The sequence below is a fragment of the Heloderma suspectum genome, chromosome 6 (assembly GCF_057233095.1).
Source record: "Heloderma suspectum isolate Gila_16-S chromosome 6, 16-S_ref, whole genome shotgun sequence".
Taxonomy (NCBI): domain Eukaryota; kingdom Metazoa; phylum Chordata; class Lepidosauria; order Squamata; family Helodermatidae; genus Heloderma; species Heloderma suspectum.
In genome coordinates, this window is record NC_139463.1 from 17,276,957 (window position 1) to 17,560,438 (window position 283,482).

At 44.4% G+C, this 283,482-nt stretch overlaps 3 protein-coding genes and 2 long non-coding RNA genes across 13 annotated transcripts; 2 read left to right on the top strand and 3 right to left on the bottom strand.

Annotated features, from left to right (window-relative positions):
- Positions 1–38,354: 38,354 nt before the first annotated feature.
- Positions 38,355–81,646, bottom strand: ST14 (ST14 transmembrane serine protease matriptase). Its single transcript, XM_084803685.1, has 19 exons — positions 80,897–81,646; positions 65,411–65,570; positions 62,843–62,970; positions 61,344–61,414; positions 59,844–60,004; positions 58,431–58,466; positions 55,900–56,137; positions 55,118–55,257; positions 54,579–54,676; positions 53,097–53,206; positions 51,352–51,482; positions 50,745–50,849; positions 49,004–49,111; positions 48,688–48,801; positions 47,861–47,983; positions 46,296–46,482; positions 44,811–45,085; positions 43,212–43,348; positions 38,355–42,375 (listed from the first exon to the last, which is right to left on the bottom strand). Exons 1-19 carry the CDS (start codon positions 81,005–81,007, stop codon positions 42,214–42,216), a joined length of 2,595 nt encoding a protein of 864 aa, XP_084659811.1. The 5' UTR covers positions 81,008–81,646; the 3' UTR covers positions 38,355–42,213.
- Positions 81,392–99,289, top strand: LOC146340499 (uncharacterized). Its single transcript, XR_014783716.1, has 2 exons — positions 81,392–81,652; positions 94,279–99,289. It is a non-coding gene; the product is annotated as an uncharacterized LOC146340499 (long non-coding RNA).
- On the bottom strand, positions 89,308–142,621 carry NFRKB (nuclear factor related to kappaB binding protein). 5 transcript variants are annotated; one of them, XM_084803677.1, is made up of 28 exons: positions 136,738–136,908; positions 132,639–132,691; positions 131,957–132,064; positions 130,520–130,675; positions 129,509–129,710; positions 128,362–128,489; positions 127,340–127,514; positions 119,926–120,027; positions 119,359–119,432; positions 117,909–117,993; positions 115,857–116,058; positions 111,865–111,973; positions 111,173–111,299; positions 110,222–110,287; positions 109,339–109,418; positions 109,209–109,252; positions 106,418–106,478; positions 105,525–105,699; positions 103,733–103,839; positions 101,620–101,743; positions 100,803–100,882; positions 98,593–98,813; positions 97,734–98,013; positions 96,363–96,617; positions 94,843–95,631; positions 94,442–94,548; positions 93,351–93,486; positions 89,308–93,043 (listed from the first exon to the last, which is right to left on the bottom strand). In XM_084803677.1, the coding sequence occupies exons 4-28, from the start codon at positions 130,652–130,654 to the stop codon at positions 92,918–92,920; spliced, it is 3,990 nt and encodes a 1,329-aa protein (XP_084659803.1). In that variant the 5' UTR covers positions 130,655–130,675; positions 131,957–132,064; positions 132,639–132,691; positions 136,738–136,908; the 3' UTR covers positions 89,308–92,917. The 5 variants fall into 5 exon arrangements, with proteins under 5 accessions (XP_084659803.1, XP_084659804.1, XP_084659805.1 ...); XM_084803678.1 differs by lacking the exons at positions 132,639–132,691; positions 136,738–136,908 and adding an exon at positions 142,395–142,621; XM_084803679.1 differs by lacking the exon at positions 132,639–132,691 and having other exon boundaries at positions 106,418–106,475; positions 136,738–137,020.
- A 95-nt stretch (positions 142,622–142,716) lies between these two features.
- On the bottom strand, positions 142,717–235,021 carry PRDM10 (PR/SET domain 10). 5 transcript variants are annotated; one of them, XM_084803682.1, is made up of 23 exons: positions 234,906–235,021; positions 232,358–232,441; positions 207,140–207,322; positions 205,023–205,187; positions 201,064–201,123; positions 190,885–191,128; positions 189,637–189,878; positions 187,489–187,692; positions 183,139–183,211; positions 179,645–179,762; positions 178,312–178,441; positions 175,479–175,703; positions 159,682–160,029; positions 156,940–157,095; positions 155,644–155,823; positions 155,012–155,122; positions 153,644–153,844; positions 152,682–152,828; positions 150,486–150,656; positions 148,186–148,326; positions 146,723–146,882; positions 144,167–144,279; positions 142,717–143,373 (listed from the first exon to the last, which is right to left on the bottom strand). In XM_084803682.1, exons 3-23 carry the CDS (start codon positions 207,230–207,232, stop codon positions 143,161–143,163), a joined length of 3,495 nt encoding a protein of 1,164 aa, XP_084659808.1. In that variant the 5' UTR covers positions 207,233–207,322; positions 232,358–232,441; positions 234,906–235,021; the 3' UTR covers positions 142,717–143,160. The 5 variants fall into 5 exon arrangements, with proteins under 5 accessions (XP_084659808.1, XP_084659807.1, XP_084659809.1 ...); XM_084803681.1 differs by lacking the exon at positions 234,906–235,021 and adding an exon at positions 234,435–234,448 and having other exon boundaries at positions 232,358–233,540; XM_084803683.1 differs by lacking the exon at positions 232,358–232,441 and having other exon boundaries at positions 207,182–207,322.
- Positions 235,022–245,896: 10,875 nt separating this feature from the next.
- Positions 245,897–267,829, top strand: LOC146340502 (uncharacterized). The gene is made up of 3 exons (XR_014783715.1): positions 245,897–248,956; positions 262,963–263,161; positions 263,508–267,829. It is a non-coding gene; the product is annotated as an uncharacterized LOC146340502 (long non-coding RNA).
- Positions 267,830–283,482: the final 15,653 nt, after the last annotated feature.

Here is a 283,482-nt window from a genome sequence, read left to right on the forward strand (position 1 = left end):
CTTCTGCTTGGTGGTCAGCAGAATAAACATTCTTCACAGGATTATTACCAAACACAAAAAAACATTCCCAGCTGCAAATGTATCAAGGACCTTCAGAGGAGCATCTAACTAACATACTCAGCTAAACAGTGGTACTGGATCCCCGGGGGAGTGATACCTAGCCTAGGTCAGGGGTGGGGGGGAAGGAGAGTCTGTTGAGTCAGGGGCTGGGCCATGTTGGGACCTGGTGGGCTGTACGTAGAGTGCCGCAGAATCTGGAGATTTCTGGGTTTTCAGACCCCAATAAACAGATACCTGATAGAAGATGGTATAACTGGTCAAACTCGTGAAATACTAGTTTGGTTGGGATCCCTGCAAAGAACGTCCATCTTGGCTGAAGTCATTAATAAAACAGCAATGGTTATTCCGACTGAACAGCAAGGCCTACAGTGTTGATTTCCATGGAAATCAGCTGCGTGAAACAAACTACATCACCTCACCCATTCCCCTTTCCACTGCAGGATTGTTTCCTATGTTCCCATTCTCCATTGCTTTCCTCAGGTTAATTTTAGATGTGCTGAGTGGTGAACTTCCCTTCACTTCCCTTGGGGAGATTTGGCCACAGTTTAATCAATCTTCCTATTAAGGATTTTCCCCCCCTTTGATTCAGCCATTTTTCTGTTGTGGTTTCATCCTCTACCTCATACTATACTTGATAATTCCACTTTCCTTAGAAATTCCACACTACATGTATTGGCTTCTTCCTACAGCCACATAGGCCTTAAGTAATCTCTACAGCATCCTCATTCTCTCCATTTGATTTTACACACACGCACACAGGCACACACATACTTCATTTCATTATTATCTAGGTTTCTTCATCTGCACCAGCCTTCTCCAACCTGGCATCCTCTAAATGTGTTTTGACTACAACTCCCATCACCCCAACCCAATCTGCTGTCTGGGGATGATGGGGTTTGTAATCTGGCACATCTGGAGGGCATCAGGTTGGAGGAGGCTGATCTACATACTCACTAAAATGAGATGATAGAATGTCCTACACCACTTCAGATGGCAGTGAAGAAAATCACATACTTGAATGTTTTGCCATAAAAAACCCCCCACCCTTTAAAATTTTCTGTGCATAGAAAAATAGCATGTCAGGGAGATGGACACTCTAGAACCTTTTTTCCTAAATGTGCTATATTTCTATGTGAAGAGATGCTATTTTGGTTTTATTTTTGTATAAAGGGTGTGTATCATACACACCTTCAGTCTGAAGTGGTACAAGTCCAGACGTAGATATACGACATCAGTGAGAACTAGGCAAAACAAAACAAAAAGGGATCATGAGGAGATCCAAAAGGATCTCTCCAAACTGGGAGAATGGGCATCCAAATGGCAAATGTGGTTCAATGCAAGCAAGTGTAAAGTGATGCACGTTGGGGCAAAAAATCCCAGCTTTGAGTATAAGCTGATGGGATCTGAGCTAGCTGTGACCGACCAAGAAAGAGATCTTGGGATTGTGGTGGACAGCTCGAAGAAAATGTCAATCCACTCTCTGGCTGCTGTGAAAAAGTCAAGTTCCATGTTAGGCATAACTAGGAAAGGAACTGAGAAAGCAGCTGCCAATATCATACTGCTCTTATACAAATCTATGTTGTGATCAGACTTAGAATACTGTGTACAGTTCTGGTCACTGCACCTCAAAAGGATATCGTAGAGGTAGAACAAGTGGAGAAAATGGCAACTAAAATGCTCAAGGAGCTGGAGCATCCCCCCTATGAGAGAAGGTTACAACAGTTGGGATTGTTTAGCTTGGAAAAAAGGAGGGTAAGGGGTAGAGGTCTACAAAATTATCTATGGTGTGGAGAATGTGGGTAAGGAGACATCTTTCTCATAATGCTAGAGCCTGGGGTCATCATATGGTTGTAGTATTGGTGGGAGATTGAGGACATATAAAAGAAAGGACTTCTTCACCCAGCACATAGTTAAACTACATAGTTAACTACATAGTTAAAATACACTTCCACAAGATGCAGTGATGGCCACCAATTTGGATGGCTTTAAAACAGGATTGGACAAATTCATGGAGAAGGATTAGGCTATCAATTGCTACTATTCCTGATGGCTATATGCTACCTCCAGTATCAGAGAGAGTATGCCTTTATACACTAGCTGCTGGAGAATACAAGAGGCAGGGTGCTGTTGCACTCATGTCTTGCTTGTGGGTTTCCTGTGGGCAGCTGGCTGGCCACTGTGTGAACAGAATGTTGGACTAGATGGACCCTTGGTCTGATCCAGCAGGGCTCTTCTGATGTTCTTAGGCCATTGTTTTCTTCTAGAATAAGAGGAGTTAGATCCAGACTTAGTCAAGCTTAGAGGAGACCCATTGAAATCAATGAGACTTAAGTTAGCCTCATTGATTTTAATGGGCCTCCTCTAAACATAACTGAGTCTGGATCCAGCCCTATGTATGTATTAGCTGCCTTATTAAACATTTTAATAAGGCAGCAAATAACAAATATAAAAACATTAACGTAATCAACCCACCATAGGTTTTTAAACAAACAAAATTAAACAGATAAAATGGTTAATTGACAGCAGCATTACAGTCAAATTCTATTGAATGCTAGTAAAAAGGAAGGAAGGAAGGAAGGAAGGAAGAAAGAAAGAAAGAAAGCTAAGCATAAGGTTTTCACTGGCTTTCCCATAGTCCATAGGCTTCAGGTTTTCTTGGTGTTATCTGTTTTTGTAGATTTTAATTGAAGATTTATTTATTGAAGGCTATTATATTTGTTCTGCACTGTTTTGTATTGTTTTTATCTTGTTTTAGCCTTGAAAGGGTTCTACACTTAAAGGGGGCCTAAAAATCATGTTAAATAAAATAAATAAACATCTTAGAGGTACATTTGTCCAAAGAGTGTGCACAACTGAAAGCTTCAAAGTGTGAAGTGGAACCATACTGAGGAACATACTGCCATTTTTGAATAACTTTTGAAATGACATGGAACTAGTCAGTGGAAGCACAAACATTTCACCCACTGACCGCTTCCATGCTAGGAGACACTTACAAAACTGCTTATTTTTCTCAATGAAAGACAAAGCGGGGCGGGGGGAGGCATGCAAAGAATTTAACAAGCTACATGAAACCAAGGCCAAGAGAGATGTCATTTCATAAGCATTCATCTGCTTTACTGCATTGTGGCCTCCCTTGGGGAGTTGCAAAAGTTTGGCTGAGGCCTTCAAGCCAGCCAAAAGTCTCTCTTATCTGTTTGGTCCCCTGCTGTATTGCTACAGTGAGTTAGATATGTGTGTCTACAGCAGTTAAGAACAATTTTTGTTCCAAAAGCAGACACTTGCACACACCAAGTTAAGATTGCTCAATTAGCATTTTAATATTCATCAGAGGTTCAGCCAGTTGGGTTGGGGAAAGGAATACATGAGGGTGGGGGGAGATGTACAACTTCTTTGTTTGACAGAGCAACAACAAGCTTGAATACAATTTAGTATTTTTTTAGGCTTCAGTTCTCCCACAGCTCCTTCCAGAACTGTGGCTTCAGTGGAATGATTCCCGAGGTTGATTCACACATGCATGCTCCTTGGCTAAGGACTACAAAGTCAAGTGATTATTAGCATGTGTATTAGCATGGAATGTATGTGCTGAATGGTTGAGGGTACATTTGAATGGTGGGTGGGTGCTGAGAGTATGTGGGGTAGTTCTGGTGTGGTAAGGATGTGCTTGGGAAGCAGGGACCCAAGGAGGGGGTACCACTATTCCAGTGACTTGGAGCAGAAGGAGATACAGCAGGAGGAGGGGGTTGGGACATCGAAGTAGAATGGGCCACAGATGTTTATACACTGTTCCCCTTCTATGCCCTTTCTCTAGCTCTCATGTGCCTGGTAGCTCATCCACAGAACCCTCCTGTCTTGTGATGCTGCTATTTAATGCCAGGTAAGTCTGCAATAAGACCACAGTCATTCATGATTGATCATGGGTGAGAAAGCCAACCTGACGTGTATTGCTGAGACTTGGGTGGGTGAGCTGGGTGGAGTTGCCCTGACTCAGCTCTGCCCACCTGGGTACTCGGTGCAGCACCAACATAGGTTGGAGGGCAGGGGGGAGTCACTGTGATCCATAGAACCTCCATCTCTGTCACCAGGAAACCTTGAGGAGCTGCACCTGCTGTTGGGCCATAGAGACAGACTGGGGATGCTGCTGGTGTACCGCCCACCCTGCTGCCCAGCATCCTCCCTGACTGAGCTAGCAGAGGCAGTCTCGAGTGTGGTGTTGGAGGAACCCAGGACGGTGGTTCTGGGTGACTTCAGCTTCCACGCTGGGGCTGTCTCTGGAGTTCCAGCTCGGGACTTCATGGCCTCCATGACAACCATGGGGCTGTCTCTGTTTGTCATCGGCCCAACACATGAAGCCGGGCACAGCCTGGATTTGGGTTTTGCTCCAAGTTGTGAGTTGGGTGGTCTGAAGATTGGGGGGCTCCAAGTAACCCCATTGTCATGGTCAGACCATTTCCTGGTGAGATTTGAACTTAAAGCATTACTCTCCTCCTGTGGGGCCGGGGGACCTATTTGGATGGTCCGCCCCAGGAGACTGATGGAATCCAATGGATTTCTGAATGCTCTTGGGGATTTTCCAGTGGAGAGAGCTGGTGATCCAGCCGAGGCCCTAGGCTCACTGTGGAATAGTGAGATGTGGATGGCCATCGACTTGATTGCACCTGAGTGCCCCCTCCAGCACTGTACAGCCCACTCCACTCCTTGATGTACTGGGGAGCTGCAGTCAATGAAACAGGCTGGATGTCAGCTAGAGTGCAAATGGCATAAGACTCAAAGCAAAGATGACCAAGCATGCTCTAGAGCACATAATCGTGCCTATGGCGTGGCAGTACGGGTAGCAAAGAAGGCTTATTTTGCTGCCTCCATTGTGTCCTCAAGTAGCTGTCCAGCGGAACTCTTCTGGGTGGTCCAGGGGTTGTTACCACCCTCCCCAGCAAATGGGGCCCTTGCCCCATCGAGGTCCGGCTGTGACCTTTTTGCATAGCACTTTAAGGACAAAATTGCTTGTCTCCACAGCGAACTTGATACTGTTGTTATCACAGTTCCAGTTGAGGTGTCTAATGCCACCATCTGCCTGATTTTGTGGGATCAGTTCCAGTTCCTGCAGCCTGAGGACAAGGTGCTTGCAGTAATGTGACCAACCATGTGCCCTTTTGATCCCTGTCCCTCTTGGCTAATAAAAGCTAGCCAAGGGGGTATGACTGGGTGGGTTCAGGGAGTGATAAATGATTCTCTGTGGGAAGGGGTGGTCCCTGTTGTCCTTAAGGAGGCAGTAGTGTGGCTACTCCTGAAGAAGCCCACTCTGGACCCAACAGTATTAGACAAGTACTGCCCAGTCACAAATACCCCTTTCTTGTGGAAGGTACTTGAGAGGGTTGTGGCAGAGCAACTGCAGGCACCCTTGGAGGATACTGATTATCTAGACCCATTCCAGTCTGGGTTTTGATCTGGCTATGGGATCGAATCAGTCTTGGTCACCCTGATGGATGACTTTTATTGAGGGAGGGACAGGGGGAGTGCAGCCCTGTTAATTCTTCTCAACTTCTCATTGGCTTTTGATACCATCGACCATGGTATTCTCCAGGATCAACTCCATGGGATGGGTATTGGAATCATTGTGCTACAGTGGTTCTGGTCCTACCTACGGGGCCGATTTCAGAGAGTAACATTGGGTGACTATTCCTCGGCCCCTTGGCAATTGAGCTATGGGGTACCACAGGGCACCATCTTGTCCCCAGTGTTGTTTAACATCTATATGAAGCCCCTGGGAGCAGTCATTGTGGGATTTGGAGCTAAATGCCATCAGTATGCTGATGACATGCAGCTCTATCTCCCTGTGACATCTGAATCAAGAGAGGCTGTGCAAGTCCTGGATCGGTGCCTAAACTCAGTAATGGGCTGGAAGAGGGCCAATAAATTGAAGCTGAATCCTGGCAAGACAGAAGCCCTGTGGGTGAGTGGTTCCTGAGTCCAAGAGATAGGTGCATTGCCTGTTCTGGATGGGGTTGCACTCCCTCTGAAAAATCAGGTTCGTAGTCTGGGGGTACTCCTAGATTCACCCTTGTCGCTGGAGGCCCACGTGGTCGCTGCGGCTCAGTGTGCCTTTTACCAGCTTTGGTTGGTTTGCCAGCTATGGTCTCTCCTGGACAGGGATAGCTTGACCACAGTGGTACAGGCATTAGTAACCTCAAGGCTGGATTACTGCAATGCGCTCTATGTGGGGCTGCCCTTAAGGCTGGTCCAGAAGCTGGAGCTAGTGCAGAATGCAGCAGCTCGGCTGTTGTCAGGAGCTGCCCCTTTTCAGCATGTAACTCCTTTGCTGAGGGAACTGCACTGGCTGCCTATTCGCTAACGGGCCAGGTTTAAGGTATTAGTACAAGTCCCTAAGCAACTTGGGACCAGGATACCTGACAGAGTGCCTTCTTCTTTACCAACCTGCCTGGTCACTGAGGTCAGTGGAGGCCTTGCACCTAGTGGTTCCATATGGACCTATGGCCCGGTTGGAGTCCACCAGGAACAGAGCCTTCAGCATAGTGGCCCCATTCCTGTGGAATTCCCTGCCATTGAAGGTCAGACAGGTGCCAACGTTGTGTTGCTTTCGGTGCCTCCTGAAGACATTATTTCAAGAGGCTTTCCCTGAGTGACCAGCCGCAGTTTCTTATGTTCAGAATCTGTTCTTTTAAAATGTTTTCATTATTTTAATTATGGGGTTTTATTGTTTTATCTTGCTGTTCACTGCTCAAAATCTTTGATGTGGGGCGGTATATAAATATTGTAAATAAATAAATAAAATGTGTGACAGGGGCATTACAGATATAACACCATGGACAGAATATTCTATCACCTGATTTTTTCTGCCAACCCTGACATGTGGGCAAAATGCTACCTTACAGGGAGCAATCCTATAGGGAGTCCTGTGGGTCAAGGATAAGGACATTCAGGTTAGCAGGGTAGCTGTCCAGCAGGTAGCACAGCAACAGTGATGTTGTCTCAGCAATGGCTGAGGTCCACCTGAGCAGCTTTATAGGTGATGTTGCTGCCCCACCCCTTCCTGGCATGTCATTAGGACCTTGATCCACAGCATGCTTCCTCTTCATGATATGGCTCAGGAATATTTGACATGCTACCAGAAGGACACAGCTTTGAGCCTCAGTCTGGACATGTTGCCGCCTCTGGTCCTGGGGCCCTGGTGGTCTAGAGCAGAGGGATAGAAGCAGTCAGGGAGCTTCTCTTCTTCCGATGCCATGGCCTTCTCAATGGGGGCATCTCCCTGGGTGCTCTCAGGAGGGCTGTCAATATCTTCTGACTGCCCCCAACCTCTGCAAGCATTAGGGTCAACACTACGATCATCCTCTGAGGTCTCATCCAGTTGTGAGGTGGTCTTCCCTGGATGATGGTGGAACATGGCATTCCCATCTCCTGAAACTCAGCTTGGATGTACACTGCCCTCCTCTCTTCATCTCCTGCAAAAGGGGGATGTTTTGAGATTTTTAGGGAGGTGGGAGAAAAATATTGGGGAGTGGGGTGCTTACCTGAAAAAGCAGCAGACAATTATAGTCAGTCTTTCTTTTAATGGGAAAGAAAAAAAGGCCTTGGGGCCATCTTTTATTATTTATTTATTTATTTATTTATTTTCTATACCGCCCAATAGCCAAAGCTCTCTGGGCAGTTCACAAAAACCAAAACCAAACACACAATAAAACAATTTAAAATATATAGAACATTAAAACCACAATATAACAATACAACCACAATAAAATCTAGCAGCAGTGCAGGAGTTTAAAATACAGATTTAAAACAGCAAAGATAAAAATTTAGAAAGCTAAAATGCCTGGGAAAATAAAAAGGTCTTCACCTGGCGCCGAAAGGAATACAATGTAGGCGCCAGGCGAACCTCACTAGGGAGCTCATTCCAGAGCCGGGGTGCCACAGCAGAAAAAGCCCTCCTCCTAGTAGCCACCCGCCTCACTTCCTTTGGCAGGGGCTCACGGAGAAGGGCCGCTGATGATGATCTTAAGGTCCGGGTAGGCACATATGGGAGGAGGCGATCCTTCAGGTAACCTGGCCCCAAGCCGTTAAGGGCTTTAAATGTTAACACCAGCACTTTGAATCGGGCCCGGAAATGGACTGGCAGCCAGTGCAGCTGGAAAAGTACTGGCATAATATGAGCTCTCAGGCCAGTCCCTGTTAACAATCTTGCTGCCCTATTTTGGACCAGCTGAAGTTTCCGGACCATTTTCAAAGGCAGCCCCACGTATAACGCATTGCAGTAATCCAGATGAGAAGTTATCAGAGCACGGATAACTGTAGCTAGGCTATCTCTGTCCAGAAAAGGGCGTAGTTGGTATACCAGCCTAAGCTGATAAAAAGTGCTCCGTGCCATTGAGTTCACCTGTGCCTCAAGTGACAGTTCTGGATCCAAGAGCACCCCCAAACTACAAACCTGATCCTTTAGGGGGAGTGCAACCCCCTCCAGAACAGGTTGAATATCACCTAGCCGGGCAGACGAACCGTACCTCCATCTTGTCTGGATTGAGTTTCAGTTTATTGGCCCTCATCCAGTCCATTACCATGCCCAGACACTGATTCAGAACAGCCACTGCCTCACCTAATTTGATGAAAAAGAGAGGTAGAGCTGGGTGTCATCCGCATATTGATGGCACCTCAGCCCACACCTCCGGATAACCTCCCCCAGCGGTTTCATGTAGATGTTAAACAGCATGGGGGATAAAATAGAGCCCTGTGGAACCCCATGGCACAATTGCCATGGCACAGAGCAATAATCCCCCAGCACCACCTTCTGGAATCGGCCATCCAAGTAGGAGCGGAACCACTGTAATGCAGTGCCTCCAACTCCTAACCCAGACAACCTATCCAGAAGGATACCATGGTCGATGGTATCGAAAGCCGCTGAGAGGTCCAGGAGAATCAACAGGGTCACACTTCCCCTGTCCCTCTCCCAGCAGAGGTCATCCCTCAGGGCGACCAAGGCAGTTTCCGTTCCAAAACCAGGCCTGAAGCCCGATTGAAATGGATCTAGATATTACTTTTTATTATTACTTTTACCTAGAGTGCCCCTAGGAATAATGCTACATCATGACGTGGGGCATTTCTACACCAGCCTAAAATCCTACATTTAAAACAGGCTTTCTGCTTCTGTTTTAAATGCAGGATCACCACGGACTCTCTTTACACACACTCCCCCCCTGCCCCGTTCTCCCTGTATCTGAGCCTTCCATTATCTTTCATTGATCTCGCTCCTCTTCTTGCCTCTTTAACTCTTTTCACGGAGGAAACTGAAGCAGAACACAATGGGGTAATTTGATAGCTCATTATCTACGATCTATTTAAAAATGGAACAAAGGACGTTGAGTGCAGGAGGGTCACGGCAGGGTCACAGCATCATTTAAAGAGCCCACAAAGTTCCATGAAGGAGCCATCTCAATTGCAGGATAAAAGCGCCGTGTGATGAAATCCATGGTAATATTCCCATTTGGCCATTCAGAATGAGGACTGTTGCTGGGCTGTTTCTAGTTTTTGTAGCTTTCTGCAACTCTACTGCTGTTCGAAGGAATGTCAGGGTTCTTTTAACAAGCTTAAGAAAGACCCACTGCTACCCTCTGCTGCCTCATATCCATCAGATAAGGCTCCAACCTGAAAAATGTTAAAAAAAAAAATCACAGTCCCCAAAGATTAAAAAAAAATGGGGTAGGGGGAATACACATTTAGTCCACCCCCAAATGCCCCACCCCCAAGACTGGGCCATATACTTTAGCCCAGCACTACCAAAACACAATGTTGTTCAGGTGAAGTCAGTTCTTATTGGGAGATACCTTTTCCCCACTTTGAGAATTTTGAGGATCGCAGCCAAGCCTCCCTTATAAACATGTCAAAAAAAGCAGATGGAAGGACTACAGACCCGCTTCATTAATATACCATATGGACACATGGGGAAATGGGCCAGTTTTCCCCATCTGTTCCACAGTGCCCAACAACTCCTCAAGAGCCTTAGCTTCTTCCTGCCCCCTCCCCATCTTTATTTCTAGAGACATCACGGCCCTACTGAAGAATCACTACAAGTATATTACAACAAGTTATATTCCTTAGCCTCTGAGGAAGGTGTATCTTGAAACACACCGGGCATAAACCCCACTGAATTCACTGGAATGTATCTGGGTATATATGCTGAGAACTGGTTAATAGAAGCTCTGAGGCCTCAAGGGAGGACACAGCTGCAGAATGTCCCACTTCACCCATCTCTCCCACCTAATTTATAAAGTTTCAATTTATAAAGTTTAAAAAATGCAGCCCTTCCACTCTCACTTCAGCAAAAATTCTGCTCATCTCTCACCGCAACTACAACGGTCTTCTCCTTAGCCCTCCATTGTCTCACCTTGCTCCTTTCACATCTATTGAATGCTCTGTTGCCCAAATCATTCGCCTCCCTTGTCACCCTCCCTCAAAGCATGGGCAGGGGAGCAAGTAAACGGTTTTATCAGAGATAAGGCAGGGAAGCTGGTTGTCCAGATGGGGACCTCCCGCAGGCCATGTTAGGCCCAAGTGCCAGAGGTTCCCTATCTAAGCTTTAAGGGATAGGCAGGCACCATCTCTGAAGGTGGACCCAATGACCATAAACCCAGGATATGGTTTGCTAATACATGCTGCATTATGCCAACCAAAAACCCTTGTGGTCATCCAGAATCAGGAGCTGCTTGTAGCTGCCCTGTGTCGTGAACCACTGAATTGTGGGTGGCAGCTTCTCAAGGAAATACCTTCAGGCCCTGGACTGACTCCACCCACACAGGCTAGCTGATGGATACCACTGGACAGAAAACACTATAAGAGGGATTCCTGTTCTAGTGGGAAATTGCTTATGCAACAAGGCCTTCCTGCAACCTCTGGTATATTCCTGTATCCTTGGTTATTCTTTGGTCCTCTGGCTTGTTGCACAGCTCCTTGCTCACCTAAGCTGATGCAAAAGGTCCATCCCTGACATACAGGCAACCAATGAACCAAGGTCACACAGCAGGAGTAGGCAACCTTTTGGGTCCATGGACACATTTCAGAAACTGTCCTGGGCACAACCATAAAATGGCTGCCATGAGAGGGCTTGACTAGTCACAAAGGATAAGTAGCCTGACCAGAGGCATTCATGGGAAATTAAGATCCTGTTTCAAGGTGCTGGTTTTGACCTATTGTGGCTCAGGACCACAATACCTGATGGAACACCTCTCCTGGTATGAACCTATCCATACACTATGATCTCCAGCTGAAGCCCTCCTCCAAGTGCCTCCTCCAAAGGAGGTTGAGAGGATGACAACAAGGGAGAGGGCCTTCTCTGTGGTGGCCCCCTGGTTTTGGAATGCTCCCCAATGAGCTCCACCTGGTGCCAACATTGTCATCTTTCTATTACCAAGTTAAGACTTCCCTCTAGTCCCAGGCGTCTGACAGCATGTGATAAGATTTGTAATGGGTCCTGGTATTGTTATTGTTGATTGTGCAAAGTTATGTTATATTTTTGTATGCAAATGGTTTTATATTATATTGTATTTTTATGGTTTTAATCTTTGTAAACTGCCTGCAGAACTTTGGTTATTGGGCAGTATAGAAATGTAATGAATGAATTAATGAAGGTGGCAGCAGCTAGAGTTGTCCATTTTGCTTTGAAACAATCCCAGCTGCCAGTAATCAACCTCTCCCTGTCATTCATCCCCGCCCCGCAACACACACACCACAACAACAACTACCTTGCATGGCATGTAGTTCCACACTCATCCTGCTTTACCAACCAGGACTTTTAAATGCACTGGAGTTGTCCCCTGAACCTCGCAGCTGCTCCTGATCAGGCCAAAGCATCTGCTGTTCACCATTCACACTCTCTGAAGACACCTCTTTTCCTGGACTTGGTACAGAGAGTCCTAGTGTCATGGAAATCAGAGTTGGAAAAGACTATCAAGATGGAAAAAGCCAAGGTTGTTTTGTCCAACCACTTCCCTCCCCACCCTACACGCACGCATACACACACACATACACACCACATAGCAGATTGGTTTCTTTCTTCTGGATTTTCCTCAGCTCTATCCAGTTTTCAGTTACTTAAACTGAAAGCTTCTGCCCTTGGCTATGAGGGATAGTTCCATGTGTGGCTGGATATACAATGTGATGGCCAACTCACGGCTTCTAAGAAGTTCTAGAAAGTTAGGATTTTTAAAAGAAAAGAACCCCAGTACATGGGGGGGGGGGGGTATAATTAATGCATATGCCTTCCATAGTATTTTCTGCATGAGGCATTTAACCTGCCATTTTACTGAGGCTTCTGCTTCCAGATTTTTTGTGGGATAAATATTGGCTCCTTTATGCATATTTCTTTCTGGGTTTTTTCTTTCCCTGCTTTTCTATATGTTCCATTACACAACCACTAGATGGCGCTGTGGTATAGCAGAATTGCACAAGTACACCAGAGTTTCATGCCACCATTCACGGAAATACCAGACTTTCCTTGTTAGAAAAACAAAACAAGGTAATGGTGGCAAAGCATAGGAGAGGCTGTGGAGGATGACAATGTCATGTAAAGCACCCACAAGTGAGGAACGATGAGCATACAATAAATGCCTCATGTAGAAAGGCTCCATATCTCTTTCACTTTCCCATCCTCTCTCCAAAAAGCAGTTCACATGCTATTCACATCACCCATAGTTGCTACTGAAAAAACATTCCCCATGTGGCTAATTAAGCTGTAGCATTTAAATTAGGGTGGTCATATGTCCTTCTCTACAGAGGAAAATCCTCTTTTGAAGGGCTGCCTGGTCCAACTCTGGTTTAAAGTGTTTTTGTTGGGGGGGTTTACTATAAGAAGGGAGAGCAGACAGCCTGGACTTTGCCCATCAGTACTTAGCAGGCGGACAGCAGACTGAGCAAGGCACACAGATGTTTGCCTGGTCACAGTCTTCTCCCCTATGAGGCAATGGATCATTTTTCTATTTAAATTATTGCAATCATTTCTCAATACAGATAAATCAGCCTGTGCAAATTGTATGAAAATCTGTGTCCTCTTGTCATCTTTTCTGGTGATGCATTTCCTCTTTCTGAGTGATGCATAAGAGGCCACCCTAAGTCGAGCGGCACATGACGATGGTGGCAGAAGTGGTGGGGAGAGAGACTGAGCAAGAGGTTGGCCCTGCAGAAGGCCACAGGATTTCAGGGATCCCCCATGGATGTATCTGGCTAGGATGTAGGGCAAAGACACCATTCTTGTCCTGGTTAGCTTGCCAGTGGCCACTTAGGATTCATGGTAAGCTTGGGAGAAAGGCAGGACTGCCCCATGACACTGGGCTCCCCTGACTACCAGGCCCAATACACTGGAAACAGCTGGACACTCTGCACCCCAAGCAGGACTCCGACAAGGGTGGAATATAGACGCCACTTGCAAATGGATATTTATGTGGGTATTTGGTCTGCTTTTGTTGAAGTTGGGCCCCCCAATTATGGAACACTCTCCCCAATGAGGCCCGCCTGGCACCAACATTGTTATCTTTTTGGCACCAGGTTAAAACTGTCCTCTTCTCTCAGGCATTTGGCAGCATATAATGAGTTTGTGATCCAGGTCCTGCATTTGTCTTATGGTTGTTTAAAATTGGTTTTAGGTATTATATGTTTTAATGTAAGTTGTTGTTGTTGTTGTTGTTGTTTTCATTTCTATGCCTCCCCATAGTCAAAGCTATCTGGGCAGTTCACAACAATTCACAAGATGAAAATGCAGCATAAAAAATAGATATACAAAATTTAAAAACAATTTAAACAGCTAAAAAACAATTTCAATAAAATACTAGACCTGTCAAACAGTCTGCATAAATGCATTGTCATATGGCATTAAATGCCATTAAATCCCTGGGAGTAGAGGACAGTTTTAATCTGGTGCCAAAAAGATGACAATCTCTCTGTGGGGAGATAATTTTGCACTTTGTATAATGTATTTTTAACATTTTTAATCTTTGTGAACAGTCCTGGGCGCTTCGGCTATGGAGCGGTATAAAAATATAATAAATAAATGAATGAAGTTTATATATAATTCTTAGAAAGCTGTGTTTTCATATATAAAATCACAGAATCATAGGGTTGGAAGGGGCCTGCAAGTCCATTGAGTCCAACTCCCTGCTCAATGCAGGAAGCCTGCGTCCCAGGCGGTCTCCCATCCAAGTGCTAACCAGGGCTGACCCTGCTTAGCTTCCGAGATCAGACCAGATCAGGTGCATAGACATAGACATAGACATAGACATAGATGTAGATGTAGATATAGATACACACACACACACTTCATTTGCATGCATTGAAACTGATATACTCAAATCTATGTAGGTACAATTTTTCCTCTTTTTTTGTTTTGTTGAAATTTTACAATAAAAAAAATTAGTCCTAAAGAAAGCAAAACAAGGACTATCCCGATTTCTTCTTATTGTTGTTGCTATCTGACTGTGGTAAATCAGTCCCCCCCCCCACACACACACACACACACTTTTGCCTTTGGGACCTGCCTTGTTAAGAAGTTATTAGCACAAGTCACTAGCATTGATTTGTTTATTAATTTATTTATACATCCATTTCTACCCCACCTCTCTTTCCCAAATCATGCACTCTGCGCTGTGAGCAGCTTACAGCCACAATGAAACACTAAAAAAAATCATTAAATGATCATAACAAAAAATAAGTGATGGAGCAAAGCACGACAACTTCTGAGCACCAGCCAGGAAAGAGAACATCGCTGAACAGCATTATAAAATGCACATTCGGTCAGCGTTGCAACTGTAATTGCCATCTAAATGTGCTCAAGGAAATGGCCAGCTGGGTCTCCAGTCTTGTCACTCTTCAGGGTTCTGTGCTCTCTCCCCAAACTCTCTAGAAGAGTTTTCCTCAGTCAAAGTCCATACAGGTCCTCGGGACTACAACTCCCATCATTTTATTATTGTTCACCACCTTGGGAGGGCTTCTGTCCTGAAAGATGGCCAAGACATATTTTAAAGAAAGAAAGAAAAGAAAAGAAATGCAGATTGTCCCCGACCATTGGCCATGCTAGCTGGTGCTGATGAGAGTTGTAGTCCAAAACATCAGGGGGTGGGGGGACACAGGTTCTGGAAGGCTGCTCTAGAAGGTAAAACGCAGAGTGGGGAGTGGACACATCTTGCCTCTAGTGCACAAGCATGTAAATGCAGGCTCATGAATAGTTAAGGCACAATGGTGTGTGCAACCTGCCATTTCACATACTACAGAAGTACGATTGCTGACTGGCAGACAATTATGTTTTTCCAATATCTCTTTCATCCAAAGAACTGACACCTTCTTGGCAATTAAAACAGTGCAGGACAGGATACTGCAGAATAAGTGAATGCAACACAGAGCAAAGTCTTCAGCAACGTGTAATGGGATCACTCGGGTGTTGCTCTTTAGTGTAGGAAAGTTACGAGCATCCTCCTATTTTCTTCTGTGCATTCTTAGAAGGTACAGTATCCATCTGATGGCAAGCTTGGAGGTTTGGCAAGTGGCAGAATCTAGTTACTTTCAGGCAAGCTGACATCAGATTGGATCCAGGTTTAAACTGGATCAACTGCACAGGTGGATTTATGTCTCCATAAGCAACTTACTGCAAGTTTGCTGAGCTGTGGAGATCCCCCCTTGGACTTCCCTGCCCCCTCCTTCCTGTGGCAGCCCCTCCAGCCTCCACCCCCAAATACGGCACAGACAGTCAGGAGACCCTGCTGAATGGAGTGAGCTATGGGGAGGATCCCCCCAAATCTTCTGTAAGCAGAGCCCTTCCTCTCGCAGAAGGTCCCTTCCTCTCATGGAAGGCAGTGCCTGCATCCAACCCTAAAGTATTTGGCACAAGCCAGATCAAGAAGGAATGGGATTCATATGGCCTGAATGTATGGGGCCTGTTTCTAAGCATGCACTAGTCTTAGAGCACAGAAATGTCTCTCAGCATATGCTGTGGAACCTCTGCTTTGCCCTTTGGTTTGAGTCAGTAGTGAGCATAATGGGAGGTCACTTGGGATGGAACTGATTTTGTCACATCCCACATTGTTCCCGTATCTGGGATCGACAATGGCAGCACGTTTTATTTGCACAAAAGAACAAATGCTTTCCCCTGGGGTAAGAGAATAAAAAACTTTCCTGCTGGGTACATTGGCCGTTCTCACATGGAGAGACAAACCCAACAAACATGAGTCAACGGCCCCTTAAAATAAAATTTAGAAAGAGTCCCTGTCTGCACAAAGCCAAGTGAGTCAAGCTCTCAGACTTTCCTTCGGGAATGTTTGATAGCATAATTCACCCAGCTGTGATCACAGGTTTGGCAGAAGCTCTATGGGATCCTGTCCTCTGCCAGTTCTTTGCATACTGACGTCGTTGGAGCATGCTTCTGTGCCTGATGGCCTTTCTTCCCCAAAAAATGAGGCTACGTGTTCATAATTAAGAATTTCTCTTGCTTACAAATGGAAAGAAATTTATGGAGGGGTGTGTATGGTTGTATCTCATTCTCCATAGCTGTGAAAACAACACTGCAAACCTTGTGCGCTCCAGTATAACCCCCTTGATTGTTCTTGAAAAGGAGGTGTAAGATGTTACAACTGAAATTAAAGATGGTAGCTAAGTTCATGGAAATGAAATTCAGGGGCTTGGTAATGCTCAAAGGAGAGGCGACCATTTGATGCCTCTGAATTCTTTTCTGACTCAGCCTAAAACCTAAGCTGGAGAAGAGTTTTTGGCTTATGCCCTGCTTTGAAGATCTGCTCCAGGGGAAGCTACTGCTAGGGAGCAAGAGGCCACCCCTGCCAGAGATTCTCTTGCCCCAAGAATCTCGGGGGGGGGCCCTTTGGCCCTTCAGCCCCACATTTTTCAGGAATAATCCTTTACGGCTAGGCCTGATCCTGCACTGTAACTGGTAGTGGCAGCAGTTGATGCAGCATAGTAGCAATGACCTATGCTGCTTTGCTGATGCAGCCTCTCTCGGGCCAGCTCACAACTCCCCAAGTTATGATGCTATGCCATCCCAGCAGGCTGTCTGAAGTCAGTTCCCCATAGCAGGGTCCAAGCAGCCTGAGACCAGTGAGAGTATGTGTGAGCAGGTCTGGGGGCAAAGGCACCTCAAAACCTCCTTGGTCCATGGACTCCATCAGAGACACAGCAGCTAGAAATAGGCTTTAACTCAAAAGTTGCATAAGGAAGATTCTCCTAGTTACAACACTGTCATAGCATCACAGAATCACAGAATAGCAGGGTTGGAAGGGGGCCTATAAGACCATCGAGTCCAACCCCCTGCTCAGTGCAGGAATCCAAGTCAGAGCATCCCTGACAGATGGCTGTCCAGCCTCTTCTTGAATGCCTCCAGTATGGGAGAGCCCCCCACCTGGTTCCATTGTCATTGGTTCCATTGTCGTATTGCTCTAACAGTCAGGAAGTTTCTCCTGATGTTCAGCCAGAATCTGGCTTCCTGTCACTTGAGCCCATTATTCCGTGTCCTGCATTCTGGGATGATCGAGATGAAATCCTGACCTTCCTCTCTGTGACAACTTTTCAAGTCCTTGAAGAGTGCTATCATATCTCCCCTCAGTCTTCTCTTCTCAAGGCTAAACAGGCCCAGTTCTTTCAGCCTCTCCTCATGGGGCTTTGTTTCCAGTCCCTTGATCATCTTCGCTGCCCTCCTCTGGACCCTCTCCAGTTTGTCTGCATCCTTCTTAAAGTGCGGGGCCCAGAACTGGACACAGTACTCCAGATGAGGCCTAACCAGTGCTGAGTAGAGGGGAACTAGTACTTCACATGATTTGGAAGCTATACTTCTATGCAGCCCAAAATTGTATTGCACTATTTGCACTATCATAAGGTATTTGTGCTATTTGGAAGCTATTTGTGCTATCATATTTCCCCTCAGTCTTCCCTTCTCAAGGCTACACATGCCCAGTTTTTTCAGTCTCTCCTCACAGAGCTTTGTTTCCAGTCTTCAAACGGGACATAAACCAATGGGGGAATTGCTCATTCATTAGGAGAATTCTCTCCACCTTCACCTATGGCAAGGATGGATGCCAGGCAGATCAATAATCCCCCCACAGTTTGTCTCTGCCATCTTTCTCTGCTGTGGCATCCCTGTACCTTTCCTGGGGAAAATGCTGACTCCTCCAGTCTTGAGCAGGAAAGTCCAGGGCAGCCTTTTTGGAGCTTGCTCTTAAAGGGGCAATGGAGGAAGGGGGTACACCTTTTCTCTCCCCAATAGAGTAGGCAGCCCCTGAGGAGCGGAGTTTGGCGTTTCCCAGGTAAGACGCTGTTCCTCGCTCCTGGCTTGCATCTCCCTCTCCTGCTGTCAGGTCTCCTGCCAGGTCTTTTCTTCACCTCTTCTCTCTCTATCTCTTTCTCCCACTTTTTATCCAGTGTCTGCCCACTTCCCCCCCCCCCGCATCCTCTTCACCCCCTCCCTCTTCCAGATGAATCTTATCACAGTGATTAGCACAAGCCTTGAGCATGTGCCGGCTGGTGTTGCTACCCCTTTGCGCTGCCGCTGCTCGCTGCTGGCCTGGCATAGCCGCTCTCCTGGAGCCCAGCATTTGGAAGGGTGAGGGGCACCCTGGCAATGCTGTGATGGGACTGCAGGATTCTGGGTAAGAGACGGCCAGCCCCGCCAATCCCTCATAGTATGGCAGTGCAGAAGCTGGAACTGTGGCACGGTCCACCAGGGTGACGGGTACCGTGATTCCAAGATGGAAACTGTAGGCAAAAAAGAGCTGGAAGTAAAGCCACCTAAGAAAGAAACCTATGGGGAGCTGTTGTACCAGCAAAGGTCAAGCAAAGACTGCAGGCTTTAGGCTGGTACACCCAGACCCTCCCCCTCCTGATGATCAGCTGGGTTCCAAGATGCACCTGGTTCTCCTCCTCTTGAGTGGGCCCCTACTTCTGAAAAGACTCTGGTCCTGCAATCTCCTTGCGGCCAAGTCAGTACACAGATCCTTCATTTCCTACTGGGCCCAGCTTTATCTTAGCACCTAGATGCCAGGGAATTAAGGGAGGAAATTCTGGCTCTACAGTGAAGTGTAGGTCTCATCCAGTAGGGCTCATCCAGGGTGCCAGGCATTGTGCCTGTGTTACTGGGAAAGTTGGGGTCTTTGATGGGTTCTTCAGGTTCACTGGCTCTCTCCGCAGTGTCCCAAACCTCTTCCCCAGACAAGCCCCCCCAGGGAGCAGGTCAGACTGGTTCCTGACACAGCCCTTGTGTCAGATCATACACACCCATGGAGAGAAGAAGCTGGAGCATGAATGGCTGAGGTTCCAGGCAGGAGCCAGAAGAGACTCCCCTGAAAGCAACGTATCCCTAATTGTATTATACCTCTGTGTAGATTTTAATTGTCAGCTGCTTTGGGAGCCAATCTTGTCTGAAAAGCAGGACATAAATATAAGAAACAAAACAACAACAACAGAGAAATGTGGGAGTTTTTTTTAGCAGACACTGAAGTGGAAAAGGGTTCCCCTAAGAACCCTGAAAACCTCCATTCCAGAGCATCAGTTCCTCCAATCTTCCTTCTGTTCCTATGTAGCATTATACTCACATGCCAGAAGCAACTCTGAGAATAGGGAGCCTGTTCTGGTAGCACAAGCTATCCAGAAAAAGACCATGGACCTTTTGCACTGCTGTGAGTTTATCAAGAGATGCCAACCTCTCGACAGCATCAGTATAAATAGGCGGCCTTCTAAATCAGATGCCATCAATGGTTCTACTTTGGTACATGCTTAATTCCACTGTGCATACCACCAACAGGCCTCCTCATAATCAACATAGCACTCCTGCTACATGCATGCCAATCACAGTATAGTTCAAGCCGGGGATGCAAACTCAGGTCCATCTATTCCCTCCAGGATTAGAAAACAATCTGAGCACCGGGACAGCCGTCTCGAGTGTCTTTTGTTCCCATCTGCTGGCATGAAGAGAAGAAGAGTATGTATATGTGTGAGTGTTGTTGGGGGAGGGTTATAAAGACAGAAGGAAGGCAGGAAGCCATCCATGCAGGAATGCACAGGAGGAGTGTTCATGACTGATGGAAGTGGCTCGTGACCTCAGTTTGCATGGGAGAGGAATGTTGGGCTAACAGTGTTCATGCATGGGCAAGTGGCCAGAGGAAGGCAGTTGCACAAAACGTATTTATTATTTACTTTTTATTTATTTAAAATATGTCTAATCCACCTTCTAAGGCAAACTGCCCATCAAAAGTGGCTTACAATACTACAAAGAGAAGATATACAACACTGGAAGGAAGGAAGGAAGGAAGGAAGGAAGGAAGGAAGGAAGGAAGGAAGGAAAGGAGGAAATCACCTACAGTGAAGCTGAAGGACAGACAAGCTGTCCTGGTGGCCCATTCAGTCTGTCTTGCCAAGCTAGGATTTGCTGAGACTCTGGATCATGCCCAGGAAGCCAGCTCTCCCCAACCCTAACCCTAATCTGATGCTTAACCCTAACCCTCACGTGCAACTAAACAACCCCCAATCCACCTGGTATACTCAAAGACATTCAGCAAGCTGTCCTGGTGGCCCACTCAGTCTGTCTGGCCAAGCTAGGCTTTACTGAGATGCCGGATCATGCCCTGGAAACTGGGTCTCCCCAACAATAACCCTAACCTGAGGTTTAACCCTAACCCTTTCGTGCCACTGAAATGGCCACAAATCCACCCGCAAGACAGCAAGACATTTGGCAAGCTGTCCTGGTTGCCCACTCAGTCTGTCTGGCCAAACTAGGCTTTACCAAGGCTCCGGTTCCTGTCAAAAGAGCCAGATCACCTCAAACCTAACCCTAACCTGAGGCTTAACCCTAACCTTCAAATGAATTAGAAAATCCCCATCCAGGCATCTTACTGAAAGACAGTAGGCAAGCTGTCCTGGTGGACCACTCAGCCTGTCCGGCCCAGCTAGGCTTATCTGAGTCCCTAGTTCCTGCTCTGGGACCCACATTTTACTGACCCTAAGCCTTTAATATGGATCATCCTCACTGGAGGACATGGACTTTCCTGCCTCGTTCCATGGCGGCCCCTCCAGTCCCTTCAGATGGTACACAGTTTCAGGAGACCATGCTGACTGGGGTGAGCTGTGGTGTGTGCTGCTGGGGAGGTGGGATCACCCAAAATCAGGTGGAGGGACCTTCTGCTAGGAGAGCCCTTCCTCTCAACGAACACAGATTCGGCATCCAGTCCAAGTGGAGGAGTAAGTTCAACCTCTCACCCACTCTCTCTCACACACACACATATACACACTCAAACCTTGCATGCGTTGCTAAACCAGGACACACACACATACACACCCCTTCAGGTGCCATCCTTTCTGTCTATAGTGAATCTTGGTGGCTTGAAATTCTGTCCTATTGTGAGTTTTGTCCACACACATCAACGTTTTGTGTGTATGTGTGGGTGGGTGAGGAGGTGTGTGTGTGTGTGTGGGGGGGATAAAATTAAATGCTAATTGCGAAGTTGGCAACCACTTTGTCTGGTCATTCTGCTCTGAAGGGTTGATTGGCATTTATTTTGGATGCTATTTATTTTGGATATTATCATCATCTATTACTTGTGCCTCTGCCAAATGATCTTTTCGTTGTGTTGAGAATTACATGCCCATGTAGGGGAGAAGGAAGGAGAACCAGGAGACTCCATGTGCATCCCCCCTACACAGGCTTCCCAGACTGTGGGTCAACGTGTGTGGGCCTGTGTGGTTACCTGGATTCATTCTCCCCAGAGTGCAAAGGCAGTGAAAGGGTATTTGGGCCTGGCTTCCATGCTTGGGAGCTATGACAACATGAACTAGCATAGTGATGAGCAGACAAGGGCTGCTTCCGGATGGAGGGATCCCAGCACTTATAATCCAAATACCTTGTGCAGCTATTCCATCTGTTCTTCCTTAACAGGTTTTTCTGCAGTAAGAAAAAAGATGAAGGAAGCACCAGTAGAACACAGGAGGGTTACGAATTGAAGACATCATCATCTGGACCCCCTGGTAAAATTGCACAATCAAAGGCTGTCTGGAAGCACCCGTGGTCTCTCCTGTCCAATCCATAATTAAATCAAGCTTTCCTCTGTGTGTGTGTGTGTGTGTGTGTGTGGTGGGGTGAGGGGTAATAGGCCCGTTCAGGTGATCCACAACCCACACTTTCTTGGGGTGAATTAGGACCTGCCATCACTACTCCATTTATGTATTTAATTAATTTATTAATATTACTACCCCTTTTGCATGTACTTACCAGTGGAGGGAGACAGTGAAGAGGGCCCAGGTCATGCCAGGAAGGATGCTGTGTTCAGGAAGGTCTTGGATGTTCTTGGAGGATGTGCCATAGCTCAGTGGTAGAGTACATGTTTTGCATGCAGGAGGTCCCACTTTCCACCCCAGCATAAACTGTTTGAGTGGCCACTTACAAATTGCCCCCAAAAGGGGAAATGCATCACCAGAAAAGAGGACAAAAAAAGAACACCAGTTTGCATAAAATTTGCAAATAGGTAAAAACGCAAATTTAGAAATAATGCTTAGAATTTTAATAGAAATACAGTACAACTCACCATGGTGAGGAAGACTCCAACCAGGTGATCTGTGTGCCTACCTATTCAGTCTGCTGTTTAGGTGCTAACTCTTGATAGGCAACATTTCTTAGGCTTCCTTATCTTTAAGCCAGAATTGGACAGGACAGTACTTCAAATAGAGGACAGTCCTCTGTCAGCCCTTCGAATAGAGGACTGGGCTCTATAAAAGAGGAAACATGGCCACGCTAATAACAGTGGATTTTGGATTTGGAAATAAGCTCTGCCCATGACCCTGGAGAACTGCAGCCAGTCAAAGTTGACAGGGCTGCATTAGATGGGCCAATAGTCTAACTCAGCAGATGGTGGCTTCATATGCTCCCATGCATGAGTAGCGTGGGATGAACAGCTCTGTCCTTTTTGGGTTCTCATTTTCCCAATCTTAAATTCAGTTCATCTCCAACTTTGGGGCTTACTTTTTTAAAAGTTTGCATGAGAATTCATCTGCATTTTTGTGCACGTTTTTCCTAGTATATGTATTTTCGTGCACAAGTTTGCCTCATATAGTATACATTTTTCCAAGCAATCTTCCTAATATAATACCTTTTTGATTTAACTGGAAATAGATTGATCCATTCATCCCTAGTTAAAGATATGCTTGAAATACAAAATTGTCCTATTATAGGTTATCAACAGTTCAAAATAAGCCTCAGCAGCTGTGGTGTGCGAGATGGCAAGCTGTGCAAAATGGCAAACTGCACACCAGACAGCAGTTTAGCATTCATGCGCGTGCAGTGATAGTAGGAGATGACGCATTTGTTCCTCACTCGAGCTTTAACTTTCGGAGTTGTTGGGGAAGGAGTCAAGTCCTGAAGAATGACAACTCTAAGAATTCACACTGACAACATTTCAGTTGGGGATACTGCAAAAGGCAAAAAACAGGAACAAAGTAGAGATGGTAATGTACCAATGACAGCTAGAAGGAACTAGGAGTTCTCCTTGGAAAAGAGAGACAAGTGCAGCATATAAGAGGGCACAGCAGGGCAGGGAAGGGCTTGTTCCAAAAGGTAAGCCCAATGTCAGACTTGTCCTTGTACAAATTTATGAGCAGGCCTGACCGTCTCTTGTTAGGCTCCATCGGTTGCTGCAAAGATGGTGAGAAAAGTAAAGAGATTGAGGGTCCCAAAGCAATTGATTGCCTGGCCTCTGATTCTCCCTGTCACAGTGCATAAAACACAGAGGTGTCAAGCATGGAGAGCTGAGCATTTAGAAGCAGAGATCTAAATGGAAGTTTAGCTGGGATGCCAGGAAGGAAAGGTAAGAACAGCCCAGACAAGACAAGATCAAGGGGAGACGTGATAGCAGCCTTCAAATATCTGAAAGGCTGCTATGCTGAAGATGGAGCAGACTTTTTCTCTGTTGCTCCAGAGGGCAGCAGTAGAACCAATGGTTGGAAGTTACAGGAAAGCAGATTTTGGCTAAACATTAGAAGAAATGTCCCAACAGTGAGGGCTTATGGGCAGTGGAATAGACTGGCTCAGGAATTGGTGTTTTCTCCTTCCCTGGAGTTATTTTAGCAAAAGCTGGATGGCCACCTATCAGGGATGTTGTAGCTACATCCTGTTTTGCAGAGCCTATGTTGAGCAGGGGGTTGGACTAGACGATTTCCAAGGTCCCTTCCAACTCTGTGATTCCTTTCTGTATTTTTATAGTGCTCCCCACCCCCACAAGGCAAAATAGGGGCAAGATATGGAGCCCTTGGCAGACAACAATGTAGGGTGAATGAATGCATGCGGGGAAATAGCATCCATTGGCCCATAAGAAACACCGTAGGACTGTGCTGCCCAATTAAACCTCCAGTAACCTCTCCCCACTGCTACCAAGTCTCTGTGCCCTTATGCACACCTATTGTCCCTTTGTGCGTCTTCCTAATTTGCGGGAAGTCCCTGAACCAAAGAGTACAAAACATTTCCCAAAAGCCATCCCAATAATGTGTGCAACCAATTAATGCTGTCTACTGCCAGCAATCAAATAAGCAGCAGTTTGTATTTCTTTTTCATTTCTTTTAAATAGCCTATCTCCTTGAAACCATTTATTCCAGAAGCAGCACTTAGGAGTTTTTTTGTTGAAAAATTTCAGATTTTATAGTGTGGAATTCCAGGACCTTTTCTTAAGGAATGTTTTTGATAGCGTGTAGGTGGGACTGCACACAGACCATCTCTTGTGGCAATACATGCACATACAGCCACAGGCCTCTGCGGCACATGATGAATGAAACCATGTAAAGCACCCCACATGTGCCTGAACATTTGGAAGCAATTTCCACAGAAGTGAGAGGCGGAGTAGGAGATCAGCTAAAACAGGCAGGCATATGGAACCTTGGAATCAATTAATTTTCCTTTCCTGGATGAGCTGGGAAATCAGTTCCCCAGAATTTCATTCTCTCTCTCTCTCTCTCTCTCTCTCTCTCTCTCTCTCTGTGTGTGTTCGTTCGTTCGGAAAATGCAAAAATGCACATATGATGAAGAGGGCCTTTTCTGATTAAAGCTCATGTCACAGTAAATGTGCCAGTCTTCACTAACAAATAAACTTTCACAAGAATCGTTGTGATTTTGGAACTCGCCTTAACTTCCTCAGCTTCTCTTGGGGTAGGGATGTCAGAGAATTCCGCAATGAATCTCGGTGAGGCCGAATGCCAGTGCATTCAGCCCCTCGAAATCCATCACAGAATGAAGACCCCGCCCCCCAGACCCACAAAAGGCGCACGGGATGAAGTCCCCGCTGCCCCCACCCCACGAAAGGCGCGCGAAACGGAGCACTCACTTGCTCCCATCCATGCTGCTTTGCAAATGGCAGCCGTCCTGCGGCCACCATTCGCTTCGTCTTCATAGCCGTGATAGGCTACATAAATACTTACGTAGCCTATCACGGCTAACGCAGGGATGCCATTTGCGTCCCTGCAGAGGCCATGATAGGCTACGTAAGTATTAACGTAGCCTATCACGGCAGGCGGGGAAAAAACCTAGCGTATGCAAATAGCGGCGGCTACCGCCATTTGCGTACGCTGGGTTTTTTCCCCCCTGCCGTGATAGGCTACGTAAGTATTTACGTAGCCTATCACGGCAGGGGGGAAAAACCCCAGCGAATGCAAATGGCGGTGGCTACCGCCATTTGCGTACACTGGGGTTTTTCCCCCTGCCGTGATAGGCTATGTAAATATTTACGTAGCCTATCACGGCTCAATACAGGGACACAAATGGCGGCGGCTATGACAGCCGCCATTTGCATCCCTGCAGGGCTGCCCAGCAGCCGGATGTCCGGCTGCGGGCAGCTGGAGCCGCTGGAGCGGAGCTGGCCGGGCAGGATTCCGGGGGGGGGACCGGATCACCTCCCCCCATCGAGGATTCCGGGGGGAGGGATGGAGCGCCTCCCACCACCACGGTGCAGAGCCAGGTAGGCGTTTCGTACATCCCTATCTTGGGGTTCTTTTTGTCTCAAAGTCCAAAAAAATCATACCTCTACTAAGGCCCTTGAGCAAAGAAAGTGACGATGGAGTACAGCCCATAGTTCAATGGTAGCATACTAAATGCAACCTCTGGCATCTCCACGCAAGGAAGGTTAAGAAAGTCTGCCTTGTCTGAAACCTGGAAGAGCCACCGCCAACCCCTGTAGACATCACTGAGCTCAATCGCGCAATAGTCTGACTCAGGAGAAGGCAGTTTCTTATGTTCCTTACGTAGTTTCTGATGCTGACTTGTAGCAGTAAGGGATCGTCTAAGGGCAGACTCAAAAACAACAGATCTGTAAAGACAGGTGGGCTGAACAAGCAAAAAACCATTCTCAGTCCCTGGTCCTGTAAATAGGAAACTGGACTTGTCAGTCCTGGATTACGGGTCTAGATCTGTCTTTTGTTCCTACCTTGGCTGATACCTAGAGGCACAGGTCATCCCAGTGCAGAAGGTGGAATGAAACCCTCTTCCTCAGCTGGCTCCTTATTCCTGTTGGTACTCTAGGGATGGACACATCTGTCAATTTTGGTTTCTCTCAGTTTTTCATTTTTCCAATCTTAACTTCCGTTTGTCCCAAACTTCTGGAATTTTCTGGTTTTTAAGTTCACATGAAAACTTGTATGATTCCCCCCCCCCAAATATGCATGTTATGATTGGAGAAATCCATTGCAAAATTTGGAGAAGTGTGAATAACTTGGTTTCACTTCACATATTGATTTGAAAGTGTTCAATTAGGTAAGTTCGCATCAAAATGCGAATCGAACAAATTTCTCCCTGATCCCTAGTTGGCAGCCATGTGCCATAAGAAGCTGCATTACATTAAGTCCATCTAATTCAGTATTATCTATTTTGACTAGCACTGGCTTTCCAGGAACTTTGGCAAGGGTGTGTGTGCTCCAAACACTGCTAATCGGGATCCTTTTAACTTGGATATGCTGGTGACTGAACTTCTGCATGCAGAGCATGGATTCAGCCCCTGAGCTATGCTCTGTCTTGGCATAAAATAATAGCCTTGCTTGAGCAGCTATTCTAGCCACATCTTTGTGGAGTGGAGGTCTTTGACTCTGGACTGCTGTACCTTACAAAATGTCTTTACTTGTCTTGTCTCCTATTTTTCACAAAGTTCACAGCACCATGTTGCCACCACTTACTGAACTGTGCCAGGCACCCAGCATGCTCAGGGGAGGCCCTTTCTTGGTCTTGTGAGTTTTGACCATGCAGGAGAGCACTGAGTAGCTTGCCTGGCTTTGGGGAAATGGAAGCACGGTGACATGCCCCCCACTGGAGGAATCCTTTTCTGAAGAGGAGCTGGAGCTCTCAGAGATGGCCAACACCAAGGAGCCACCCATGGCAGGAGACCTGGGGGAGCCTGGGCCCTCAGGGCAGATGAACATGGTTCCTTCCCCACAGGAGGAGGCAGAGGCTGGGTGACTGCCTAGCCCCCGAGAACATCGTCACTTCAAGAGGCAGGCCAATAGGGCTCCCTTAAGAAGAAGTGCTTGAATAGAAAGAAGAACTCCTCAAGAGGAAGGGACTCCTTGGGAGCAAAGCCTGTAAGAAACTGCAGCTGAGCCTTGGGTGGGGCTCAGCAAGCTCTGGCAATATAAGCCTGAAGTAGGGGTCCAGCTGTTGCTGGAAACAGTGCCGCTGGTGCAGCTCCTGCACCGTGTACTTGGCTCTTGGCTTGCATTTGGACCCCCATGTTACTGACCGTGGCCTCCTGCTTGACTCTGCTTCTTGGCCTGCATATTGCATCTGACTGTTTAGCTGTGTTTGGACCTTGGCCGCTCTTGAGACCTCTCCTTTGGAACTTTCCCCCTTGCCTGGTAAAACTCCGCCTTTGACCATCGCCTGTGTATTAACTTGCTTTTGTGTTGCCTCTTAGTTGAACCCAACACTGAGCCTGATCTAGCCATAACAGGCCACATGGACGGGGGGCTGTGCCTCAGTAGCTCAGCACCTGCTTTGCATGCAGAAGGCCCCAGGTTCGATCCCTGGCATCTCCAGGGAGGGCTGGAAAAATCCTACCCGAAACCCTGGAGAGCTGCGGCCAGTCAGCGTCGACAGTACTGGGCTAGATGGACCCAGGCTCTGACCCGGTATACGGCAGCGTCCTATGATGACAGGAGGGAGGGTAACACAGCCTTCCCCAATCCGGTGCCCTCCAGGTGTGTGGGAGTGCAACACCTATCACTCTCAGCTAGCATGGCCATTGGGGATGATGGGAGTTGCAGTCCAACCCATCAGGAGGGCACCAGGCTAGAAAAGGCTGGGCTAACCCTTTAGCTCCAGATATTCTGCAGCAGGCAGGCTGAAGAGCCGGAAAACCATGACAGCCTATCAAAGGGTGACATCTAGTGGGGGCTGAGAAGGGTGCTATGACATGCCGTGAAGGGTGAAAGGCAGCAGGCACTGTAAGGTACAAGGATTTGGTGACTGTGGTGGTGGGACCAGTATAACTGAGAACATTTTGCAGGTTCAGCCTTTTAAGGGGATATGCAATATGGGCAATACTTCCATTTCTGAAAAAGGAGGGGCTGGGGCATGTGTGGGAGCCCTACTGCTTCAGTGACATCTTGCACTTTCTAGGCAGTAAGAGGCACTCTGTACATGCCCAGAAGCATTTTATTTAACCTGCTATCTTTATATTTGTGCTGTGCAGTTAAATAGGTAGGCTTACAAGGGAGGAAGGGCAGGGCTGCTTAGTCAGGATGTTGGGTTGAACAGATGCCCCATATGATCCAGCAGAACTGCTCTTATGTTCTCGGTCCTAGGAGCAGCAGAGGCTCATGGCTTCTATATCAGTAGGACAGTGAATCTGCTCTGGGTTTCAATCGGAACCAGCCAGAACTCCAAAGGAGCTGTTCAAGGTGCTCAACCCTATCCCCAACATAGGTTCAGCACCTTGGATAGATCCTTTAGAGTTCTGGCAGGTTCTGACTGAAACCCAGAGTGGAGTCACAGCCCCACTGAAATCAGAGCCACCGGCCTACACTGGGTATAGATGTGCCCATCAAAGAGAAAAGGGAATTGGTTTGACCAAGAAGGAGAATCACAGTAGAAGCCACAAAGGGAACAGAGTGGGGTCCCCCAGATACTTAACACAGTGGTGGTGGTGGGGACTGAGAGGGCAATGTAGAGCAATGAGGGAGGTAATGTAATGGGGGTATAGATACAGGGAACTTAAATGTAAGGGGTATGGTTGGTTATCTCCACCTTTCTGGGGCTTTTCCATAAGAGCAGGAGTTGATACATCTACCATCCTTGGGATGGGGGAATGATTTGTGATATTAGAAGCAGCTTATGATAATACACAGATCCTGCTTATTTGACACACGTACCAGCACAGACCACCACCTGTAATCTCTTGGCTCCCCAGAGGCAGGACTAATCTTTAGATTTAATGTTTGTCTCTTGCTGGAATCCCACTCTTGGCATTGCAAGCCCCACTCCCCTCTCCAACAACTTGCATGCATGCATGCTACCATTCACATAGACTTAAACCCTGAGGAGCAGGGGGGACGGACACACACATTCTTTACTCCTTGATGGGTCTGCAGGATGAAGAATGTGATATGTGGCATAAACAACAATGCCCAGAGCTGAATTTCAGCTCTGTCACCAGAGACCCTTGATCCACCTGGGTTCATTTTTAGCATTCTGTCTTGAGTCCTTTTGGCATAGGCTTGTCTGCTCATGAACCCCTGTGCTTCTACCATGGAATTCTTGTATGTTGCAGAGGATTCTGGGAAGTTCCTCAGGTATAGAATGGAATACCAGTTGGGTCTTCCATTTCTGACCTGTAGTGTACATACATTTCTATGCCCATATGAGCTTGGAACTGGAGTTGTTTAGAATTGCAAGACAGATTGCAAGCTTTGGCCAAGGGTCTAGTACTGCTGGCATGAAACAGACCCTTGTTCTTATACTTTTGGAGTCAATAAATAGCCTCCTTTTGATGTGAGCATCATCCCTCTGAACTGACAATCCTAGACCAGCTTCCTTTGTTTCGCCTATTCATGTTCTTGGGACACCCTTTTAATCATTCTTTCCTTGAAGATGGACAAACCCTGTAGTTGGACTGTAACTCCCATCAGCCCAGACAGTGCCATTAATGATCAGGGATGATGGAGGTTGGAATCCAACAACTTCTGGACAGCAACAGCTTCTCCACCTCTGGCCGAGAACATGCATAAACTCCCAAGAATGAAACCACCTTCTCTCTATGTTGGTTTTGAGTATAACCAAGAGGAGACAGGAAAACTTTCTCCCCATGCTGTGTATCGAATTGAACCTGTGTATCGAATTGAACCATACACCCATGCTGTGTATCGAATTGAACCATGTCATTTTTTTTAAGGGCTTGCTTCTTTTCAGGCAACGGTTCAAATGCAACACTAAAGGAAGACATAAATCTAATGCTTGGTTATCACAAGATGATATCTTCCTCGATGCTACTTCCTGCTGGATTTCTCCTGCTATGCATCAGATGCAATAGGAACAGGATCTGACTTTGGTCACATATATGCAAAAGGAAAAGCATACTCCTTTGTGAAAACGCTTTTTCCTTAAACAAAAATGGTAGCTAAAAGGCATTTAAGAATTTTCCCTCCCCACAGGAATGTGGAATACAAGACTAATGACAGTAGCAAGAAACAAATGAGAAGCAATTTTGTCCTTTCCTTTCTGATAGTGTGCTGGTCTTGAAAAAGCTGTTTGTCCATGGTTTGAAGTAAACCGAATGGATGTTACATCTGCCCTTGGTGACCTCAGTTTCAGTGGTGGGACAGATTTTGTTCCCAAATCATCTTGTCAATTGCAGTCCGCTGACTATTGCCATGGACCAGGTGTGGACAGATTTCAGGCTCTACTGTTGTTGTTATTATTTTACCTTAAAGTCCACCAACTGCAGAGCCAGGTATACAGCTTAGGAGGCAGAGCCAGAGGCAAAATGGCAGCTTATGGGGTGAAGCCAATTATCCACTGAACCCCATAAGCCATACACTGCAATGATTTGCATATACAGCTACGAAGCTACATTTGAGGTACTACAGTTTAGAGATGCTAACAGCCAAATTTGGGTGGGATGGGAGAAGCCATTTTGCTGTAAAAGGTAAAGGTAAAGATGTCCCCAACCAGTCGTGTCCGACTCTAGGGTGCGGTGCTCATCCCCGTTTCTAAGCCGAAGAGCCAGCGCTGTCCGAAGACGCTTCCGTGGTCATGTGGCCGGCATGACTGAACACCGAGGTGCACAGAACGCTGTTACCTTTCCTGCCAAAGCGGTACCTATTTATCTACTTGCAATTTCTTGCTTTTGAACTGCTAGGTTGGCAGGAGCTGGGACTGAAGACGGGAGCTCACTCCGTCATGCAGCACTCGGGTCTCAAACTGCTGACCTGCTGACCTTCCGGTCTGCAGTTCAGTGTCTTAACCACTAAGCCAGCTACTGTTAAACAACAGATTCAGAAACTTTTGTAGATCCACCAGTAAACCCCAGTCTACCTTCTGCCTGCCCCTGGCATAGGGCAGCTGCCAGGAATCCAAGCTGCTCTTATCCACGTAACCCCATCATTGCAACAGAGTTCTTGGCCATGCTAGCATGTGACAGAACACAGGGACTGGATTTCTTCAATGTACACAACTCAAAATGCGGGACTTGCATTTTCTTTCTGGATTGTCAGCTAAATTTAAAGGCTGTTTCTCCCACTCTGTGCAATGCTAGTTCACCTTGACTACCAAGAACCAGTTTCAGTGGATGGGCTGGTGGCAAAAAGCACCGACTTCACAGTGAGCGCAATAAATTTCCACTTGCCTTTAAGTGCTGCTCGGCTTTTACACTTACCTCTTAGGGACCTCCGGGAGTAACTAAAACCATAATGTGTCAAAGACTCATGAGCTTCACACAGCTGCTTGTGGTTAGCGGTGACACTTGGGAGGCCAGTGGCTCATAAGATTATGCAGTTACCCTTGCAAAATGCCAGAGAGTGCTGCAATTTCAGAACTGATGTATAGGAGGAAAGTGTTTGAAATAAATCAGGGTGTACCTTCTTCCTAGCCTGCTAATCTGTAACTCACTGCAACAAAGACATATCAATATGCCAGAATGTTAAATTCATTCCATCTGTGTTCCCTGGATTGTCAGGCATCTTTCATTCCATCATCCACTCATTGACTGAATCAGATTCTTTTTTAGGGATGTACCAGAATTTTGTTCCCATTTGCAAATCATGCAAACGTATCCTGTTCCAACCACAAACATGAAGTGAAGTAGGAATGCATGTCTCAGGAAGTTTTCACAATTTCCCAAACTTGCATTTGAAAGTGTGCACTTGTGCAAATGTGCACTTACACCAATGCGCACTTGTGCAAATCCCCCCAAAGATTTTTTTAAAAAAGCAGTCCACAAGTCCACAGAATCCACCCAATTCAGAAACAACCAATCTGCTGTGGAATTCGCAGGTTGGATTCAAAGAAACCCAAACTAATTTGAATCTGTTGCAAATATCTCCAGTTTCCCTAGCCCCCACCGAGAAGAGTAATTGTGTGTACACTGGCCTTGGGTGTTGCTTAGAGAAGAGACCTGCTGCCAGAGACCTGAAATGACATTTGAAGGAAAACTGGACACACATTTTGGATCTGCATATTCCAATCAAAGCTAGTGTCAAAACTGGGGAAACCAGAGAACTGGTCTAGAGTAGAAAACAAGCTACAAGCCAGTGGAAATTCTCCATTCAGATCTCTCCTCTGTCATGAACTTACTAAGTAACCTTGAGCAAGCTACCTATCTCTCGGCCTCAGCTTTCCCATCTGAAGTATGGGGACAATAATACTGGCCTGCTACATAGGGTTGTTGTAAGGCCTGCTGACAAAATAAATGTGAAGCACTACGAACACTAAAAAACTGCTATAAATGCCAAGTAGTATTAATAGTTTTTCAAAAGTGTTAAGCTTCCAGTTCTTTGTGAAGGGGATGATGGTCCCTAATAAGTCAAGGTGTAATTTACTTATTTAAAGTGAAATCTGCCTCCTCCTGAATGCTGTTAATTTAATAGCTGTCGAAGCCAGAGGGAAGAGATTTCTGGAAACCTATCAGCTCCATGTGTCTCTATGGGTGCAAGCCAACCTACAGACCATGACCCCAGTTTGTCTAACTGTAATTGCTGTTGCATTAGATTGGAGGGTTTAACTTTATCTAGGATTAGCTTGATTCTCCTGTGCCATTCATAAGATCTGCCATTTATCTTAAGTGAGGCTGGGAAAATGCTAAAGGAAGGAAATGTGCAAAGTCAAGGGGGAGGAACAGGAGATGGGGGAAGAGACTCAGTTCTCCCTCTTGGATTTATTCCGATCAGGCATGTATGCGCAAATACATCTTTTGCGAATGTGCATGAAAATGCATGTGTGCAAAGTCTACACACACAAGGTAGCCCACAGTGCCTGCCGTTTCACACTGCAGTTCATTTCACATGATGGATCTGATATTATGGGACAATGCAATTTTTTCTAATATAGCTTAAACTGAAACAACGAGCATCTTCTTTGCTTTTTTTCAATCCATGCAGGACAGACTATTGCACGGTCAATTGCCTGGCCCAGCTGCCGCTGCTCCTTCTGCAGAGAGGTAGCACTTTAGGGAGCAAATAGCTGTCCGGGTGATCATTTTTGGGTGGAACCAACACAGTGGTCCGCTCTGCAACATGTTCTGCTTTTTCTTCCAAAATAAAAGTGTCCAGTTTAAAGCAAACTTTAGAAAGAAAAAAAGCATGTTTATTATAACATGTAGTTTGGGTCCGAGGTTCTTTCTACTATCTCAACTGCCAACTGGTTCTCTGGAGGAAACAGAGGGAGAGAAAGCAACAGGGCTTCCATTTAGGCATTGCCAAAAGAGAGGACATAAAATCTACTAGAATTTAAATAGGAATACAATACAACTCATCATGGTGGGGACAACATGAACCAGGTGTGCTGTGTGCCTTACTCAGACTCCAGTCTAGGTGCTCACTGTTTACTTATTATATATTTTACTTGTACTCTGCCTTTTTACCAGGTTCAATCCCTGGCTTCTCCAGGTAGGGCAAGGAAAGAATCCTGCCTGAAACCCTGGAGAGACCCTGCCAGTCAGTGTCGACAATACTGGGTTAGATGGACCCATGGTCTGACTCAGTATAAGGCAGCTTCCTATGTTCCTATGAGGAGCAAACGCAACTGGTGACAATGGCAGTGAGAAGGCGGACTCACTGAGGAAGGGGGCCCACTGAAGGTATCTTGCCCAAGGGCCCTCAAAACCTTGAGCCAGCACCAGACAGGATATTAACAGTGCTCCCTGTTCCAACTCTATCGTGTTCCTATCAATGCTGCTGTCCCTTTGGGATGTAGGACAAAGCCAGAGGAACCTAGGAAGCTGCCTTATAGCCAGTCTGGCCTTTGGTGCCTCTAGCCACAGCATGATATACATTGACTGGCAGTGTCTTTCCAGGACTTCAGACAAGGGTTTTTCCCAGCCTGACTTGGAGATGTTGGGGACTGAACATGGCATCATAGAATCATAGAATAGTAGGGCTGGAAGGGGCCTATAAGACCATCAAGTCCAACCCCCTGCTCAATACAGGAATCCAAGTCAGAGCATCCCTGACAAGTGGCTGTCCAGCTTCATCTTGAATGCCTCCAGTGTCGGAGAGCCCACTACCTCCCTCGGTAATTGGTTCCATTGTCATATTGCTCTAACAGACAGGAGGTTTTTCCTGATGTTCAGCCAGAATCTGGCTTCCTGGAACTTCAGCCCATTATTCCATGTCCTGCACTCTGGGATGATTGAGAAGAGATCCTGTCCTTCCTCTCTATGACAACCTTTCAAGTACTTGAACAGCACTATTGTATCTCCCTTCAGTCTTCTCAAGATCTTCTGCATGTAAAGCATTTGCTCTGCCACTAGGCTATGCCCGTTAGCTCAGTGTGCTTCCAAACAGCTCCAGATTAAGGACGCAATCCTATGCATGTTCTTTCAGAGCCTCGTGTGGCACAGAGTGGTAGGCGGCAGTATAGCAACCGAAACTCTCCCCACGACCTGAGTTTGATCCCAGCGGAAGCTGGGTCTCAGGTAGCCAGCCGGCTTAGGTCGACTCAGCCCTCCATCCTTCCGAGGTCGGTAAAATGAGTACCCAGCTTGCTGGGGGAAGGTACTCACGACTGGGGAAGGCAATGGCAAACCACCCCGCTACAGTCTACCACAAAAACGCTAGCGCAAGCAGCGTTCCTCTAGGTGTCAGTAATGACCGGTGCTTGCACAGGAGGAACCTTTCCTATGCAAGTTTAGACAGAAAAAAAGGCCTACAACTCCCAGCATGCCCCACATGTTCCCATGTGGCATGCTGGGAGTTGTAAGCCTTTTTTCTGACTAAACTTGCATAGGATTGCGCCTTAAGGGGCTGTATGGGATAAGTGGCAGTCCAATACATCTGGAGGGTGCTAGTTTGGGGAACGCTGATCTATGCATTCATTTAGGAAAATTACTTCCTACACACCCAAGGATGCTAGAGGCAGTTTTCACAGGAAAGTGTGCTAGAATTTGGTATTGGATGGCTAGGAAAGAAGATTTTCTACATACACACACAGTATCCATATATGAGTATTAAATGTGCAGTCCAATATAAACAATATATCAACTGAGCCAAACAGAGATTAACCATTATCTATATTACGTGTGCACTGTTCAATAAATCACAGATCTCTGCAGTTAAGCCTTAGAGGATATATCAGTTGTTTATGTGAAGGAAAACGTTTCAAGAATTTTGTGATAACTCTGAAAGTGAGCATTATGAAGCCAGGAGATGCCAAATTAATTTTTTGAAAAAACCACACAACAAATCAAAACATCTGGATGTAGAAAGTGTTCGCTCCCCCCCTCCCAATTTTACTAAGCTGTGTTATCAAAACTGGGACAAGAATAATATAGATCTGCCAGAGCACTCACATATCCACATAGCAGGAGCAGGAAGCATTACTCCATGGATATGAAAAGAACTATTGGGAGTCAGGAACCATAAGTCAGAGGCAGAGGGGCTCTGTTTGCAGAATGTTCCAGGTTCAATCCCTGACATCTCCAGGATGGCTGGGAAACAGTTGTCTGGAACCCTAGAAAGCTGCAGCCAATCAAAACAAAGCTAGCTGGACCCAGTTCGGTCTAAATTAGCTTCTGAAGTTCTTATGAACTTGAGAGGGTAGGGCTTCAACATGTTGCCTAGCAAGTTGTTTGTTTTTTTACTCTCCCCCTCCCAACTTTTTAAAAAATGTTTTGCTTAACATCCAATCTGCTGAAGAATTCTGATGAACTTGAAAGCTTGCTTACTTCTTGGTGATGGTTTGGTTGGTTCCCATAAATAAATAACTCTACCGTCAGTTAAGGATCATCCCCCGCTCCCCTTAATGGGCCAAGCATAGCTACCTGCCATTGTTCTTTCCATAGAGAGGCAAACTTGGCTAATTGCATTGCAGTAGGTTTTGTCTGGAGCCCTGCTCTATAAATGTAGAAGCCCTGACAATTTCCATGGTGCACAGTAGGAGTGCTTAAATTCATATCCCCATTATAACGTGCTCTGGCTAAGGATGGGAGAACCGGGGAAGCTCAAGCTTGCTGAAATTCTCCTAACTTTACTTCAAAGCTTGGATTTGCTCACTCCCTTTCTTATTTGTGACTGTTTTTCAGTTTGTTCAAATGGGAAATGTCATGCATTTTTAAAGCTGTGCACTTTGCTAATGCAAGTTTGGGAATTAGTGAACACTTTGGGAGAACACGTGCTCACATTCGGGATTGTGAATGGGGCATTTCTGAGTGATTTGCAAACTAAAAGGAAATTTTCACACATCCCTAACTGTGGCACTAATTCTAGCTTTGTGGAATGCTACAGTGCCATCTGCTGGGGGGAAAACCCATGCATGGCTAAATATATTCGTGTTTTTCTCATAAAGTGTAATAATAATTATGAGCATAAGCACATGCGTAATGAATTAGAGTACCAACACCATTTCTCCCCAATCAGTAATTTAGTAAGATCTTTTGTTAACAATAGCAGTAAGAAGAAAAGGTACAAATCAAAATAGAACAAAACCTCCAATGACCTTAAGTTAAAACAAACAAGTAAACAGATATAGGCCTGGTTTGCACATAATGCTAACCCATGGCATTGATTGTTGAATTCTGGGTTGTTGTGGTGTGTGAATGCATTCATGCTAACAAACCATGATTTGCTAACAACAAAAAACCCAGAAAGAGAACCCATAGTTTGTTGTTGGGTTGTAAACTCTGGGTTGTTTCAACCATGGATTGTTGTTACGTATGAACCCAGAACCGTGGTTTGTTTTGCCAGGCTACAGAAGTGGAAGGCAAGAGCAGACAAAACCACCCAGCTGCTCTATATGCCAGTACTACAGCACCACAAAGGCAGTTGCATTATAGGAAGGTAGCAGGCAAAGGAGGAAGGAAACAAACAACCCAGGGATTGAGAAAACAAACTGCGGCTTGTTTGATCATCTGCCAGGCAAACCCTGGGTTTGGCAACAAACCCTGGGTTTGGCAACAAACCCTGGGTTAAATAAACCATGGGTTAGTGTTATATGTGAACCTGGCCATACTGTTCCTTCAGATAAAACTATTGGGACATCTAATAATTAAATGATGTCACTGCTATGGGCCTGGAACTCTCCAAAATTATTTAAAGTCTTCAGTTTTCGAATCAGGTAAGAACGAAGACAAGGAATAGGACAGGGGAAAGGGGGAAACAAGAGCTGGGAAGGAAGGGACAAGGTTTGTGTATGTTAGCTGAGCAAGGAATCCAAGTACTAGGTAACAGCAGTTGCTATTTGGGGGAAATAGTGCTGTAACTGAAGTACTCGGGGACAGATGCGTAAGGACTGGTGCACCCCCAGCAGTCATGTCCCTGCACTTGGAGCACATAGAAAGGGGCTCTACACTCATACTGTGGGCTCACCCTGTTTTGTAGTAGGGCCAACCCTGGAACCTACTCAGATCGATTTTTCACAGTAGAGGCTGGTGGCTCCAATGTCGGTGGGGCAGTGAATCCGCTCTGGGTTTCGGTCAGAACTCTAATGGAGCTATCAAAGGTGCAGAAACACCTTGGATAGCTTCTTTAGAGTTCTGACTGGTTGTGACTGAAACCTGGAGCGGATTCACTGCCCTGCTGACATCGGTGCCATCAGCCTCCACTAGATTTTCATGAAACTGCTTCAGCGCTTTTAGAAATGGAGACAGATCATTCAGTACAAAAATCCAGGTTTAATAGAGATTAAAAATCACCAGACATCTCAATTCATTCAGTCCTTCATCAACAACAACAACAACAACAACAACAAACAGAGGAGAGGATGGGAACTGAGGTTGGTACGGTTTCCATTCATTTAGTTGTATTTACAACACTTTAAAAAAAAAAGATACAATATATAAACAAACAATAAGAAATTAAAATTGAGTCAACCTGTTTCAAACAATTTTGCAACATTTCTTTCAAAAATAAAATAAAATAGATAAATTACACGGTGGGGTGAGAAAGAATCCGTCATCTGACCCTTCCTGTGGCTTCATTTTTGCAAGAAACTATTACACACACTTTTTAAACACCGAGATAAGCACTTTTAGAAACTATTCCTTTTGGGTCCCACTTCATTTTCTCAAATCTACAATCTGGACCACAGGGAAAATACCAGGTATGATGCAATAGTAGCAGAGTTTTGGCTGAAGAACACTGCATAATTCTAAAAAGAAAATAAATCATATGAGACACAACAGAAAGTCTGCCTAAGGAAGCCTGGAGAAGGATTTCTCTCTAAATAGCATTCTCTACTTCCCTGTACCCACAGCCATCTATACTTGGGTCTGCTTATTATCCAAATGTTCTCACCAATATTCTTTGTTCCATACTAATGCTACAAGATCGTAGCATTACTGACAACCCAGATAAAGAACAGCCCCAATATTCACCCACCACTAAAGTCAAAACAGAAACTAAAGTTTGACACTACACACTAAAAGCATCTCTTAGAGCCTTCCCTAACTCAGTATCCACCAGGTGTGTTGGACGACAACTCACATGACAGCACAACCAGCATGGCCATTGGTCATACTGGTGGGGGATTATGGTAGTTGTAGTCCAACATGTCTAGAAGGCACTGGATTAGGGGAAAGTCTGCCTTGCAGTATAAGGCTTACACCAATAAAGCAACTCACTAAAGAGCCCAGGCAGACTGCGTAGAAGGAAATGCTACAGAATTCCATATATTAAACAAGGCTATACATTAAGGCACATTGTGGCAATGCCAATCTGACCCAAAACGGGACAGAAAAAATTATTCATACATACACACATTCCCACCCACCTGCTTCCCCTCTCATACACACACACACACACACAGTGGGCCGGTTCGAATGATCGCCACAGCTCACCATGGCTTATTTAAGCCATGGTGGGTTGCAGTGTGTGCCAGCAGCCATTTTGAATATTCAACCCCTGGTGGGGGGTTGCCAGGGTTTGTTGTGTCATCCAAACCCGGGCGATGGGCTGAGGGTTAAACAATGCTCAAATAATCCTACAACAGACTATGGGTTGTTTGAGAGTTATTTAACCCTCAAATAACCCCTGCCACCTAAGTTCAGACAACATGACAAGCCGTGGCAACCTCCCTCTGGGAGCTGAATATTCAAAATGGCTGTCGGCCCACACCACAATCTGCCATGGCTTAAATGAGCCATGGTGGGCTGTGGTGATGGCGCAAACCTGGTCAATGTATCTCACTCTATGGCTCTACCTACATCTACTCTATTCTAATAAGAAAAAATGGGCAGGTGGATGAATTAAAAGTGCAGCTAGTGTCTTGGATCTCTTTGCTCCATGTAGCTCAGTCCTGCAATGTTCACCTGAGCCAGGGATGGGCAACTTGTCAGCCAAAACATCTGGAGGACCACATCTCCCATGTGCCCACGGGAGACGTATGGCAAAACATCCGGAGGGCCACAAGTTCTGCATCCCTGAGCTAAGCCCTCCACATAACCCTGCAGAGGAACTAAAAATTGCAGCATGCCATTCTCAGGAAATGGTGGTATGGCTAGTTCAGAACTTAAGAGGCAACCTGCAGCATTTCACACAAGCTGAGATGTGATCCGAGGAGCCCCATCAAGTTGTCAAAATGGATGTCTTATTTGAGAACCCTTCTTGCTTAAGGGGATATAGAAGATTTCAAGACCTATTTTGGTGCAAGGCCCTGGTTTCTGAAGGAAGCCGAGCTAGTCAGAAATTTGTAATCTGAAGATCCAGCACTCCCTCTCTGCTCACATCTACCCACCTTCACCCATCACTGGAATAGCCTTGCTCCTCTGCAAGGGTTAAAGGCACTGGCGCCTTCCAGATGTTTTGGACTACACCTCCCATAATCCCTGATAATTGGCCATGCTAGCTGGTGCTGATGGTAGTTGTAGTCCAAGACAGCTGGAAGGCACCAGGTTGCCTACCCACATTTAAAGGCATGTTTTGCACTACAGGGATTTTCAGAGCAATTGCAGCCCAATAGAGCGCAGTCCTGCAACCAGTTAAGGCAGGCAAGTTCAGTGAAATCCCAAATTTTTCAACAGGACTTTTGCAGTAAGGCACATAATTGCAAGAGTCTTGTCTTTGGTTTTAGGTTTCAATGTCAAAGGCATCCTTGTAGGTTTAAAGGTAAGGTAAAAGCCCAGTGGTGCCTCTTAGGTGGCCAGGATTTGCCTGCGAGGACAACAGCAGTCTTGCAGGATGCTTTGGAAAATTGTGCCGACACAGAAGATTAAAAGAAAACTTTTCTACTAGTCCATGGAGCCAGCATTATCTGCAATAAGATCCAAGGAGGATAGAAACAAGATAAAAACATCAAGGAAGGGAGGGAACCAAATCCCAATGATGTTAGTATATTATATAACAGGTAAGCAAATTTTAATGGGCAGGTGCTAAAAGCTCCCTTTAAAAATGTTTTATAGGATCTGTGAAGGAGCTTCAAATGTTGGAGGCAGAGAGCCTAGGTATAGCATTACAGCTGCAGTCTTTTTCCAACTACAGCAGCAAGACAATTAAAATCGGCATACTGGGTTGGGCTGGGCGGAGGGAACAAACATTAACCATTAATGAGTTAAACCTTTTTGGCTACAGAACTTTATAGCTAACTCTGCTCAGATAATATCAAAACATACCTGGGGGGGGGGGAGTAATACAAGAAAACAACAGATCTAATGCCAATAGCCAGACCCCATTAGCAAAACTGGATATCGCCATCCATCCTTGGCGGGCGATGTTAGCAAATGGTTTGTCCAGCTGAGAATGCTGGATGAAACGCTTCCCCTTAAAATTAAGTCCCTGGCCAACCGCAGGCTGGAAAAAGCAGATGGAATAAGGCAGCCACTCCCTTTCAAAGCAGTTTTGAAAAAGAACATTATAGGTGCTGTCATATTCACAGGGTGGAGCATGCTAGGTGTGAAGAGGAAAAGAAAAGAACAGGCCACAGAGGCTGGCTATACAGGATTAGTCATAAAACCACAAAAACCCATTTCATCCCATCCCGTTTCCAGCAACCCACACACGGAGGCACCTTGGTTTTCAAACAGACATCTCGGTTCTCTTTCCTCACACTGCCAACTTGAGCACTTAGGGGCACTGCAGTCCTTTCCCAAAAGCAGAACATCTGTCGAGTCCTTGCCTCATGAGGCCCGCCCAGAGGCAGGTCGTACTGCGAGGTACCAGGGTTCCAGGCCCACAGGCACAGACTCAAACTCACCAGGAAACAGGTTGGTATTAAAATAAAAATTCAGTCAGTGTCTGGAGACAGAGGGGTGGAAAATATTCACAGGACCAGGATAGCTCTCAAAATGGTAACTGTCCATCTGAGGGGCCATGTACGATGAATCCAGACGTGTCATTTGCTCTCAGAAAAATCCAACCACAACCACCACAACACACAACAGAGAAAAGAGACATGGGAGTGACCAAGATATGCCGAGTCTCCTTCACATCATGTGGGAATGTCTTCGACCACCGACTCGACAGACCCAGAGACAAAAACCCCCATGGGAGATGCACGATTGTCCCAGTTGCTATGGCAACCTACACGCCTGTTTTCTCTTTGATCCAGGCCCGTAGCTGGGAGACCCGAGTGTAGACACCTGGCTTGTTCCGTCGGGCACAGCCATCCCCAAAGCTGACTACGCCAGCCAGAAACATCCTGTTGTTGGACTCTATGCTGGTCAGGGGTCCACCAGAATCTCCCTGAAAAGAGATGACAGCACAGGTTACAAGAGGGCTCCTTTCACCAGCTGCCACTTCAGGGAGCCATTTCATTCCAAAGAGACACCGGCATCTGTGCCAGCTCTTACCCAGTCTCCCAGAGGGTTCCTGTGCCCCTCTGTGGGGCTGGACCCTCTGAGAGAGAGAGAGAGAGAGAAGGAGCAAGGAAAGGGGTGCAAAGCGAGGCAGAGAAGCAGGAATTGGCAAGGAGCAGTCTGCAAGCTGGACACAGTGGCTGCTTTGTTACTTGAAAGTCTGCCAATTGGAAAGGAAAGCTTATATGAAGGACAGGGACCAGCCCAATCATAACACGGAGAAGCTGAGCAAGTTGACCCGTGGAGGCCGACTGTTTCCCACAGAACTACAGCAGCTCAGAGAGTAGGGCAATCTCACTCCACCGCTAAGGCCCTCTCCCTGTAAACCAGGAATGGGGAACCTCCAGCCTGCAGGACCGAGAAGGAGAGGGGAGCTGACTCCATGGTCTCGAAGCAGTGGCTCTCAAGTAAAGCCAGCATCACTTGGCCCTTGCCTTCCCTATCAGGAAAGGCCTGAAGAAATCCAGCTCAGTGGGAACATCCTGAAGTGGCGGTTCCACTGAGCTGAGCAGGACAGTATGGTTCAGATCACAATCTCTGTTGTCCTCCGCCCAGTGCTTGCGTGCATCTGGGCAAGCAGGTATGGGTGCTGTATGCCAGCAGAGGCCTTTGGCCTCACCCACTGTTGGCACACAGCCTCCAGCATGCTGGTGCACAGCCAATGCACCCCTCAGTCTGGAAGAGTTTCCCCACCATTCCTGCAGAGATTGCCAAGGCTCTTACCTGGCAGGCATCAATGCCTCCCGCCAGGATCCCAACGCACATCATGCGTGACGTCATCTGATTGGGCAGCAGCATGTTGCACATGGTCTGGTTGATCACCTTGATTTCCGCCTTCTGCAAAATAGTGGCGCCCTGACCTGCCAAGGATCAGAGAGGTGCGCATGGGTCTTGGGGAAGCAGGAACCTCCACCACCCTCAGGCAGAGAACACATTGTTCATTCGGGACTTTCTTACAAACACGACCTCCTGGGTTTGCAACACTTTAACCCCACCCACACCCTAGGGGGCTGCTTTGAAGGACTATCCAAGTAAAACTACTGGCTGTGAGGAATCATCACCATAAATGCAGCCCATAAGCCAAAATGTCTTCTTTGGTTTGGAGAAAATCCAAACCAGCATGGATTAAATCCGAGCCAGCATGGATCTGGAAACTTTCAGTACTCTCTTCTAGGCAATCATTACCAAGGACCTGAAGCTCATTTCTGGGCATAAGACCAGCCAACTTTGCTGACACCAGAGACAAGTGCACCTTTATGCATCCTGAAAGCCACTTAATTTATTCCTGCAAATGTCAGATGTGTTCTGAGCCCTACAGGCTCTTCAGGGTACAAAACATGTTGAGCAATTGTGGAAATGTCTGTGCTAAATATTTTTATAAAATTGTTTTCATGCTCTTTGGGGATGTTCCCTTTACGTTTTCATGCCTGATCTGTAGACGCATATTTCTACCTTGGTCTCTGTTTGCGGTAGATAGCACGTTCCACATTACATGTGTTAATTGCAGGGGTAGTGGTGTCCAATTTGCAAAGTCTTCCAGCTTGCAGCAGTGACATGGATTCAATTATGTTCTGGCATTTTTCGGCAGTAAAAATTTACCGATATTTCAGGAAGAGTCATATATGCAACTGTACAAAGCCTCCCATTTCAAAACACCAGATAGTGGTCTGATTTTATACATAATGGGCTGGATACAAACTCAGTCATGCTTACAGTAGACCCATCAAAATCAATGAGACTTCAGCTAGTCATGATTTCAGAGGGTCTAATCTAAACTATTATTATTATTAAATTGGATTTCTTAGTCACATTTCTCTTTTTAAAAGACCCAAGATGACTTACAACAAGATTATTACAAAATAACTCAAATACAATTACTACAAAATAGCTAAAAATTCCCATTAAAAATACAAAAACATAACAAAAACATAAAGAACAATTAAAACATCAGTACGGACCACAAATAACTGATGCATAAAAGCCCATCATATGCCTTCAAATGCCTGGGAGTAGAGGAAAGTCTTGACCTGGTGCTGGAAAAATGACAATGTTGGCACCAGATGAGTCTCACTGGGGAAAGCGTTCCAGTCAGGGGGGCCACCACTGAAAAGGCCCTCTCTGTTGCTGCTGCCCTTTAAACCTCCCTCAGAGGAGGCACTCGGAGGAGGGCCTCAGATGTTGATTGTGGTGTGCAGGTAGGCTAATAGTCACCTAAATATGACGCAGTTTGGATGCAACCCAGCATTTGCCATTCTACCAAAATGTAGGACAGTTGCTGCTGCTCCAGCCTTTTCCTAGGAGCTCCCCCTTTCCCTGACTTACCGTCTTCTTTAGTTGCTCCCCATCCAGTCACCCAGATGGCTTTGCCAGCAGGGAACTCATGGCTGGCATCAGGCAGGCATATGGGCTGGATCTGCTTGGTGAACGTGATCGGGCTTGTCAGCTCCATCACAGCAATGTCGTAGTCGAAGGTATAATCATTGAAGTTTGGGTGGCGGATAATACTCTTGATGCTCCGCATCTGAACGAAGCTGTTGGTCCTGTCCCGCTGGTCATGAAGCCCCATGAAAGCTGTCCATAACTTGGGATCATAATACCTGCAAGGAGATTGCCATGTGGTGTTTTGCAAGGGCATAACCAGCAACACCATTAGCTGCGTGAGGCTTCTAGGAATTTAGAATCCTGAAAGCCTCAGCTCAGCTGGGAAGCAGGCTGTCCAGCTCAGAGGCCAATTCCGATATAACTGGACCAACACTGCTCTCTATTTCTCAGCACAGGCATCAGAGGGCCTGATCCTGTTAGGCCAGCAGGAAGTGAGGAAGGAAGGAGAGGAGGACTGGGGCAAGGGAGGAGCGTAAGGACTATCTTCTGAGCAAAAAAAACCCATCATCAAAAAGCTTGTTAAAAATGTTTTAATTTAGTTGCAGAAGCATACCACGAGTTCTTCTGCAAATATTTCTTTTTTTCTTTTAGCACTTCTTGAGATTCACCTCTTTGGTATTGCTGTTCTTCTTGTTTGGAAAGCAGAGGAGAAAAGACAAAACTCTATGCACCACAAGAGCAAACCTCACTGTGTGCTACTATGGATACTTTTTACATCGCTCATTCCAACAATCCATAGACTCATAGAAATATAGGGTTGGGAGGGGTCTTGGAGATCATCTAGTCCAACCTGCTGCTCATTGTAGGATCTACCGTCATCCCTGCATCCCTGACAGATGGGCCACCCAGCTTCTGCTTACATCCCCTCCAGTGAAGGCGAGCCCACCAGCTCCCAAGACAGCCTTGTTCCACTGTCTAACAGCTCTTACCATTGGGAAGTATCTCCTAGTGTTTAGCCAAAGTCCTCTTCCCTGCAATTTCCACCCACTGGTTCTACTCCTAACCTCTGGAGCAATAGAAAACAAACCTGCACCACTTTGCATGTGTGACAGCCTTTGAAGATCACCCTCATAACCTTCGCTTCACCACGTTAAGCATACCCAGCTCTTACAACTGTTCCTCATAGGAACCTCACACCATCTTTCAACACTTCTTACAATGGCCCTATAAAAGGTAAGCCAGTACTAAGATCCCAAGGGGGCTGCAGCTTAGAGAACTGTGGCTTTCTTAAGACTACCTACTAAGCCCATAACAGAGATGAAATGGGAGCCAAGGAATTCCTGGTTCACAGATGAGTCTTAGTGATGCCAACTCATTTGAGGTCCAAGTCAAAAGATTAAAAAAAAAAATCAAGTTAGAGAAGCAAACAGGAAATGAGCAAAAGAGAATAAAAGCTGGTAGGATACCAGAGAAATATCTACCCACCTGATAAAGTTCATTTCCCGAAAGCAATGTGCTGCCGTCACCAGCCACTTCTCTGATATCAAGGAGGCCCCGCAGACGTGACCCTCAGCCTTGGCGTGTAAGCTGACCTGCCAGGGCCACTCACCCACATCCGAGTCCTGCCCGCCTACAATCCGAGACTGCTTGCTATACGAGCGCTTGCCACAGTCTAAAAGCAAGATGCAGAAGCCCCGAGAAAACAACGCTTGTACAACTTTGCCTCTTGGGAATCCAGAGCAATACCCTCCATCATGCCAGGGACTAGATCCTTATGGGGAAAACTAAGGATGTCAGTGAAATCCATAACAGAACCAAATGAGTTCAGATTTTTATGAATCCAACCCATGGATTCTGCAGTGGACCGTCTTTTCCCCAGTTGGGCAGATTCCACGGACTTCTGGACTGTTTTTCTAACTTTCCCAAATTTTGCACAAATTTAGTAACAGAAAAATATGCACACAAAAAAAACCCAGCTAAAATTGCGCATTTCCCCCATAGGCGAAATAGCATAAAATTTTGTTACACAGTCTGTACATCCCCAAGGAAGATGCTTCCAAATGCTTTTGCAATCAACCAATAATAAAAAAGGGAAGTTATCACATGAATCTGTGGCCAAGGCCAAAGAGGCTTGTTGTAATAGTAAAATCATCATCATCATCAGAAGGTAGGTCATTGTCATCACTCTCATATTACAATGGGAGGTAAGCACAACAGAATGACTTCCTTAAGACCTTCTAGCGAGCTCATGGCAGAGGTGAGATTTGAACGAGGGAGGAGGGACTTCCCAGTTCATAATTCAGTCTCTTAGCCACCATGCTATAACAGCTCTTGTACACATTATATATTTGGGTAGATCATACCTATTAGAGCTTTGCTTTTTTCCAAATGGAGATGTTTGTAGGGCTGCAAGTTTTAAAACTGATGAATTGATCCACTAAAGATTTAGTGGAGTGAGCCGCAGGGGGCTAATTTTAATGGGTGGCATAAAGTTTAGAGCATATTTTATTTTTCTGAAATTATTTTGATGCTGGTATGTAGGACAGGGATAGTTAAACACAAAGGAATCACAGATGCTCTTTCCATCTAACAAATCAGTTGTGGCAGTTGTTTATTTAGTCATAAATTATCTCAACATCTTTAATACCTAAAAAAACAAACAAACCCTGTTTTATGTAACATGAACTTTTAATTTGCTTTAAAATCAATTCATTGGCTAAAAGGCAGATTATTAACAGTGCAACCCTATCCACGTCCACTCAAAAGTAAGTCCAACTGAATTCAGTGGAGCTTACTCCCAAGTAAGTAAGCATAGGATTGCAGCCAGAATTCCACAGAGCAGTTTGTAGACCTACTCTTTGGGGTGATGAAAGCACAAACAAAATGTTTTTTTTTTAAAGCACAGTAGGTTGATTTTAGATTTCCTGACATTTCACCAAGTGATCTTGGACAGCTGACCTAATTTTCTGAGACTGAGAGAGAGAGAGATTTCCTCAGATCAACAACCTCCTCCACTCTCCTGAAAGAAAACAGGCAAGACCATAACTCACTGCAGTTGTCCTCGTCTGAGTTATCACTACAGTCCTTCTCGCCATCACACTCTGGGTTCTTCTTGCTCACACACAGGTTGTTGCGGCATTGGTAGGTGTATTCTCGGCAGGGGACGATGACTGCTGCAAGTGAACACAGAGAAGGAAGCTCAGTGGCAGAAAAGCATTTCACTGGGTCACACAGTGCCATTAGTCTTCAGAGAGGGTGCTACATTTGAGCTGGGGAGGGTGGGGGTGGCTGGAGGTGTGGAAGTGTTTGAATTTCTCATGCACTGTTGCCTCCTTTTATTCATTCATTCATTCATTCATTCATTCCATTCCTACATGGCCCAATAGCTGAAGCTCTCTGAGCAGTTCACAAAAATTAAAACCGCAAAGTAGCTGAAAGCAGATGCCCTTGACATCGTACTTCCAGTAAGAATTTCCCTGCTGCATCAGACCAAAAGGTCCATCAGCTCCGCAGAAGAGGACAACCACTTCCTTCTTAGAAAACAGAACAGATAATGCTGGGATATCTGCACGTCACTGCACTGAGCACCATCTTCCTTGTTGGGAAAGGCCGTTTGCCATAGTCCATGTAAACACAGGTTCTGTGTCGAAGAATATCAGAGAAATCGAATGAAGAGGGTGGTGTTCCACTGGTCTCTCCTGCTGCTGATTAACCCCCCTCCCACTGCCTCATGCAAGATGGACAGCAGGTCTGTGCTACATTTATGGCTCCAAAGCCAGGCCTAACCTGTGTGGGCAGGCAACCAAAAAGGGCTTTGGCTTGTCCTCTAGCCACTGCTTGCAACTCCATTCCAGGCACCTCAGTACCGGATACTTACCAGAGCCGCACTTTCCCTCATCGCTGCCATCGCCACAGTCATCCTTGCCGTCACATTTCTGGAGCTCCAGGATGCACTTGCCATTGTTGCATTTGAAGTTATTGGCTGGACATTCTGACAAACAGAGGGAGAAGCCGCACGTCACAATCGCTAAATAAGGAGGCACTGAAACTGGTCATGGGTGCCACAGAGGCAGGGAGTTTGATTAAAGTCGTATCATTTCATATGGCTCCAATCACAGGTATCTCCACACACACACACACACACACACACACACACACAGCCTGAGCAGCTCCCTCTGTCATGCAGTACTCACGGCACTGCAGTTCATCACTGTTGTCCCCACAGTCATCCACGCCATCGCAGACCCAGAACTTCGGCTTGCACCAATTGTTTTGGCATCGGAACTGCTTCTCGGTACAGTCTGAGGAAGGAGACAGCAAAGAGGTCAGAGAATCGCCATCAGCCACTCAAAGCAAAATGATGGTGCAGCACAGTGTTGATGGGGCCTGAGATGCAGGAAGAAGGAAGTCAAGCTTCGTCGGTCAAACCCCTCTGAGACTGGATTAGTCCCGACCCGGAACCAGCCAATTCACAAAGGCAACTGTGCCAAAGACCAGGAAGTTGAGCTTGGTCTCTTCCTCAACACACACAGGCCTCTGAAGCATTTAAGTAACAGATGAACACAGAAAGGGAGAGGGATCTGGTAACCGAAATAAAACGTGAACTGGGGCCTGTTACTCAAACCATTCAGTACCGTTATTATACCAACTCCATCGGCTTCCAGTACATTTCTGAGCAGGCCTGGCATCACCACCAGGCACCAGTAGCTCCTCAGGCCCCAGCCTCAGACAGGGCCCACCTGCACTGACACCTACCCTGGTGTCTGCCGGCCCCCATTTTAATTTCCCGTAACCCCTCAGGTATATTGTCACTCCAGGGCACTGTGGGAAACGTTGTGCCCATTACTGCTGCCAAGTAAACCCACTGACACAGGAAGGGACCCAAACAGAGGGCACTTTGCTGAGGTCCCGCTCAAGAAGTCAAGATTGGAGACGGTCCTTTTCCCAAACACAGTACTAAGTGCTCGTTGTTACCTTTAATGCCTTAAATAGTCTATGACAGGGACACCTGAAGGACTGTCTCCTCCCGCATAAGCCTGACCACCAAGGATGTAGGGGTGGGGTCTTGTCCATGTCCCACCATCCCCAAAAGTTCAGCTGGTGAGTACACAGAAGATGGCTTACTTCCTGGCACTGGGAGTTCCACCCAGCTTCCTTCCCCAATGGCTATTCTATAAACAACTCTGTTTCAACAAATCGGTTAAATTACAGGCTGCAATCTCCCAAGCTGCTATTTCTTTGCTGGTTTTGGACAGCGTTTTCACAATTTTGATAATAAGCCACCTTGGATTCTGTCTTCCCATTGTACTCAAGTATTTTAAATAGAAAGCAACAAACATTCAGAAAGCTGTTGCCCTTTGGTCTTTCTATGGCATATTGGGACCTGCCCTTCAGATCAGCTAAGCCACTCATCCTGTATATTTGAACTAGGAAGGAAAGAAGTCCAAAGCCCTGGAAACTGCCCATCAACATGGCCCTCTTTACTGGGCCTGTGCATTTCCTGCAATTTCACCCAAACACAGGAAAGGCCTCAGAATTTGGTTCTGGCTGCAGAATTCAGAATTCTAACAAACGTGGCTTTGTTTTTTAAAAGTCAAGTTTCTAATCCTTATAATGGCGAAGCTTTGCTTCAGATGGTGTGGACAATGCCTGCTGAACCCCCTAAGCCAGTAGAGGGGCAGGTGGGCTTTCCTGGAGTCCTGGGGGCAGGGGGGAAGGTTTTTGTTGCCATGAATGGTCCCTCCAACTAACTAAAGGAGAATAAATGATGCAAACAAAAAGATATGCAATAAAATTTTCATCGTTTATGCAAGTTGCAGAATTTGAATCATTGTAATGCAGAATATTGATTTTTTTAAAAGCATAAATTATATACAGCTCTGTTCATGCAGCTCTGCCAAGCTCTCAAAAGACTTCTTATATAAGGAGACTTACTGCAGTTTTTCTCGTCGCCACCATCTGTGCAGTCAAGCCAGCCATCACAGAGCCTGGCTTTGTCGATACACTTGCCGCTTGGACACGTAAACCTGCCTGGGCATGCTACAAGTCAGTGATGGTGGGGGGGAGGGGAGAAGGGAAAAGAAAAAAGAGAGAGATGTTAGCCTTGTAAGTAGCCAAGAACACCAATTCCCTATCAGAATGGAACGTTTTCAGTTTGGGTCCATGGGAAGTCTTTTTCCCCTGGCACTCAGCCTTGCAACTCCCATGGCTACCCTTGGATGCAAGAGGCTCTAAAAGGAATCTCCGACACTCCTTCTACTTATGCACACAGAGAACATGGCCAAGAGCACTCACATTAGGACATCATGCAGAAGTCATTCAACACAAACTGCCACCAGAAGACTCCTAGGTGCCCAAGTGGAGCCATTTGTCAATGTATGCAATGTGTCACATTTCCTAAATATGAGAACTTAAGTTTGGTTCTTCTTTGGTTCTTTAGTCCCCATTCTAAACTAAAAGGCCCAAATGCTTCAGCCATTCCTCATAGAGAAGGTGCCCAAACCCTCCCACAACAACCTCATACTTTCACATTTCCACTTACGGTCGTTAGAGTCATAGGACAAGAACTCTGCCCAAAAGCCACTGTCAACCAACGAAAGGTCTGAATGGAAACGGACAGTAATCTGGTTGGTTTGACTCGATATCACCAAATTTGTATGATGACCACAGTACCTGGCAGGGGCACATGAAGGCAGAGCGTCACATGAAGGCAGAGCCAACAGCAAGAGGGCCTCTTTCGAGACATCAACATCCAAAACACAGAAACACTGAACAAGACAGGATCTTTTCACTCACGTTTTTCCCCAGCATAAATAGCATCCTCATTCTTCATTATATTAAACTAATCATGTCCAATAATGGCAGTGATTTGGGGAGGAGGTATGTGTGCTCCTCAGTGGTGGCCCAATTATTTGTGAAACTTGCTCCCAACAGAGATATGATTGGCTCCAACAGTTCTGACTTTTAAATGGGCTTCAAAAACCCCTTTGTTCCAAGTTGCTTTCAGTTGAGATGCTGGCCTGAATTTCTGATACATTTAATGATTATAGTATTGCTGGTTTTAAATTGTTTTTCCAGTGGTTTTATACAGGAAGGCCTGGCGTGCTATGGTCCATGTGGTCACAAAGAGTCGGACAAAACTTAACGACTGAACAACAAAATTGGGGAGTTAGACTGTGGGATAATTTTAAATGCTGTTTTAAACGATCATATGTAATTGAAAAGGGATATTGTAGTTTTCTGCTTTATCATATGCAAACTATCTTCACAGGGCCTTGCCCTGAAAGATGGCCTAGAAATATTAAATATTAAATAAATAAAAAGGCCAAGACAGCTGTGTCCTGGCCAACCAAAATTGCTGCACTGGAGAGCTAGTTTCCCTAAATAATAAAAAAAAAAGTATGGGGCCAGGATACCTCAAGAACTGCCTTCTCCTCCATCTGAGCAAAGGGTTGGATGTGCCCGATCTTGTCTAATCTCGGGAGCTAAGCAGGGTCAGCCCTGGTTAGTACTTGGATGGCAGACTGCCCGGGAATCAGGCTTCCTGCACTGAGCAGGCGGTTGGACTGGATGGTCTTTAAGGTCCCTTCCAACGCTATGATACTATGAGTCTATGAGTCTGCCTGATCATTGAGGTTCACTTCAGAGTCTCTTCTTTCTATCCCATGAGGCTCAGCAGGCTTATCTAACAGGCAGGGCCTTTTTAACTGGGCCACTAAAACTGTGGAATGCCCTTCCTGGCAAGATCTGTCAAAAAAAACCCCTCTCCTCCCACATATGTTCAGCAAGTTGTTTTATGGTCTGACACTGCTGTTCCAATTTCTTTAAAAGTATACATTTGGAGTGCATACAATTTATACATTTTCAGTGTTTATTGTTTTATATTTGTGCACCTTTTATTCCCAAAGCACTGTACAGAAGGATTAATGCCTACTCAAGAGCAAATTGCAGTCGTAATAGTAATGGCAGCATTAGTAATATTAATAGCTTGTCTGAATTTTCCATATTTGTTATTAAAAATGTGTCATTGTTTGGAGGTTTTTCAAACTCTGCAATGCATGTTGCAGCTTTTTGTCATAGTGCATATTTTCCAAATTATAATAAAATAAGAACAAAAATGTTGGAATATTCAAAAATCCACTCAAGGGTAGTCTTTGAACATTTCCTAGTTATGGGCTATAAACTCAGCGCCACCCCGCTGCAGCAGCAATATTGGACTCCCATTTTCCTCATGGAAATCACAACCTTGGATGATTGTGGTTTCCGAATCCAATCCTTGGTTCTTACTTTACATTGTTGATTTCTACATAGTCCTTGTTGCAGGAACTGAGCGGAACGCCAGGCTCCGTAAGGAAAAACTCTTTAAAGCGCACCTTCACATTATTCTCCTTGGGGACCTGAGGACGAGATTGGTGGGGGCAGGGGGAAGAGAGGGAAAAGGAAGTGGTATCACTGCAAAGCTAGTTCCCTTTTATATTGCCTTCCCAAGCCACTTTGACAACAAAGCAGCAGCAAAACTAATCATATCGCATAGCTGGAAATAATATGAACATAAGAAGGTCCCCAGAGGTCTGGTCCAGCATCCCGTCTCCCACAGCAACCACCCAGATGCCTCCAGGAAGCCCACTGGCATGGCATGAAAGCAAGAACCCTCCTCCGTCGTTGCCTTCCAGCAAATGGTAGCATGCTGCATCTGAACATGGCGGCGATTCCGTGGAGCAGGGTTGCTGAACCTCAGGCCTGCAAGCCAAATCTGGCTTGCTGTAGTTCCCCAGATGGCCACACCCCTGGCCCCAATCCCTTGCCCCAACCACCAATTGTTTTTGTGGGTTTGCACAGCTTCCCCCACCCCACTCCGAACTCTAGAAGGTTGAAATACCTCTCCAAGGTTCAGTTCCTGGCAGCAAGAACTTTAAGCTAAAATATGCTGATATTCTGACTCCACCCCCTTGCCTTCAGCTCCATCCCCTTTCATTTTATTTTATTAATTAAATGTCTTAATTGCCCGTCTGGCCGGTCACCTGGCCACTCTGGGCAATATACAATAATACAAACAGTTTAAAAACAATAAAATTTCACATTCAAACATCATTTTCTAAAATTTCCCTAACCCACCCCAAATGCCTGCCTGAAAAACCAAGTTTTCAATGCGTGGAGGAAGCTCATTAAAGAGGGGACATGGCGGAGTTCCCTAGGGAGGGAGTTCCACAGAGTGGGGGGCCACCACAGAGAAGGCCCTCTCCCTCGTCCTCACCAGCCTAGCTGTCCTGGCTGATGGGACACAGAAAAGGCCATCTGAGGTCTTTGCCTTCAGCTCCACCCCTTTGCCTTTAGCCCCACCCACCATGACAAATGTCTCCCAAGAGCTTGTCTGAAAATGAATTTGCCCTCGGGCTGAAAGAGGTCCGACACTCATGCCATAGAGCCTTCATGACCAGTAGCCATTTGTAGACTTCTCCATAAATCTGTCTAATGCCCTTTTAAACGCACCTAATCTAGTGGTCACCTATCTTCTCTGCCATCCATCCCATCTTGGCACCAGCATTCTGTTTCATCTCACCACCAAGATCCTTCTGACGACATACAAATGCACCGGTGGCCTACCTGTGGTCCCCCATCCCCCTTGAATAGAAAGTATTTTCTGTTTTAAGGGCTACACATCCTAAAGAAGCCTCCTCCCATCTCTAGCTTCTTGCTAGGACAATACACAGGTTCGAAATTCGCACTTTGAATCCACAAACAACCAAGCTCTTTTTCTAGGCTTCTTACCTGTATATTCCAGATGCATTCCATATCAGCAGGATAGTGGGCTGGGTAATAAGGGGTGCTGAAGTTCCCAGATGTTCCTGTCAAAAGCCCACCGCAGGCTAGAATAGAAGGAAAACAAAGTGAGCCCTATTTTGGAGCTTCCTGGATAAGCAGGTAGGAAAAGAGACACTTGTGCTGAGCAGTCTTTAATGAGGTTAAGCTGGTCTCTGGAGGTACCAGATTTACTCCAAAGGCATGGATTTAACCCAGGAGACCAATTATGTCTCACCTGCTCACATCTGTCCAAGGGCTCAGCTTGATGCCATTCCTGCCCAACTCTCATTAGGAGGCATCATTAGAGCAGCCAGGAGCAGGAGGGAGCTGCTATTTCAAGATCGAGAAAGAAACCTACGCCCCAGTTTACGTCTTAGGAAAGTAAGCATTATGCTCAAGATATTTTTCAACAGTAATCGCTTTTAACCCCTTCTTTTATGCTGAATCAACCCTTTACTCTCCCTCACCTCCCAAAAAACAGAACAACGGCAGAATGTTCTTCTTACCTTTCTTCTTTGGCATCTGGAAGAACTCTGCCTTGAACCCCGGGTACCGCCCTTTAGCATCCGTGATCAGCATGACCAGCAGAACATTTTGAGAGGAAACAAAGGTCAAGTTGTATGATGGATTGTAGCTGCCACACAGTCTGGGAGCAAGGAAGAAGAGAAACATTTTGAGGGAGGTGTGGAGAAGGAAGTTACCCAAACAGTAGTCATTCCAGTGACCCCACTTCCACAATGTTGGTGTGGAAAGAAGCATCAAACAGCCTGTGAGGTAGGAAGATGAGTGATGCGTACAGGGCTGGCCTCAAGGGCAGGCATGGTTGGACACCTGCCAAGGACCCATACAGGGTCCCGCTGACAACAGCCCCCTGGAATTGTTCCTCCTCTTCACCACTGCAACATGCTTGTTCACCTGCCTCTCGCTCTGGCCCAGAATATGGTGGTGGTGAGAAGGAGAAGCAGTAGCTGCCACGGCCTACATGCTCACTGGCTCTCAGTTTGTCAAGCAAGAAAGTGGCAGTAATAATGAGAAAGAGGAGGAGGAGGAGGAGCTGGTGACTACAGCAGTGAGAAAGTAGACTCACTGAGGGAGGGGGACAGCACATCTGGAGGGCACCAAGCTGGGGAGCACGATGCTGAAGAGCCCAGAAGGCGCATAGATTAAGCGCATTGTGCTTTTCCAGGCATGCCACAAACTCTTACTGCCTCTGCCATTCATGGTACCTGTGCCACAGGTAGGTCCTCTGGGCCCCTGTAGGTCATGGCATCCCAGCCATCAGACTTACTTCACCAACAAACGAGGGTCCACAGGGCTCAGCGAGTCGTACACCTTGATGTAGTCGTTGCCCATGTTACACGGCTCCACATCAAACGTCGTGAAGGTCAGGCTAATGACAGAGTGTGCATCGGCCCTCAGCACCCACAGGCAGTGCGCATTGGATGAGTAGGGGCTGTTGGGGAACCCTGGGGTGGTGAAGGTGGTGACCATACCTTCTTTTGCATGCAAGGCATAATGGCAGCTGTCTAGCCAGGTGAAAGGAAAAACAAACAAAAAAAGGAGGGTCTTGGAATGCTAAAACATCTTAGATTCAGTAAACACATTGGTTGGCAAAGGAGCAGCAGATTTAAAAGCAGGAAAAAAATGTACACAAACATCCAACAGGTGTAGGAGACAAAATTATTGATAGCAACGGATTAAATCCAAGGTATTTTCAGTAAAGAGCTCTTCATTTCGCAACTGTATCTATTGTAATTTCTGAGATGACTTGCTCCAAAAAGGAGCCAATAATCTATGGATTCCTACAATGGTAGCAGGTGATTTAAATGTAAAAGCAGGCAAAACATATTGCTTGTATGCTAAAGTTTATGTTGCTGGTTAAAGAAAATGACAGAGAGATTAAACAGCCCCATCAACAGGCTAAGGACAGACACTACAGAGGGACTGAAACGGAAAACAAACATTTCACAGAAGCTTGAGATGTAGCACAGATTTCAAGATGCAAATTAAGACTTCTTGAATTTCAGATGTCATGTTTAAATTCATCTTTGAGAGAGACACATGTTGAAAGTCTCTCTCAAGTCTTATTGACAAACATATATTATTATTATTATTATTATTATTATTATTATTAAAATTTATGTGTTCCTTCCCACTGCAAAAAGCAATTTCAAAATGACTACAGTCACACACATAAATACAGAAATCCATAATTAATATAACGGGTGGGATTCAATATAAACCATAATCAGCACAATAATACAAATACAAACAAACACCATAAAAATAATATAAAAACAATACGAAAAGTGTTAATTCAGAAATCTCCGCCTCACCCCCACCCCCACCGCCTAGAATGAACACCACAAAGGAAGCCCACAATAATTGGGCCATTTGGACAAATGTCCAAATGCCTGGGAGAATACATACGTCTTAGCCTGGTGCTGAAAAGAGGACAGCGTCAGTGCCAGGAGGGCTTCCTTGGGGAGAGCATTCCATAAACATGGGGCTATCGCAGAACCGGCCCATTCCTGAACTGCCATCCCCACCCCCACTCTCAGAGCCATGATCCTAAGCATGTTTCATTAGAAGTGAGACCTGCTTTGCTGAATGGAGTGTACTCCCTACTAAAGCCCTATTCAGGCTTTAAGGAGGGAAAGGGACAGGGCGGGGCGGGGCGGGGCGGGGCGGGAGCACTCCTTCTCCTCACATATTGATTTTAACCCCCAGCCCAATGTCTGAAGTGTGCTCAGGATTCCAGGCCTACAACCCAATCCTACATGCATTTACTTAGGAGTAAGTCCCATTGAGCAACGTGGGGATTACTTCATAGACATTAGCATCTGGCAGAAAGAAAGAAAATACTGACTGTTCTCCCTTGGCCCCCCCAAATGTCCTTACTAATACAACACACATGTGGGCCCAAAGTGATTAATTAGGGTCACCATACGGAGTTGGGGAGGGCAGTTTTGTTTCATACCACAAGCAAGGAGCAAGTATATTTCTGGCATTTAGAGGGGAAATCGCAATGAACGCACCCCCTTTTTTGCAATTCAAACTTGCTTTCATTATGTAAAGTAAGGGACATGTTTATTATGGTTTGGACACTGTTTACATTTTTTGCTTTGTAAATACACTGGAGGATCAGGTCTAGGGGAAACAATAGAAAAGAGTCAAACATGCACGTCTCGAATCTACTCTATCCTGCTGCACCCCTAAAAATCCCTCATGAGCAATGTTGAAAAGAAGGTTTTAACTAGCAGATTATATATGTTCGAAGCAAATTCAAACTAGGAGACTGCTTGAGAAGGCTGTTCTGTTCTCCACTTCTCTCCCGCCCCCACTACCAAATTAGTTTCAGCTCTAGAAATGGCATTTTGGTGGCTGCATTTCAAGAACAAATAGTGCAACCCTATACAAGTCTACTTACAAGTAAACCCAGTTGAGTTTAGAGATGTGAAGGCCCAGGGGGGAAATGGGGAAAACTCAGGACATGGAAAATACAAACACACACACACACACACCTTTTTATGTCCTGGGACAGGGGTGGGGCGGGGGGAGAACCACAGAAAAAAAAGGTTTTTTAATTTTTTTCAGGGTTTCCCTGTCCCCACCACCCGAACCATCACATTTCTAGTTGAGTTCAATGAAACTTACTCCCAAGTAAGTGGATATAATATACAGTCTTCATACATCTTTCCCCCAGAGACAGACGTTCCTACCTGTCCCAAACAGAGAGAAGGAACAGATGCTATTGTTCAAATGACCTGATGACTAATTTATTGCTATTGATGTAAAGTCCAACTGAACATTACTTACTGTCCCATGAAGCCTTAATTATATCTGGATCAGAAGCTGCAAATTAAAACAAACAAGAAACATTTATTACTAACAAGTTAATTTTGCATGCTCAGTGTAAGGGAATCTCTCACCAGTTTGCATCGCCTGGAGACTACTGTAAATACAGAGGGTGGTGTATCTTATTTGAGGCAGTTTTATGTATGTACTTCATGAGAATCTCCTACCAAAGCCCTCAGCAAAAGCGAATGAATCATCATGACCAGGCTGAAAAACATTTCATTTCGTTATCACAGATTTCCCCAGAATCCATCCAATACTGCAAGCAGCATTGTGCCCCGAATTCATAAGTCTTGGAAGTGCAATCAGACAACATTTTTGTAGCTCCCTTTACTACAGGAACATTTTAATTTGGGGAGAGGGGAGAGATGGTAGATCAGACCCCTGACACACACACACAGGCCCATGCCTTGCTTCCCTCTTACCCTCTGAGTCTACCAGTCAATGCCATTTATGTGGAAATATCATCAGAAGATAAATGGGGGGGGGGAGTCATTTTGTGCCACTTCTGAACAGAGAATTCAAATTTCTTCAGATTTTTTTTTGTATGAGAAGTCTGTCCCCCCATCCCCCATTTCAGCCATACAAAAAGAAAGACAGACAGACAGACACCTTGCGGTTAGCTCTGAGCCCAAGACACCTCTTACAATTCCTGGCACTCCTGGTGGTTCCAGATGGACCTGTTTTCTGTTTGGAGTCCACATGGAGTAGAATCTTTAGTGTATTTCTCCCTCTCTACGGAACTCCCTGCCTGTTGATGCCAAGCAGGCACCAACGTTGTTTCATTTTTGGTGCCTGTTGAAGACATTTTTATTCAAACAAGCCTTCCCTGACTAGCCAGTCATGGTTTTACTGGCATAATCTGATTTTAAAGGTTTAATTTGTTGTTAGCGTTGTTATTTTCTCCCCTTTTTATAGTTCACAACTCAAATATTGTATTGGATGTAGAGCAGTATATACATCTTGTAAATAAAATAAATAAATTCCTGCTGCCTCTTTGAATCAATAAAGTGCTGAAATGTACAAGTGCTGCTTACTGATCATTAACAACCTTTCCTTTGAGATGGGTTCTCTGAGCCTTTCCTATCCACTCAGGCCTGGCTACCCCTCTGCAAAAGTTAGGAAGGAAGGCACGGGTGAGTCTGGGTCTCCAATTTGCATTGACAAAGCTTGAAACAGGAGACCAAGCATTAAGTTGCCAATTTCTACTCAAATTGATCACTTTGCCTTCCTAAATACTTCCTCTTATTTGCCACAGCCAAAATATGTAGCCCTGGGATCAAATGCTCACACCATACTCCCCCAAGCCAGGCCAAGGTTAGTGGGGGGCGGGGAGGGGGTATAAGATAAGACAGAGGCAGAAAGCACACTTACGGAAAGCAACGAGTGACTCAACTCGCAACTCTGGATTTCGTGATTTCTGCGGCCTTGTTGGATTTGACGCGTTGATGTTTGCCATGGCCTTGTCAAGGGCATCCGCCTTGTATTTAGGGACACTGAACTTTGACCAGTAGTAAGCAATAATGCTGCCTTCACTGCATGGAAGGAAAACATGTCAAATAGGTTAGAGCATGGACCGAACAATTAGGATTGCAAAGAGATGCCTTTGGTGACCCTGATTATCCTTGCTGACTGTTGGGACTACTGCCTTCTTACACAAAAGCTTCTAGCCCATACTGTGACAAAACTATGCTGGATAAAATTTAAAATGGTTCAGAATAACACGTATGAGCTTAGATCTTTTCTTCTTTGCAGAATTTTTTTCCCTGGTCCCACAGAGCTAGTTAGTACTTCCTTACCCTAGATAATTTTTAAAAACTGTGTGGGGAGGGCTTGTCTTTGCTCTCTGTTGTCAATATTGTCTCAGGAGGACTACAGTCCAATCCTAACATTACCCAAATGGTGCAGGTGCAATTGAAATCCCCAGCCTTGTGAAAGTCAGACTGCAAGGCAAGCCAAAAACAAGTTGTTGCATCAACACCTCAACCCATATGAGATACACTTCACACAAGAGTTTCCCATGCAGTTCAGCTTCCTTGCGCTTCAGGAATCTCAGCACCAAGCACACTACCCAAGCAACACGTGAAACACACTACGCAACACACCACTTGAGTAAACTGTGAATCAGATGCAATACTGCATTCGGTAACTGGGTGTCGCTATTTGTAGTTTGTATCTCATCTTGGAAAGGCCAAAACTACATTCTGTAATGCTGTGCTTTGTCACTAGGTGCCGCTATGCTGTTATGTCTGTTTTTTGCTTACCAGGACTAATCCCAAAATCTAGCTGAAAGCCAAAACCAGGTGCACCATCTATCTGTTCACAACCAGAAATACATAACTGTAAATTGCAAAATTATTTTAATTATTATTTACTTTACAATGTATATCTTGCCATTCCTAACACAGCTATCCATCAACTAATAAAACAAAATTTTAAAATCCATAAAATACAACAGGAAGAACTACCCACTAATAATCCAAAATTAAATCAGAAGAGTAAAGAATAAACAGGAAACAATAAACAGGAAACAAGCAACACGTGGTAACCCACACCAACAGCCATCAATTTGGCCCAAATGCCATACAAAAAAGGGCAGGTTGTAGCTTCTCACCTGAAGCTATGCAAAGAATTGCGAGATAAAACAATCAATAATCCACAGCAACAAATATTAGAACAGCTGCAATTTGCTTAAACAAATGGCATGTTTCAAGATGGAAAGCAAGAACAATATCTGACACATGAAACCACCAGAAGCATTGACACTAGTGTCCATTCTCTCTGCACCCCCAGCCCAATCTTTTCAATGCTTTAAAAATGTACAACACAGCTATTTCTCAGAGCCTGAAATGGCCTCAGAGATGTATTACCCACCTGAAGGCAGTTATCTTAGTCTCCTTGAGGAAAGGACCAACATCTTGATTATTTGTATAGATGTCTGTGAGCTAAACATAAAAAGGAGGTTAAATTCAGTATAAATACATTTCTAGTAAATCCAGCTGTTAGGATGAGCCTACACTTTCCACCTGTACCTATTTTTCTCATTGCCAGCACCAGTTGCCAATGCATTGCCTATTTAGCTGTTGGTGTTTTAACTGCCTTGCTTTATTACCAGATCTGCCCATTTTGAACGTGGCCCTAGGAATCTGTTGTTCATGTATTCATGGGCCTACCTATGTGGGATAATTTCTGAAGCCCTCAACTGAGGGCCAAAACTGGAAAGAAATGGAGGAGTGGTGGTATTACACAGATCATATCGAAGGCAAGAGAACGTCTGCTGGCTGGGTCCCATACAGGAGTGGTAAACCCCAATTTCAAAGAAGGAAAAAATCAGAACAGGATAGCCCTAAGCTGCTTTCCCCAACTTGGTGTCCTCCAGATGTGTTGGACTGCAACTCCCATCATTCCCAGCCAACCTGGATGGAAGTGATGGGAGTTGCAGTCCGACACATCTGGAGGACACCAAGTTGGGGAAGGATGGCCTTAAGAGCTTGAGAGACCATGTTATGGAGAGATTTGGAGTTGAAAGGAAAAGAGGGCACCACCACACCTAAGCCTGGAAGCAGGCAAATCTACTGTCTGGGAGAAGAGAGGCAAAAGAAAAAAAAACACTGCAGTGAACTCAATAGTTGGTGGTAGAAGCAGAGAGAGGACTAGCTAGAGGTTCCTCATCATCAGCTGCACTGCAGATGGCTGAGGATATGGGGAAGGTGGAGCTTGGATGCTGCAGCTGTGGGCAGGGCTGCCCAAGATGGTAAGTTGATTGGGAGGGGGCCACAGCTCAGTAAAAGAGCACCAGCTTTGCATGCAGAAGGTGCCAGATTCAATCTCAAGCATCTCCAGGATAGGGCTGGGAACAGGGCCAGCCCTGCCATTAGGCAGAATGAGGTAACTGTCTCAGGTGGGAAATGTGGGGGGAGGGGCAGCTATGGCAATCCCTTGGCCATTTCTCCTGAGCCCACTGACCTTCCCCTTCAGTTGGGGGGCAGAGCCATGTGTACCACACTCCTGCAGTCCCCAAACTATCCTGCTGCCCTCAGGTGCGGTGGAGGATAATGTCCCATCACCAGTGTTGAAGTAAAAGTTAATTGCTAGTCCAGTTTGCTTCTGTATGTGGAACGGGAGGGGGCTCCATCCTGTCCTTCCCCTCAGGCAGCGAAATGTCTTGGGCCAGCCCTAGCTGGGAAAGACTGCCGTCTTAAACCCCAGACAGTCACTGACACTGACAGTCAGAGTAAACAATATCGGGCCAGAGAGGCCAATGGGCTTACTCAGCATAGGCAGCGTCATATTGAAGCTCTGTTCAGTTCAACCCCAGATATCCAATGCAACACACTTCACCACGGCTGCCTTATGAGCCCAGAGTTCCTTACCATTTTCTTTACATTCCTGGCCAGGGTAGCAAATTCAGCGGAGGTGGAGTTTTCATAAGCATCGACGAACCGAGACCCCGTGAGCCTCAGGTGACCATTAAAGACCTTCTGCTCATGGACATTCCTGTCTGAAAGAAGACGTTGGGGGATGGAGGAAGACATTTTTAAAAACACTGAATGCACTATGATGTACACTACAGCACTAGAAGGGCCTGGAATGATTGGACTCCAATTAATTTGGGCACTTCTGTCCCAAAACAGGTTCAAGGCCAAAATAGACATTACTTTAAATTTATATCTAGCAACTACCTTCTTTTTTCCTTCAGTTTTACTCTAGAGCAGGCACAGCCCCCCCTTTGAACTGGGACCCTACTGTAGGGGTGGATTAATATCTGGATCAGGCCCTCTAGAGTAAAGAAAAAGGACAAAGGACACAGCTGCTAGATGAGACGCAGATTAAAAGCGATGTCTGTTTTGGCCCTCAGTTACTTTGAATGCAGGGAAGCCACGTGTGTTCGAAGCCCACTAACACAAGCCCAGCAATGTTGTGCCATCTTATTCAGAAAAATAAGCGCTCCCTCCCTCCGCTTCCATCCTTGCATCCCTACAGTTTAACTTGTAAGGAGGCGTTATCATCGGAGACGCACCCAGAGGCAGATACTCCTTGTACAATTTCACAATTTTGCAAGTAAGTTCAATAAGGGGGCAGAGTAAAAATCTCCGCTCGTGGATCAACCTTTTCCAAAAGATCGCACAAGCAGCAGAAATAGTGCACAGGAATATCGCATTCCATGCACCTTTTCTGCTGCAGAACAAGACAGCACCAGAAAGATGTTCAGGATCTCACCTGCATGTTCTCACACCCCCCCCAACAGAACTGAAGCTTATGCATGTTTAGCTGTCTTTCTCAGATTGGGTTGTATCCAATGTTAGTCTCACTTAAGTCCCACTCACTTCAATGGGTCTACTCTAAATATGACTTAAGATATAACCCCCTGATCGCTTGTTACCGATGCTTCTCCATTTCTTCCCTTCCCTTTCATTTGTTGGCTCCTTCCACTGTTAAGATGTAGATCAAAGATTGGAAACCTGGTGCCATCCAGATGTTTTGGACTATAACTCCCACCATCCCTAACCACTGGTCATGCTGCTAGGGCTGATGGAAGTTGTAGTCCAAAACAACTGAAGGAACTGACTCTCAGCCTAACCTACCTTGTGAGGATAACATAGGAGAAGAGGAGAACTACGTGAGCCCCCTTGGGTTCTTTGCAAGACAAAAACAAGGTGAGATATAAATGTAGTAATAATAAAAATAATAATCATTTCTTCAGGAAAAGTTACCATTCCCATTTAATGCCTTTGCATATTGGAGCATGTGATGATGCCACCACAGAAAAGGCCCTGCCCCTGGTACTCAGAAGCTGATCACATGGCTTGGGCAGGTTGATGTTAGATGCACAAATTCCTGGTGCATGTCTAGCTCACGCCTCTCACCCTGGAAAAGCTGCACAAGTCATCACTCTGAGCATGACACACCAGAAGTGCAAAGAAATGAGGTGCTGCCCACAGGCACACCCTTGCCAGACCCTTCTGGGCACCCTAAGTAAGAAAGGGGTGAGCTGACAGAATGCGCAGCAGGACTGGGAAGCTGGCTATTTGTTCATTGGGGAAACTGGAAAGCAGGAAGGTGATCCCTAAGAATTCAGAGCCTCTGCTTTTCGTTATTTAAAGGAAGAACAGCTTTCCCCAGGTTACTCAAGGTGATCCCCAGCAATTGAAGATAAAACCACACGACAGAATAATGATTATTATTATTAATAATAATAAATACTACTAAATAATAATGATGAATACTAATAAAATACTAATACTACTAATAAATAAATACTACTAAATAATAATGATGAATACTAATAAAATACTAATACTACTAATAAATAAATACTACTAAATAATAATGACGATGACCAGATTTTGACAAAATCCACTTTGACAGTTCTACTCTACAAACATCTAAAGCCTGATCCTCAGTTGAGAGCATGTTCTCCTAAGTACGCACAGTAGGACTGCAAGCTTAACAATGCAATTGTATACATGTCTACTCAGAAGTAAGTCTCACGGAGTTCAATGGGGCTTACCCCAGGCGGGTATAGGGCTGCAGCCTAAACTGGTTTAGCCAATAGATCAATCAGCTAAAGCTTTAGTTGATTAATCAGCATGGGGAAATTACAATTGGTGGCATTACATGTTCATGGCAGACTATTTTTTCAGGCAGTTGTGGTGTGTTACTGTAACAGAGAATGGGGGTGGGAGGGAAATATTAAAATATGCTGTTTGCTTCAAACTATGAGCAGCTTAGTTTATTAAATTGTAAGCTCTCTTCGATTTCCTTCAACATCCCAAAAAGGCAGTTATATGGGGGGTTCCATAATATGCAGATTTATTTAACCCTAAAGCTGTTGTAATTAATCCTGTGTCTGTTGAGCAATTCAGGTGACCAGCCCTGACACCTACTTTTCTCTCTCTCTCTTTTAGCGCTGAGGGCAAACTCAGCCTACTATCACTTACATTTGAAGTGCCAAACCAGGAACCCAGCCAAGAGGGAGAGGCAGAGGCAGATTGATAGGACGGCCACCACCACCACCCAACGCTTTGGGCCGCGCTTCTCTAGCTTCTTGGCATTCATGGTGGGGAGGAACTCAACCCCTTCCTCGAAGCCGTTCATGTCCTAGAGTAAGACAGACACAGAATCAGGCTGCATTCCCATGAACTGTTCACATTTATTACATTTATCTATATCCCCCTCTTTTCCACTTGCAAAGAACCCAAGGTGGCTTATACCATCCTCTTCTCCCTGTTATCCTCACAACAACCCTGTGAGATAGGTTAGGCTGAGAGTCAGTGACTGGCCCAAAGTCACCCAGTGAGCTTCATGGCTGAGTGGGGACTAGAACCCACAACTCCCAAGTCCCAGTCCAGCACTGTAACCACTACACCACACTGGCTCCTTGTACACTCCTTGTGTGTAGACATAAAGACTTCTCACTCCTTCCCGCACCCCCAAAATGTATACTGTGTTCAGAACATCAGCATTCCCCCACCCCACCCTGTGCTCTACATTAGGGCTGGGGTGAAGGTAGCTCTCCAGATGTGTTGGACTTCAACTCCCAGCCTTCCTGACCATTGGCCATTGGCAGGGGCTTCTGGGAGTTGGGGTCCAAAACATATGGATATCTACCCTCTGCTCAATCATGCTCTATTCTGCTTTGTCGGTTCAGACTAACAGAAGCAAGTCCCATTGAGTTCAGTGGGGAGTAGTCCAGGGTAAGTGAAAATAGGGATTGCAGCCTGAAAAGATCTGGTGGGCTGGGGATGATGGGAAGTTGTAGTCCAACAAATCTGGAGGACAACAGGTTGGTAGAGGCTGCTCTAGAACATAGAAACTCTGAATAAAGAGTCAGCGTCAGAACACACACACTCATCGCCAGAAACTGCGAGGAAATACAAGTATTGCACACTCTCCAAGGGTTTCAGGAACATCGCTTTTTCGCTGTCCCTGCCCAACCCCACTGGAGCACCTGCAGAGCAGAGCATGCCAAACCAGACTGGCTCAACCAAGCCCACGCCTCATGCGCTGTGCTCTTGGCATTAAGAGTTCTGAGGTGACAGAGTTCCACCCGTAAAGTCAGCAATTTTTCACCATCCCAGGAAGGGGAAGGTTAGGAGTGAATTTCCTTTTGCCTGGGGCAGCAGCCCAGACACAGATGCAAGCCTAATCCCTTCTGCTCAGCTGTCTCTATTTCTGCACTAAATAAGTTCTAGCAGCAAAAAAAAAATTAAATTCCAGGAAAAGAAAGTGCTGAACCATTGGTCCAAGTAGACAAACTGCTGGCCTGAGCTCCACCATGGAGGAGCAGGGCTCTAGCGGGCACCAAGAGAGGTGTTCACAGATAGATTGGTGCCCATGGGCTTAGCCCATGTGGGATGTCCCCTTAAAAGGAATCCAGAAGAAGTTCATTTCCAGTATAGCAAAATGCTTCAGTACTTGGGGACTGGGTGAGCAAAGTGTTCTTCAGGTGGCCATTGATGTGCTGAATGCACCAGCATAGAGGGCTGCAGCTAATCTGCACATCACACCAATGGCACATTGGAATGCGGTTGACCCCACACTTCCACTGTGGAAGCTTTGGACAAATCCTGTGAAGTCCTGGAAATCATGAGACGTGAGGAACCACCATAACACATACACCACCACCACCACCACATTCTTCTTTCCAAGTCTTCAGCTCCCAAGATAACTTGTACAATCCTTTAAAAAGCATTCTCATCATATCTATGTTTTATCCTCTGAACAACCCTGTAAGGTTGATTTAGGCTAAGCAAGAACAACTTACTGAAGCCACCCGGGAAGCTTTGTTGCTCGTATCCAAGCCAACTGTCTTTAATCATTTACTTAGGCTCTCTTCCTTCTCCAATACTCAGTCCTGCCACGCTGTTGTTGTGTAATCTGCAGTCTGGTTTCATTTGACTCAGCTTGTTGACTATGGCTTTGATGACTCAATGCTCAAATTATACACTATGGAAACATGCCCAATTTAGGCCATATGTGGATTAGTTGGTCAAGAACAGCCATTCCGGACAACTTTGAGGACTGCCAGAAGAGTGAAACGGTCATTTCCTTCCTCTACTTTCATCTTCAAATCAGATTCAGCCACATCCGGAGCTCCCAAGGCACACAGAGCTACATCAGCCTCCATGTGGCTCAGAAGACCCATGGGTCTAACCATCCACATAAGCCTAGCCAGAATCAAAATTCGGACCCTGTTCTTAGAAGTGACAGAGCAGCCTTCCCCAATCTGGTGTCCTCCAGATGTGTTGAACCACAACTCCCATCATCCCAAATGACCATGCTGTCTAGGGATGATGGGGGTTGTTGTCTGACAGATCAGGAGAGTGCCAGGTTGAGGAAGCTTGGGATAAAGCAACAGCCCTTGACTCAAAGTTGACTCATCCCTTTGCAAGTTGCATAAGTAATGGAAGACTCTCCCCATCCTCTCCTTGTGTTGTCATTCAGCTAGACAGCAAGTATACCTAAAAGCAGATAGGGCAATTGGGGTGTGTGAGTGTGTGTCCATGACAGACCAATCTGCCACTTTACAACATACGCTTAGAAGAGATTCTCACTGGAAGCTCCTCCTTCACTCCTCACTAGCAGTCATGGAGAGCCAGAATACCTCTGGACCTGTTGAAACTTGTATCATGTGATGGACGTGTGCGTGTGGATGAGGAGATCAACCACCACAGATTGGGTGAAAGTTCAAGCACAAAATGCTTTTCAACTGCGATGATTCACCCGTTCACCTGAAAAAGCCACTGAGGGATGGTTCGCAATACCAAACGATGACTTGCATCTGTGAACTACCCAACCACGAGAAAACGTTGCAGATAGCATGTTTCATATTGCTCCAATCTGGTGCAAAATGCTACTCAGTGGACTCTGTTCCCACATTCAACTGCTAGTATAGAGTTTCAAGTAAAGAGAAAACCAAATGGCATACATGTGTATAGCACGAGCGTCCATTAACTAAATAACTGAGAGGTCAAGGAATGAATGTGCATTTATGAACCAGTCTTTGTAAATTTGTGATCCCAGTTGCACAAGTTCCTAGTTGTGGGATACCATGACGCACATCACCCTCAAAATCCCCTCCTACATCCTCCTGTTAAGGGAAAAACAGCTATTTCAGGGGAGTATGACAAGGAAACAAGAAAATTTTGGAGATTATGATTCTAATTAGGGGCGAGAGAGAGGTCAGAAGAACAGCTCATCGGCACACAAGTTCTGGCTTGACTTAGAAAGGAGTTTAACAAGGGTGAAAGGGCAACAGTCCAAGAAGAAAACCAGTTTCAGATCCAGGACACGAATCTGCCAATCACTTTCCACACATCATGCATAGACTGGCACTTTATGTAGTAAGTAAATGATGCACAGAGACGTAAGCAATCCTGGCATCACCGTTTAAACCTGCAAACTACTTGTTCCAGAAGGATTGATTTATTGTAGAAATGTCTACACCACCCTTCAACGAAAATTCCTAGGATGGTTTACATAAAAGGAAAATACAGAAACAGTTCAGAGTGCAGGTAAAACAAACCAACAATCACTAAAGAGAGAGAGACAGACAGACTCTTGGATAGGTTGATGACACCAGGAATAATTTGGGGAGGGGGAAAAGTGAACAGTTGCCAGTGTTAGGTTGTCCAAAAAACCCGTTCAAATCTTGCTATGGCCTCAAGCCCACCTCAACAGACTTCAATAAGCCATTTACTCTCAGCCTCAGCACATCCAACCCATTCTACGGTCCAAGGGCAATAATGATCTACCATAAAGACACTTGTTGTAGGATTATCTTGGTTAATCTTTACAACATTACTGAAGTGACAAAGAAACCGCTCTCTGCACCAATAAGTCCTTCGCTCTGCTATAAGTTCACTAGTTGCTCTGCTGGCTTATCTGGCAGTAAGCCCCACTGAACATAGTGGGGTTTACTTCTGATTACATATGCACAGGATTGCATTGTCAGTAGGGCGGCCACTTATGCATCAAAGAGAAAAGAGGACAAGGGTTTGCATAAATTTTGCATATGCTCATTTATATGCATAGATGCAAACTTAGGGGAGGAAACAGAAAATTTAAATAGATATATCTCACCATGGTGGGGAAAGCTGTGACCACATGTCTTGTGTGCCTGCTCAGTCTATCATTGCTACACAGGGTGTGTGGGTGCACCCCAATGTTGGGAGAAATCCATAACAGAATCAAAGGAGTTCAGATTTCTATGAATCTGACCAGTGGATCAGCTTTTCCTGAGTGGCACAAATTCTGCAGAATTGTAGATTGTTGTTGTTGTTGTTTACTTTCCAGAATTTTACAAACATTTGGTCGTAGAAAAATATGTAAAATAAAAAATCACCAGCCAAAAATGTGCATTTCCCCCATAGGCTAAAGCATGAAAATGCACATGGGGGGATTTGTGCATTTGGGGGAGGATGTGTGCATTTTCATAAGTGAAAATTTGCACAAATGTGAATTTGAGCAAATTTGAGAAACTGGAAAAAAAAATCCCATTCTGCCAATGAGGAGACAATGGAAAGAGACACCTGACAATTCACGAAATGCAGACAGAACGGATTTTACAAAATCCATACATGCTCATCTTTTCCCCATTTTAAAGAAAACTAATTGTTTATGGTTGCTTTCCAAACACTATCCACAATACTTTCAGTAAACTGCTCCTTCATTTTGCCAGTTACTCCCTATTCTTTTGCATCTGTTTCAAGAAACTTCTACAGGTGACAGGTTAAGTTTAGCAGCCTGGAGGGACATCATCAGATTTTGAGTCAGGACCTATCCGAAGATTCACAGCAGCCTGTTTGCTGGATGAGGACCATTTCACACATTACATGGCAACAAAGCCAGGTTTGTCATTGAAAGTACACTCAGTGCTACCTCCAGTATCAGAGGCAGTAAGTCTATGTATACCAGTTGCTGGGGAACATGGGTAGGAGACTGCTGTTGCACTCAGATCCTGCTTGTGGGTTTCCTGTGTGGGCAGCTGGTTGGCCACTGTGTGGACAGAATGCTGGACTAGATGGACCCTTGGTCTGATCCAGCATGGGGAGACTGCCTGGGAATCAGGCTTCCTGCACTGAGCAGGGGGTTGGACTCAATGGTCTTATAGGCACCTTCCAACCCTGTGATTCTATAAGCTCTTCTTATATTCTTAAGAGGGAGCCCAATGGCAATCCCAGGTCTCTGACATGTGTACTCACTGAAACATGCATTTTCAAATATCTGTTTGTCATATTCACAAATTACATTTTATCGTATGCACTTCAAAACAAACTAACGTGTAAGGACACCTTTGGTTACCAATAGGAGGCACTGATCCTAGCCCAATGGGAAGAGCTAGCAGGGTTCAACTTCAACGTCAGCAGTCGGACCCAACGGGCAGATCCTAAACAAGACTCCTATCACATAATCCTTAACCAATTTGTTTGGAAATAAACCCCCATTGAAAAGCAAAGAGATTTATTTCTGAGCACGTATGGCTGTATTTAACTGCTGCACCAAACCTTTTGCATCCAAAGTGCTGCAAAACCAACAACACAAGACATTTTAAGATCAAGCCCCTATTCTTTTGTACTCTAGTCACCAGGGCTGGCATCAAGCATAGGCATGGTTGGGCCACTTGCTGGTGGCTCATGACCCCAGAGGGGCCCACTGATAAACAGCCCTCTGGAGTTGCTCCTCCTCTTCACCATGGCACCCTGCTTCTTCATCCACCAATAAGTGGTAGCAAGGAAGGCAAAGAGGAGGAGGAGCAATAACAGCTGGTGAGAATGGTAGTGAGAAGGCAGACTCAGTGAGGGAGGGGGGCCACTGAGGGTGTCTTCCCCAAGGGCCCTCAAAAACCTGGAGCTGGCACTGCTAATCACTATACCATCCTGTCCACAAAAGAGACCTTCTAGGGTGGCCTTGTGTCCTACTTCACAGAGGACAGTCCTCAAAGAGCTGACACAGGAGAGTCCTTTATTTGAAGGCATCCTGTATTTGAAGGGCTGTCCAGTCAAAGTCTGACTTAAAGATAAAGAACTATCGGAAAGGGAAGCAGGGAGCTGGAAGTTGCCCATCAACTGTTGGCACATAAACTGCAGACAAAGGGCTGGTTCACACGACACAACAGCCTACCATAGGTTATTTAACCTACGCTGATGCTGCGGCATGTGTGGCCGCCATTTTGAATATGCAACTCCCACTTGGGGGTTGTCATGTCAAGTGATGATAGCAAGTGTGGGTTATGCAGGGGTTAAATAAAAGAGACCATGGGTTATGCGAGGCTCGTTTAACCCTCGCATAATCCATGCTTGCCAGGTTCACACGACACGACAGCCCCCGTACAGGGGTTACATATTCAAAATGGCAGGTGCATGTGCTGCAGCCTCACCATAGGTTAAATAACCGCCGAGTTAAATAGCCCATGATGAGCGTGTCCTCTAAACCAGGTCAAAGACACAGTCTTCTTTCCCTATGCTGAGATGAATTGTATTTCAATTTAAATTAGAGTAATTATGTCTAAATTTGCATCTACGCATATAAATTAGCATGTGCACATTTTATGCAAGTCTGTGCCCTCTTTTATCCTCTTGTTTTGTCACGCAGCTCTTTTTTTGACAGTGCTGAAGTGGCCATCCCTTTCCAGACCCCGGGATTCCCCAGCTCCATTATGCTGTAGAGTAGCCTTCCCTAACTTGGTGCCCTCCAGATGCGTTCAACTACATCTCACATTATTGCCGTCCAGCATGGGCAATGGCCCTGCTAGCTGTGGGTTATGGGAGTTGACGTCCAATATATCTGAAGGGTACCAGGTTGGGGAAGACTTCCCTATAGCATTTATATTCGGCGTTTCCAGAGCATGTGTGTACTAGTACATACCCGCACCAGTAATCTTGCTGTTATATTCACGACCAAGATAGGCAGGACCTTGTAATGTATTATTATTCTGTACCCAGTTACGAAGAGCCACAAGACTGATGGCTATTAATTGCCACCTTCTGCAAATAAAAGTTTGGAATCCTCACTCATCTTCGCAGTCTGACTCCTCCAAAGACCTGCAAACTAATCATTCATGCCCAGTGAGAACTGGATTAGGGACTAGTAAAATAAACTCTCTGTTTACATTCTGGGTGTGCATTTTACCGGGAAGAATTAAGCACAGTTGACACTCCTCTTTAGCAGTCTGGACAAGGCCAGTTCAGGAACAAAATGACAGTGTCTAGGTCCTTCATCAGGCACTTGAAAGTTACCTTCTATTCCTGGGAGTTCTGGATTCAGATCTCTGCTCAGCCATTAAAGTGCATGAGGCAGCCGTAAGCCAATAACTTTTGCTCTATTCAGGCATTCTGATGCTGAATAGAGCAAACAAGTGAGGAGCGGGAGTGCTCCAGGCCCGCCCCACTCCGTCGTCGCATCTGTCACCCTCAGTTCGTGGATGGCAACTGTACGAAGAAGAGGCCCTCCTGTATCTGTGGAGGCTCTCTGTGCAAGCCAGAAAGCTGATTTTGTTCAGGCTGGCATGGATGGCCTCCACAGATGCAAGAGGCTCTCTTTCTCAGACAGTCACCCTCCACACGTAGTGAGAGGAATGCAATGGCGGACGGGGAAGGGCTGGAGCACTCACTCACCTCACCCATCTGCTCTACTTGGGTGCAGTTATGCCTGACTAAGGCTAGAGTTTCTCAACCTAGCCTACTTCAGAGGGTTGTTGTGAAAGTAAGAATGCATAGGCCCCATGCACACCACTCCAAGCTCCTTAGAGGAAAGGCAGAATCTAAAAAGTGAACAACACTGGGGTCTTCACACATATCCCTCAACATGTTCAAAGGATGTGTGGAAGGTAGGAATAAAGGGATTTTGTAAATCCATTCCAGCTGTGCTTTGCAGATTGTCAGGTTCCTTTCATCCCATCGTCCACTCATTGACAGAATTGGAATTTTTCCAATTTCTTGAATGGGCGTGAATTTGGGCTTGCACAACTTTGCACCTGCACAAATTCGCATTTGTAAAAATGTGTGAATCCCCCCCCCAAAAAATGCTCGAATCCCCCCCCTGCACATTTTCATGCTTTAGCCTATGGGGGAAATGTGCATTTTTGGCCACTGTTTTTTTTTTTATTTTACATATTTTTCTATGACTAAATTTTCATAAAATTCCAGGAAGTAAAGAAATCGGTCCAGAAGTCTGCAGAACCCTTGTGACTTGGGTAATGCCAGTCTGTGGTGGAATGCACCGGTCAGATTCATAAAAATCCAAGCTCACTGGATTCCATTGTGGATTTCTCCAACATCCCTAGTGGAAGGGTTCATGGGGCACATGGACTAACCCCACTCTCAGCCAGAACTGTATACCATCTCCCAGACGTACATCCAGACCTTCATAAGAAGTCCTCTGTGTATACAGCTGTTAGCGTGGAGCGCTCCTACACATCAGGAGGGACCTATGTCCAATTGGGACCTCTCCTCACATGTAGGCGCTCTCCACATGTACATCTGTACTTGTAGAGAACGTCTTCTCACAGGAGGGGCTGCACAGGTCCAGCAGTGGACAGTGTTAGCCTGAACGGCCCCATGAACACCTAAATGCATTCACAGAGGTTCATGTGGAGACCTCACCAAAACATGGAAGGAAAGTAAATGCCTCAAGTTCTTTGCCGTGTGTGCGTGTAGGAAAATGCTAACTGGGGGCAGACAGAGCTTGTCCCTGGCAAGTGACAAAGTACAAAGCAGGTGTTTTTATCCATGTTCTTAATGACTGTTATTTTATATTGCTTTTCAGTTTTTTGTGTCAGCCACCTTTGGGGGGGGGGGGTTACATGGAAAGGGAGGGTAAAGAAAAAAAGTCTGAAACAAAACAACAAATCAGGAGAAGCTTAGTAAATCACGAAGGATGTCCAGATCAGTCCATTTATCATCCGTATCCCTTTTGGATGCTTTTACCCATACTTCCAGTCTGTTTCTGCATTAACTTGAAATTTATTCTTTTAAAATTCCACTCAAAATGTGTATTTTGGTACTTGAATGGATAACTAAGTTCTGACTTGCGTGTTAGTCAGAGAGGTGCGGGTCAGGTGATTTTGTATAAGAATTTGCAAAGATCAAATTCCTCAAGCATCACTAACTAAACAAAACTGATCTTACTCTGGCACTGCTGAGGATTAATTCCCTGTCATAATTTGTAACAGAAGAGACATTTTGTAAGACCTCCCATTAAAAAGTCGGTGCTTGCAGTCATCAAATTGAGAAACATTCTGACTATTTCTTTAGTTGCCCACTGACACAGAGCACAAGGGGGGGGGGGAATCTCCCAGGTATATTGAATGGTGAGCCTTAAATAACAAATGCAGACAGCTGTTTTGTGGAAGTCTATCTTAAGGAGCGCCTCCAACAACACCAGGGACTCCACTCAACAAGATCGGCCTCAGTAGGCCTTCTGTCTGTCCCATCAGCCAGGATAGCTAGGCTGGTGAGGACTAGGGAGAGGGCCTTCTCTGTGGTGGCCCCCACTCTGTGGAATTCCCTCCCTAGTGGCCTCCACCATGCCCCCTCTTTGATGAGCTTCCGCCAGGCTTTGAAAACCTGGGTGTTCAGGCAGGCATTTGGGGTGGGTTAGGGTTTTTTAGATCAATGTTGTTTTGTTATGTTGTTTTGTTCAGTTGATTATGTAAATGTGTTGTATTTCGTGTTGTTATTAGTATTGTACGGCACCTAGAGTGGCCAGGTAGCTGGCCAGATGGGCGGCTAATAAATCAAATAAATAAATAAACAAAGTGTAGCAAGCATGATAGCGAGGTAACTCATCAAGGGGCTCTCTCTTTGATCACCACCCTGTCATGTAAATCACACAGCTAAGGAGCAGTGCCAGCTCCAAGTTTCTGAAGGCCCTTGGCCAAGAGATCCTCAGTGGCCCCTCTCCTCAGTGAGTCTACCTTCTCACCACCCTTGCTGTGTTCCACATCCTCTTTCTCATCATTGCTACCACGTCCTTGCTTGGCAAGCAGAAAGCCAGTGAGCAAGTAGGCCGTGGCATCTATTGCTCCTCCTTCTCACTCGCACTGCCAGAGTGAGAGGCAGGTGAACAAGCAGATCGCAATATTGAAGAGGAGGAGGAAGTCCATGGGGCTCTTGTCAGCGGGCCCCTGATGAAATGTGGGCCCTCAGCAGATGCCCAGCTAGGCCTACCCTTCACAATGGCCCTGCTGGGGATGAACATGTTCTGGTTTTATGTAAGTTAACTGGCTGGCGCATAGCCAACAATCTGTGCTGTGTTGTATGTTGCTGTGGCTAAGGCAGGAAGAACTGGATTGGACTGAACGAATACCAGATTTATGATGAAGGTAGAGGCAAGAATGAAACAGGAAATAGTAATGCAAAGCAAAAGGTCAGAGGGAGAGGGGCTTTGTGCTCTTCATAGCTTTGAGCCTCTTCCTATGAGTAGGAGGAAAATAAGGCAAACAGTTCTGTCCACACTTATGTGGGAGTAATGTAACACAGTGGGATTTACTTCTGAGTAAATATACAAAGGACCGGACTGCACATTACGTCAAATAAGCCATCTGTGCAAGTTTGCTTCAAGTCTGCGATTCATCCAGGTCACAGATTCAACTTTATTTGGACAGATTAGTGTGGTGTCTTCTTTGTAAAAAAAAAAAGAGAGAGACACACAGAGAGAGAGAGAGCGCGCAGAGGATGTAAGCCAGCTGTTGCATGAACCCAAGATGTTTGCTCCATTTAAAAAAGAGAGAAGGTCCTTTATGGAATTTAGGAATGTTATTCCTGAATAACTTTTGGCCAAACGTTTCAAAACAACTTGTGCAAAATCAACCAACCAGGCCCTTGTCATCTGAGGAAAACGTTTGAGCGATGCCAAAAGGGCACTTTCCTGTTTGCGGAAGGTCCACCACCCATCCATACCCCATGATTTCCCATGCCAGCAATACAGACAAGTGGCAGATTCAGGGCAGCCTCTATCTGACACCATGACGCTTGATGCATTCATGACCTGGAACAGCTTCACCTAATCTGGCGCCCTCCAGATGTGTTGGACTACAGCCTCCATCACCTCCAGCCAGCTGTAGCCCAACACATCTAAAGGAGAAGGTTGTAGGTCAGTGGTAGAGCACCTGCTTTGCACGCAGAAGGTCCCAGGTTTGATCCCCAGCATCTCCAAGTAGGGCTGGGGGAAAAATCTTGCCTGGAACCCTGGAGAGCTGATGCCCGTCAGCGTCGACAATACTGGGCTAGATGGACCCATGGCCTGACGCAGGATGAGGCAGCTTCCTATGTTCTGGTGAGGACAACAGATTAGGGGAGGCTGACTTTGGTGCCTCAGCCTCGGTCATCATGCAAGGCTTAGGAACACCCCAGTTTTGGAAGGAACGTTTCTGTACCTTTACATGATAGAAAGGATCTCATCTGAGAGATAATCAGTGGGATTTTAGGGAGCAATCAGGGAAACCTAAGTATTCTAAAACTTCATCTATGCACAGAACAGCCTTCCCCAACCTGGCACCTGTCAGGTTGGGGAAAGCTGACTTAGAACATTTGTAGGCGGGTCCAGCACCTGCAGCTGCCTGCGTCCCAGAGCCACAGCAGGGCCCACTGATGCCAACACCTGCCCTGCCCAGAAGTCTGGATCAGTGAGCTGCCATTTTGAATGTCTCAAAATGCCCCCAATGTAGCAACACCGCGGGGCCTTGTAGGAGTTTTAAATGGTGGTTACAAACCCAGCTGCTGCCACCAGGTACACCCATAACCGGGGGCCCATTGAGCTACCAAGAGGGCCCAGTGGTAGCTCCAGGTTTTTGAGGGCCCTTGATCAAGATACCCTCAAGGCCCCCCTCCTTCAATGAGTCTACTTTCCCCCAGCCATTGTCACCAGATGATATTGCTCCTCGTCTTCTCTCTCTTCATTACTACCACTTGCTTACTTGATACACAGAGAGCCAGTGAGCAAGTAGGCAGTGGCATCTAGAATCATAGAACAGTAGGGTTGGAAGGGGCCTACAAGGCCATTGAGTCCAACCCCCTGCTCAGTGCAGGAATCCAGGTCAGAGCATCCCTGACAGATGGCTGTCCAGCCTCGTCTTGGATGACTCCAGTGTGGGAGAGCCCACCACCTCCCTAGGTCATTGGTCCCATTGTCATATTGCTCCAACAGTCAGGAGGTTTTTCCTGATGTTCAGCCGGAGTCTGGCTTCCTGTAAATTGAGCCCATTATTCCGTGTCCTGCACTCTGGGATGATCGAGAAGAGATCCTGGCCTTTCTCTCTGTGGCAGCCTTTCAAGTACTTGAAGAGCGCTATCCTATCTCCCCTCAGTCTTCTCTTCTCAAGGCTAAACATGCCCAGTTCTTTCAGTCTCTCTTCATAGGGCTTTGTTTCCAGTCCCCTGATCATCTTCGTTGCCCTCCTCTGAACCCTCTCCAGTTTGTCTGCATCCTTCTTAAAGTGTGGTGCCCAGAACTGGACACAGTGCTCCAGATGAGGCCTGACCAGTGCTGAGTAGAGGGGAACTAGTACTTCCCGTGATTTGAAAGCTATACTTCTATGAATGCAGCCCAAAATAGCACTTGCCTTTTTTGCAGCCACATCACATTGTTGGCTCGTATTCAGCTTGTGACCTACAACAATTCCAAGATCCTTCGCGCTTGTAGTATTATTGAGCCAAGCATCCCCCATCTTGTAAATGTGTATTTGCTTTCTTTTTCCTAGCTATCTCACCTAATTTTGTGTCATCTACTGCTCCTTCTCTTCACCACCATTACCTGGGCCAGAGTGAGAGGCAGGTTGCAATGGGTAAAGAGGAGAGGAAACTCTATGGGGTTCTTGTCAGTGGGCCCCTGCAGGGGTGTCGTCTGTCGGCAGGTGCCTAAACACGCCTACCCTTGATATGGGCTTCGTGGGGGCCTTCCAGCAGGCACTTTGCTGAGAGCCCCCTCAAACTGGAGCCAGCCCTAAACTTTTATTTCCTTATTTTAAGAGAGGGAGAGAGAGCTGAGCTCCTTTCTTTAGCACTGGACAAATTATCAACCATTTCTCTTTGTGTTTCTCATTGTCCTATCAAGACCTTAACAGTGTGTTTTAAGAAAATTGCTGGTGCTAAAGTTCAAGAGGTTTTTAATAAAAATATTTATTTAACAATTCGATTAGCTTTAATTAAGGAAAACCTATTCTCTTCCATGTAATAAGGAGGCCTTTCCTGACCTCATCGACTGAGAGACAAATACTCAGCTTCTGTCCATGTTCACCTGCTGAACTAGAAAGTCTAGTTAAATAAGAACAGCCAGGCCCATTACGTTAACAAGAGAAGGTTGATTAACCCTTTTCTGTACAATGACGAAAGAACACAACCAGAAGAAAACCTGCTGCACCTACCCTTTTAAGTCATCATAAAAAGCAATCACACAAAAAAGACAACTGGCTTTTATGCTCCACCAAAACGGTATCATTATTTAAGGCTGAATGCACAGCTATTGATACCAAGGTGTACTTTCAAAGCATCAGCTCATAAATATCCCTTTATTCTGGATCAGGGCAGCTTAGACAGGTGGCAGGACCCTAACAGAGCACCCCAAAATGGCTTCCAACATCACAGAAAATGCCAACCAGTGGTGTAAGATCTAAGAGTTGCATCCTATGATCCTTTACAATGTGACAAGTAATTTTATTTATTATGTAACTGGACATTTGCCTGACCCATCCACAGGGCAGGTAACGATGCATTAAGTATTCTACCGTACCCCTGGCCACTAAAAGCCAATTTGTTTGAACACAAATGTCTTCCGCTCCTTCCAGAAGAAGATATACAGGCTCTGTCTTTGGTGAGTTTCCACTTTCCAGGGAAAAGAAGTCCAAAATTGAGGAGCAACCACTGAAAACATCCTTAGGTATGCCTTTGCCCTCCTGATCTAGCACGTAGATGGTAGACTTAAGAGACTGCTCCTAGTTGTGACAGAATGTAAATGAGGTGGTCTATTAGGGCAGCGGTCCCCAACCATTTTAGCACCAGGGACCAGTTTCGTGGAAGACAATTTTTCCACGGACTGGGGGGGATGGTTTCGGGATGATTCAAGCACATTACATTTATTACTTTGCTGTAACAGGCTACGTAAAGATTTACGTAGCCTATTACTTGAAGAACAGGGACGCAAATGGCGTCTGCTATGTGGATGCCATTTACGTCCCAGCAGGCAGAAGTCCGCCAGCGGCCAGAGCCAGCTGGCAGCTCCGCGGACTCGCCTCCCCCCCCCCATTGTGCGGACCCCCGCAGATCCAAAGTAAGGGGGTTTTGCACACCCCTATGCTCACCTCCTGCTGTACGGCCCAGCTCCTAACAGGCCATGGACCGGTACCGGTCCGTGCCCAGGGGTTGGGGACCCCTGTATTAGGGCATGCTGGGCTTAGGCTCAGCTCAAATTGATTCCAGAAGGTGAGGGAAAACAAGCAGCAGGCACAAAAGCACCAGTGTAACATACCCCCAACAACCCAAGCCCATTAGAAGGCAGGGTGCAGCATACACAGCTACATATGCTCCACGTAGCGCTTTATGACATTGCAATGAAGAGCCAGCATGGTGTAGTTCTCAGAGCACTGGACTAGGGCTGGGGAGCCCTGGGTTCAAATCCCCTCTTGGCCATGAAGCTCACTGCATGACTCTGAGCCAGTCACTCACTCTCAACCTAACCTACCTCACAGGGTTGTTGCGAGAATAAAATGGAGGAGGATCATGTACGCCACCTTGGCCTCCTTGGTGTAAAAGGCAGGATATAAACATAATAATAAAGTCTATGACATGTTTCACGTTGCACATTGGCACCCCTAGAAGCAACATTCCTGCCCCAACAGACCACCTGGGTTGTCTATACAGTCAAGGCCTTGGTGTAAAAGGCAGGATATAAACATAATAATAAAGTCTATGACATGTTTCACGTTGCACATTGGCACCCCTAGAAGCAACATTCCTGCCCCAACAGACCACCTGGGTTGTCTATACAGTCAAGGCAACTCGTCCCTGAACTTGATCGCAGACCTCAGCCTGTCCTTCCTGCACTTCCCTCTTCGTGAAAGCCTACACTCCTACGTACACTTACTTAGTTGGGCATAGGCCTTACATCCGAGTAAAACTTACTCAGTAAACAATGACTAAGGTCAGGTTATAAGGGGCATGTTCACAGGCCAGTATTCAGTACTAAAATTTACCCATTTCTCAAGTTTACTCAAAGCCACTTCCTGGGGAAACAATCCACAGCAAGAGAAGTCACTAGCCAAGGAAGGCGGAAGGGAAACTTCTCTCTGTGTAAATCATGGTTGTGATCCACGACCCGCTCACTCTGGAGCGACCCCATTCCCTTCCTATGGGCATACTCCGACGTTAAGCGCGTCAGAATTACAATCTTCCTCCTCCACCACCCCAAAAACCCAATAGACCAGCACTTACCTCGGTCTTACTGCTGTATTTCAGGCCCGAAGTAAAACCCTGCGCTTTGGCCCCAGGAGGTGGGTGATAAATGTTCATTTTCCTTTCGTTGGGAAGCCGGTAATTCTTCATATAGTTTTATTTTTCTCTCCCCCTTGGAGAAGAAGATCGGGCGCGGAAGAGAAAAAGAGAGCCCCTAAGAACCCCAAGACTTTTCCCACGCTTCCAGAAATGTATAAAGTCCTTCTGAGTCCCTGGGCCGCTCAAGAAAAGCCCTTAACCAGACGCCATGGCTGGGAAAACCTTGCTTTAGCTGAAATTTGCAAGTCTTCAGAGAAGGCAACTTTTAAAAAAGAAAAAGAAGAAAGGGTAAAAAAGAAAAAAATCAGACCAGTTCTGATCTCTGCAGTTCCTCCCTCCACATCCGGTGACTGAAATGTGACTCCCTCCCAATCTGGTTCTTTTTCTCTTCCTCCTCCTCCTCGGCGTTGTTGTTTCTTCTTCTTTTTCGCTCCCGGTGGCGTCCTTGTGCGCCCCTCTCCGCGCAGGTAAGTTAGTTTCAAGGGTGGGGCTGAAGCGCGCTCTGCCTGCTCGCACGAGAGTTACCTTGGCCTCTCAGCCCCTCCTTGTTCGCGTTCGCCCTTCCTCCTGGCAGGTGAAGACGCGAGCAGAAAATGCCTGCCAAAGATCACTCGCTTGCGCCACCGACTTGCGGATCGAAGGATCCCGTTTTCTACTGGGGGGAGCCTCTTCGGGACAACCTGAGGCAAAGACCAGGTAGGGATGGGATGGATGTAACCTCCCGGTCCTCGACAGGTCTGCTCGGAAGAAAGCCTCTTCCTTTACAGGGATTCCCTGTCTAGTAGTTATATTTAAAATTCAACTCAATTTCCTGTGGTTTGAATAAGGACAAAGGTGGGCTTTTTCTTCTTTTTTTAAGCACACTACATATGTTAACCGACTCACTATTGCAATGATGCCCATGTTAACACCCAGCAATGTTTTGTGAATAGCAACTGTTAAGGTAATCATCACTTTCTATACTTTTTGCATTTCAGTTCCCTGTGACAACAGTTTACATCTCCATGCCCCTTCCCAAAACATGGGAAATCTGCCAATTTGAGGCTAACACTTCATGGCTCTAATGAAGCTCACAGTGTCTAAGGAAGCTTATGCCAGCATAAATGTGTTAGTCATTAAGGTGCCACAAGACTCTTTGTTCTTTTTTCTGCAACAGACGACCCCTCTGGAAAATGTTTAAAACTGTAGCCTTACAGCCCAACCCTATGGATAACAGCCCTGCTAGATTGTCAGATGAGAGGTCCATCTAATCCACCATCTCATTTCCCAGAGTGGCCCACTGGTATAGCATGGAATGCAACAACTGCTTCTATTTTTGCCCCCCAGCATCAGATATGCGGATATATACTGCCTCTGAAGATGGCAGTTCCATTTGGCTATCATGGCTAAGAATATAAAGAGAGAGCCCGCTGGGTCAAATCAAAGCGCCAGCCTCTGGCTCAGTATCCTGTTCCTCAGAGTGGTGGGATACCTCAAGGAAAACCACAAGGAGGAGACTGTTTATCCCCAAGGCCTACAGTACTTGTTGTTCATACTGTCCCTGAACATGGAGGTTCTGTTTACCTCTCTTGGCCTAATAGCCATCAGTAATCCTGTCCTCTATGAATTTGTGCAATCCTCTAATGCCATCTATGCTAGTGGTCATCATTGTACACCTTTGTATGCATGTTTACTCAGTAGTAAGACCCGCTGAATTAAATCAGACTCACTCCCAGGTAATGCACACAAAGGACTGCAGGCTTTTTGTGCATATATTGGTTTTGTTTGTCTTGGTGAGATGTTTTAAGTAAAAAAAAAACAGCGCACACTTAAGAACAATCCCAAAAAAATCACACATTAGAGATCTGGTTAGTGATTTCTCTGATGTGGTGACATCTGGGGTAACCATCTAACAGCACAGTTCCTATATGTATCTACTCAGAAGTACATCCTACTGAGTTCAAGGGAACTTAGTCCCAGGGCTGCCCTAGACTTGTTGTTATTCAGTCGTTAAGTCGTGTCCGACGCTTCGTGACCCCATGGACCATAGCACACCAGGCCTTCCTGTCCTCCGCTCTCTCCCGGAGTGTGCTCAAGTTCATATTCATTGCATCGGTGATGCTATCTAGCCATCTCATCCTCTGCCATCCCCTTCTCCTTTTGCCTTCAATCTTTCCCAGCATCAGGGTCTCTTCCAGTGAGTTTTCTCTCCGCATTAGGTGGCCAAAATATTTGAGCTTCAGCTTCAGTTTCTGTCCTTCCCATGAGCAGTTAGGGTTGATTTCCTTTAGGACTGACTGATTTGACTGGTACCCTGAGTGAACCATGCCATTGGCACCCCCATCCCAAAGGGCAGATCTAGGCTGAGGTTTTTAGTAAACTGGGAAACATTTTGCCCCTATTTTTTAAAGTGCATTTATTTAAAGTTATCATTCTGTTTTTCTGTCTGTCCAATTTTTATGAGATCATGATATTCAGTATATTATAAACATAATATGAAATACCTTCATTTTTTAATTTGTATTTTATTTTTAATTTGTATTTTTTTCTCAAATTTGGTGCCCCACTTAACTTGGTGCCCTAGGTGACTGCCTCTTCACCTGTATGGACAGGCCGTATCCCATATAAGGTGCACAGCAGCCTTCCCCTGGTGCACATCCAGATGTGATGGGCTTCAGCTCCCAGCCAGCATTCTCAGCCTCCATTGGCCATGCTGGCTGGAGGGCATTAGGTTTGGGAAGGCTGGCGTATAGGATTGCAATCTTAGTCTGTTGCAGCAAAGGCAACATGATGCATCTGATGATGAAGTGGACTATATAGTTCATGAAAGCTTATGTGACAATAAATCTGTTGTCTTTAATGTGCTACAAGGTTCTTTGTTGTTTTTGCTCTGATAGAATAATTTGTGGTTTTTGCACATGGTAACTTGGTGAGGGCGGTTTGTCTACACACAAGCAGTTTCCATTTTAAACACACATACATACACATATATATATATACACACACAGCAAGCATGTGTACACAAGAAAGCGTTTTTCCCAACCTGGTATAGTCCAAAGCATCTGGAGTACATCTATCATCATCCTCAGCCAAAATAGTGAATAACCAAGGATGGGAGCTGTAGTCCAACATATGAAAATCAGCCATAAACTCTCATTCTTCAAATGGAATTGTCACTGTTTTTAATGGCAGGGCCACTATGTTTTAACAGATGTGTGACCAGCGAAAACATCAGTAGGTGAAGTTTTTCCAGTATGGGCATGGCCAGAGATACACCTTTCAAACTGCAGCCTCCTTCTAAAAAATATTGCTTACATGCACAGTTGGGCCAGTTATAAGAAAGGCACTTCTAGATCAGACTCAGGGTTCATCATTTACAGCACACTTCTATAACACTTGTGTTCAGTTAAGCCCTAGTCCAGTAGTCCCTTTCCCATAATGACCAACCAGATGCCTCTGGGACCAGGAAGCCCAAAATCAGTGCATAAAGGCCCTCTCAAAATGCTACTCTCCAGGAACTGATACTTAAGAGAGAGATTGCTACTGGACTTGGAGGTGTTGAAGCTCAGGACCAGGACCAAATACGTCCCATCCAGGGTTCTACAACCGGTCACACTCCCTTTCTTCTGAACACTGATATTTTGGCAGTTTCCCAGCTTTTCCAGTTTTATCACCACTGTAAAAAGTTGGAACGCCTGCCCAAAGGCTTAGGTACTGGCAGTAAGAGGTTTAAGCTAAGATGTGCTGGTGTTTTGGCCCAACCCCTTTTGTCTTCAGCCCTGCCCACCACTGGAATGTGGCCCCCAAGAGCTTCCCCAACATTGCATTCAGCCCTTGGCCTGAACAAGGTTCAAGACCCCTACACTGAACTATCATAGTGCATAACTCTTGCTAGACCTATCCTCCATGAATTTGTGTAACCCATTTTTAAAGCTGTGTAACTTTGTGGTCATCCCCACATCTTCTGGCTGTGAGTTCCGTAACTTTAATTATGCATTGTGTGAAGTAGTGCTTTCTTTTGTCCCTCCTGAACCTATTGCTAATCAATCTCATTTCCCCACCTGACAATAAATAAATGTGAAGATGAAGGAGGCACCCATCTAGAATGTGGAGCAGAGAAGGCTGGCCCTGCCATGGAGCAGGGAAAAGGCACCTGATTCATGCAGAGTCATGTTGACAGAATAGATGAAGGCAGGAATTGTTGCCTGAATGGTGCAGTAAGACTTTTCAAAGGATTGCCCGCAGTGGTGATAGCATTTGGGCATCAGTTCTGGCAGGACAGAGGGCGGACAGGTTATGCCTTCCAAATTGGCCACGTTCAGGAATGAAAACAGAAGAAGAAATTAACCTGTTTTATGTGCCAATTTGGCATAAGAAATAAGGCATAAGAAACTATGTAGTATAAATTTAAGAATAAAGGCTCCATATTCTTTTATCCAGAGGTAGGCATATCTGCTGGCAGATGGAACCAAAGTGATAGCTCAGGCAATATTATGTCTACTGCAAAGACTACACCATGCTCAGCTGAGTTACTTTTGCAGCATCAAAACAGTACTGGGATTGAGAGGGACTGACAATGCACTAGGCAGAACATTGGGCTTTGGCTCAGAGAGCACATAAAAGAATGATTCATTGAGAGGAGCGGCCCAAGAAAACTTAATCAAGAATTACACTGAGTACTCTCACCGAGAATAAATAACAAAGAGCTGTATTATGTAACAAGAGCACGGGCAAAACTCACTATTATTAAGTTGGCTTTCTGGAAGGGGAAATGGTTGTTGCTATAGGAGAGGTGACCTCACCCATTCTTCGTCCAGGTGTATCTGTCCAGATTGGCCATGTTGGCTGGGGATGACTGGAATGGTCATGCTGGCTGGGGATGATTGGAAGTGGAATCCAACACATCTGGAAGGCTGGTATATTCAGTTCTTGTCTCCCCAACCCACAGCCCACAGCCTGGACGCGGTCCATTCCTTTTTGATCTCTGTGCAGCCACAGCACACAGATTGAGAAATGTGCTTTATATAAAGTACAATGAGCTATTAAAGATACCCAGTCCCTAGCTACTACCATACAATTTTTGCTTGTGTATAACACAGCAAAATAGATGTTTCAAACTGTAATCTATCCTCAGCCTCGAAGATTTGATTCATATTGGGTGGTAAATACTGTTTTGTGATGACCTGGTTTTAAGCAAATAAAGTATGACTGACTGTGCAACACAACCAAGGTTTCAGATTACAAGCTAAGTGAGCTAGATTAAAAAACAACACATATACATATATCTTTATGGTTACCCATATCTGAATGCACCTAGCACAACCACCGCATGATAGTGGCATATAAGCAATAGTAGTTACGAGCAAGCTGGGAAGGATCTGATGCAAATTTCAGCAAGTAATCTTAGACAAAACAAGAGACTCTCACCCCCTCTTCTGTAATATGGATGTAAGAGTCTGGCCAACCTTCTAGAACAGTTATCTGGAATCTGCAGTATTCTGAACACTTGAAATGTACTGTATAATTGCTGATTATTAACAATGTGTGATTAATGCTATACAACACAGACTTAAGGGACCTACTGTTTTCTGCTGGGAAACCGAAGTTTATCAACCAGAGCCAGGTGGAATATAGCAACAGGAAGGCAGAACCTGTTGCAAAACGGTGGCAGGAGAATGGAGCTAATTATATACTGGGCCCCCATGATCCATATATATATATAACCTGCATACATAAGCACAAATCTACATCTTGAGTTACTACAGATTAGGGATTCTAACACAAGAACGGGCCAGTGGCACTGCACAAAGGCAACCAATTAATATTCATATTTTATAGGTGAAGAACACTTGAGGCCAAGAAAGAAGTGATTTACAGTGTCAGCCATGGCAGAGGATTTTATTTACTTGGAATTTTACCTATTGGGACTCAGAAACCCTTGGAGATCTACTGCAAATCACCAGCAATCATATCAGTAAATCTCAAACTACCTTTTGTCCACTCCAGCTGTATATAACACAGGAATAAGTCAAAGCATAGAGAGCTTAGAATTTAAAAAAGACAAGACAAAGGGGGGAAATGTTGATTTTTGTGTGGGAGCAAGAATGGGCAAGACTTTTGTGGTCCTGGAAAGGTTGTGTGTGCAGGAGAGGGGGAGAAGTCTTTTGACCAGTGGTGCTGTTAGGGCAAGAGTTCGAGACAATTGTATGGGACTCCTAAGCAGAATGGGGCCCCCAATAGACTGCAGGGCTGGCTTACTCCTCTTTGAAGTGAGTGAAGTAATATACATTAGATGGTAATATATAGTAACCCCTCCCATAAGACCATGAAGTCCAGAGTCTAACTGCACCACTGCATTCGACAGAGGTGGTGTGAATGGTTTATGTTTCAAGCTTTAGGAACGTGACAGTGGGAGACCTAAGAACATAAGTCTGCTTTCTCCCATATGAACCTGCCTGGGTTTAACATAAGCCTTAAGGATCTGCTCCCTGTCCAGTCGTTATGGGTGATTAGACAAACAAAGGTAGAAGAAAGCCTGTCTGAACTAAATGAAATAAAGAATGTCAGCAGCAAGCAAGTATGGGTGGGAGGGTGCTGTTCCACTCATGTCTTCTTATGGGTTTCCTGTGGATACCAGGTTGGCCACTGTATGAACAGAATGCTGGAGTAGATGGACCCACACTCTGATCCAGCATGGCTTTTATGTTCTTAAGTAAGAAGCTCTAATAGGCTATAACACAACCAGTGACTTGGGAATTGTTGTTCAGTCGTTCAGTCGTGTCCGACTCTTCGTGACCCCATTGACCATAGCACGCCAGGCCTTCCTGTCCTCCACTCTCTCGCAGAGCATACTCAAGTCCATTTTCATTGCATCGGTGATGCTATCTAGCCATCTCATCCTCTGCCGTCCCCTTCTCCTTTTGCCTTCAGTCTTTCCCAGCATCAGGGTCTTTTCCAGAGAGTTTTCCCTTTGCATTAGGTGGCCAAAATATTGGAGCTTCAGCTTCAGTATCTGTCCTTCCAATGAGCACTCAGGGTTGATTTCCTTTAGGATTGACTGATTTGACCCCCTGGCAGTCCAGGGAACTCGTAAGAGTCTTCTCCAGCACCACAGTTCGAAAGCATCAATTCTTCGGCACTCAGCCTTCCTTATAGTCCAGCTCTCACAGCCATACATTACTGGGAAAACCACAGCTTTGATTAGACGGACTTTTGTCGGCAAGGTGATGTCTCTGCTTCTGACTATGCTGTCTAGGTTTGCCATAGCTTTCCTCCCAAGGAGCAAGCGTCTTTTAATTTCATGGCTACAGTCACCGTCTGTGGTGATCTTGGAGGCCAAGAAAATAAAATCTGTCACTGCTTCCATTTCTTCCCCTTCTATATGCCAGGAAGTGATGGGGCCAGATGCCATGATCTTCGTTTTCTTAATGTTGAGTTTCAAACCAGCTTTTGCACTCTCCTCATTCACCCTCAACAAGAGGCTCTTTAGAACCTCTTCGCTTTCTGCCATTAGGGTGGTATCGTCTGCGTATCTGAAGTTGTTGATAATTCTCCCAGCAATCTTAATTGTGACCTGTGATTCATCCAACCCGGCATTTCTCATGATATACTCTGCATAAAAGTTAAATAAGCAGGGCGACAGTATGCAGCCTTGTCGTACTCCTTTCCCAATTTGGAACCAATCGGTTGTTCCATGTCTGGTTCTTACTGTTGCTTCTTGATCCTCGTACAGGTTTCTCAGGAGACAGGTAAGGTGGTCTGGTCCTCCCATCACTTTAAGAATTTGCCACAGTTTGTTGTGATCCACACAATCAAAGGCTTTAGCGTAGTCAATGAAGCAAAAATAGACGTTTTTCTGGAATTCTCTTGCTTTCTCCATGATGCAGTGAATGTTGGCGATTTGATCTCTAGTTCCTCTGCCTCTTCGAAACCCAGCTTGTACTTCCGGTAGTTCTCAGTTCGCATACTGCTGAAGCCTAGCTTGTAGGATCTTGAGCATAACCTTGCTGGCATATGAAATGAGTGCAATTGTGCGGTAGTTTGAACACTCTTTGGCGTTGCCCTTCTTTGGAATTGGAATGTAAACTGACCTTTTCCAGTCTTGTGGCCACCGTTGAGTGTTCCAAATGTGTTGGCATATTGAGTGCAGCACTTTAACAGCATCATCTTCTAGGATTTTAAATAGCTCCGCTGGAATACTGTCATCTGCGCTAGCTTTGTTGTTAGTAATGCTTCCTAAGGCCCACTTGACTTCACTCTTGAGGATGTCCGACTCAAGTTCAGTGACGGCGCTGGCTATCAGGGACATTCAGATCTTTCCTGTATAGTTCTTCTGTGTATTCTTTCCACCTCTTCTTAATCTCATCTGCTTCTGTTAGGTCCCTGCCTTCTTTGTCCTTTATCATGCCTGTCTTTGCACAAAACGTTCCCTTGAGATCTCCGATTTTCTAGAAGAGATCTCTAGTCTTTCCCAGTCTGTTGTTTTCCTCGATTTCTTTGCATTGTTCATTTAAGAAGGCCTTCTTGTCTCTCCTTGCTATTCTCTGGAACTCTGCATTCTGTTGGATACATCTTCCCCTTTCTCCCTTGCTTTTTGCTTCCCTTCTTTCCTCAGCTACTTGTAAAGCCTCCTCAGACAGCCACTTTGCTTTCTTGCATTTCTTTTTCTTGGGGATGGATTGAGTTGCTGCCTCTTGAACAATGTTACGGACCTCCGTCCATAGTTCCTCAGGCACTTTGTCTATCAGGTCTAATCCCTTAAACCTATTCATCACCTCCACTGTATATTCATAAGGGATATGATTGAGGTCATACCTGAATGGTTTAGTGGTTTTCCCTACGTTCTTCAATTTAAGCTGAAATTTTGCAACAAGAAGCTCATGATCTGAGCCACAGTCAGCTCCAGGTCTTGTTTTTACTGACTGTATAGAGCTTCTCCATCTTTGGCTGCAAAGGACATAATCAATGTGATTTCAATATTGACCATCTGGTGATGTCCATGTGTAGAGTCGCCTCTTGTGCTTTTGGGAAAGTGTTTGCTATGATCAGTGTGTTCTCTTGGCAAAACTCTTATTAGCCTTTGTCCTGCTTCATTTTGTACACCAAGGCCATGCCTGCCTGTTATCCCGGTGATTTCTTGACTTCCTACTTTAGCATTCCAACCCCCTATGATGAAGAGGACATCTTTTCTTGGTGTTAGTTCTAGAAGGTGTTGTAGGTCTTCATAGAACCGATCAACCTCAGCTTCTTCGGCCTCAGTGGTTGGGGCATAGACTTGAATTACTGTGATGTTGAATGGTTTGCCTTGGATTCGTACTGAGATCATTCTATCATTTTTAAGATTGTACCTCAGTACTGCTTTTCCCACCCTTTTGTTGACTATGAGTGCTATTCCATTTCTTCTAAGGGATTCTTGCCCACAGTAGTAGTAAAATGCCTGTCCATTTTAGTTTGCTGATTCCCAAGATGTCGATATTCAATCTTGCCATCTCTTGTTTGACCACCTCCAGCTTACCTTGATTCATTGATCTTACATTCCAGGTTCCTAAACAATATTGTTCTTCACAGCACCGGACTTTCTTTTCACCACCAGACACATCCACAGCTGAGTGTCCTTTCGGCTTTGGCCCAGCCGCTTCACTCTTTCTGGCGCTACTTGGAAATACCCTCTGCTCTTCCCCAGTAGTATATTGGACACCTTCCGACCTGAGGGGCTCATCTTCCGGCGTCATCTCTTTTAGCCTTGTGATACGTTCCATGGGGTTTTCTTGGCAAGAATACTGGAGTGGGTTGCCATTTCCTTCTCCAGTGGACCACATTTCATCAGAACTCTCTGCCATGACCTGTCCGTCTTGGGTGGCCCTGCACGACATAGCTTATGGTTTCACTGAGTTATGCAAGCCCCTTCACCACAACAAGGCAGTGATCCATGAAGGGGGACTTGGGAATAAAGGTATATAATTGAGGCAGAGAGGGGACAGTGAGTGGGATCAAGGAAGTGGAACCATTCTGAATGAATGCAGCAGTAGTACTAATATGCCTAAGAGCCACCCTGGCTGCAGTCCCACAAATATATATGCATTTGCATGTGTGTGTTTTTATCCTGCCCTTTACTTCAGCCTCAAGACAACTTAAATATTAAAAAACGAATATATCATTTTAATTGCTCCTTTAAAAAATGACAAAAAGCAAGGAACTATGTATAGGTTTGTAGGTGTAGTGATGAATATAAATCCGCCATAGTTTCAACCTTTCCAGTGAAGAGGCGTTATCAGCACCAGTTAAATCTAGAAAATTCTAAATTAAAATCTATTCCATCCAAATTTGAAACACTTATAGCAGACAGAAGAGTGTTAATGGCCTACTGCCAAAATATTTCGTTCATTTTGAGGGGAGGGTTGAGAAATGGAACCACTTGCTCCACTATTCTTTATGGTTTTATGTCTGTCTTGACTATTTCATTAATTTGCATGTTTATTGTTTTGAGTGTATATGTTTAGGAAAGGCAAAACATTTAACTAACCAATCTTAAAACTGCTTTCGTCTTCCGCTGAATACCATGTGCGCATGTGTGTATGTTCTGTGCACTTTTTTTCTTCTGTGTATGTTCTGTTCTATTGTTTAAACAAAAATATTTAAAATAAGTGGCAAAAATGTGCAAACGCGCAGTTCTCTTTAGCTGTTGTGGTGCCAGAAAATGGCATGATGTTCTAGATTTTCAAGTTAGCTGTGACTAAATCCCCTGTCGCCAGGTCAACTCCACCCCAAAGTAGAGCTGCAGCTGAAGGCCTTCAAAAGTTATTCTGGTCCATGCTTTGTAACTAAACAGCGAAAGGCAACAAAAATATTTAATTTAATTATTACATTTTCCAGGACAGCCTGCAATGCAGATAACCAATTAAAAACACACATATGTATAATGTGAAAGAACACATTACAAATACATGAGCATAGCCTGTTAGCAGGTTAGGCAATAAATATCGGATTTTATCGGATAGGCCCCTCTTTCCCCACAAAGGAAGTATAGGTATAGCATCTTCTGGTCTCTCCACTTCTGTGCCACATATCTCTCTTTTACTTCTGCCTTAAACATAGAGAAAGTTCCAGATAATAGTATATCTGGACTGATGGCAGAAGTCTGTTCATGTAGTTTGGTAACATTTTATTCAAAAGCTGGGAAAGCAATAAAAAGTTAATGGTTACTATCAACATCGGTTAAGACAAATTGGTGAGAAGGAATTGAGTCTGGTGCACAATCTCACTCTGGCTCTGTCTTTCATTTCAAAAGATGAAAGGCTGAGCTATCAAAGTTCCTGGGGTGGGGAGAGGGGGAGTGGCTTTGCTTTTTGCTCCGTTGCTTTTTGCTCTTTTTCACAGCCAGTTCACATATGTACAAGATCCTGTCTTTTACCATTTTATGTAAACGCTCAGCTTGATGAAGATAAATGGTGAAGTCTCTGCAGAGAGGGGGAAGCATATTCACCAAGAAATAGTTTTAGTTAAAAAAAATGACTAAAAATATAAAATACACAGACAAATACACCAAAGCTTAGGCAACCAATATTAAAAATCCAGAACCTGAATGGCCATAAGAACTGTAGAAAGGATAAAATTAGGCTGAGCTTCAGCCTAATACAACATGTCCACATCTTGCAAAACCCTGTGTTCTTCTTTCTGTATACAGCAGGCATCGTTGAAACTTACGTTCACACCAGAGTATCGGCAACGAGCCAAGAACCGAAAGGTCACAGTTAGGACTTCTGATTTTTTAACTTAACGTGAAGGAGTTAAACTCATTAACATTCAGCACTCCATGGCGCTTGTGTTACGGGTTCTGCTTATTTTGAATCAAACCAAACGTTTCCTACAGGTGCTTCCATTATGTTGAGAACCAACTTCCAGATGCTTGATAGATGATTCTAGCAAGCTCTGACTGGGTGGAAATAGTATAAGAGGGCCAGAGTATCTCTTGACAAATTATATTTACTGCTGATCTTGTGTCTGTTTTGGCGATGGTGCTGCTGTCACAACTACTGTGGAGACAGTTTTTGTAGAGCCAGACACTGTTCCCTGCTGGAGATGGGAGGCCGGGACAGTCTGAATTCGTACCTGTGTAAAATAGACAGAAGATTAAATGTTCACACTGCAGAAAACATAAATACTATTGGGAACCGAACTGTAACTAAGCAAAGCTCCTGCTAATAGCTTGCACTTGTCTTCACAAAATTACCAATTACAATGTTTATGCAAGCCTACCAATTGGAACATCTCCCCCAAATCTCAGCTACCTATCGGAATTTCTAAAATGAAAAATAAACAGAATAATCATATGGTACAATGCTATTGGGAGTATACCACTTGAAAACCAAGCACTGATGGCAACTGAGGGTAATGGGCAGAGATATGCAGTCCTTACCTGTGTAGCCTGGCCTTGTTGCTGCAACTGTTGCAGTTGCTGTGCAGTCAGGAAGCTCACTGGCTTGTTCCCAGCAATCAGCTTTGTTCCAGCTGGCATTGTGGTGAGGATGATATTTCTACCTAGTCCGCTGATGCTATTGAAAGAAACCCATCAAGAAGTCAATGCAGAGGCAGTGGAAGTGGATCTCGCTCATGTGCCTCTCACATCACAGCAAGGTCTGTGGAATGTATTTACACCACACTGGCCTTTCAGAATTAAGCACCATGCAGAGTAGCATTACTGTCATTGCAAAATTCAGCTAAAAGCGTCATTCTGTCAAATTAGAAGCATTTTCTTTAAGGAGGTTATTATTCACCTGCTTAGGGCTAAAATGCCACAGTTTTTCCTAGCAGCTGTCTAAACATAAACCTGTACTCAGGATCACAGACAAATTTTTCATTACAAGGGTGGTCAAGGAATCTCTCAGCTATCCATGTTATTTTAGAGGAGAACAGGGTTGCCAAATGATTACAGAAAAAGGCTAGGCCTGCTCTGGTGGTTTTAAATAGCAGATTATTTGTGGAAAATATAAACAGGTAAAGCATCTTACTGTACAGAAATACAATGTTCTCACTGGCTAAATGTCTGCAGACCAAGCTGCTGTTAAAGGGACAGCTAGGGGGCAGGGTGAAAAGCTGGCAACCCTGAAAGTGAACTGTGCAATAGCTACATAAAACACCTAGTAAATCCTGGATCATCCACTACTACTTAGGTTTCTGAAAGTGAGAATAAACAGTGTATTAACACCTCCTACAACCAGAACTTTTGTGCAGTGAATTCTCCATGACTAAGAGGGAATTTGTGGGTTTTGTTTTTTTCAAGCCTTTTTTTACTCAATTTCCATTAATCTAATTGTGATTTATAATTTTGTTGTTTATTCGGTCAGTCGCTTCCGACTCTTCGTGACTTCATGGACCAGCCCACGCCAGAGCTTCCTGTCGGCCATCGCCACCCCCAGCTCCCCCAAGGTCAAGTGTGATTTATAATAGTCACTTGTAATATAGAAACACAGTTGGAAAGATTAAACAAATTTCTCCTGCATTACTCACTTGGCACCCAGGTTGCCTTTGATGATGGGAGCAGTCACTACACTCTTTCCTTTCACAGGCTGGCTTATGACTGAGAGGGGCACTGTGATTCGGGCAGGCAACTTCCCCTAGGAAAAAGGAAACAGACGCAGAAATTATAAACATTCACAGCAGCCTCTTTGCCATACAATCACTAAGGAAGAAAAAGACTGAAAAAGGTTGTCAGAGTGCTGAGTTCTTCTTTTCGCAGAAGGATCACAGAATGCACGCAATGCAGTGCACGAGGAGCTGTAACAGTTTCTAGTGGCATTCAGCACTCTACTACAGGTCAGGGTCTAGTTAAGACAGACAAGATGACATCTCATCATAGAAGCACAGACTCTCCAATCTAGCTTAACCGACAGAAAACCAATGTTACTTACTGCCTGGGAGGTGGATACGACAGTGGTGCTCACTGGAACCTGCCGCATAGTGGTAGTTCCTGTTCCAATAGTTATAGGTGTCCCTGCTGCTCCTGACACTACAGCAACCGCCTTGGACACTGAGGCAGTCATGGTTGGCAGAGAAACAGCAGAGGTATGGACTGTGCCAGACATGCTCACTGAAGCGGAAGAGGGCATCTGCTTGGCATGAGTGGCTACTGTAATAGTCTGTCCGGCTTTTGGTGGCATCACCCCCATCCCCTGCACAATCCTTATAGTGGCAGCTGGCTTGGCTTCAGTGGATGCCACCGTGGAAATGGCTTTGCCCTTCTGCTCTGCCACAGCCATGCCTAGGGCAGGCATCAGTCTGAATGCTGAGCTGGTTGACTCCACAGTCTTCAAGTCAGGAGTCACTTTAACCACTGTAGGCCCAGCTGAGCTTGGTGAAGCAGAGGTGGGTGTGCTGGTCTTGGCAGGAGAGTCAGAAGATTGGATAGGGCTCGATGTCACACGCAGAGTGGCGGAGATGCCCTTCCCAGCAGAAGTACTTCCAGCTGCAGCAGTGGTGAAGAGGTCTTGGGTCAGTTTGACGGTGGTGACTTGGGACTTGGCCAAGGTAGCCATCATGTCTGGGGTGATGCGGAGAACCGTCTGCCCCTTTGCATCAGTGGTAATGGAGGAAGGAGGCAGACGCAGGACGTCCTTGCCTTGGATGCGGAAGTTGGAAGCAGAAAGTGGGATGCTGCTCCCGGGCTGGTTCTTCATGCCAAGCTGTCCAGTTATAGCCACCTGTAAGGTAAAGTACATTGTACTGAGTCTTGCTCGCTCGCGCGCTCTCTCTCTCACACTCTCTCACTCTCACTCTCACTCTCTCTCACTCACTCACACACACACACACACCATTGAAAAGTAGATAACATGCAATGCTTATTATACAAATACAGAGAAGGTTCTCTCTCTCATATACAGGACTAGAACTCAAGATCATTCAATGAAGCCACCGGGCAGTAGGTTCAGATCTGACTAAAAGGAAGTACGCCAAACACATTCTTAACAGATGAAATTCATTACCACAAGAGGAAACTATGACCTCTTCTTTGGATGTCTTTAAAAAAAGAATTAGACAAATTCATGGAGATTAGTCCCACTAAATGAAGCTTCCAAATTCAGAGACAGTGTACCCCACTCCCCTTACCAGATGCCATGCCCAAGCAACATGTGGATGGTTATTTCCTTCAGTGGCCATTATGTAACGAATGTACCTGAATTTCCTCTTCCATTCCCCCATCTTCCTCCTTTTGCACTGTGTCTATTAGACTGGCATAGACCTACTGGGTCTGTATAATGTTTAGTTGAATTTTAAGTGCTTAATAAATAATCATGCATGGCTTATAAGTTTCCCAGCGGCATCTAGTTGGCCACAGCTGGAGTCAGAATACCGAATGAAACGGATCCTGGGTATGATCAACACAAGGTTTTTATGCTCTAAAATAAATGATCAGCACAATACAGCTCCTCACCTGTTTGATGATATTTTGTCCACCTACATTCTGGAGGACAGCGGTGGAGGAAGAGGACGAAGAGGAAGATGATAAAGAAGTGGTAGAGGAACTGGGCACAGAGCTGCTTGGAGAACTAGCTGGTGGCTTGGGGACAGGACTGGGTGCTGCAGAGATTCCTGTCCCAGTGATACTGGCTGTTCCTGTTATAGAAACTGTTGGCCTCTGCACCTGGACTGGGCTGGTTGGAGCTTTCACTGGGACGGTCATAACAGCCTAAAGGCAAAAGAAAGTATATATCAAGACAATCACAAATCTTCTGTGGGTTCCTTCCATTTAGGCTGCCCCAATTCTTGGAAATACACTTTTAATTGCCTCTCTTTTTGATAACCCTTTAAAACCCATTTTCTTCAGGAATTCTTCTATTTTAACGATGCTCTGTTCCTTGCATAGCTCTCCAATAATTATAAACTGTTTAGTGATTTACTTGCAAGAATATGTGGTGTACTGAAGAGATGACAACAGACCACAATTCTCAAGTTGGTTCCATCATATTGTTGAACCATACAGCTGAAGCCTCATTTAAATTAAGTTCAAATAGCCCTACCCCCACCCATTCAATGCTTCTTCCTCCAGTGGATGCAACACAGAAAGTACAACTTACTCAAGTTCCATGGAATATATGTGGGAATATATGCCTGCTAAGATAGTAATATGCATTTGCGTTGGAGACTGAAGGCTTTGCTTTGATTGGAATTCTGCCGTGGAATCCCCTCCTACTCAGGAACTATAAGGCTGACTCAAAGAAAAAAGAATAAACTATCTGCTCTAACACAGTTAGGGAGCCGAGAGAAAACTCTCTGTAAAAAACCCATGGGTCTTAGAAAGTCGTGAACATTCAGTTCAAACTGAGAGGGACGCTCCCGAGGTTTTAAGGGCTCTCGAAGTCCTGCCTCCAGAAGAGAATGGGAGGGCTCTCCAGTTCCAGGATGTACCTCTCCTCCTGCTCCAAGCAAAAAAGCCCACAAAAGAGACTTCTGAAGATTTCATGAAACAGAAGAGGCAGCAACACTAGACAGGCTAGTAAACCAAGGACATGATAGCTATTTAGGGGATGGTGGGAGGGGTTAAACTGGAAGAGACTGAACATGTTCCCTTCTGAATCTGGAATAGGCAAAGGTCAGCTGATACGGGCAAAGATACAGGAGAATCATATGGTCAGGTTTACCCCCATGTTATGCAGGTGTCTGTTCAGAAGCGCGCATTCGTTTAACTGCATTGCATCACATACAACCGTTGCCCAAAGATGTAAAGAGGTGTATCACATTTAGTGCTGGAGGAAATCATTAGTAATGCCATCTCCTCACTTAATTTCACATAGTCATTTCTCACCTGAGATAGTACTTTGGCTTGTGCAGAAGTGGAAGGGACACGGATCTGAGGTACAGGTGCTGGTGGTGGTGGCAGAGGCTGCTGTGTTACTGCTGGGGCTGGCTGCGACACAGGCGGGAGGCTAGACTGTGCTGTAACCACTCGGACCTGTGGGAGTCCTGAGGGTGTGTGGCTGGCCGCCCGAGAAGGGGGCTGACACCCAGCCTGTACCTGGTTACTCTGTGTGGTGGAGAGCAATGTCCCAAGCTGCGGCATGGTGGGAGAAGATACTAAAAGGATGCTATGAGGAAATGAAACAAAACCCCCTTGGTTAAATTAAAAACAAAACACAGCTTTCTGATAGAACGGTCCAATCAACTAAGTTTCACTTGATCAAGTGTTTTGCTTTAACACACCAAATCAATGGTTTAAAATAGATATAATAGCATCAATACAGGTAATCATTTTCTTTTCAATCAAATCATTACTAGTTTACCATACAGATACATTTATTGCCAGAAATACTACCTAAACACATTTCCCCAATGGCTTGGGAGACCTGTTTTTGGCCCCCACCCCACTTACCACTCTTTCTGGATTGCCCAGACAAGTCAGCCAACTTGAATTCTTTTTCTAAAATAGTCTTCCATTTTTCTACCACTTTCTAAATTTGATGACACTGGTTAATTTGGGATTCAGCTCTGGAAAATTCTGCTTTAGAATTCTGGTCCAATCTGTCTTTTTTTCATTCTTTTGACCTTACATGCTTTACAGCCCCACTATCACCAGTGAATTTCCCTACCCACCCAACCATACAAGACATCTCTGACTTCATTCCAGTTCCATCTCTACTTTTTATCAAGATAGTGAGAAGAATTACCTTTGGTTGGGTTTAGCTTGGTCTGGTGCAACACTTGGCAAACTCTTGCTAACGACAGAAACTGGTGGTGGTGAAATTGGCATTGCTGGCAATGGAGGGGCAGTGGGTGTCATTGGAGTCACAGGAGTTGGTGGCATGCTGGAATCACTAAGGCTCAGCTGACTTGGTTCAGAGGTGCCACTAGTAACCACTTTCACTGAACTCTCCTTGCTACTGGATTTCTATAAGAACAAAGGAGATGACATCCTTGGAACAATCACTGTATTAAGCCCAGACAATCCTGGACAAGCTATACTTTTTCAGGATGGGCGGTAGGTAGCTCAGTACTAAAGCACATACTTTGCATGCAGAAGGTCACGGGTTCGATCTTTGCCATCTTCAGGTAGGGCTGAGAAGGACCCCTATCTGAACCCCAGAGAGCCACTGCCACTAATCATAGGTTAACTTTGGATTGTTTAACCTACAAACAATCCAAAGTGTCTGGGTTTGCACATCACGCAGTAATCTACGATCAGGCCAATCAGAGGTTGATTATGCAAAGTGGAAGTGGTTCATATGTGACTCTGCAAATCACAGTTTAATTGACCCATGATTTGCTGCTGTTATGCACAAACTGGGTCATTACCGAGCAACATGGATCAATTGTCTGACTCCATATAATACAGTTCCATTTGTTCCCACTGGATAGGATGGAGAAGGAGGGCAAAAGTTCAAGAAAAAGGCAGCAGCACTCTATGTGGTGAAGTCCAGGTAAACACTTCCTGAACAACACTTCTACCCCTAGCATACCTCCTACTGTGGACAGAAAGCTTTTCAGTGGCTGCGTTAGCATGTCACATTAAACCATGGTTTAGTGCAACGTGCATGAGAACAAGCGGCAGCGAACCTTCCCCTCCTCCTACTGCACTCCCCCACCACTCCTGTTGTGTGGCAGAAGAGGAGTTTGGAAACTTTCACTTCTGCTTTTATTTAAGCTCAACTTCCCGCACTGTCTGAACTGTGGTTATTAAGTAGTGTTAGTTTAAACAAGCCAACTTCAGAAACCATAATTAACTATTCTTTTAAACTAACCATAGTTAATATTAACCACAGCTTGGTGCTCCAGACAACACAACAAACCAGAGTTAAGGGAAAATAAAAGCAAAAACTTCTGAACTGCTCTCCCAGAAGCACAGGAGCTGAGGGGTGGATGGGGGAGAAGCATGTGAGCCTGATGCTTGCAGCAGCTCATTTGTGCTTCTGCACATTGTGGTAAACCACTGTTTAAGATGACACGATAATGAGACCACTGTCTGGTCATTTATTTCCGTCAGAGAGGAGAGGCATCGCAGTAACACCTGTAAGTAGGGAAATTCCATGTATTTCCAGTTTTCAGCACAAGAAGCAGGCAACCATCACTCACTGAAAATAGTGTCTTTAAAAATAAAATTAAATAAATCAGAAGCAAATGCTGGTGAACTGTTTGGCCAGCAGTGATTTTCCACCTTACAGTTATCATCTGGAGATGGTTTATTTATTTATTTGATTTATTAGCCGCCCATTTATTAGCTGGCTACCTGGCCACTCTAGGCAGCATACAATACTAATAACAAATTTACATAATCAACTGAACAAAAAAAAACCCATAACAAAACAACACTGCTCTAAAAAACCCTAACCCACCCCAAATGCCCGCCTGAACAGACAGGTTTTACTTATTAGTCACAGTTTACATGTTCTCCCCATCCAGGAATGCTTTCCATCTAGGAAATATGTAACTTCTGAAGTGACTGTTAAGCTACCAAAAAGTGGCTTATTTTCTTCTGGGAACAGAGGTGATGACCTATAAAGCTGTGAGAGGTAGCACAGAGAGTCTGCACCCCAATGTTCCATCATTAACTTAAAGATCTATAAGGAATGCTCTCTTAAGTACACCACCTACATGCCAAAACAACTCTGTGAGGGGGTGCAGAGATATGATTGCCCCTCATTTTGGAATTCTCCTCTCCTGATGACTCGCCAAAACCTGGCCAGAATTTCTTCCTGAAATGGTATAAGGTATGTTTTTATTCAAACTACCTTTCTGTGGCCAGCATTAGGGCGAGATAGGGTAGATTAGAATACAACTACCCACTTCAAGCCCTTGGGTTGGAATGAATGGCTAGTCTATTCAATCAAGAACTATTGACAGTTCAAAAACCTTTGCACCACATTTAAATCAGAGAACTTACTATCTTTGCAGGAGGTTTGGGTTTCTGCTGAAGAGCTTTCTTAGCCTTTGCTGCAGCAGCTTGGGCCTGATGAATCCGCTCTGCAAGGAAGAATAAGTAACAACTCTCAAACAGATGATAACGGGAAGGCTGAAGACCTATGCAGTCAGTCTTTGTTTTGTTTTTTGAGTACATTTATGATTCCAAGAATTCCCACTCAATAGAAAATACACAGAAAACGTACCGAACTGGATAATTTGTCAGCTAGGAAGAGGCAGGTCTCACATGAAAATTATCAAAGCTCTGAATGGATGTTTATGACATTTTATGTAAGTATGTCCCCGGAGGAGGCTTTTATGCCTCCCATTTTGGATGACGAGTAAGAGAAAGCGATTGCTATTCAGCCAAGAACAAGATGAAAATTATGTGTTCCATCAATATAATTGTAGAATTTACAGTAAACAGGGCAAAACATGTTTATATCACATTTTTACTAGGAGACCAGGATTTTAGTTAAATACACCTTTAAAAAATAATCCAGTTTTAGTACAGTGTGTCTGTGTGGTACCCAACAGTGTGAATGACAGGCTATACTATTGTACAATCAGGTCAGCTCAAATAATACACATAAGGATACAGGATCCTTCTCCAGGGCAGGAAGTTGGAGCTACAGATTTCTTCTGCCCCTATACTCCTAAAATGCAAATTTATGTATTACGTAAAGAAATTTTGATTCAAAATTGACTCCTCCCTACATTTAAGGCTAGACTACACAAATCCATCATATCTCAGTGTTACTGCAAACTGGATGCTGCAAGGCCCTCCAGCGAACACCCACCAAATTCCTCTTCACTTCTGTCTCGATGGAGGTATATCCATAGTTTGCGTCCAATATCATATTTTACGCAGGGATCCTTCTCGTAGTGCAATCGATCCAGAGCGCCACTCACCACAGTGTTAACCTGAGAACAGAACTCACAATGAAATAAGAGATGCAAACCTGATCCAATTCAGAGCCAGCACAGGAATTGCTCTTTTGCACATGCAGGAAGGGAGTGAGAAAAAGCATGACATATGAAAAGGAATTGGCTATCTAAATTATCCCAAACTGAGGTAGCAAAATGTTTGAGGAACGAACATGAAGCTCTCTGGCTACTCGGCTCAAAACAAAGCTCTCCTCATTAAGATCTATAGCTTCTGTGAATACTACAGTTCTATGAACAAGATGACACCAGCTGCAAGCTGTAGCACATTATACCTCCACATACCACCAACTGCTCTTTTAATATTCAAACTTGACAAAGATATTTTACAATTCCATACCTTGGTCTGTTGCTTTGTTTTCACTCGAGTAAGCTATGAAATCATGGGCCTTAAAATCCATTGTTGCAGATTTTAAGAGATGTCAGGTTCATTAGAATCGCTAAGAAGGCTACTGAGACATTGCTAACCCACCTCTCTCAAAGCACTATCTGCTTTGTTATAAAATACCAAGTGAACAGCAACTGAAAATGCTTAATGATATACAATTAAGAATTTGGAAACGTAAATAAGTAAAATATGACTGCATTAAAGTGAAGACAAAGACATGAAAGAATTAGAGTCACAATGAATTCTAGGTAATTGATATCAAAAACTATTGACAAGGTGGTCTGGATAAAATCTAAAGAGAGCATTTATTATTTATTTGTAACATTTATAGCTTGCCTTTCCTCCAGGAAGCCCAACATGCTGTACATTACCTTCCTGCTGTCCATTTAAACTCACAACAACTCCATGAGGTCAGTTAGGCTTACAGTCAGTGACTGGCTCAAAGACATCTAGTGAGCTTCATGGCTGAGTAGAGACTAGAACCCAGGTCTCCCAAGTCCAGTCCAATATACTGTAACCAATACACCACACTGGCTCTTAGAATGCTGAGTTAAAGCCTATCGCTCAAGGTCTATTTGAGGGATGAAGACTTGTAAAATGTTTGGGGTCAACATTTATCTGAAGAGTATTAAGACTGTAAAACTTGATTATTTTATTACTCAAGTTCAAACATGTATTTAAAGTTTTTGCTTATCAGTTAATGGTTGATCATTAATGGGCAATAAATACTGTATACAGGTATAAACACTATAAACCTGACATATAGATATTTAAGTAAAGTTTCTACACATGTTTAAGTGGTAAATATTGAGTTAGGAGTTGTTTTCATAAAGATATAATTCAGAATTAATCTCATCTAGCCTGAAAGATATATGTTTTAATCACACAGAAATTTTTGGAGGTCTTAAGACTGTGAGCCCAAAGTTATGAGACAGTAGATATTAACAACAAAATAATATTGTAGGAAGTATATAAATATGCTCTGATGTTGTGGGCATAACAGTTTCTTTACATTCTAGAAGCTTACCAACCCTGTGTACCTGTCAGCTGAACAGCCCATTCAGAGCTAGGTGAGGAAGCTGGTACTTAGATGAAAGCTCTCCTTTTAGCCTATTAAGATTAGAACATCTGATAATATGAAATGTTTAGGAAATATGTCTTTTAAACTATAAAGATCTTAAGAGTTTTGTGTATTTTTATTACTATTAATTTAACACACACACACACACACACACACATATATATTTCTGATGTCATGCTCAGTTGAATGTTTATATTTTTAAAATAAAAAATGAAAAATGGATCCAAAAATTTCCCCCTACTAATTCTTGTTAGCGCATAACCAAAACTGAACCAAACCACGAAGAATTTCTGGTGTACCCTTTGTTTGAAGTATATTAATCAGCTATAGATAGTTAACTGGCAGCTAAAAGATTCCTAAATACTGGGAATATAGATTGATAATACTCAAAGTAAGATGTATGACACCATCATGAAGCACTCCTGCTTTCAATGGAACATCTCCCCTGCCCCCCGATGAGAACTCTAAGAAAGAGTAACTTTGTCCATGTCCAGCATACCTGAGCACTGGTGACATCAGGAGCAAGAAACTGGGAGTCTTTAAGAAGCTCACAGATCTCAGCACGAGTTCCCTCTCCATTAGGAAGACGAGCTGCAGCATCCCGAACTGAGACAGCAAAAACAGACCAAAGCAGAGTCATGATTCCAGATGAAACGAAAATTGAAACAGTAGCTCTTGAACCTTTCACCTTCCATTCACCTTGTGGCTTCCTTGCTTGACACCAGCCCTTCCCTCCTCCTGGAAAAAATCCTCTGGGCAGATGTCTCACTATCATATAAATAAGGAGCCAGATTTCAAGAATAAACCTGGATTCCCGTTTGTCTGCCTTATGTCATTGTTCTTATTTTATCTTGGGTGACAGCATCATTCTCTATAGGAACATGATGTACGGGTTTGTATTGTTTCATGCACACACAAGTTGTTCAAGCACCTCTCCCTCAAATAGAGTGAAGTGTCCCTGCCTATTTTAGGGTGCAGTTTAACAGCCATCTTTTCTTGTTTTCATGCCTTCCAGGGCCATATGATCTTAACAGGTTGTGTCACTTTCTTGTATCTTCTTTGTGCATTTGCTGTTACTCATTAACCAGTTTGCTGTTACTGGTTAATTCTGGCTGCAAAAATTCTCTATGGACTGTGCTTCTTACATCAAACAGCCAGGCCTGGTCCCTGGCATCTCCAACTGCAAAAAGGATATGATAGCAGGTAATGGGAAGGCTTGTGCTTGAGGCGCTGGAGAGCCACTGTCAGAGCAGACAATACTGGGTTACATGGACGAATAGTCTGACTACGTAAGGCAGGTTCATAGGTCCAGTTCTTCCGTAAATTTCCACTGCAGTCTTCTTCTTTAACCTATAAAGTTGCCCTATGCTGTCAGACCGCTGGTCCATCTTGCCCACTATCGTCAGTAGTAGCCACAAAGGTCTCAGGTGGAAGTCTTCCCAAACTTACTATTCAAGCTCCTTTAATTCAAGATGCCTAGAACTGAACCTGGAACCTTTCAATATCTGTTCCTAAGTGGATTACATTACTGCACCTCCATCAACTCATGGAACATGATGGAGAGCCAGTGTGGTGTAGTGGCAAAAGTGTTGGACTAGGAGCTGGGAGATCCGGGTTCTAGTCCCCACTCGGCCATGGAAGCTCACTGGGTGACTGTGGGCCAGTCACACACTCTCAGCCCAACCCACCTCACAGGGTTGTTGTTGTGAGGATAAAACGGAGAGGAGGAGGAGAATGTAAGCTGCCTTGGGTTCCTTGCAAGAGGCAAAAAGGCGGGATATAAGTGCAATCAATCAATTAAAAAAAACATGCTGCAGAGACCTGTTAGGATAAGACTTTGGGGGAAAAATGTTTTGAAATATTTTCCTCTAGCTTACACATATACACACACACACACACAGACACACACACACACACAATTACAGTCAGTCTACTGTGTCTCCTAATTAATTTGGATTGATGTTGATTATTGTGTGTCTCAAGTGTATCCCGTGTTTGATCATTGTGTTATGTTTGATGTGATCTTTACACAGGAAAGGATGCTCATCCTTTTGTTAAAAATGTAAAATTCAATAAAAATATTTTTAAAGTGGATTACAGTACAGTTTTAAACCATTAATAATTACAACTCTACCTTGCTGCATTAATAGTGATTTCATCTCATCTCTTATATTTTATCACCATGAAACTAAATGGACTGGAATATGTATTGAATCTCTCTTGTGCACGCTCTCTCTCTCTCTCACACACACACACTCACTCAAACACACAGAGCAAGAATGCCAACTTACCAAGAGACAAGATGGTGACATACGCAGGCCTATCTGATCGCAACAAAGAATGTTCTCGGGCTTTGTTTAGAGAGGTTTCCTTATCAAACACGCCCTTCACAGGGCCCACCACCGACTCAAAGCCATGCATGCGGAATGTGAATGCTTTGTGGGGTTGGCTGTATCGATAACGCTCCTGCATGAGTGGGGGGAAAAGGAGGGTACCCAGATGAGTGAGAGTTTTACAAGAGGAGAATGGAGCAAATTTCCAGATGAAGAGCAAACATCTACATCCTAACTTTGGTTTGAGTTAATAACAATGCTCAGGAGAAGTTCAAGACCAGGAAGGGCGACTGCTTATATTTCAACAATGTGTAATGAGATACATGTAGACAGGAGCCTCTCTTTGAAGTGCTAATCTCTAATCCACTGGCTAGGTTTGGAGGACCCATAGGTTTGTGATAACCAAGATTAATATTGGTCAGATGAATACTGAACCACAGGTAAAGAGTGTGTATGTGGGAGGCGGGAATTCATGTGTGAGAAGGAAGGAAGTGCATGATCTGACAGCCTACTCCTGATCACTTAGCCCTAATTAAGGGCCAGAATAATATTATGATTTATGTGACCAAAATGGAGAATGCTGCTATAGCTAATTTATACATCTAACAATTTAAGTTGAGTTGCTGACACAGGCAGTGCATACAACGCAGCTGATGGGCAATTCATATTTGACACTTTAACGCTAAAAATCAAAACACTGTATTCGAGAACACGGAAAACAATGCGTGTTTTATGTATACATGTCTCCACACTCTTCAGCTGGCTAATTTTTAAGTACACCCTTGTCAAAACATTCTTATCATCTGATATTGATAAAGCATCAACTGAAGCAGAATGCACGCCATCTTCACCTGTTCCTGGAAAACACGTTTCTCTTCCACAGTGCTAGGCCGGACTACGTAGTCAGTCCTTCTGAAACAAACAACAACAGTGTGAGGCCTGAGTGATACGATGCAAGTACAGCTACAGAAGACCTCAGAGTCAGCTCCCTGAGCTTCCTTAAACTATGTTCACACAAGTAGGGAGGTGGAGCTACATTGGTTTGTCACACATTTCATTGTTGAGCCTCCAAATTGCTGACCAAGTTCCAGAAACAGGGACAGTCTAGAAACCTGCGTATAACACAAGTTCTCCTTGTGAATTTTTGCATTACTTCTAGAAAAATATCAGTTTACTTTTCCTAGCACTACTTTTGCCATCTTTGAAACAAAAGGCCAAGCAAGGAGCACAGTATTTTATTTTACTGGATTTATTTTGTTTGCCTTTTGGTTTATTTTCCTTCAGAGATCAGGGTAGGATAAAACTAACTATAAAAGAAGGTTATTACTCATTGGCAATAAGCAAAAACAGAGTATTATTGAAAAATCCTGAACCAATAAGAGAGACCACTCTTGCCACCAAATGTTGAAATTTTCTGAGTGAAAAACAGCAGATTTTTAATGAAGAGCAGCTACCCTGTTCAGCCACTGAGATTTGGAAGTAAAGGGCAATCCGATATTGAAATTACAGTGAGAAGGTACAGTGGCAGTGTAATTTGACCGATACACTCCTGGGAATCTGGCCAGGTTCTTTCTGCCTGTGGTATAATCATTGCTAGTCAAGTCCTCACAGTCAGAAATAAACTAACACGGATGACACAGAAAGGGCAGAATCCAGCTCATTCTCTTGCAGCTGTGTTGGCTCAGTACAACTAATGAGAACCAAAACAGGCTTGTGCCAGTCAAGTACAATGACTCTAATATATACAAGGCAACTCTAGGAAAGTAAGATAGGAACCATTGTGATGAAGTTTCTTGGAGCTCATAGTACTTTAGGCACCTTTGACATATGGTCATGTGGTACCTACTTTTCTTTGTGTTCAAAAACTAGAGAGAACATTTATAAATTAATGACTAGATGTTATACAACTCTAATTTTAATAAAATTACTGTTCATATAGCCAGGTATATTGGAAGCATAAAAAAAGAAAAGGGCACCTTGGGAAGAATGCAATGGGGTACTTACGCCTCGGCTGATTCTCTTGTGCCCTGTTGATTATGTTGCGCGAGTGGTGGTCCAACTGTTTCCACTGCGCAAATGGGACCCACCAGTAGTGCAACAGTGATTTAGTGCTTTCCAAGGGAAGTCTTGCAACAGGTGGAAACTCTCGTTGCTCAATTGGGTGAGATTGGCAGACCTCCTAGCTCCGCTGACCTGCCCTGTTCCAGAAATGAACGTTTTTGCTCATTTCTGGGTGCCCCAGAAGCACTGAATCTTCCTTCTGGAAGTGGTGGGTTCTGCTTACAGACAGGAATTGGCAGGGCATAAGCACCTCATTGGATTCCACCCTTAGTTTCATATGTGGTCATGTGAACTAGCAAAGTTTTGGAAAACTCTTAATATATCGCATGCCTTTGCTACATCCCCTTTGGACTACTGTAACGTGTTCTACGTGGGGCTGTCTTTGAAAACTCTTAGGAAACTTGAGCTGGTACAGAATGCTGCGGCCAGACTGTTCACCACGGCTGGTTACAGGGAGCGCATGACTCCCTTGTAACAACAGCTTCACTGGTTTACAATCAATTCACTGTAACCTGGTTATGACCTATAAAGTGCTGGTTATGGCCTATAAAGCGCTATATGGTTTGGGACCAGACGGTCTGAAAGACCACCGTCTCCCATACAAGTGTGTTTTCTGTACCGCTGTCCTCAGAGGTGAGTTTGGTAGTGATGTAAGAGATGGCCTTCTCAGTGGCTGCTCCCAGGCTGTGGAACTCCCTGCTGAGGGAGTCTAGGTTGGCTCCCTCTTTGCTGGCTTCCTGCCAGCAGACAAAGATGTGTAAATGGGTCTGTTGGTTGTGTTTTATTCTGTAATTGTTGTGTTTTACTTGTGCTTTTAATGCATTTGTGTTATTACTGTTTTAAACTAGACTTTTATCAGTGGTTGCAAGCCATCTTGAGTACCATTTTCTTGGTAGAAAGGTGGGATACAAATTAAATAAGTAAATAAATAAAATATATTGAAAAGGTAACAAATATATAGATTCCTTTTAGCGCCTCTGATTTCTTATTCTTATTGACTTTACAAAAAATGTACTTCTGGCATACCAAGAGTTCATATCATATATAATAGTTGCAGCACCGATATCCTATGCAAAATACTGAAAGTATCAACACACAAATTGTTTGAACGGGGAAATAAGTTGTATGAATATTTCATAATATTAAAGCTAAGCAATTATATACATATAAAAGAAAGGCGGTAGCCATAATAATTTTGTTCAGAATTGGATAACATTTATTGATTTTTGGAAAAAGAAACCACATTCTTCAAAACAATAATTCATGCTTCTGATTTATGCTAAATGTTGTATTTTCATTTTAGAGAATTTGTTCATTTTGTTTTAACTGGTATGAAATAAACTTTATTAAATTTAAGAAACAGAAGGGGGGAACCCCAAAGTGCTTATAACTAATACTTGTGTCACTGAATTATTTTCCAAAGCAACATTTGCACCAGTTTTACTAACAAATGAATACTGTGTTCTCCGAGTGTAGGAAAGGGCACATAGTGCTGTTATTGAAGATGGGCCCCAAAGCTTAGGATGTGTACCTCACAGGTTCCAGTCTCTGAGCAGATTTCTGAATCAAATATATACTTACACTCGGGGAACAGGTGTAGTGGCATCTGAGCTGTCTTCGTTGTCCTACCAATGAGAAAGAAATATTAATGTAAACGTAGTGGACAGGTCAACTGGGATTGTGCCATATTCAGAGAAGTATTGCACCTCACCTTGAAGTAGGCTTGGTCTTTTGTCTCCAGCCAGAGCTGGAAGAGTTCTGCCAGCTCCTTCTCATGGTCTTGGGGTGAGCCTAGGATGAGAAACAGTGAGGAGAAAAGACAAGGCATATTGTCACCTACAACTGATGTCTACGCTGGGGATGTCAGAGAAATCCTCAATGGATTCAAATGAGTTTGGATTTCTATGAATCTGATCTGCGGATTCTGCAGCAAACCGGCTTTCTCCAGGTCATGCGGATTTCGTGGACTGGCATTTTACTTTTGAGGGACAATTTGTGCAAATACACATTTCCAAAAAGGAACAAAATTCTTTTACATTCCTAAAGAAACCTGATTTAGTCAATGGATTTAGTCGTTCCAGACAATGGAACAAAAGACACTAGACAATTTGCGAAACACAGATGGAACAGATTTAACAAAACTGATACATACCTAGTAGTATAAAATTTTATGTGGGATAATCCATGGCCATTATGAAAAAAAGAAGTGAACCAAAAGTCTCCCAATTCCCAAACAGAATCAAGCATATCTAAACCCTCTGCCATGACCCAGAGTGAAAAAATGGCAAAAGCAATATTTGCCTCATAGCAGAAGACTGGAGTTCTAACTTTGTCCCTTAGAACAACATAATGAAAGATGCATGCCTCAAGATAAATATTTTATATATATTTATATACATAAAAGATACATGATATTTTTATTCCAGCAGGAAAGACTTTTACATATATAGGAATATACAGCTATAAAACGGACAGGGGACATGTTCAGCCAGTCCTCCAAGCTGTAATATCTTTAAATCAAAAGTTAAATGCCTCCAGAGAATAGCTGAGAGGAGTTATTAACAGGATAAGAAAGGGGAGCCAAATTACTTTACCTATCAGTTTCCACTGCTGAGTTTTTTCTTTGAATTCAACAAATGGAGAAAAACTGGAAGAAGCATCTGCAATTAAATAAACATTTTATATGCCTAAATATTATAGGAATAACTCAAAAATTCAGGCTATAGGATTATATTAACATTCAATAGTCAACTACTGTAAATCTTATATCTACAGTATGAGGTTGGATCCAAAGAAGCATGAACAGAATGTGCTCACTCATTAATGCTGTTCTGCAAACTGTTTGCAAGAACTGTGGGTTTCCCACAGGGCAGCTGGTTAGCCACTGCGTGAACAGAATGCTGGACTAGATGGAACCTGGTCTGATCCAGCATGGCTCTTCTTATGCTCACTAGCAGAAGACTTTGCAGAACAATGTATCTCAACCTTTGTCACAGTATGATGAGAAATTGAGTAACTAACAGTGCAATCTTATGCACGTTCAGACAGAAAAAGTCCTACAACTCCCAGCATTCCTTTCTTGTGCAATGATAACCTGAAAACAGTGTTTTCATGAGCAGAAGTAGTCACCCAAGCCATTGTCTCTATGGGGCTACATTGCCATGAAAGCATAAAAAACACAGCCAACAAGCTGTTATATCAATCTTTACCTTCTTGGTTAAAGGTTCCAAACCACATTTTTCAAGAAAATAAACAGATATTATATGAGGGGTGTCTTAGTTGAATGAATTCAGGAAAGAATAGTCTACATACCAACAACATATCTATTATGCAAAATGTTACCAAGTGGCCTGCATCATTAAAAATAGAGTAACAGCAAGCAAAGGGTAGTTGTAAGCAACTTGTGACCCAATGTGGCAATACTTGTTCGTAAGCCACATCAGATAGCCAAATGTCTTAAATTCTTGTCCAATGTCAAGAAAGCAAATGAAAACTCTGAAGTTAATAATTTTGTTTTGGCTGCTCACTATGAAAATGGGACTTACCTCTGCTATCACCTGTGAGATACTGCAAAGCAGGTAAAACAAGTTCTGACCAGTTGGGGGCAAAAGAGAACCAGCTGTTTAATGTGCTGGCAGGGGAAGACTGCCAATCCATAAGCTTATCCTCAAGCTGAACAAAAGAAGACAACAACACTTTTAAGTCATATCACTTGTGCAAGCTGCGGATGGCCTGACAATACAATGGAAGGCTCAGAGACACTTTCCTGAGAATCCACAAATGGCTTGGCATCTGCCTATCAAGCTATGATTGCCTCTCAAGTAACTATACACCTTTTTCCTTCCCATGGTCCTATTTTTATTTATAGGAGCAACTTGCAGGAGCACTCACATGGGTGGCTATGATTACGATAGAAATTCGAGTCACCTTGGAAATCACAAATGAGAAGGATATACATATTTTAATGAACAGTATATAGCACCTTCAAATCAACACATAGATAAAATCAGAGAGACAGGCAGGGACTATTTAATAATGGGTGAAACCCACAATTTTGGAAGCTGCTCTTGGTGGGGAAAAAGAGACAGGATAATCAGCACAAAATGAAAAACAGTAGTTTTCTCTAACAAATAAGCAGACCCGGAACTCTAACCTTATAGAACCCTAGCATGATTAATCCCAACAACTTCTAACTCTAGAAAGATGTCCTAGAGAGATGCAAAAAAGTAAAACTTACCACTGAGAGACTAGCAGGCCCTTCTAGAAGCAGAATCTCTAGGAGGAGGGAAAAGAAGCTGGAGGAAATTTCATTTACTCCAAGACATGGCTTGATGTCTTCAAGGGGCCTTTGACAGAAGATGGATTTATTGTAACCTAATTAGAGAATTCAGGTTCCATAGACAACAGTGATGAGCAAACTTAGATAGCACATCTATCTATCACTTTGTACTCAAAGCACTTTCAGATGCACTATTTCAGTGATCTAACAAACATTTAAGACATATCCCCCCAGTTGCAGATTTGGGAAGAGTGGGTGCTGAGGCTGCGATTACTTAATGAATTCGTGAGGGAGGCAAGTTATGAATCTATTTATCACTCACTAACCCTCTGTACTGCCCTTACACTCTTAGCCATCAGTGCTTAACCATCTTTTCATTGATATCATGTGGGTATTCAGCTTTTTTTTTTTTCCCCCTTCATGGTTCACTGCCTTGTTGTGGCGAAGGGGCTTGCGTAACTCATGTAGCCATAAGCTATGTCGTGCAGGGCCACCCAAGACGGACAGGTCATGGCGGAGAGTTCTGACAAAATGTGGTCCACTGGAGAAGGAAATGGCAACCCACTCCAGTATTCTTGCCAAGAAAACCCCATGGAACGTATCACAAGGCTAAAAGAGATGACGCCGGAAGATGAGCCCCTCAGGTCGGAAGGTGTCCAATATACTACTGGGGAAGAGCAGAGGGTATTTCCAAGTAGCGCCAGAAAGAGTGAAGCGGCTGGGCCAAAGCCGAAAGGACACTCAGCTGTGGATGTGTCTGGTGGTGAAAAGAAAATCCGATGCTGTGAAGAACAATATTGTTTAGGAACCTGGAATGTCAGATCAATGAATCAAGGTAAGCTGGAGGTGGTCAAACATGAGATGGCAAGATTGAACATCAACATTTTGGGAATCAGCGAACTAAAATGGACAGGCATGGGCGAATTTACTTCAGGTGACCATCATATCTACTACTGTGGGCAAGAATCCCTTAGAAGAAATGGAGTAGCACTCATACTCAACAAAAGGGTGGGAAAAGCAGTACTGGGGTACAATCTTAAAAACGATAGAATGATCTCAGTACGAATCCAAGGCAAACCATTCAACGTCACAGTAATTCAAGTCCATGCCCCAACCACTGAGGCCGAAGAAACTGAGATTGATCGGTTCTATGAAGACCTACAACACCTTCTAGAACTAACACCAAAAAAAGATGTCCTCTTCATCATAGGGGATTGGAATGCTAAAGTAGGAAGTCGAGAAATCACCGGGATAACAGGCAAGCATGGCCTTGGGGTACAAAATGAAGCAGGACAAAGGCTAATAGTTTTGCCAAGAGAACACGCTGATCATAGCAAACACTCTTTTCCAACAGCACAAGAGGCGACTACACATGGACATCACCAGATGGTCAATATCAAAACCAGATTGATTATGTCCTTTGCAGCCAAAGATGCTCTATACAGTCAGTAAAAACAAGACCTGGAGCTGACTGTGGCTCAGATCATGAGCTTCTTGTTGCAAAATTTCGGCTTAAATTGAAGAACGTAGGGAAAACCACTAAACCATTCAGGTATGACCTCAATCATATCCCTTATGAATATACAGTGGAGGTGAGGCATAGGTTTAAGGGATTAGAGCTGATAGACAGAGTGCTTGAGGAACTATGGACGGAGGTTCATAACATTGTTCAGGAGGCAGCAACGAAATCCATCCCAAAGAAAAAGAAATGCAAGAAAGCCAAGTGGCTGTCTGATGAGGCTTTACAAGTAGCTAAGGAAAGAAGGGAAGCAAAAAGCAAGGGAGAAAGGGGAAGATATATCCAACGGAATGCAGAGTTCCAGAGAATAGCAATGAGAGACAAGAAGGCCTTCTTAAATGAACAATGCGAAGAAATCGAGGAAAACAACAGAATGGGAAAGACTAGAAATCTCTTCAAGAAAATCAGAGATCTCAAGGGAACGTTTTCTGCAAAGACGGGCATGATAAAGGACAAAGGCAGGGACCTAACAGAAGCAGATGAGATTAAGAAGAGGTGGAAAGAATACACAGAAGAACTATACAGGAAAGATCTGAATGTCCCCGATAGCCATGATAGTGCGGTCACTGAATTTGAGCCAGACATCCTAGAGAGTGAAGTCAAGTGGGCCTTAGGAAGCATTACTAACAACAAAGCTAACGCAGATGACAGTATTCCAGCGGAGCTATTTAAAATCCTAGAAGATGATGCTGTTAAAGTGCTGCACTCAATATGCCAACAAATTTGGAACACTCAGCAGTGGCCACAAGACTGGAAAAGGTCAGTTTACATTCCAATTCCAAAGAAGGGCAATGCCAAAGAGTGTTCAAACTACTGCACAATTGCGCTCATTTCACATGCCAGAAAGGTGATGCTCAAAATCCTGCAAGCTAGGCTTCAGCAGTATGCGAACCGAGAACTACCGGACGTACAAGCTGGGTTTCGAAGAGGAACTAGAGATCAAATCGCTAACTTTCGCTGGATCATGGAGAAAGCAAGAGAATTCCAGAAAAACATCTATTTCTGCTTCACTGACTACGCTAAAGCCTTTGATAGTGTGGATCACAACAAACTGTGGCAAATTCTGAAAGAGATGGGGGTACCAGACCACCTTACCTGTCTCCTGAGAAACCTGTACGAGGGTCAAGAAGCAACAGTAAGAACCAGACATGGATCAACCGACTGATCCCAAATTGGGAAAGGAGTACGACAAGGCTGCATATTGTCGCCCTGCTTATTTAACTTATATGCAGAGTACATCATGAGAAACGCCGGGTTGGATGAATCACGGGTCGGAATTAAGATTGCCGGGAGAATTATCAACAACCTCAGATATGCAGATGATACCACCCTAATGGCAGAAAGCAAAGAGGTTCTAAAGAGCCTCTTGTTGAGGGTGAAAGAGGAGAGTGCAAAAGCTGGTTTGAAACTCAACATTAAAAAAACGAAGATCATGGCATCTGGCCCCATCACTTCCTGGCATATGGAAGGGGAAGAAATGGAAGCAGTGTCAGATTTTATTTTCTTGGGCTCCAAGATCACCGCAGACGGTGACTGTAGCCATGAAATTAAAAGACACTTGCTCCTTGGGAGGAAAGCTATGGCAAGCCTAGACAGCATAGTAAGAAGAAGACATCACCTTGCCGACAAAGGTCCGTCTAATCAAAGCTATGGTTTTCCCAGTAGTAATGTATGGCTGTGAGAGCTGGACTATAAGGAAGGCTGAGCGCTGAAGAATTGATGCTTTCGAACTGTGGTGCTGGAGAAGACTCTTACGAGTCCCCTGGACTGCAAGGAGGTCAAACCAGTCCATACTAAAGGAAATCAACCCTGAGTGCTCATTGGAAGGACAGATACTGAAGCTGAAGCTCAAATATTTTGGCCACCTAATGCGAAGAGAAAACTCACTGGAAAAGACTCTGATGCCGGGAAAGATTGAAGGCAAAAGGAGAAGGGGACGGCAGAGTATGAGATGGCTAGATAGCATCACTGATGCAATGAATATGGACTTGAGCACACTCCGGGAGAGAATGCAGGACAGAAAGGCCTGGCGTGCTATGGTACATGGGGTCACGAAGAGTCGGACACGACTGAACAACAACAAATTCAGCTTTTTAACGAGAGGAATTTGGAAGGTTTCTTAGCTTGGAGTCAATGTATATGTATATTTTCAAATCACACTCTCTCCTTCTGTTTTACTTCATGAGTCAACGTGAGTTGCAAGTTCGTGTAACAGAAAGCTAGTGGTTCAAAAACATTTGTTTCAGATCAGGAGAGATCAGTGGAGCTTCCTTCTGCAAGCTCCACTGACCTGCCCCATTCTGGAAACAAGTGTTTCTCCTTGTTTTGGCTTGTTTTTAGTTCCCCGTTGCACTAGCAGTGGGTCCCACTGGTGCATGGGCAGGCCCTTTGAGCCCCATCCACAGTGCCATTTTCCTGGGAAGCAACTTACTCTTCTTTAACAGATGGGAGAGAGGGAGGGTCCCAGATGGGAGGGATGGGGGATGGATCCTGAGATACTGGAGGCATTCCTTCAGGGTTCCCAAGGGACTCAGAGAAGTCTTCTGCTTCCAACTTAATAACTTTTATCTTCTTTTTCTTTTTGTCTTCCTTTTCCTTCACCTTCTTTTTGAGGACAGCAAGGTCAAACAATGCTTTTGTTTAAAAAAAAGAGAGATGAAGAGTTTCTAAGTAACACATTACATCTTAGCAGAACACCAAATATTAGTTACAAAAGAGATTAAGTTATACCAGGCTTTTGCTGGAGAACAGGGAAGTGTAGGTGTCACCACTACTTCTGTTATGTTAAGAGTAACAAAACATTTGAATGCAAGCAAACCGTCTAGACACACAGCATGAAAGTAAATACACTGGAATCATTCATGTAACTCAATCCTGCCTATGCATGTTTACTTGGAAGCCAATTACATTAAATTCAGTGGGGCTTACTCCCAAGTAAACATGCATAGGATTGCCACCTTAATCGCATATAGTGGGTGCAAACCAGCAAGCCCACTCGCGGAATTGCACAAGTGTAATTGGGCTTTTTGTAACTGTTACAATATCTGCATAACAAGCAATGCGCTATTTCAAAAGGAACTGGTGAAGGAGCTCAGGGAGCTGCTTGGCCACATTACAGGACATACTGCAAGGGTGGGGCACGTGCAGCCACCATTTTGAATATGCAACCCCCGCTCATGGGTTGTTGCGTCATGCGAACCCAGCAAGCTTGGGTTCACATGACACAACAACCCATGAGCGGGGGTTATGCGAGGGTTAAACAACCCTCACATAACCCATGGTCTGTTTAACCTCGCATAACCCACGCTCACTGGGTTCACAAGACATGACAACTCCCAAGCGGGAGTTGCATATGCAATCTGGTACCCCTGGGCACCACGGCTCATTGTGGTTAAGTAACCCACAACAAGCCGCAGCGTGTTGTCTGAACCCATTCAATGTGTTTTGGAACAGGAACATTTGTTATCAGTGCCAGCCCAAGACATTTTGCTGTCTGAAGTAGAGCTCAAATGGTGTTCCTTCTGCTTGCCAGGGCCAATGCTTTAATAAGTATTTCTGCACCATTCAGACACCAAATCCTGCCGCCATCTATCCCCGCACCCACTCCTGGTGCTACCTGAAGCAGTTTGATTCACCCTGCGGCATGGCAGGGCTGGCCCATTTAATCACATCAGGTAACTCTAATGGTCTAAGGACAAACACTTTTAGTACTTCTAGTAGTTGCTCCCAAGGCTTTAAGTTGAAAGGTGTAGCAGGCTGGTATAATAAAACCACAAGGTCAAATATATTCAAGTCAAGCCACTGTTCTTTTCAATTAGTACATACATAGCATTTTAATTTCCAGGTCCTTTTTCAAGAGATTTTTTTTTCATATAGCAATAAGCCAGGCAGAGCTCACGTTGGAATAAATTCTCACAAAGAGCCAAATGCATTTTGTTTGAGAAACAGGTGTTAGAAACACTATGAAAGCACAATGCAAGAGAGGGCCTTCTCAGTGGCTGCTCCCAGGCTGTGAAACTCCCTGCCCAAGGAGGCTAGGTTAGTTCCCTCTCTGCAGGCTTTCCAGCAGCAGGGAGACATTTTTATTCAAGCAAGCCTTTGGCATGTAAGCTGGTCTGTTGGACTGGGTGCTGTTTTATTCTTTTATCGTGGTTTTTAATTGTGTTTTTAATGTATTTGTTTTATGATTATTTTAACCAAGTTTTTATTTTAACATTTTGGTATTTATTAGTGATAGCCACCTTTAGCACCGTTTTCTTCATGGATAGGCGAGGTATAAATGAAATAAATAAATAATAAACTATTTCCAAGTATCACTGTTTGAGACTGTAAACATTGATACATATTCTATTGCTCATGGTTTCCACTACTTGTTAGTGGCAAAGCTTGAAAAATACAGCCATGAATGATCCCCTGTCAACAACTCCAACTAAAGGAAACAGTAAAGGCACAGTTATAGCAGTGATGCATCTGATTCACTGACCGGCCAAAGATCCCTTCCTGCCAGCATTCACACGTGTCATGACGTCATTCAGGGTCAAGTCCCCTGTCATTAAATCAGGATGGTTCTATACAGGAGAAAGAGGCAATCAATAAGGAGAACAGCACACAAAAAGCAAGATCATAACTGAAAACAGAAGACAGTCTTGTGAGACTGAACTGCCATACTTTTTTCTGTGGTTTGCTGATAAAAATGCTGCTTATATTATTAGATGCAGGAAGGAAAAAAATCAATGGAAGGCACAATCCTATTGGGATAGGCAGCCACCTCCGAACTCAGAGGCAACCACCTGTCCAAAGCAGGGCAGGAGAAGCATAGAGGGGATCGTCCCCTCCGCACTTCAGCCGCCCTGCATTCGTGGCTAGACAGCTGATTTCAGCTGCCTAGCCACAGAAAGGCAGAGTGGGGGGATGGGAGGTGGATGCCGGCCGACACATAGGAAGCATCGGAATGGCACTTCTGCCCTCCCCACCCTGGCACACCCCCAAGAATGCCCTGTTTTGGCCGCTCCATGCTCCTCTTCCGAGCGTGGAGGGTGGGGCCGTCCTATGCTGCCTACAAGGCAGCATGGGAGGGGGTGGAGATCAGTTCCTGGGAACTGACCTATCCTATGGCTGTCTAGCCGCTGACTAGCAGCCATAGGATTGCGCCTTAAAACTACAGTCCAAACAAAATCAAACATTCAGAAGCCAGCAACCCCTAGAATTAGCTTCTCTGGGACTATAATCCTAAATTTATTACTAGTGATTACATCCCATTGAATTCTTTGGGAATTATTTGTGAGTAAATATGCTTAGAATTGTGCTACATATCATTAAACTTTCAGCCCTACTTTCTATAAAGTAGCATGAACCGCACCCACACACCCCCAGCCAAATTAATGAGTGCCATGTACACAATCTGTGTAGCCCTCAAATTGTTTCAAGTATCTCAGGCCTTGACTTGGATGCAGTTTGGATTCCCTTTCCACTACAAACTCTATCGTCCACCTGAACACTCCAAATATAACCTACAAATTGAAACCATCTAGGAGGAGTCTGAAGTGCGAAATCAACTTACATATTTCACTGAGACTGTACAGGAAAGACTATCAAGTTCTCTCAAGCTGCCTGGGCTCTTGAGACTGAACTTCTTCAAGCCCCTTCCAACCCTACTATTCTATGATTCTATGATTCCTGCATTGAGCAGGGGGTTGGACTCGATGGCCTTGTAGGCCCCTTCCAACCCTACTATTCTGCGATTCTATGATCCGCTCCTCATAGCTAATTTAGCCTGCAATCCTATGCACGCTTACCTGGGAGTAAGTCCCATTGAAGACAGTGGGACTTACTTCTGAGTAAACATGCATATGGTTGGACTGCTAGTGAAGAAGGAAGCCCTGTTTCACCAGTCCCTATATTGAAGAGCAGTGGTCCTGCCATGGATAGCTTACAGGCTGGCGCTTGCGTTTTTCATGGTGCTTCTTCAGCATCATCTTCAGGCCGTTCTCACCAAAATCCAGTTTATCTGGAGGGAAACAAGTCAAATGCTATTAAAGGTTTGCTGTGAATCTATTTACGCAACACAGCAAGCTTCAACAATCTTCAAGTGTTCAGAATCAACTTTGTTTGACAGACTGGTCTAGTCAGTCACATAGCCTAGGAAATAGGAAGTATTCTACTCTATGTTCTCCAGAGACACATTTAGACATATTTATTTAGGTACTTATATCCTGCTTTTCTAAGCAAAAAGCCTTCACAAACCAGCTTACAATATTAGACTAATATAAATACCACTTCAAGTATTTTATTTATTTTATAAAATAAAATAAAGCCGGGTTCACTTGGTGGCAGATGTACAATGCACTATTAAGTAGAAATAAGATGAACTTGACATTTCTATGAAAATAGGTCAAAGTGCATTTTGCATTACACACTCTAAATCAAAAAAGTAAAGCACAGTGCAAAAACTCACAACAAAAGTTTCAGGATAGGTCATATAAGATACCATTTGATCTTACCTGCTGTTTTCATGTCTTGGGTTGATAATGTGGGGATCACTCTGAGAGGAACAGCAGGACTTGGGCAATGGGCTGGAGAATTTGGAATCCAGCAGCTCAGATCTGAAATACAGAATAGTAAAGCTTCTACAGAGATAAACAAATCTGAAGAGATTATTTCCCTAGATAGCAGACATACACCCAAGTTATTCGATAATTTTATTTTTCTAATCAGCAGAGCTGGAAAACTGTGGGTCTAATTAAAAGGCCATAAAGAAAGGCAGATCTGTTATACCAAGTCTATTTTCTAAGTGAAGCTCTAACACTTCAAGCAAGACATGATATTTTAGTAAATTAATCTGAACAGTGGGAATAATATGTATGTTTATTAGGAAGCATAACTTCAGCTGAAGGAAGGTAGTCCACATTTTCAGAAAGACAGACTAGAAATAAGGTCTTCATAGTTCCCAGCAGAATGGAATTTAAGGCGACAACATCAGAGGGGAACAAAAATGAGGACTACATTAACGGAAAAACCTACGTGTACAAAACAGACCAAAAACATTACGCACGAACTATTTAAACCCATACACTTGGAAGTAAGGGCACCAGTCCTATAGATGTCAAATGGTACTTACAACCTAATCTTAAAAACATGCTGCTAAAAGCTAAGGTTATGCTACAGCATTGTACGGTATAAAAACGAACACCTGACATTGGAGCATTATTTGGACATACGACCGTGGTACGAAATAGCTCCAGATATGCTGGCTCTCAACACATGGACTGTGCACTACGGATTTAGGTGACCTTACCCTGAAACCTTGGCTCAAGGATTTCTTTTGTTCCAGAAGGTACAGCCTTAAAAGCTGTCAGGAATGTTGTTAAGGTTTTGGAACTAACACAGAAGCAACAAAATATACTGGCTTCCTCCTTGATTAAAGAAGGTTGTTCCCTACAATCAGGGAAAACATGCAAATGCCTGCCTGATTGCTTACGCTACCACCATGCAGCCACAAAGGTCCCTTTGAATTGGCCAATCTAAAGCCCTGGCAGGAAAAATGGTCCAACCCTGAAGTGTCCCCACCTCCCAGACAGGTAAGACAGCTCTATCACTACCTGAGTATTCTTATCTTTGTTCAAATCATGAGTATCCTTATTGAAAAACTTTTGTTTTGAACATTGTGCTAGACTACTCTTCATAGGCAGCTAGACGCAAAATTAATCAAGAGGTAGGGAAGCTCCCTGAACTGTCTATTTGGCTTTCAGAACAAACTATTTTTCTGTTTGTTTTTAACCCATCCTTGGTCCAGCCTCTGAGCCATTGAGAACCCTATAACTGCCTTGAACCATATAACTGCTTTGGAATTCGGGCAGTTGATGTTCATTCTTTCTGCTAGGGCATCACTCACATTGGTGTGTCTCAGCTCTGAGAATAACCTAAGGTCCAAGTGACTTTAATTGTGATTCTTGATCCTTGAATATCATGATTTGTTCCTAGCATGATTCTCTGCTGTACTCTGGTGCCTACCCCACATTTCCAAAGCCAGTGTCCCCTGCTTCCCTGTCTTATTTTCCCTAGATAGATCCATTTGCCTTGTATACTGAGAGAAAGCTTCACCCTGTACAAAGCACCCCACTGAGCCCAGAGCATAACACAACATGCCAGCTCCAAGCATTTCGGTGCCTTGAAGGGGAATGCGACCTATGTGTGAATTGTCAGTTATGAGTAAAAAGATGAAATTCCCAGTACTCTATACAGGGACCATAGAGCACTGGGACGCAGCTATCAAGAAGTTGAGCTGAACTTGCAATTTCTGAATCTGATTAGAAAATCTAAGGGGAAGCCCCAGTGCAAAGCTCTCCCTCTAAATCTAATTCCAGTCTGGGTTTCAATCTGGTTCTGAGACAGAATCAGCCTCGGTCACCCTGATGGATGACCTTTATCGAGAGAGGGACAGGAGGAGTGCAACGCTGTTAATTCTTCTCGAACTCTCATCAGTTTTTGATACCATCGACCATGGTATTCTCCTGGATCGACTTCGTGGGCTGGGTATCAGAGGAACTGTGTTACAGTGGTTCCGGTCCTACCTATGGGGCCGATTTCAGAGAGTAATATATGGTGACTATTCCTCGGCCCTTTGGCAACTGAGCTACAGGGTGCCGCAGGGTACCATCTTGCCCCCAATGTTGTTTAACATCTATATGAAGCTGTTGGGAGTGGTCATTAGGGGATTTGGAGCTAAATGCCATCAGTATGCATCAGACATGCAGCTCTGTCTCTCTATGACATCTGAATCAGGAGGCTGTGCAAGTCCTGGATTGGTTCCTAGACTCAGTAACGGGCTGGCTGAATGAGGGCCAATAAATTGAAGCTGAATCCTGGCAAGACAGAAGCCCTGTGGGTGAGTGATTCCCAGGTCTGGGAGATAGGCTCATTGCCTGTTCTGGATGGGGTTGCACTCCCTCTGAAAGATCAGGTTCGTAGTCTGGGAGGTACTCCTAGATCCATCATTGTCGCTGGAGGCCCAAGTAGCCACAGCGGCTCAGAACGCCTTTTACCAGCTTCAGCTGGTTTGCCAGCTATGGCCTCTCTGAGACAGGGATAGCTTGGGCCACAGTGGTACAGGCATTAGTAACCTCAAGACTGGATTACTGTAATGTGCTCTATGTGGGGCTGCCCTTGAGGCTGGTCCAGAAGCTGAAGCTAGTGCAGAATGCAGCAGCTCAGCTGTTGTGAGGAGCTGCCCCCTTTCAGCATGTAACTCCTTTGCTGAGGGAACTGCACTGGCTACCTATTCGCTATTGGTCCAGGTTTAAGGTATTAGTACTAGTGTACAAAGCCCTAAACAATTTGGGACCAGGATACCTGAGGGATCGCCTTCTTCTTTACCAACCTGCCCAGTCGCTGAGGTCATCAGAGGGCACGTTCCTGATGGTTCCACATGGACCCATGGCCTGGCTGGAGTCCACCAGGAAAAGAGCCTTGAGTGTGGTGGCCCCCTTCCTGTGGAACTTCCTGCCTTTGGAGGTCAGACAGGTGCTAACGTTGTGTTGCCTTTGGTGCCTCCTGAAAACATTGCTATTTTGAAAGGCCTTCTTTGAGTGACCAGCTGTGGTTTATGGAGTTCAGACTCGTTTTCTTTTAAAATGTTTTAGTTGTTTTAATATGGTGTTTTATTGTTTTATCTTGTTGTTCACCGCTCCAAAATCTTTGATGTGGTTGTTGTTGTCGTCGTCGTTGTTGTTCAGTCGTTAAGTCGTGTCCGACTCTTCGTGACCCCATGGACCACAGCACGCCAGGCCCTCCTGTCCTCCGCTCTCTCCCCGAGTGTGCTCAGGTTCATATTCATTGCATCGGTGATGCTATCTAGCCATCTCATCCTCTGCCGTCCCCTTCTCCTTTTGCCTTCAATCTTTCCTAGCATCAGGATCTTTTCCAGGGAGTTTTCTCTTCGCATTAGGAGGCCAAAATATTTGAGCTTCAGCTTCAGTATCTGTCCTTCCAATGAGCACTCAGGGTTGCTTTCCTTTAGGATTGACTGATTTGACCTCCTTGCAGTCCAGGGGACTCGTAAGAGTCTTCTCCAGCACCACAGTTCAAAAGCATTGATTCTTCGGCGCTCAGCCTTCCTTATAGTCCAGCTCTCACAGCCATACGTTGCTACTGGGAAAACCATAGCTTTGATTATACAAACCTTTGTCGGCAAGGTGATGTCTCTGCTTCTTACTATGCGATCTAGGTTTGCCATAGCTTTCCTCCCAAGGAGCAAGCGTCTTTTAATTTCATGGCTACAGTCACCATCTGCGGTGATCTTGGAGCCCAAGAAAATAAAATCTGTCACTGCTTCCATTTCTTCCCCTTCTATATGCCAGGAAGTGATGGGGCCAGATGCCATCATCTTCGTTTTTTTAATGTTGAGTTTCAAACCAGCTTTTGCACTCTCCACTTTCACCCTCAACAAGAGGATCTTTAGATTTTCTTCGCTTTCTTCCATTAGGGTGGTATCGTCTGCATATCTGAGGTTGCTGATAATTCTCCCGGCAATCTTAATTCCGACCCGTGATTCATCTAACCCGGCGTTTCTTATGATGTACTCTGCATATAAGTTAAATAAGCAGGGCGACAATATGCAGCCTTGTCGTACTCCTTTCCCAATTTGGAACCAATCGGTTGTTCCATGTCTGGTTCTTACTGTTGCTTCTTGGCCCTCGTACAGGTTTCTCAGGAGACAGGTAAGGTGGTCTGGTACTCCCATCTCTTTCAGAATTTGCCACAGTTTGTTGTGATCCACACAATCAAAGGCTTTAGCGTAGTCAATGAAGCAGAAATAGACATTTTCTTGCTTTCTCCATGATCCAGCGAATGTTGGCGATTTGATCTCTAGTTCCTCTGCCTCTTTGAAACCCAGCTTGTACTTCCGGTAGTTCTTGGTTCACATACTGCTGAAGCCTAGCTTGTAGGATTTGGAGCATCACCTTGCTGGCATGTGAAATGAGCGCAATTGTGCGGTAGTTTGAAAACTCTTTGGCATTGCCCTTCTTTGGAATTAGAATGTAAACTGACCTTTTCCAGTCTTGTGGCCACTGTTGAGTGTTCCAAATTTGTTGGCATATTGAATGCAGCACTTTAACAGCACCATCTTTTAGGATTTTAAATAGCTTAGCTGGAAGACTGTCATCTCCACTAGCTTTGTTGTTAGTAATGCTTCCTAAGGCCCACTTGACTTCATTCTCTAGGATGTCTGGCTCAAATTCAGTGACTGCACTATCATGGCTATCGGGGACATTCAGATCTTTCCTGTATAGTTCTTCTGTGTATTCTTTCCACCTCTTCTTAATCTCATCTGCTTCTGTTAGGTCCCTGCCTTTGTCCTTTATCATGCCCGTCTTTGCAGAAAACGTTCCCTTGAGATCTCCGATTTTCTTGAAGAGATCTCTAGTCTTTCCCAGTCTGTTGTTTTCCTCGATTTCTTTGCATTGTTCATTTAAGAAGGCCTTCTTGTCTCTCCTTGCTATTCTCTGGAACTCTGCATTCAGTTGGATATATCTTCCCCTTTCTCCCTTGCTTTTTGCTTCCCTTCTTTCCTTAGCTACTTGTAAATCCTCCTCAGACAGCCACTTGGCTTTCTTGCATTTCTTTTTCTTTGGGATAGATTTCGTTGCTGCCTCCTGAACAATGTTATGGACCTCCGTCCATAGTTCCTCGGGCACTCTATCAGGTCTAATCCCTTAAACCTATTCCTCACCTCCACTGTATATTCATAAGGGATATGATTGAGGTCATACCTGAATGGTTTAGTGGTTTTCCCTACGTTCTTCAATTTAAGCTGAAATTTTGCAATAAGAAGCTCATGATCTGAGCCACAGTCAGCTCCAGGTCTTGTTTTTACTGACTGTATAGAGCTTCTCCATCTTTGGCTGCAAAGGACATAATCAATCTGATTTCGATACTGACCATCTGGTGATGTCTATGTGTAGAGTCGCCTCTTGTGCTGTTGGAAAAGCGTGTTTGCTATGATCAGCGTGTTCTCTTGGCAAAACTCTATTAGCCTTTGTCCTACTTCATTTTGTACACCGAGACCATGCTTGCCTGTTATCCCGGTGATTTCTTGACTTCCTGTTTTAGCATTCCAATCCCCTATGATGAAGAGGACATCTTTTTTTGGTGTTAGTCCTAGAAGGTGTTGTAGGTCTTCATAGAACCGATCAACCTCTGCTTCTTTGGCATCAGTGGTTGGGGCATGGACTTGAATTACTGTGATGTTGAATGATTTGCCTTGGATTCGTACTGAGATCATTCTATCTTTTTTAAGATTGTACCCCAGTACTGCTTTTCCCACCCTTTTATTGACTATGAGTGCTACTCCATTTCTTCTAAGGGATTCTTGCCCACAGTAGTAGATATAATGGTCACCTGAATTAAATTCGCCCATGCTTGTCCATTTTAGTTCGCTGATTCCCAAGATGTCCATGTTCAATCTTGCCATCTCATGTTTGACCATCTCCAGCTTTCCTTTATTCATTGACCTTAACTTCCAGGTTCCTAAACAATATTGTTCTTTACAGCATCAGATTTTCTTTTCACCACCAGGCACATCCACAGCTGAGTGTCCTTTCAGCTTTGGCCCAGCTGCTTCACTGGCGCTACTTGGAAATTCCCTCTGTTCTTCCCCAGTAGTATATTGGACACCTTCCAACCTGAGGGGCTCATCTTCCAGCGTCATATCTTTTAGCCTTGTGATACGTTCCATGGGGTTTACTTAGCAAGAATACTGGAGTGGGTTGCCATTTCCTTCTCCAGTGGACCACATTTTGTCAGAACTCTCCGCCATGACCTGTCCATCTTGGGTGGCCCTGCACAGCATAGCTTATGGCTTCACTGAGTTACGCAAGCCCCTTCGCCACAACAAGGCAGTGATCCATGAAGGGGCTTTGATGTGGAGCGGTATACAAATATTGTAAATAAATGAATTAATCTATTTTTAACCAAAATGTGGTGGCTTCAGGGCCGTAATAACAGCGTAGACGTCATTTGGCCTCCTCATCTTTGTGCACCCAAGCACCTTTCTTTTGGATGTCTGATCAACGAGGTCAAGCCAGTGAAAGGCTACTGGCCAATTTTGGAATCTGAATCTAAAGCTAAGAACCCCAAGGGTAGGCAGTGCCCACAGCATTTTTCTAATTTTTGGCAACCAAGGAGGGAGTGAATTTGGGTCCCCTCCTCTGAAATCAAGTAATTATAGTTACTCCTACTCTATTTCTTGTCCTTTTCTCCTAAATCTATCTATTTCCACCCCCTGAACCCACCACTTTTACCAGCACCCAAACTTCCTTTGTTGCATAGCCTTATAATCCCTTGTGCCACCATTGCCACACTGCCAACTTTCCCTCATGATTTGGCAAATGCCAATTTTCCCCATCTTCATCTTTTCTATATCTTTTCTAGTAAAACTGATTAGAACTGGTATGCTGGCCCACATGCTAGGGGGTGGGTATACTAATCAAGCCATGTTCCTCGTCTGCAATGAATAAACACGCATATGTTTTTGAGAGCAAAAGTCTTAAAAAATGAAGTCTATGTTTTGGGACTTTGTACAAGTACTTCAGCAAATCTCCCCAGTTTAGAAGTAGCATTCTCCATTTTAGTAAGAGCATAGCGCATAACTCTGCTGTGTGCAACTGCACCTCTTGTTAAAGGTCCCCTTAGACCCGCATTGGTCATTGCACATGTATACACCAACATTATGTATCATTGCAAACAAGGGCATGCAGCAACAACTGGAGCACCACATACATTAAGTGCTGGTGTATATCATCATCCATTTCAATTTTTTGTCAGAGTAGGTTTTTTCCTGACATAGCATTAGCAAGGACCTCCTAGTCCATTCTCCACTTGGAGATTTTTTTTTATTCCAAGAATTCATGCTATTACCTTCTTCATCAGAGGATAAGGTAGTGTCTCCGCATTCCTCTTTCACCTCCCTGAGGATTTTCAGGTATCGCCGATGAGTTTGTCTGTCCCGTTCTTCAGCAGCACAAGCTGCTGTCGAGTATTTTCTTTTCAGGGCCAGATCTGGACCACCTTTCCTTGCAAGCTCTAACAGATGCTGAAACAGAGATGAACATAGGAGAGGGTGCTGAATTCTATTTAAGCACCTGTGACTTACAACTTTATCTCATAACTTTTAAACAGAAGCCCATCATATAAGCCATCCTGAGAACACACTTGAAGGCCAATAGGGCAAATTATGCATTTTCTTAGTGATATATAGGAATGAAGAAGTGCCAGTTTTCAGGAACTAGAACCAAAGCTTCAGGAGCCAATGCAACTTTATTTAGACACCAGACTCATGTAGGGGATCAACAAGTGTCAGTGCAAACATGAGGGCTGGTATCTAAAAGGCTACCATTTGTATGTAGCAGAGCTGTAACATTCGCAGCAAACTTTTTAAAAACAACAACACTGAATAGCAGACTACCTTGCCATATCACAAACTGCTTTTGGAAGTCTCCTCGGTTTCCATTATGGTTTGCTATATGGCATAGGAGAGGGGCTATAGCTCAGTTGCACACCATGTTGTTTGCATGCTGAAGTTTCAATTCTTGGCACCTCTAGTTAAAAGGATCTCAGGCTGAAGGGCTGAGGAAGGCCTTTGCCTAACACCCTGGAGAGCTGCTGCCAGAGCAGATAATACTGGGCTAGATGGCTTAATGGTCTAATGCAATATAAAGCAACTTCATATATTCATAGGCATATGAGGATGTGATAAAAAACAACAACCTTCAGGCTTACAGCCCCCTTAAGTGCACAGAACTAGTTTTATAGTTCTTTGAATCCCTGACTTGTCCTAGGCACCTGGGCAACCCAACTCGAGATTTTTCCTGTCCTAATCATAAATACTCTATTTATAGATCTATATTCTACAGTCCGTGTTAGATACTTCAAATACTTACATTCCGGGAGGCAAGAATCTGTTTCAACAACCGGTAGAAGTACTGCTGCTGGGAACTGAGGTAGCGCTTATATTGTGACTTGAAGCAAAGCTGCCGATATTTTACCACTTCAGGATTGAAATGTCCATCTATAACAAGAACAGCACTATTGTTACCACTGTTTTCTGGTTCTAGTAGTGCTGTTCACACGGCATGACAGTCCACTGTGGATTATTTTACTCATGGTGAGACTGCGGGGTGTCCGGGGGGGGGGGGGTGTACAGCCACCATTTTGAATATGCAACCCCCATCTGAGGGTTGTTGTGTCATGAGAACACAGCAAGCATGGGTTATGCAAGGGTTAAACAACCCTCTCATAACCCATGGTCTGTTTTAGGGTTACGAGAGGACTGTTTAACCCTCACATAACTTACATTCACCAGGTTCGTACAACACAACCCGCAAGTGGGGATGCATATGTAACCTGGTTCCTGCGGGCGCCATGGCTCATCATGAGTAAATGGCGTGTCGTCCAAACCCAGTCAATGACTGAAAGCTATTTTTTCGTTATTGTACACCATTCCAAAGGCCACCACAGATCAAATCTTAAGAGAAGGAAAGTACTCAGGACTTTTCAGTTGTGCAACAAACGGCAGTTAAGCATACTTTGTCAGACTAGAAGGACCCAGATTACTGAGTAAGAAGAAGAAATGAAAAAATATAGCTGTTATGACCACAGAAAGTGAGGAAGGGGGAAAGGAACAGCAAAGATAGTGGGTAATTTTTTTTAAGGGCCCAACTTATGACTCCGTAATTTCAACAGACACTAGCAAAGAAGGCAATGTGACACTATTCCATTCCTTCCCCACCCCTGAAATTACAGGACATGTCTGAGAATGGATGGGACATATCATCTGAATTTATTGCATGTGGGAGCACTTTCAAATGTTTAACGCTACTATAGATGGGGCAGCCCATATGGAGGCTAAAACAGAAAATAACGGCATCTTCAATTCTCAGATCTCCAACTTCTCACCTCACATCAGTAATGAAGGCATGAAATCCAATGCAATATTAAAATGCACTATAAAACAATGAAAGCTATTAGAACTAGAACACAATTAAAACATGGATTTAAGCTCTGAATATACACAGAGTTGCCACTAACCTCGAAAGAGCTTCTGGGCTATGTGCAGGGGATTTCCAAACCGGAAGTTCTCTCCACTGAATAGGGACAGAATAAGATTATTCTGGTGTTCGGTGTTGTTTTCTGGGAAGTGGGGCAAAAACTTTTTTAAGTGTTCTCGTTGCGAATCCATCAGCACCTCCTGCCATGTTGAAAGACTGACAACTTCAAAGAAGATCTCAGGCTAGAGAAAGTCAGACAGAAATGAAATAAAATCTCTGAAAAGGTGGTCAAAATATTCCACTTGTGAAAAATGCAATAATGGGAAAGAACCAAATAAATAACCAGATGAGTTGCTAAGTTACAATGGGTTGGATCCAGACTTAGTTATACTTAAAGAAAACCCACTGAAATCAACAGGACTTCAAGCAGTATTGACTAACTTCTCATTGAGTTCAATGGATTTCCTCTAAGTATAACTACATCTGGATCTAATCCAATATGATTAGTTAAGGAAAGGCTCAGCAGAGCTTCCAAACAGGCTTTCAAAATACACTTACTGGTTTTGTTACAGATAATAAAAGCCACAATCCAATATTTAGCTTTGTTTGATCATCAACTCTATTCCACTGAGATATGACAGAATATTTTACACCACCCTCCATATTCAGAAGCAGTATACTTGACTTTTGGATGCTGGGCACAAGGATATGCCCTGTCCAAGAGCTTTTCAGAGGTATCTGGATAGCTGCTGCTGGAAGACAAAAGTATTGGACTAAATGGACCCTTGATCTGATTCGGCACAGGCAGTTATTATCATAATGTCCAGTCCATTTCATTGAAATTTCACACAGCTAGGAGATTTGACTACAATTAGGAAAATGTGTGTTAGGAATAGGAAAGGAAGCTGTTCCTCATTCAGTTATTGAATCACATGATCACTTGCTGTGATGCTATCATTTTTAAATTATTCCTCCAGAAGAGAAAGATGGTACTTGCTCAATTCACACTTTTACATTATTGGGGGGAGGGATTACTCTTGTTTCTACTCACGTCTTCCAAGAGATCTTCTGGCAGGCTAATGCGTATGGATCCCAGCATGCAATCCTCCATAATTTGTGTACCATTTCCTTCTCCAGATGGCCCCAATTCCAATGGGTCAGTGAGCATGTGATCCAGAGAATCCATTGTTCATACCCCAGTACAACCCTTGAACAAGAAGAAACTTACTGTAACTAACAAACTATTTTCACAATTTCATTTGAAGCAGATTCATTATTAACTAACGTATATTTGATGATGATTATTACAGACTAAGCTCAGTTGACACTTCTTTGGAAATTAGGGTTGGCCCAGTGGGAAAATCAGTGGTGGCTCTTACTGCACAAGAGAAAGAGTCCGAGTTTAACACTTGATACTTAAAAACATGCCCTGTTGCAGTAAATTACAGTTAGTTCTCTCTCTGCAAAGCTTTTGCTATATTCACAACTGACTTTCAACAGGAGGCAAAAAGAAAAAGCAGCTAGCAAGTCTTGTTGCATTCCTCAATGGGGCTTGCAGGATTTGAGCTGGTTTGCATGCAACAACCCATCAATTTAAAAACCAATGTGTTGTCAGGCACAAGGAGATGTGCTGTCTGCAGCACACGTGCCTCTGCCATTTTAGTGCACAACCCATGATCAGCTCTTTCATAGGCTGTGCAGCATGACATCTGGATTGCTGGGTTGTTTAGGGGTTAAATAACCCAGTGGTTAACCCATGCTGTTAACCCCTTTCTGTGTGTCACTCTCCCTCTGGTTGGGGAGAGAATGGAAAGAGACGGAACAAAAAGTGCAAAGTGCAGCAAGAAACTTCCTGGTCATAGTCAGCTCAGGTGACGAAGAGTGCCTTCTTTGCACACCTGTTCTAGTAAATAAGGGTACAATCCTATTCAGATAGGCGGCCGCCTCCGAACTTGGAGGCGACCGCCTATCCAATGCATGACAGGAGAAGCACAGAGGGGATCATTCCCTCCGTGCTTCTTCTGCCCTGCTTTTTCAGCTAGATAGCTGACTGCAGCTGTCTAGCCGCAGGAGGGCTGAGCGGGGGGAGGAGGCTGCTGTACGACACATCGGATGTGTCGGATAGGCATTTCCACCCTCCCTGCCCCGGAACACCCCTTTTAGGCCACTCCACACTCCTCTTGTGAGCGTGGAGCATGGGGCCGTTCTGCACTACCTCCGAGGCAGCGTGGAAGTGGGGGGAGGTCAGTTCCTGGAAAACCAGATATCCTATGGCCATAGGATTGCTCCCTGAAAGATATAACTGTTTAGGATACAATAGATTTCTACATATAGAACCATTTCAGTGTCATAGTAACAGCATTTAAGTGAAATAATAGAACAACATTGCTAGTAGATGGGGAAAAGTCATTCCTCTTCCAAAATACTAATAGCATCAGTCTTGAAACACTTCGGAAAATGAGATCCCATTGGAACTAGTGGTATTTACCGTTTTGGGTTTTTTTGACAAATGCACAGCTTTTCTCTCTAGGAACTGTGAACATCAGCTAAAGAGGGTGAAAACAGGCAAGTAGCTCCCATCTGAAATAGGTTGATCCTGTGAAAGAAACCTATTCTTAATGAACAAGATTCACTTTTAAGACACTGTATTTTATTAATTGTATTGTGCCTATGTAACCACATTTCTGCTGAGGTTTTTTTAGTGCCTCTTAAAAGAACTGATTTATCAAAAGAAGTACAACTCAGTTCTTCTGTCAGCAATAAATAATCACAACACACCAGACATTAATGAGAAGTTTTGCTGTAATCCAACTAGTCAAAGAGAATTCCCACCACAGCCTTAGAGGAAGATTTGGTTTATTTTCAGTGCACACTGCTATGGTTCCTGTTTATTGCTATATTAGGCTGGTTTGCCTGGGATTGTTAACCTTCATTTCTGATCATTCAGGGCTTCCCCCAGGAAGGGCTACATCACCACGGCAAGCAGTAGGGGCCACTTGTGGACCAGAACTAGTGGCTGCACACACAGAAGAGCCCTACTGGGTACTGCCCAATGTTCAACAGGCAGTTCAACAGATTCTTATTTCTTATTATGAAATACTTAATTCAAAATAACTATGGTGCACTTGTTTTGCACTCAAAATACAAAACATCATTTTTAATGTCTTCACCTGTACACCTATTTGGAGAGTGTGGGAAAGCACCATCACTGTGTGAAGACACCCTGAATGCAAGCAGAAAAAATGACTTAAGGGATAAATAAAAATAATCTGCTTTAAACAATCTTCCATTCTAGATCACTATGAATTATTTACTTAATTAGCACATTTAAAATTGATCCCAAATACCTACATGCTGGCTGGGGGGTGCTGGGAGTTGTAGGACTGCTTTCTGTCTAAATGCACATAGGATCTAGATAGGGGGGGAAGCCCATGCTGGCTGGGGGGTGCTGGGAGCTGTAGGACTTTTTTTGTCTAAATGCACATAGGGTTTAGAAGGGGGGGGGGACCCATGCTGGCTGGAGGGTGCTGGGAGTTGTAGGACTTTTTTCTGTCTGAACGCACATAGGATTTAGATGGGGGAAGCCCATGCTGGCTGGGGGGTGCTGGGAGCTGTAGGACTTTTTTCTGTCTAAACGCATATAGGGTTTAGAAGGGGGGGGACCCATGCTGGCTGGGGGGTGCTGGGAGCTGTAGGACTTTTTTTTGTCTAAATGCACATAGGGTTTAGAAGGGGGGGGACCCATGCTGGCTGGGGGGTGCTGGGAGTTGTAGGACTTTTTTCTGTCTAAACGCACATAGGATTTAGATGGAGGGGGGAACCCATGCTGGCTGGGGGGTGCTAGGAGTTGTAGGACTTTTTTCTGTCTGAACGCACATAGGATTTAGATGGGGGGGGGAACCCATGCTGGCTGGGGGGTGCTAGGAGTTGTAGGACTTTTTTCTGTCTAATCGCACATAGGATTTAGATGGAGGGGGGGACCCATGCTGGCTGGGGGGTGCTAGGAGTTGTAGGACTTTTTTCTGTCTGAACGCACATAGGATTTAGATGGAGGGGGGAACCCATGCTGGCTGGGGGGTGCTGGGAGTTGTAGGACTTTTTTCTGTCTAAACGCACATAGGATTTAGATGGGGGGGGGACCCATGCTGGCTGGGGGGTGCTGGGAGTTGTAGGACTTTTTTCTGTCTAAACGCACATAGGATTTAGATGGAGGGGGGAACCCATGCTGGCTGGGGGGTGCTAGGAGTTGTAGGACTTTTTTCTGTCTAAATGCACATAGGATTTAGATGGAGGGGGGGACCCATGCTGGCTGGGGGGTGCTGGGAGTTGTAGGACTTTTTTCTGTCTAAACGCACATAGGATTTAGATGGAGGGGGGAACCCATGCTGGCTGGGGGGTGCTGGGAGTTGTAGGACTTTTTTCTGTCTAAACGCACATAGGATTTAGATGGAGGGGGGGACCCATGCTGGCTGGGGGGTGCTGGGAGTTGTAGGACTTTTTTCTGTCTGAATGCACATAGGATTTAGATGGAGGGGGGAACCCATGCTGGCTGGGGGGTGCTGGGAGTTGTAGGACTTTTTTCTGTCTAAACGCACATAGGATTTAGATGGAGGGGGGAACCCATGCTGGCTGGGGGGTGCTGGGAGTTGTAGGACTTTTTTCTGTCTGAATGCACATAGGATTTAGATGGAGGGGGGAACCCATGCTGGCTGGGGGGTGCTGGGAGTTGTAGGACTGCTTTCAGTCTAAACGCACATAGGATTTAGATGGAGGGGGGGACCCATGCTGGCTGGGGGGTGCTGGGAGTTGTAGGACTTTTTTCTGTCTGAATGCACATAGGATTTAGATGGAGGGGGGAACCCATGCTGGCTGGGGGGTGCTGGGAGTTGTAGGACTTTTTTCTGTCTAAACGCACATAGGATTTAGATGGAGGGGGGAACCCATGCTGGCTGGGGGGTGCTGGGAGTTGTAGGACTTTTTTCTGTCTGAACGCACATAGGATTTAGATGGAGGGGGGGACCCATGCTGGCTGGGGGGTGCTGGGAGTTGTAGGACTTTTTTCTGTCTGAACGCACATAGGATTTAGATGGAGGGGGGAACCCATGCTGGCTGGGGGGTGCTGGGAGTTGTAGGACTGCTTTCAGTCTAAACGCACATAAGATTTAGATGGAGGGGGGGACCCATGCTGGCTGGGGGGTGCTGGGAGTTGTAGGACTTTTTTCTGTCTGAACGCACATAGGATTTAGATGGAGGGGGGAACCCATGCTGGCTGGGGGGGTGCTGGGAGTTGTAGGACTGCTTTCAGTCTTAACGCACATAGGATTTAGATGGAGGGGGGGACCCATGCTGGCTGGGGGGTGCTAGGAGTTGTAGGACTGCTTTCAGTCTAAACGCACATAGGATTTAGATGGAGGGGGGGACCCATGCTGGCTGGGGGGTGCTGGGAGTTGTAGGACTTTTTTCTGTCTGAACGCACATAGGATTTAGATGGAGGGGGGAACCCATGCTGGCTGGGGGGTGCTGGGAGTTGTAGGACTGCTTTCAGTCTAAACGCACATAAGATTTAGATGGAGGGGGGGACCCATGCTGGCTGGGGGGTGCTGGGAGTTGTAGGACTTTTTTCTGTCTGAACGCACATAGGATTTAGATGGAGGGGGGAACCCATGCTGGCTGGGGGGGTGCTGGGAGTTGTAGGACTGCTTTCAGTCTTAACGCACATAGGATTTAGATGGAGGGGGGGACCCATGCTGGCTGGGGGGTGCTAGGAGTTGTAGGACTGCTTTCAGTCTAAACGCACATAGGATTTAGATGGAGGGGGGGACCCATGCTGGCTGGGGGGTGCTGGGAGTTGTAGGACTTTTTTCTGTCTGAACGCACATAGGATTTAGATGGAGGGGGGAACCCATGCTGGCTGGGGGGTGCTGGGAGTTGTAGGACTTTTTTCTGTCTGAACGCACATAGGATTTAGATGGAGGGGGGGACCCATGCTAGCTGGGGGGTGCTGGGAGTTGTAGGACTTTTTTTCTGTCTCAACGCACATAGGATTTAGATGGAGGGGGGAACCCATGCTGGCTGGGGAGTGCTGGGAGTTGTAGGACTGCTTTCAGTCTAAACGCACATAGGATTTAGATGGAGGGGGGGACCCATGCTGGCTGGGGGGTGCTGGGAGTTGTAGGACTTTTTTCTGTCTGAACGCACATAGGATTTAGATGGAGGGGGGGACCCATGCTGGCTGGGGGGTGCTGGGAGTTGTAGGACTTTTTTTCTGTCTCAACGCACATAGGATTTAGATGGAGGGGGGAACCCATGCTGGCTGGGGAGTGCTGGGAGTTGTAGGACTGCTTTCAGTCTAAACGCACATAGGATTTAGATGGAGGGGGGGACCCATGCTGGCTGGGGGGTGCTGGGAGTTGTAGGACTGCTTTCAGTCTAAACGCACATAGGATTTAGATGGAGGGGGGGACCCATGCTGGCTGGGGGGTGCTGGGAGTTGTAGGACTGCTTTCTGTCTAAACGCACATAGGATTTAGATGGAGGGGGGGACCCATGCTGGCTGGGGGGTGCTGGGAGTTGTAGGACTGCTTTCAGTCTAAACGCACATAGGATTTAGATGGAGGGGGGACCCATGCTGGCTGGGGGGTGCTGGGAGTTGTAGGACTGCTTTCAGTCTAAACGCACATAGGATTTAGATGGAGGGGGGGACCCATGCTGGCTGGGGGGTGCTGGGAGTTGTAGGACTGCTTTCTGTCTAAACGCACATAATATCGCACCCTCAGGATATCTTTGATCAACTGACAGCCCCTTTTTTTTGTTTATTTTGCCTTTTCTACAGCACCATCACTGCACGTGGCACCTTACAAAGTTCCGCAGGCAACCCCCACAGTCCCCTGCCCCATGGAGGTTACAATCACAGACAGCCAATGGGTATCACACAGAGAGAGGAAGAGAAGAAGAGACAAGGGTCGCGTGGGGGGGGGGGCAGGTGCAGCTCCTTCTCTCGCCCCTCCCCCCGCCATCCTAGGCTCCCCCAGTTACTCCTCCAGACCAACCCCCCCCCAGCCCCTCTCTATCAGCCCACATTACCTCAGGCCTTTATTCCCCCTCCCACTTCAACTCCCCCTCCCCAACCCCACGCCAGAGACCTTTACTACTATCCTCCCCGCTCCCATTTAATACCTCAGAAGCCCCTGAGGCAAAATACGCGGCCTTTTTCCTCACTGCCCCCGGATTTCCGCGCCATCCCCCGGTCGCCTTGCCGACCCCCCTCACCTGAGCCCGGCTCAGGCATTCCGTTTCCAGGTCGAGGAAGAAGTTGACGGCGAAGGGAGGGGAGGAACAGGCTAAATAAAATGCGCATGCGCGAAGGCAGGCGCGGCTCCTCTCAGAGCGCGTTCGCGCGGCGCGAGGACGCGCCCAACCGCAGCTATCCCCTGCCGCGGAATGAACGAAACTCCGCGCATGCGCCTCTTCCCGTCCAGGCTAGTCCCGTAATTGGAGGAATGGCAAAAGCGCGCAGCCGTACTGGTCTTTCTTCGGCGCTCCGTTCCGCGTCGTCTGCGCATGCTCAGTCTTACTAGGTTCTTTGCTCCTTTCCCATGTGCTCCCCTCCCCCGCACGCTCGGGCTCTCTTCCATTACGCTCGCAAGGCTGTTTCTGCCGAAATTAGACCCAGTGGGTTGGATCCATTTTTAGTCATATTTCAGAGAAGACCCATAGAAATCCGTGGGTCTACTCTGAAGTATGACTAAAAAAATGGATCCAGTGCATTGATTGCAGTGGGGGTTATCCCTGGTGGGGCAAGCGTGTGTAGGATTGTAGCATGCAGACCGATCCTCTAATGCATGTTTACTCAGAAGTTAAGTCTGGCAACACTGAATGGTAACTCCCAGTAGGCCTGGCTTCTGTTGCAGCAAAAAGATTTGTAGCTGCGCCTTAGAGACTCACAGTGCCTTTGATGAGGTGGGCTCTAGTTAGGGATGTTGGAGAATTCTGCCACAGATTCCAGGGAGGCCAAATGCCAGCGCATTCAGCCCCCTGGAATCCATGGCAGAACGAAGCCACCCACCCCACCACCCTGCAAAAGGGGCGTGGAACGGAGCCCACCTTTGTCGGCCGTTCCAGTGCTCCTTGAATGGCGGCCGCATCTGCGGCCGCCATCTGCCTCTAATGAAAGGCCGCAGGGACGCCATTTGCGCCTCTGTCTTTTGCCGTAATAGGCTACATAAATATATATACGTAGCCTATCACGGCAATAGGAAGGAACACAAATGGTGGCCGCCGTAGCCGCTGCCACTTGCGTCCATGTCTTTAGCTGTGATAGGCTACGTATATATTTACGTAGCCTATCACGGCAAAAGACAGGCAAATGGCGTAGCGGCTGCCATTTGTACCCCTGTCTTTTGCCGTGATAGGCTACGTAAATATATACGTAGCCTATCATGGCAATGGGAAGGAACACAAATGGCGGCCGCGTCTTTAGCCATGATAGGCTACGTATATATTTACCTAGCCTATCACGGCTAAAGACACAGACGCAAATGGTGGCGGCTATGGCGGCCGCCATTTGTGTCCCTGTGCAGTCCAGCGGCCGGATGTCTGGCTTCTGGCAGCTCTGCGGAGTCGCTGCGGAGCGGAGCTGGCCAGGGAGGATTCCGGGGGGAGGGACAGAGCGCCTCCCCCCCACCGCAGATTGCCTGGTGAGGAGCCAGGTAAGAGTTTCGTACATCCCTAGCTCTGGTGCAGATGAAAGGAAGTACTTCACACAGCACATAGTTAAACTATGGAATTCACTTCCACAAGGTGTAGTAGCAGCCACCAATTTAGATGGCTTTAAAAAGGGATTGGACACATTTAAGGAGGAGAAGGCTTTCAGTGGCTACTAATCCTGATGGCTATATGCTACCTCCAGGATCAGAGGCAGTATGCCTATGTACACCAGTTGCTGGGAATTGGGGAATACAGATGGGAGGGTCCTGTTGTGCTCAGATCCTGCTTGTGGGTTTTCCGTGGGCAGCTAGCTAGCCACTGTGTGAACAGAATGCTGGACTAGATGGACCTTGGTCTGATCCAGCACAACTCTTATGCACCTTTGTACTGTTCTTATTTGTTCATTTTTAAATGCTGCAAGGTTCTTAGGGGTTCAGTGGGCCTTCCTTCTAGATGAAGTGTGTACATTTTCAGCCAGATCTCACAATGTATGGGACTTAATTTCCGAGTGAACATGTGTCATAGGATGGGCTGAACATCTTGATGCTCCACACAGGAGTGAGAAACCTGTGGTACTCCAGCTGTTGGACTTTAACTCCCATCATCCCTGCCATGGCCATGCTGGCAGGAGCTGATGGAGCTGGAGTCCAACAATATCTGTAGAGCCACCAGTTCCACATCCCTGCTTTACCAAGAAGCATATTCTTGATGTCCAACTTTATCTTTTTTGTACCCTACAGAAGTTTCTAGGAAAATGAAACATAGAATGATGGTTTGGCAGATGAAACTGGAGATGAATGGAACTAAAATTAGCAGCTGGGCTTAAAAGTTGTTGGGTGGCTGGTGCAGTTAATGCTTTTTGAGGGGGAGGGCAAGGTTTTTGTGCCTTTAACAGTTGCACAACAGACAGCAATTCAAGAGAGGCAACTTTCTCCAACATGGAGGTGCAGTGATGAGAAAAACATACCTTGTTGAATTTCTGCCTATCACACAGTTGTTCAAGCCGCAGGAGCAAAAACAAAAATCACAGCTGTTGTATAAAATAAATATGGGCAGGTTGGGGGAGGGGTACAGCTGATTCATTCTTAGAACAGAATTTAGCATTTCTGTTGCCTTACCAGGACTTTACATACAATTTAAGAGTGGCCAAGGCTGATTTTTATTTCCTGGTAGCACTCTTGTGCCTGTTAACAGCTGCAGAACAGGTAGAGAGAGCAGCAGATGATGGGGAACTTCCATGCTAGACAATATTTCGCCTGCTTATTTCTGCCTATCTATGCAGCCATCCCATTAAAGGCACAGGAGCCCGACTAAGAGGAGGAGAATAGAGAAGCGGAAACTCAACTTGAGCTTTGCAGATCTAGGTTCAAATTCCTCTTCAGCTTTGAAATAACTAGAATCCAATAATTTTTGAGTTGGAGGAGCCCTTGTAGATCAGGGGTGGTTGTGTCCTTCCAGATGTTTTCGCCTACAGCTCTCATCAGACCTAGCCAACATAGCCAAAGGTGAGGGATCATGGGAGTTATAGGCCAAAACATCTGGAGGACAACAAAGTTGCCCACCCGGACTGTAAAAGAACTATGTACATAAATAGGGTATTTGCATTACTCAGGCTGCAATCCTATACATACTTACTAGGGAGTAAGCTGCATTGAGCTCATGAGTAAACCTGTGTAGGATTGAATTGTTATACTCTTTTAACATTCAAGAGTATAACTGAAATCCACCCTACCCACCCCAACAAGAGGATATGGAAAGAGAACCTTAGCTGCTGGAATCACATATCAACATAGTTGGTTTTTTTTCTTTTTTTTAAAAAAAAGAAAGAAAATATTTATTTACTTTGTTTTTACACCTGACAAGGTAGCACAAGACTATTAACACACTACATCAGTCACTGAATGTACAATAAACACAATTAAATAAGAAGACCAATGTCAAAGCAAAATAACTTGCATATTAATCATGTCTCATGAAATGTCCAGATTTTAATCCCCTGCCGTTTTAGCAGTTTTAGGAAAGAGAAGTTTACTTTCTCTTTAGGAGTGGAGGTGCTGCGACACACTTTTGCACTTTGAAATATGAGTGACGTTATATAGAGCCAGAGAAAAGTGTTGGTATGTTTCTTTCTAAGAACAGAATTATCCATCTGTCATCCAAAAAGCTTTTTCAGAGTGTGAAGTGGGGGAGTATTTTGGAGATGAGGGTTGCAGTCTCAAATCTACTCAGGACCTTCTACGTAACTTCTAAGAGATTTCAGAATTGTACCGTAATAATACATTTAGGGCGCAGTCCTATCGATTGCACCATCGATGATCAGACGCCCCCAGACTTGGAGGTTTCCAGTCATCCCATGCAGGTCAGGAGGAGTGGAGGTAATCTTTGCCTCTCTGTCCTCCCGCCCTGCATATTTCACTAGACGGCGCTTTGGAAGGAGAGGAAGGGAGGCTGGAAGAGGCTCAGGATAGCTTTATCCTGGCCTCTCCGGTCTCCTCCGATCCCCAGAACACCCCTTCTTCCCCCTCTCCGAGGTTGATGTTCCGATGGTTCTTTCCACACCAGCTACGAGGTGGCAGAGGAGGGGGTGCAGATCCCTTTCTAAGGTTGGAGCACTGTCCCAACCTCGGAGGGGGGAATCTCCACTATCCTGTGGCCCGTCAGACTATTCAGCTCAGACCTTAGCCTTCCACTCATCTCTCTCTAATTATTGCAACTTGAGCAGACACATATGCGATACCTGATTAGCAGTTTACAAATACGTTCAGTTATGATAGCTACCCCCACCTTGTCACTTGATGTAGGTGGGACAATAAAGAACAACAGTTTCTGTCGTGTGGCAATGTAAGTTTGCTGCTGTTTGGGCAACAACTCGGCAGAATCTTAGTTGTCCATTTTTATGCTTTCTACTAGTATTTATTATTGTATGTTCATTTGCCCTGATACATCACAAAATCAGCCTCCTTGGGTAAATATGCAGGTACTGTGAACCATTTGGGGGCTGCTAAATACATTGTACTTTGTTAATTACAGAGCTCCTACTTGATTAATGTTGCGTGATTGTTGTATGTTTTTGTAGAGGAACTTAACTAGAATGAGTTACTATGAAATCAGTTTAAAGCGTTGCTATATTTATTGAGGAAGGTATCTCGCTTACTTCCGATCCTATTTGCATTATATAGATGTCTGTTTCACTTGAATTAACTGGATTTTCTTCCAAGTAATAAGTTTATGACTGGGGTTGCTAGGCGGATTCTGTGATAGCTGAGCAGGACTGATCAACTTTTATTTCTATTTAAATTATTTATCTCTTCAAAATGAAAGGATAAAGCTGCTTCATTTCATCTACTATTCATCACATCACAGAGGGTGGAGGAGAACCTAAAAAACTCCCAGCGGCTGGAATAAATATACTGCATTACACAATTGCATTCCAGGAAGAAGTTTTAGGAGGGGCAATAAAGATTTTAGTACATATTTTCCAGCAACAGTAAAGAAAAATGTAGCTCCTGTTTCTTTTAATATTTCAGTTGGAATTATTCCTCCCAATTTGGTTTTTAAAAATAAAAAGATTTTTTTTAATGGGAATAGTTAAATAAACTGCTTTAAATAAACAGCTTCTCCTTTGTCTGGTTCCACACTTTATCCTTGTCCCAGATGCACCATGCATCTGGATAATATGCCTTAGTTACATAGATGTTCCCAGTGGATGCCCCAGGCTTATTCAATTACACCATGTTTTGAAATGGCTTTTGTTGTTGTCCTGTAAAAGTGGTCTGCTGTCTTTGTGTGTGTTTTCCTGAGTGCAGAAGGCCATTCATTTTATGAAAGCCCATAGAACTTTGCAACAATTTTTCATCCAGCCTCTAGTGGGGGTGGGAGAGAAATGAATGGAAGTTTTGAGGCAGCAGCAGTACAACGTCTCAAGGTATGCAGAAGGGAAGATGGGCAAAGATTTATCTTTCAGTACTTTGAGGTAAAGAGTCCAGCAGCAACAGTATTAGGAACAGAGTTCAAAGCAGCTCTTCCCTTTAACAAAATACACTTCAGCTTCTCACCCCATCCATTATTTCCCAATACAAGTCGGTAATGAACACATTGAAAGCCACTCCACACTTCAAAACATCACCGAGCCTTTTTATTGGTTTTCCAGGGAAAATAAATCATCCCCATTGTGCAGAGGGAACACAGTCAAAGAGGTGAAGGTTCAAACTCAGCGTTACCTTTGTATGCTCCTCTGATTTGAATAGCTTTGAGACTTGTAAAGGTCCCAAGACCGCTTCCTTCATACTCTCCAGAACTGAGTACCAGGGCAGTGCAGATAGCATGTAAACAGTTCACAGGGTGCAAATAAAAAATCCCCTCTCCCTTCCGCAAAATAATAATTTAACTGCTTCTGCACAGCTTCACAGTTTCACTGTCCCATCTGTCCCACACACTGTGGGAAATAATGGTTTACACTTGCTCCTTCGTTCCAGGCAATTTGCATTTTATTTGATTTTTTTCCCTTTCCAAAGCTGGTATATTCTCTTCTTCCATGGCTACTTAAAAATAAAGCCAACACAAACGTAATTAGCTACTGAGGCAGACTTTTTTTTTTTAAGTATAAGGATCAGAAACATACATGGGACATATTCTGCCAGCAGTTATACGTTTAGCAAACCTTTTCCTTCACTGCTGTAAATCTGCCCACAAATGGGAAAATAAGGCTCCTTTGTGAGAAAGGGGGAGAGAGTAAGTTTCCTTTACCCTTTTCTTTTTTCAAGGGTTCCAGAAGATGATGGCATCCTAAAACAGCTTGTGAGTGTCTTCTTTAGGTATCATTCAGACCTGAAATTCTGCAAAGCATCAGCATGAGATGTAGAATTTCAGCTTATACAAATGAAGTTTTTGAAACAGCTCTTGGTGCCCCCAGATATTTAGGGTGATGGTCTAACAAGTCAGCCAGTCCAACTGGACTTCCTCATTTCTCTGAAATGAAGGGAGGTTTCATGGCTTCTCAATATGCACATCGCCACTTCCATCACCATTGGTAGTTGTTGTAATGATGTATTGTGTTGTTTGCTGCTGATTGGCTGTCTGCGATTCCAAGGAGTCAGAATGTGCGGGCGGCTGAGACAAATCCACTTCTACACCACTGGAAAGCGATAGGTTTGGCTTTACATCCAGTTCAGGTTGACCTTCAGCTATTACATAATGTGTCTACAGGAAAAAGAAACCCACATAAACTATCCTGGTTTTCATATTTTTTTTCTCTCAGATCTTCAACAAAAGTTGTCTGCCTCAGGTTGGGATGTCATATGTTATCAATATACTGAACAGGTGAATTTAGTCCATCTAGCCCAGTATTATCAACACTGACTGGCAGGGGCTCTCCAAGGATTCTTGCCATTTTCTCAGCCATACCTGGAGATGCTAGGGATTGAATTGTGACCTTCTGCATGCAAAGCATATGCTCTACCATTGAACTACTTCCTCACATGAGGAAGATCAACCCCATGGGAAGGATTGGGAGGAAGTGCTTAACCCTCCCCTTGTCTGTCTATTCTTCCCTGCAAATCCTCTCTCCCCCACTACCCCCATAGGTAATTAATGGAAGTAAGCTCATCTGGTGAGAAAATGTTCTCAGGGGCATTTGTAGGAGAGAATCCATGGGTTTGGGAGGTGTTAAGCAGCCCTCGCTCTCACCTGCTGATTCTCCCCTGCAAGTGCCTCCAACCCCTACGTTAATGTTTTCTCAGGAAAGGTGGGCTTAGATGTCATTGCCAAAATAATATCCAGTTCTGTCCTCAGGCAAGCCACTCTCAGCTCCAATATCTATAATATGTGAATAATACTAGAACACTTCAGAAAAGCCCTATGTAATAACTTCCAAATATTATTAATTGCCCTCCCATCATTATAATGCCTAGCATTTATGCAATGCCTTTCAAATGTTCAAAGTGCTTGACATATTATCAACTTAGTAACCTCGGGTTGCCACCTTTCTCCTTACCTGGGTGACTGCTTTCACTTGCCCCGTGTTCACTGTAGTGACAGGAGTACCTACAGCCGTCTCTGCAATCACATACTGACCCTGTGGGATGGTCATCATCTGAATCTCAGAGGCTAGAGGACAAGATTTAGAAGATGAAGAAATACAGTTAATCATACCAGTAAGCCAAAGAATGACCTGAGGGTTAATTGCAGTCCACTGAAGTTGATATTACAGTCCAGCTTTCCCCAACCTTGTGCCATCCAGATGTGTTGGAGTACAGCTCCCATCATACCCCGCCAGCTTGGTAAATGGCCATTCTGGCTGGAGATGGTAGGGAGACCATCAGGCCGGGGAAGGCTGTAGTCTGTGGGTTAAATTAAAAAGTTAAAAATTGGACCAAACTGGTTCAGTTCCATCATAAGAGCCAGGGTGGCTGTTCAGGTCAAGTGTGAAAACAAATGACCATGACCTGTAGGGCGCAAGCATAATTTAAAAATCTTATTAGTATTATGACTTTATTAGTATTATTTTATTAAACCTAATAAAGATACTTTGATTATATTCTTTTTTAAAACTTAAAGGTTTTTAGAGTATGCTTTACTTTGTTGTTGTATTTTATGTTTGTTTTGTGAACTGCCCAGAGAACTTCAGCTATTGGGCAGTATAGAAATGTAATAAAGCAAGATAAAAAGGTCAGGCCTAGGGTCCTGGGTTTTTTTTTGTTGGGAGAGGGTATCCCTGGCAAGACTAGTTTCATTTCCCCAGTTAAGTTTCATTTTCCTGAGTTAGGTTTCATTTTTCATTATAGATGTCTATAAGAAAGAGAGCCAGTGTAGTGTAGTGGTGAGAGTGACGGACTGGGAGCCGGGAGATCCAGGTTCTAGTCCCCACTTGGCCATGGAAGATCACTGGGTGACTTTGGGCCAGTCACAGCCTCTCAGCCCAACCTACCTCACAGGGTTGTTGTTGTGAGGATAAAACAGAGAGGAGGAGGATAATGTAAGCTGCCTTGGGTTCCTTGCAAGAGGAAAAAAGGCGGGATACAACTGCAATAAATAAATAAATAAATAAATTTTCCTGGAAAATTTTATTTATTTAAATTTATTTATTTATTTATTGCAAACTTTCGAGTTTGGGGAAGGAGGGGATAAAAAGGCAGAGAGAGAGAGAGAGAGAGAGAGAGAGGAAGACCAGAGCATGAAGAGGGAGCAGGAAGAAGCAGCTTGGAGAAGTCTAAGTGCAGCAAGGGTAGAGGAACTTGCATTTTTGCAACCTTTATTTTCTCTTAATGCCTTTTGTATCACTCAGCTCTATTCAGTAAATACATTTAGTTGTAAACTGCTGGCTTTAATTTACCAGTAAACTGTTGTGGCTAACACCCAAGTATCTGAAGTGCCAGTAATCTCACGTCTACAGCCTAAACCCCATGTTATTGGGAAGGGGAAGTTTAAAAGAAGGAAAGTGGGACTCTTAAGGAGGCAAGAGATCTTTAAGGAGTTGCTCAGGGGGTCCAGTTCATAAGGGGAACCCTGACAACATGAAGTAAAATGAAGATGCCCAATGGGGTCTTGATAACCTACCTGTGTGACTATTGTCAGGGCTAAACATGGAGATACCCAAGCTTAGACTCCACAGCAAATTCCTAGGGCCAGATTTTAAGGGTGAATTTTCACAGTCCATAGAGCAAATTGTGGTAGCTGTGGCCTAAAAATACAGCACGTTCAATGTAGATTCCCTTCCTCCATTTGTTATTGTCTTTTATAAACATCATCTTGTAATGCTTACAAATGCTGTTTTATATACCTATAGCATTATTTCACAGAACAAACACTTCCTTGAAAAACAGTCTGTCATTCATGTATTGTCTTTGTTAGTAAGACTTTTCCTGTTCTGCATGCACAGGTGGCATTCATTTCACACAAACAAGCAGGGGGAAGCCGGAAGATATCAACCAAGGCAAAGGACATTTAGCCTGCAATCCTATACACACTTACCTCGGAGGAAGCCCCACTGAACTCAGTGGGCCTTACTTCTGGGTGGACATATATAGGATTGCACTGTTAGGGATGCAGTTCTGCTCTGGTATAGTGGAAGGCATTTTTGTTCTTAGACTCTGACTGTGTACCGGTAAAAGAAAAAGAACCCCATGTTGATTTCTGTGCAAGTATTCTCTCAGCACTGTAAATCAGAGCTGTTCTGTTCATTCCAGATAAGATACAAGAATGAAAGCCAATGAAAATCTGGTCTTCAGCTGTCTGACATCTTAATCAGACACAATAAGTAATCCTGTCTACTAACAAGATGAAAAACTGACTGGGGCGTCAATGCAGACAGAAAGCTCCAGATGAGCAGGAGATATCTCATTCTTTTAAAAGGTATATTCCCAAGGCATAAGCAGAGTAGTCCCCAACATTCAAGAGATTGGAATAGCCCCTGCTTCTACAGACCACCGTGTGAGCCCTATATATCCCCCATCCCTGGTGAGTGTGTCTTGATCAGGACTTAGATGTCTATAAGAAAGTTATATGAAACATGGTTGTCTGCTAATTTTTTTTGAGCATATATGATACTTACGATAGCTGCGGAAAGAGTTCCATGTGCTGGGGAGATATGTTTGCTGGACTGAGGAGCCTTGCTGTGATTGGCTTTGTGATGAGGTGGTTGTCTGCATCTGGGAAGGGCTGAGTTCCTGCTGAGATGGTTGGGATGAAGGACTTAAGGGATGACTTCCCACCTAGGAAAACACAAGGGAAAGGCAGTTACAGCATCTATCTTCTAGGAACTTAAGAAAAGCGCCCCACTAACAGGGACATACTCCCCCTGTCTAGTTCCTAGCATAGATCGTCCACCAAGGTGATCAAAGCAGGCTCTGTCTGCTTTGATCAACCCAGGCCTGAAACTAGATTGACATGGATTTAGATAATCCATCTCGTCCAGAAATCCCTGGAACTGAGAAACCATCACATGCTCCAGCATCTTGCCCAAGAATGGAATATTGGAGACCAGCCAGAAATTATCCAATACACTGGGGTTCAGGGAGGTTTAAAACAACAACAACAACAACAACGTTCTTACCACCACCACCTCCTTTAGGCAAGATGGAATCACACTTTGCTGTAAAGAGGAGTTCACCACTGCCCTTACCCACCCACTCAGCCAGTCCCCCCACTCCACCCCAGCTGCTTCTATAAGCCAGCAAGGGCAAGGGTCCAGCACACAAGTAGTTGGCCTCACCTCTCCACGGATCCTGTCCACATCCTCGGACCAGACAAATTGTGTAACTGGACAAAGTATCCATTATAACTTTGGCAGGAGCCAAAGTTACATCCACCAAGACCTGTATCAACTATGGCATCCAAGTCAGCACAGATACGATCGATTTTATTTGCAAAGCATCATGCAGATTGATCGTGCAAATTGGCTATAAAGCAGAAAGCAGCCATGAAGTACTTAGGGTGCAATCCTATGTATGTTTAGACAGAAAAAAGTCCTACAACTCCCAGAATTCCCAGCCAGCCGAGCTGAGGAACGTTGGGAGCTGTGGGCCTTTTTTTCTGTCTAAACATGCATAGGATTGTGCCCTTAAGAGCTTTTCTCACATCAACTTTGAGAACAAGCTACCAAAAATCACTTAATGGCCACATTCAGATGTAACACCAAGCAATTTGTTTAGCTTAACCGTGGTTTATTTCCAGGTCTGAACCTGCCCCAACCAACTATGTTTTGTTTGTCCCTAATGCATTTCTGACTAAGCAAGAATTTGAATTCCTAGATTCATTTGAACAAACTGTCCACTAGAATGCAGAGAATACAGTAGTACCATCTCAAAAGTATTAAAAAGTGAACTTCCTTTGTGTGTAACACTCTGAGCTATTTCACTGGAAGCTTTTGGGACGATATTATCTGCTGCCTTGGGCTGTATGGGTATCTTAGCATAGCATATACAGAGAGAGAGAATGGCAGGGAGGGAGGCAGGGGGGGAGACAGAGAGAGAGAGAGAGAGAGAGAGAGAGAGAGAGAGAGAATGCATGTAATACCTGTGAGGATGACTGGGATGCAGAGGTTGGTTCTGTGACCTGGATATGCTGCACTTGGATGGCATGCTGGGTATATGTCTGAGGGTCATGCAACTGTCCAACGTCCACTGTGGAATGCTGGGATTGGTGAGGTGAGGTAGCCTGGGAGAAAACAAAACATAAAACACAACTCTATCATGTGAACCTGTGGCTGCATTCAGCATCGCCACAGGTCCTCAGGTATTTGGACCAGTGTGGTTTTTCCTATGTAATCCTGCCCCCTTATGCTGGGTAGCCCATAAGAACAAAATAAAAGTCTGCCCGGTAGGACCCAGGGTCCATCTAGTCCAGCATTCTGTTTCCCAAAGTAATCAGCCAGATGGGAAAGGACCATAACTCAATGGTGGAGCACATATTTGCATGCAATCCCTGGCATCTCTTGTTCAAAGGATCTCAGGTAGCAGAGTTGGTGAATTCCCATACCTGAGACTTTGAAGAGATGCTGCCAATCAGAGCAGATTATACTGTGCTAGATGGACCAAGATCTGTCATAGTATTCATATGCTTATGGAAATCTCACAAACCGCCCAGGACATTTTGGTGCCATAGGCAGAATATCCAAATGATGATAACCACCTCATCATAAACAGACGAGATGACAATTTGCAGACCTTTAACTGTATCCTAAAATCTGCCACCTAAGGCAGGCCACCTCATCCTGACCTTGCTCCCATGTGACTTCTCATTCATATGTTATGGGAGCAGAGATCACGCTACTCCAATAATGTAACTGTCAGATCTAGGACATTGGATAGTGCCTCTGTTCCATCCTTCCCTAACCTGGTGCCCTCCAGATGTTTTGCAACTCCCATGATTCTTAACCTGGGCTGGGAAACATGGGAGTTGCAGTCCCACGCATTTGGAGGGCACCAGGTTGGGGCAGGTTGCTGTAGTCACTAACAAGATATGAATATCAAGTAGTAATGAGTCATATTTGGAATATTAGGGAAAGGCTGCTGATTAGTAAACACATCTAAAAAATATTAAAGAAACCCTCGACTTAAGCCAAACAAGAAATTTACAGCAGTAGAAAGTAATTATCTCAATTTATTCATGTATTTGAGAACTTCTGTTCTAACATCATGATTAAGTGTACTATCTTATACTAGGGGCACATTTCTAAAATTTTACTTGCTAAACAATGCCTAATTTATTTTAGCAATTTAATGAGAAATAATCACAAAGGAAATGCAAGTCTGCTAGAACATGGTCTCAATCAATGCTCAGACTGATTAAACAGTGGCATTGTTATAAACAACAACTAAAATTATAAGCTTGCAAAGATAGTCCACTCTGCATTCTCAGATCCACTCATAATAGTAGAAGCTGATGCATCTATGTATTTAATGTAATCTATATTTTAAAATTATAAATGTACTATAATAACAAAAACTTGAAAGAACAAATATTTTATATCCATATGTAATGTATTGTATCATGATGTCTTTCATGGCGTAACTGAAGGCCCACAACAGGTTACAATATATCTCTGTTTCATATTTTTTACCCTCTTATTAACCCTTTAAGGCCATTTCTTCTCCTGCCCCACCCCTTGAGAATTTTGCTTTTTTACTTTGGGGCCATCTGCCAGTTCTATCCCTCCAAAGCAGAGACCAGATCATGCTTCTTAAACTGTAGTATATCAAATGCCCACTGCCAACATTAATCCAATCTAATTGATCTATTATGTATCCCACCCATTTCTCCAAGCAGCTCACGACAGCACGCATGGCATTTCCCCTGCATATATATTCACAACAAGCCTGTTAAGTTGAGAGATAGTCTCAGGTTCACGTTCACCCAGTGAGCTCCATGGCTGAGCAAAGATTTGAATCCAGACCTCCTTGGCCTAAGCCCAAAACTGCATCTACAACACTGCAGTGGTGAGCAACCTATAAAGCTTCTCCAGCCCATTCATGGGCCTTGGTTCTCTATTTGGAATCATAAAGATGAATCCCCATATTACATTGATCAAGTGATAACAACATGTATTCATTTAATAACATGAATCTGTGAAAACTTGCTATAATTGGTTACCATTAGGGATAATGGGAGCCCAAACTGGGAGATGGATGGGCTGTCATCTACCATATGATGGACGTCACTTAATCTGAATGACTGAACTCACCTGGAGGCACATTATGCTGTAAATAGATATTTTATCTTCCTGTGGCTGTCATTTTAAAAAAAATCTACAGCGTGTGTGTCAATGAGATTCCTGGAACAGCAGGACCATAGAAGCGAACCAAAATGAAACTCACCTGAGCCACTTGCACAACTTGCAGTTGTATGTGTTGAGGCTGCTGCAAGCCAGCTGTGGATTGTGACACAGGGATGTACTGGATTCGCTGAAACTCGCCCTGTGGGGTTCGGTAGTCAGTTGTCAACGTCTGTGACAGTTCTGTCATTGCTTGGGTCAGTAAATCTGTTGTCTGAAGAAGGGAAAGATAGGCAGAGACATATCATTACGTATTTAAAATTACACACACACACACACAGAGATGAATGCGTGAATCTTGTCTTCATTTTATTGCACTGGAGTCTGAATCTAAAGATCTGAAACTAATTTGCACATACAAATTATAGAAACACAGAGCTGAAAGATAACAAATGCTATTCACCCCTACCCTCTATGCCAAAAGTGAGAACATCTACCCTCCACCCCCTCCATCTACCCACCAGGCTACCCAGATGGCAGTGTGCCACAAACAGAGCAGGTGCACTCCAGAAAGGGGCCTACCAAGCAAAGAGCTCCGACCGACTCATGCAACAGACCCACATCATGTGCTATAGGACAAAGCTTTTATTTTTTCAAATGTCCTGCCCACGAAGAACCACTTTTCACACTCATCTGTCTGCTGAGAAGCTCCCTGTGCAGCAACTCAGCCATGGCAATTCATGCTTTGATGAAACTCACACTGGATTACTCAGTGCCAAGCTCCAGGTTTTTGAGAGCCCTTGGGTGAGACACCAAATGGGCACCTTACCTCGGTGAGCCCACCTTGTCACCGGTGGCTATCGCTCCTCATTCTTTCTCATCACTGCTACCACTTGTTTGCTTGACAGGCAGAGAACCAGTGAACAAGCAGGCAGTGGCATCTACTGCTCTTCCTTCTCACTACCACCATCATTTGAGCGAGAGCAAGTGAACAAGCAGGTTGCAACGGTGAAGAGCAGGAGCACCTCCAGGGGGCTCTTGTCACCCTCCTGGGGTGTGGGCCTTCAGCAGGCATCTGACTATGACTACCCTTGACACTGGCCCTGGGATTACTGTATCATGCAGTACTTCAAGCTGCCTCTAGAGTTCTCAGAAACTGGTTCAGAATGCAGAGGGTGCTGACTGAGGCAGGTCACAACAGGGAATATCTTGACGGCAACGTCAGTGGCTTCCGATTGGTTTCTGGGCCCAATTCAAAATGTTGATTCTGGCTGCTAAAGCCCCAAACAGCCTAGGCCCGTGTTACCTTAAGGACCACCTTCTCTTATATGAGCTTAGCCAACTTGAAGAACTTCCTCAGAGGCCCCACTTCAGGTTCCTCCACCTTCTGGAATATAGTTGATGGCTACCTTGAACACAGCCTTCTTGGCAGTGGCATGAAGGTGGTGGAACTTCATTCCATCCCACTCCTGGCTCTTAGATGCTTGCCTTACAGTGGTTCTTTTTCAGAGCACCTTTTGGCTCTCCAGTTGCTTGTTTTCTGGTTTCAACTGATGCTCCAACTTATTTGATTGATAGTATTGTGTTTGGCTTATTGTTTTAATTTGTACTTTGGGGATTTTTAAATGGATTTGCAAGCCACTTTGCAGAACCACTGCACCAATATTTTACTAAGTATATTTCAGAGAATCCTGAGGCACGTTCTGCAGTGTACTCTTAGCTGATACTGGCCTCTTTGCCATTGTGAGTGAACTGAGAGAGCAAGTAGGAACATCTCAAATAGGGCTGCCACTTTTATTCATAACTGCTCTACTCATGTGCCTTTAACAACAGCCTGCAGAATTTAGGAAGTGATTATCTCCAGGATGGAGATAAAGTGATTTGGTGGCTTAATTTCCATGAGTCTAGCTGCAAGCTGCTGTTAAAGGCATAGGAGAAGAGCCAGTAGAGCAGATGTAACAGATAGGCATCATTCAGTCATAATGACTAACCTCTCTCCTCCTCCTTTGTGCATGAGAGGAGGAGATGGAAAGCTTCTACTTTTGCTTCTGAGGTAACCATAGTTGCCCATTATGTCCAAACTCAGGGAACTGTAATTTGTTTTAAACATGGTTAGTTAAAACAAACTAGGATTTCAAACGTTGGTTTGATATCTTAATTTGTTTTAACTAATCACAGTTTGAACAAACCATGGTTTGCGTTATATCTGAACTGGGCCATAAGCTTCTGGCCTTTTCCGGTAGTTCTATGACAGGACTATTTCTTTAGATAATCTGAGTATACACCCTTGAATTCTTACCACAACTGTCTCCCCAGAAGTGTTGTCAGCAGTTAAAACAGCAGGGGTGGCACTAATTACAGCTGTTGTCAATGGCACATGTATTGTGTTAGTTGGGATCTGAGCAAACTCGGGGTGCTTCTTGCGAATATGTTGCACCATCTTGGTCTGCAGAGAGGTGGAAAGAAGATAGTTACAAAATGGATAGAATAGCCGCTTTCATCACAGAGTCATTAATCATTCAGGCCAACATAAGCATTTCATTTTGCCCAAATGCTGTGCACCAAGCTCCCCACTGTACAATGTTCTTGTTAGCAGCATGAAATCACAGCCAAACTGCATTGCTTGCCTTGGTGCTACATTTTTGCCTTTAACAGCAGATTGGATGCAGCTGAAGCTTTGAAGATTCCTTTTGCAAGATTTGTGCCCTAACATATCTCTAAAGCCACTTCCAACCCTATAGCTATTGTGATTTTAAAGATGCCAAAAGTCTGTGCTAACTTGAATCTGAAAGGTATGCAGAGCCTCTCAAGTGGCTGTTCCATAGCTATCAACCTCCCCCCTCCCCATACAAAGCTGCATTGTGTTGTCAAACCATTGGTCTATTTATCCCAGTATGGTCTGCTTTTACTGGAAGCAACTCTTCAAGGTCTTTTTTAAAAATCCTACTACTACTTTAGATCATGGGAACCTGCCTTATACAGAGCCAAAACACTGGTCCATCTAGCTCATTGTGAACTACTCCAATTGTCAGCACCATTCCAAGGTTTTGAACATGGTTGTTTCCCAGCCCTACCTGGAGAGGCCAGGGATTGAACTGGCAACCTTTTGCAGGCAAATCATGTGCTCTGCCAGTGAGGTATAGCCTGGTCCTGAGTGATCAGTCACTCAAGTTGCAGGCCCTGGCAGATGCACCTCCTGAAACTCTACAATATATTTATAAGATCAAGTAATAGAAACTCTACAAGAATTACTCACAGTACCTTACTGCTATACTGCTTGGAACAGTGAGGACAGCAAACTGGAGGGGTTGCTATTGTTCCAGTCAGCTGGGTGTGTGTACTGAGCATAGGATCTGGCTCTCCTGGGCCTGCGGGACGTAGCTTTCGGATACTTGGAGGAAGCTCAGCACCTGGGTGGTTTTTCAGAATGTGGGCTTTGCGTTTGCTGGCACTCTTGTAAACCTGTGGGAAGAAGACTGGATCATGAATAAATAACCACTGACCACTGCACTGAAAACAGGCAATGTATATACCATCTATCTGCCCTACAGTATGGCAGCTTTACTGGTTAATCCAGACCTACTTTGGCAACACAGGCATTGGATGTTAAAATGTAGTTGGTTCAAATCCTGCATGTTCCAAGTGGAAAACCAAAGGAGATAATGGGTCAGTTTGCATGATCAAACAAGCCGGGGTTTTATGTCAAGAACTAATATCCTAGAGGGGACCAAAGAACAGAATCGAATAAGTAAATGGAAGAATGAGATTACTGACTTGAGTATTTTAACGAAGGAAGAAATAGCCACTGGAAATACTCTCCCTTATATAGTTTGGAGGACAATGAACAGGTTGAGGGTAGGGGTACCAAGGTGTAAGATGAATTTATTTAAGTGGGGGCTGTTGGCTGACAACAATATATTATGTGAATGTGGAGAAATCAAAGACCCAGCGCATCTGATGGTGTGTCAATTACTGCCGGAGACTTGTACAGACTTGTACTTGATGATCTACAGCAAGCTAATGACAAAGCTATGGCGGTGGCTACATTTTGGCAGAGCAAAGTTTGATCTGGATACGAAATAAATAAATCCCCAGCATATTTCCCTAATGAACCTGCCTAGGCAGAGCTTGTCATGTCATCCAAACCCAGACGGCATGGCTTGTTTGAGGAGGAAACAACCCTGAAATAATCCAAGGCCTGTTGTAGGGTTATTTTGGAGTTGTTTCCCCCTCAAACAAGCCATGGCACCCGAGTTTCGACAACACAACAAGCCACGCTCAGATGGATAATTAGGGAAATGGTGCCAGCACACACTAGGAATAAAAGAAGCCACAGTAGCTTATAAGTCATCGTGGCTTGTTTTGATTGTGCAAACTGGCTCAATAACTTGTAGTTCTTTGCGCAGGGCAGTTCTATATCATCCTACAGCGCAATACCTAAGATCTACCAGTTTGTAAAGTACTCTAAACCTCTTATCAGGGAAGTGCTATTTGGATTCCTAGAAGTATGGTGCATGTTTTCAGCTCAGAACCAGAGTTCTCTTCTTCAAGAACTTCTTATTTAATTTACTAGACTGGCAAAGCCATTTTTTGGTTCTCTCCCCAAGTATAGGTAGGTTCATTTCATACCTTATCACAGTACTGACAGAAATAATCTCTGTTAGGCTTGATGATGGGCAAGGTTAACTCTGGCACCTCTTCTATTTTCATGTCTGGATGTCTCTTTGATAAATGATTCACCTAAGATGAAAAAGCAGACCATATAAAAAAAACGTATTACAGCAAAAAGCTCCACAATTGCCTCATATTGCTGCAAGGCGCTTAAACTCCCGTGTTTAGAGCCAGCGAGATACTGAAAGTCAGCGTAGCTAGACCAGGGAATCCCAGTTCAGATCCCCAGCCAGGCATGAAGCTCACTGTGTGATTTTGGGCCAATCACCTCTCAATCTAACCTACTTCAAAGGGTTGTTGTGAGGGAACAATGGGTGTAGAACTTTGCACACCATCCTTAGCTTTTTGGAGGAAGGGTGGGATAACAATGTCATAAATAAAAAGTTGGCCCAGTAATACAGACCTATTCACAAGCGCTAGATGCATCTGTTGTTTCTGAACCCCTTCAGTCCTTGCTCTGAATTTACATGCCTATCTTAATTAATAACTGAAGCTAACATAGAAGGCACCTTGCACAGTAAAATCAGTTTCTAACTGGCAGAGATGGATTAGTTAAGAACTCAAGGGGGCTGGAGTATCTGCAAACTAACCAGCATGCCTCGTCTCCGGAAACCCATCATGCACAGGCGACACTTGAACATGAAGCTCTCATAATCAGTAGAGGCAATTCGGGGTTTGAATGTTTTAGAGCGACTAATACGGTCTGCTTTCTTTGCTTCTCTTTCCGGATTGTGCATTCTTTGCATGTGCTCCCGGAGCTTGTCTTTTCTCTGAGAAGAGAGGGGGTGAGGAGAAATCAAAATAACGAAATGGGCAAAATACTGATGCTTCTGGTTAGAAATGCTAGACAAAGCAATGTACAGAGTAAAAAAAATATTAAATACAAATGAAGTACAGAAAGTGTAAATTTAGCATCTGAAGGAAGATTCTCTAGGATTAATGCAAAAAAAGGAAACTTTTTTGTGAGCTGAGTTTGCTGGATAACAGATATAAAATGTAATGAATTCATTTGCACTGCTTACAAAAATGTTGAAGAAGATACTCTTTGCCACTGCATTCCTAACCAGCACTTGGGCCAAATAAAATATGCCAACCTGCTGCAACATGCACTTTGAGTCATATTTTTCCTAAATATTAGATCGACAGTTGAATGTTAAGAAGTGTAAATTGAAATTATTATTATTATCATTATCATTATTCAGCCCCATCAATGTTTATGGTGCTTTATAGAGTTTCATAAGCAAAACTGCCAAATCCCAGTCCCGAGGAATGTACAATTTAATGTTGATAGCAAATGCTGACATTTCAGTTCCCAGCTAGGAGATCTAATTTTATACCAGGAAATCTAATCCCAGATTGTAAAAAGCCATTCACCCGGTCACCTATGGCCTCCAGGAAAGGAGGCTTTATAAAAGTTGGCTTTTTCTTCCTCCTGATTGGGCCATAAAGGAATTGCACAGGTATGTGTGGGCAAATGGGTTCAAAAGAATGTATGTGGGCTAGTAATCTCTGTGGACTTGTTTGCAAAACTGGTCTAAGCTTATAGAAGAAATTGTAACAGAACATCAGAAATACGCTTCTGATTTGTGTCTTACATTGGTCTCAAAGGAAGACATCTGTGATGCACTAGTTTGTAATATATTTCAAATGTGGCTTTCTGTGATGAACCAGTTGCTCACAAGTTGCTGAAATAAAACACATCCCACAAACTTGCGTATGTGCATGCTGCAAAATGCACACACTGTGGATTGGCGTGTGCCAAATTCAGCATGACTTGTGTGCTGGCAGATTGCTTCTGTTTCTGAGAAGTCATTCCTGGCAAGGAGGGTGAAAGACGTCACGCTGTTACTGCTTCTAGCACATGCCCACTGTGTTGGCTGCATTACCTTGAACTGTTTGCCACACGTAGAGCACAGGAAGTCCTTACGGTCTGAGTGCCGCAGCATGTGGAGTCGCAATTTGTCCGGGCGGCAGAAAGCCTTATCGCATTCTGTACACTGGTAAATCTTTTCTGAATGGAAGCTGCGCACATGTTTCTTCACCTGGCAGAGTTGATCAATGGGAAAAATCAAAAGGTCATCACTCAGTCATGGCGCAAATGGATCAACCAGTAATTCCAGTTCGTAACACTAGTGGGAGACTCTGTTGCTGTTATTGCTGAAATTTCTCTCTTTGGACAGAATCCATCTCCAGGCAATACTGTAAAAGGAAACCTTGAACCATTCAGGAAACCATGATTAAGATGAAACAATCCCTTAGCAAAGCCTGATTCCAAACGGGGCCTATTTTATTTTGGTGCAGTGGTTAGTGATTTTAGGTGCTTTATAATAATAATTACTATATGCAGTAGTAAGTCGTGATGGTGCCACTACCTGGCATCCTTGGGCAGCTACCAGGGCCTGCTGCTGATGCCTGCCCTGGGCACCCTTTATTGTTGTTATTGTTTTCTTGGCCCAGCACTCCAAGCAATGCCAGGCATCTGGATTTAGCCCCCTTCTGAGTTTCTCATAACACCTCTGACCTAGTGTTGTGCGGGAGCATTGAGGGAAATGAAAGGGGTGACTAGACGCAGCTTCCCAGTGCTGCTTGGAGCACTGCCACTGCAATCAGGTAAGCCTGCCAGGGCCCAATGCCAGGAGAGAGGGTCTATCAGAGCAGACTTGGCCCAGGGTCCTTTCAGCCTGGAGTCAGCTCTGGTAGTAATATAGAACTTGGCCATTAATTAGGGGGTGTGGATTATTCTGGCCCACAGAGCAGTTTCAGGACAATACAGCGGCCTGAAGAACAGAGAAATTGGCCAACCCTGCTCTAGGATATATCCAGGTCATCTGGGTCTTAGAGAAAAAGGAAAAGGCATGGCCATGGAAAGTTGCTTTGCTGGTTAAAAGACTAGTTTTGATGTCTTCGACAAATAATTCCCCAACCTCACTTTCATCCATGGTTATTGGGACTGGTGATGCTGGCACTGTACGAACCGGCTATTTAAAAAAAATATATGATGCTAACGAGCTGTAATCAGATCCAGAGATGCTTCTTAAGAGTTTCATGATTCAGAATAGGGTGGAAATGAATGATGGGATGTTTATTGTAGGGAGAAGCAGGAAGCATGGCAACTTGATGGGTAGGGGTTGGTTAAAGTTTTATATATTTCTTTCTTTATGATGTCATATATGATTATGTCTGTGGTCTTTTTCTAGTGAAAACAATAATTCGCATGTGCTCACTTCTCTTCCTTCCTATCACTTGAGGGAAAACTGAGAGCATAGCTTGATTTGAACTGCACAAACCAGGAAGGTATTGATTAATTTTGAGCCCTTGCAAGAATTAAGAATCTGCTTACCTCTGTATTCTCCCTTCTACCTATTTGCCAGACAGTGGTTCAAGGCATCATCATTATGCCTGGGATATTGTACTCCAAGCCTTGAGCTGGTGGTGTACAGAGACCAGCTTTGTGTCTATCATTGTACATTCTGCTGCAGGGAACTCCTCTCCCCACAGGTCACTGAGATGCAAGATAACAGTTCTCATCTGGGCCCCTCAGGACTGAACGTTCCATCCAAACAACTGCATCACAGAGCTACAGCTGAGACTCCTAGCCAGTTTTGATCCACGATTGGGGGTAGCGGTCCCCTATCACCACCACACACACACACCTCTCTCAGGCAGCTACAACACAGGCCCAGGAAAGAATCCTGCCTTTGTTTCATCAGGAACACTGCAGGATCTCTGATAAAATATCAAGTGAAACCTGAAAATCTTAGAGCTGAAGATAAAACAGATCCCTCACTAATGATACAATGGAGGGATTTTGTAACTGTTTTATCTTTTCCATGCAAGCACTTAGGAAGTTGGAAAATAATAGCCACTTCACAGATAAACTATACTCAGTTATGTATTGCATTTTGCATAAAATGGAGTTGTTAGAATTCAGAGGTGGAAACAAATGTCACTGCTCAGAACAGATCATTACTGCTTCGTATTATCCTAAATTTGGTCCCCATTAATTTCTGAGGGCAGTTTCATTCATGTGGTTTACTTTGTAGGGCAAGCCCTTTTATTATGATTTCTGTGGGAAGTGCTAGTGTTTTTCACAGCAAGCATGTAACATGTAGAGCACGTCACACGCAAGTGTACACATGTCTGGGAAACTTAATTTGGCCACATTTTCCAAGGAAGCACTACACAGGTCTGCAAAAGGTGTGTGTACAGCTATGTTGAAAGATATTATTTATTTCATTTACACCATCCACCCACCCTCCAAGTAGCTCAGGGCACATTGAGTTTTTTGGTAGTATTCAAATGCATTCAATTAATTAATCAATCAATTGATTTAAAGGCACACTTAATCAGTTAAAAGGTTGTAACTGGTAGACAGCTCTTGTTTTAATTAATAAATCAAACTGTCCAACCCTTGGAGTGATAGAGTAGCAACCTCTCAAACTACACTTCATAAATGATGGTATACACAATGTGCCTAACACAGAAATGACCTCATTGTGAAGAAAACATCTCAGCTTGCAGCTTGCTGACCTTGGGCTTCCTGCAGACTCTCAGCATGTGGAAACAAACAGCACCGAGAAGCTACTAAGCACAACGTAGTCAGTGCTTTTGATGCACTTATTACTCACCTGGATAAAATCTGGAAAGCGCTTTTTACAGGTAGGGCAAGTGAAACAACCATCATTAACATGGATTGCCACATGATCTTTCAGCAGATCTAAGCGGTCAAAGGACTCGGGGCAGAAAATGCAGGAATAGGTCTTCTGATCCAAGTGAAACTTCATGTGATTCTCCAGGGCACTGCTATTAATGAAGCCTTTGTTGCAGATATCACAGGTTAGAGGACAATTTCCTTCCCGCCCATGGAACCGTAAGTGCTGATCTAACTTGTCCTTATCACGAAATGCCTTCCCACAATGCAGGCATTTGAAGGGACGGAATGACTTTCGGATGAATAAGTGCTGAAGAGCTGCATTCTGAAAAGATACATCCAAGAAAGGATTTGTTAATTAGCCAAGTTAAATGTCCACAAATGTCATAGATTGGCATATGAACAACCTGCAGTATGCACATGGAGAAGGAGAAAGAGAAGTTAATGGATTTGTCTAAGGATGAAACTTTGAGTCAGTGGCAGAGCTAGGAAGAGACTTCAGTAGCTTTGATTCCTCATCCTTTCCATCAAGACATATTTTGACAGACTCTCACCTTGATCTAGCAATTTGCTGCAGATGCAGTAGCTCTATGCAATCATGATGCTTTCTTGTACACAAGAGCTGTCCCATTCATTTCACAACATGAAGCAGATCTGCATGTAAATGCTTTAGCACTCACAGATCTGGACCCTTCAATACTCTTGTGTGTGTGCACACATGAGGGCATCTGGGATGCTACCCTGAGGAATTTCAGATGGGGATTCAGTCTGTGCACCAGCCAACCATCTCAGGCCAAAGGAAAAAAACTGCAGAGAGACCAGCTGCGCTTGCCATGCAAGCCTTTTTACACCGATACACAGATTAGGAGACTTAATCGTTGCTGCACCTGGCTGCCAATGGACCTCCTTCACCTTGCTCCTCATCTGTCTTTGCCTTGCCTTGTCCTGCCCTAAAGACCACAGGAGCTGGTTCTGACACTTGGGGCTCTGGACTAGTACCAATTAAAGCAAGCTCCTTCCATGAAAGTATGTGCTTATAATCTGTGAAATGCTCATTGCCTGCAAATCCTGTCATCACTGCAGAGTCTGACTCAACATACTTGACTTTGTGGACTATTCTGGGCACTGAAGCCATCACTCAACACATGTGCATCGTCTGTTCTGCAGCTTTTCTTGGGGTAGGGCTATGCATGGAGATTTAGGAGGGTTAAACATGCATACGGACCCGTGTTGAGCTCTGTTGCAATGGTTTATATGTGGGATTGCTGCTGAAAATACAAGTTCCACCACCCACCCATCCCACTCCTCTTCTTCCTGAAATTCATGCCAAGGCATCCTCATCATGTTGTGCATTCCCCTCCTCACCCAAATTCACTGGCAGTGAATAATGTGAAGTAAGGGCAGGCAAACACTTGATCCAATGACATCACAGCACAGGAACATAGGAAGCTGCTTTACACCAGGTCAGACTATTTGTCCATCCAGCCTAGTATTGTCTGCTCTGACTGGCAGCAACTTTCCAGGATCTCACATAGAATTCTTTGATCACCTGCTACCTGGTCCTTCTTAACTGGAGATGCCAGGGACTGAATGTGTGACCTTCTGCACACAAAGCATGTGCTCTAGCCCCAAACTATGGTTTTTCCCCTAGTATCTCTATAGCGACATTTTATGGGGAGAGGAGAAATCCCAGTTGACATGGGATTGCTTAACAGATTCTGTTGAAAAGAACTGCAAAGTTCATTTCCTTGCCAGCAAATGGAAACGATAACTACTAGCTAAGTTGCAAAGGTTTCATGAAATTCCAGCCAAGATCTAACAAAAGATCCCGTTGAGAATGTAATGTATCCCTCTCTCAGATTATTCAAAATCTGAGGCATTAAATCAGTGAGGAACTGGAGCTGAAGCTCGTAAGACACTAACTTCAGTATTCTGGGATTGCTTCTGTGCTCCTCTGTTCCTACAGTTAAGATGTACTGGAAGAAAACAAAATAAGTTTTCATTCTGTTAATCACAGATATCAAAATCCACCCGTTTCTTTTTAACATGACTCATGATCTATGGAAAGGAAAGGAAATGTAACAATGATGGTGCGGGATAAAGTATTAACAAAACCCAAAACATTAGTTATTCAGACTTGAAAAACATACATATGTCTAAAGCACTGCCGTAGAGAAAATTGTATTCAGCAGTAAGAAAATTCAGGACAACTGACTGCCATTAATACGTGAGATAAAAACTCATTCCAGTAAGTAACTACACCATAGTTACCACTGAGTTTGTACATAACTTTCTCCCTTCTCAGTGTCACTTTTTCCTCTATTCTGTCTTTCTATAGGATTACAAATGCATACTATACCAATCTGAATGCAAACTGTAACACCTGTTCTTTACCTCTGCATAATAACAGGCCTGGAATCACAATTACAAAAGCAACAGGTAACATTTTATAAAATGTACAAGTTCAGTCTACAGCCAATTAACTCAAGGGGCATTTTCCCATGTTCCATCAAATTCATTTGGATCAGACCAATACTCTAACCTTTTCCTTTCCTGTGTGTAGTTTTTAGGGCACATACACACAACATACCCCTTCATGGATCGCTGCCTTGTTGTGGCGAAGGGCCTTGCGTAACTCAGTGAAGCCATAAGCTATGCCGTGCAGGGCCACCCAAGACGGACAGGTCATGGCAGAGAGTTCTGACAAAATGTGGTCCACTGGAGAAGGAAATGGCAACCCACTCCAGTATTCTTGCCAAGAAAACCCCATGGAACGTATCACAAGGCTAAAAGAGATGACGCCGGAAGATGAGCCCCTCAGGTCGGAAGGTGTCCAATATGCTACTGGGGAAGAGCAGAGGGTATTTCCAAGTAGCGCCAGAAAGAGTGAAGCGGCTGGGCCAAACCCGAAAGGACACTCAGCTGTGGATGTGTCTGGTGGTGAAAAGAAAATCCGATGCTGTAAAGAAGAATATTGTTTAGGAACCTGGAATCTAAGGTCAACGAATCAAGGTAAACTGGAGGTGGTCAAACATGAGATGGCAAGATTGAACATGGACATCTTGGGAATCAGTGAACTAAAATGGACAGGCATGGGCTAATTTAATTCAAGTGACCATTATATCGACTACTGTGGGCAAGAATCCCTGAGAAGAAATGGAGTAGCACTCATACTCAACAAAAGGGTGGGAAAAGCAGTACTGGGGTACAATCTCAAAAACGATAGAATGATCTCAGTACGAATCCAAGGCAAACCATTCAACATCACAGTAATTCAAGTCTATGCCCCAACCACTGAGGCCGAAGAAGCTGAGGTTGATCGGTTCTATGAAGACCTACAACACCTTCTAGGACTAACACCAAAAAAAGATGTCCTTTTCATCATAGGGGATTGGAATGCTAAAGCAGGAAGTCAAGAAATAACCGGGATAACAGGCAAGCATTGCCTTGGTGTACAAAATGAAGCAGGACAAAGGCTAATAGAGTTTTGCCAAGAGAACACGCTGATCATAGCAAACACTCTTTTCCAACAGCACAAGAGGCGACTCTACACATGGACATCACCACATGGTCAATATGAAATCAGATTGATTATGTACTTTGCAGCCAAAGATGGAGAAGCTCTATACAGTCAGTAAAAACACGACCTGGAGCTGACTGTGGCTCAGATCATGAGCTTCTTATTGCAAAATTTCGGCTTAAATTGAAGAATGTAGGGAAAACCATGAAACCATTCAGGTATGACCTAAATCATATCCCTTATGAATATACAGTGGAGGTGAGGAATAGATTTCAGGGATTAGACCTGATAGACAGAGTGCCTGAGGAACTATGGACGGAGGTCCGTAACACTGTTCAGGAGGCAGCAACGAAATCCATCCCCAAGACAAAGAAATGCAAGAAAGCCAAGCGGCTATCTGATGAGGCTTTACAAGTAGCTGAGGAAAGAAGGGAAGCGAAAAGCAAGGGAGAAAGGGGAAGATGTATCCAACGGAATGCAGAGTTCCAGAGAATAGCGAGGAGAGACAAGAAGGCCTTCTTAAATGAACAATGCAAAGAAATCGAGGAAAACAACAGAATGGGAAAGACTAGAGATCTCTTCAAGAAAATCGGAGATCTCAAGGGAACGTTTTGTGCAAAGATGGGCATGATAAAGGACAAAAAAGGCAGGGTCCTAACAGAAGCAGTGTGGTGTAGTGGCAAGAGTGTTGGACTGGGACTTGGGCGATCCGGGTTCTAGTCCCCACTCGGCCATGGAAGCTCACTGGGTGACTTTGGGCCAGTCACAGACTCTCAGCCCAACCTACCTCACAGGGTTGTTGTTGTGAGGATAAAATGGAGAGGAGGAGGATAATGTAAGCCGCCTTGGGTTCCTTGCAAGAGGAAAAAAGGCGGGGTATAAATGCAATAAATAAATAAATAAATAAATAAAGCAGATGAGATTAAGAAGAGGTGGAAAGAATACACAGAAGATCTATACAGGAAAGATCTGAATGTCCCTGATAGCCATGATAGTGTGGTCACTGAACTTGAGCCAGACATCCTAGAGAGTGAAGTCAAGTGGGCCTTAGGAAGCATTACTAACAACAAAGCTAGTGGAGATGACAGTATTCCAGCTGAGCTATTTAAGATCCTAAAAGATGATGCTGTTAAAGTGCTGCATTCAATATGCCAACAAATTTGGAACACTCAACAGTGGCCACAAGACTGGAAAAGGTCAGTTTACATTCCAATTCCAAAGAAGGGCAATGCCAAAGAGTGTTCAAACTACCGTACAATTGCGCTCATTTCACATGCCAGCAAGGTGATGCTCCAAATCCTACAAGCTAGGCTTCAGCAGCATGTGAACCGAAAACTACCGGAAGTACAAGCTGGGTTTCGAAGAGGCAGAGGAACTAGAGATCAAATCGCCAACATTCGCTGGATCATCAGAAAGCAAGAGAATTCCAGAAAAACGTCTATTTCTGCTTCATTGACTACACTAAAGCCTTTGATTGTGTGGATCACAACAAACTCTGGCAAATTCTGAAAGAGATGGGAGTACCAGACCACCTTACCTGTCTCCTGAGAAACCTGTACGAGGGCCAAGAAGCAACAGTAAGAACTAGACATGGAACAACTGATTGGTTCAAAATTGGGAAAGGAGTACGACAAGGCTGCATATTGTCACCCTGCTTATTTAACTTATATGCAGAGTACATCATGAGAAACGCCGGGTTGGATGAATCACAGGTCGGAATTAAGTTTGCCAGGAGAATTATCAACAACCTCAGATACGCAGATGATACCACCCTAAAAGCAGAAAGCGAAGAGGATCTCAAGAGCCTCTTGTTGAGGGTGAAAGAGGAGAGTGCAAATGCTGGTTTGAAACTCAACATTAACAAAACGAAGATCATGGCATCTGGCCCCATCACTTCCTGGCATATAGAAGGGGAAGAAATGGAAGCAGTGACAGATTTTATTTTCTTGGGCTCCAAGATCACCGCAGATGGTGACTGTAGCCATGAAATTAAAAGACGCTTGCTCCTTGGGAGGAAAGCTATGGCAAATCTCGAGAGCATAGTAAAAAGCAGAGACATCACCTTGCTGACAAAGGTCCGTATAATCAAAGCTATGGTTTTCCCAGTAGTAATGTATGGCTGTAAGGGCTGGACTATAAGGAAGGCTGAGCGCCGAAGAATTGATGCTTTCGAACTGTGGTGCTAGAGAAGACTCTTATGCGTCCCCTGGACTGCAAGGAGGTCAAATCAGTCAGTCCTAAAGGAAATCAACCCTGGGTGCTCATTGGAAGGACAGATACTGAAGCTGAAGCTCAAATATTTTGGCCACCTAATGCAAAGGGAAAAGTCACTGGAAAAGACCCTGATGCTGGGAAAGATTGAAGGCAAAAGGAGAAGGGGACAGCAGAGGATGAGATGGCTAGATAGCATCACCGATGCAATGAATATGAACTTGAGCACACTCCGGGAGAGAGCGGAGGACAGGAAGGCCTGGCGTGCTATGGTCCATGGGGTCACGAAGAGTCGGACACAACCTAACGACTGAACAACAACAACAACACACAACATCTTTTTAAACTATGTACAAACAAGTTAATCTGGATTAACTAACCCCTGCTGGTTCTATACTCACAAACATTAAGTTTGGGCTAGCCACTGACTATCAACCTAACCTACTTCACAGGGTTGTTGTGAGGATAAAATGGAGAGGAGGGGGACTATGTAAGCTGCTCTGGGTTCCTTGCAAGAGGAATAAAGGTGGGATATAAATGTAATAAATAAATAAACAAATAGACAATATTCTAGATTAGGACTTTACCATTAAGGTATACTGGGGGCGTGGGGTGTGAAATCTCTTTGTTTTCTGCTAGTATGAAAGGGTCAGGATCTTAACTATGCATCCTTAAGTAAAGACAGATATAACATTAGGATAAAACTGTCATGGTAAATTCTTCCCAATTACTTTGGTTATTTAAAAAAAAAATAGTTACCAGATGTTGCTATGTGGCCGAAGAAAGAAATGCACTCTATCCACTGAAAAATAATTAAAAAAAACAATTTTAAATCACGCAGCAATACTGTGCGGGGCAAGCACATAGCTAGGCGAGTTTTTGTTTCCATTTATGATGTGCATATGCACATATTAATCTTTTACCTTACAAAAATATTTCAGAAGCATTTCAAAAACAATGGCAAAACTGCTCTGGGAATGAGAGACGGGAGGGGGTGAGAGGTGTATCGGTGATGTCACATGTGCTAACCAATAGGTACCCACCAGAGTTGTAACACAATTGCTATTTGTTTAGCATTAAAAGGGAAGGGATTCGCTTCCATGGATTCAACCTGACAGATGCCTCAAACTTGCACAACCGTTTCATTGACTCAGAGCTCATCCCAGGCCAGAAAAAAATGTACATGTGTTTAGAAGGCAGTGATCATGCTACCAAACCGCCTCTCCCAATCTTCAAATGTTACTTGTGCCTTGACACCTAGTATCTATTTTCTTTCCATATAAATGGTGCTAACACTTTCAACCAATGCGTCCTATGTCCTTCTACGTTAACCCGTTTCAGTAGAGTCATCTCTTAATCTCTGCATCAGCTGTAGTGGGAGAAGTTCACAGCTGGCTTTGCAGTCTTGCTTCCAAATGTCCTATGTGCTGCAGTAATTAAAGAGGAATGTTGATGTTGGTGGGTAGCTGGCATGGGAGCCATTTCTGTGATTTTGTACATGAGATCACCAATTGCAAGACACCAGCCCAGCAAAAGACTGAAAAGGCAGCAGGACCCTGTACACCCCTACAGAGTAGGAGAAAACATTACAGAAAATCTGCATTCTTGGGCTGCAATTTCTCTTCTATTATTAACCACTGTCTGTTTTCCACTCTACATCTCAGACATTAAATATTAATTCCAATCCATACTAAAAAAAATAAAATAAAATCCCAGGGCTAGACAGTGGGTCCAGCTGTATTTAACCATGCTAATCCTTAATATTCACCCTATACAGCAGGCAGTGAACAGCCTCCTTATGAAAGCACTTTCACTTTCCCAAGTTAGCACTGCAAGTAGCTCTGATAAAGGAAGGCTTTAGACCAGGGGTGGGGGAACCTCTTTCACCCCAAAGGCCAAATTCAATTTCAAAAAAGTTCTCGGGGGTCACATTCCAGTAGTTGGCAAGACCAAAGGCAAGGGGCGGGGGCAAAGGCAAAAGGGGTGGGGCCAAAAACAACAACAGCCTATTGTAGCTTACAGCTCTAACTGCCAGTAACTAAGCCTTAGAAGAAGCATTTCTCCTTTTAGAACAGGGAGGAAAAACTGCACAAAACCTGGAAAACCACCAAATGAATGGTGGTTGAGGGAAAGGGGTGTGGTCATCTGGGAAACCCTGGAGGGGCATATTTGGACCTCAGAAGGGCTGGATTTGGCCCCTGAGGTTCCTCACCCGTTTTAGACCAACAGAAACTCTGTTTGGAATTAGAAAGTGCCTGTTGGATACTTAGAGCTGTTGGACTTGCAGGAGCTCAGAAAGCACCTGCCTGGGTCTTTCCTTCAGGTGACACATTTATTTATTTATTTTATTTATTTATTGTTATTTCTTTATTTATTTCATTTATATCCTGCCTTTTTTCCCCTTGCAAGGAACCCAAGGAGGCTTACATTATCTTCCTCCTCTCCATGTTATCCTCACAACAACCCTGTGAGGTAGGTTGGGCTGAGAGTCTGTGACTGGCCCAAAGTCACCCAGTCAGCTTCCATGGCTGAGTGGGGACTAGAAGCTGGATTTCCCGGCTCCCAGTCCAACGCTCTAGCCACTACACCACACTGGCTCTCTGGCTCTCACCACACATCCATTCTCTTGAGGAAGACACAGAGCAGCACATTCTACTTAATAATAATAAACTTTCTGTTGAAATCACTTTAGGCTTTTAAATAGGAAACTGTGAACATATATACAGGTGCAATCCTATGGGATGCACAACTAATGTTGAAGCCCTCTGTCCATCCTAAGCCCTCCCGGGCTCTTGCTGACAGGGTGGGAGGAGCGACAGAAATGTCAGGGTAGAAACTGAGCCAATAGAGCTCCAGAGTAGTTCTGATTCTGAGGAGGAACAGCAATCCGTGGGAGAGGAGCTCACTCATCTCTCACAAGCACAGCAGCTGGCAGAGATTCCTCCTGCCAGCATTCCTGGGATAGATAGTGACCCTGGCAGTGAGAGAGCGCTGGAGGGGGGCTTGCTGGATGTTCGGCACAGAATCAGGGAGCGATGACAGATGGAGGGCATAGAAAGGAGGCGTAGCGCTCGTTTGGCGCGCAAACAACGGTCGCGTCTCAAGGACCCAAGGGAAAGAGGGAGGATCTCTCCCTAGCCCATAAGTTCAGGGCCTTCCCGTGGTTCTCCTTCAAACGGGGACCAACTGCCTTACCTGGAGCTTAGGCTACTCTGCTATCTTTCCCCAGTGCTGTTCCTTGCTTTGTCGCTAGTGATGAGTATCTGAAAGAGTCATAAAGTAATAAAGGAATAAAATCTCAGAAATAATTCCTCGTCGTCTGTGTCCTGAGTTGGCTATTGGTGGGGACTGCAAGAGGCAGCTAGGGCGCTTCTGACAAGCTTTTTTTTAGAATCTTTGTCTTCCAAAATAGCATTTTTCATTAAATGAGCCTCTGAGCCAGTTTAATTTGCTTGCTCTGCTGGGGGTGGATCTGAAGGTTTTTGGATCCAGCAGATCCATGGCTGCTCCCCTCCCCACCCACTGGCCCGTCCGCAGCATGCCAATTTCCTTCCTTTCCTGAGGTCCAACCTCAGCAGAGGGAGTAGCTGCAGAGCTTTCCGCAGTGGCTGGGAGGAGTTTTGGGAATTCCATAATTGGATCTCTTCCTCTGAAGTTGAAGCCCTTTCTCTGGCTTTGGAGGAAGAGACAGGCTATCAGTGGCTACTAGTCCTGACACTATACGCTACCTCCAGTATCAGAGGAAGTATGTCTATGTATACCAGCTGCTGGGGAACATGGGCGGAAGGGTGCTTTTGTGCTCATGTCCTCCTTGTGGGTTTCATGTGGGCAGCTGGTTGATCACGGTGTGAACAGGATGCTGGACCCTGGTCTGATCCATCATGGCTCTTCTTATGTTCTCTTATGCTCTCATGAGATCCACCACATCCCACTTCCTCCCAGATGCTGTCTAGGGGCCGTAGGATTGCTCTCTAAGGCTCCCTGGACCTTGACTACTTAGAAGAAACCAATATGGCTTTTTACCAAATAAGGTGGCATATAAATGTTAATAATAAATAATAAAATACATATTGTGCCCTAACGTAAATAGAGTAGAAACCTTGGAACTCAGAGGGTCAGAGGACCCTCCAGAGTCGCATTTGATGCAACACAAGGGACTCCAGTCTGAAGAGGAACTTGGAACCTTTCTGGGCATACAAGGGTCTCTTTGGATTCAAAGCCAAATATGCCTTTTTTTTCTACATGCAAATAGACCCAACCTTCCCCAGGTATTTGTTTGCATGGAAAAATGTTGAATCTGCCAATCACAAATATATCTTACAGATACCTGGAATCCCAGCAACATTTTTCCAGCCACGCTGAACACAAGAATTGCTGTTGGTCATAGCTGTGATTGCCTGGTTCACATGCTGAATCTTTTTCCATGCAAATGCATATCCAGGGCAGGCAACAAAGCTCAGGCACAATTTATTGTCTGAGCAAGTCCTGGTTGTCCTTAGGCGAGTCGCTACTTCTCTGCCTCGTACTTCCTGTCTGTCAGAAGCGCCCTTGCTGCCTCTTGCAGTCCCCACCAATAGCCAACTCAGGACACAGACGACGAGGAATTATTTCCGAGACTTTATTCCTTTATTACTTTATGACTCTTTCAGATACTCATCACTAGCGACAAAGCAAGGAACAGCACTGGGGAAAGATAGCAGAGTAGCCTAAGCTCCAGGTAAGGCAGTTGGTCCCTGTTTGAAGGAGAACCATGGGAAGACCCTGAACTTATGGGCTAGGGAGAGATCCTCCCTCTTTCCCTTGGGTCCTCGGGACGCAACTGTTGTTTGCGCGCCAAACGAGCGCTACGCCTCCTTTCTGCGCCCTCCATCTGTCGTCGCTCCCTGATTCTGCGCCGAGCATCCAGCAAGCCCCCCTCCAGCGCTCTCTCACTGCCAGGGTCACTATCTATCCCAGAAATGCTGGCAGGAGGAATCTCTGCCAGCTGCTGTGCTTGTGAGAGATGAGTGAGCTCCTCTCCCACGGATTGCTGTTCCTCCTCAGAATCAGAACTGCTCTGGGGCTCTAATGGCTCAGTTTCCACCCTGACACTGTCTGCAAAAAGGAATAATAAATAATCTACCACAAAGGGTTCTGAGGGGGTGAATAATATATAGGGTGTAAGCACTCAGCAAGTTAAAACTGCTATAAAAAACCATTTTGGAAAAGAACCTGGCAACTCGTATTTGCTTTAGAAGCCTAAGAGTGCAATCCTATGGCTGCTAGACACTGTCTAGAGATGTCTTTCTGCCATTAGGGTGGTATCGTCTGTGTATCTGAGGTTGTTGATAATTCTCCCGGCAATCTTAATTCCAACCTGTGATTCATCCAACCCGGCGTTTCTCATGATGTACTCCGCATATAAGTTAAATCAGCAGGGCGACAATATACAGCCTTGTCGTACTCCTTTCCCAATTTTGAACCAATCGGTTGTTCCATGTCCGGTTCTTATTGTTGCTTCTTGACCCTCGTACAGGTTTCTCAGGAGACAGGTAAGGTGGTCCACTGGAGAAGGAAATGGTAACCAACTCCAGTATTCTTGCCAAGAAAACCCCATGGAACGTATCACAAGGCTAAAAGCACAGATGGTAAAACATTAAATTGCACTAATGTAAAGGCTTTTCTAAATTTAGAGACTGTTAAATTGGTCAGATAATTTGCAGGCGCAAGTACCTTACTCCCAGAGAGATGATATTTTGTGACAGAACTTAAATAGTTCTGTAGTTCTGCATCCCATATTCGTTGTTTAATAGTTCGCTAAAATATCCAAGGGCTAGTAAGACAAAAAAATTCTCTTGTTTCTATTCCAGCCATCAATTTGGAACTTAAAGCACATATTATCTTCTACTATCATAATCATCATCAATAATACCTTATAACTGTTCAGTGTATGAAGTAATTTACAAGTCTTATTTCCTACATTCATCCTCACAACAACCCTGTTAAGTAGGGTAGGCTTAAGGACCACTTAGTGCATGTCATGGAAGAGCTGGAATGTGAACCGATCATGACCTGTCATGACCCTGGGGTCTGCCTCCACCTCTTTGGGGGAGGGGGCCATGGACTCAGAGTAATAACCAGAGGGTGGGAGGGAATTGCCCACAGAGTCAGTCATGATGATCCTCACTGCCCTACAGCAGGAGGCCATTCTGACATGACCTCTCTGGCCTGAGGAGGTCGCGTTGCCACACTCTGAGGGCTCCAGCCCTAAAGCTTGAATAGAACCACTGTCTCCCTATGCCATAGCAGTCTACAGGTGCTGAAATGGGCAAGGCCCTTTTAACCAGAGGAGCATCCCCTCCTGGGGGAACAGAGGTAACCTCCCAAACTTAGCTGCAACTGCCTTTATGGCTCAATCTGGGGTTACCTGTTGCTGAAGCAACATTTGAAACTTGCTCCAGTTTGAGCCACACACAACTGGTCCATGCTGAGCGCCTTGCCTGCAGGAAAAGAAACCAGAACCGCAGCCGCGACTTCCCAGCGCAGACTAGAACCCGCTGTCTATCAGAGGCATCACCTGGACCAGAAATGACCTCTTTTCCCAGACCTAAACCCAACACTCTTGCCACAGGCCTCCCACATGGGCCTCTCACACATCCACCACTGCCTGGCTGCTTAAAAGGGCTCTGTGATTCACTGGCAAGTTGATATGTGCTAGCAAAAGCAAAAGCCTGTGAATAGGAAGCAGAGCAAGCATTGCACAAAAAAACGTAATTGAACACAAAGCATTAAGGGGCCTCAATCCAGAGACTCCAGCAACAGGATCCAGTCATCCAACTCTTTGCACCACTCCGGCAGTTTACTGGGGAAGGAGCAATTCGCCTGCTGTTTACTCTGCTGCAGCGCTACCAGTGCAGATGGCGATAAAACAGCAACTACCAATCCTGCAGGGCCCACAGTGCTTCACCTCATCCCATAAAGTGACTGAACCTGGTCTGGCTCTCCAGCCTGAGCAACTTGCTACTTAGGCACCAACTCAGCTGCTTCTGGATCACCCATCCCTCTGGATGTGTCTGTCCACCTTGCCCCCTGCAGAACTAAGAGCCTCAGAAAAGCCCTGCTGGATCAGTTCAAAGGTCCATCTAGTCCAGCCTTCCCCAACCTGGTGCCCTCCATATGGGTTGGGCTACAACTCCCCTGACCATTGGCCACGGACCATTGAGCCAGATGTCTCTGGGAAGCTGACATATAGAGACTGTGAACATGGAGGGTCCATAGAGCCATCCTGGCTACTGATACCTCTCATCCTCCATGCATTTATCTAATCCCTGTTAAACCAGTGGCCATCTCCACAGCTTGTCGCAGCAAATTCCATACGTTATTTATGTGCTGTCAGAAGAAGTATTTTGGTCTGTCTGTCCTGAATCTGCTGCCCTCAATGTCTTTGGGTGAAACCGAGTATTATGGGAGAGGAAGAAAACCTTCTTTCTACAACACCATTCTCCACACAATTCATGATTTATACATCTCTATCATGTCCTCTGTTTGACAACTTTTTTTCTAAATGGAACAGCCTTTAGCAAAGTCCTGCAGAATGTTCTCACATAACATGGTGCATATGAAATATCACTCGGCCTTGAATATTCAGATACTTCTCACAACATATAATCCGTTAGAACCAATGCATGTCAAGTTCAAGTCAGATCTTTTTCATGAAATGTTTAAAATCAGCTCTTGTCTCACCTAATTCTGCAGTGTTTTAAAATAATCCAGTGAGAGAAAATGGGTGATGTTTTAAAAAATACTGTTTCATATGTGAGAAAATTCTTGAAGAACATTATATAATTAAAAACTATTTGATATGCGTTGCTGCCTCTGTATTTGGGAAGGTGAAAATCCTTCAGTCCATGGGAACTGCTGAAAGTTTTACTTAGCATGCCACCATGTCTGTGGAGCAACTTCTTTCATGGCACTGAATTCATCCTGATGTAGTTAACTTAAATCTTGCACAATCTCCTTTAAGGCAGCCACAGACTTTGTAAAAAAAAAAATCATCTCACACTACAAATGAATGCAGGCTCGACCTGTTTGCAGCTGTTTCCTTTTGTAATCCAAATTGTATGTACAGAAAAGGGGGACGTGGGGAAAAAAAAAAGATATTAAGCTACATAAACTGATCTCCCAACTGAATGGCTTGGAGGATTACTTGTCTGAATAATTTCCCTCTTACACTTGACAGAAGAGTAGCATGCAGCTGCCAGAAAGCACAGGTTCAAAGTGTTTGTTCTTGGTATGCAGAGTTCTCAACATTGCCTTTAATCTCACAGAGGAGGAGGGAGGGCTGCAGCCCTGAGAAAGAATTTTTATCATTAAAAATAATCTTTGCCGTAGGAGAAAAAATGGATATGAGCCGAGGTCACAGTGCCTCTTTGGCAATGTCTTCTAACGCCAAGAGATCTGCGACATACACACAGATGGTGCTGCAAGCGGGCCATTAGTCCACACCACCTCATCCGGCTGTTCAAAATACTCCCTCCTGCCAGCCGGGATGGACTGGGTTTCCTGGAAAGACTCATCAAGCATCATGAATCTAATCAAGTCCAAATGGTGCCCGGTGCCCAGTTCCCCCTGGTACTGCAAGACGCACCGAGCAATTTGTGTGAAGTTTGTCTTTTCACAGCAATGGGATGTGCTCAGCCTGAAATGCCAGGCAGGACGTTTAGAGATTGACACCAATTTCAGGTAAAAGGTCAGCAGTAACTACCAGGCAAATGAAGCTTCCACAAGCAGCAACAGCCTCTTTGTGCAGAGTCTGTCTTCTTTTTACAAGCAATGAGAGGCGCTCAGCCTGAAATGTCGGATGTAGGAAGTTGGGAAACTGGCACCAATTTCAGGTAAAAGGTCAGCAATAACTAACAGGCAAATCAAGCTTCTACTGGCAAAACACATGTGAGAAAGGATCAGGAGTTTTGTGCATATTTTACAGCAAACCATCCTTCCTCAGTTTGGCACTAAGGAAACTCTAATTAGATGTCCAGCATAAAGTATACAAATTAAGTGAACATGTATGTTTATTTGGCAAAGGTTATTTGTTTACAAGATCCAGATTTTTGTGTAATTGGGAAAATTTTGGCAAGGTGAAAGCAGTCAAAAGAATGAAAGGGATGAGGAGAAAAGGGATAGAGATTGGGGGAAGGAAGGAAGGAAGGAAGGAAGGAAGGAAGGAAGGAAGGAAGGAAGGAAGGCAGGCAGGCAGGCAGGAAGGCAGGCAGGCAGGCAGGCAGGCAGGCAGGCAGGCAGGCAGGCAGGCATGGGAGTTATGGGGGGCACTGAAGCCCCACCTACTGACTGCAAGGTCAACCCACTTCTGCCTTCTAGTCTCTGAGCTTGTGCCCCAAACTTCCTACTACTCTCCACTTCTACAAAGTAAAATCTGAGTCCTTAAGGTGCAGTCCTATGTATGCTTAGAAAGAAAGAAGTCCAACAACTCCCAGCACTCTCCAGCCAGCACTGCCAGCTGGGAAATGCTAGGAGTTGTAGGACTTCTTTCTGTCTTAACATGCATAGGATTCTGCCCTTACAGTCTTAGTTTTACACCAAATGCCAGACTCCACACTTAAGACTACAAAGAAGACTACCAACATTTTTACTTGTGCTGTTTTGGAGTGAGAAGCCTAACATGAAAGGAAGGAAGGAAGGAAGGAAGGAAGGAAGGAAGGAAGAAAGAAAGAAAGAAAGAAAGAAAGAAAGAAAGAAAGAAAGAAAGAAAGATTAAGGAGGCACAGTTTTGCAGACAATGGAAATAACATTATGGAAAACGTTTTGCCTGCAAAGGTTTTCAGGCTTTTGCAGTTTTGCATATTTCCTTAACACTGTTCCCTACCCCAGAGCCGAGTGGATCATTTCAGTGAGCCAAGTGGGTCATTTCAGTCGTAGCTGGCTGAATCAAAAATACTAAAAGCACAGGAACAGAGACAGTCAAAGCAGTGACAATCCTAACTGCTCATCAACGGACAAGCAGGAAATAAAGACAGCCCCAGACAGCTGCTGAGTTCTTCACTTACCCGGATACGCTTTGCTCGCCGCATGTCATCTGCTGTCATCATGCTCTGGGTAGCCACCACAGTCTGCTCATGTGGCTGGAGTTGCAAGGGATGGTTCTCAGGCTGCTGATCCAATAGTGATGGAGTCTCTGGTGGTACCGGCGTCTGTTCCTGTTGGTCCAGTCCATTCAGTGTGGTTTGCCCAGCCTCGTCAAACTGCCCCTTGCTGGAGAAATGCAGCAAGTCCTGAAATTGCAAATGAAATAGGCAGCAGTTGAATAGTTCTTGTTTAGTGCCTCTCCATTTTAGCACTATGGTGTTTAGATTCTTAATTGTCGTTTTAATACTGTACCCATAACTGAATGTTTAAAAATGTATACCACACTGGAATTCTTATTTTTTCGGATAAAGGTGCAATTTAGAAATGTTCTAAATAAACAGATAAAATAAAATTATGCCCCCAGTCCATTGGATTGGTATAAGAGATTGGCAGTGGATGGTTATATTTTTAAATATATATATAAATAAAAATGGTTAAACTCAGACTGTGTTGGATTTAGGGCATGTATGCCCTAAGTCATTTCATACCAGAAGAAGCAGTGGGATTTTTCAAGATTGTCCCTCTTTGACCTTCTTTTTCCTGAGTTTGTAATTCACATGCATGAAAAGCAACACAGGATTACACATGACCCTGCTAAGGTGCTTACTCTCAAGTAACTCACTGGGAGAACGCGGGGGGGGGTGTAGGTGGGCAGGATGGAAGAGAAAGCCTTTTCCTTAATGCTACTCTCTACCCCTTTCCCATCAGCTGAGGGGATCATTTTAGAGATAGGTGGCTGAATCAAAAACACATCACTAAGAAATGTTGCTTATCAGAAATAGATGGATCAGTAGGGCAGGGAGGAGAGATGGCAGCTGCCTCTCTACCCTCCACCTCCCCATGTTGGCTTCTAAGGAACAGCAGCCCTTAGCAGCTTATCTTTGCTGCAGTTGCTTTTGACCTAAACATCAGTTAAGGGGTGTGGTGCAGCTTGGAGGAAAGTGCCCATGCCCTTTTCCCCTTTTCTCCCAGACAGCAGGGCACGATTTTGCATGACAGACCCAAGAAGCGGGACAGTAAAGCACCAGTAGTGGATTGTGTGAAAAGCTGCTGATGCCCATATGCCCTTCAAAAGGCTTTGCTTAAATATTCTTACTGAATGTAAAAAAGCACTGTATGCAAAATGCAAGAAGTTCTTACAAATGCATTGTTGTCATTATAAACACACTTTCAAGCTTGCTTCCGCTGGCAAGTTAACCTTAAGAGCAGCCCAGTGGATATGACTGAGAGGCCCAAAACTTTAAAAGGGTGAGCTACTTCTGTTTTGAGGGAAGGGCCAAGCTTAGGCAGGGCTGAGAGAGGTTATCCAAAAGGAGGCCAGTTCAACTCTGGCTGGGTTGGGCCAGGGAGCTTTCCTGAGCAAAGCACTTGGACTGCAGAGTTCACGCTTTCAGAGGCATGAACTCTTTCCTGGGCTTGTCCCTTTAAGTCTGGCTCTGGGATTTCTCATCCTAAGGCACCAGGAATGCCCCTTTAGGGCTTGCTTGGAGGACTGCATGGTGCATGTGCAATGCCTTAGAAATAGGCAAAACAGCAGTGCTGAACGGTGCTGAAAACTGGTGGTGGCAGGAGCATTTTTCAACCTGAACTGACTCAACTATTTCAGTTCAGCTCAAGGTGAATCTTCCTTGAGGCATAGAATCAAACTCATGCACTCCAATCCAATGATATTTTGATATGGCATTGGAACTGCAATATACACATGGATGTGTACTCCTTTGTGTGCCTGGATCTATACCTTCACTGAAATGACCAGGAGAGCTCTTCATGCAAGAGCCATACCGGTACACAGTAAGCTCTGGATTGAGACTACCGGGCATAAAGTACTCAAGGACAGAGAATATGATTGCATTGTTCACCCCAGCTTCTGAGGGGAAAACATGATCTAGCTGTAAGCTAGGTAGACAGAAAACTGAGACAATTACTCTAACCTGCCTCCAGCATGATTACTTCTGAAATAATAAGAATTAATCAAATTAATTTTTAAAATACATTAATTAAATAATAAGAATGAATTGTGCTCTGTGGATCAAGACTCGGCAGGACTTGAGCCAGGATCCCTGCAGGTCAGGCATCCAGTTCCTAATTCCTGCACTGCTCAGAGAGGAGAATTACAGCCATTCAAGACAGGATACTAATTCAAGATAGGATACTAAGAGCTTCCGTCGTGCATTAAAAACGTGGTTGTTTAGGCAGGCATTTGGGGTGGGTTAGGGTATTTAAAAAAAAAAAAAATTATGGTAAAATTTTATTGTTTTAAATTGTTTTATGGTGGGTTGTACATCGCCCAGAGTGGCTGGGTGACCAGTCAGATGGGCGATTAATAAATTTAATAAATAAATAAATAAATAAATAAATAAGAGGATTCAAGGATCCTCCTTGTCCTTGGAATTAGGTGATCCTGGAAAGCCAGTTCCATGCTACTGCATAGTATATAGCTTCAGGGTCTGCTGCCCACATTCAGTATGGGCATCTCATAGCTGATAGAAGCGACTGGGCTAGCCAGCTGTACTCCTCGACTGATTGCCTGCCTGCTTGCTGCACCCCCACACCTCCCCTTCTCAGTACCTGGCACTCCTCCAAGTGTTGGGGCCTCTAGCTGTTGGGGCACTTGTATCTGGAACCAATAGCAGCATTACATGGTTAGTTCTGGATCAACTTTCTACAGACTGGGGAAATGATGAGGGATGCAATTAAGCAGATTCATTCCCTGTTTTCAATGCAAACTCCTTCACCTGCTCTTTTCAACTATACCTGTGTCTCTCCTGCACATTTTCCTCCATTTTCACTGGTTACTTCCAAGCGCATGAACTTAGGAGGGCGGCCCGGTCGCCTGCCTGGTCCAAATCTTCGTTTCCCTCGCCCGCGACCTCTGCCTCTTGCTCTGCAAAATGTACCATAAAGTAGAGGAGGGGGAGCTATATTCCTCTCAGCCTTTTTTGAACACTGAACCAGTTCAGTCAATTTAGCGAAAGCCTAACTCAGAGGTAGGGAACCTATGCCCCTCTAGATGTTGTTGGACTCCAACTCCCATCAATACCAGCTAGCACGGCCAGTGGTCAGGATGATGAGAGTTGCAGTCCAAAAACGTCAGGATGGTCACAGGTGTCCATCCATGGTCTAAGCTATAAAACCTGGCAACAGCTTGACAGCAAAGAACAGAGCTTTATCAGCTGCCAAAGAAAACTATTCCTGTGGTGATAGAAGTATGGAAAGAGGTTGTATGAAGGGTCCATCCAGTCCAGCATCCAGTTACCAACACCGGCCAGCCAGATGCTTCTAGGAAGCCCACAAGCAGGGCATAAAGGCAAGACCCCTCTCCTATTGTTTGTCCCCTTCATCCAATATTCAGAGATGTACTGACTCTGGAACATGGTCTGGATGGTTGATATGACAGCAAACATGTCAATCTAGATGTCCAAAATACCCCCCATGAACGGTGATAGCAGTCAACATATCAAACTCCAGGGTGGTGCCTGAGCCGCTCATGAGACAATAATCCCCAGACCATCTCCCCAGTCTCTTACTGGCATGCATGACGTCTCATAAGGAGGGAGGCATATCCATCTCTGCTGCAAATTCTCCCAATGCCAGCTGGACCCATGAGCTGTTTGGCATGGGGGAAATCCAAAGGTGATGTAACAGCCTCTGAGCCCAGCATGGACTTGGGCAAAGGGCATAAGTCTGAAAGGGGAATAGTAAGATAAGAACGCCCCTGCTGCCTAAAACTCTCAAATACCTGGCCTTGTTTACTGCAGCCAAGTGGTGGGCTTCACTCCACAAGGCAATTATAAGCCATAGCCCATCTCGGTTACCTGGCTCTGAGGGACCTGGTCTGCTAGATGTCACTCTGGCTTCTCAACCCTCTGGAATATACAAATGCTACCCCCTCTTCTGAGTGGCATTTGGCACACACACGAACCCTGGAGATTATGACACACCACCTATAGTAGAAAATAGCTCTGTACACTCTTCCTGGGAAACCTCTCTCTCTCCTGCTCTCGAACAGGAATCTGCAGGGAACAACCCAACTGAGTAAGTAAGTGGTAGGATTTGGAAAGCTCAGCTTCTGCACACCAACAAATACCTGCTGAAGAAGTCCAGCTTTTCATCGTGGGAGTTGAGGTGCTGCTGGAGCTGTTCCGAGCTCATGAACCGCCGATTGCACTCGTAACATGGCCAATTTTTTTCTTGCTCGCGGAGAACTGCATTTTCAAGTTAGGGCATTCGATAACAAAACTTCAGATACCACAAAGCTTTTCAGGTTTCTGCCAAACATGCCCCCACCCCATACTTTCAGTGGATCACACATCTGTAGTAAAAACTGGGTGACTAAGGAACACATTTTACACATCTTTTGCTTACAGGCTATATTTTATTCTTCTCTACCATGGGTCAGTTTCAGAAGGACAAAGAGAGTGATAAGCAGACAGGGGAAAAAGACACACAAAAGGTTATAAAATATCTAGATCGCCTGATCCCTCCACCTAACAAAAGCTACTCAGTAGATTGGCCACTGGATAGAGCCTTTCTAGTTATTGTTGTAACTTAATTTCTGCATTCCAAATAAATCATTGAAAGCTACAACATTTATTTTGCATAAACTCACTCAGTTTGTGTGTGTTATTCTGAATTCAACATTTCATTTTTTGCATAACATGGACTTTTTGGTTAGGAGAGGAAGTTAAGAGAAATAAATGTACAGGTAATTGAGAGACAGTAAGAGTGTTAGGGGCAGGAAAACACGCCTGGAAGCTAAGAGGAGCAGCCAGATAACTATGCAGTTTTCATGCAGAATTTACCCTAACTACTGCAGTTTAGGATTTATATGGGGTGCAGCCCACTGAATGCTGCTGCAGCACAAACTGCTTGAAATACATGGTAATTGCATGGAAATGTATATGGTGGATTACACCCAGGGCCAGAACATTTTCAAACATATCTCAATCATGAGGACTAGACACTTCCATTTTTGTTTAAAACAAGTGAACATTCTCAGAAATAGGAATTCTGTGCCACAGTTAATCACAGAAAATGAACAGCTCAGTCTACAGATCAGGCTAGATTTCTAAGGTTTACTATCCATCACATCTTTCAGCAAGGCAACTAGAACCTATATTTGTTTTTATAGCTATTTTTGTGTGTGTAGGGAATCCAGATGACAGTGGCTGTACACTATTCATCATAATGATGGGAACTTCAAATCTCCAGGGCCAGATGAACTGCATCCTAGAGTAATAAAGGAACTGGCAGAAGAACTCTCAGAACCGCTGTCTATTCTCTTTTGAGAAATCATGGAGGATGGGTGAAGTGCCAGATGACTGGAGGAGGGCTAATGTTGTCCCTATCTTCAAAAAAGGTAAAAAGGAGGAACCTGGGAACTACAGATCAGTCAGTCTGACATCAATCCCTGGGAAAATTCTGGAGCAGATGATAAAGCAATCCATCTGGGAGCACCTTGACAACAATGCCGTGATTACTCGAAGCCAACATGGATTTGTCAAGAACAAATCCTGCCAGACGAATCTGATCTCATTTTTTGATCAAGTAACCTCCCTTGTGGACCGTGGGAATGCTGTAGACATAATATACCTCGATTTCAGCAAAGCTTTCGACAAAGTGCCCCATGATATCCTGATGAGCAAACTAGCTCGAAGTGGGCTAGATGAAACAACGATCCGGTGGATCCACAGTTGGCTACAGAATCAGACTCAAAGAGTGCTTATCAATGGGACCTTCTCAAAGTGGGGAGAGGTAATGAGCGGGGTACCGCAGGGCTCGGTCCTGGGCCCAGTGCTCTTCAACATTTTTATTAATGACTTGGAGGAGGAGGTGTGGGGAATGCTGATAAAATTTGCAGGTGACACAAAATTGGGCGGGATAGCTAATACTTTGGAAGACAGAAACAAAATTCAAAGTGATCTGGATAGACTGGAGCGCTGGGCAGAAAACAACAGAATGACATTTCATAGGGATAAATGCCAAGTTCTGCACCTAGGAAAAAGAAACCAAATGCACAGTTACAAGATGGGGGATACGTGGCTCAACAACTCTACAAGCAAGAAGGATCTTGGAATTGTCGTTGATCACAAGCCAAATATGAGCCAACAATGTGATGTGGCTGCAAAAAAGGCCAATGCTCTTTTGGGCTGCATTAATAGAAGCATAGCTTTCAAATCCCGGGAAGTACTAGTTCCCCTCTACTCAGCACTGGCTAGGCCTCATCTGGAGTACTGTGTCCAGTTCTGGGCACCACACTTTAAGAAGGATGCAGACAAACTGGAGAGGGTTCAGAGGAGGGCAACAAAGATGAACAGGGGACTGGAAACAAAGCCCTATGAGGAGAGACTGAAAGAACTAGGCATGTTGAGCCTTGAGAAGAGAAGACTGAGGGGAGATATGATAGCGCTCTTCATGTACTTGAAAGATTGTTACAGAGAAGAAGGCCAGGATCTCTTCTCGATCATTCCAGAGTGCAGGACACGGAATAATGGGCTCAATTTACAGGAAGCCAGACTCCGGCTGAACATACGAAGAAACTTCCTGACTGTTAGAGCAATACGACAATGGAACCAATTAGCTAGGGAGGTAGTGGGCTCTCCCACACTGGAGGCATTCAAGATGAGGCTGGAAAGCCATAGAATAGAATCATAGAATAGTAGGGTTGGAAGGGGCCTACAAGGCCATCGAGTCCAACCCCCTGCTCAATGCAGGAATCCAAGTCAGAGCATCCCTGACAAATGGCTGTCCAGCCTCGTCTTAAAGGCCTCCAGTGTGGGAGAGCCCACCACCTCCCCAGGTAATTGGTTCCATTGCCGTATTGCTCTGACACTCAGGAAGTTTTTCCTGATGTTCAGCCGGAATCTGGCTTCCTGTAACTTGAGCCCATTATTCCGTGTCCTGCACTCTGGGATGATCAAGAAGAGATCCTGGCCTTCTTCTCTGTGACAACCTTTCAAGTACTTGAAGAGTGCTATCATATCTCCCCTCAGTCTTCTCTTCTCAAGGCTAAACATGCCCAGTTCTTTCAGTCTCTCTTCATAGGGCTTTGTTTCCAGTCCCCTGATCATCTTTGTTGCCCTCCTTTGAACCCTCTCCAGCTTGTCTTGAAAAATACACCCGGAGTATTTTTCGTTCCCTTTCTATCCCTCTTCTAACTACTGGAAGGATGGATGAGAAAACTATCTGGGCCCCAAAGTTCTTGAGTTCATCTGTCAGGGATGCCCTGACTTGGATTCCTGCATTGAGCAGGGGGTTGGACTCGATGGCCTTGTAGGCCCCTTCCAACCCTACTATTCTATGATTCTAATTCAGAGGACAATGATTTTGGTACTTCAGCTGTGAGCCATGTTTGTCAACTACAGCTATTACTGAATGCATCACAAAAAGGCAGCCTATACTAACATATAGCAGTATTATGTGGAAATGTATTTAACCACAAAGCTTGACAATACAGCCTTAATACAGATCAAATTATTCTTTGAGTCTAGCTACAGGTAGGCATGTACAACTGCATCTGCTATTAAGTATTAGAATATAATCTCATTTTAAATTTCCATTGGAAAATTAAGAGGGCAATACCTTTCCTTTCCTCCTCCGATACATCATGGATCTTCTGACTGACAAATTCTGCATACGAGGCAGCATACCATACCTGCAACAGACACACAAGGAATTAAAAAGAAATTCACTTGAGACTTTAAAAAGTTAACGTATTGAACAATTTGTCTATCACATTTGAATCCTGCCTTTCCTCCAAGGAGATCAGGGCACTATTCATTGAGGTTATTGGGTTTTATCATTGCAACAACCCTGAGTAGTTTATGCTAAGGGAGAGCAGCTGGGTTCACACAACACAATAACCCACACTCAAGGGTTGAGTGTGGGTTGTCACTGAACTATGGGCTGTTGTTGAAACATAGGTTATCATGTTGTCTGAACCCACCCGCACTAACAAACCATGGTTTGTTAACCACAAACAACCTACAGTTCACAACCCAACAACAAACCATGGCTTGTCTTCATAGGCTGTTTGTGCTTAACAAACCATGGTTTGTTAGTGTGGCTGGGTCCAGACAACACAATAATCCATGTTTCAACAACAACCCACGGTTCAGTGACAGCCCATACTTAACCCATTCTCAACCTTTGAGTGTGAGTGTGGGTTATCACACTGTCTGAACCCAGCCGGCATCTGGCCCAGCATCACTGAGGGAGCTTCTTGGCTGAGGAGTGATTCAAACCCAGGTCTCCCCGGTCCAAATCCAACACTCTGTTCATTATATCACACTCACCTGAATCAGCAGCGCCTAGCATTTTATTATTCATTCTATACATGGCTGACATGAAAGGGAATGAGATCAGTTCAAGTACATCCGCCGTTATAATCAAGTGTGAATAGGTGTACAAGTGTTACAAAGCCTTTAAGGTGTGTTGAGCCATGAATATTCCTTAAAAAAATGTTCCTATAGGGATTTCTTTCACTTTATTTTACATGTTGCATGACAGATACTCTGAGAGACTGTGTGGATGAGCGGCTCGACTTTCATCACAAATCCTCATTCACTGATTGCCACAACAACAAAAGGTGTGTGTGTGGGAGGGGGGAGCACTTTTCAAAATGGCAGAGGTAATACTGAAAAAATGATGTGCTACTCTCTTTTCTCTCTTGGATTTCACATTTTCACGAAACCTCAGGTAAACAATTTAAAACATATGGAAAAATAAAATAATACTAATAGAAATAATAGCGTTGTTTACATAGCATTTTCGAGGGTTCAGAACAAGATAAACACAGATCCAGAACACTGGTGAGAAAAAAAGCATTGGGGAGCAGGTAGGGAAGTTTCAGTTGCTGACCCCCAATTATCCCTTCCTCTGCTGCAAAGTGCCTTTTCCCAAGGATGCTTTGCAATGGAGGAGGGACTGTCAGGCTATGCTACATGCAGCTGCAGCATAATGTATAATATGGCCCCGGTTCTTATAACAACTTTATTGGTCAAAATAGCATCAAACTCACCATACTGTGGACTGGGGAAAGAATAGTATGGGAGGGGATGACGCTGGATTACACATTACAGATTCCTGCTCGATCCTGTCAGATCTTGCATGTGAGAACTTCCGGACACAATTAAAAGTGCTGGTTATGACCTATAAAGCTCTATACTGCTTGAGACCAGGCTACTTGAAAGACTGCCTTCTCTCATATAAACCTGCCCAGGTTTTATGATCTTCGGAGCCAGCCCTTCTCTCAGTACCACCACCTTCAGAACCACATTTAGTGGAAACATGAGAGAGGGTCTTCACAGTGGCCACTCCCAGGATGCGGAACTCCCTGCTGAGGGAGGCTAGGTTGGATGATAAGGCTACCTTTGTAAACCACCTAGAAAACTTTGCCTATGGGGCTGTATAGAAATGTAATAAATCATCACCATCATAATCAATGGCTACTAGTCCTGATGGCTATATGCTACCTCCAGTATCAGAGGCAGTATGCCTGTGTACAACAGCTGCTGGGGAACATGGGTGGGATGGTGCTGTTGCACTCATGTCCTGCTTGGGCAGCTGGTTGGCCATTGTGTGAGCAGAATGCTGAACTAGATGGACCCTTGGTCTGCTCGAACCTGTCTCTTCTGATGTTCTTAAGGCTCTCTCTCTCTCTTGTTCTACTGGTAGGCAAAGCCATTTTTATTCTTTTATTTTAAAAGCAGGCGTTTGGCATCTAAGCAGGTCTGGGTGCTGTTTTTATTGTTATTGTTGGGTTTTAATGTATTTATTTTATTAAAGTTTTAATCAAGTTTTTATTTATCTATTTCTGGTAAGTCACCGTGAGTGCCATTTCCTTGGTGGAAACATCGGGCACAAATCAAATAAATAAATAAATAATACATAAAATGAGAGGTTTAATCTCTGATTTGTGCTGGTCATTTCAAGTGGCAGCACTCATCTTTTGACTGCCCTCCAGTTCTCAAGCTGTAAGCTTAACATAAAAAGCTATTCTCCCAACTGTCCCTTCTAAGTTCCACTTGATTTGTTTTTAGCATGGGATAAAAATAACTTCACGATGATTGGAATCACAAGCAGAAAAATCAGATCATCGCACGCATAGGCCAGGTTGCAAACCTCAGAGGTACGCTGATTGAAGTAAATGGCACCTCGTTAGTTGAAAAAGCCCTAGACATGGGGAAAAACCAATCACATTCATGGGCTGGAAGAGCAAAAGTGCCACAAAGGAAAAGAGGAAGAAGGAATTAAAAGTAAACCAAGCTGCTTCAGTGCACATTTCATTTTAAACCTTTTACCCAAGATGCATGATATCCATAGGGCCTATTTACACAGTTTTACACCAGACTCATTTCACCCTCGGATTTGCTTACATGTTCAAGATGAATCAGTGGCAGGACCGAGCAGAGAATCAACAGACCCAAGCAAGATCAAAAGTTCCTGACCCACTCCTCCTTTCATCTCAGCATAAGCAATCACATTAACAACAGCTGGGTCATTATTTCCAATGGGTGGAGTTCACAATCCCATAGCGGCCTGAAAGTGATTCAATACAGACAACAAACTGCATGGCCAACATGCCCTGGAATTCCTCAGTTGTGAAGACTGAGTGGTTGTGTCAGAACAAGAACCATGGGAACAATGCCTGAATAAATCAAGCCCTGAGTATCATTCAGACAATCACTGTATGGACTGGTACATATGGTAGGTTCTTAGTAAAACATCTGGTATGTAAATATTAATAACAATAATAAATAGATAAATAGATAGATAGACAGACAGACAGACAGACAGACTAGTTAGTAATAACTTTGTGATCATATGGTTCTGCCCCCCACTCCACCATGCCTTTTCCAGAACATTCCCTGTCCCAATCCCTTCCTGATTTACATAAACCATGAGTGAAGCCATCATCTGAAGTGCAGTTGCAAACCATGCTTATAAGGAGGGATGCGCAAATCAGCAAAATTTGAGTTTGCCAAAGTTCTCCAAATTCCATCTTAAAGCTCGTTCCAACTCGAGTCCGTATCAGAATGCGAGCTCTGTTTTTTTCTTTCCGCATGAAAATCTGCCCATATTTTCATGCATATTTTCCCAAATGTACACATCAACTGTGCACATCTTTGAAATGTACATATTCATCTCCCACTGATTAAAGCATATTTGTGTGCATTTTTCAAAAGCACACATGCTGTTGAATGCAATTTTTTTGGTCTGCAAATCACATTGCAAGCTCAGAAATGTACGGACTTTGACTGCAGATTTTATCCGAGTCTGTGTTCAGTCCAGAAGGTGCAAACTGGGTAAATCCTGATCCAAAACAAACTGAAACAAATTTCTCATATAACCCTAGCTATGAGAAACACATCAGAGCCTTCAAAAATAAATGTGTGCCTTTAACTACCTGCCACACTGAATAAAACTGGCTCCTTCTGATTAACCAATGAAGCTTAGATGATCAATCTACTGATTAAAACTTGCAGCCTTAGTTTAAAAACAACAACAACAACAACTCAGTTTTCTAGAGGACAAGTTCCTTCAGTGGATGCACACAATAAACTATCACAGTATCCCAAACAGCAGAGGGGCAGGCCAGCTAAAAGGTGCACTAAAATCAGAGATGGGTACTTTTATTCCATTGCCATGTATAGCCCATAAAGAAGTAGGACATGTTTCTAAAGGACAGAGCAGAACAGGGTGTGGCACAGGAAATGGAGCCATGCCAGTGGTAATGCTGCAGTGGTTTTATTGCCTGTACTGAGAAGCCCCTGCAGCTAGCCACTCAAAGCTCTTAATAGCGCTATCACCCTTTTTACCAAAGCGTAGTGTACTTATAAAGAGACTTTCTACGAGGCTGAGAAGCCACAAAATAATTCAACCTCTTGTTGCTTTGCAAAAAGAAAGTATATAATGAAGATTGCCCCATACCTTCAGTTCCTGTTTGGGCTCAACATTTTTAATTGTAGTGTAGTAAATATGATGGCCATATTGGTAGGCTACTAGGTTCTGCTCCAGGTGATTCTGGGCAGGGCGTACAAACATCATCCAGTTGCACAGAGCCTCGCTGGACAGCTCAAACCATAGATCCTCCTGAAGGTCCCGGTCTTTCCTGTCACCTTTGTCAAGGGACACCTAAGGGAAAATTAAATATATATATACACAAAGCAGACTAGTGTGATGTGTCCACTATTAAAGAAACATCATGAATTCTGATAATTAGGAATAAATATGGAGAAGACAGAGCATGAAGCTGCTGAACACTGACAGATATGACACCATTTCTTTTTGGCTTGCATCATAATCTATAAACAGTTATGGTCTCACATGTGATGTCCTGCAAGGACTGGATGTGCCTGGACCTTTTTTACATCTGTGTGCTTGCCATAAATCACTTTATCTCAAGGCATTTACTTCAATTGATCGAGTCGTGTATGCTATCTATACTTTCAGTATAGAAAAACAGCAGGGTCTTGTGGCACCTTAAAGACTAACACATTTATTATGACAGAAGCTTCATCTGATGAGGTGGACTATAGTCCAGAAAGCTTATGCCAAAATAAATGTGTTAGTCTTTAAGGTGCTGTTTTTGCTGCAACAGACTAACATGACTACCCTTCTGAAAAATTTCAAATATGTGTTTGTTTACTGTATGTTTTCTTGCAAACAGTCTCCCGCCCGCCCGCCCTTCCTTCCTTCCTTCCTTCCTTCCTTTCTTTCTTTCTTTCTTTCTTTCTTGGGAAATTCTGGCAGCCCTGGTAGAAGCTCTGTGGCCAGTTCCCTCCACCACTACCCAGTGTTTAGGTAACGGAAAGGGTCAGAAGCAAGGGCTTGTGATGAGGAGGCAAAAACGAACCTGAGTCAAGCTGGGGGGTTCTGGACCTGACCTGAAATTGGTGCTGAAGTGCTGTGAAACCACTTAATTTGAAGTTCGGTGCTATCACTAATATTTGCTATTAAATGAAGCTTCCATTCTGCATGAAGAGCTGTATGTTTCCTGCTCTTTCTGGGAGGCCCCTCCTCCAAATTCAGCACTAAAGAGACTGTGGAACTTTAGCACCAAACACTGCACTGCTTAGCTTGCTTTGTGCTGAAATTCTCGCCTCTGTTTAAACAAAAAACTTTCAATACCTGGAAACTAAACTCATGAGGAAAGGCTGAAAGAGTCTGGTATGTTTTGCCTGGAGAAGAGACAATAAGGAGTGGATATGATGGCCATCTTCAAATATTTCAAGCAAAGTTGTTTTCTGCTGCTCTAGAGAATAGGACTTGAAGCAACAGGTTCAAATTACAAGAAAGGGATTTCAACTAAATGTTAGGAAGAACTTCCTTACACCATGAGCTGTTTGACGATAGAACAGACTGCCCTGGAAGGTGGTGGACTCCCCGTCATTAGAGGTGTTTAAGCAAAGGCTGAACCCATCTGGGGTTCTGTAGTAATAGATTTCCTGCATTAGCAGGGGGTTGGACTAGATGACCTCCGAGATCCCTTCCACCTCTACAATTCTGTCAGTCAGTTAGTGACGCCCAAGAGTGATAGACAGATGGATGGACGGACAGATGGACGGACGGACAGATGACAGACAGACAGACAGAGATCTATACCCATTTTCACTGTCGGCCTTATGCATCTGATGAAGTAGGTTCTTGCCTATTAAAGTTTATGCCACAATAAATCTGTCAGCCACTGAGATGGGGTAAGCAACTTGTGGCCCTCCAGATGTTTTGGCCTACAACTCCAATTAGCCACAGCCAGCATAGCCAGTGATGAGAGATGATTGGAGATGTAAGCCAAAACATCTGGAGGCCCACAAGTTGCCCAGCCCTGATTTAAGATGGCACAAGACTTTTTGTTATTTCTGGTCATTATGTCCTCTCCTGCATAAAGAATGCTTCTGACACTGCATGGTATATGTGCACCTTGCCTTTTATGTGTTTGCACTGGTTGCATATAAATGTGTGGTTATATTTCCATTTCTTGGGCATATGTAGAATTCCTTTCAGAGAAATTACTGTACAGAACAAAATGTATTTCTCACAACATATAGGCTTCATAGAATACAGATGATGCACTCTTACCTTTAGATGGATGTAGCAGTCTTTAAGCTCTGACTGCCTGACCAGGGGTCCTTCCACAGGGCCGAACTGTGTGCGCTTGGGAATGCGTCGTTTGGAGAACACGCCTCCCAGGAATCGGTCTATGTAAAGCACTAAAGGAAGGCTGGCTCTTGCTCTTGTCAGCACTGGTCGGTTTGGGATTGGGTGCAAGGGTCCATGTTTTGGGCAAACCGAGGGATGTGCATTGTTGCACTCTTCGCACCCTGAAAGACATAGACGGAAAGGACAGAAACACATGACATAACCCCGCGTTCAGTAATACAAGAAAAGCAAGAGTCACGAACACTAGCAAGCCTAAACCAAATATTTGCAATCGATGTCCCACACACATAGAGTAGCTACATGTTCTTTCTTCTAAAGCAGGGATGGACTTTCTAGGACAGGGGTGGGCAGAAGGTAGATCTCCAGGTGTTTGGGACTTCAACTCCCTGAAGCTCCTGCCAGCATGGCCAATGCTCAGGAATGTTGGGAGCTGGCCCAGAACATCAGATCTACTTTCTTCCCACCTCTGTTTTAAAGGACATCCATTATTTGAGTGGGTTGCCCCTTGCTGAAGAACATCACAGCCTCATGGGCTATGAAGAATGTCACTTATTGAAATCAATCTAACTCCAAAAACACTTGGATCAGTGGGGCAGGGAAGGAAGATGGAGGATGACTCTCTACTCTCCACCTTCCCATGTCCATTTCTGAGGAACTTGGCAGTTTACTTTTAATGGAACCATCTTTGCCCTAAAGAGCTCCTGATTGGGAAGGAATGGGGAGTAGCTCAGAGAAATATGCCCAAGCCCATTCTCAGCTTTCCTCTGCCTTCCACTCCCCTCTGTTCTTGCACAACACAAATGGGTAGCATAACGGGTTCTAGGCGCATCTGCTCATTAGTGCTGAGGAGGAAGCATCCCCTTGGGCCAGCACTAGTAGCCTTGCGCTGGATCCTGTGCAGTGGAGCACTGGCTTGCGCCACTGTGAGCAGCTGGCTGAATTTGTCCCTCTAGCTCTGTGGTAGCAATTTCAACACTCCCCTAGCTACATCTTAGATTTTTATTCTCTTGTTCAAAGCACTGACGGACCAAAGCAAATTCCATATCTGGTCCCAGAAGACTGCAATTCTAATCAAGTGGTTTGGAATTCATTCAAAAATTGCAATGGTAAACCAACAGGAAAGAGAAGAGGCCAAGACAAAAATGGACAACTTCCTGATATGCTTACACAGGTCATTTGGGTCAAAGGGACGAGGTGGATCTGGGTCCCATTCTTCCATGTCTGTATCTTCCCCCTCTTCCTCCTCTTCCTCCTCCTCCTCCTCCTCTTCATCATCCTCGTCGTCCTCATCCTCATCATTTTCCTCTTTTGCTTCCATACTACCCATTGGGTTGTGCAAAGGTTCTAGAGGACCAGGATCATCTACAGCCTCCATAGGAGGCAAAACCTGGCTGTGCACTGGTATTGTCACCTGAAAAAAGATTCAGAACAATGTGCTGTTATTCAGAACAGCCAACCAGAAAAGAATAATGATCATATGCTGGTAGCTACCTGTTGCAAGAAGCCTGATCCTTTCCCCTAATCCTTTGGTTTTGATTCATAAGACCAACTAGGTATGTGCAATGGATTACCTTTTTTTTTTAATTGCGAATTTATTTTGTAAACATACTCAAACTACCAATAGGTAGGGTTCACACTGACCTCTTGGAGGCCCCGCCCCACAAAAGCATATCATTAGGTCCCCCCCCACCCCCGCTAAGGTTGTGAAGACAACAATGTGAAGATGCTGCATATCTCTTACAGATTCTGAGGCAGCAGGCAAGTATGGAGCTACCATGCCGCCTCTCCTGTTACACAGGAAAATAGGAAACTGCCTTAATCTGAGCCAGACCCCTGGTCCATCTATCCCAGTGTTGTTGATGCTGACTAGCAGCAATGGCTCTCCAGGGTTTTGGGCAAGAGTTTTCCAGTGCTCCCTGGAGATGCTGGGGAATGAACCAGGGACATTCTGCATGCTGAGCGTGTGTTCTACCACTGAGCTATGGGCCTTCTCCTGGTCCCAATACTTGCCCTGGTTCTGCAGTAGCTGTAAGGACACAGGGCTCCAGCTTTACTGCACAGCAAGTAGAACAAATGGATGAAGTGACCGAAGTGGAGTGGTGGGTGGGTGGGTGTTACGGTATCTGAATCCTCTACTGTTGCTTGGAATGTTGAAAGGGTTAGGCAGGAGCTCTGGGCAGTGATGTGATAATTGTAAAACACCAGCCGCACGGCCACTTTTCTGGCTACAGGTGTACTCACACCTCATCTGCTTCACTCTCCACATTGACTGTGTGCATGAAAACCATCAGGTAGGGGAATGAGTCAAATGCATGAGAAAATATCCACTGTATATAAGGTAACAAGTAAGATCTGATGGTCAGAGTGTCAGACTCAGCTCTGGGGAAGCTGGGATCAAATCCTTGCATGCAGTGGGTGGCCTTACACAAGTCACCATCTCGGTCTCAGTTTTATTATCTGTAAACTGAGTACATATTAGGGGCTTGCATTCACAGGGCCAATGTATAACTTACGTCTTAGTACTGTGGAAGTATTTAGCATGTTAATAATAAGATGGAGACCAGCAAAAAGAATGCATTAAATCAGCAAACCTTTGAATCTTCAGAAAGGCTCTTGGCAAGTCAGCATATCCCTTTCCTTATTCTATCTTGAAGTGAAGCCACCCAGGGTCTCCACTTTCTGCTTTAATTAGTTTGACATTAAAATGTGCCCTTAAAACGATCCTGCCTATAATTTTCTCACTTGATGAAAGCAAGAGAAAACAACACCCTATGCACTTAAAACACAGAGTTCGATTAAGAAAGCAGCTAATTAAAATCTAAAACCTTAATAACAAAAAAGCAACCTCATCACCGCTCAGGGGCAACGGGTGCTCTAATTTTAAGGAACATTATATTTTATTTTCTACAAAGAGAAGAGTTAAATGTCCACAGTGCACTGCAGATCAGGCAGAAGTCAGTATAATGTGGGAAAAACTGCCCTGAGAGAGGTTAAGAAACAGGCTATCAAAAACTAATCGCAAAGCATTATGATTTTTCTCTAAAGTTGCAATCCTATACATGTTTAGACAGAAAAAGTCCTATGACTCCCAGCATTTCCCAGCCAGGAGTTGCAGGCCTTTTTTTCTGTCAAAACATGCATAGGATTGCACCCCAAGTCTTATAAGTAAAATCTTCAGGAAATATTTAAACAACAATGAGCACATCTAGGGCATGTACACTCTGCATTTTTAAAAATAATGAATCCAAATTCTAGGCCAAGGAAGCCCAAATTGTGCTATAAAAAATCACAAAATGAATAAATTATGCAAGATTCTTCAATCTGAATAAATTATGCACACCAAACAAATGTGCATATTTTGGCTTCTTCGGCTTCTTCTAGGCCTGCTAGGCGTGATGCAGACTACTGAAGTCCCCACTCACTGGCTACTGAAACTCTAGCTTCTGAGATTTCACACAGCACTGTAACACATGTATTCAAGTTTATCTCCACTGTCAACTATACGCTTGTGGGGTTCTGCTGTTGTTTATAACAGATTATTGAGATGCTGAATTTTGCACTACATGAGAATTCCTCAAGGGCGTCATGTGACTACAAATAGGCAGAATGCATGCAGTCCTGGGCACAATCCACTCTAAGCAGTTTTCAAACTATGTTCTGGGCAGCTCTGAAGGTTCCACAGAAGATTATTGGGTTTCCTCAGTAAGAAGGTCAGTAATGGCAGCCAAGCATTTTGAAATGTAGCTTGCCTACCATTGCCAATCCAGCCCCCGCCCCTGTACTGCCACAGGGAAATGCTGGGTATGTTCTAGCGTGGGGGTGAGCTGTTAGATCTCTGAGTGACTTAAAGTAGGTCAGCAAATGATTTCTGACTCTGAATGGTTTAACAATAGTATTTTTAAAAAATATATCTGCCATGGCTCGCCTGATTAAAGGCAGCCGCCGGCGTGATCACATCACTCCAGTGCTGAAGGAGTTGCACGGGTTACCAGTTGTTTTCCGGGCCAAATTCAAGGTGTTGGTTTTGACCTTTAAAACCCTATATGGTTCCGACCCAGCCTGTCTCAAGCAGTGTCTCCAGCAGCACCAGACAGGCCGCTCAACAAGATCAGCCTTGGATGGCCTCTCTATCCCACCAGCCAGGACAGCTAGGCTGGTGGGGATGAGGGAGAGGGCCTTCTCTGTGGTGGCCCCCACTGTGTGGAACTCCCTCCCTATGGAACTCCGCCATGCCCCCTCTTTAATGAGCTTCCACCACGCATTAAAAATGTGGTTGTTCAGGCAGGCATTTGGGGTGGGTTAGGGTATTTTTAGAAATACGATGTTTTAATGCAGAATTGTATTGTTTTAAACTGTTGTATTATTGTACATCGCCCAAAGTGGCCAATTAAGAAATTTAATAAATAAATAAATAAAATGGTTAGCCTCATGTTAATCGCATAGCCGCAGTGTTCCTTACCTGTACAATATTAGTATTACTTGGCTGGTTTTGACCAGGTCTTTGCATAGCTCTGCTGGCCAGTTTTAGAGCTTTATTCTCAATACCATTAATATCCACAAACAATAATTATAATAAATACTACAAATGCCAACAACAGCAAAAAAGAAAAAAAGAGAAAATACTGTTACAGTGCATTCCCATGGGGTGCACCCTTGATGATCATAAGTCCCCGAACTCGGAGGCTTACAATCATCCTAGGCAGGGCGGGAGGAGCGGTGGAGGCCATAGATGCTGTCTAGGGGCCATCGGATTGCTCCCTTAGTGTTACAATAAAACCTATACAAGTCTGCTCAGAAGAAAGCCCCATTGAGTTCAATGGGACTTACTTCCAAGTGAATGTGTATAGGACTGGAGTCATAAATACTTTAGGGTGCAATCCCATGCATGTTTAGACAGAAAAAAGTGCTACAACCTTCAGTGTTCCCCAGCCATTTGGCTGGGGAGTGTTGGGAGCTGTAGGACCTTTTTCTGTCTAAGCATACATAGGATTGCACCATTAAATACAAACCATATGTACATACATAAAACCCCTTTTCAATTGTTTTAGAGCAGTGTTAAGAGTTTGGTGTTAAAACCCCCAATCTGTAGTAACTCAGATGCAGATTTTTACTTGTACACACAGGTTATTTTATCTATTATTTATTGTAATTATTTATATCTTGCCTTTAGAACAAGATTTCCCAAGGCAGCTTACTAAGACTGAATAAAACAGTAACTTTAAAACAATACATGTAATAAAAAATGAGAGCCAATTAAAATCAATTCAAAAAGCCCTTGTGGGATTAAAAAGTTTTCAAGCCATGACCAAAGGCTGATGAAAAGGGAAGTGGTGGGACCCATTGAAAAGGGAATTCCACAATTGTGAAGCTACCACGAGAAAGGCAATGTCCTAGCAGATTAACACAATTTAATCTTCACCACTGGTGGGCCAGAGAGCAGAGCCTCTGATACAGATCTGAACATTTGGGTAGGTTCATGTGAGTGACCCAGCATCTGGCTACTGGGGTGTAGTAGGTAGCAGGCAATGCCCCTAGAGCCATCACTTGGCATCCAATCTGACTCAAGCCATTATTTTGCACCCAGCTCCAGTTGATGAACTTTACAAGTTTAGTAAAAGAAAAGGCCAGAGTGGCAAGCCTGAAGTCTTCCCACTCTGTTCAACGATGTGTTCTAATTTCTTCTGCTCTTGTGGGTCACAATTTCTTTCAATAAATGAAAGATGAAATAGGAAACTCCAATTTAAAAGGAAAGGGGTGCCTAGGAATGTACTCTGTCTGCTTGAGGGCCCTGCTCCAGAGCTATGTGCTGTGGGGCTTCAGCAACATTGCCGACCATGGAGAGGTTGGTGGAATTCATGCTTTGAGCCACAGCAGCAGGAGTAGTCGAAGGGAAGAGCGCAGTTATCTAAAATCACAGGCACTCATTTTAGTGCTGTGGCATTTCCATCAGTCAGATTTGTTTGGCTAGAGCAAGTCGTACATACTGGGCCTTCAAAATGCCACTCTCAAAAGGTGTCTGAATGGGTAGAAGTGAGTTATTATTTGCTTAAAAATTGGGAGACACTGGAGGTATAACATCTGTCCTGTTTCTATCTGAAGACTGATGTAGGTTTTCTTTCTGCTATAAAAATATACTGCAGTCAACATGAAGCATTCGCCTCAGGTGGCAGATAATGGGAGACGGCAGCAAGAGGTTGAAGGAGAGACCTGTGTGCTGTGCGGCCTGCTCTGCTTCCCCTAAGTTAACCTGCTACCTTCAGGTGCAATGGAGGATGCTGACCCATATTTCAGTGTTGAAGACAGACTCATCTGCTAATCCAGTCAGTTTTGGTACACGGAATGGGAGGGGGCTGCATCCTGTTCTTCACCTCAGGCAGCAAACTGTATTGAGCCAGTCCTGACCGCAGCTGCAAATGTACCATTTTAAATTAATGAGGGCACATATGAATTGCATCCCTAGCCAGAAACTAATTTTGTCAAAGGGGCCGTTTGAGAAGGCGGGGTGGTTGAACAAGGCCTCAATGCTTCACCCTCCCTACAATGGCCTATTGCCAAATCCCATATACCACAATTGATACTCCTTTATATCCTCTTTTCCCTCTGGATTGATAAACCGGGAGGGTGGGGGGAGGCACGGTAGACCCTTCAGTGCGCCAGATTTGGAAGAGAACCCTGGAGTTGCTGATGCCCGCCCTAGAGGAACAGAACAGCACCTCCTGCATACAAGCAAAAGAATCCTTAGTATGTTCCTGTTTCATCCCGTTTACATACTATATGCTGGGAGGAATCAAGAGATAAATACACAAAGGCTTTGTAAGAGCTTTTTCAATAGGTCTTTCCAAAAACAGCAGGAACCTTGATGATTATTTTAGCAGCTTTCTAGTTCAGGGATTTCACACAGGAAAGGGTATGTGTAACACCTGCAGGGGTAGCAGCTGCTTTAATAAAATGATAACCATTCACAAACAAACGGGAAATATCTCCCTGGGAACTCTCCATTTGTCAACAGTGTTGATGTCTAGGCTGGGCCTTTGGAAAGAGGGCTGAGGATATAGTGATAACCTATGCTGGCACTTGTATGTTTTTCTTATTCTCATCAGTCTACGGAAAGCATCATGTATGCAACTGTTTTAAATATGCTTTACTTGTACCACATACAAGGAGATGTGACGCATCTCTTTTACTGTTATACGTAATTCTGCTTAAATAACACAGACAAAATGGGAAAGAATCAAAGAATGTTTGTTTTGGCCTAAAGAAAAGGGACAGATAGAAAGACCCCGATCTTGCCCTACTCTTTCTTCACAACTGGAATACAGTGTTTTGCATATCGCTACAGAGTAAAACTGGTTTGTGACAGAAAAATGCTATTGGGCCCTATAGGTTGTAGATTCCTACCAATCTGTCTGTCCCTAATTTGAAGGGGTCCTTTTCAGTAATGAGAGTTGTGCTCATTCCTTCTGCATATTCAGCTATGGATCTCTCTTTTTAGAACAAGTTCATATGGTGTTTCCTTGTGAGGCTCAAATGTATTATCTTGTAAGATCATCAGGGCAGACACATTTCTTTTTCTTATATTACTCTGTAAAGCTCCATTTACAAGGGTGGCAATAATAACAACAACAACATGAACAAGAAGTATAGATTGGGGGGGTTGTATATTTGTTGCCTACCTTTTTGTTACATCTCGCTTTTTACTGTAAACTAAATACAATATTCTTTTGACCCAACATATTGTTTTTCCACTTTTATGAATAATGATAATTATATACAAAACTTTTGGTTATGTCTTTAAGGTTCTTATTTGTAATGTATGTTTTCTTATTTCAAAGACAGTACTTGAAAGGGGGGGGGGGTTCTTCCACTTTTGAAAAAAAACATTAAAACTTATGTTAATGTTTGCCTAGCTGAGGCTAGTGTAACAACTGTGCCCGTACCTAGAGACATCTGATCTGGCCAGAGTCATGCATGCCTTAGTTACATCCCATTTGGACTACTGTAACATGCTGTAGGTGGGGCTGCCTTCAAGAACTGTTCAGAAACTTCAGCTGGTACAGAATGCTGCAGCCAGACTGTTGACTGGGGCCAGTTACAGGGAACATGTGACTCCCTTGTTACAGCAGCTTCACTGGCTACCAGTCTGTTTCTGGGCTGAATTCAAAGTGCTGATTATGACCTATAAAATCCTATATGGCTTGAGCCCAGGCTACCTGAAAGACCGCCTTCTCTCATACAAGCCTGCTTACTTCTTAAGGTCTTCTGGAGAAGCCCTGTTTTCGAGGTGGCTGCCTTCAGAGGCACGTTTGGTGACGACTTGAGACAGAGCCTTTCTGGTGGTTGCTCCCACTCTGTGGAACTCCCTCCCAAGGGAAGCTAGGTTCATTCCCTCTCTTGTCCTTCTGCCAGCAAGCGAAGACTGCTTTATTCAAGAAGGCTTTGGCCTGTGTGGGTCTGTTGGGCTGGGTGCTGTTTTTTAGTTTTTATTCTGTAATGGTTATGTAAGCTACCTTAAGTGCCATTTTTTGGTAGAAAGGCAGGGTACATATCAAATAAACAAATAATAAATTAATGTTTTAATGTAATTGAACCTGATCGGAAACAGATCAATGACATTTACTGAATGGGTCTTTTGCCCCTTGTAGGTGAGCTCTGTGGTTCACTGGGAAGGAGATAGAGTCAGCAGGTATGTCAGGTGGGCAGGGAAAGGATGCAATATGGTCTCTTCTTCTTTTGGCCAGTGCATCATACATTTCTAGTTTTGGACAAACAGCCTAGCTACACATTACACTCACCATATAGAAAGCAGTCAAGCTCTGACTTTTGAGAATTCGGAAGGCTTCCTCCCAACACTTGACAGTCGAGGAAAGCTGAAGAGGCCTCACTTGAAGTCATACTAAAAAGGAAAGAGACACTCCAGTTATCTCATTCAGCTAATCTCCTCTAGCAGTTGGGGAGCAGGGGAGATTAGATGAGTGAGATTAGTGATAATCATAACAGCCCACCAGGCCATAACCTCTCTTTCTCTCTCAGTATGACTGCAAGCCAAGCCCCTTCTGCTTTCCTTTGATGTCAGGAACAAGCTCTCAGTCTCACAACTGTCAGAATCTGAATGCTTTAGACATGGACCTGGTTCACACATAATGCTAACCCGTGGTTTATTTAACCCATGCATGGTTTGTTGTCCTACCCATGGTTTGTCTGGCAGATGATCAAATAAACTATGGTTTGTTCTCTGAATCCCTGGGTTATTTGTTTCCCTCTATCTTCACCTGCTCTCTCCCTGTATCCCAAATGCCTTTGCAATGCTGTAATACTGGCATGAAGAGCGACTGGTTTTGTTTTTTTTACCACAGTTGCCCGCCACCTCTGTAGCCTGGTAGAACAACCCACAGTTCTGGATTCACATGTAATGACAACCAATGGTTTAAACAGTCCAGAGTTTACAATCCAATAACAAAGCATGGGTTCTCTTTTTGGGTTGTTTGTGGTTAACAAACCATGGTTTGTTAGCACAGCTATGTTTGCACATCACAATTAAATAACCCATGAGTTAGCATTACGTGTGAGCGTAGCCAGGCTCTAAAGAACTAAACCATTAATTTGTGGTGATCCTGTGCAAAAAAACACACACACCTTAGTGTCTTCCAACAAGTGGTGGCTTGATTGTACTAGATGTTTCTAGAATATGAAACTGAAATTTATCACCTCACTTTATAATCCACTAACAGCACTATCAAATGGTTTTAAGTTACTACTTCCACACAGTTTTGCTTTACATAGTAGCTTAAAACGAAAAAGATCCCAAGCCTTGCCATCTTAGTCATCCAGTTTCCAAAGGCAGAGGAGATTAAATTAGAAGCTAGTGCTTCTCAAAGAGATGTCCCCCCAACCTTTGCATCCTCCAATCCTCACATCCCCAGCTCTCAATTTCATGCTACTCCTAGTCAATTTCACACTAGTGAGCACATCAAGCAGAAAACCAGGACTATATACATCAGACACATCAGCAAGTAATTGGAATTTTTAGCCTTTATAGTTGTATCCCAAATAAAAACTCAAAAGAAGTTCTGATGATATAAAATAGGAAATGCGGTTATCTCCTAAAACGTGTGGGAGTACAAATAAAATGATAAACAGGTTTCTTTTTGTCATTTAAATGAAAGACATCATCATATCTTTTCAGAACAGCAAGCCTGGGTTAAGCAATCTTCTTAACATTCCTAATATTAAGGGACTTATCATTTATATGTTAGTTGGCCTTTTAACTGGTCAGAATAAGTGTACTTGCTTAATTTTGCATTGTCCATCATCACCATCAGGCTGAAACTGTATGACTGTGGCTGGAGACAAATGAATTTCTTCAGAAAGATGACGCATGAACATTCATTGGGGTTTTTTTTTCCTGTCCCACTGTCATCTCTGGCCAAACAGGGTTTGCAGAGACAGTAATAGGACAAAACAGACCCATTAAGATTGGTTAGGTTGGTGGGTGTGAGAGACAGGGCCTTTTCAGTGGTGGCCCCAACACAGTGGAACTCCCTTCCATTGGACTTATGCCTAGCCTCCTTCAGTACTTGTGTTTAAATGGGCCTCAAAGACCTTCCTTTTAAATGCTACCTTTAATTGAGAACACAAATAGCTTGCGTGCCCAGAGCAGCTTTTCAAGTACCATGTACATTTCTGCTTTATATTGTGCTGTTTGGAGTGCCCCTTGTACTCCGATTTGAACATTCAGTATCTTGACTCCCTTATTACTGGTATTAGAAATAACTCCCCTTTATTATATTGTGATGTATCACACGGTTACATTTGTTAAGCTAGCTGTAGGGAAGAGGAAGTCTTTTGACAGATGATCACATAGGAGCTATTTTAATTAATTTGATAATTTTAGTATACAAACCAGTTGTCGATGGTCTGTCAAATTTTCTCTTATTTTTTTGTTATTATGCTTAGTCTGAGTTCCTTATATGTTGACATTTTGTACACTTTCTTGTTTTGAGTTTGATATAACCTGGTTAGCTATTGAGCAATAAACTGGATTGCTTTATATATACTATTTCTATTGTCCCACTCCTTTTAGGGTGCAGCCCTAAAAAAGAGCTAAAGATAACATAAATTAAAAAATAAACAAAAGAAGTGGGTATGCCCACCATGGGCAACAATAGATTTATCTTACCATCTTGGACTCTCTGAAGAAAAAAAATCAGCTGTCTCCACCCTGAGGGAGAACTGGGAATATGTAGGATGAGATATGAAGTACAGCAGTACAATCTGCCTCCGGGAAAAGTAACTCTCCACAGGACATCAACAGATGCACGTAAGATCAGCAGAAATGGCTGGACTTACCTGCTGTGTGGCTGCATCCTGCTGGACGTACGCCACTTGGGACTGGTCTGTAAACAGAGTCTGAACAAAATAATAAAGCATGATTAAAAGGATCTCAGTACTGTTAGGCTACCTGAGACTCACAGTGATAGAACAACCTTGCTACTAGGCAAGTAACGTTGGACAAGTTATAGGAAACTATATATAGTCCTCAAGTATTCCATCAATATTGGTGGAAGAAATGTACAGTCTCGGGTATGGGAGGAAATATTTATACTCTCCTATTCAGCAGACATACATACAGACCGCTTGGTGAGAAGCCAACAATCCTACTAGTTTAAACATTGCTTTATCTAGAATTTCTGCAATTATGAGATATTAGTGGTAACTCGTGATTATATGGCATATAATTTGTCTTTATTTTTCCCACTGATGAAGACGGTCTAGGTCAAAATGTGTATGGGACAGGAGCATTGCAAAACTTGTATAGTCCAATATAGATACCAATTATAATATGCATGTAGAGAATACTTGAGGACTGCTTATAGATCTTTTTAACCTGGTTTGTAATATTTTATTAAAACCTTGTTTTTAATTTTATATTAGAATTGTTGTAATATTTAACACACACACGCACACACACATATACAGAGTGGCCCAAAAGTAGGTATGCAGTATACCCTAAACAACTGTATACCTACTTAAGGGCCTCACTCCCCTCACTCTCTACACTTAACTGATTTAACTGTCACTCCGTGTCACTCCCTCTTCCCAACTGTCGTTCTGACTCCACCCACACATCTTCTACTCGCACATTCTCTCCCTCTCCCATCAACGTTCTAAACAACTGTATACCTACTTTTGGGCCATCTGGTATATATAGTTTCCTATAACCTATTCTGTTTGGTGGCTTTTTTGTGTGGTTTAGGATATTACCTTTTTCCTGTGAATAAGTAACGTTGGACGAACAACCAATTTCATTCCATTGTTGTAATGCCAATTGCATTGGGTGCAACAATAAACCAATTCCAATACTGTATCTATGTATATAGCATTATTCGGGCATTCAAAATCCCACTTGCTTTATTACTGTAGTGGGCCCACACCAGGTAGCTTGCCCCCAATATCACCAGTGTGATATACATGCCCCCCCCAGCATCTGCACATACAACGCAAATGTCTGCAGATGGGAGGCAGTCTCCCTTTTGCAGACATTTGCGCCATATGTGTTGACACTGGGGGTGGGGGCTACATCACATGCACAAGATCATTGGGGGGCTATGCAGCATGGTGTCAGGGATGAATCCAAGTGCCTTGAGATGTCTGACAGCTCCAATTCTGAATCAGAGTTGGAGCAGCTAGATCAGAGGCTGGGGGAGGGACCCTCCCTAGTGAGCCAAGACACTGGGAGACATTCCTCTGAATACCTTGACAAACAGATGGCCCAGGCTGAGTCCCTGCCCCCTTCTTCCACTGTCTGAACTCAAGTTTCCGAGGAGGAGGAGGAGGGGTATGACTTGAGAGACACTAGGGCACATCGCAAAGCAAAGTGGGAAAAGTTAGGGGCAGGGCTCAGATGCTCCGCCAGGATAGCCACTCTTGGAAGCCAACATAGGAGGGAGCCACCCTAAGGGAGGGGCATCACTGCAAAGCAAGTCTGGCTATGAGGCTCATGCCCAAACTGCTGGCAACTTCGCTACCCTCTGGTTCCTCTCCTCTAATTAGACATCGCAGATTGGTTGTTTAGGAGCCTGAGACAGTCTGAGAGTTTCCTGGAATTTGTAAAGAGGCCAGTCTCTAGAAAAATAAAGTAGTATTAGCCTGAAGCTTTGTCTCCTTGTGGTGTTGATTGCGAAGGGGGAAGGACGATCCATTTCTGACACCCGGTCTCACTCCCCATTCATGTGATAAGCTAAGCTGTGTTGGAACACCTGAATAGGGCTTATATTATCTGGAAATGCACTCTCCTACCCTTTGGATCAAAGTGCCAACAGGCCTCCTATACTGTGTGAGATATTGTCAAGGGCTGCTTGGAGGCCTCTCTCAGTCTAATCCAGTAGCCAAGTCCAAACACAGACAAAGGGATTCCTTTCAAAGCTTTATTCTTCTTTTACAACTTAACAACTATATCGTTTGCAACTAGATCTGAGCAGCACAGTACCTATGCCCTAAGTTGGAACAGTTGGTCCCCGTTTGAAAGGGAATTACTGGCAGACCCCTGAACTTAAGGACTAGGGAGAGTCCCTCCCCTTTTCCCTTGGATCCTCTGGGTGCAGCCGTTGTTTGCGCGCCAACCAGGCACTACGCCTCCTTTCCGCACCCTCCATCTGGCACTGCTCTCTGCGTCGGCGTCGCGCGTCCACCAACTCTGCTATCCGCGCTCTGTTACTCCCTGGATTGCTATCTAAGCTAGGAATGTTGGTGGGAGGAATCTCCATCAGCTGTTGGCCCTGGGAAAGAGGAGCGCGCTCCCCTCCCAGGAGTGACTGCTCTTCCTCAGAATCAGAACTACTTGGGATTCTATGGGCTCAGTGTCCACCCTGACAGATATTGATGTTACACTTACATAGCAGCTTTCATTTAGAAAACATTGACATGGCTTCTGAGGTGCAGCAGATTGTTTGCACTTCATATAGACTAATATAGATAAAAAGAGTGAAGGTGGTATTAAAGCTTCAAAACAGCAAAGCCCTGCATGGCCATTTGAGCCCAGGGTAAAGAACAAAGAGGACCTTACAAAAAAAGGCACATTAATTCATCAAAATGGAATGCAATTAGGATCAGAAAAAGCAAGACATAGGAATAGAAAGAGTGAGAATGATGGCTCTAACATCTTACACTACACTTTGGAATCTTCCGTTCCAGAATCTGTCTAGATGTGAAGTGGTATATAAATGTTGTAAATAAACAAACAAATAAACATATTCTATAGAATATGAACTGGGATTTGCAAAATCAATTTGATTGATTGCACTTGTATATGGTCAAGAACAACGGTTTTCAAACAGTGTTCCTGGGGTTCCTTAGAAGCTTATTAGGGGGTCCTCAGTTAGAAGATCTGCAGTAATGGATAAGCTAAAGATAGCTAGCCAACCACTACTGATCTTCCACAGCAACGTGCAAACGTGGGAGAATATTGGGTATGTTCTATGGAGTGTTCTCCCTTCACATGAGTCAGTTGAAAAGCCCAACAGGTAACTTGTGCAAACGGATAAAGGGCCGTAACTCAATGGTAGAGCACATGTAAAGGTCCCAAGTTCAATTTCCTGCATCTACTGGTGGGGCTGAGAAAGACCGTTGTCTGAAACCCTGGAAAGCCACTGCTAGCGAGTGTAGACAGTGCCAAAAAAGCTGGACCAGTGGTCTAATGTGGCTTCTTATGGGTCTGCACCTTATAACATGTTCCAAAATCCTCTGTAACATGCAAAGATTGCATAGAAGATGCATGGGTTCCTTGGCAAACAAATCAATTGGGAAATATTCCCCAAAGTTAGAAAATTTGAAAACTACTGTCTAAACCATACATTTGATTACTTAAGGACTACAGTGTTAGAAACATACATATCTCAGTGACCTAATTATTAGTAGCTACCTGAACCTTGCAGCACAAATAAGGATTTAAGAAAGAGTTCATTAGGGGGCCCCTTTTTTACAGAATACAGTGATGGTTGATGTTCTACACCAATTCTGTTGTTGTCTTTTGAAGAAAAAAAATATTTAATTTTTCCAGTTTCAGATCAACGAGATGGACAGGGCTTCATACTCAACAGCCTACCAGCAGCTTTTGATTACAACATCTGCACTCTCATTTAGAATGAAAAGTCCAAACTCCCCCTTTGCCAATGGTTAGATGATTATGCACAGCTGAGAGCTATTAGGCATTCACATGGCTTGGTAGGCAGCTGGCCCTAGACCTGAATGAAATTATTTCTCCTTGCAGCCATGAGTAGGCAAAAACAGGGGTGTGGGATGACACATGCCTGAGTGCCTTCTACAGGATGGATGTAAACCAGCGTATGCTCCGAGGTATCCACTGAGGTGTAAGATGTGCCATCGGCTGTGTAGACCACCTGTTGTGAAGGACGGTCCTGATCATCACTGTACACAATCTGAGCCACAGTTCCACCTTCAGGGACAAAGTGGACCTGGAGGGGTAGAGAAGAAATGTAAGAAGTGGTCTATGTAAGGATGCACAGAACACACTTATTATAAGTATATAAATAATGGTCCAAATCTACTCATGTAGAAATAGCACAGACATAATCATTTCTGAATGTGAAAGTTGAACCTAAAAGACTAGTTTAATTGAAAATAGGACACTGGAAATGGAAATAAATCACTAACAGTCCAATCCAAAGCCCACTTAAACTGGAATATTTGGAAAGAAATCAATTTAGTCCCATTGCATTCCATTACAGCTGCCATCTTGTTTTCTTAAAAAGACTGCGTGCCTTTATCAGCTTCATGGTGCACAAAACCCCAACAAATGCAACACTTGCTGCCATGAACATGCAGTGATGGGGGAACCGTGCCCATTCAACTCCTACGTGTTATGCAGCTGTTAAAAGTACAAAGCTGCTATGAGGCAGCAACACTAAGAATCGTTGGACCAAATCAGATTAGATCCTAATTGTCTATCTTAAATGGCTTTCTTTAGTATCACTTCTGTTGGTTCCCTTGCTCAATATGTCTGTTTTACTAATCATTTCTTCTCGGCAAGCACCTCTGACATGGTATACCTGGTTTGCTTCTATTTTCTGATGGTGACCTGGAAGGCATGGGTTAACATATAGAGGAATCATATGTGAAGGATCCCTTGATCTAAATTGCCCTAGGTTCCCTCCTGTCAGGTCTGGGCAGCGGGTAAGCAGTCCAGAATGAGTCAGGAGCTCGGAGTCAGGACCTAAGAGCAGAGGATAATCTAGATGACAGGTCTGGAAAACAAGACCAGAAACCCAAGCCATGCCAGGCATCAGGTAAGCCTTGTTGCTTAAGCTAAGTTCCACTGAGACAGGAAGCCCTCTTATACTTCTTCCTGCCCAGGAGGAGCCAACATTCAGCCTGGGCTGAGTCCGTCTGGAAGGTTTTTCACTGAGAAGCTGTAGTGATGTGATTTGCCACATGGGGCAGTGGTCAACAGTTCTCGACACTTCACTAAGAAGCTGCAGTGAAGCAATTCTCCACAAGGGGCAGTGGCCCGCAGTCCCTGACACTTCCTCACCCTTGGAATCTGCATCTAGGATGGGGAACCTGTGGCCCTTCAGATGTTGTTGAACTACAACTCCCAGCATCCCTAACCATTGGCCATGCTGGATGGGCCTGAACAGAGTTGGAGTCCAACAGCAGCTGGAGGTCCACAGGTTTCCCAGCCCTGACTGCAGTTCAAATAACTTCACCAAAAACTTTTCTTTGGGGTATCTTAAATCTTAAGAGCACAGTGTATACTCAGGTAAATTTCTATATCATGCAAAAGTCCCACAGCAAGACAAAATCTCATATATCCAATGACAAGCCCTACATGGTTCAAGACCACAGTACCTGACAGAACTCCTCTCCTGGTATGAACTCGCCTGTATACTACGCTCTGCATCTAAGGCCCTCCTCCAGGAGCCTCCTCCGAGGGAGGCTCGGAGGGGGGCAACAAGGGAGAGGACCTTTTCAGTGGTGGCTCTCCATTTGTGGAATAATCTCCCTGATGAGGCCCGCCTGGCGCCAACATTGCCATCTTTTTGGCACCAGGTTAAAACTGCCCTCTTCTCTCAGGCATTTGGCATTATATAATGAGTCTCTTGATTGTCTCTGGTTGATTGTTTTAAATTGTTTTAGGTATATGTTGTTGTTTTGCATGTTATTTGTTTTATGTCAATATGTGAATGGCTTTTTTATATTTTATATAATGTATTTTAATAGTTTTTAATTTTTGTGAACCGCCCAGAGAGCTCAGGCTATGGGGTGGTATAGAAATATAACAAATGAAATGACAATCCCCCGCACAAAAAAATATCTTTTAAAAAATGTTGAACTACTGCAGAGAAGCCCTGTTTACACATGGTCATAGGAAAATGAGTAATTAAAAAGTTCTATAGCCACTAGTCACCTGAGCAGTATTCTGTTCCTGCTCAGCTGATTCAGACCACACCTGTGCAGTTTCCTCTTTCAAGTTCATGTCATCACTGCTGTGGGGCTCCATGGTGTGATAACTAATTATCAAAATTGAGCGTGAATGAACAGATTCATCTGTCTGCTATGTCTTGAGACAAGGAAATCTTCTGTACCATGGCTATACAGAAAGACAGAAGAGGAAGGGAATAAAGATGAGATCAAAGAACTGAATACATTATAGTAAATCTGGTGTTTGACACAAAGGGATCCACGAAACATCACTATCCATCATGTGTTGAAATCAATATAAAAATCCATCCCACAGGGCTGTCATGATCTAGTGCAGGGGTGGGGAACCTCAGGCCTGTGGGCCTAATCCAGCCCTCCAGAATTCTCCGTGAGACCCCACCGCTATTCCCTAGCCCCCCCTTCCCCCCCCCACCAATCATTTGGTAGTTTCCTGGCTTTTGTGCAGTTTTTTCCCTGTTCTAGGCTTAGTTACTGGTAGCAAAAGCTTGAAGCTACAATACACTGGTATTCTTAGTATTTTTGACCCCACCTCCTTTGTGTTCAGTTCTGCCCATCACTGGAATGTTGGCCCCTAGATCTTCTCCAAAACTGAATTCAGCCCTTGGGCTGAAAGAGATTCCCCACCCCTGATCTAATGTTGGGCCACACAGAATAGGGCTGACTCGGTGGGTCATTGTTCCCTTTATTCTATGGGACAGGCAGTTGGGTCACAGCAGATAGGGGGCAAAACTACACACTGTAGGAAGTCAGTAAGGGCAGCAGGCAGGTTTAGCCACCACTGCAATAGTATCCCGAAGGGCACCCCCAGAATTCCTGAAATATACAGGTGCTTTCCCACACACACTCCTTTGCCCATCACGGAGATGTGCATCTTGCTATTATCCTGCTAAAAGTGAAAATCTTCATTTATGTTAATATGATCAAACTTGATGCTTTCCCAAGAGATGCTTAAATAAGTTTCTGAATGTCCTTTATCTGCAAGATGGTGCTACAGTCAGCATAGTGTAATATTAATGTATCTGTGCCCTTGGGAGTACGAGGCTCACCATCTTCTGGTGCATGAAAGCCACAATGCTATGGCTCCCTGTGGCAACTATGGTGATTGGCAACAGATAGTTAGCATCTTTAAGATCATGACTGTTCACAAGAAGAGGTAGATACAGGCACAATAAACACCCATTAGAGACTAGTGTCTCCTGATGTCACATGTGAAAGCATCTTTCATTAGTAAACCCTGCAGCATTGAGAATGCAGCATACATTCAAGAGGATATAAACAATGCTAGGACTGGCAGAGACAAGGCATATATGAAATTATTCTTCTCCTTGCTACAATCCCTTAAATATATGTCTTTCTTGCCCCTATTTTGTATTCTCAAATCAAAGTGAATTTTCAGTGGATGCGAGGTTTTGCACTGACTTGCAGGATGCAGCACTTGCTGTTATGCTGGCCAGGAGGGGGTGCTCCATAGCAATAAAGTTTGTAGCTCATTCGTTAGCAGGAAACAATTGATGGACTTGTAATAAGCTACTCTGTGCTACTGCATTGAGCAAATTGTCCCAATATAACGAAAATTACCCTGTTTTGAAAGACTGAGCTGATTCTATGCAACACTTCACACTCATGGTTGACTTTTGGAAGTTAGATTACCCATTCCAAAATAGACTTCTCATGCATGTGCTCATTAGGTGACTTTCAAATGTCATCACATAAGCAAGAAATGTTACACTGGAACTGGTCCTGTGTACAAAAAAAGCCTTCAGTCCCTAATTGACTTGCTTTAATTTTCTATTTCAACATTTAACCAGCCCCGCTGATCAAGGGCTTGTCTTTCTGATCCCACATGTGCCATCCCTCTGGGCAGCTGAAATGCTGAGAAAGACAGAGAATTAAAAATGAAGCTTAAATTCCAATTTACGTAAGCTTCGGAATCTTGACAAATTGCTTCCATGTTCAGCTTTATCTACCCCTTGCGATTTTAACCAAGCATCACAATCTGCCAGTGGGAATCTCAAAAGGGTAATTTACAGCTCCGCTGATTGGTTTAGACAGTCATTCAGCACCTTTCCAGTCCTTCGTCTCCAGTGTCATTATTAAATCACAGACTTAGGAATTAGTGCAAGGCCGAGGCCATTTGATTTTCGGCAAGTCCAATTAACTTTATTTTATACTGACTGGCTCGCTGAGCTGATCTAATAGTTAGTAACCCTTGCCAATGAACAAGAAAGAAAGCAAAAGGCTCCTCACTGACTCCTCCACCCATTTGAATTTTAGATGCAAATTATTTTTAGACATAATTTATGCCCACATAATGGCATTTGGTTTGTAAATTAAAGGGGGTGGGGGAGAGAAAGAAGAACTGTGCCTCTTATTCATCTTGCTAGTATTTCAGACGTCCTGCAGGCTCCAAGTTGGTACATTTTTTCTACAGAACTTTCACAGAAGACTTGAATCAATAATGCGGGAAAGGCAAGCAATAATGTCCCTCAGAGGAACAGTAGAAAAATCAACACTATATCAGTGTCTGAAAACAACACAAGGCTGATTTCTTTACATTATTGGATTGTATATAACGTTATGATGCTGGAAGCTGCTTCCATCTCAGTACCCCAGGCATAGCAAAAGATCCCAGCCTGCCAAACCTATTTTTTCCTCCCAGTAAAGGACACCGCACAACTAGGGTACTCTTGGTATGAAGTTTAGGGGAGCCATGGCATTGGTAAATAAGAGACACTTGTTATGGTTTATGGCACTGGAACACTGTGGGGATGAAATTATGGACACTCCCTTGAAATAAGGAACATCTGGCAATTCTACAAGCATAATGAGTAAACCCAAGAACACCAATCTCAATATGCCAAGGCATTATTACAAGTAGGGTAAAACATTGCAAGCAAAACAAGGATACTGATCTCAGCATGCCAAGAAATGGTAGCTGGGATCACAACAACCACTCTAAGTGTGCCCAAGAGCTTCCACATTCCCTCTGGTATTTTTACTTTTATTCTTGATCAATGTCTGGTATGGGAGGCTGAGAAACAACTCCTATGGGTACATGCTGTGTAATTTGGGGGATCATAGTGTATTATATATATATATATATATATATATATATACTGAATGAATGATGAAACAGAGATAAGTTAGACATTTATTCTGCTTCTGCAGTAACACAAATGGGATTTCATGAATGCAGTAACGCAAGAGGTGAATTGAGGTCCGCCCAACTCAGCAATTGTGTTAGGAATGTTATTTTAGCAGCATCTGTAAGATGCTAGGGTGTCAAACTGGGGACTTGAGCAACAGGGTCTACTCCCAGCACTGTATTCCCTGTGCGATGGCGGCAGCTTGCATGCAGTACAGAGGAAACAAATGGCCTGATCTCTACTGTGCTGTCGCATCACTACAGATGGCTGGAGGTGGCACTGCAGCTACCAGCCCAGAAAGGATCAGGTGACACAAGGAGCCAATAGGGTATCTTTGGGTCCTATAAAGCTGCTGATTATCGCAGGCCCCATAGTCTGAGCAACTTGTCTCTCAGGCACAAACTGAACTGCCTGCTGAACCATCCACTTGCTCCCCAGGCCACCAGCTCTGGCAGTATCAGGGCAAAAATTTCTGAGAGAAACATCATCAAAATGCAAGCCTTCCTACTGCACCTCAGATCCAATTAGCTCACAGCAAAAGCCACCCACACACAGAGTTTGGTATCTGGCGCAGAAATGAGGAGTAGGCTTCTGAACCATCTCAGCTTTTAAGTAAAAAATGAAAAGGCCTCAAGCTCTGAGAATAAACCTGGAATGAACTTGGAAATAAATGGATGATGTCTGGGAACACTTCAGAAACCAAGAAAAGGCTGTGCAGAACTTCTCTTAGGCACGGCATGGGGCTTTTGCACGGAAGCAGAGTAAATTATGCCGAATGAGCATCTATCTTGATCATTCACCTTCTTCCATATGCCTCCCTACATGCTGCGGTCATCATCTGAGGCCCTTCTTCAGATACCCCATCCCTATGAAGTATGGCAAGTGGCTACCAGGGGAAGGGCTTTTCTGTAGCATAGAATGTTTTGACTCTTGAGATCCATCAGGCTCCAACCCTTTGTTTTCAGCCACAGGTAAAAACTTGGCTTTAAAAAATGTTTAGCAGATCTTATGGTTGGTTTTTAATATTGCTCCGCTTTTTAATATTGCTATACTCAAAATCTGTTGCTGCTTGTTGGTTTATATCTTAAATATGGGGATTTAAAATTATTTAGATTGTTAATGAGGGGTGTGAGATACTGGGTTAGATCCAAACACAGTCATAGTTAACAGCAGAACCACTGAAATCAATGTGACTTAAATTAGTAATGATTACTTTATGTCCCATTGATTTCAATGGTTCAGTTCTAATTGTGAATACACTTGGATCAACCTCATTGTTTTAAAATGTGGTGTTCTTGTTTTCGTTAGCCACCTTAAGTTCCTTTAAAAAAAATAAGGCAAGATGTAAATTTTAAAAATGAAATAATAATTTAAAAGTATTCAGCTTGCTACATTCTGTTCTCTCAGCATATAGTCTGAGTTACCTCCACACAGAATATGGATCTTTTTCATACACCAAATCCTTATTTTTCTTTTCTAAATGCCTGATATGTACTAGTTTATCTCATATGTGACTAACAGAAAGTGGCTCTTTTATTATAGGTTTCCCAGGGAAATGGCAGAATATAGAAACAAAACTTATTTCACAGACAGGTAGTTTCAAAATGGTTTTCATTATGGGACATGGCCCCATACAGCAGCAGTGAAGCTAAGTCTATGCAGAGCCTGGAGAGAAGTAAAGCAAAGATTATCAGATTAGCAATAAAATTCTTCTGTAAGAAGGTAAAATACCTTAATACTGTGTTAAAATATTTTCTTAGGTTTGTAAATGTTTTAGAATTGTCTCTTCGCCCAGTCAGCAGACACAGTAGAAGAATTTTTGTTCTATCTCCACACTGCCCTTGTCTAGATCATTTGTGTTTCTTTCCCTTTTATTTTCATACAGCAGGCAGGCACTTGACAGCTACTACTGCAAAACATGGACTGTCAACAGCAGTATGTCAGTGACAGCTTGAGTTGTGTTAGAAGAAACGCATGCAGCTTGCTGCAATGCGAGAGCGATGCAACAGCATCAGCCAATCCCTTGCATGTCTGCAGCATCCCCAAGGCGAGCATCTTACAGCAAGGTAGCAGCGTGGGTGTGATAAGAGTGAGAAACTATGTCGGCGCAAAAAAATGCTATGCCATTAGGAGCAGCTGCAAAGAAAGCCAGGCAAATGGCAGGAGGATATAAATGCATAGTGTCATCATCCTGGAGTGGGAAAGCAAAGCAATACTGACAGAAGGCGGTGCAAACAATACACCAGGACGTAAGAGAAAACCCACACGTTTCCCTTGTGTCGATAAAAATATGTTTTAAATTCAGTGTAATGCTGTCTTGGGAGCATTCTCAACATCTCTTTCTGTGATTAATTGTATTTGTATCACACCCTTCCTCCAAAGAACTCGGGGTGGTATTTTTGGCTTCACAATATGATGCAGGTTAGGCTGAGAGGTAGTGATTTCCCCAAACCCACACACTGAGCTTCATAATGGAGGGAAATGTCAGTGGACCTAAACCTGCCCCTGCTCCTCCCCCCATCCAAAACTCTTGCTACTGCACTATGCTGAGTAAAAAAAAAAGTCCTAATATTAAGCAGTAGCATAATATGCAAACATAGTATTAGCACTTTATGTTGGCACTTAATCTCGTTCCAGTCTTTAAGGGCACAATCCTATGCATGTTTAGACAGAAAAAAGTCCTACAACCTCCAATACTCCCTAGACAGCCATGCTGGCTGGGGAATGCTGGGAGTTGTAGGACTCTCTGTATAAACATGCATAGGACTGCGCCTGAAGCCTTCATGATCTCTCCAACACATCAGCGCATTTCATTAAAGGAAATGAACGATGGCATGATGTAGAACAGTCTTACCTAACCTGGTGCCTTCCAGAGGCTGACATAGGTGTTAAGAGCAGGAAGAGTTCAAATCTCATCTGAGCCATGGCCTCACTTAGGTAGGCCAGTCTCACATATATGAAAACACTGATCTGCCTTACAGGATTGTTGTTAACGGCTCATTTCACATGTCAGCAAGGTGATGCTCAAAATCCTACAAGCTAGGCTTCAGCAGTATGCGAACCAAGAACCACCGGAAGTACAAGCTGGGTTTCGAAGAGGCAGAGGAACTAGAGATCAAATCGCCAATGTTCGCTGGATCATGGAGAAAGCAAGAGAATTCCAGAAAAACGTCTATTTCTGCTTCATTGACTACGCGAAAGCCTTTGATTGTGTGGATCACAACAAACTGTGGCAAATTCTTAAAGTGATGGGAGTACCAGACCACCTTACCTGTCTCCTGAGAAACCTGTACGAGGGTCAAGAAGCAACAGTAAGAACCAGACATGGAACAACCGAGTGGTTCAAAATTGGGAAAGGAGTACGACAAGGCTGCATATTGTCACCCTGCTTATTTATTTATGGAAGAAATGGAAGCAGTGACAGATTTTACTTTCTTGGGCTCCAAGATCACCGCAGACGGTGACTGTAGCCATGAAATTAAAAGACGCTTGCTCCTTGGGAGGAAAGCTATGGCAAACCTAGACAGCATAGTAAGAAGCAGAGACATCACCTTGCCGACAAAGGTCCATCTAATCAAAGCTATGGTTTTCCCAGTAGTAATGTATGGCTGTGAGAGCTGGACTATAAGGAAGGCTGAGCGCCGAAGAATTGATGCTTTCGAACTGTGGTGCTGGAGAAGACTCTTACGAGTCCCCTGGACTGCAAGGAGGTCAAATCAGTCCATCCTAAAGGAAATCAACCCTGAGTGCTCATTGGAAGGACAGATACTGAAGCTGAAGCTCAAATATTTTGGCCACCTAATGCGACGAGAAAACTCTCTGGAAAAAACCCTGATGCTGGGAAAGACTGAAGGCAAAAGGAGAAGGGGACGACAGAGGATGAGATGGCTAGATAGCATCACCGATGCAATGCATATGAACTTGAGCACGCTCCGGGAGAGAGCGCAGGACAGGAAGGCCTGGCGTGCTATGGTCCATGGGGTCACGAAGAGTTGGACATGACTGAACGACTGAACAACAACAATATATGAACAGCTTGGAGCACTTAGGAAACAGTGCTATAATATAATCATTATTATGACTATTAAACACAAGATGCGGTGACATGCAATCATAGGCTCCGTATCATTTCAGAACATTGGGGCAAACTATACTTCTTTTTTAAACCTATCTAGAGTGTGTGTTTTTCATCATAATTCTTGGGCTTTTAACCTTTTTTATGTTTCCCAAACTGTTTCAAAGTCAGTGGCAGAATTTTCTGCACTACATGACTCTCTTTAATCCATTCTTTCTCCGTACTCTTTCTGGATTACACCAGAAGGTCAGCTTTTCTCTTTTGATGTTTCCCCATCTTCTCTTTTCTCACTGTATTTGTGCTGTGAATGTATTTTTAATTAGATCCCGTATTACCAATTCCAAGGGCTTGCCTATGGAAAGACTGTACAAAAACAATGTTCCTAACTCTTGAAGTTTAGTTCAAAGGAAGGATGAACTAAAACATAGATCATATATAAGATTCAAAACTATGTTCGAAATTTTAAGGTGCAAAATGCAGAACCTTATTCAGAAAATGCTTGGCTTTCAGTTCTGAAATTGTAAAAATCCAAGGGTGAAGAAGTAAAAGGATGTGAAAAGGAGAAATGCCCCATTGCTTTTCACAAATATCCTATGGCTTTCAACAGTTTCTGTTAATGTAACCAGTCTCAGTACAGATATCACTGAGTAAAGGGAAAAACAATACTGACCCCAAAGCCAAGCACTGCGCAGGAGAAGAATCACCCACCTTTCCACAGGCATCTCCAAGTTCAATGCCTTTGATCTTACATGTATACTATTATCTCTAGGCCACCTCACACATGATAAATGTCCACTATGAACATCACTTCCCATGTAGGAAATTGTAGATACCCTTTCATGCGCAACAAACACACACATGTCTGCTTCGGCACAGGTTCACACCACAGGAAGCCTCTATCTGTTAGAGCTTCTTGCTTGATATGCAATATGGATATGCAAAATGTCCAACATGGGAGTGATAGTTATATATGCGGGATATGCAAAATGTCCAACATGGGAGTGATAGTTATATATGAAACTTGACATGTGTGAAATGGCCTTCACTGAGACCATCAGTCCCTGTACTGCAAGTGATGCAAGCCCTACAATCAATAGAGCATTCACTTGCAATGCAAATTCTGCACAAGGTGCACACATCTTGGAATATATTCTACAGAATGCCAGTGGCATCAAACAACATCAGAAGTGGGCAAAATTTTCTACAAGTCTTCCAGGGAAGAGCTTCTAAAAGTTGGGAAGTATCAGTAACTCCAGTGCTTCAACTGGTCTAAACCTTGGACCCTGCTGGCTGAGCTCCCAGGTACTATGTGTGATGAGGCTTGAGCATTCTTCAAGCCCAGAAAGTTATACATCATTGGTCCCTGCGATGTTTTGGATTGGTGAGGTTTTTCTAAATACTAAGAGCCTGATCTTCTGTCTTTGCCTTGTCAAACAGAGCATCTTCTGCCTACAGCACTTCAGGTTCAAGCATTCAGCTCTGGATTAAGATATAGACACCCACTGCCCTAGCGTAGCTTTGTCAGGCAGCTTTTGTACAGTTCCAACCCCGATGCAGCAAAATCACCAGTCTAGCCTTGTTTTTTAAGTACTGATTTGGAAATTTTCCAAGCAAATTTGTGGGAGGGGAAGAAAAAATAAGCTATTTTCGGGAGGGCAAGAGAAAGTCACAAACCTTTCTAGGGTGGGGGTGGTTAAAGCAGCAGCACATCTCCCCCCACCTTTCTTGCTTTCAACTATCAACATTTATTATAATTTTACCCCTCTCCTCAGCCAAAAAGGCTCACGGAGAAGCTTACAAAATCAGTAGTAAGACAATCCCTGCTCTCAGTCATACAATCTAAAAACATCACTACACAACAGAAAAAGGGATTGGAAGGAAAGGAGAAAGAAAAAAGCAAACAAATGCTCTAGTTCCTGGTCACAACATTTTTATTTTTCCTAGGAAGGGGGAGTGACATAAGCACCCCTGCAGCTACTCCTTTGGCCAGTGGATGGGGGCAGGCTGGTGTCGCTTTCCCATAATGTTTTTCCTGGGAGGCAGGATAGGACCCTCCCTATAGCCCTTGGTCCCCATAGCTTTCCCAACACTTCAAGTAGTGGGGAACTCCTGCAATCTGCAGCCAACTGGGCTGCCATGTTCCCCCACAATGCTTCAATTCCAGAAGCATTGTCGGGGGAAGAAAAAGATGGTGACCCCCATTTTTTAAAGGTTGCTTCTTTCTATGTCATCTTGCATTGTGAATGGCAGAGCAGGAAGGCTTTAGATGGAGGTTCTATAGAAATGCTGAAATTAAAGATTAGTAGTAATACTTTGGGGTGGTGCCTTGGGTCACAATGAACCCATACGACTTTCCTCTTTTCGATGCAGTTAACAAAGACCCTTCAATGTCTGCAAACACAGAAGCGTACTATCTGTTTCGGTGATGAATGAACTGAGACCACTGAAAGAGATGAAAGAGCAGTGCAGATACTGGGGAAAAGATAAATGCATTAGGCAGCTGCTTTTCAAAAGCACCTACTATGCAATAAGCTGCCCTTGCAGTAATTCAGGTACTGACTTTACCAACCTTTTATTCTGAGAAATTTCGTTGGAAAATAAATCTGCTCAAACATATATTGAACTGATGGAGTCTGAATTGGAGAATGAAAAATTGGCTTTTTCCATTTTTATCACCACACCAAGTAGCAATTATATGGAAAAAACATTTTCTTTCAGCAAGTCAGAGCTCATGACTAATAAACAAACAAACAAACCCTCACCATTAGCTTGGCTTTAAACCTAATCTCTGTAGGCATTAGAAAATGAATACTTTGGTGGGGATATTTAATTATTTTAATAAATTCTTCAGCTGATAATTCTCCTTAATGTTATTTTAATCTGTAACTTCGTAGTGTTTGACACAAGGCAAAGAATGGTTCGTGCTGCAGAGTCCCACTGAATTAAATGGGCTTACTTCTGAGTAGACTTCTACAGGATTCTATTGTTAGCAAGGAAGCCGTCATCCAGAAAAGAACCTTACTATTTCACAATTTACATGGCAAGAGCATATATTTTCATTGTGCAGCAGTAAACATTATAACATGTGGTGTGGAGGTGCATGCAAGTAAATATGCACCAGGCATGTTCCAGGGAAGCACAGCCAACTGTGACTCCCCAGCATATGTCCACTAAATATCTCTATGTGTGTATAAACATGCTTCTCTCCTTCATATCCTATGCTGAAAGAGCCTTGTGATGCACTTAGGTGTAATGCTGTTTATTTAGTCATTTTAATATTTATACACCACTGTTCCACTTTTCAGTCTGCAAAGCAACTAAAAAACGACTTAAAATCCATAAAAACACAAATAACAAAATAGCACTAAATACATAATACAACAACAAACTGAACACAAATAAATGTGACTCAGTAAACAATGAAGCAGCCACCAGTACCATAAAAAGCAGTGTTGATTAATCATCTAGCAAACACTAAAATAGTGAAATCCAATCAGAACAGGAAATCACATCTTAACCATTAAAACCCCTGGCTAATAAAACAGCCTTAACTTGGTACCTAAATTATCTTAACACAGGCACCTCCCAAATTAATTCTGGGGGGTAGGATTCCATAGATGGGTCAGCACTGCTGAACAGGCCTATCCATCTAATCTCTGAAAGTGGAGCACTTGAAAAAGTATCTCTGATTCACATCTATTTAAGAGGTAAACACTGAGCTTTAAAATATGTCCTGCTGTGGTCTCTACAGTCAGCTTAAAGCAGCCTCCTGATCTTCCCTTTTGCGTGGCAAGTTGAAACAGCAGGAGCATACGGATGTGTTTTCAGGGGGTGCTCTCCACTTGAAAATCTCTATTGTCACAGGTTTGACAAAACTGTTTTTCTCCATCTCAGCGTTCACAGATCCATATTTGTGTAATTCCTTTATTAGGCCAACCAAAAGATCACAAACAATCTGCAAGCTTTTGAGATATCTAGATCTCTCATCAGACGTTACAAAAAATGGGCCAGGGGTGGCTGGGGCGGGGGATGGGGAAGAAAAAAAGACTTGACTTAATGGTGGTCATAGTGTCTGCATGTTCAGAATCCCAAAATGAAGTGAGGAGAGAGGGGTCTGCAGACAATCAAATTAGGCTCTGCAGGTCATATGAAGGTTTCAAGGTTGGAGCTGTCCCTAGCATAGCTGGGAACAAGAAAAGAAAAAATATTGGATCCCTCATTTTTGAAATATACAATCCAGCTGTTACTCAAACATGTTTCCATCCTGGGTGAAGCACACAGGCCATTTTTACCAATGAATCACAGAGAGAAAGTAGGCATCCTTTATATTAACCAAATTGGAGATAGGTTTAGATGCTGTACTAGGTAAAAGAAGAAAAGAAGAAGACGTCAACTGAAGCCAAAATTGGATAGCTCTACCTAGCAGTTGGAGGGAAAGTCACTTAGTTGCTTTAAGACAGCCTTCCGCAACATGATGCCCTCCAGATATTTTGGACTTCAGCTCCCATCAGCCTCAGACTGCATGGCCAATGGTCAGGAATGCTGGGTACTGTAGTCCAAAACATCCAGAGAGCATGAGGTTGGGGTGGGCTGCTTTAGGAACATAAAGCAGTCTTTCTGCTCCTAAAGTAATTTTATGTATGACTTAGTTTAATCATAAAACTATCACATTTTGAAAATTTTAGAAGTAAATTATTCAATTTGTAATTATTGTCTGAATAGATTAGAAATACATTAATGGAGCAATCCTATGGCCGCTAGTCAGCGGCTAGCCCGCGCTCTGAGGTCAGTTCCCAGAAAACCAACCTCACGCCACTTCCATGCTGCCTCGGAGGCAGTACAGAACAGCCTCGTGCTCTACGCTTGCAAGAGGAGTGTGGAGTGGCCAAAAAGGGGCATTCTGGGGGGTGTTCCGGGGCGGGGAGGTCAGAAATGCTGGTACGATACATCCTATAAGTTGTCCGACTGCCCCCACTCCGCCTTCCTATGGCTAGACAGCCAAAATCAGCTGTCTAGCCGCAAATGCAGGGCAAGGGAAGTGCGGAGGGAGCAATCCCCTCTGTGCTTCTCCTGCCCTGCATTGGATAGGTGGTCGCCTCCAAGTTCAGAGGTGGCTGCCTGTCTCCACAGGATTGCGCCCTAAATGACTGCTACAGCATCAGAAACCCAAGACTCTAAAGAATAAAACCCAAGCTGTCAAGAATGCTCATTTACTGTCAAGAATGCACAATGGTGACTCTACTCACATGTTGGGAACCTGATCATAAATGTCTATCAGTGAAATATACTTTAGATCAATAATTTTAATAAGGAATGAAAGAACTAACTATGCTGGGAACCTTACAGAGAGGATTTAAAAAAATTCCCCATAGATTCATTATTTTGAGACATTTTACATCTCTAGTCTTTCTATAAAATTATTATTCTACAGTTTTTAGAAATCTGGGGGAGGGGAGTAAAGGCTGGGTAACAATATATAAATACTTTGTCCTAAATTCTAAAAGAAAATATTTCATAATCCGTAACTGTTCAATTTTTCAGAAAAAAACAAAAACGGTCCTCAGAAAAAAACGGGGAAAAAACACTTTTCCCCCCAGATTTTTCCAGGCTTTTTTCCAGGCCTTCACATCTCTACTTCATGTCTTTCTTTTATGATGCTTGAATAAGTAACGATAGCCTGGATTGCACAAAACACTAAGCCATAGTGTGGTTTGTTGATTTGACTTGTTGTATCTGAAACCATCCCTGCAAACAAACCATGGTTCGTTAACCAACTACAAACCACAAATAAACGCCATGCTTTGTTGTTGGCTTAGAAAATCTGGCTTGTTGTTACGAACCCAGAACCATGGGTTCTCCCTGGCTTGTTTGTGCTGCTGTCTACCCTGAAACAGAGGGACTCAATGAGAGCAACCTGAAAATGAAACTGCTCTGAGGGCCGGCAAAATAAACAAGAGAGAAACAATCCAAGAATAAGGAAAACTAGCCACATGTTGTTTGCTCCTCTGCAAGGCAATTCATGGCTAAAACAACAAGCCATGGTTAACATCAACAATGGCTTAGTCTAACATGCGAACACAGCCAGTGCAAAAGACACAATTAGGAATGAACAAGCGGCACTTGAAACATCATCTCAGAAAAGAGACCAAAGGGCTGATAGTACTACTTGAAGTATGGTGCCTGAACGCTCTGTGCACACGTTCACAACCCTTGCAATGGTGTCTATTCATGTTGTAGATGCACTTACACAACACCCAGCAACTGCAGTGGAATAGTCCCTAGAACTGTCCCACTGCAACAGGCACAGACAGATGCAGGTTCCTATCACAGCTGTTGCCAGCTCCAAAACCCCTGGAAATGAAAGTCACGGATGCACTGATTCAGCAATGGGGTAATGGCTTTTGTAGGACAACTAACTGTCCTGATGCAACATGACCATCAAAGGAGCCTTCCAGGAACTGGGCCAGCAACCAAGAACTCCCAAACCAGAGATTTGGATGCTGGCAGACCATTCAGAATTAGGCAAATTCTGTAGGAGAGGTGAGTGGGGCGGTGCAACAAAGGGAAAACCCCATGAGCAATTCTGTAACCATCATATATGAAAATCATAATATCTTTGATGAGTAACGATGTGTTTGAAAGCTGCATTGTGCAGCATTATACCTATCTGCATTAGTGTAGGAAGAAAATATAATGCGTGAAGCGACCTTGAAAGAAGATTGGCCTGAGAATGGATGGGAGCTTTACAAGGAATAATCAGTCCTGTACCAAATGTCATAAAGCCACTGTTTTATGTCAAAGCATTATTCTGTTCACAATATCAACATATTGAAGGACTTATCTGATTTAACTGCAAGATACAGAATAGCAGGCAAACAGGTATGGGCTCCCTGCAGCAACCATGGCCATTGCTATTAATTCTATGTAGTAACTGCTGAAGCCTGAGTACTCTCATTCACTGCAAGCCAAGGGCTGCAAGATCACTATGAGAGGCTAGTTTTGTATAGAATTATGCTGCCAGTCATCATGCAGCCTTTCAGATCAAAGTGGTTTATTGTGCTTAGAAGCAGCATCACAAATGCCTGCAAAAAGCTACATCCCACGCTTAGCTTAATTATCACAGTATGTATAGGAGGGAAAGTCAGTGCATTTCCTGAGAGCCTTTGGCAAGAATATGCTCTCATGGCAGCAAAAGTGCTGGAAAGTGCTACAGGATTATAACTTCGTTGACTATTGGATCACAACTGCTGCCCTTTCTCTGCATTCTCATTCATCAAGCACACTTACTCTTTCAAGGAACTATGGCACTGGCCTTCGTCTGGTTGACAGTAATCAGGTAGTGTATGGCCATGGAATGTATATATCATTAGTGGGACAGAAACTGAAGTCAAATATATGGTTAAAACAGTCAAAACGCAGAGCCAGTGTGGTGTAGTGGTGAGAGTGTTGGACTGGGAGCTGAGAGAACCAGGTTCTAGTCCCCACTCGGCCACGGAAATTCACTGGGTAACTTTGGGCCAGTCACAGACTCTCAGCCCAACCTACCTCACAGGGCTATTGTTGTGAGGTTAAAATGGAGGAGGAGGAGGATAATGTAAGCTGCCTTGGGTTCCTACCAAGAGGAAAAAAGGTGGGAAATAAATGCAATAAAGAAAGACAGATAGACAGACAGACTTCAGGGGTGTCTGTGTTCAATGAACTAGTGGGGCTAAGCCCTCCTATGCTGTATGCCTTTGAACTACATGATCATGCAAAATGATTCCATTGTTCTCTCACTAGCAAAATTCCGATCATTATGACAGGCAAGGTATGTATGGAGTAAAGGCCAGTGTATCATATGTATTTGCAGAGACCCCTGGAAGAATAATGTGTGTGCCATGCATAAAGATGCATTGAACCTTCCACTACAGCATTCCTGTTGGAGGTTTCTGGGTCATCCAGTATCAGGAGAAGCAGACAGGTTTTGGCCCCACTGCAAAATTTCCCCCAAATGAAGCATTTTAGTCTTCTATATAAGAACCAGGATTCTGTGTTTCCTGGTCACACTAAAATGAAATGGAATTTTGGAATTCTGGCAAATAGACAGATAGCACTATGATGTTGAGGCATATTGTTCACCTTAATAGTAGGAATACCTAAATTATTCTTCTATAGCTGGGGGGAGGGAGGGAATCATGTATACTAATATCTAACTCAGGTGCTGAGTTATGATGGCTATGTAGCCCTCGCCAAAAAAGATATTGGCATGCTCAGCAGACCTCCAAAGTTTGCAAAAGTAGAAAAATTATTTATGAAAAAAACCTAAGGGTGCTAAAAACAACAACCCCGCCTCCCAACCAGCACAAGGAGGACTGAGCAAGCTCAGGCCACATAATGATGAGAGTCTGCTGGGGACGGAGAGGGAAATGGAAAACCAGGGAGGAGGGAGGAGGGAATATACTGAAAGTAAGCAAAGCTGGCTGGAAGGAAAGAACACTGGAAAGGAACACTTGTTGTTTTACTTATAAGGTGTCTAAACATTTCTGAGCACTGTACAGAGATTAAAATACATTTTGTTTCAGGTTCCACCTATTCCATCTAGTTCACTTAAAGATTCAGGATATCACAAAGAAATGCACCAAATACACTGTCACTTCTGTTGTGCTTCCCTTAAAAACAATGGAGGAAGAGGAAAGCTCATTGTTCTAGTCTAGCAACTTGATGCTGTTGCCAGAGATTTAAACATAATGTACTATATGATAAAAGCCATAAAATCTGATAAAACAGTGCATGGTTCCGTTAGGCATACTCCTGCTCTGATCAGTTCTATAGAAAAACAACTTGATGCCCAGTACTTCCCATCTCTCCAAGCCCCTCATTACTTCATGAACTCAGTTCATGATTCATTAATTCAGCTCATGTCATGTCATCTCATGACATGACATTTTATGTCATTCCATGTTATTAGAACATCTAGATCTGACGATGGGAACCATTTCCCTTCAAGAATCAAGACACACTCAACAATTCCAAAATAATTACATCTGTTAACTATCTTATTTGCTCAGGACTTGACAAAGATAAAATGTAACTAGTACAGAAAGCCACATTTTTAATTTTCTCTCCAATGATCTCTTTTTTATTACTTATGCTGTGCACAAAAGTGGCAAGCAGATCTATTAATGTCCTCCATAGATAAAAATAAATAAATCCCTGGCTTTGCAAGTTTGTTACAATTTGGTTTACACAGCTGGCAATGACTGCAGGTAGCCAGAAACACATTAGAAAGGTGCTTGGCTACTACAGAGCAAGTTAATATGAAGGAAATCATAATGGGTTGATTTGGCACAGATCCAAACAACAATCAGCAGGTTAACACAATTTAATATAAAACATATACCAGCAATACAGAGTTGTGACCACCCACATGCATTATGTAAAGGACAGATATTTTTGTCCCACACACACGCAATCTTAAAACACACTGTACCAGAAAATCAGAGCTTAACGGTACAATCTTAAGCATGTCTACCCAGAAGGCAGCCTTACAGAGGTCAATGGGTCTTATTATACATGGGGCTGCCTTTGAAAACAGTCCAGAAACTTCAGCTGGTCCAAAATAGGGCAGCAAGATTGTTAACAGGGACTGGCCAGCAAGCTCATATTATGCCAGTACTTTTCCAGCTGCACTGGCTGCCAGTCCATTTCCGGGCCCAATTCAAAGTGCTGGTATTAACATTTAAAGCCCTGAACAGCTTGGGGCCAGGTTATCTGAAGGATCGCCTCCTCCCATATGTGCCTGCCCGGACCTTAAGATCATCCTCAGTGGCCCTTCTCCATGAGCCCCTGCCAAAGGAAGTGAGGCGGGTGGCTACTAGGAGGAGGGCTTTTTCTGCTGTAGCACCCCGGCTGTGGAATGAGCTCCCTAGTGAGGTTCACCTGGCACCTACATTGTATTCTTTTCGGCACCAGGTGAAACCCTTTTTATTTTCCCAGGCATTTTAGCATTTTAGCTTTCTAGACTTTTAGCTTTGCTGTTTTAAATCTGTATTTTAAATTCCTGCACTGCTGCTAGGTTTTATTGTGGTTGTATTGTTATATTGTGATTTTAATGTTCTATATATTTTAGTTTGTTTTATTGTGTGCCGTTTGGTTTTAATTTTTGTGAACTGCCCAGAGAGCTTCGGCTATTGGGCGGTATAGAAATGAAACAAAATAAATAAAATAAATTTCCTAATAAGTGTGTATAGGATTGCAACCCAAGTCAAGATGAAACTAGCATAGCACTAGCAAAATTTAGGCTCTGGTACAAATACTAAGGATCAGGGTTTAAGTTTCATTAATAATCAGTGACAATGAAAGGATTAAAATGCTCTCTCATAGAATCTTATGCACCAACCAGGCACCCCTGTTATTTGGGGCTTTGTACATTCCATGCATCTCCAGAATCACAGCATATGTTGTTCTAATATTTAGTTTGTTTTTTTTAAAATTAAGTTTCTAGACATTATGGCTGTGAAAAAAGCACTGAAAACAAGTGGGAAGTATCCGGTAAAATCCAAGAAGCTCAAAAAAGAGGACTAAATAAGCTTTCCAGTAGTCAGATGTTAGGTCTTCTTCTATGTCTACAGTTCATTGTCCTTCAGTATGGCTATTCATTCCTAGCTTCTGACCAAGTTAAAGGAACAGAATACCTTAGGTTAAGCTTAGACAGTTTTAAGGAATAGAAGACCTTAGGGTGAGGTAAAATATGGAGCCCCAACTCACTGATGTATCCTTGTCACTGTCTTGGCTACTGTCTTGGGTACTGACTGTTCTCTTTGTTTTATATATGGTAACTTTTTAAAACTATGCATGCAAACAAAAGTGCATTAGCATAAACAACAACAGGGCCCATAAGGGAGAAAATGCACGAGTATGAGCAACATACAAGGAGCTGCCTTATATCCAATTAATCCAATGGTCTATCAGGTCTGGCACTAGACTGGATATAGCTCTTCAGAGTCTCAGGCAGAAGTCCCTTCCAATTCTGCTGAGATCCTTTAAATGCAGGTGCCAGATCGCTTCTGAACAAACCATCCCTGAGCTGTGGCCACTTCTCATTTGTCATGAAAATATACCCAGCTTTGCTCCTATAGCTCTCCTATAGCCTTCCCTTCTTATATTACCCACAATGCTAGCCAACATTTGACATTCTTACAAAATCTACTCTTGAAAGCAAAATAAATTATGCAATATTTGCAGACATTTGCAAATCTGCTTCATTTGTATAATATAGTTGACTTGCGACACATGAATTTCCTTGGCCCAGTTTTTGTTACCTTGGTACAAAATTGAGGCTTCATTCGCTCAGAGTACACAGTGATTTGTTTCTTCCTGATGTATTGGTACAAATTCATTTCATCCCACATAAGAGGTGGGTGGTATGAGCAGCGGTCTTCATCGCTGCCATCTGCAGCAAATGGATGCTGGTTTTTGGCAAGTGGAGGAGACGAGCTGTCATCAACATGTACAATGTTAATGGTGAATGTATCTTCAGGATTCAGCACAAGGAAAATGTCTCACATCTATGCTGCACTGTTTCAGCTATGGCAATTTATGGGTCAGTTTCCCCCTATCAAGACAATTCTATTAAAAGCAGTCAACCTATCTCAAAAGATAGCAGATCTGATAATGGCTTCATTTCCATAAAACTAGCGAAAATATCCAAAAGTAAAATGACACAGAACAATTATGCGTATATCCATCATACACAGGTTAATCCTCAATGGCAGCTAGCAGTTGAAACTGAGATGTCAACATCAATGTAACTTCTCTTTCCATTAAGAAACTTGGACCTAACATAATGATGTACTTAACATGGGGAGATGGCATAGGTCATCTCTCGTTTTCTGAATACACTTGAAAAAAAATTAATAGCCATGTGTGAGGAAACATCACAATACTTTTAAATAGTAATGTACTTCAAGGCCTTGTTGTGGCGAAGGGGCTTGCGTAACTCAATGAAGCCATAAGCTATGCCGTGCAGGGCCACCCAAGACGGACAGGTCATGGCAGAGAGTTCTGACAAAATGTGGTCCACTGCAGAAGGAAATGGCAACCCACTCCAGTATCCTTGCCAAGAAAACCCCATGGAACGTGTCACAAGGCTAAAAGATATGACGCCGGAAGATGAGCCCCTCAGGTCGGAAGGTGTCCAGTATACTACTGGGGAAGAGCAGAGGGTATTTCCAAGTAGCGCCAGAAAGAGTGAAGCGGCTGGGCCAAACCCGAAAGGACACTCAGCTGTGGATGTGTCTGGTGGTGAAAAGAAAATCCGATGCTGTAAAGGACAATATTGTTTAGGAACCTGGAATGTCAGATCAATGAATCAAGGTAAGCTGGAGGTGGTCAAACATGAGATGGCAAGATTGAACATCGACATCTTGGGAATCAGCGAACTAAAATGGACAGGCATGGGCGAATTTAATTCAGGTGACCATCATATCTACTATTGTGGCCAAGACTCCCTTAGAAGAAATGGAGTAGCACTCATAGTCAACAAAAGGGTGGGAAAAGCAGTACTGGGGTACAATCTTAAAAATGATAGAATGATCTCAGTACGAATCCAAGGCAAACCATTCAACATCACAGTAATTCAAGTCTATGCCCCAACCACTGATGCCAAAGAAGCTGAGGTTGATCGGTTCTATGAAGACCTACAACACCTTCTAGAACTAACACCAAAAAAAGATGTCCTCTTCATCATAGGGGACTGGAATGCTAAAGTAGGAAGTCAAGAAATCACCGGGATAACAGGCAGGCATGGCCTTGGTGTACAAAATGAAGCAGGACAAAAGCTAATACAGTTTTGCCAAGAGAACACGCTGATCATAGCAAACACTCTTTTCCAACAGCACAAGAGACGACTCTACACATGGACATCACCAGATGGTCAATATCGAAATCAGATTGATTATGTCCTTTGCAGCCAAAGATGGAGAAGCTCCATACAGTCAGTCAAAACAAGACCTGGAGCTGACTGTGGCTCAGATCATGAGCTGCTTCTTGCAAAATTTCGGCTTAAATTGAAGAACGTAGGGAAAACCACTAAACCATTCAGGTATGACCTAAATCATATCCCTTATGAATATACAGTGGAGGTGAGGAATAGATTTCAGGGATTAGACCTGATAGACAGAGTGCCTGAGGAACTATGGACGGAGGTCCGTAACATTGTTCAGGAGGCAGCAACGCAATCCATCCCAAAGAAAAAGAAATGCAAGAAAGCCAAGTGGCTGTCTGATGAGGCTTTACAAGTAGCTGAGGAAAGAAGGGAAGCGAAAAGCAAGGGAGAAAGGGGAAGATATATCCAACTGAATGCAGAGTTCCAGAGAATAGCAAGGAGAGACAAGAAGGCCTTCTTAAATGAACAATGCAAGGAAATCGAGGAAAACAACAGAATGGGAAAGACTAGAGATCTCTTCAAGAAAATTGGAGATCTCAAGGGAACGTTTTGTGCAAAGATGGGCATGATAAAGGACAAAGAAGGCAGGGACCTCACAGAAGCAGATGAGATTAAGAAGAGGTGGAAAGAATACACAGAAGAACTATACAGGAAAGATCTTAATGTCCTTGATAGCCATGATAGTAATGTCCTTGATAGCCATGATAGTGCGGTCACTGAACTTGAGCCGGACATCCTCGAGAGTGAAGTCAAGTGGGCCTTAGGAAGCATTAGTAACAACAAAGCTAGCGGAGATGACAGTATTCCAGCTGAGCTATTTAAAATCCTAAAAGATGATGCTGTTAAAGTGCTGCATTCAATATGCCAACAAATTTGGAACACTCAGCAATGGCCGCAAGACTGGAAAAGGTCAGTTTACATTCCAATTCCAAAGAAGGGCAACGCCAAAGAGTGTTCAAACTACCGCACAATTGCGCTCATTTCACATGCCAGCAAGGTGATGCTCAAAATCCTACAAGCTAGGCTTCAGCAGTATGCGAACCGAGAACTACCGGAAGTACAAGCTGGGTTTCGAAGAGGCAGACGAACTAGAGATCAAATCGCCAACATTCGCTGCATCATGGAGAAAGCAAGAGAATTCCAGAAAAATGTCTATTTCTGCTTCATTGACTACGCTAAAGCCTTTGATTGTGTGGATCACAACAAACTGTGGCAAATTCTTAAAGTGATGGGAGTACCAGACCACCTTACCTGTCTCCTGAGAAACCTGTACGAGGGTCAAGAAGCAACAGTAAGAACCAGACATGGAACAACCGATTGGTTCAAAATTGGGAAAGGAGTACGACAAGGCTGCATATTGTCACCCTGCTTATTTAACTTATATGCAGAGTACATCATGAGAAATGCCGGGTTGGATGAATCAGAGGTCGGAATTAAGATTGCTGGGAGAATTATCAACAACCTCCGATATGCAGACGATACCACCCTAATGGCAGAAAGCGAAGAGGATCTCAAGAGCCTCTTGTTGAGGGTGAAAGAGGAGAGTGCAAAAGCTGGTTTGAAACTCAACATTAAAAAAACTAAGATCATGGCATCTGGCCCTATCACTTCCTGGCATATAGAAGGGGAAGAAATGGAAGCAGTGACAGATTTTACTTTCTTGGGCTCCAAGATCACCGCAGACGGTGACTGTAGCCATGAAATTAAAAGACGCTTGCTCCTTGGGAGGAAAGCTATGGCAAACCTAGACAGCATAGTAAGAAGCAGAGACATCACCTTGCCGACAAAGGTCCGTCTAATCAAAGCTATGGTTTTCCCAGTAGTAATGTATGGCTGTGAGAGCTGGACTATAAGGAAGGCTGAGCGCTGAAGAATTGATGCTTTCGAACTGTGGTGCTGGAGAAGACTCTTACGAGTCCCCTGGACTGCAAGGAGGTCAAATCAGTCAATCCTAAAGGAAATCAACCCTGAGTGCTCATTGGAAGGACAGATACTGAAGCTGAAGCTCCAATATTTTGGCCACCTAATGCGAAGAGAAAACTCTCTGGAAAAGCCCCTGATGCTGGGAAAGACTGAAGGCAAAAGGAGAAGGGGACGGCAGAGGATGAGATGGCTAGATAGCATCACCGATGCAATGAATATGAAGAGCACACTCCGGGAGAGTGCTCAGGACAGGAAGGCCTGGCGTGCTATGGTCCATGGGGTCACGAAGAGTCGGACACGACTGAACGACTGAACAACAACAACAACTTCAAGGCACACTGGGACAATGGAGGTAAGATCACTGAGGGCAGCGTATCTAAACATATCTGAATAGAAAAAAAACCCTACAGTCACAATGTGCCAATTATTACTATAGCCCAACACAAATCAGAACATGATGCAACCATATAGAGAAAACACTGCACTGACACGCAACTTCAAGTACTATAAATGGAAAGGTACCGCTGGCCATGATGAACTATGGCTGAAAAGTCATCACTCTGCCCCTGCACTTCTTTGGCACATACAACTGGAATTGGGAATCAGGGTAGAAAACAAGTTCAGTATGGTAAGAGAAGTGTTAGTCGAAACAGAATTCAGAATGGTCCTGATGGGATAAAACTGTATCTTCCATTGTGAACACAGTTTCTGGGTTGTTGTTTTTTAATGGCCTAACTATATCTGCCATTATAGCTCTGCCCATTCTTATCATGACTTTTCCCCCCATACTGCATGATACAACTGACCTGGTTTGCATGTGACGCTAAGCCACGGTGAGTTGTCATCATGGATAGTTGCAGGGTGGCTTAGCGTGATGTCTGAACCCAGTGCGTCTTTGCCATCATGGGCTGTTTTTTTTTGCAAACAAGCCACCCTGAGAACCCATGGCTTGTAGTAGGTTTGTTTAGGGTGTCTTGTTGTCAAGGTAGCTTGTCGTGATGTCCGAAGCAGGCAGAGTTGCTTCAGCATGGGTTGTTTAAAATGGTAAGAGACCCACCTGGCAAGAGCAGCGAAAAACCTACCAGCCACTAATCACAACCTTACTAATGATATCTGCTTATTACATCTTGAAATCCCAATAGTCAATTTACTCCTCCACTTTGTCATCTCCCTAGACAGCCACCCTATTTTTTTCATCTTTGAGATCTGTGCAAATTTAGCCTTTGTTTGCCCCACTTTTGGGGAGATTTGCATGCATTTAACATTCTGGGTTTTTTTGTCTTCGGGGAGATTTATGCATATTTAATAGATTTTTTCACCTTCACGGAGACTTGTGCAAATGTAACTTTTTTTTAACTTTTGGGGAGATTTGCACAAATCTGCTAAAGTGCAGTAGCTACTCTGCTTGAATGCAGTAACTGTTACAGTAGTGAGAGTAGTTACTCTGCTTTAGGAGATTTGCACAAACCTCCCAAAAAGTTTTTTGTTAAGTTAAACATGTATAAATCTTCTCAAGGGGAAGAAAAAATCTACAAAAAATCCTCTATTCTGTTAATGAGTGCAAATGTGCTCATTAGGGTGTAGGCTGCTGAGGTTGTGCTGCAAAGACCCATGGGATACATGTCGAGATCAGGAGGGAGGACAAAGGGGGAAACAAGACACAACAAGCAGCAGAGCATCTGATCATCTCTTGGGAGTAACGTGGGCTAGCAAGTGAACAACTAACCCACTGCAGCTTATTTTCAAGGTGGGTTATCGTGATGTACAAATTTGCCGACTGTGTCAACCATCCACATGGCAGGCCCACAGCTCAGGCCACCATAGTGCAGCTTCTAGACAGCATCTGCCCTCTTCCTCAAGGTGGCCTGCATCCTTTCATGGGTGGAAGCAAACTAGTTTATATGAATATTTGTAGAACAGGGGCCATAAAAGGCACAAATACTAACAAGTCAATAATGGATTATTGGGATTTTTTCAATGAAATGGCTTGCTTTATTAATTCCATCCTGCCATTAACTCGAATGCCCCAGTTTCTGCAGTGCAAGGGCTGCCATGGGGCAGATGTTGCCATAGCAACCCTACATTGCAGATGCTGAGATCATGTGGTCAAAGGAATCAACCTGTTCAATATCAACAGGGTAATTAAAAGAAAAATGGTAAATATGTATAAGAACAGAAAATGTAAGGGTAATACAGCTCTTTATGTCAACTTCCACACCACTGATTTGTATTTTTCTATCTATAAAAGATAGGCAGGCAATCCACAAACCAGTTGCGACAGAATATTTGGATTTAAGCCATGTTCGTACCTCTCCTGTTCAAGATCAATGTCTAATCCACATGCTGCATGTATGTAACATGCAAGGACTCCATTATTCCTGTATCTAATCACCTTGTGCCACAACATATGAGAAGTTAGTACACGTATACCAATGAGAAAAACATGTATGAATAAACCACTTCTCAAACCTTCTCATACATAAGTATTTCCCCAACAGTTTAGCTGCTGTGTAGGAAACAGCATATATCTCATGATACCTGAAAAGAGGACAAACTTTGTTTTCATTCTGGTACATTACCAGGAAGCCTGCTTGTCACTTGCACAGTTAGTTGGAAACTCAAGCACAAGTTCCAGTCTCCTGGTGACTGCATCCTTTCATGGGTGGAAGCAAACTGGTTTATATGAATATTTGTAGAACAGGGTCCAATCTCACTGGTTCACTGTGTGCAAACCAGTCCAACATGTGTCCATAATGAAAAAGACCACCCATGCTGAAATTCACAATTAGTTGTGAATGGCCTTTCCCACCACAGCAATTAATCTGTAGGTAGCAGAAAAAACATACCTTGGATCATGTGAACATCTGCATAAGTCTTTAATAACATCAAAAAGACTGCATGTGAAATAGTCCTGAGGAGATATCACACTCATAACTATTTCCATGTCATATAAACTAGGCTGTGTAAACTGACCTGCAGGTGCACGTCACATTTTACATATGTTTCCAGCATGTCCATGCAGTGAATGCATGAAGACACACATCTGCAAACGTGCAATGGTCAAAAATCTGCAACTATCTGGCCTGTGTCCATCCTCTGATTTCATGTACTTACAAACACACATCTCCCTCTCAAACTTTATGGCATTCATCACATTGGCAGCCAGAAGCAGGTCTCTTGCAGAAAGCCCTATGAATCCTAGAGAGTCAATATAAATGAGAGAGAAAGATAAGGGGCCATCTCCTCAGGCAATATGGAAACTCCTGACACACCATTAGATGAACAGTACCATCTTTTCCTACTTCATCTGTCGCCCTCACAGATGATCACACCACCGGGGGGGGGGGGGGGGGCGGAGCGCCTTCATCTGTATCATACCAAGTGATAAGAAAATTTTACCACACATCGTTTGCCAATGTGTGGTAAAATCTGCGGCAGAATTGTTAATGGAAAATATTTTACCATACACAACCTGCCTATGCCGGAGGAAAGCTGGTAGTCCCTTTCTGAGGAACCCTTGTTTTTGTCCAAGTGGGATCTGCAACAAAATGTTGCAGTGTGGAATGCTCATGTTCACTCTTCCAGTCAGCCAGCCGGCACGCCTTCCTCCATGATACTCCATTCCATTTCCCCTCCCACCTGGTTTTCCATTCCCCCGCCCCTCAAAATAAACAATCAGCATTCCCTGGCACTGAACATGTTCAGTCTTCAGTGGGCTGTTTGGAGGATTCCACCCTGGCTCTGCCCCCAAAGATGTTTGTATTTCTGCAAACCTTGGGGTTCCCTGAAGTCTGCTGATACATCCCTCAAGTGCAGTTTTGGCTATATTAGAGCCAGCACCCAGAAAACTGAGATCGCTACTAGTATATAGGAGGGATGATTATTTGTTGTGAGCTGCCCTGAAACCTGCATTACGTTTTAAAATCAATAAAAGTGTAGTAAAATAGTAGCGGTGGTGGAGGGGAGCTTTATAATCTGTATAAACCTTATCAAACGGTGAAGTGTTTACTTCACTAACTACCAATGTGTGTTAAAATGGTTGGGGGTCATCGGTATCAATAGTGAGTTTCTTTTTGTTTTAATTTTTAAAAAGCCACACCGACTGCTATTTTGGGGTAAAGTGGAGGGATCTGCAGTCACCTGTATAACCATTCCCAGATGGTAAGCGGTATTTTTTTTTAAGCCATACAAACCGCTAGTGTCGAATGAAAGTTGGTAGTCCCTTCTTGAGGAGCCTTCGAAGAGGCCAAATGCATACCGTTTAATTACTTGAGGCAAGCTGCCTCAGAGATGCATACTGGTGGAAAAGCAGGATAAATGTTATATAGAAGGAGTGCGAGGAGGTGAACAGGCAAGGAAAGTGGCGTGAGAGCGGAAACGCAAAGGCAGATTGCTTGCCCATGTATAAAATCAGAAGTCTTTCAAGAGAACGTTAGTAAGTAAAGAACTACATAGTAAAATGATTTGGGGGCAACTCAGGTATCTGTATCAACCTTTATCTGTATAGCAAGCTGAAAGCTTATACCAGAGTAAGGGCAGAATCCTGTGCATGTTTAGACAGAAATAAGGCCTACAACTCCCAGCATTCCCCAACCAGCACGGCTCACTGGGGAATGCTGGGAGCTGTAGGATTTTTTTTCAGTCTAGACACGCGTGAGATTTCACCCTTGGTTTTATAAGATGGTAAAGAAAGGTGGAAGTGGTGGTGCTACCACACACCAACTACTAACTTGAACCAGAAATGTGTGGTGGAAGAGCTCGTCTGCATCAAACGGTATGGGGCGTTTTGGGGTGTGTGGTTTTTTTTTTTTTTTACCACACATCAACCAAGGGTGGTAAACACGTACAAAGACACCCCAGGAGTAGGTGTATGGAGGCCTCACAGAAGGTCCTTCAGTAAAGGCATGGTGGGAACTAGGGGAGACGAGGCCATTTCCCTCAGAAGGGCCAGAAAGAATAAATAACTACAGGCGCCCGACCCCTCCCCCGCCCCGACCAGACTAATGTGAGAAAGGGGCGCGCGAAAGCTTCCAGCCAATCAAAGCGCAGAGCTCGACCGCCGCCGAGCCTCTGACTCCCCCCAGCGCGAGGGTGTTAACAGCCCAGCAGCTCGCGCCCAACGGTCATCCCCGGCCGTCCCAACCACTCTGGGCGATGGGAGGGGGGAGAAGAAACGGGGATTGCACCGTACAGAGCTGCTAAAAGGGGGGCGGCCTGAAGAAACCGGCGGGAGGGAGGATAATCCAGCCGCGGGAGGGAAGAAGAGCCGCCCTTGGTGGGGTGAAAGACCCAGAGTATTGGGGAAAGGGGGGGGCATTAAAATGGCTTCGACACCCCCCCGCTCCAGTGAGGTGCCGGGGCCCGGACTATACCAAGCGGGGAGGAGGGGAGGCCCAGATGGGGGCAGCCCTTTCTTCCCCCTGTCCGGGGCGGATGGGGTATCCCGATCAGGGTGGGGAGGGGGGAGCGGACTGTACCTCTCCAGCAGGGAGGGGGGAATGGCAGTACCCTATATCTCTTCCCCCACCCGCGGGAGCGAACGGTTTGTCCCGGTCCCGGCGCCATCTTGGGTGCGACTAAAACAACAACCCCAAAAACCCTTGACGGGGCCTTGCGGGAACCCTGAGCCGAATTCCCTCCCCGGACCGGCCCATCGCTTTACCTGAGGGGGTTCAGTGAAGGTGTCGTGTCCAGGCCGGCTCCCAGGGCCCCACCGCAGACCAAACCCGCCCACCTGTCCTCACCTCACAATGGTAGCTGCAGAGCGGGGGGGGGGGTCCGCCCTGGGATATTACCATAATCTGCCTAGCAACAGCCGCCAGAGGCGTGAGCTGATTGGTCCGCAGTCACGCTCGTCTAAAGGGATGACGCCAAGAAGTATCCCCGGGAAGACCACATTAGCTGCAACACGAAGCTGGGACTTAAGGGGAGGGGGCAAAATCTGTGGGGAGAGGGGAGCTCCCCCCCCACACACACTGCATTCGGGCCTGCATCGCTCAGGGAGCAATATCCACCAATCACAGCAGATGTCTCATCCCGTCGCAACATTGCGGTAAAGCCGCCCACCAATCACGAGTATCCTCTCTATTCAAGCGCCTGGCAGGGCTATCCGACGGAGTCAGCGCCCCCTGTAGGAGGAGGGAATGGCTAGCGCCTTTTTAGAGCGCCCTCTGCTGCTGGGGTGGTGGTAAGATGTTTGTACCTATTGATGTGGAGGTAGCGGACAGCGACCCCTGCTGGGGAGGGATTCCTGCGCGGGGATCGGCTCTCCTTGGGGAAGAAACAGAAGCCCGTCCAGTCTGAAGAGTTGTGGTCTCCCCCCTGCCTCCACCCGGTATGTTTCATACCCCATGCAATTATTATATCTGTGGCCAATGCACTCTTTCAACACGCTAACCCTATACAACAATTACATGAGTTTGGGTACTAAGTATATTTACCAACGGCACAAAACGCTTAAAAACACACACACGCACAGGTGGTGGGGAATGTATCCTACGTGGATGAACTTACAATAATTATGACAAGCATAACAAGTAACCACAAAAAAACTCTTTAAAAAAAACACCCAACCTATTTTTTTTCCCTTTGCGATTTGAATGTCAGCTTCTGCTCTGCAAATGTTGGTGTGAATCTTGCCCCTTTTCCCTCCTGGAATCCAAAATGGTACTTGTTGTAAGGGGAACAGCGGAGTGTATATGTGTGCTACAACAATCTGTTACACATATTCTGTTTAGTGAATCCTCAGAGAACTGGGAGAGGGGTTACCCCTTTACCCATCCCTTTGCTTGCGGAGAATAAGAGGAGAGGTGAAAGTATAGTGACAGGCCACCATATTCACAGTTATCTCAGATTTAACAAACCCCGTAACATAGCCAGGGGCTCCTTGAGCTGCAGCAGATCTTATTTCTGACCCGTATTGGGAGAATGGGCATTGGAGGGCGCAATCCGATCGGGATAGGCAGCTGCCTCCGAACTCGGAGGCGACCACCTATCCCGAGCAAAACAGGAGCAGCGCAGAGGGGATCATCCCCTCTGCGCTTCAGCCGCTCTACTTTCGTGGTCAGACAGCCGATTTTGGGTGTCTAGCTGCGGGAATTCAGAGCGGGGGACGGGGAGCGGACAACACATAGTAAGCGTCGGAACGGCACTTCCACCCAGCCCGCCCCCAGGAACACTCGGTTTTTCCTGCTCCGCGCTTGTTTTACAAGCGCAGGGCTGATCCTCACTGCCTAAGAGGCAGCACAGGAGGGTTGGAGGTCAGTTTTCAGGGAACCAACCTTGGAGTGCGGGCTCTGAGGTCGGGTCCCAGGAACCGACCCATCCTATGGCCATCTAGCCACTGACTAGCGGCCATAGCATTGCGCCCTAAATGGCAAATGCAGTTCAGTGTAAGCAAGTGTAAAGTGATGCACGTTGGGGCAAAAAATCCCAACTTCATGTATAGCCTGATGGGATCTGAGCTAGTGGTGACCGACCAGGAAAGAGATCTTGAGGTTGTGGTGGACAGCTCAATGACGATGTCAACCCAGTGTGTGGCTACTGTAAACAAGGCAAAAAAGGCAAAATTATGTTAGGCATAATTAGAAAAGGAATTGAGAATAAAACTGACAATATCATACTGCCCCTATACAAATCTATGGTGTGGCCACACTTGGAATACTGTGTACCGTGCTGGTCACCACACCTAAAAAATACTGTAGAGCTGGAAAAAGTGCAGAAAAGAGCAACTAAAATGATCAAGGGGTTGGAGCATCTCCCCTGTGAGAGAAGGTTACAACAGCTGGGATTGTTTAGCTTGGAAAAAAAGAGAGTAAGGGGAGACATGATAGAGATCTACAAAATTATGCATAGTGTAGAGAATGTGGATAAGGAGACATTTTTCTCCCTCTTTCAAAATACCAGAACCCAGGGTCATCCTATGAAGCTGATTGGTGGGAGAGTCAGGACAGATAAAAGGAAGGACTTCATCATACAGCACATAGTTAAACTATGGAACTCGCTACCACACAGTGTAGTGATGGCCACCAATTTGGATGGCTTTAAAAGGGAGTTGGACAAATTCCTGGAGGAAAAGGCTATCAATAGCTACTAGTCGTGATGGCTATATGCTACCTCCAGTACCAGAGGCAGTGAGCCTATGTACACCAGTTGCTGGGAAACATGGGTGGGAGGGTGCTGTTGCACTATGGCCTGCTTGTGTGTTCCCGGTCAACAGCTGGTTGGCCACTGAGCGAACAGAATGCTGGACTAGATGGACCCTTGGTCTGATCCAGCATGGCTCTTCTTATGTTCATATGTTCAGTGTGAATCTGCTATTTGAGGCCTGTGTTAATCAGCCTGGAATAACTTTGGTTCCCTGAGATTATTCAAATGGGCAGTAACAGAAAGAGGTATAATCCTCCCTAGATTGTACCATTAAGAACACAGATGGAAAGTCTGTGAATCCTCCCACTACAAAAACAACCCTAGATACCAGAGGGAGGTAGGAGTTTCCAGCATCCAGAAAGAGATGTGAGTAATGAACAGTCAAAGAGTAAAGGAGCTGAGCAGGAGAGGAACTAGGGGAGTACACATATTTCTATAGAAGCAAGATAGCAAGGAAGGGGGACATGGAATGTAGGCCTCTTGACTACATCCCCATTCAGCCTTGGTGAATTTCCAAAAGCAATGCTATGTGAACCTTGTTTCCTCTTCTGTGTGAATTGAATGAAAGAACCACATAGATCATAAAGCACATTCTATTTCCAAATGGATCACTTCTACTTTTTGTGTCGCATTAACATTCATACGTGACTCATAAAGACTTAAAAGCATTCTGCGGAATCATTTGTGAAAATGCCTTCTCTCACTTCCCAGCACCAGCCTGCATTTTTAATGCTCCGTATGTTAAGGATTTAGTAGAGTCCCTCGTTCTGTCTTATGTGGCTCCCTCAGAAGGCTGCCCTCCTAAAAGTAGGTTGCTCATGCTTCCCATCAGATTCACCTACTGGATGTAACGGTTGTGCTTTAGAGCTGTCATCCTTTCAGCTTCTATAAGATGCCTGAGCATGCCTGACTGGCAGCATGCTCTGGAATGGCTTGAGATGAGAGATGCTGCATAAATGGAAGTCATTATTATTTTATCAGACATGCTAAAGCATCAGTGAACACTATTCTTAGGACGTGTGAGCCGGGAAATGGATGAGATATTAGCTAAGCTTTCCATCTTTTGTCTTAATGGATTTGTTGGAAGAAGTCTGGATTTGTGTTCAGATATCTTGGCTGATGGCAAATGGAGGTCTGTACAGGTCTGTAGCACCCAGAAGTGGAAAGGGGTGGGTGCTACAGGAGCTTTGCCTCTTCAGGGATGCTTGATCCCACCTCACACACAAATTCAGCTTTCATTTAAAAAGGAAGTCTCTAGCCCTTTTACTTGTGAGGAAATAAGGAAAGGCATGCAAGTAGTATTCTATCTAATTGCTCTCTGAGAAGTAATACAATTAAATACCTTTAAACGTGTTAGGGTCGCTGTATTTATGTTATAGCTGTTATACACTAATTCCCTGCCCCCTTCAGCCTTCTCCCCACAAATTTCTGCCCAGAGTCCTGGGTATGTGTGAGGGGTTTTGTTTACTTAGTATTAAAGAAAAAGATCCTATCTCAGTCAATCTCATAAATAAAACTGAGTTCATTTTCTTTAAAAAGTTGTAAGTAAAAAATGCATGTTTGGATTATCTTTCTTTCCCTTTGTTTGGATGATATGTTTGGATGATGTTTCCCTGGATTGTTTAGTTAGGATAATATGGGGGACATGTTGATTCTTAAAATACTGAACATATTTGATTATTCTGTTGGCCACTTCCTACAGCTTTGATTTTCTTGTGAGAGTCTCTAGATGAACATTGAGCAGTGAAGTGAATTGTGGGTAGCTTACTGCATAACACAAAATGGTTCCCTTCACTTTCTGTATTAATTTAGAATTGCCATGATAAAACCTATAAAAAGCTATCAGTACAATTAAAAATGTCTTATACTGCATCAAAGTTGTATCAACATTATTAGGGTACATCCATACTACCAGAAATCTAATACTTAGTACACATGTAGCTCAAAGCACTCTGATTATGGCTGGGAAGGTGGAAGTCTAAAATGGAACATTTTTCTCTCCCAAAATGGGGAAACATAAAATAGAATATTTTTTTAAAAAAAACAGTCACCCTTCATCCACGCATTCTCAAACTGACATAATTAAAAAAGGCAATACTTCCAAATAGTTATGGTTGATACTTCCATACTACTTAGCAAGCTGAAATTTGGTATATGTCAACTATGACACCCTGATTCTTTTTTTTAAAGTCTGAAAGTGGGACATCTTTGCATTAAACAGTCAAAACTCAAGACCTGAAGTTTACCTCATTATAGTGTGCTCCAGCAAACAGAACCACACATGGAATGGGACATGGGCAACTGGAGTTCCGTTATTACTCACATGCTTGCATTGGGGCAGTTGTATATTTCTAGTAGCATCTAGGAATGTGCATCTGTGCTTTCAAAATGTAAGCTGAATTTACTAACATTTAATAACTTATTTCCAGCAGGGTATCAGATGATATGTATGCCATGTTGAACGGTGCTTTCTTGTTCTACATCTGTTCACATGCTTTATAAATTTGATAGTAATAAACAGAAATCAAGCACCTTATAAAGGACACCTTACAAACGTATTTGATAGTCGGATCAGCTTCTCTTTCTGTGCAGGAAGAACGGTATATAATTAAACCCCAGCAAGAGTCCTAGCAGGATCCAGGCCTTGAATTTGAAACTGGTGAGAAAACACTTCCTGCGAAGAAGTAGCATGTCTGATCCTGCAGATCCTTAAATGAGTAATTGCTCAATGAAAAAATTAGCGTTACTGGGACTATTCATGTACGTAATGGCCATTTGTATGAAGGAAGTTCTGGAGTCTGAGCATTAAAATTGCATAATCCATCAATTTGTCAAAAAAAATTTCCCTGGGAGTTTCTGTCTTACCTAACATTTGAAACAACAAACATATTTAACTCCATCACAACTATCTTGCTTACTGTGTTTATCTGACTCCCCTCAGAACTGGGCTAGGCACAGTGCATTTCTGTAACGCCCAAAGTTGAGATGGGACAGTTTAAAGCCACAGTCCTACACCATGAATATTTATTTTATTTTACTTACAATATTTATATACGGCTCCTCATCAGAAGATTTCAGAGCAGTGAACAGCATGATAAAAGAATAAAACAATGGTTAAAAGAGTTAGAACATTTTTAATATAGGAAGCTGCCCTACACCATGTCAGACTATTTGTCTGTTTAGCCTAGTAATGACTAAATGAATGTCTGAGTCATCTTGTGAATTCTGTCATACAAAGATAGCCCTGCTGAATCAGAGCAAAGGTCCACCTAATCCACCCTTGTCCCATTCTGTGGTTACTTGATGATCAAGGGGACTCTGGTAGAATCTGATGTAAGTTCAGTCTAGTAAGCCGAGTCAAGTCACAGTAGGCAAGGTCACATTAAGCAGGTATAGTCCAGTCAAAGGTAGATAAGTCAGGGCACAATTCACAACATCAAGGCAGAAGCTCTCTTAAACAGAAGGCAGATAAAAATGACTTTTCATAGCTCTAAGTGGGTCCTGCTGGCTGAAGCACTCCTACTAGGACAATAGAAGGATGATGTCTCTACAGGGAACTAAAGCCAATTGAAGTCTTATGTCAGGGGTGGGCAACTTGTGGCCCTCCAGGTGTTTTGGCCTGCAGCTCCCATCATAGCACAGCCAATGGTGAGGAATCATGGGACTTGTTGGCCAAAACATCTGGAGGGCCAGAGGTTGCCCACCCACACCTTATGCAGGTTGATAAGACCTATAGTGTGGTCAGCTGTGCCCCTCCTGGAAGAGCTGACTAGACTGCTAAAGGACCCTCACCTGGTTTTGCAGCCTTAGACTTCTGTGAAGCTGGGGAGATGGAAGTTCTGCCAGGGACTCATCCTCTGACTCGGAGAATGATGGGAGGACTATGTCCTCTGGCCAGTAGGCCCTGACTGTCTACCCCTGGGGAAGAAGCCTGTGCCTCATCCAGGTACTGCGCTGCATACTGGAAGGTCCAAGGACCTGGGCTCATTCATTACAAGCTTTTTGTTTCCCACAGTGGATAATCACCAGATGCTCCCAGGAAGCTCAAAAGCAGGACTAGAAGGCACTAGTCCCTGCCTGCTATTGCTCCTTATTAACTGGTATTCAGTGGCATACTGTCTCCAGACCTAGAGTTTCCATTTAGCTACCATGGCTAATAGCCATCTCTCCTCCATGCCATCTAAGCTATAGCAGCCATCACCAGATCTGGTATAATTTACACAAGACGTAGGCAACTTGTGGCCTTACAAATGTTTGGCCTACAACTCCCATCAGCCCTAGCCACCATAGCCAATGATGAGGGTTGATCGGAGTTGTGGCTCTCCAGATGTTTTGGCCTACAATTTGCCTACCCCTGATTTGTACAGTAACAAAGAAAGTTGCCTTATACATGGTCAGATTATTCGTTCATCTAGCCTAGTATTGTCAACTTCAATGACTGGCAGTAACTTTCAAGGTTCTCTAGCAGAGATTGCTCTTCCACATCATTTGCTACATGATCCTTTTAACTGGGGATTGAACCTGGGACCTTCTGTGTGCAAAATATCTGCTCTGCCATTGAGCTTTGGTCCTCTCCTGTGGGCAGGACCTGTGCTTGTGTTTAACTGTATTGTACAGCGCTTAGGTTGGAAATGCCTTTATGCAAATAATAAATATCAGAAAAGGATTAGAAACAAGCCATTGTAAATCAAGGTTTGCTAGTCGTTCATGGCTTCCTCTGTAGTAGTGCCAGTAACTTCAGTTGGATTGAGGTTCATCATACTTTTCAAACAGAAAGAACGTTATGACAAAGGACTATAAAAAACAAATGAAGCTTTGCTCCTAGATTGGTTCTCAAATTTTTGCCAAAGTACTTACCTTCCCTCTTGGCAAGGAATGTTAATTATATTAGCATTATCAATCAGAAAACATCATTAAAGCAGTTACGGCTGAATGTGTCCTTTAATAGTCCCCAGCTAATTCCCTCAAAACTCTTACCTTTCTTAAACAAATGTCCCTCTTGCTTTATATATGAAAAGTCTGTTCACAGAAATAAATCCAGTTCTACCAGTTCATTTTTTCCTTGCCATAAAACTTCAGATTGTGTACCATATATAACATCTCTTTTGTTTAAATGGACAAAAAGATACGCAAAGGTGGAAACAACAAAAGCCCGTTAACACTAGTGTGGTAATATTGCCTAAAAGATTGTTCATTGCTTGCTACATACAGGGGTACATCATTTATAAGCAGGGCTACAACATTTAGTTGATGAATTGACACCATTCATCAATTTAAAAAATCTTTTGTTCAATTAAAAAGATGCTCCCAATTAAAGTGTCAGATTTTTTAAAAGTATCCATTCTTTTAAATGTCATCTATTATCAAAAGAAGAAAGAAAGCAGGCAGGATTAAAAGAGGGATTCCTGCTCATCACATGAGGGGGGGGGATGCGTCTTCTAAGACATTTTCCTCCAACCTGGCACCTCTACCATTTCAGTCTGTGGGGTCTGTCAGTGCTGTGCACTGTAGCCTGGGTTCCAGGTTTCTGGTATAGGACCGATATTTAGTAGGAGTCAGCTTCTCAGGGAAGCAAGATGGGAAGGGTTCAGTACCATGGAAAGCGCCAAGTGGGCTTGGAGGCCAGACAGGGTTGTCTTTGTCCACCAAGGAGAAGACTAAGACTGAGCCTTAACTAGCAGTTTGACCACTTTTAGGCTGGTCAGCACCACCTCTACACTGACTGAAGCTTTGTCTCTTAAAGGGGCCTGGCCTGTTCTAGCAGCCTCAGGCTGTGGCAATATGTGAACAGCTGTGTGGTATGTGAGTGTCCTTATGGCCAGAGTCCGAAGATTGTAAGACAACTTCCTCTGGACACAGGGAACCTCACCCCTGGGATCTTTCTGGGGTACGGCTACCCTTGAAAGACCAGGTCCGCAGCCTGGGGGTCATTTGGAACTCCCAGCTGTCCATGGAGGCTCAGGTGTCAGCTGTGAGCCGGACAGCGCTGTATCTACTCCATCTGATACGGCGGCTGCGCCCCTTCCTTCCCGACCATCTGCTCCCATCGGTAGTACATGCCCTGGTCTCCTCTCGTTTAGACTACTGTAATGCGCTCTACGTGGGGTTACCCTTGAAGACGGTTCGGAAGCTGCAGCTGGTATAGAACGCGGCGGCTCGCCTGATTAAAGGCAGCCGCCGGCAAGATCACATCACTCCAGTGCTGAAGGAGTTGCACTGGTTACCAGTGGTTTTCCGGGCCAAATTCAAGGTGTTGGTTTTGACCTTTAAAACCCTATATGGTTCCGGCCCAGCCTGTCTTAAGGAGCGCCTCCAGCAGCACCAGACAGGCCGCTTAACAAGATCAGCCTCGGATGGCCTTCTCTCTGTCCCATCAGCCAGGACAGCTAGACTGGTGGGGATGAGGGAGGGGGCCTTTTCTGTAGTGGCCCCCACTCTGTGGAACTCCCTCCCTAGGGAACTCCGTCATGCCCCCTCTTTAATGAGCTTCTGTCGTGCATTAAAAACGTGGCTGTTCAGGCAGGCATTTGGGGTGGGTTAGGGTATTTTAGAAAATGTTTTTATTGTAGAATTTTATTGTTTTAAATTGTTTTATTGTATGTTGTACATCGCCCAGAGTGGCTGGGTGACCAGCCAGATGGGCGATTAATAAATTTAATAATAATAATAATAATTTCTGAGGAACTAGGCCCTGGAGAGGTAGAAGCTGGAGAGGTAGAAGCCTTGTGATGCCTTTCCATGACTGAATCCTCTTCCTAAACTGTTAGCTCAGGAGCCTTTTCTGAGGGCAAGAGGTTGGGTTCCTCTGAGGACAAGGGTTTAGGGTACTGATCAATGACAACAGCCTCCAGATGTTTTAGACGGCAAGTCCCATCATTCTTAACCATGGACCATGTTGCATGGGGATTATGCGAGTTGCAGTCCAAAACATCTGGACAGCACCAACTTAAGGAAGGCTGTTCTAAGATGATGCCAGCTTTGGCACATGCATATGTCATCGAAAAATGAAGAGCAGTTCTTCTTCAGCTCTATCCTATATACTAATAGCAAAGTCTGTTCTTTGAGTGTGGATCCTAATGTAGCCCAAATGGCACCATCCATGCACAAGACGGTAATATCAGCAGGCCTGGAGGAACATCAAGGTCTGCAGAAGTACCAAAAAGAAAAAATCAGGAAAAAATCCTAAGGGTGGGGGGACATGAAAGATCCGGTCAGGGGTGGGGGGGGGGGGATGGAAAAATGGTGGTGGTGGAATGAAATATCCTGGAAAAGGGCATTGCAGGCTGGCTGGAACCTTGTGCAAAGCACTCCACACTGCAAAGTTTTTTTAGCAGGTCTCACTTGTGGTTTTATTAATATGCAAATATATGTGGATTTAATTAATTGATTGATTGATTAAAACTCATGCAATTAATTGACAAAGGTAATGTGATTACTCAACATCCCTATTGATTAAATAGTCACATTTGGTTTCAAGAATGCTCCACTAGCCTGATTGAAGTAAACATTACCAAATGTATACTTGCACATTCAGATCTTAGCTGTTTGACATGTACGTGCTATGGAAAGTAAATGAGATTTGTGCTTCTGAGTGGCTTAGATGCTTTTAAAAAATATCAGCCTTAGCTCTCACTAGGGGGCTTTCATTTTCTATTATATTCAGATTAGTTTACTTCTCTCCTCTTCTTTGTAGTCAGTGGCTTATGTTCTTTAGAAAGCTGCTGTTGGCAGAGGTGGAGCTTCTTGGACTAAAAGAAAAAAAGAAGAGATATTTTGAAACAAAATTGGAATTAAGGAAATAATTCTGGTGCCTTCTTGAGGTAGAGAATTAGGATGGGATTATATAACTGGAAGCACATGACTCCCTTGTTAGAACAGCTTGACTGGTTCCATTGTGTTTCTGGTCACAATTCAAAGTGCTGGACTTGTAAAGTCCTCTATGGCTTGGGTCCAGGCTACCTGAAAGACCACCTTCTCGCTTAGGAGCCTGCCTAGGGTTTAAGGTCTTCCAGGGAGGCCCTTCTCTCCTGTTTTTACCTTTCAGGGTTGCCTTCTTAAAATCTTGTGAGCATGAATTACTAGCATTGTAGTTCCTCAAGGTTCTTCCCTCCCACAGATGTTCAGGCTGCAATCCTGTACCCACTTACCTGGCAGTAAAGCCCACTGAAATCAATGGCACTTACTTCTGAGTTGACATGTATAGATCGTGGCATGAATCTTCAAGTCGGTGGATGGATTAATCTGCTCTCTAGTGCATGTGTAGCAGATAAATGCATGTGCATGGATATCTAAAGCCTCATGCGGTGCACAGTCTGTCATTTCACACATGGCAGCTGCTGAGGTATATTTTGAACCATGGATAATATATGCTAAGTACAGGTATGTTTTCCATATACAGTATGTGTGTGTGTGTGTGTGTATATATAAATATATATATATATATATATATATATATGTGTGTGTGTGTGTGTATATGTATGTATAAATATATATATATATATATATATATATATATCTCCGAAAGAAGCATCATCCCCTTGGTGTGTGTTTTTTTAAAATGGCAGAAGACAAGCTATTGCAAAGTAAATACACAAGGTGGGCCGAATCTGGCTAAACAAGCTACTTGAAGCAGCTTAGAAAAGCATTTTACTTTAATGCTGTTAAAATTAATGTTGAGTTAGAGCAGACCACGGTGACCAAAACATGGCAACACCTGTCCTGGAGAGAAAAGCACTTAAATGAAGCAGGAACACAAAAGGCTCCTGTCTTAGTGCACTTTGGTACAGAAGGTTAGCGTGAATGAATCAGCTGTTTTGTTGTCTCAGACACACACACACACACACACACACACACACACATCGGTAACATTGTCACGGTAAGAATTTTACTTCCAACTCATTATTTCCATCTTTTGTGCTCTCTATATTAGTTTTATCAATAGGTCTGCATGTGTGACTCCCCCCCATCCCAGAATGCACAACCAGTGCCTCAAGGCAAACCCCAGGCTGGCTGGTGCATACTGGGAGTTGTAGTCCAACACATCTGGAGGGCACCCGGTTGGGAAAGGCTTTTTTCAGGGCTATCCTGCCTCAGGAATCCCAATAAGCCCACCCTTTTTCTTTGCAATTAGGAAACTGTTAAATTATTGCATGCTGAACTTCTATAACCTCAGCCTGCTAACAGCTGAGGAATTCAGAAACTGCTCACACGAGCCTGAGGCTACCATTCACGGATGGTGTTCATGCTTAAAACAAACTCTTCACTTCCACTCAGGTTGCAGTCCTGAAGCACATTGCAAGTCCCGCTGAACACGGTGGGGCTCACTTCTGAGTCAACAGGCACAGGATTACACTTGTGTATTTTGTGGCACTGCCATGGGACGCGGAGCCTCAAGAGTAGTGCTGTGATCCTTGATGAGGGTTGCTCCCCCCACTTTTTTCAAATAGAACAGGGCAGGGAACCTCTTTCAGCCCGAGGGCCAAATTCAACCTCAGAGAAGCTTGGAGTGGGGGAGTGGGGAGGAATTCCTTTGGTGGGTGGGGCCAAAAATATAGAAATAAACACCCCAGCATATTGTGCCTTCAAGCACTTAGTGCCAATAATGAAGTCTTAGGAGAGGCAAACCACAGCAGCTGGGAAATCACCAAGGGAAAGGGTGTGGCCATACTGGGAATCCTAGTGGGCTGGATTTGGCCCCTGGAACTGAGCGTCCCCACTCCTGATATAGAAGCTTCATCTCTGAGGGCCAAACAACACACGATGGCTGCATGCCCCTGCCTTTAATATGGGTCTGTCCTCGTCACACACAACAAGCCAGTTGTTGCTCTTCCACTGTCCAATGTAGTATGACTGTTCTTATGGTCTTATAGTCTAGGTTCAGGGAAAACTCTGAAGGAGGAACAGGTACTCTCTGTCTCTCTCTGTCTCTCTCTGTCTGTCTGTCTGTCTTTCCGTCTCTCACTCACTCACTCTCTCTCTCACACACATATATGTTCCAAAAAAGAATCAGGTTCATCTGGGGTTATGATGCCCATCATCTATTTTATTTCTTCATATCATGTGTCAGATGGAAATAAATTTTTCATAAATAACACCAGAAGAATGCACTGTAAATAGTCATAAAATATTTGATACTCACCAGCAAAATGGCCCTGGGTGAATCATTCACTTGCACAGCAGGTGTAGAATTCATTACCTTTTTTGACAAAGCTTTTTAAAAAGATGGTTACGAAACAAGCTTCTTGACAAGATATGGTGCTAAGAGGAGTTAGCAGCATCTTGGTAGTGTGTAAGCAAACAACCCAACGGCACAGTGATCTTAGTTGCTATGAACAAGATTGAGAGAACAGGACAGACTTAACCCAACACCTAAAACATTGCAATGATGATACTAGGAAAATCTCCCTGGGGAGTGAACCCCAGAGTCTGGGTGCTTTCCCAGAAAAGGCCCTTTCACTGGCAGCCACCGGCATAACCTCCAGAGACAAGGGCAGCCAGAGAAGGACCTCAGAAAATATTAAGAACATAAGAATAGCCTGCTGAAGCAGATGGAAGGCCTCACTAGTCCAGTAATCTGTTCCCACAGTGACCAACCAGATGCATATGGGAAGTCTACAACAGGACATGAGTGGAATAGCATCCTTCCACCAGCATTCCCCAGCAACTGGTACTGAGAGGCAAACTGCCTCGGTTACTGGAGGTAATATATAGCCATCATGGCTAGTAACCACTGATAGGCTCATTCTTGGTAAATTTGTCTAATCTCCTTTTAAAGCAGTCCAAGTTGACAGAGTTACGGGGACTGTACCAGGAGTTTTACCCCATGGAGAAGGGAGAATGAAGGTAAGTGCTCTGATGAAGCCTTATGGGGGTCTCACCAGCTGGGGTGAAGGTGGCTACTGCTTGTCCACGCAGAGACAGACCTCTCTTTATAGGTAGGTAAAGGAAGTAGAGAGAAGGAAGTAAGACAGCACAAAACACCGAGGCAGATATTAACAGCACATGGCTTGGGGGAACATACGCTTAAAAGGGGATGTGGGTGAGAGAAAGAGAGAAAGAAACAGAGAGAAAGAAAAGGAACTTAATTCTTCTTGGGGCTATCCCCTATTGCCAGCGTAAAACTCCCAGCATCCTCCAGCCAGCATGGAGTTGTATTCCAGCATACCTGGAGGACACCATTTTGGAGAAGGGTGCCCTCTGTGGACTATACCCAAGACACCCCAAAGGGTTGCTTGAGCAGGCTCACAGGTTTCCTGGTCACAGTCTTTCCCACTATGGAGATACGTGTTGCATTTGTATTTAAATTATAGCAATTGTTTCTAAATTTGCATCTATATGTATAAACTAGCACATGTTGATAGTAGACAAATCTGTATCTTTCTTTTTTAACCTCTCATTTTTAGTGATGCATTTAATTTGAAACCTGGGCAAGTTGAAATCTGGTTTGTTCTTCTCTTTTCTTCCCTGAGATGACCTGACCTGGCGGTTTTTACCAACTGAAGCCACAGAGAAATTGCAGTAGCAGTTAAAGTTCCTGCCCTCTGTCTCCTATTGGATCGTGTACAGGTGACAGCGTGCCTCTTTGCCTCTAGGAACTGTTCTGCCTTGTGAGAGTGCTTGTTTTGTTCTGAGGAGACATTTCAGTAAGGCAATAAAAGCAGACAAAACAATTTTATTTGCTTTATACATTAGCCAATTTTTCAGCTCTTTTCTTCCAGTCTTTCCATCCCCAAATGGATTTTTTTCTCTCTCATCCCGTTACAATAATTTGTTCTCATCCCATTCTAATATGTATTTATTGTAGACTAAAGCCTTAGGCCAGAGGTGGGCAAATTGCTTAATTTCAAAAGCCCTCTACAAGCAATCAGTTCAAACTTTGGCAAGAGTGATCTGTCCATCTCCCAGTAGCCCACTGGGTGGGGAGGAAATGGGGGGAGAGGAGGTGTCAGAGAGAGAGAGAGAGAGAGAGAGAGAGAAGGGGTTAACCCACTTTTGGCTTTACCCCACCCATCACTGGCTTCTGCCCTACCCCTGCCAGCCTGTGGCTCCCGACAGATTGGCCCTAGAAAGAAACATGGATGGTTCAGTTTCCCATTCCTGCATTAAGCTAAGCAGCACCTCTGAGCCTCTCTGGCAGTGTTTGTCATGCTCATAACATGTACAAGAGAGGCCATAGTTAAAGTGCATGTGAGTTCCTGCCATTATATTTGCACCGGGAACTGATTTCAGGCAACTCCTCTCACCCTCAGAACAGCCCCAGATCCTGGGAGCCTATCTGTTATTAGGCACACTGCAACTGCTGCCATAAGGCAAACCTCAGGAAGCAGCTGCCTCCTCACCTGTTCCCCTGGTGATAACAGCAGAATGCATAGTGTTACCCTCCCTTCTTTATTTTCTTTATTACATCTTTATCCCACTCTTCCTCCAAAGAGAGCTCAATGCCTAATGAAAGAAATCTGACAGTGCAATCCTCTGCCTGTTAACTCGGAAGTAAAACCCACTGAATATTTGTATTTGCATTTAATACATTTAGGGTGCAATCTTATGCTTGTATAAACAGAAAAAAGTCCTGAATTCCCATCATTTCCCAACCAGCATGTGTTCAATAAAGCTTACTCCTGCCTGGGAACAAGCTTCACTGAAAGGATGCCATGACGAGCAGCATCAGCCCTGTGGTGGCCCAGGTGCTGATGCTGAGCTTGTTTGCCGCTTCCCCCATCAACTGCCAGTCTCTGGGCAGTTTGCACAACTACCAGGCAGTTAACAAGCCACAGTGGCTTGTTCACCACACTGGGCATGCTGAGCATGTGCCGGCTCTATTTGTTTAATTACCCTTGCTGGGGCGGCTTACTGTGTCTTCTGAACCCAGCAAGGGTGGGTTGCTGTTGTGGTTAACAAACCACCCCAGAACCCCAAAACAGCCCATGGGATTTCATGGAGGAGAAGGCTATCAATGGCTACTAGTCCTGATGGCTATGTGCTACCTCCGGTATCAGAGGCAGTATGCCTCTGTACACCAGTTGCCGGGGGACATGGGCAAGAGGGTGCTGTTGCACTCAGGTCCTGCTTGTGGGTTTCCTGTGTGTGCAGCTGGTTAGCCACTGTGTGAACAGAATGCTGGACTAGATGGACCCTTGGTCTGATCTAGCATGGCTCTTCTTATGTTGTTATTCTGGGTGGTTTGTTAACCATGGCAGCAACCCACCTTCGCTGAACCCTCATTTGGACAACACAGTAAGCCATGCTGGTGAGGGTAATTAAGCAAATCAGGACAGCATGTAACCAGCCCATGAAGCATGGTTAACAAGCCACCGTAGCTAACAAGCCACTGTGGCTTGTTAACCACGCTGGCGATCATGTGAACTCAGTCAATGTGTGGTGACTTGGGGGGTGGAGGAGGATGTGCTGTGAGGCCCTGGACTTCAGCCCCATGGTCTAGCCCTAGCTGCAGCCAATACTTTATCCACCACACCTCTCTTATTAGATATTTGCTAGTTTTGGTTTCTCATGGGGGTAAGTGAATGGGTGGAGCCAATGCTGCTGGCTTCCTCAATGGATAAGAAGTTAATTGCTGACCAGGGCGCTGGTATTCTGGAGCAGAGGTGGATAAGTTGCTAAATGTTTTGGACTTCACCTTCCAGCATTCCTAACCATTGGCCATGCTGGCAGGGGCTTCTGGGAATTGAAGTCCAAACTATCTAGACATCTACCTTCTGCCCACCCCTGTTCTAGAGAGTCACCCATAGAGCACCCTGGCACAAACCACTTCCTAAACCAGAAGTCTTGTTTTAGCCTGGATCACATTTTACAAAAGTCTTCCCTCACAGAGACACACTTCAAACTCAGCCCCTGAGAGCCCAAATGAACAATTAACCACCAGCTATTTGCATTTTAAAGGGAACATGCAATTCTCTACAGGCTTTTTCTTAGGACTTTTTGTAACTCAGCAGTGAGCTCTGTCTCTGTATGCCAGGCCTTTGGGACTCTGACAAATGACTGAAACAAATCAGTAAAATTTAGAATCAGATCTCCTCTTGTAACTCGTTTCTTAAAAAAGAGAGCCATCATGTTGACATTGGTGTCTTTAAATGCCAATTTCCTTTCTGGTCTGCTTCCGCGTCACAGTATATTACTCCCTCCTTGTCCCCCACTGCTGAGACGGGTGTTCTTCTAGTACAAATGTCTAGTGCATTGCTCCCGAAGACCCCAAAGTATATGTCTCTTCTGTAATTGGGAACACTCTGCCTTGGGGGAACTTGTCAATCAGTGCTGCTACGAAGGACTTCACACACACACACACACACACACACACACACAGTGGGGTGCAGTGCATTTCAAGGAAGATGTTGCAGTAATGAGGCACAGTGGATGTAGGCTGTGTGGGGGGTGTTGTGGGCTTTGGGAAATGATTCTACCCCATTCATCCTTTGAGAAACTTTGCACTTCTGGAAGACTTAAAGCATCATATATTCTTTTCTCTGGGGAAAGTTCATCTTCTTCCCACACCTTGTTCCTCCTTGCCACTAGTGACTTCATCTTGGAGATATGAACCAGCTCTAGGGTGGCCACTTATAAACCCCCACCCCCCAAAAAAGAAAAAAAGGAAGCAAACAAAAAAGGACATGCATCACTCAAAAAGAGGACAAAAGGGGGTACCTATTTGCATAAAATTTGCATATGCTAATTTATATGTATCGAGGCAGATTTAGAAGTAATTATTATGATTTAAATAGAAATATAGTACATCTCCCCATAGTAGGGAAGATTGACCAGGTGACCTGTGTGCCTGCCTGTTCAGTCTGCTGTACAAGTGCTGTTGATGGGCAACTTCTAGGCCCAGCTCTTCTTTCCAATAGCTCTTTATCTTTAAAACAGACGTGAACTTGGCAGCCCTTCAAATAGAGGATGCCTTCAAAGTAGAGGACAGTCCCCTGGTAGCCCTTTAAAATAGAGGACTGCCTTATCTTCCCAGCATAATACAATAAGGGCTGATCTCCATGTTACGGTTTTGAGGCACGTGAGTGCTCTTTCCCCATCTCTAGTATCCTTGCTACCTCTTCCATGTTCAGACATGTGTCTACTTGTAAAATGTTCACAGGCTAAACTCCATAGACTGTTTGGCACAGCCATGGCTTTCTTGCAATGTGATATGGATATAGGATTGGGAATGACACCCTCAGTTGGGCCCTTCACTTGGAAGAGGGAAACAATGCAGGCTGAGAATGCTTTCAACAATAACCACAGCCCACTGTGGCTTATTTAAGTCACAATGGGTTGCAACCATTTTAAATATTCAACCTCTGGCAGGGGTGTGTGTGTGCGCATGCCATGGTATGTGGTGTCACCTGAACCTGGGTGGCAGGGCCTGTTTGAGGGTTGAACAACCTTCAAATAACCCATGGTTTGTTGTAGAATTATTTGAGAGTTGTTTAACACTCAAGCAACCCCTGGTCCTTACCCCTGGCAAGGAGTAGTCATGTATTTATTGTGTTCATTTATTTTGATACATTGATCTCCCGTCTTCCATCACGGAACTGAAGGCAGCATACATGGGGTTCCCAAAGCATAAGAACATAAGAACCATGCTGGATCAGACCAAGGTCTATCTAGTCCAGCATTCTATCCACACAGCAGCCAACCAGCTGCCCACGGGAAACCTACAAGCAGGAGATGAGTGTAACAGCACCCCCATGCCCATGTTCCACAGCAGCTGGTGTAGTACATAGGCATACTTCTTGATACTGGAAGTGGCATATAACTATCAGGACTAGTAGACACTGATAACCTTATCCTCCTTCACTCCTGCTGAGTCCTTGAGTCTGGAAAGAGAGAGTCTACACATCCCACCTGTCCCCCATCCAGGCACTGACCAGGCCTAGACCTGCTTAGCTTCAGCAAGATGGCTGCAGCATGTGCCCTCAGACCAGACCATAGCCTGCTTGAAAGCAAAGGTCCTATTCCAAGGAGTAGGGAGGCAAGGTGCAGAACTGCAAACAGTGCAATTTGGGGGAAGCTGCCTATAAAAGTAAGAAGGAGGGAGAGGCTAAGGATGAAGGATATACTGAGAAGCTCTCAGAACAAGCCTGGAGGCAAAGAGGAGAAGGGGCATGGTGGGTGCTTGTCAATCCAGTTCACACCTACTGGAGGCTTGAGGCTGGAAGGAGAGTCCACACATCCCACCAGGGGCAAGGGGCACTGTACCCTACATACTGGCTGGCAAAGAGGGAACCTGGTCAGGATCAAGGATGGTTGAAAGGTGGGAGAACTGAATTCACTCCAGAGACAGGGGGGAAGGTTGGAGGTAGGTGCATGGCCAGCTCCAGATCTGAGGGGGCCCTGGGCCTGGCACCCTCTGGCAGGCTTATCTAGTGGCAAGCAGCAGTACTTCAAGCAGCCACAAGCATCTGGGTCACTCTTGGAAATTTAATTGATAGCTAAAACCAACCACCCAGTTTTGATCAGTGCCCTGACTAGGCCTGAGACCCAAGGGAAGCAGACTATGACACAGTATGCACTGCCTGTCTGGGATTATATCAGCACCTTGGAGAGCATACCAGGAGCACTCTGCCATAAAGCGCTGTTGTCCTAGCAAAGGACCGCAGTCAGCTGAAGCATTAATAAGGCTGGCAGAGCCTGGTATTTCAGTGCCTCCACCCCAGCTGGATATGCACTGCAGTCCTTAAAGGCCTGGTGTCTGTTCCTGCAGTCTCATACTCCTGCTTGGCTAAAGGAAAGGAAAAGCTGCAGAGGAGTCATCCTCAGCATCAGATGATGGGAGAGCTACATCCTCAGTCTGGAAAGATATAAAAAGGGGCACCGAGGGCTCCCCATGAAGTGGGGCAACCTGTGAAACATCTGAATCCAAGTCCTCCTTGGGGAAATGCAGAGCCTCAGAACCAGAGGACCAGAAGCACTAGAAAATAGCTTAATGGAGATGGGGGAGAGACAGGATTAGCATTAGTGGTGGGTCCTCCTAGAGAGCTGGGGCCCCAGTAGCTGCCCAAGGTTCACAGGTACTGGTGCCAACCCTGAGAAGGTGCACATGATCTCATGGCCTGCTCCTAATCTCTGCAGCACAGCAGAGAGAGAGAGAGAGAGAGAATGAGAATCCCAGCTTAACATTCATAAAAGATTCCACCCTTAAAGGCAGCTCAGAAATTATTTTAGATAGAAAAGGCCCTGATTTTTAACATTATGTTATTATTTCTATTTACTTTCAGGATTTATATACCTCTCTTCAACAATGTTTCCATGGCAACTTATAAAAAAACACAATGACAATAAAATCAAAATGTCATTACATACAACAGCACTTCATAAAGCAGTAACTAGGACAGCAGTTTTAAAAGTTAAAAGCATTTTGAAAGGCAACTTTACAGCCCTTGCTCACTCGCTCGCTCGCCCTCTCTCCCTCTCAATCTGTGTGTGTGTGTGTGTGTGTGTATACAAAGGCATTTCAGGAAGTTCCAGAAAATTGTGAAAGCAATTATTTGTGGGGCCTGGAGGCTTAGTTTCTGTTCTGTGTCTGCAAGAGGATCCCTTTATATATCCATCATGTTGGCAGTGCTTACATCATGGACTCGAAATCTAGACCAGGACTTCAGTCTACCAGGGCCATCCCAAGACATTTTGCTGCCTGAGACAAAGAACATGATGCCCAGAAGCCAACTGGACTGGCAGTTGAATCTTACTTCATCTTCTATTAAAAATCCACACGGGGAAAGGTGTTTGCCCTAGAGGAAGAGCTAGATCTAATGGTCTTAAGTTATAGGAAGGTGGCTTTCAGTTGAATGTTAGAAGAAACCCCTTGATGGTAAGAGTAGTTTGACAATGAAACCAATTAACTTGGGGAGGGTGGGCTCTCCCATACTGGAGGTCTTAAAGAAGAGGCTGGACAGCCATCCGTTCTGGATACTCTAGTGATGAATTTTCTGCATTGAGCAGGGGGTTGGACCAGAGGGCTGCCAAGACCCTATCCAACCTATGATAAAATAAATCGAGATCAATTTTACTGTTTTAGTGGTGGGGGTGGGGTGATGATGGAACAGTAGCAAAGCAAAACCTAGAAAAGGAAGGAGAATACTATGCTGTTCATAGATAGATACATTTCTTATAACCAAAAAAAATATTTTGCTGTCTTGCAGACAATATCTGCTGGATACGTGGCCATGATTAGGGTGTTGTTGTTTTTTAATGTTTCTGTGTGTTGTGCATTATCAGTTATCACAACCTGTTGTTCATGAAATGAGTAACCACACAAGTAAATGATGAACAATAAAAAGGTGACTCCAGAATGCCCTAAGCAAAAGGCTTGTCAGTACAAGATAGTTTTATAGAGTCTGAATGAATAGCTGCTTAATCAAGCCCTAGGGGTTTGATCAAAAGTGGGTGAAAAGAAATCCCCAAACATGGGCTTGTATTATCTCACCTACAAGTTCTGCTACAAATGGTGTAACTTCTTAGTCAATAGAAATCTTGGAGGGTAAATGCCTCCCTCCTTCCAAGGACTTCAGGATCATGTACTGGATTATTTTATTACAGGAAGGATAGGCTCTGGGGAGTTTATTGGTGCAGATGTAATGATCCATTTGGCTCTTTAAGGGTGCAATCCTATGCATATTTAGACAGAAAAAAAGTCATGGCTGGCTGGGGAATTCTAGGAGTTGCAGGACTTTTTTTTTTGGTCTAAACATGCATAGGGTTGTGCCCTAACTGTGGTTAAGGGGAAAGGAATAGGTCAAAAAAATCACACACTCAGCACCCAGCCCTTCCGTTTTCCAGTGCAAATCTCATCTATCTGGCTTAACCATGCTTAATGCATAATGTCATGACTCCCCATGAGGATTCCTCATCAGCACTAGATCTAGAGCCCTTGGAGCCAGATGTCCTCAGAAACAGGACCCTGAGGCTGCCCAAGATGGTTCTGGGATCTCAGGGGAGATGGCTTCAGATCTGCCTCCTTGAAAGGCATAGAGCTCAGCTTCTGAGGTGGAGGGGGATGCTGAGCTACCATCTGTCCCCCAAGAACACTGGCACCCAAAGATGCAGGTTAGGACAAGGGCCAGGCAAAGGAGCACCTGCTTACAGAGGAAGACTCTTCGTGAGCAAGGACCTCCTCGTGAGTAGCCTTCCGCTAGGAGGCCTATAATTACTGTAGCTCAGCCTTGGGTGGGGCTTTGGGAGCTCTGACTTACACACCTCAGTCTTAGGCAGGGAGAGTTGCTGGAACAACATCTGTGTATCACTTCTGGACCTTGCTTGCATTCTCCCTGATTGTCTAGTCCCACTGGACCTCCTGTGTTGGACATTGGACTGCCTTGGGACTTTGTATTTGGATTTTCCCTTGCCTGGATATTAGCTCTTGGATTGAACCCTACTGGCATAGACCTTGGGCTGCCTTGTGACCCTGCTTGTGGATTTCCCTTGCCTGCATTCTTGCTCAGCCAGCCTAGACTTTGGACTGCCTTGTAAACCTGCTCTTGGAACATACCCTGCCTTTGCTTGCCTGAAGCAGGATACATAACCAGCACCAACCTTAATCATGGTTAACATGGAACAGGATTTGATTTTAACCAGGATTTTAAACTATATTCAAAACCCTATTTAAAAGTTAACCCAGGTTAAGGGATTGGGAGTGTTATGCATGTGGGGACTTAGTGGCTTGTTTGAGGTTACCCATGAGCTGACTGGCCCAAGGTCACCTGAGCTTCATGGCTGAGTTGGAATTTGAATACTGTACTTCCTGATCTTAGTCCAACACTCTATCCTCTGGCATGTGTAGCTTGGGGGGGGGGGCACATTTTGTGGAAGCACTTTATTTATATAGTGCTGTCAATGCACATGGCCATGTATGATGGCTCTGCCCCTAGGATAGTACAAATTGAATTTTGACAAGGTGGGAAAGGAAGGAAGGGGAGGAAAGGGAAAGAAAGGGTAGAGGCATGGATAACATAGAAACACAGGAAGCTGCCTTATACTGAGGCAGACCACTGGTCCATCAAGTCCAGTATTGTTGACACTGACTGGCAGCAGCTCTCCAGGGTTTCAGGCAGGATTTCTTCCTAGCCCTACCCGGAGATACCGGGAATTGATCCTGGGAACGCCTGCATGCAAAGCAGGGGCTCTACCACTGAGCAACAAAGGGCAGGACTATTTCTGCATGCATTTATATGTACTTCTGCTGCATTTCAGTTCTACATACTATATTATACCTTACAAATTACTTCCTTTGAATAGGGTCATTGAACTTTGGGATGATAAAAGTGACTGCATGAAGAAAATCAGATCGAACAAAGCAAGTCCTTCTCTCTCATTAAAAAGCTAGTCATGATTTTGCTAGCTAAGTGGTATTTTCATGTCGCATACATTATGGCCTGCTTTGATGGCCAGGCCAGGCCGCTTCTGTCGCTGAGCTGGCCCTGACTCAATCCTCCTTCTCTCCCCCCACCCCACAGCTCTTTGTGCTTTTAAAAAAGTGTCTCAAGTTCCGTTTATGAAGCAATACACAGAAATAAGTAGGTAGACATCAGCCTTCAGGAGTTGGCTCTTTCGACAGGATCATCATAATCCATCAGCCGTCATAGATAACATAAGCCACTATTAGCCTTTAAAAAAATTTTTTTAATTAAAATACCTGTCTGGCATTGCCAGCTTGAAAGCTAGATTAATGATACACTATAGAGGAAGAAAGGGAGAGGGAGAATACAACATGAAAGAAAAGCAGCCTTCGAATGTCAGGGGGTGAAGTCTTCCCTGTGCTTCCATTACTGCACTAACAACCCTATCCTTAAGTACAGCTCCATGGAAAATAAGGGGTTCCCAACCCTGCGTGTTCCTCATAAGGAGAATGTAGGAGCAGGAGGGCATTTGAAGAAGAGAATTAGTAGCTGGGCAGGGCTCACACCTTCCACACCAGCCAATTCTCCCCTGCAAACACTCTCCAGGTGTTTTAGGACTGTTTTCCCTGCAAGCCGGATTCTGTAAACCAGGTTGTTTCTACATGGCTGGCTGCTACCGCTACCAATCAAGACATTGTACTGTTATTTCCATCTTTCCCTCTTAAACAGATTTTATTTTTTGGAGGTAAGAAAAAGACAGAAGTAGCAGTGGAAAACTATGGGAGGAGTACAAATGGAATGTGACATCATCTGGATCACCTGTGAAATCCTGTGAATGAGGATTGCACAATAAAAGCCTCATCTGGAAACACCCTTGGACTAAAGCTTAATGTTGCGGCCCTATGTAAACTTACTTGGAGATTTGTCCTATAGAATTCAGTGAAGTTACATCTGAGTAGATGCTTAGGATCATCCTGAACAAAAATTCCAACACTCTGCTTCTCACAATTACTGTAGTGTTGCCAAACTGAGAAGTCTAATGCAGTTTCTTTCTTGGATACATGTCTTTGTCCAGATCATCAGGGAGGATACCCTATATGCCAGCTTTCCCCAACCAGTGTTGTTGTTCAGTCATTAAGTCGTGTCTGACTCTTCGTGACCCCATGGACCACAGCACACCAGGCCTTCCTGTCCTCCGCTCTCTCCCGGTGTGTGCTCAGGTTCATATTCATTGCATTGGTGATGCTATCTAGCCATCTCATCCTCTGCCATCCCCTTCTCCTTTTGCCTTCAATCTTTCCCAGCATCAGGGTCTTTTCCAGGGAGTTTTCTCTTAGCATTTGGTGGCCAAAATATTTGAACTTCAGCATTTGTCCTTCCAATGAGCACTCAGGGTTGATTTCCTTTAGGATTGACTGATTGGACCTTCTTGAAGTCCAGGGGACTTCTCCAGCACCACAGTTCGAAAGCATCAATTCTTCAGCGCTCAGCCTTCCTTATAGTCCAGCTCTCACAGCCATACATTGTTGTTGTTCAGTCGTTCAGTCGTGTCCGACTCTTCGTGACCCCATGGACCATAGCACGCCAGGCCTTCCTGTCCTGCGCTCTCTCCCGGAGCGTGCTCAAGTTCATATTCATTGCATCGGTGATGCTATCTAGCCATCTCATCCTCTGCCGTCCCCTTCTCCTTTTGCCTTCAGTCTTTCCCAGCATCAGGGTCTTTTCCAGAGAGTTTTCTCTTCGCATTAGGTGGCGTACTACTGGGAAAACCATAGCTTTGATTATATGGCCCTTTGTCGGCAAGGTGATGTCTCTGCTTCTTATTATGCTGTCTAGGTTTGCCATAGCTTTCCTCCCAAGGAGCAAGCGTCTTTTAATTTCATGGCTACAGTCACCGTCTGCGGTGATCTTGGAGCCCAAGAAAATAAAATCTGACACTGCTTCCATTTCTTCCCCTTCCACATGCCAGGAAGTGATGGGGCCAGATGCCATGATCTTCGTTTTTTTAATGTTGAGTTTCAAACCAGCTTTTGCACTCTCCTCTTTCACCCTCAACAAGAGGCTCTTTAGATCCTCTTCGCTTTCTGCCATTAGGGTGGTATCGTCTGCGTATTGGAGGTTGTTGATAATTCTCCCGGCAATCTTAATTCTGACCTGTGATTCATCCAACCCAGCGTTTCTCATGATGTACACTGCATATAAGTTAAATAAGCAGGGTGACAATATGCAGCCTTGTTGTACTCCTTTCCCAATTTTGAACCAATTGGTTGTTCCATGTCTGGTTCTTACAGTTGCTTCTTGACCCTCGTACAGGTTTCTCAGGAGACAGGTAAGGTGGTCTGGTACTCTCATCTCTTTAAGAATTTGCAACAGTTTGTTGTGATCCACACAATCAAGAGCTTTAGCGTAGTCAATGAAGCAGAAATAGACATTTTTCTGGAATTCTCTTGCTTTCTCCATGATCCAGCGAATGTTGGCGATTTGATCTCTAGTTCCTCTGCCTCTTCGAAACCCAGCTTGTACTTCCGGTAGTTCTCGGTTCGCATACTGCTGAAGCCTAGCTTGTAGGATTTGGAGCATAACCTTGCTGGCATGTGAAATGAGCACAATTGTCCGGTAGTTTGAACACCCTTTGTCATTGCCCTTCTTTGGAACTGGAATGTAAACTGACCTTTTCCAGTCTTGTGGCCACTGCTGAGTGTTCCAAATTTGTTGGCATATTGAGTGTAGCACTTTAACAGCAGCATCTTTTAGGATTTTAAATAGCTCGGCTGGAATACTGTCATCTCCGCTAGCTTTGTTGTTAGTAATGCTTCCTAAGGCCCACTTCACTTCACTCTCGAGGATGTCCGGCTCAAGTTCAGTGACCGCACTGGCTATCAGGGACATTCAGATCTTTCCTGTATAGTTCTTCTGTGTATTCTTTCCACCTCTTCTTAATCTTATCTGCTTCTGTTAGGTCCCTGCCTTTTTTGTCCTTTATCATGCCCATCTTTGCACAAAACGTTCCCTTGAGATTTCCGATTTTCTTGAAGAGATCTCTAGTCTTTCCCATTCTGTTGTTTTCCTCGATTTCTTCGCATTGTTAATTTAAAAAGGCCTTCTTGTCTCTCCTTGCTATTCTCTGGAACTCTGCATTCAGTTGGGTATATCTTCCCCTTTCTCCCTTGCTTTTCGCTTCCCTTCTTTCCTCAGCTACTTGTAAAGCCTCATCAGACAGCCACTTGGCTTTCTTGCATTTCTTTTTCTTTGGGATGGATTGAGTTGCTGCCTCCTGAACAATGTTATGGACCTCCGTCCATAGTTCCTCAGGCACTCTGTTCTATCAGGTCTAATCCCTTAAATCTATTCGTCACCTCCACTGTATATTCATAAGGGATATGATTGAGGTCATACCTGAATGGTTTCGTGGTTTTCCCTACGTTCTTCCATTTAAGCCGAAATATTGCAATAAGAAGCTCATGATCTGAGCCACAGTCAGCTCCAGGTCTTGTTTTTACTGACTGTATAGAGCTTCTCCATCTTTGGCTGCAAAGTACATAATCAATCTGATTTCGATATTGCCCATCAAGTGATGTCCATGTGTAGAGTCGCCTCTTGTGCTGTTGGAAAAGAGTGTTTGCTATGATCAGCGTGTTCTCTTGGCAAAACTCTATTAGCTTTTGTCCTGCTTCATTTTGTACACCGAGGCCATGCTTGCCTGTTATCCCGGTGGTTTCTTGACTTCCTGCTTTAGCATTCCAATCCCCTATGATAAAAAGGACATCTTTTTTCGGCGTTAGTTCTAGAAGGTGTTGTTGGTCTTCATAGAACCGATCAACCTCAGCTTCTTCGGACTCAGTGGTTGGGGCATAGACTTGAATTACTGTGATGTTGAATGGTTTGCCTTGGATTCGTACTGAGATCATTCTATCGTTTTTAAGATTGTACCCCAGTACTGCTTTTCCCACCCTTTTGTTGACTGTGAGTGCTACTCCATTTCTTCTAAGGGATTCTTGCCCACAGTAGTAGATATAATGGTCACCTGAATTAAATTCGCCCATGCCTGTCCATTTTAGTTCGCTGATTCCCAAGATGTCGATGTTCAGTCTTGACATCTCATGTTTGACCACCTCCAGCTTACCTTGATTCATTGACCTTACATTCCAGGTTCCTAAACAATATTGTTCTTTACAGTGTCGGATTTTCTTTTCACCACCAGACACATCCACAGCTGAGTGTCCTTTCGGCTTTGGCCCAGCCGCTTCACTCTTTCTGGCGCTACTTGGAAATACCCTCTGCTCTTCCCCAGTAGTATACTGGACACCTTCCGACCTGAGGGGCTCATCTTCCGGTGTCATATCTTTTAGCCTTGTGATACATTCCATGGGGTTTACTTGGCAAGAATACTGGAGTGGGTTGCCATTTCCTTCTCCAGTGGACCACATTTTGTCAGAACTCTCCACCATGACCTGTCCGTCTTGGGTGGCCCTGCACGGCATAGCTTATGGCTTCACTGAGTTACGCAAGCCCCTTCGCCACAACAAGGCAGTGATCCATGAAGGGGATCAACCAACCAATACCTTCCAGATATGCTGGACTGCAATTCCTATCATTCCCAGCCCGTGTGAACCATGCTGGCTAGGAATTATGGGAGTTGCAGTCCAACACATCTGGAGGCTGCCAGGTTGGAGAATCCTGCTTTATATTGAAAGCAAAGCCATTCTCAGAGTGCCTATCCTGATGTAACCAAAATGGCACCATCCATGAACAAGAGGGAAGTTTCAGTAGGCTTGGGGGAACCCCAAGATTTGCAGAAGTACAAAATAAATTTTAGGGGAAAAAACCTAAACTCCAAAAGAGAACTCCAAAACAGCCCAATAAGGACTGAGCATACTCAGTGCCCATCAAATACTTGCTAACTATTCAAGGGGAATTAAAAAAAATGGAATAGCAGGGTGAAGGGAAAATGGAATAAGTATCCTGGAAGAAGTTATGGCTTGGCTGGCTGGCACCCTGAAGTAAAGCATGTTTTGCTTCAGGTTCCACATGCTTATTTAAATACGGCATTTCTGCCAGTGCACATAAGGCACTTTACAATGTAAAATTATGACATGCAATCTAATATACATAATACAAAAGGGGAATGGAATGAAGAGGAAAGAGGAAGAAAAGGAGCAAATTGAGGTACCGCCAGGGCTGACCTAAGACATTTTTCTGCCTGAAGAAGAAGATGGTGCCCTATTCCCATTCCAGGTACAAAGGCCAACTGGATGGGCAGGTGAATCTGTCTTCAACCTTGATGATTCGACCGCATCCTCCACTGCACCTGAAGACAGCAGGGTAAATTAGAGGGCACAAAGCAGAGCTCTTGACACAGAGGTCTCTCCTCCAACATCTTCCTGCCACCTTCCAGCATCTGCCGCCTTAGGCGACTGCTTCACACTGTCTAATGGTAAGGCTGGCCCTAGGTACTTCTTACATAATGTACATTATTGTTATTATGGAATCCTTGGGGATGAGGGGATAAGTCTGATGGGGGGTGGGGGGAGAACCCAAATGGCAATTGGTTCCAGATGGGCTGATGGAATCCCCATCCCAACCCCATTTTCTTACCTCTCCTGGCTGCTAAGCTCCAGCATGGTTCCAGCATGGTTCATCATTTATAATGCATTCTTTCTTTTATTATGTCTCTGTCCTCATGCTTCCCACACATCTGCATAGCCTTGGATGCTTTTTTTATTATCTTGCACTGCAATTAAACCATCATTTATAATTATAATATCCCTCTAACCTTGCAGGGAAAGACTGAAGGCAAAAGGAGAAGGGGACAGCAGAGGATGAGATTGCTAGATAGCATCACTGATGCAATGCATATGGACTTGAGCACACTCCCGGAGAGAGCGCAGGACAGGAAGGCCTGGCGTGCTATGGTCCATGGGGTCACGAAGAGTCGGACACGATTGAACGACAACAACAACAACCTTGCAGTCAATAGTCCATCTTGTGAACCAAGAGTCCTTACTTCCAAATTATACCTCAAAACCAGAACTGAAATAAACCTGAGAGCACATTTGGGTAATTCAGAAGGCTAGGATCCTGCCCACATATCTTCTCCAAGTGTGCACCCTTTCGAAGTGATGAATGTATGTGTGTGCATGTGCATACACACATACGTGCACATGGATATGGAAGAAAACCTCAACACAGCAGTTGTTCCTTGTCCTTTCCGCAGGCCAAATAGAACAGGAACATTCTACAGTGAGTATAATCCTGTAGAGAAGGAATAGACACACCCATTTCTCAGCTGTTGAGCAGGTCCACGTGTGTAATCAGAAATAACCTGGGAGACAATAAGGAAGGTTGCTCCACTTCTTGGCCCAGACTGGGGAGGAGCAACAGCTCTATGTAGGCTCCAAGTTAACAGAACTAGGGCAGAGATACCAGGAAGGTAGAGCTATGTGATCCACTAAAAAAACCAAAACAAACCCTTCTATATCTGCTTTCTCCACATCATGCATGATTTTATACACATCTATCATGTCCCCCCAGGTCACCTTTTTTTCTAAGCCAAAAATCCCCAACTTTGCACATTTTTCTTATGGGGGAGTTGTTCCAATGCCCTTGATGATTTTGTTTGCACTCTTATGCACCTTCTCCAGCTCTACAGTATCCTTTTCGAGATGTGGGGATCAGAACTATTTCAAGTGTAGTTGCACCACAAATTTGTATAAAGCTCTTGCACAGTGGGTCAGTGATTTCATTCAGCTATCCACCAAGACCCCACAATCTCTTTCTGGTCCATCACCATCAGTTCAGACCCCATCAGGGTTAATGTGATAGGCACTCATACCCATTTCGAAAGTGGGTGTTGGCTAGAATGTAGCTATCTTTTTCATAATGGGACCATTATCAGACTATCAGGAACTGGTTATGGAAACATGTGACTTTCACAATGCTCTATATCAGAAACCCATCTCAGCACCTACTTGTAGTAGTCCTCGTTTTTGTTGTTGTTCATAACCTAAAGGAAGACTCAGCAACAATCTCTCTGCTTAGGTCATATCCTCCTATTGTTAGCAAAGTGAACTTCGTTCTGATGTTGCGAAGTGAAACCTACTGTTGATTCTTACTCCAGTTCCACACACACACACACACACACAGACTTTGCTTTCAAACACCTGAAGTCAAGTTTGGCTCTGTCTATGACCTCCTCCCCCAGCCAGGCAAGGGATAATGGGAGTTGTGGTCCAACACATCTGGAGGGTGCCAGGGTGGGGAAGGCAGTCAATGCACTGTCTAGTCTGCGCGGATTATAGAAATGATAGCTTCTTCCGTTTTGATGTTCAATCAGGCATCTAATTAAAGTGCTCATGTAAAAATTACGTTGTGAAGGCTGACCTGAGTGCACATCCTTTTTACAGGAATGTTTGAAAGAGAACATAAGCTATCCAAGGATCTTTTTTTTCTTTTCTCATGCTCATGGATGTTTCTCCAAGCACTGGCTTGAGTACGACAAACAGCCAGTGCACAGCTTGCTGTTGCCGATGACTTCATTGGAAGGAACCACAAGCTAGTCACCCACTTCTGCTGTCCTTCTTTACGATTGCCTTTACCGTTAACATGCCTGCAGGGAATAGCTTCCCTCTGCAAGTAACTTTGATTTGTAAAGGAACTATGCAGGTTTAGTAATCCATCCACTATATTCTCAGGATTTCTCTGGACAGTGAGGTTTTCTACATGAGGCTACTAATCCTCTGTATCTACTTTTGGTTTCGTCGCAGATCCGAGCACAGCACGAACAGTGTAACCTTTCCTGCTTTTCCGCTACATAACCTTTAGCTGGCACTGTAGTATAGTGGAATAGTGCAGTTACACAAGTATAAAAATATTTTCTTTGCTTTCACAAATAATACTGCATTTTCCCTGTTGTGGGGGGAAAAAAACCTCATTGAAAAACAGAAGCAAAACTGGAGGGTCACGATGTCACCTAAAGAACCTGAAAACAACCATGAGTAGGGAATGATGAGTGCACAATAAATGTTTTGCATAGAAAAGCTCAGTGGTACAGTGGCCAACAGCATATTTGTCAGTAGATGCCAACCCCTTAACAGATGGGCATCTCTACAACTGTGGTTTTCAGGGCTAGCCCAAGACATTTTGCTGCCTGAGGACAAGATGGCACCCCCTTCCCTTTCCACATACAGAAGCTGACTGGACTGGCAGCTGAATCTTACTTCAAAGCTGACAATGGGATAGCGTCCCTCTCCCCCACCACACCTGAGGCAGCAGGCTAGTTTAGGGGGCCCAGGGCAGATTGTGTGGCACACACAACTCTGTCCTCCAAAAGAGGGGAATGGCCATAGGGCTGCCATCGCTGCCCTGCAAGCATCCGGCACTTGAGGCACTCACCTCACTCTGCGTAATGGTAGAGCTGGCCCTGGTGGTTTTAAACTCATTACATTTAGGTAACTCTATCCATGCTGGCATGCTTGCTGGAGAATCCCTTATTAGGAGGTGCTGGGGCTAGAACCAAGAACCCACAGCTCTGTGAACAGGTGCCCTGAGTGGTGCCCTGGGCTGGAACATCTCCGTGGGTGGCAAGGGATTCCAACAAAGTTCCTTCTGTTAGGGGAGGACAATTACTCCTGGCCTCACATGGAAGGGGCCTCATAATCAGCACTGACAAACAGCCAACTCTAATGGAGAAGAGAAGGAAAGGGCCCCTTAAATGGACATTCAATCCCTGGGCCTCTGGAGAAAGTGACTTCAGAGTGAGACGTGAGTGAGCCAAGCTCCTTCCATTGGCCAGGCAGCGACCAACTGCCATTCGGCTGCCCCTTTCCTAGAAATGTTTCCTGCACCTGGTCATCATGTACCCTTTGGCATTTCGGTCCCTTCCAATTCATTCTAGGTTTTTATTTCTTTTCATGACATGTCTCCCATTTAAGAACAAGTTCTCCTTTGGTGATTTGCAAATTAAACAACACACAAAATGCAAGAAAACACAGCAGAGAATTAAAAAAGAGAGCCAAATTCAAATCAATCAGAAAAGGCCTTGAGGTATAAAACAGTTTTCTACCCACACCGTAAAGCTGATCAAACTTGGTGGAGCTCATTGGAAAGAGAATTCCACAATTGTGGAGCCACCACTGGGAAGAGCCTGAGCATCTCTACACCAGCATAAAATCCTGCATTTAAAACGGGGCTTTCTGCTTTAAATGCAGGATCACAACGGACTCCCTTTACATGTGCTTCCTTCCCCCCGCCTTTCCCCCCTTATCTGAGTCTTCCATATGTTTCATTATACAGCCACTAGATGGTGCTGTGGTCTAGCTCCTCTTATTGAGGTTTTCCTTTTTCATCAGGGAACTCAAGCAGAACTCAGATGCTGTAATTTGGTAGCTCATTATCTCTGCTGTTTTAAAAAACGGGTCATTTAGTGCAGGAGACGCCCTGGAGGTTGACAACATCATCTAAAGGACCTGCAAACTTCCATGAGTAACCAATCTCAATAGCAGGATAAAAGCTCCATGTGAAGGAGCCCCTTGTCTCTAACACCCATCAATGTAAATCGTCACCAGTGACAGAAGAGTGATGGGCACAGGATATGGGCACAGGTGTTCCTGCAGATAACCTAGTCCCAGATGGTTAGGGCTTTAATGGTCAATGCCTTTCAACTGAACTTGGAAGGAAGTGGAAGGATTTGGCTCGGAAGAAATCAGAGGTGGGAAAGGTAGGGATGTCAGAGAATTTCTCCACGAATCTCGGGGAGGCCGAATGCCAGCGCATTCGGCCCCCCAAAATGGGTGGAGAAACGGTCTGCCCCCCCGCCCCCCCGGGACAGGACTTACCTTGTTCAAATGTCCCTGGTGGTGGCGGCGGCTCCGGCAGCGGCGGCTGGTCTTCCGACCGGCTGCCGCCACCGCCATTTCCAAGTAAAACAAACAAACAAACGTGATAGGCTACGTAAAGATTTACGTAGCCTATCACGGCTACATTTTTAAAAAACACCGTGATAGGCTACGTAAATGTTTACGTAGCCTATCACGGCTGACTTTGGGGGAAAAAAAAGCGCGTACGCAAATGGTGGCGCCCATGGGCGCCGCCATTTGCGTTCCTTATTTTGGCACGTGTAGTCTACGTAAACATTTACGTAGACTATGGCGAAAATAAGGGGAACGCAAATAGCGTTCCCCTTATTTTCGCCGTAGTCTACGTAAATGTTTACGTAGACTTTGTTGTTGTTCAGTCGTGTCCGACTCTTCGTGACCCCATGGACCATAGCACGCCAGGCCTTCCTGTCCTGCGCACTCTCCCGGAGTGTGCTCAGGTTCATATTCTTTGCATCGGTGATGTTATCTAGCCATCTCATCCTCTGCCATCCCCTCCTCCTTTTGCCTTCAGTCTTTCCCAGCATCAGGGGCTTTTCCAGAGAGTTTTCTCTTCGCATTAGGTGGCCAAAATATTTGAGCTTCAGCTTCAGTATCTGTCCTTCCAATGAGCACTCCGGGTTGATTTCCTTTAGGAATGATTGATTGGACCTCCTTGCACTCCAGGGGACTCGTAAGAGTCTTCTCCAGCACCACAGTTCGAAAGCATCAATTCTTCAGCGCTCAGCCTTCCTTATAGTCCAGCTCTCACAGCCATACATTACTACTGGGAAAACCATAGCTTTGATTAGACGGACCTTTGTTGGCAAGGTGATGTCTCTGCTTCTTACTATGCTGTCTAGGTTTGCCATAGCTTTCCTCCCAAGGAGCAAGCGTCTTTTAATTTCATGGCTACAGTCACCGTCTGCGGTGATCTTGGAGCCCAAGAAAGTAAAATCTGTCACTGCTTCCATTTCTTCCCCTTCTATATGCCAGGAAGTGATAGGGCCAGATGCCATGATCTTCATTTTTTTAATGTTGAGTTTCAAACCAGCTTTTGCACTCTCCTCTTTCACCCTCAACAAGAGGCTCTTTAGATCCTCTTCACTTTCTGCCATTAGGGTGGTATCATCTGCATATCAGAGGTTGTTGATAATTCTCCCAGCAATCTTAATTCCGACCTCTGATTCATCCAACCCGGCATTTCTCATGATGTACTCTGCATATAAGTTAAATAAGCAGGGTGACAATATGCAGCCTTGTCGTAGTCCTTTCCCAATTTTGAACCACTCGGTTGTTCCATGTCCGGTTCTTAATGTTGCTTCTTGACCCTCGTAGAACAGGAGACAGGTTAGGTGGTCTGGTACTCCCATCACTTTAAGAATTTGCCACAGTTTGTTGTGATCCACACAATCAAAGGCTTTAGCGTAGTCAATGAAGCAGAAATAGATGTTTTTCTGGAATTCTCTTGCTTTCTCCATGATGCAGCGAATGTTGGCGATTTGATCTCTAGTTCCTCTGCCTCTTCGAAACCCAGCTTGTACTTCCGGTAGTTCTCGGTTCGCATACTGCTGAAGCCTAGCTTGTAGGATTTTGAGCATCACCTTGCTGGCATGTGAAATGAGCGCAATTGTGCAGTAGTTTGAACACTCTTTGGCGTTGCCCTTCTTTGGAATTGGAATGTAAACTGACCTTTTCCAGTCTTGCGGCCATTGCTGAGTGTTCCAAATTTGTTGGCATATTGAATGCAGCACTTTAACAGCATCATCTTTTAGGATTTTAAATAGCTCGGCTGGAATACTGTCATCTCCGCTAGCTTTGTTGTTACTAATGCTTCCTAAGGCCCACTTGACTTCACTCTCGAGGATGTCCGGCTCAAGTTCAGTGACCGCACTATCATGGCTATCAAGGACATTACTATCATGGCTATCAAGGACATTCAGATCTTTCCTGTATAGTTCTTCTGTGTATTCTTTCCGCCTCTTCTTAATCTCATCTGCTTCTGTTAGGTCCCTGCCTTCTTTGTCCTTTATCATGCCCGTCTTTGCACAAAACGTTCCCTTGAGATCTCCAATTTTCTTGAAGAGATCTCTAGTCTTTTCCATTCTGTTGTTTTCCTCGATTTCCTTGCATTGTTCATTTAAGAAGGCCTTCTTGTCTCTCCTTGCTATTCTCTGGAACTCTGCATTCAGTTGGATATATCTTCCCCTTTCTCCCTTGCTTTTCGCTTCCCTTCTTCCCTCAGCTACTTGTAAAGCCTCATCAGACAGGCAGTTTGCTTTCTTGCATTTCTTTTTATTTGGGATGGATTTCGTTGCTGCCTCCTGAACAATGTTACAGACCTCCGTCCATAGTTCCTCAGGCACTCTGTCTATCAGGTCTAATCCCTGAAATCTATTCCTCACCTCCACTGTATATTCATAAGGGATATGATTTAGGTCATACCTGAATGGTTTAGTGGTTTTCCCTACGTTCTTCAATTTAAGCCGAAATTTTGCAAGAAGCAGCTCATGATCTGAGCCACAGTCAGCTCCAGGTCTTGTTTTGACTGACTGTATGGAGCTTCTCCATCTTTGGCTGCAAAGGACATAATCAATCTGATTTCGATATTGACCATCTGGTGATGTCCATGTGTAGAGTCGTCTCTTGTGCTGTTGGAAAAGAGTGTTTGCTATGATCAGCGTGTTCTCTTGGCAAAACTCTATTAGCTTTTGTCCTGCTTCATTTTGTACACCAAGGCCATGCCTGCCTGTTATCCCGGTGATTTCTTGACTTCCTACTTTAGCATTCCAGTCCCCTATGATGAAGAGGACATCTTTTTTTGGTGTTAGTTCTAGAAGGTGTTGTAGGTCTTCATAGAACCGATCAACCTCAGCTTCTTTGGCATCAGTGGTTGGGGCATAGACTTGAATTACTGTGATGTTGAATGGTTTGCCTTGGATTCGTACTGAGATCATTCTATCATTTTTAAGATTGTACCCCAGTACTGCTTTTCCCACCCTTTTGTTGCCTATGAGTGCTACTCCATTTCTTCTAAGGGATTCTTGGCCACAATAGTAGATATGATGGTCACCTGAATTAAATTCGCCCATGCCTGTCCATTTTAGTTCGCTGATTCCCAAGATGTCGATGTTCAATCTTGCCATCTCATGTTTGACCACCTCCAGCTTACCTTGATTCATTGATCTGACATTCCAGGTTCCTAAACAATATTGTTCTTTACAGCATCGGATTTTCTTTTCACCACCAGACACATCCACAGCTGAGTGTCCTTTTGGCTTTGGCCCAGCCGCTTCACTCTTTCTGGCGCTACTTGGAAATACCCTCTGCTCTTCCCCAGTAGTATACTGGACACCTTCCGACCTGAGGGGCTCATCTTCCGGCGTCATATCTTTTAGCCATGTTTTCTTGGCAAGAATACTGGAGTGGGTTGCCATTTCCTTCTCCAGTGGACCACATTTTGTCAGAACTCTCTGCCATGACCTGTCCGTCTTGGGTGGCCCTGCACGGCATAGCTTATGGCTTCACTGAGTTACGCAAGGCCCTTCGCCACAACAAGGCAGTGATCCATGAAGGGGATTACGTAGACTACACATGCCAAAGTAAGGAAAGCAAATGGCAGCGCCCATGGGCGCTGCCATTTGCATACGCGCTTTTTTTTTTTTTTTTAAGTCAGCCGTGATATGCTCCGTAAACATTTACGTAGCCTACCATGGCTGACTGCAGGGACACAAACGGTGGCAGCTACGGCCGCCGCCATTTGCGTCCCGGCAGGAGAGGAGGTTTCGCGGCTGTAGGGACAGGGCACCTCCCCCCCGGCCAGAATTTCGCGGGGGAGGGACGGGGTGCCTCCCCCCCGGCCAGAATTTCGGGGGGGAGGGACGGGGCGCCTCCCCCCCTGGCCAGAATTTCGGGGGGAGGGACTGAGCGCCTCCTCCCCACCGCGAAGCAAGCTTCGGGATCAGGTAAGAGACTTTCGTCCATCCCTAGGGAAAGGAAAGCTGCATATCACAACTCCATGCTTCTTTATTAAGAAAACAACACAATGTGACACTCAGGTTTGGAAATGCCATCTTGCTGAACATTACACACATTTGCAGGGGTACCAACAACAAAATGTGAATTCAACAAATACATGTTTGCAAATGCACGCCTCATTCACATACACTCAGTTGCCAACAGCTGCCTGTTGATCTTTGTCAGGCGTCCCCAACCAGACACACTCCAGATGTGCCAGACTGCAAGTCCCGTCAACCACAGCCCCCCCCAAAATAGTGGCCATTGAAGTGCATGATGTGGATGATGGTAGCTGTAGTCCTGCACATATGGAGGATGCCAGGTTGGGGGAAGGCTGGCCTGTGTGGTAGCGAACTCCAATTTTTTCTGCCGCAGAATGTGTGAAATGACTTTTAATCAAGCGGCACTTCAATGTCTAGCTGCAGCTGACTCCCCTGTCAATACCTCTGCAAAGCAGCGCCTGATTTCCCATCTGGAATGCCTTTCACTTCTGGACTTTATCTACTCCAGTTCCAGTTTTGCAATCTGTACTCTGAAATGCAAACTATTGTGCCAGCAGAGTCGGCTTTTCCTCTCTGTACCATACCAGCTGCCCCTCCTTGAACTTTGGTCCTGGTGATCATAAAGGGAGCAATGTTGAGCTTTAAGCAGCTAGCACCGTCGCAGTTCAAGTTATTGATCAACTCAGCAAAGTTCATCTTGGAAACTGCATCTGGAGAAAAATCTACAGGTAACTATGTTCCAAATTGCTTGGGAAAACTACATTTCAGGTTCATGTTTTTTAAGCAACAGCTTCATTTTTATTTTATAAAAGGGTTCTTAGCTTCTGCACATTTCAAAGCAGTGTTTTACAGTGCAAGCATGTTTTCTCATTAGTAAATCCCATTTTGTTCAACTGCATTTACCCCCCAGGTGTACTTAGGGCATAGGGTAGCCATGTGTCCTACTTCACTGGTGGATTGTTTGAAGGGCTGTCCAGTTCAAGCCCAGTTTAAAGATAAAGAATCATAAGAAGGGAGAGCAGGGGCCTTGAAGTTTCCCATCAGCACTTAGCACCTGGACAGCAGACTGAGCAGGTGCAAAGCTCACTTGGTCATGCCTGCTATAGTAAGTTGTATTTCTATTTAAATTCTAATAATTATTTCTAAATATTCATGTATACATATGAATTAGCATATGGACGTTTTATGGAAATCTGGGTCCCCTTTGGTCCTCTTTTCTTAATGATGAATAAATGGCTGCAGCCTTAGGAATGTGACACTTTAAATGCTCCATTTCTTTCTATACCTGAAGCCTGATCCGGTGCATGCTTATTTGGAAGCAGATGCTATGGAGTTCAGTGGGTCTTAGTTCCAAGTAAATATGCACAGGAGTGTAGTCCTAGGAATGTGACCTTTGAACTCAGGAACTTCCCGGATTACATCTCGCCACAACCACAAATTAGTTTAAGTATCAACTGCCTATAATATGTGGATAACAACACTGGCCTACCTCAAACCACAACCTGCAGAAAGGATTATTGAAATGTGTGTGGAATTCTTTGGCAACTTTAAATGTACAATGAATATAAATACTACTAAGCATCAGCTTATCACTCTTGCTGTGAAATTCTCAGTGCTGCTTAATAGGTTTACAACAAAAAGTAATATCCCTCTGGAAGCATAAACTTGTTACAGCAAATGACTGGGGTGTAAAGAGAGCTTCGGCTAGGGGGCAGTATAGAAATGAAATGAAATGAATAAATAAATAAATAAGGTTGCCATTTTTTACCAGTCCCAGTTCCTGTGCCTTTAAAGCAGCTGTTTTATCTGCCAATATTAGTGAGTGACTGCGCTTTTCACAGCATGAAGATAAGCACTATTGCTTGATAATCTCTGCTGACTGTGCTGCTAAAGGCACAGGAGCAGGTCAGGGCAGTTTTCTGGTCAGCTGGTAACTGTAGATGTAAACCTTTTAATTGCTCTGCTAAAACCTTGTGTCTAAATCCTAGAGCACCAACAAATAAACGCTTAGGATAGGCTGTAGTGACGTCAGAGCAATGTTGCAAAACATGACATTAGCTTGGTATTTCAGTGACATTCTAATGGTGCGACAGGCTCATACGCTAGTACAAATACTTAGGATTAGGTTGCCAGTGGAAAGTATAATAGAGTTGCAGAGCTGGAAAAGATGCAATGGTCCATTTACTCCAACTGCTTGTTAAAGCAGAATGTTTTATGCTTAAAGCAGATGCCCTGAAAATCTCCAATAAAAAAGATTCTATGGCCTCCAGGGGCAGCTTGTTTAATTACCAAACTGCTTAGTTAGGAAGTGTGTCCTAACCTAAGTGCAACTTCTTGAAAAATCCATTGGTTCCAATTCCAATCTCTCTGGTGCCATGGATCATCAACTGGCTTTAGGCAAGCTGCTCTCCCTTAGCCTCAGACCCTGTCTGTAGTATATCAACAATACTGCTACTGACCTGTCTTATAGCTGTTTTGAACACTTTAGCTATAAAAAAAGGTAAAGGTGTCCCCAACCATTTGTGTCCGACTCTAGGGTGTGGTGCTCATCTCCATTTCTAAGCCGAAGAGCCAGTGCTGTCCGAAGATGCTTCCGTGGTCATGTGGCTGGCATGACTGAACACCGAGGTGCACAGAATGCTGTTACCTTTCCCGCCAAAGCGGTACCTATTTATCTACTTGCAATTTCTTGCTTTCGAACTGCTAGGTTGGCAGGAGCTGGGACTGAAGACAGGAGCTCACTCTGTCACGCGGCACTCGGGTCTCGAACTGCTGTCCTGCCAACCTTCCGGTCTGCAGTTCAGTGTCTTAACCACTATGCATGTTCATAATATTATTTTAAAAATGTGAATTTCCCTAAAGGGGCTTTGTTGCTATACACCTTGTGGGTAGGGAAAGCTGCTATTCCAAACATACTTACTTGAGACTAAGCCCCCATTGAACTCAATGGAACTTCTGAGTAGTCATGCATAGGACTGCATTGTAAACGTACAAACTAGGATTTGCTTCGTGCTACATATTCCCTGGATGATGAAGTTGATTCTCATCCAGAGAAACTACATGGCCCCACTGCACTTTTACAGTGCACTCTGATGCACAATTTACTCAGAAGTAAGTCCGACTGTGTTCAGCTAGGCTTACTCCCATGTGTGTTTAGGGCTGCAGTCCTAAGGAAGTTTCTCTGTTCCTCCTCAGCTCAGTTTTACATAACGATGTTGCCAAGCTCTTAATGGTGTGGTGTAGTCATCCCCAACCTGGTGCCCTCTAGATGCGATGGACTGCATGTTTCATCATCCCCACCCAACACAGCCTTTGTTATGGCCTTTGGCTATGTTGGTTGGGGATTATAGAGGTTGCAGTCCAAGACATCTGAAGGATGAGAGGTTGAGGAAGGCTAGCACTGAGCAAGAAGATTCCCCCCTACCCTTCCTGGTCTCACTTCCCCATCACTGCATTTGTAGCGGCGGGGGGAGAAGCAGCACAGAGAGGTAGGCCACCTGGTGCCCTCCAAATGTTTGGGAATGCAGTTCCCATAAGCCCCAGCCACCATGGCCAATGGTCAGGGACTGTGGGAGTTGTAACATGAAACACCAGGACGGAACCAGTTTGCCTACCCTTTGAATAGAGTGTTGGAAATGAACCAAGGAGACTAGGGCTGAAATCCTCTCTCAGCCATGAAGCTCAGTGGGTGACCTTGAACGTGCCACCATTCCACAGCCTAACCTACATCACCGGGTTGTTGTAAGGCTGCAGTGGGATAACCCTTTTGTATGCCATCTTATATAATAATAAACATTAATAATAATAATAAAGTAATAATAAATAGGTGTCTATTTTATAGGGTTCCTGTAAGGATAACTAAGTGTGCAATCCTTTCTGTCTAAACATGCATAGAAGTCCTCCAACTCCTAGCACTCCCCAGCTGATTCTGGGAGTTGGAGGACTTCTTCCTGACTAAACATGCGTAGGATTGAGCCTTTGGGCTGAAATCCTATGCATCTTCATTTCTCCTAAGCCCAACTGAAGACCACAGGACTTAATTCTGAGTAAACGTGCATCGGATTGCAATGAGAAATAACGTGGAGTGCTTTGACTATCCTAAAGCTCTAATTAAATGTTGTTGTTGTTCAGTCGTTCAGTCGTGTCTGACTCTTCGTGATCCCATGGACCATAGCACGCCAGGCCTTCCTGTCCTGCCCTCTCTCCCGCAGCGTGCTCAAGTTCATATTCATTGCATCAGTGATGCTATCTAGCCATCTCATCCTCTGCCGTCCCCTTCTCCTTTTGCCTTCAGTCTTTCCCAGCATCAGGGGCTTTTCCAGAGAGTTTTCTCTTCACATTAGGTGGCCAAAATATTTGAGCTTCAGTTTCAGTATCTGTCCTTCCAATGAGCACTCCGGGTTGATTTCCTTTAGGAATGATTGATTTGACCTCCTTGCAGTCCAGGGGACTCGTAAGAGTCTTCTCCAGCACCACAGTTCGAAAGCATCAATTCTTCAGTGCTCAGCCTTCCTTATAGTTCAGCTCTCACAGCCATATATTACTACTGGGAAAACCATAGCTTTGATTAGACGGACCTTTGTCGGCAAGATGATGTCTCTGCTTCTTACTATGCTGTCTAGGTTTGCCATAGCTTTCCTCCCAAGGAGCAAGTGTCTTTTAATTTCATTGCTGCAGTCACCATCTGCGGTGATCTTGGAGCCCCAGAAAATAAAATTTGTCACTGCTTCCATTTCTTCCCCTTCTATATGCCAGGAAGTGATGGGGCCAGATGCCATGATCTTAGTTTTTTTAATGTTGAGTTTCAAACCAGCTTTTGCACTCTCCTCTTTCACCCTCAACAAGAGGATCTTTAGATCCTCTTCGCTTTCTGCCATTAGGGTGGTATTGTCTTCATATCAGAGGTTGTTGATAATTCTCCCGGCAATCTTAATTGCGACCTGTTATTCATCCAACCCGGCGTTTCTCATGATGTACTCTGCATATAAGTTAAATAAGCAGGGCAACAATATGCAGCCTTGTCATATTCCTTTCCCAATTTTGAACCAATTGGTTGTTCCATGTCTGGTTCTTACTGTTGCTTCTTGTCCCTTGTACAGGTTTCTCAGGAGACAGGTAAGGTGGTCTGGTACTCCCATCACTTTAAGAATTTGCCACAGTTTGTTGTGAGCCACACAATCAAAGGCTTTAGCGTAGTCAATGAAGCAAAAATAGACGTTTTTCTGGAATTCTCTTGCTTTCTCCATGATCCAGCGAATGTTGGCGATTTGATCTCTAGTTCCTCTGCCTCTTCGAAACCCAGCTTGTACTTCTGGTAGTTCTCGGTTCGCATACTGCTGAAGCCTAGCTTGTAGGATTTTGAGCATCACCTTGCTGGCATGTGAAATGAGTGCAATTGTGCGGTAGTTTGAACACTCTTTGGTGAGTCTGTTTCCCGCCTCCCAGCTGAGCAGAGCAGAGCAGAGCAAGCTGCTCCAGCTGGTCCAGGGACTACAGAAGCAGGCAAGCTCCCAGAGAGCGAGCGAACAGGGGGAGCAAACAGGAGTTGGCCAGGGGAGTTCGGCAGGGGAGGTCAAGGGGGAGGCCCCTAACATTTATTTTATTTTATTTTTTTTACTAACTTTTTTCATTTATTTGTCTTGTAACACACACTTCCACACCAGTGGGACTCTGCTTTTAACCTCTACTGAGTAGAGGAGCAGGCACAGGCTAGTCTAGAACAATCACAAAGCTAGACACAAAAAGGGAAAAGAGGCTATGGAAGGACAAGTGGTGGTGGTGACCTGCAAGGTGTGTGCAATGTTTGTTTTCTTGCCTGAGAACAACATGGCCTACACCTGCAACAAGTGCAAGTTGATCACGCTGCTGGAGGAAAAAGTAAGTGGACTGGAGCGGCGACTGTCAACCCTCCGGGGAATAAGAGAACACGAAGAGTTCTTGGACAGAATGGGGGAACTACAGCAGCAAAGGGCAGACCACAAGCTTGAAGAGCAACAGCAAGATGAGGCAGTGGGAAATGCTGAGGTGAAGAAAAATGGAGTAGAGGATACTCCTTGGAAAACGGTGACAGTTAGGAGAAGAAGAACTAGACGACACTCTGCACCAGTGGAAGCGGTGGAGCTGTGGAACCGATTCCAGGTACTTGCAGATGAGACTGGAGGACAGCCTGCAGAGGAAGAATCACAGGGGAACCTGCATGAGAGTGAGCAAGAGGCTAAAGGTCAGTCAAACAGAGGCGATGAAACCCAGGCCTACAAGAAGAAGAAGAGTGGTAGTAGTGGGAGACTCCTTGCTGCGTGGGATCGAGACCCAAGTATGTCGCGAAGACCCGTGGACTCGCCAGGTATGTTGTCTCCCGGGAGGACAGATTAGAGACGTGACTGAAAGGTTGCCTGCACTCATAAAGCCCACTGACAGGTATCCCTTTCTTCTCATCCATGTGGGAACAAATGATACCGCCAAGCGGAGCTACGAAGAGATCACGTCAGACTTTGAAGCTTTGGGAAGGAAACTCAAGAACTTTGGGGCCCAGATAGTTTTCTCATCCATCCTTCCAGTAGTTAGAAGAGGGATAGAAAGGGAACGAAAAATACTCCGGGTGAATGACTGGCTACGAAGGTGGTGCCGACGAGAGAGATTTGGATTCTGGGACCACGGGCTATACTTCCTGGAAGATGGGCTGTTGGCTAGGGATGGGTTGCACCTCACAAAGGCTGGGAAGAATGTGTTTGGCCACAGCATGAAGAACTTCATCAGGAGGGCTTTAAACTGAATCCTACGGGGAAGGGAGATGTAATGTTGGGGGTAACAATGGACGTAGGCGCATGCACTGCAATGGAGAGAACAGCTCTGATAGCGTCCAATAATAGTCTTCAGACACAGGTAGGAAGAAAGCCAGACTATGAAGCACATGGTCTTCGATGTCTATATACTAATGCCCAGAGTATGGGAAACAAACAGAACGAACTTGAACTCTTAATACAGGAGGGAAATTATGACTTGATAGGTATAACTGAGACTTGGTGGGATGACTCTCATGACTGGAATACAGCAGTTGAAGGATATAACTTGTTCAAAAAGAACAGGAGGAACAGAAAGGGAGGCGGGGTTGCACTGTATGTGAAAAATACATATCTCTGCACAGAAATACAGGAGGAGGAGCTTAGTAGCCCCATCGAGAGCATCTGGGTTGAAATAAATGGAGCAAAGAATAAAAGGAACCTGGTGGTCGGAGTCTACTACCGGCCACCCAATCAAGGAGAAGACAAGGATGAAACTTTTGAAAAGCAAATAGCCAATGTTTTAAGGAAGCATGATGTAGTAGTAATGGGGGACTTCAATTTCCCCGATATTTGTTGGGAGACAAATTCTGCAAAACATGGCCCCTCCAGGAAATTCCTGACTTGTGTGGCGGATAACTTCCTCCTACAGAAAGTAGAGGAAGGAACTAGAGGATCGGCTATCCTTGACTTGATCCTAACCAACAGAGATGACTTAGTGGATAAAGTAGCAGTTACAGGAACTCTGGGGGAAAGCGACCATGTTGTACTTGAGTTCTTGGTTCTAAGGGAAGCAAAAGCCGAGTGTACTCAAACGCGTACCCTGGATTTTAGGAAAGCTGATTTTAATAAACTCAGAACAATGATCAGTAAGGTCCCATGGCAAGCAATGCTAGCGAGAAAAGGAGTCCAAGATGGGTGGGAACTTTTAAAAAAGGAAATTCTCAATGCACAATCACAAACAATTCCAACAAGAAGAAAAGGTGGAAGACAACAGAAGAAGCCAATGTGGCTTCACAAAAAGCTTAGGGATGACCTGAAAACAAAAAAGGACACATATAGGAAGTGGAAAGAAGGCCAAGTAACAAAGGAAGAGTACAGGCAGGTAGCACAGAATTGCAGGGATGGCGTCAGGAAGGCTAAAGCGGAGAACGAGGTGAGGTTAGCGAGGGATGCTAAAAACAACAAAAAGGCTTTCTTCAGCTACGTGCATAGTAAAAGGCAGAGGAAAGAAATGGTTGTTCAGCTATTAAATAAGGATGGCAAAATGATAACAGAGGACAAAGAAAAGGCAGAGGTGCTCAATTCCTACTTTGGCTCAGTCTTCTCCCAAAAGAGGGTCTATGACCCCCCTGGCAAAGGCGAAGTACAGGCTGAAGGTGCAGGATTGCAGCTTGAGATCGACAGGCATATGGTCAAGGAACACCTCATTACTTTGAATGAGTTCAAATCTCCAGGGCCAGATGAACTGCATCCTAGAGTCATAAAGGAACTGGCAGAAGAACTCTCAGAACCGCTGTCTATTCTCTTTGAGAAATCATGGAGGACCGGGGAAGTGCCAGATGACTGGAGGAGGGCTAACGTTGTCCCTATCTTCAAAAAGGGTAAAAAGGAGGAACCTGGGAACTACAGACCAGTCAGTCTGACATCAATCCCTGGGAAAATTCTGGAGCAGATCATAAAGCAATCCATCTGGAAGCACCTTGACAACAATGCCGTGATTACTCGAAGCCAACATGGATTTGTCAAAAACAAGTCCTGCCAGACAAATCTGATCTCATTTTTTGATCAAGTCACCTCCCTTGTAGACCATGGGAATGCTGTAGACATCATATACCTCGACTTCAGCAAAGCTTTCGACAAAGTGCCCCATGATATCCTGATGAGCAAACTAGCTCGAAGTGGGCTAGATGAAACAACGATCCGGTGGATCCACAGTTGGCTACAGAATCGAACTCAAAGAGTGCTTATCAATGGGACCTTCTCAAGCTGGGGAGAGGTAACGAGTGGGGTACCGCAGGGCTCAGTCCTGGGCCCAGTGCTCTTCAACATTTTTATTAATGACTTGGAGGAGGAGGTGCAGGGAATGCTGATCAAATTTGCAGATGACACAAAATTGGGAGGGATAGCTAATACTTTGGAAGACAGAAACAAAATTCAAAGTGATCTGGATAGACTGGAGTGCTGGGCAGAAAACAACAGAATGGCATTTAATAGGGACAAATGCCAAGTTCTGCACCTAGGAAAAAGAAACCAAATGCACAGTTACAAGATGGGGGATACGTGGCTCAACCACACTACGAGCGAGAAGGATCTTGGAATTGTCGTCGATCACAAGCTGAATATGAGCCAACAATGTGATGTGGCTGCAAAAAAGGCAAATGCTATTTTGGGCTGCATTCATAGAAGCATCGCTTCCAAATCCCGGGAAGTACTAGTTCCCCTCTACTCAGCACTGGTTAGGCCTCATCTGGAGTACTGTGTCCAGTTCTGGGCACCACACTTTAAGAAGGATGCAGACAAGCTGGAGAGGGTTCAAAGGAGGGCAACAAAGATGATCAGGGGACTGGAAACAAAGCCCTATGAAGAGAGACTGAAAGAACTGGGCATGTTTAGCCTTGAGAAGAGAAGACTGAGGGGAGATATGATAGCACTCTTCAAGTACTTGAAAGGTTGTCACAGAGAAGAAGGCCAGGATCTCTTCTTGATCATCCCAGAGTGCAGGACACGGAATAATGGGCTCAAGTTACAGGAAGCCAGATTCCGACTGAACATCAGGAAAAACTTCCTGAGTGTCAGTCAGAGCAATACGGCAATGGAACCAATTACCTGGGGAGGTGGTGGGCTCTCCCACACTGGAGGCCTTCAAGACGAGGCTGGACAGCCATTTGTCAGGGATGCTCTGACTTGGATTCCTGCACTGAGCAGGGGGTTGGACTCGATGGCCTTGTAGGCCCCTTCCAACCCTACTATTCTATGATTCTATGTGTTGCCCTTCTTTGGAATTGGAATGTAAACTGACCTTTTCCAGTCTTACGGCCACTGTTGAGTGTTCCAAATGTGTTGGCATATTGAATGCAGCACTTTAACAGCATCATCTTTTAGGATTTTAAAGAGCTCAGCTGGAATACTGTCATCTGCGCTAGCTTTGTTGTTAGTAATGCTTCCTAAGGCCCACTTGACTTCACTCTCTAGGATGTCCGGCTCAAGTTCAGTGACTGCACTGGCTATCAGGGACATTCAGATCTTTCCTGTATAGTTCTTCTGTGTATTCTTTCCACCTCTTCTTAATCTCATCTGCTTCTATTAGGTCCCTGCCTTCTTTGTCCTTTATCATGCCCGTCTTTGCACAAAACGTTCCCTTGAGTTCTCCGATTTTCTTGAAGAGATCTCTAGTCTTTCCCATTCTGTTGTTTTCCTCGATTTCCTTGCATTGTTCATTTAAGAAGGCCTTCTTGTCTCTCCTTGCTATTCTCTGGAACTCTGCATTCTGTTGGATATATCTTCCCCTTTCTCCCTTGCTTTTCGCTTCCCTTCTTTCCTCAGCTACTTGTCAAGCCACATCAGACAGCCACTTTGCTTTCTTGCATTTCTTTTTCTTTGGGATGGATTGAGTTGCTGCCTCCTGAACAATGTTACGGACCTCCGTCCATAGTTCCTCAGGCTATCAGGTCTAATCCCTTAAACCTATTCATCACCTCCACTGTATATTCATAAGGGATATGATTTAGGTCATACCTGAATGGTTTAGTGGTTTTCCCTACGTTCTTCAATTTAAGCCGAAATTGTGCAACAAGAAGCTCATGATCTGAGCCACAGTCAGCTCCAGGTCTTGTTTTTACTGACTGTATGGAGCTTCTCCATCTTTGGCTGCAAAGTACATAATCAATCTGATTTCAATATTGACCATCTGGTGATGTCCATGTGTAGAGTCGCCTCTTGTGCTGTTGGAAAAGTGTTTGCTATGATCAGCATGTTCTCTTGGCAAAACTCTATTAGCTTTTGTCCTACTTCATTTTGTACACCAAGGCCATGCCTGTCTGTTATCCCTGTTATTTCTTGACTTCCTACTTTAGCATTCCAATCCCCTATGATGAAGAGGACATCTTTTTTTGGTGTTAGTTCTAGAAGGTGTTGTAGGTCTTCATAGAACTGATCAACCTCAGCTTCTTTGGCATCAGTGGTTGGGGCATAGACTTGAATTACTGTGATGTTGAATGGTTTGCCTTGGATTCGTACTGAGATCATTCTATCGTTTTTAAGATTGTACCCCAGTACTGCTTTTCCCACCCTTTTGTTGACTATGAGTGCTACTCCATTTCTTCTAAGGGATTCTTGCCCACAGTAGTAGATATAATGGTCACCTGAATTAAATTCGCCCATTCCTGTCCATTTTAGTTCGCTGATTCCCAAGATGTCGATGTTCAATCTTGCCATCTCATGTTTGACCACCTCCAGCTTACCTTGATTCATTGACCTTACATTGTTGTTCTGTTCAGTCATTCAGTTTTGTCCGACTCTTCATGACCCCATGGACCATAGCACGCCAGTCCTTCCTGTCCTGCGCTCTCTCCCGGAGCGTGCTCAAATCCATATTCATTGCATTGGTGATGCTATCTAGCCATCTCATCCTCTGCCGTCCCCTTCTCCTTTTGCCTTCAGTCTTTCCCAGCATCTGGGTCTTTTCCAGAGAGTTTACATTCCTTACATTCCAGGTTCCTAAACAATATTGTTCTTTACAGCATCGGACTTTCTTTTCACCACCAGACACATCCACAGCTGAGTGTCCTTTCGGCTTTGGCCCAGCCGCCTCACTCTTTCTGGCGCTACTTGGAAATACCCTCTGCTCTTCCCCAGTAGTATATTGGACACCTTCCGACCTGAGGGGCTCATCTTCCGGCGTCATATCTTTTAGCCTTGTGATACGTTCCATGGGGTTTTCTTGGCAAGAATACTGGAGTGGGTTGCCATTTCCTTCTGCAGTGGACCACATTTTGTCAGAACTCTCTGCCATGACCTGTCCGTCTTGGGTGGCCCTGCACGGCATAGCTTATGGCTTCACTGAGTTTCGCAAGCCCCTTCGCCACAACGAGGCAGCGATCCATG

What these genes read in the sequence shown, in the direction of transcription:
- ST14 (XM_084803685.1), bottom strand. Translation starts at nt 81,007, where the DNA reads ATGAAGAATTACCGGCTTCCCAACGAAAGGAAAATGAACATTTATCAC. An exon ending in GTAGAAATCAACAATGTAAA is followed by an intron (nt 51,483 to 53,096) that starts GTAAGAACCAAG and finishes TGCCCCTGCCAG; the next exon opens with GTACTGTGGTCATCATACAA. An exon ending in GTCCTATGACTCTAACGACC is followed by an intron (nt 50,850 to 51,351) that starts GTAAGTGGAAAT and finishes ACTGACTTGTAG; the next exon opens with CATGCCCAGGCAGGTTTACG.
- NFRKB (XM_084803678.1), bottom strand. Translation starts at nt 130,654, where the DNA reads ATGGATTCTCTGGATCACATGCTCACTGACCCATTGGAATTGGGGCCA. An exon ending in CCAAGACATGAAAACAGCAG is followed by an intron (nt 119,433 to 119,925) that starts GTAAGATCAAAT and finishes GTTTCCCTCCAG; the next exon opens with ATAAACTGGATTTTGGTGAG. An exon ending in ACTACACCTGTTCCCCGAGT is followed by an intron (nt 106,479 to 109,208) that starts GTAAGTATATAT and finishes TGTTTGTTTCAG; the next exon opens with AAGGACTGACTACGTAGTCC.
- PRDM10 (XM_084803680.1), bottom strand. Translation starts at nt 207,232, where the DNA reads ATGGAGCCCCACAGCAGTGATGACATGAACTTGAAAGAGGAAACTGCA. An exon ending in AGGAACAGAATACTGCTCAG is followed by an intron (nt 205,188 to 207,139) that starts GTGACTAGTGGC and finishes CTACCCCTCCAG; the next exon opens with GTCCACTTTGTCCCTGAAGG. An exon ending in ATCCTGTAGAAGGCACTCAG is followed by an intron (nt 201,124 to 205,022) that starts GCATGTGTCATC and finishes TATTTTGTTCAG; the next exon opens with ACTCTGTTTACAGACCAGTC.